This window comes from Panulirus ornatus, chromosome 34, assembly GCF_036320965.1.
Source record: "Panulirus ornatus isolate Po-2019 chromosome 34, ASM3632096v1, whole genome shotgun sequence".
Classification (NCBI taxonomy): Eukaryota; Metazoa; Arthropoda; class Malacostraca; order Decapoda; family Palinuridae; genus Panulirus; species Panulirus ornatus.
The window spans coordinates 1,357,284-1,602,500 of NC_092257.1; the positions used below are offsets into that span (position 1 = coordinate 1,357,284).

At 42.3% G+C, this 245,217-nt stretch overlaps 5 protein-coding genes across 23 annotated transcripts in view; 3 read left to right on the forward strand and 2 right to left on the reverse strand.

Moving 5' to 3' along the window:
* The first annotated feature begins 365 nt into the window (after nucleotides 1-365).
* On the forward strand, nucleotides 366-96,353 carry BicC (protein bicaudal C). 7 transcript variants are annotated; one of them, XM_071682166.1, is made up of 19 exons: nucleotides 366-625; nucleotides 12,896-12,987; nucleotides 20,098-20,167; nucleotides 37,708-37,884; nucleotides 39,684-39,916; nucleotides 41,271-41,399; nucleotides 42,714-42,823; nucleotides 42,958-43,066; nucleotides 46,762-46,927; nucleotides 50,652-50,765; nucleotides 54,663-54,851; nucleotides 59,511-59,690; nucleotides 66,541-66,693; nucleotides 67,048-67,176; nucleotides 70,236-70,372; nucleotides 78,968-79,078; nucleotides 79,310-79,493; nucleotides 93,775-93,882; nucleotides 94,094-96,353. In XM_071682166.1, the coding sequence occupies exons 1-19, from the start codon at nucleotides 457-459 to the stop codon at nucleotides 94,195-94,197; spliced, it is 2,664 nt and encodes an 887-aa protein (XP_071538267.1). In that variant the 5' UTR covers nucleotides 366-456; the 3' UTR covers nucleotides 94,198-96,353. The 7 variants fall into 7 exon arrangements, with proteins under 7 accessions (XP_071538267.1, XP_071538268.1, XP_071538265.1 ...); XM_071682164.1 differs by having other exon boundaries at nucleotides 367-625; nucleotides 93,763-93,882; XM_071682165.1 differs by having other exon boundaries at nucleotides 367-625; nucleotides 54,666-54,851; nucleotides 93,763-93,882.
* A 2,490-nt stretch (nucleotides 96,354-98,843) lies between these two features.
* On the forward strand, nucleotides 98,844-195,350 carry LOC139759747 (L-asparaginase 1-like). Of its 6 annotated transcripts, none has more exons than XM_071682178.1 (16): nucleotides 98,913-99,066; nucleotides 118,405-118,720; nucleotides 120,687-120,807; nucleotides 124,883-125,000; nucleotides 128,565-128,676; nucleotides 129,588-129,713; nucleotides 136,461-136,671; nucleotides 138,663-138,868; nucleotides 139,888-139,980; nucleotides 141,825-141,938; nucleotides 142,141-142,356; nucleotides 148,916-149,050; nucleotides 152,888-153,061; nucleotides 153,959-154,132; nucleotides 164,234-164,393; nucleotides 194,763-195,350. In XM_071682178.1, exons 2-16 carry the CDS (start codon nucleotides 118,631-118,633, stop codon nucleotides 194,792-194,794), a joined length of 2,082 nt encoding a protein of 693 aa, XP_071538279.1. In that variant the 5' UTR covers nucleotides 98,913-99,066; nucleotides 118,405-118,630; the 3' UTR covers nucleotides 194,795-195,350. The 6 variants fall into 6 exon arrangements, with proteins under 6 accessions (XP_071538284.1, XP_071538279.1, XP_071538280.1 ...); XM_071682179.1 differs by lacking the exon at nucleotides 194,763-195,350 and adding an exon at nucleotides 180,193-182,102; XM_071682181.1 differs by lacking the exon at nucleotides 194,763-195,350 and adding an exon at nucleotides 172,715-179,178.
* LOC139759749 (uncharacterized) lies at nucleotides 120,824-124,842 on the reverse strand. Of its 2 annotated transcripts, none has more exons than XM_071682185.1 (2): nucleotides 123,516-124,842; nucleotides 120,824-122,528 (listed from the first exon to the last, which is right to left on the reverse strand). In XM_071682185.1, exons 1-2 carry the CDS (start codon nucleotides 123,581-123,583, stop codon nucleotides 121,244-121,246), a joined length of 1,353 nt encoding a protein of 450 aa, XP_071538286.1. In that variant the 5' UTR covers nucleotides 123,584-124,842; the 3' UTR covers nucleotides 120,824-121,243. The 2 variants fall into 2 exon arrangements, with proteins under 2 accessions (XP_071538286.1, XP_071538287.1); XM_071682186.1 differs by lacking the exon at nucleotides 123,516-124,842 and adding an exon at nucleotides 122,882-123,127.
* Nucleotides 195,351-199,879: 4,529 nt separating the features above from the next.
* Nucleotides 199,880-213,557, forward strand: LOC139759750 (uncharacterized). Of its 4 annotated transcripts, none has more exons than XR_011715138.1 (5): nucleotides 199,880-200,038; nucleotides 207,771-209,746; nucleotides 211,292-211,397; nucleotides 211,759-211,813; nucleotides 213,025-213,557. XR_011715138.1 is itself a non-coding variant. In XM_071682187.1 (5 exons), the coding sequence occupies exons 2-5, from the start codon at nucleotides 209,325-209,327 to the stop codon at nucleotides 213,045-213,047; spliced, it is 606 nt and encodes a 201-aa protein (XP_071538288.1). In that variant the 5' UTR covers nucleotides 202,231-202,386; nucleotides 207,771-209,324; the 3' UTR covers nucleotides 213,048-213,557. The 4 variants fall into 4 exon arrangements, 1 of the variants encoding a protein (XP_071538288.1); XR_011715139.1 differs by lacking the exon at nucleotides 199,880-200,038 and adding an exon at nucleotides 201,150-201,249; XM_071682187.1 differs by lacking the exon at nucleotides 199,880-200,038 and adding an exon at nucleotides 202,231-202,386.
* A 2,468-nt stretch (nucleotides 213,558-216,025) lies between these two features.
* Nucleotides 216,026-245,217, reverse strand: part of Axs (Abnormal X segregation) — an 88,224-nt gene continuing 59,032 nt past the window's right edge. For all 4 annotated transcript variants that reach the window (XM_071682190.1, XM_071682188.1, XM_071682191.1 and 1 more), the window contains 7 exons: nucleotides 239,475-239,694; nucleotides 239,142-239,272; nucleotides 238,015-238,104; nucleotides 224,532-224,714; nucleotides 223,612-223,803; nucleotides 221,080-221,328; nucleotides 216,026-219,838 (listed from right to left, as the gene is read on the reverse strand). In XM_071682190.1, the coding sequence (XP_071538291.1) occupies nucleotides 219,677-219,838; nucleotides 221,080-221,328; nucleotides 223,612-223,803; nucleotides 224,532-224,714; nucleotides 238,015-238,104; nucleotides 239,142-239,272; nucleotides 239,475-239,694 (1,227 nt within the window). In that variant the 3' untranslated portion in view covers nucleotides 216,026-219,676. The remainder of the gene's footprint in view (nucleotides 219,839-221,079; nucleotides 221,329-223,611; nucleotides 223,804-224,531; nucleotides 224,715-238,014; nucleotides 238,105-239,141; nucleotides 239,273-239,474; nucleotides 239,695-245,217) is intronic.

Here is a 245,217-nt window from a genome sequence, read left to right on the forward strand (position 1 = left end):
CTGCTCGATAACAGAGCCATTGTTTGGATCTGCCGCCAAGGCTCAGGGGGCGGGGCGAACATGTGTAGTCAGAAAAAATATGAAAACTCACCAATTATCGTTAAAATTTCATATTATTCTGACTATTAATGAAACTATTTGGAATTGTTTAGTCTCTAGACCCCGTCTAAATTAGTTTTATCTTATCTTTTGAGTGTAACATACTCTTTTGAATATATGAAGTGAGAATAGGGATATCAGTTCAATAGTTGTACCTTGTTTGGTGCCTTCTAAAGACCATGGTGAATGAAAGTGTTGGGTGAGCGAATATTTTGGAGGCGGGAGGCGATTGGCTGGCGGTAGGGCCGCTAGTCAGACAATGTTTTGTTTTGGAATACACATGCGGACCGACTTTCCTGACATTTCTTACTGTTTAATTTTGCGGACAGGACGTAATTTTCGTGACTTAGTGTGAATATGGGGCCACACGATCACCTAGAAACAGACGATGTGTCCGAAGTTTACTCAGAGGGATCAATATCGCGATGCAACAGTGTGGAAAAAATGACGTTTACAGTGCTTGGAGACGGGTTAGTGGAGGAGAGATTTCGAGTGGATAGAAGGAAATTAGAAGCGATGATTTTGGGTAAGTATGGAAGTAGCAGGTTGTAACCTTAATCCAGTATCAAGAATATGTAATCAGTGGATAGAGATAGGTCTTTGAAAGCAGTGAATTGCCTTGGTGTTTATGGTTTGAACTAGGAAGTAAGTAGTGAAGGTCGATAGATTGCTATAATTGTTAGCAGATTTTAAAAATTCTGGAAATATAGTTAGTGTTTATTTATACTGTATTGAAATTTGAAACGTGGGTGGCGTTAGAATTGAGCGGAAATGTTGTAACTAGGTAGGTGTTGTTACCTTGTAGGGCCGTAACCAGGCGATCCGTGAAGCGGTTTGACTGGTTGACAGACCTTGAAATGCTTGTAGAAGTGAATGATAAGGTTGTATTCATATTTAGAATTATTTACACTCGGGATTAAATTTTATTACATTTTTTTATCTTGTCTGTGATAGACATTTCATAATAAATTTCATGTAAGAGATGATCGGACATTTGATAAGTTGAAACGCATGAAAAAATGTTGTACAAATTTATGGGTTAATTATACGAAGAGATAATATAACGGACAACATCGCGGGTGGGCAGTGGTTGGAGGCAAGTGCACTGCGTCTAGTGCGTACATCGACGGAGGAGGAGGACGACATGGCATGAGTTACGGTTGCGTCATAGTTGTGTGAAAAGCTTGGGTATTAAGCTTCCTTGTACACCAAACGTTCCGATTAACGAACTCTTTATATAATGAGGTCACCATGTTGAGCTGGCTTACTACAAACATCATCGCGATTTGAAAATAACTTATCGACGAAAATCGTATCGTTGGATTCGTCACAGGACAACTCTTGCCCTGCAGCGATGACTTCAAGCAAGTGGATTGTTTGGTTAGGTTAGCCTAGGTTAGGTTTCTTGGATGGGTATTGTTTCTTTTGTAAAGCAACTCTAGAAAAATGATCAGTCTGGGAAAACCTACCCGAGCCGAGCGTAGCGTGTAATTAAGTAGGTGTAATCTCTGCTAGTGAAATATGTTCTTCATGATGAATCCCAAGATATGATTTTTGATACTGATTAGTTAGTTATTTTCTTATAGTATGAAAAAAGTCTAATGGCAGATACCAACTAGTTAGTGATCATGCATCTATGAACAAGAGAAGTTGTGGGGAATAACTGTTCCATCTGACGGTTAGGTTTTTCATCGTTCTTCTAAGTAGGCATATATGTACATCATTTTCGTCACCTGAACAACAGCTACCACATATTCTATTCCATAGTGAGGTATGAAATCAAACCAGAAATTCTGGCGTAATAGCTAGGTACCGAGGGTATATGCAAGGAGATTTATTTATATATTTTGTTTATTCATAGATTTAAAGCAAATACCAAGTATATGTATATGCAATAAATGATTTACCCGATGGCTGGCCCAGGGAAGACACGCCCCCAGTGTTCTCCAGTTGTCTGATCACAAGACAAGGAACTGTTCTTGACTGACGGTGACGTCACAGGTAAACATGTTGGCCCCACCAACACTCCTGAGTGTGTGTTGTCTTGAGTGTTGTTGTTATGGGGGGGGGGGGGCAGGAGGTTGTGGCAGCACTGCCGAGTTTGTCTTCTGTATTGTGGGGGTGTTGTGGTAGCCCTCTTGAGTGTATGTTGTCTGGATTGTAGTAGGGAGGAGTGATTTTTGTTGTTTTTTGCGTTTTGTGTTTGTTGTCTGGAGTGTAATGGGGGAAGCGGGTGGCATGGTTGTAGGCCTCCTTAGTAAGTCTTGTCTCGAGTGTTGTGCTGTGTGTGTGTGGGGGGGGGGGTTATGGCAGCCCGCACGAGTGTCATGACTCGGGCGTTGTGGTGGTGGTTGTGGGGGGGTAGGGGCTGGGGGGGGAAGGGTAGATAGTGTTGTACCAGGATCTGAGATTATAGTTATAAGTGTAGGAATGGCAAATTTTAACCCTTGGGAACGTGACGGTACGGCCCATGGGTATTATATAATGGCCGTTATGATCACGGGTCGTACCGTCCCCAGGGATCGTACCGTCATAGTCAAGTGTTGGGCCGTTATTCTCATGGGGTCGTACCGCTAGGCTGAGAAGTGGCACGATCGTGCTTGAGGAGGAGAAGGGGGGGGGGGGAACAGTTGTGGGATGCGTTTGGTCTTGGGGGAGTAGTCGTGAGCCACCCTGGCCAGGCGCTGGCCTTAAAACGTAAAACGCAACAATAGTTGGGCAGTATTATCTGCTCTCTCCCCCCCCCCCCTCACGTGTTACTTTGCCGCCACAAATCCGTTGATTCAGAAATGTATATGATAATTGACGTAAAATTATTTAAACCTTTGCGTTGTTCATATGATACACAGGTCTGTACAGCCCCGGGTTGCCCTGGACAGTTCAGTGAATCTTGAAGAGGTAAACGATGGTTTTAACTTAAAAGAGTGAGGGACCCAGTATGGGTTAGGCTTGCAACGGCTACCTTATACAAAGCCGCACGGCTCAACTTGACTGCATGACTTGATATGAATGTACTTAGCATGTTACATGAGCGCCACCATCACCCGGGAACCTGTAAGACGGAAGAATGACACCTTAAGGGAGAGGGAGGAGGCGTCAGCCCCAAAAGACGGGGTGAGGAGGGCAGGTTCCTTCTCTGTATCCAGGTCTTGGGCAAGGGGGGAAAAAAGGCTTCATCGAGGCCAGGCCTTAAATGAAACATTAAGGGCGGAAGAGGTAGTGAATGAAGGAGGGAAAATCAGTCTTAATGTGGAAACTTTTTTAAGACTGGGCAAATGGTAGCTGATAGGGAGATTTATGATTTATTGTAATGTACGGGTAGGGAGTACTGATAGGGCCCCATAGCTTGAACTCTCTGTACAATCAGACAAATTCTTCATCTAATGTATGACGTCAACATCGACGGTTTTTTTTAGTTTCTAACTTGTTTCGTGTCTAGTTTCGTGTTAACGGTCCCCAGGGGTGGTTGTGTCGTTTGCATTTTTCGAATTGCTTTTCTCAGTTGACGTAATCAAACTGGTTTACATGATTTTAGTTTTTTCTTTATCAAATCACCCCTTAACCTTCTCTCTTCCACGCTTGGTAAACTTATGGCGACTTTGTGATTAATTACATGTTTGTACTGTACGGGTTGGAAGGTTCATACTCGTGTGTGTGTCATTTTGAGTTATGGTAATAATTCTCAAATCATTTTCGGGTTTGCATGAACCTTGTGGCACATCAGGTCAGATCTGGCCAGTATTGTATTGTTTACACACATTATCCACTGAAAGGAAGGAAGCAAGACGAGTCTTACCACACACACACGTATGTGTGTAGTAAAACAGATGTTGTACCTTTATAATGACGTACATTCAAGTGATTACCAAATATATCCTCATAAGTGTTGTAGTTGTTTAAGCATTGCGATATCCGTTTTCTATCTTTAACTAGGAATATAGTATGGCACTATGTAACCAGGAACTGTTGATAACTTGAGGTGAGGGACACTTGAACGAACCGTTATAGCTCGAGTAATAACCTTTGACCTCGGAAATTCCTCTGAGGTTACCCTCTAACCCTCTGGTGTCTCCAGCATCAACACCTGAAGGAAAGATTACGATACAGTCCTTACAGGTACAGTGATATGAAGGGCTTCACGTGGTACAGTCTTTCCTGGTCATTCTCTCAGCGTCCAACAGGTCTAGACTGATGGAAGTTGTGCGAGTCTGTTTACCTTCAGTGTTGTTGTCTCATTTCGGAAATGAAAAATGGAATGTAATACACGTCATCAGCTGGTGCAGATCCTTCTACATTATTCTGCATCCTTCATGGCTCTCTTCATGTAAATTATACAACCTCGGATCCTCTTCATGGAACGCCAGCTGCTTCGAGTGTGCACTCCACGCAGGAACAGAGAACTGGACTCCTTTGGAGCACTCGAGTAGGTGGTCGACGATGCTTCACCCCCCCCCCTCCCTTCCCACCCGCGCAGCTAACGACTGCATAGCCATGCCCAAGATCCCTGCTCGCGATGTAACCAGCGCTGAGGACAGTCCGATAATTCTCTCTCTCTCTCTCTCTCTCTCTCTCTCTCTCTCTCTCTCTCTCTCTCTCTCTCTCTCTTGCCTTGCAGGTGTTCCCGTCTTGCCTTGTTGTAGGTGTACAGCTGAGGCATGTGTTCCTCACCTCCCTCCCTCCACCTGGCGTCTTAGGAAAATATCAAGTTTTAATGTCTTGGTTTATTTTTTATAAAGTAGTCAGATGGAAGACTTGCCTCGTTCCACCACCGTGGTCTGGTGCCATTCCCTCTGCGTTGCTTAACATCATTTGCGGGAGACAGTTGTTTGTGGCTGCTCAGCTGGAGACCAGATTGTTAAGGTGCATCCTTCCGTACTTCGAGTGTGTGTGTACACGGTGGGTGCTTAGTAAAGGTTGCCATTTTGGACATCATCTGCATGACAGGTAACTCCATACAATAGGAAACAAACCATCGTATCGACGGATCACCTCGCCTCATTCGTGATGTCTCATGATCTAACTACCGATATTCTGTCTTCATCCAACACAAAACTTAATAGGTTGTATGTTATCCATTACTCAAGATGTGATAAGTTATAAGTATGTACTGTATAACTTATAAATGAAGTAGAAAGGCGAATTGTGAGTTGCCTCAAACTTAGTGACCTTCCTGTTTTCTCTGGTGGCGGACCAAGAGAAAATGGGAAAGTACCGTAAACCAACCTAGATTATGCAGTGTTCAGTAGCAACATGATCCATAAATGGAATCAAGGTTGTCGTGGTTCTTTATGATTATCTTTCAGAACATGTTATCATATACGTGGTGTAGATAATCATTGGTGCCTGAGAGAGGAGGGAATTCCTTTTACGTGAAAAACATAGGCTGGGAAGGGAGGGGGAGGTGTGTTGGAGCAGCGTAGATTACTGGAAATTAATTTATTTTTGCATTTGATAATTTGTCTTCCAGATGGGACCCTTAGACCTATTTTGAGATTGTCTTTTGAGAGATGTGCCCTTTTATCATTGTAGCCCCCTTGGCGTGTTGTTTGTGTGAGGTGAACACTTGACTGAGTAATGTCAGGTGAGTGAGTGGATCCTGTAGATCTGCTGCGGAGTTCCTGTAATCATATGATTGATTATGGTGACGTAACGCTAATGGTAGGATTATGGAACAGCTGGTACAGACAACCAGTGCTGGTGAAGATGCAGGATACATCATACATATATCTGTAATAACTTGGATCTCGCACCGAGGACTCCTGCAGCTTCAAAATTGCGCTGCAGCCAGCAGGGGAAGGCTAGACTCATTTGGAGGAAGGTTTTCGGCGAGATTGTACTCTTCATCCACTGACGATGAAACCAACTATTTCAAGGTAACTTGTGGCTACCAGAGTAACCATGTGCGGGCGGGCGGGGAGTTGGAGAATCCCTGGGGAGAGCGGCATCCTCCAGGTGAGGTGGCAGGGACGCATGGGCGAGTAGGTCAGAGACGACTAGGGTTACGCTGGGTCAGGTCAGGGCCGTACACCAGGGGTCATGTCCACTGATTGTTGGATTTGGGGCAGAGGGACCAAGTGCCTCTCTTTCCCTGCCGGGCTCCGCTTATCCCTGCCGGGCCCCCTCTCTCCCTGCCGGGTTCCCTCTCCCCATGCCGGGTCCCCCCTCTCCCTGCCGGGCTCCGCCTATCCCTGCCGGGCCCCCTCTCTCCCTGCTGGGTCCCCTCTCTCCCTGCGGGGCCCCGCCTATCCCTGCCGGGCCCCCTCTCTTCCTGCCGGGCCCCCCTCTCTTCCTGCCGGGCCCCCTTTCTCCCTGCCGGGCTCCGCCTATCCCTGCCGGGCCCCTCCTCTCCCACCACACTGGCCGGTACACACACACACACACCTGCCACAGGCCAGGACATGTGTATATATATACAAGGTTAAGAGACGGGGCAACACCGGTGTAAAACTCTATCCGAAATGCAAATTGTGACCACATATACACCCTATGGCTGGTCACTCACACGTGGAGAGTCAGACTCAACGTCCTTATTTTATTCAGTGGTGACTCGTTTGCCAGATTTGTCCATTGTATCTGTGCAGAGAAATGTACGCAGTGCGTGGTGAGCCGTGGCATGTACTGATGTGGACTGTGCCACTAGCGAGTGGTGGTGGTGGGGTTGAGAGAGTGGCCACTAGTGAGGGGAGTGACGAGTCTTGTTAGTGATGGTGATGTATGTAGTACGTCGTCGTGTTGACCCCGGGGGTCACGCTCCTCCTCACATGGACCACTGACCCGCCACTCAACCGCAGCCCCTCTTGCCACCACGGGTCATGGCTGCGGTCACCTCCACACTACCGCCGCACCCCAGCCGTGTGGGAGCTCTGGCTGCCGGGGGTGTAGCCTGGGGTGAGGTTCTTCCCTGCACCCCAGCCGTGTGGGAGCTCTGGCTGCCGGGGGTGTAGCCTGGGGTGAGGTTCTCCCCTGCACCCCAGCCGTGTGGGAGCTCTGGCTGCCGGGGGTGTAGCCTGGGGTGAGGTTCTCCCCTGCACCCCAGCCGTGTGGGAGCTCTGGCTGCCGGGGGTGTAGCCTGGGGTGAGGTTCTCCCCTGCACCCCAGCCGTGTGGGAGCTCTGGCTGCCGGGGGTGTAGCCTGGGGTGAGGTTCTCCCCTGCACCCCAGCCGTGTGGGAGCTCTGGCTGCCGGGGGTGTAGCCTGGGGCGAGGTTCTCCCCTCCACCCCAGCCGTGTGGGAGTTCTGACTGCGAGGGGTATATCCTGGGGTGAGTGTTGGGTCATTAGGTGGAGTGGGATGCGAGTTGTGTGGGGTGGAGGTGCGGGTGCCAAGTGAGGTTATGATGTGCGGGGTTGGGGGTGTGGGGGAACATCATATGATCCAGTACAGGTGGCCGAGGGTGGGGGAGGGTAGCCGCCTGGTGTCAAGGAGGTGGCGAGTTGCTCTGAATGAAGCACTGTCTGCCGCACCACACCACCACCACGCCACCACCACCCACTTGTCCTCACCCATGGATCCCGTGGGTCACACACCCCTGGCCTCCCATGGGTCACATACCCCTGGCCCTCATGGGTCACATCCCTGGGTCTCATGAATATCACAGCCCTGGCACTCATGGGTCGCACATCCCTGGCACCCACACCTAATCATAGACTCCACTAACACGTAGTGAACTGTACCGTTGCTCCTCTGCTTTCTTCATTTAGTGTAAGACTCTCGTAGGTACAGATGCTTCCAGCAACACCATGTACATCTCCCAGCCCAGCCATCATACATACAGTACATGTACAGTAGTACCCCTGATCAGTTGGTAATAATGACCTGACCCATCCAGACTTGGTTATCTCTTTTATTCATTAACGTATCGTCGAGATGTTGAATGGTCTGTGTAGCCATATCGTCAATATGTAACCAGACAAACATTTGTTGTGGCTTCCAGAACTTTGATCATTGTTGAGGTGTGGTGTGTGTGGCGGTCGTCCTCAGCTGTGGTGAGGTCGTGGTGGTCCGTCGTGGACGAGGGTGTCGTCCTGGTCGTTCCTAGCTAGGATGTGTGACGGTGTTGGGCGACGGGAACTGTGGAGGGGACAGGTGGTGTGAGCACGTCCCCCAGAGGACATCACACCACAAGTCCAGGTCACAGTGGGACCCGCCTGCCGCCCCACCCACCACACATCACGGAGCTACAGGACCCTCCTCCTCCAGGTGGGGGTGATGTAGTGTTCCTGCCCTTGGGGTTGGAGGTGGTGGCAACCGCGGTCGGGGTAAGCACGTTCCCTCAGGCAGGTGTTGACCCCGGGGTACACGGACGAGTCTCCCCAGGGAGTAGGTGACCCATGGGTACACGGGTATCTATCTCCAGGCAGGTGTTGACCCTGGGGTACACGGGTCTCTCAGGCAGGTGTTGACCCCGGGGTACATGGACGAGTCTCCCCAGGGAGTAGGTGACCCATGGGTACACGGGTATCTTTCTCCAGGCAGGTGTTGACCCTGGGGTACACGGGTCTCAGGCAGGTGTTGACCCTGGGGTACACGGGTCTCTCAGGCAGGTGTTGACCCTGGGGTACACGGGTCTCTCAGGCAGGTGTTGACCCTTGGGGTACACGGGTCTCTCAGGCAGGTGTTGACCCTGGGGTACACATGTTCCCTCAGGCGGCGGGGGGCCAACAGCGCTGCCTTGTGTTGCCTGACACAAGCGGCTCTTGTTGGTGTTGACGCTGTGACACACTGTGGGGCGGGTGAGGTGTGACTCAACGGTCTCGTCTCGCGTGGGATCTGTCCTCAGCCTGGGGGGGCTGGGGCGAGACAGGTGCAGGTGGAGTGTGTCCTCAGCCAGGCGGGATGAGACAAGTGGCACCGGGCTGTCTGTGACGCTGGTCCCGTCAGCCTGACGTTCCTCATGTTGATGTAGCTTACCTGGTGAGTGGCGGCGGCACAAAACTGTCGTCTGTAGTGTTGACCGTTGGCTGCCACCTGAACGGTGTTGCAGGGGAAGGCCCCCCATCCTGGGCCACCTGGCACCCACAAGACAGATGGTACGATGGTGGTTGTCTTGCTGCCTCGCGGGGGGGGGGGGGGGGGGGGTCGTAGTGCCTGACCCAGGCCGCAGCCAGGCACACCGTCCTCTGGTGTGTGGATGTTTCCTGCTGCTGTTCTGTCGTGGGTGGCCACCCCCTAACCCCCCTAGAGCAGCCAGCTGGTGCACCCAGCTCCCCCTCCCTGCTATCCAGCCAGTCGGCCAGGTCTTGCCATCGGCTACCCACCCAGAGAGGCGTGTGGTGAGGCTCGGGTCGGCACAGGTTGGCAGGACTGGAGTCAGGCGGCAGTCATGTCTGCTTCTTGATCGATGACGTCCTCCAGCAGCTGGTCAGCGGTGGGTCGCCCACCCAGGCCTACTGCCACCTCCCGAAGACGATCTTGGAAAAAAAAGAAAGCTTTAGATTCGTCTGTGATCAGTACATCTAGCTAGACCCTGACCAGACGTGCGTGATGCAGTGCTTCACACAAGATGGGAGTAGCAACGGAGCAACTGTACTGTGGAGAAACGTATTTAGCGGCTGACTTTTCCTACGTTTTCTAGCACCAGATTTACCCTCGTCTTTGAAGCCAAAATCACTTCCTAGTTAGGTTATTTAATGTTTTCATAAAGGCAGAAGTAATGCAGATATGTCACCTATGGTTCCAGAGGATCAAGCCAACGTCACCAACTATGCCAGTCGATATACGAGAACAGAGACCGTAAAGTACGTGTCTCCAAATATTGAATGTTTTGAGCATTGTCGGCGAACGGGACAACACTGGAAAAACACGTCGCCTTTGGCCTAGTGTCAGGGAACACAGCTTGTGGAAGCCATGTTCCTGGTGAGGGAAAGTCTGAGATTCTCCTTGTTGGAGGCTGACATGACTGATGGGTATTGCATGGCTGAGGGTGTCGTACACTGCCCAGAGTAGCTCTGTGTAGATGACCGGGTACATTTACAATTGCATTCTGGAGGTCGGGTCACGAGGTAGTCATGATCATAACCGTTGTAGTGTACAGTAGTAACCACGCGTCCTGAAATCATCCTCAGTATGAACCACGAACGCTGTCCGATGGATTTCAAAACTCATTTATTTTCTCAAGGTTTAGCAACACTACTACAAATACTCTTCACTCATGGGACCATTGTATGATTATATATTTTTAGAATTACGAATTTGTGGTTAGGAAGTAGTAAAAGACGCTGGGCAACGCGCGACCCTGTGGTATGATAGCCTGGCCTTTGACCTGATCCCACACACGGGAGTCACACCGTCGGATTCCAAAAGTTAAAAACGTCTTCACGAGTGAAATGATTCTCAAGTGTTCAGAACGGGTTATTACGTAGTTGGCAGGTGAGGTGGGAGGGTCATGTGGTAGCGGACCTTGCGCTCTTGCTGATCACTTGTCTCTCGTGGCTGGCTGGTGTGGTGGAGTTGTTATGTGGGAGTCCAGAGGTCTGACCTTCATGATTGTGGACCTTGGCCTCACTGATCGTGTGTATCTCGGAACTGTGAACATTAGATTGATTTTCTTTTCTTTCCTCTGGCGTCGCTGTGAAACATTGTAATGTTTGTCCATATCAGCGAAACTGATATTGGATTGTTTACTTTAGTACAACACACTGCCATCTTGTTTAGCTTCGCTGAAATTTTTGAGTGAAATGTAGTGTTGTAGAACGTGCGGGTTTGGATTACATAGTTGGGTTGGTAGTGTAGGTTGTAGACTGGAAGTCAGCGATTATAAGATATTATAATGAGTTATGGATAGAGAGGCGCGCGTATAGCATTGTGATGTGGGATTATTTTATCTTACCAGATGGTGTGTCGTTATCCCGGACGTTATCATCTTATCTATTGATATAAACAGGTGATGGGGACGGCCCGTCCTCTACTCCAGTTCTTGCTAACTTGTATACTCCGGCTGGTCACACTGACCTGTTGCTGTGACCTGACTGGAGACTCCAGACTCCTGTGTCCAGTAGCTGGTTACAGTCAGACCTGTTGCTGTGACCTGGTTGGAGACTGTAGGTTCCTGTGTCTTTAGCTGGTTTGACCGGTGTGACCTGGCCGGAGACAGTAGGCAGACCTGTGATCCAGACCTTGGGCGGTTGGAGTTCATGACCCAGCGGAAGAGCTTGAGAAAGGTATTGTAATAATACTGTAAGAGATCGTTGCTCCGAGGTAGTGGTGATAGCAGTGTGTGTGTGTGACGGAACCCCACAGAGGAAGTGGTTAACTTACTGAACGATGAGAAAACTTTACATAAAATCCTTTTTTCACAAATATTTATTCTTTGGTTCTACATAGAACTGTAGCTAGTAAAGGAAATGGTACAATCGCAGTTGAGGGAGAGAGAGTTCCACCCACAGTGAGGGAGACGACCGACTACAGGGAAGACCTGACAACTGTGAATGAGGGAGGGAGGGTGTTGGTCGTACCCCGATTCCATACTCTGAAGCTTTCCTGATATCAAGGGCCACGTGATGGGATTTCCCTGGAGGATGACCAGACGTTAGTAAGATCAGAAAAACACTCAGGTGGGGGCTCGTCTTGCGAGAACCATGCTGCTGGTCCGGGGGAAGACTGGGAGACTGATGCTTTAGGAAATGGAAATTGAGAGATGAGAGATGTCAGAACAACTGAACCGTGCGTGGAAGGGTTAGAACGTTCATGTTTGTTTACTATAATCTGTACAGATTCAAGTTTCTAGGAAAAGATAGAGTTTTGGTTTTACGACGAGGCGAAACACGAGGAGCAAACATGGGCGTGAATTGTGAAGCAGCCTCCTCGCAAACACGATGTAGGACGCCAGCTGGTCCATGATATACACCTTGCTTGTGTCCAGAGTGGAGTGGTTTGTGGAGCACACGAAGAGTAATTATAGTGCAAGACCTAACATTAGTTAGAGACGTGTTATAAGGACAGCGGATGTTGGTCACGCAAGGGTGGGGGTAAGGGAGGAAAAAGAACCCCAAAGAGTTGCTTGTCAGTAGGAGAGCGAGACAGTCATAGTTTAGTTGGAACAGAAAAGAGGACACGTTACCGATGCCTTTGGCCCAAGACCAGTAGGACGTTTTTAGTGGATGAAGAGCAGAAGTTGTCACATTCGCTGTGGATGAAGGAGCGCCTCGCCTCATGGGACTGGTGTGGTCAGGGATGAGGGTTTAGTGCGAGTCTCAGGAAGGCGAGTGATGAGTGGCTGAGCCGGGGACTGGAAGTGAGGGAGGAGAAGGGATGTGTCAGTGGCGTAGGAGCACATGGGAAGGCCAGATAACAGGAGACTTGATGGTCTGTGACAGCGTAATCTGCCTAAGGACAGCAGTAGTGATAGCGGGTGGGTGTGTTGGTGATGGGGTCTTGCCTCCCAAGTGTGGTGGTAATGGTGGTGGAGGTGTGGTATGTAAAGACTGGTGTTGTGACGACTGGGTCTTTGCCGCCTCTCACAGTGACGGCGTCGTCTGAGGTCATCCTTATCTGCCATTGTCACAGGCCAACTTTATCTTGTGTAAAATGATTGTTCGCTGACCCTGCTGGGTCAGGGTGGATGTCCAAAGTCGTGATAGGTCGTTGACGCCCCTCATCCACACCCCGCACTTAACTGCTTTCTTCTGCTCGTGTTAAAACTAAGAAAACTGATCGTAGGGATGGTTCAAAGTTTGATGTCGGGGGTCGTACCGTCGTGCTCGGGTGGTCGCCCATCGTGCTCAAGGGTCGTACCGTCGTGTTCGGGAGGGTTGAGGAGAGGCAAGAATGATGTAGCTGTAACTTTGTGTGTGTTGCAGGTTGTCCGCCGGAGCCTTGCGACTACGAGATCATGAGGTTACCCATCGCAGCTGACGGCCACATAATGACAGCTGACGACTTCTTCCAGAGGGTGAGTACCGCGCCTGCCCGACTCCTTGTCCCTCCACGTCTCTTGGTATGGACGAGTCTCTTACTACCTTCATGATGGAGCTATTGTGTCACATGACCGCGTCGCTTCTGTTTTCCATGGCTTTGCAGATTTTTTTTCCTATGTAAGAGTTTGTGTATCTGTAGTACATACGAGTGTATTGTGTAGTGTTTATATATATATATATATATATATATATATATATATATATATATATATATATATATATATATATATATATATATATATACTGTGATACATGTGTGGTGGACGAATGTTACGTATCTCATTATTTGTACTTAAACCAGTCATAAAAAAATTAACAGGAATAATTGTACTTGTTATTGTGTGTGTGTGTGTGTGTGTGTGTGTGTGTGTGTGTGTGTGTGTGTGTGTGATACTGATGAACCTGCCATATCTCCGGCACCTGCTTATGTAATGAAGTGATGGAAGGGTTGTAACACCGGAGCTCCTCATGTTAAATATGCATGTCGTCATGACTACAGCCTCCCTGTGGTCTTGTGTCATTACTACATCGGTCCGACTGTTCAAAGTCCACCCACGAACCGACTCTTATTATTGAAAGTCTTGGCGGCCTGACCTTTAAAAAGTCCTCTCACGGCCCAATCTTTTAATCTAAAAGTCCTCCTCGGCCCGACCTCTTTAAAGTCCTTCCTCAAGCTGACCTTATGAATGTCCACTGTCGCGGCTTGACCTTCTGAAGTCCACCCGTGTCCAGACCATTATCTTAAGGTCCACTTATGAAAGCCAACAGAGTCGGCTTGTGGAAGATCCAGAAAGTGTCATTGAACCTCTACAGTTGATGGTTGGAAACTGTCAAATCTGTATCGTCCTTCCCTGGCAGCCGTCAGACACCCCACCCCAGCTCGGCCCTGGGTGTCAAGAGCCATCGGTTCCTCGGCAATCACAGGGTATCTTCTGTAAACAAACACGCGGTACCACTTGCACCACTTTCAAAGCTCTTCGTTCATCAGAACAATTTCACAGCTCTTCGTCCCGTAGACCAATTTCAAAGCTGTTCGCTCCTCTGGCTAGTTTCAAGGCTGTTTATTCCTTCGACCAGCTTCACAGCTGTTCGTTCTTTACATAGTTTGTTTCAATGCTGTACGATTCTTGAACAAGATTCAATCCTGTACGTTTTTTGAACAAGTTTCAGTGCTGTACGTTTCTTGAACAAGTTTCAGTGCTGTACGTTTCTTGAACAAGTTTCAGTGCTGTACGTTTCTTGAACAAGTTTCAGTGCTGTACGTTTCTTGAACAAGTTTCAGTGCTGTACGTTTCTTGAACAAGTTTCAGTGCTGTACGTTTCTTGAACAAGTTTCAGTGCTGTACGTTTCTTGAACAAGTTTCAGTGCTGTACGTTTCTTGAACAAGTTTCAGTGCTGTACGTTTCTTGAACAAGTTTCAAGGCTGTACATTTCTTGATCAGGTTTCAAGGCTGTACGTTTCTTGAACGAGTTTCTATGCTGTACGTTTCTTGAACAAGTTTCAAGTCTGTACGTTTCTTGAACAAGTTTCATGGCTGCACGTTTCTTGAACAAGTTTCAGTTTCTTGAACAAGTTTTAAGGCTGCACGTTTCTTATAGAAATATCAAATCTCTTCGTTCCTTATATCAGTTTCAAGGCTGTTCGTCCCTTACGGTAGTTTCAAGGGCGTTTGTTTCGTAGACCACATACACGGCTGTCATGACGCTATGTCCAGCATGTCAAGATGTCAATGGGAGCAAGTCACGCTGTCCATTATTACAGGGTTTAATGAACAGGGTGTTGAGGATGGGAGAAACAGTTTCTAGCAGAGTACCCTCTCCTGAGGGCGTTGTATATTCTGGATTGGAATCGGGAGAGGATTACAGCATGAACTCTTATGTTGGACGATAGAACCCAGTGCTGTGGGAATACTGCACAGTTCACATTGGATGGAAGTGGATCAAAAGCCAAGTGTTTCTTGTCAAAGACAACATAATCCTCGTTGGACAGTTGGCACACAAGGATGAATGTAGATATGGTCTACGGTGGTTCAGTATCAACTAGGATATGTATTACAATAATGTGGAAGTTGCTGAAATATTATGTACCTGTTCCCACAGTAAATCACAATATGATCATATACCCGTTCCCACGATAGATCACGATATGATCATTAACGCTGTCAGGTTTTTGAAGTGCATTAATAATGAGGTTAAAACTTTGGGGACTGTGTATGTATGGATAACATTAATCAAAGCCTAGAAGTGTGTTGTGTCTCGGATGGTGATAATGGTAATGCAGGAACCTCCTCGTATTGCAGATCCCTCTTCTCTCGAGAAGAAAATTTTGGATTCTGATGTTTGCGTCCACACCTACAGAAGTCCACGGAACACTTCTTATATACCATCTTTACTCTCCTACACGGTGCTGGTCGGTGGTTGCACAGGAAGGAATTACCCGGACACTAGCTATGATTGTGTGCGTGTGTGTGTGGACCCTTGATAAGTGACGGTGGGGGATGATATCGTCGCACTCCGGGTCACATCCTGCTGGTTGAAGTCTGTGGTTCCATGTTGTTCTCGGACACACGACTGGTCTGTTGTTCTTACTGTGTACAGGGATTGATAGACCCATCCCCAACCCACATCCCGGACCACAACGACGCGTCACCACGTTTGGAAATAAGGACCTTTGTGTGTTATACCGTCGTGCTGCACGGCCGTGTCGTCGTGCTGCACGGCCGTGTCGTCGTGCTGCACGGCCGTGTCGTCGTGCTGCACGGCCGTGTCGTCATGCAGCGGACGGTTCACACCACACAATACCATGACGCTGTGGATATGGTCTTGGTACCAACTTAGCGGATGTTTCTTGGTTTGAGTTACCAAATGGCTACCATGTCATGCTGTGTTGTGCGTATTGAAGCTGGCAACACCTTCATGGCTCAGTGAACGGTGACCACTGTGTTTCCTGCTTTTGTTAGTGTTTCGTTGAAGCCTAGCAATGTATTGCTTGGAAGGATGAGTCAGCTTCCTCGGCCAGATGATGGAACACATTATTATCTGTTGGGTTTGTTATATTTCCTATTTTTCTATGTATATTGTGTTACATTTCCGTTCCTTATAAACTTGTTACGTTATTTCTTACTGCTCTTTAGAGTTTACGTTAATTCCTGCTGCTCCATATAAAGTTGTTACGTTATTTTCTGTTGTTCCTTGTAAAGTTATATCATTTCCTGTTCGTTAAATTTATATAGATTTGTTACACTATTTTCTGTTGTCTATTGTAAAATTGTGTTTGGTTATATGTTGTTGCTCCTCATCAAGTTGTTACATCATTTTCTGTTGCTCCTTGTAAAGTTCTTACATGATTTCCTGTTGTTCGTTATATAAAGTTGTTACAATCTTTCTTTTTCCCTATAATTTTGTGTTACATTATTTCCTGTTCCTTTTAAAGTTGTATATTATTTCCTGTTGTTCAGTATAAAGTTGTTACATTATCACCTGTTGTTCCTTTTAAAGTTTTTACATTATTTCCTGTTTGTTATAAAAAGCGATGGAACATTATTTTCTGTTGTCCCTTATACACCTAGGTTGAATTATTTTGTGTTAATCATTATAAAGTTATGTTATTCCTTGTTGTCCCTATGTTACAGTATTTCCGTCTTTCCTTATAAGATTGTGTTACGATATTTCCTTTGTTGTAAAGTTGTCTTACATATTTAGTTGTTTTTTTTAAAGTTGCTACGTCATTTTTTTGTTCATTGTACATTTAATTTTTTCCTGTTTCTTTAAAGTTATGTTACATTATTTCCTGGTCTTCCTTGTAAGATTTTTTGTGTAAAACTTTTATTTCTCGTGCAGTTTCTAGACCCCATCATACAGGCGATACACCATAGCCTCTATACTGCATCATACAAACAGTATAACCCACCTCTGTAGTCTGTGTACTACCATCTTACATGCAGTACATTTATGTAATCTTGGTGCACTATCATACAGGCAGTACACACACTGCAGTTTATTCATGAGGTCAGTACTCCTCCATAGTCTCTCACTATCCACCATGATATACAAGTGGTGTATCACTATGCATAGTATGACTATAAACTATAAGCGTAGTGAGAGCTGTGTGCGCCGGCTTTGATAAGAGGATGGAGTCCTATCACGTGTCTGCCAGCGCCAGTATTAGCCGAGGATGAGCAAAGATGGTGGGATGTGGTTGGGGGTTTGTGCGGTAGTGACAGGGACGTGGGGATGTGAATGATTTGCGTGGTTGTGTGGTGTGATCGGACGTAACTGTGAGGGAGGGAGTGGCGTGGTAGTGTGGTGTGGAAGGGAGTATTGTGGTAGTAGTGTGGTACAGCGTAGTGGTAGTGTGGTATGGAAAGGGGTATTGTGGTAGTGTTGTGTAACATCGCTGAGGTGGTGGTGTTATACGATGTCATGCCATCGTGAGGGGAAGATTACAACTGTGTGTGTGTGTGTGTGTGTGTGTGTGTGTGTGTCAGCACACGACTGTTAGATCCTGGATGCTTGCAAACCTGACCATTTTTTTTTTTTTTTTGTTGGGTTTTACGGCCATCGACCTATGAGGAAGGTCATTAGGCCTGCACCCTGTTTAGTGCATGATGCTGTCATCTTTCCTAAATACCTATAAAAAAGGTGTAATTTTGATGTAATGATAATAGATATAGATAATAACAGATATAAGTAGTGGAAATAAAAGATTTGTGGGTATTGGGCCGACGTGGCGGCAAATACCACCCAGTCGGCACAGTATCTACGGTTGCATTTTACCCAAGAGACCATTGTTTGGTTTTCCTCAAGCAGCCGCCTAATGCTGAAGTTAGAAACTGTGTGGGTGCTTGTGGGGGGGGGGGGATTACTGAGGACAGATACTAGGCTACAATGAACATGTCAATTCGTGCCTCAAGCAATGTACAGAGTGAACGTTCCTGTTCTATTATATGTAGTACATACAGTGTACCGGTGGCATCAGTGCAGTACATGAGATGGTGAAATTTGAACATGAGCGAAGATTCAGATCCTGGCGAAAGAAAGACGTCATAGCCTTAAGTTGCTGAAAGCCTTAGGAAAAAATATACCAAAGCAAACAAAAAAATTCGACGACAGGCGAGGCTTATGTGTGTTGGGATTGGTGGCCACACGACAGTGTTCCTCCCCCTCCTCCTCTCTGGTCACCCACCATAGGTCCCTCCCACCTGACCATCAGCAGCCAGATGTGCGAGACACAAACATGGTGACAGGTTACAACACACCACGCTTAAGGTGCCCCGACCTCGTGTACAGGGGATGTTTAAAGAGCAGTACGATCATTGACATCTGACTCCTGGGGCGACCATAGCCTTCCTTACGAGCACAATCGTGAAATCCTCCACTTGTCTTTTGCAAGTTTTCCATGTTTTTGTAACTGTTCCATCTTCATGGCGGCGGGTGTACAACACCTGAACAGCTCGGATTTGTATTTTTTTTTCTTTCGTGTTACTTCTTGTTTTACTTTGTAAACCTCACAGCCACAATTAGGTTGTTTTCTTTTGTTTATCAAACCTGCTCCAGTAGATATGTTGCTTTTACGTTGTAGTCCGCAAACCTCCAGGCTGGAGACCCTGTAACTTGGTAATATGAAAGACAAAATGACAGTTGACCAGATAAAAAGGTGTATCAGTTTTGTTAGCTCAGAATTTTCGGAGAATGTTCTTGTGGGATAGAAAACTAAGGAAATTGAATGGCAAGCTAAGATCGGGATGTATGTTCCGCGTCATTTCTCAATACCTTATTGATGTGAAGTACAACTAGAAATTTTGGGAAACCAGTTTTCTTGCTGTTTGTCCCAGTAAAAACAAAAACTCCGTCCTCAATTTATTTTCTGCACAAGAGTCAAAGAAACGTTGCTGCCAGAATCACAGGCGCCTCGTAACTGCCTTCACCATATGGGCCTAGCGTAGCTTGAACCAATCACAATGCAGGAGCTGATGATGAAATACTATTGGTCAGGTTCGGATGGTGCATTGGGAGACGTCCCACATATTATTGGTCGGGCAACCGCCTAGCCTCGGAAGAAGAGGCTATTGTTATATATTTATATTATTTTTCCTTTTCTGTATCATGTGATAACCTTTAGTTCAAGTCGGTTGGCTCGTCATGCGCGTATTTTGTACAGTTTTCGTAGAATTGACAAGACGGTGTTTTAAAAGATTGTTATATTTATAGGACAGTAAAATGAGAAATACGGATGAACAAGTATGGGTAGAGGGGGTTGCTTATATGGGTGGGAATCTTGGGGGTTAGATTGGTGGGGGAACTTGTACTGCAGATGTCATGCCATTGTCCCCAGGACTGTTCATTTTGGTGTAGGACGTTGGAGAGTAGGGAAGATCCGTTTCCAGTTGCCATGATACATGACAAAGTAGGCGAACACTATCGCAACACTTCTCCCTTCGTCGGATTGCGGTACGACGCCCGCTCCTTCAAAGTGCTAAACCACGACGTCGCGTCTTGTAATAGCAGTTGCTGCTTGCGAGATAATTTTGCATCCAAGCTGCTCTTCTGAATTCGGTGCCTTCAGGATATCAAATCTTGTGTTCTGCACGGTGATCAGCAACACATTTCACCCGGAAACAGCTAGCATCCCGTCCGAAATGTCGGATTTACGTCTTAATGAAGTGGAAACAATTAACGGTCCTAGAGGGCCTGACGACAGTTCTGTGGAGAGTGACAGTACATCTTACTTCAGTTACTTCAGTACCGAGCTTCATCCTTTTTCGGAGGTAAGATTGGCCGGAGTTAGCAATTTGCTGTCTGTCTCCGGAACATCTCAATACCTACCCTGCACTGGCGTCCCATACGTAGTTTAGATTTTGTTGTAACCCAGTCTGTTTCTGTATTCTTGTTGCTTTGTAGTTAGGTAAGCTATTTAGGCGCGTACTTTACGTAAGTCAAGATGTACATTCTAAATGTTCATGTATGAAATTTTTTATCCATAATCAGTTTCATTTCGTGAGATCTTGCGAGCAGAATAATATATTTAGCCCTAAACTGTAGATTTAAATCCCTTTGGATTCATTTATTTCTCTTGGCTTTGCAGATAATGGACGACACCAAGACTGAGATAAAGTACCCAAAGTTTCTGAAAGTGGGGGCCAGAAACAAGAAGGGTAAGTAAATGCACATATGTTGTGAATCGTTGTATAAGATCCCACCCCCTCCATCTCTCTCTCTCTCTCTCTCTCTCTCTCTCTCTCTCTCTCTCTCTCTCTCTCTCTCTCTCTCTCTCTCTCTCTCTCTCTCTCTCGTATTTGGTTTTATAAAATCACGGTCTACAGTGTTTGTGGCGTAGTGCAGAAAACATGGCATGCTTGTTTCAGAAAAGAATGGAAGAGGTTGCCGACAGATAGCAGGTTGTGATGATTTGAGATTTACGGTACCTTAGAAATTTTTATTTAGTTTAGTTACGGATGCTTGCATTATAAGCGCTTCCGGGTAGCGGGCTTAGTATTTCTCCTTATTAAAGAAACTTGCAGTGTACGTTTAACATATGGTAGTTTCATCTAAGGACATCTTATTAAAACCTGTTATGCCAAGTGCTCTCTTGAGCCTTGACATTGGTTGAACTATATAGTCATGTATTTTCGTGAATATTGAAAGATTCGCAGAATCCAGATCAAAGAAATTTTGCTCTTTACTGTCATAAGAGCATGGAGGTAGAGCGAGGCTACACAGCAACAATATTGGCTGCCTGGTTGGCACTGCGGGTAATGGAGAGGCCCCTACCGGCCTACTTCCCTGCTGTTTCTTAAGCGGGAGCGCAAGGAAACGCGAGACCACTGCCACATCAAGAATGGATGAAGGCAAGCAAATGTGAATATATATATCCCTGGGGATAGGGGAGAAAGAATACTTCCCACGTATTCCCTGCGTGTCGTAGAAGGCGACTAAAAGGGAAGGGAGCGGGGGGCTGGAAATCCTCCCCTCTCGTTTTTTTTTTTTTTTTTTTTTCCAAAAGAAGGAACAGAGAAGAGGTCCAGGTGAGGATATTCCCTCAAAGGCCCAGTCCTCTGTTCTTAACGCTACCTCGCTATCGCGGGAAATAGCGAATAGTATGAAAAAAAAATATATATATATTATATAATATATATATAATATATATAATATATATAATATATATATATATATATATATATATATATATATATATGTGCATGTATGTGTATGAGAGTGGAAGGATCTGCTTCCTGGCGCTACCTCGCTAACGTTGGAAGTAGCTTTCATGTTTAATAAATCCATCAATGTATACAGGTGTGTTTAAAATGCCCTTGCTGGAATGAGATCTTCCGTTCCTTGATTGATAGTGACGATTTTAGATACTTTAGGTATATAGTGATTAAGTACATTACTCGCGCAGGATATGATATCGTTCATTGTGTACGAGTAGGTAGGTTGGGAGGCATTGTTGTACATTGCCAGTATGTCACCGCGTAAGATTGTCATAATGGCGATCAGTTAGGTTGTCTCTGGCAGTAACAAAATACGCGCAATAACTTCGCAGCCTCACCTAAATTGTGTTCTTGCTTTGGTGCCGTAAGATCAGTTGAAGGCGATCTGTATCAGATGGTCTGGCTCTATTGTCAGTTCCTGCATTGCCCTGCAATTTACGTACACCTGGTTGATGGATGTTTGAGCAAATTCGTTCAGATCTTGGTGGTATGTGACTCCTGCTGGTTGAACGCTTTAGGGCCTGGCACCTTCTGATGAAAGTAAACTGTTACCAGAAGCACACCTTCAATTGGTGCAGTTGAAGGTATGAGGGGATAAGTGTCGACAGGTCATTGACTTGTCAAGATAACGATACATGTACCCAAATGTAACAGCAATGAATCATGTTAAAGTTGACAGGTGGGGACACCGTACATAAGTACATGATACTGTGCTGTTAAGTGAAACGAATGTGGTCGAACGTCACACATGTGTAACAAGGGGGCACACATTATTATACGCATCATTATTGCATTCTTTGACATAAACATATTTAAGAAAATTAAAGGTTTAATAGTACTTGGGTGTTGACCAAGTGGATATATCCTTTTTTGATCATCTTCCAGAAATGAATCTGCAGTATATCTGCAGCGTGTAAATGGCCAACAGCACTGGGCGTTTGACTTCATAGCTAGAAGAAAGGACAGACACGAGGAAATAATGTTGGACCTCGTACGTATGGGTAGATTCGGCTTATAGGTCTTATTTTGGCTAGTTTTTTTTTTTTATAGCAAACAAAAGAGTATGGGAATATGGTGCAAGTTTTGCAAAGGATTTTAGAACGTAAGATATATCATGGGGAGAAAGGATAAACGAGCTATATATTCAATAATAAAATGCTATATAAGTTTAGATTGAGATGATGTGATCTGAAAAGTCAGAATTTTGAAATGCATTAATTATTGATAATGCAACTAAATATTATAAATGCTTATGAATATGAAAACCAATTACTAGCAGTATTGTTACATCGGCACCGCACCTTACTGTGGATGTGTACCCATTTTCAAAATGAACTATGCGTAATTACTCTTTGGCAGGAACTGCATAGAACAGGTGGCAGCTATTGAGTAGAAAGAGCTACGTGCACTTCTTGGCGACAAAGTAGGGTTTTTGCGGTTTTCTAAATTTTTTTCCGTCCCACTTGTAACAAGCAAGACTGGAAGTCGTTTTAATTTTTAACCATTTCGTAAATGTTTTCAGTAAAATACTATTTCTGCTGCTGCAATATTTTTGTACGTGTAGAAGTATCAGTTGAACGTATACGCCTACAACACTGGTGTGCCCAAAGTTAGTAACATCGGTGTGAAAAGATAGATTAAGTAAATGTGTAAGATTATGAGAAGTATGGTTGACACAGTCTTAAGGACTGACTTGGTCAGTTGACAAATAGCGTGGTACCCTTTTCTCTTAAGGCTCATAGCACAGATACATCGTGATAACTCCTAAATTTGTGTTTGGTACGTTGCATCGCAATTAGTTACATGGCCTTCTGTCATCTGCCTATCAAGGTATGTTAAATGATTGATATAGTGGTAGTAAGTTTGCAAATTTAGTGAAAGTGAAACTGTGTGTCCATAACTAATGTACATGTTATTTTCTAGTTTTTTGCTGAAGCTGTGATTTCGTTATTTTTTCACAGTAAATGACTTTATTGACAAAGGTAACATTGTCCGACTTCAGTAACTATATATATATATATATATATATATATATATATATATATATATATATATATATATATATACTTTGAAGTAACAAGTCATCCACTTTTTCACTGATTTGTACTTACTCTTTTTTGACGTGGACGCTTGTACGTTTGAGACATTTTCTCAAGTTGTCTCCATCTTTATTTGTTTATCCTACTTATCCTTGCCTGTGTTATAGATTTTGAACTTCAAGTCCAGGACACGAGAAATGTAAGGAACTATATTGTTTTTGAGTTAGTGTTGATGCTTAAAACAGCTGCAATCTATGGTTGCATCCCCTCCGTTGGCATGACTAGCAAGATCTGTAAAATATCAAGTTCATATATATGTACAGTCATTTTAAAGACATTGAGAAATATTCATAAATGTTTCTCATTCTTAAAGAATTCATTGAATAATTCCTTTCAATTGTGTGAATTAGTCTAGGCCATGCAGTGCACTTGATAGAAATCGGACGAGTGTGGGAAACCAATGGCGATAGAGTTCTCACGAGTAGGGAAGAGGTTAAATCTGTAGAAGCCACAGTTTCTCTTGATACCTCATGTTAGTGGTAGGAAGCAGTGCCTAGAGTGTTTCTGACATTGTACGCCTTGATGCATGGTGGAAATTTCATGGCATGTTATTGATGGAACTAGATATGACGTAAGGCGAATATTCAAGACGGATGAGAACCAAGCGGCCTTGTGCTTGGGTGTTTGCAAGATGTGGGATCCCTTGGGCACCGGCACGGCCCCCTTCGTGGCATATACTTGCTACTCGCCACAGGATTCGTCGCCATTTCCTCCTTACCAGGCATCATCCGGGTATCTGGAGAAGCGGTTTGCTGACTGGATGTTTGGTAAGTTGACAACACTGGTGCAGTCGGAGACGTTGCTCTTCCACTATAAGGCATCGGGAAAGTTGTGGCTTTTGTTAACCTTAGTAGGATGGCATCTTATAGGACCAGTGGTATACTTCAATGACACTAGAGGGCTCACTGGTAGAATAAGGATACCAGAGGGGATCCATTGGTAGATCAGGGATACAAGACTGGTTCCAGTGGTAGGTAGGGACAAAGACTGGATCCAATGGTAGGCTAGTGACACTACGTGACAGACCAGTGTTATTTTAGGGTTGACCTCAGTATCAGCAGCTGATTACTGGTTTCCTTGTCGGAAAGAGGTTCCTGTGTATTATACTGACTTATATTAAAAAGTAAAACATATGAATTTGCTGCTGTCTAGTTTAGTATGGTTTAGAACAGGTAGTTATAACCAGGGAGAGAAGGTGCTGGACTTGTTATGACGATCGCTATACTTAGGCAGACGTTGACGTTATTAGATGTCATCATAGAACCTGATGAAATATCCCATGACCAAGATGGCGCAATTGGTTTAAATGATATTATGCCAACATTGTTATTGTTGGATCTTATTTCTGAACATTATCCACTTGGGGATACGTCGAGTAAATAAATGTTAGGTTTGGGAGGACTGATAGCGGAGCTGCCGGCTGAGGGTTAGATAAGGATATAATTTTGCCTTTTTCCCTGCACTTCAGGATGGAGAAGGGAAGAGATCTCCAATGATCTAGCCCAACTTAGAAGAAAAGTGTTTATGCCAGTCGGATTTTTTTGTTTTTGTTTGCCATTTCCAGTTTGAGCGAAATAGCGACAGGAACAGATGACTGAGAGAACCTTAGAGGCACCTAAGGTAAGATTTTATAAATTATGAATTCCATAAACTTTTCATTCGTTTAGTCAATAAATGCAGCATCAGGATGGTGCAAGGAGGAGGTAAACTATTACCCTATACCATGGTAACCAGCTGGATGGTAGATTAAGCACTGTTTTACTGTTCCTTCAACCAGGTAGAATTTCATCAGGAAAGATGAACCAAATGGAATTGAGCTTGGTAGGTCATGCAGCAAAAGTCATATAATTCCCTGTGATTTTTTTTTCACCCACATGAAGGCCTTTGTATTGGGGAGTGATCATCATGGTGGTTGATTGCCCTTATTTTTTGGGAAAATCAGGATGTAATGAAGTCCATAACGCTTTAGTTGATCCTGCGTATCCTTTGCTTTGTAACGGCGTAAGGGATGCAGAGGAGTTGGTGCATGAAAAACTTCTCCTGCAGTGGTGCGATAAGTAAGCGGCATACGGGCGAAAACGTGGTCTTTAGAACTAATTTGCGCGCGTCTTGCCAGACTCTTAAGGCTGATACGTTACTGGAATAGTCGTTTTTGCTTTCTTGAGCAGCTTCCACTTCCCACCGTGCATGCCCACCCCGCTACCGTCTCCCCCTGGCCTCATGGCGCTCTGCGTGAGAGCCACCTGACAAGACAGACATCAAGCGTTCCCTGTAGAAAGGGGAGAGCCCCAACGCGAGATGTAATAGCTTGAGCAGGGGCGCGTTCTGTTGAATATTAACCACAACAGGGCACTTGAGCTGTCAAGAGGCGGGTGTGATACATTAACCCCCCAGATAATGAGTCCGGTGTGTCCGCAGCCGCCACGCTCTGCCTTTGGAACGAATCTTTCCCACCGGCCGCACTCGCTTCCAACTTTCTTGCTCTGATTTTACTGGTGGACGTTAGTTGTATGAGTATGGTATAATTTTCTGCGGGAAATTTGATTAGTCGTACCGTGGCTTGCCATTCATCATTGGTTATTGCACCTAGGAGAAGGGAAGGCGTACTCTCACGAGACGTGTCCAGTGCAAAACTCGTACAACACTCTTGGTGATAAATAGAGCAAACGCAGAGCTTCGTTACCAGTTCTCCCGTACAAACATTTCTCTGGCCTGTGTGCTGTTGCTTAGACATGAATGATGTAGTGTCGATCCTTGTCAACTATTCGCGAGACTGAAAAACAGCATAGTGGAAGTACCTATATGACACGTGTTATCTTCTATTTGATGGCCAGCCTTATGTCATGTGGAGTCGTTTAGCTTCACTTTGTTTCTTTCCCAGAGAAGACGACAGTACCAAGGAGGGGCAAGTTGATCATAGAGGCATGACCAGTGAAACATTGAGCATCTGAGCACTACAAAATTAGAGCAATCCGTTTCAATCGTCGCACAGTGTAAAAGGTTCAGTGTTAGTGTTTTTGTGTGTAGGTGATAGTCGCCTTCATGTTTTTCACTGCCTCCCCCACAGTACACGTTACTTCAAGTGAATGTTGCGTGCTTTGGTCTTGGGAGGTAAGATCTTGGCTGATGCACGTGGCTTTGTATCAACAGGTGGCTGAGCCTGCGCTTGGCCTTCAAGTCGGTTCTCACGTCAGTCGCAGCCTAGTCCTATAGGCAGTCGCCCACCATACAGTCTGCAGTACTTATGCTTGCCGGCAGGGTGTTTCACTACACCCGGTTGGTGAATTATCGGAAATCTGGACTACGAGGAATTTAGGAATTGATAGCCCTCGCTGCTTCTCGTATACATTTATCTGATCCTTTGGATTGGTTGCGTCCGGGATCACGATGGCGTAGGAAAGGAAAATATTGGTATGTGTGTGCCACAGCACTGATAACAGTACTTTGGCTCGCCGATTGCAGATATACTTCTACGCTGAGCTATTGGTGTTTAGAGAGAAAATATTGGTGTACGTCTGTGGTGAGAGCTACAGTCAGGAGGGTTGGTGGGTTGGTACAAGGGCCTCACGTGTGGTTTGTGTAAGAGTCCATGTGTGAGTGTGTGTAGTGGAGCGGCGCGAGTGTGATACCAGTGGAGGTTGTGTTCCCTTGGCTGCCCCGCTGCAGCCAGTACTGTTCCTCGTCTCGGCTGGTCGGGTGTGGGTCCTGGCACTCCACACCTTAGGGGACGACATACACCGCCGCGCGGGTCCTTATCCAAGATTTTGTGGATTTACCAAACGGTATAAAAAGGCCTTCCGCGCTATCTGGATGGACTTAGGAATTAGTACTGCGTATGATGAGTGTATACCGGACTTTGGATTATGTGATTTTATCAGTGCCCTGTGTTACCGCAAATCGATATACAGTATATTGGACGGAAGGAACACTGTTATATAATAAACTCTCGAAAAAAAGATCGGAAGTTAATTAAGGGGTTTCAAGTCTAGATTGATTTAGAAATGGCCCGTTGCTGAGAAAGCATTGCTTTTGATAATTTGATTATATAATTCCGGTTGTGCAGTTTGTTGACTGAAAGGTACAAGTGCTGCTACTGATATGGCCTGCGAGACTTCCTAACCATAAAATAAGAAAGTCGAAGCTTTTCCTCTTCTCTTACCTATTTTATTTATTGGGAGGTGGAACAGCAATGTTATTCCAACATGCGTATGTTTTCGTGTAAAGTGTTTTCCAGCCAAGTGTTGATGCATGTTTAGGAGAAACGTTTGATTGATCCTAATGGTGAATTGGTTGTCCAGCACCATAAAAAACGTTCCACTGTAGACCACGTGACAAGACAAGAATTTAACTGCATTGAATAGGTTTTTGATTTAAAGGCTTATCGCTGGTTTTGCATGCTGGTGGTGATTGCTGGAGCTGTAGTTTCAGTGAGAGTTGATCGGTTGGTTGGAAATGTTGGCCAGAGCTACATCTTCAGCGCGGCAGATTAGGAGTTTGATTAAATCGTTATACTGTATGTGTTGACCATAAGTGTAGAACCATTGTTGTGGCAAGACCCATATCTACACTTCACTCGTAATATATATCGTCTGTAACGTTGTCAGTTTCAGCTGGATGATAGTTTGGCCGTTGGTCTCGGGTCTATTCGACCACCCGCCAGTTTCACACCACCATATTTCGCAACGTTGGCCGTTACTTTACATAGGTTGTCAAATTCTTTTCACGGGAGGGGTCACGTTTCTGTCTGTTGTAACACTTAAAATGTGAAGACTTGTGGGCGCTGTATGTCATACCGTTTAGATTGATTTGTGCCTATAACTCTGCAAATTGATTATGCACCCCATGCTCATCCTGTGAGCTGTGAAATATGTAAAGTAAAGCATGTATATTGAGAAAGTAATAAGATCTGCAGATTACATGATGTAACTGCTAGATTAAGGCTAGGCTATAGGTACTATTGGCGACTTGGCCTATATGGAGATCTTAATCATGTGAATTGTACAGTTTGGTGTCAAAGATTTGGACTCAAACTGGAACACTGTCTAAGAACGTGAAAAAGTTTTTAGGGGTAGATTTAAATAAACTGGAAGAAATGTCACAACACCTTATTGTTAGAAATAAGGAACCTGAAACTTTAATTTTGTATTAATTTTTTTTTACATCTAGTCGATAAAGCTTGCAATATATGTTTTGTGCCTTTAAGAGTGTGGCCGGCCATCCAAGCTTTTGTGTCGTTAGCATGGTGGACATCGCACAACTTTCCGTCCGTTGTCGCTAGACACTAGCCTTGTCTTGCTCATAATCTGAGAATTGTATTTTCCGGAATATTGCTTCATATAAGACTGTTTAACCCGTAAATTTTCTCTTCATAACTTCAAATTATTTGATCATGAAACTTTAGAGTGATTTTCAATGTTCACAATATTTTTCACGAGGATTTCATTGCCACTAACTATGCAGCACTTTAGGCCTCGCATTTCTCTTGGAACATTCTTTATCTGTTCTGTTAGCTTGTATTGTGGATAATCCTCCTGGAACTAAGCCATCCTTGGTAATGTTTCTTCCTATAGCGTGACGTCTGACAGAGCTGCTGGGCTGTGTTCAATACTGGGTTTATCTTCCTTAGAATTGCAATACATCTCATCATCCAGGGCATCCTCCACCTCTCCGTATTATTATTATTATTATTATTATTATTATTATTATTATTATTGTTAGTATTTTATTTTGGTGAAAATATGGGAAGTGTGAGGTAAGAACGTTTTATATCGAAATTTCTTCAACTCCCCCTCTTGTTATGCTGGCGAAAGTCCCAACAAGTGAATAACTTGTCGGTTTCATCCTATTTATGCTCGATTATTTGTGTACATGTATTATATTATTATTCTATGGATGTTTGTGTTGTTGATGAAGCGTGTGGAGCAGTCTTATATTTATGATGTGTAGAGCAGTGATCTTGTACTGGTGACAGCGTGTACAGCAAGGGTTTATAATGGTGATTGATAGTGTGGAGCAATGGTTTTGTATTTGTTACATAGTTGTGTCACTCCTGCCGCTTACTGCAGGCCAATTCCTTTGAAGTCGTGTCACACCTCCAGTCACCCCACATGGAGGCGTGCTGTTCCTCTTAATACCTCATATACCTCTCTCTCTCTCTCTCTCTCTCTCTCTCTCTCTCTCTCTCTCTCTCTCTCTCTCTCTCTCTCTCTCTCACGCGATTTGGCCACATCATCAGGCACAGGACGTCAACTTCAGTAATTTCAGTGTCTCATCTAAACCCCCCCCCCCCCCCCCGTTTCTCTTGGGACGCAACATGGAAGTGGGTATGGTTGATTGGATGTGTGTGTGTGTGTGTGTGTGTTCCCCAGTAGTGGAGGGTTTCGTGGGCCATTATCGGAGCCGGATGGGGGACCTCATGATGGCGATGTTGCCGGTTCCGGCACGGGTGGAGGACTGAGCCGAGTGTAAACCAACAAGTTAGGAATCCATACAAAGGTGCGGTTGTGCGGGCGGCTGGTAGGCTCCAGACGGGCGGTAATTGAAGTGATCAATTCGGGTCTTGTGCGGCCGCTTGACTCCGGCGCCGTGGCTCGACAACCAACGTCTCCCCTCCTTAAATATTTTCTGGCTGAATGCGTGATTTCCTGGCAGGGGATAATCTCTTTACACTTTGCCACCATTCTTGGGGTATAATGGCCTAACCTTTAATCAGAGCCTGAAGGGTCAGGTTTAGATAGAGACCTAATCATCGGTCATGCACAAGGGGTGAAGCAGGATATGCATGTATGCGGAGGTGAGGAGCTGGCGTGACTCGTACGGTGGTTGGTGGATTCCGTGCATTGACGCTCTTAAGGTTTTGAGTGCCTAGAATTCAAATAAGAATGTTTCCTGTTGCAGTATATTTGATGTTTGGTTGTTACTGAAGAACGGATGTAGATCTTTGCTTCTGTATTAAAGCGAACGAAAGGGAAGGAGGATGAAGAGTTGGAGATCTCGCTGTGGATTTTTTAGAAGAGCTTGTTCCTAATAAGTATATCCTAGGAATTGAGTGATACAGTGGTTTATGAAGTCGTGAGTTCGTGTGTATACAGACCGGAGAACCGATACGTTGTGAGGAAGGTGTGGTCATCGGGATTGGGGTTTTAGTGTTTTCGTTAAGTCTTTGGCATGGATTTTTGCGAAACTTGTCTAGTTCGAATGCATGATGTGACGAAGTTTATCATTTGTACGTTGTCTTGCTCGTTCATAAATACGTAGACACAGGAAAAAAAGGTGCTTGGATGAGATGGCATCTGGTTATATATACCTAATTGAAAATGTCTTGAAAACCCCAGCACAGGCAGCTGGAGTTCGATGGATTAGGTAGCAAACCAGTGAGAAAGTTTTTGTAGTTCTTGTATGGAAATGATGGACGGTCGTCCTTTACTACAGACAAGCTTGGTCTGACTGATTAGAATGCCTATAGATAACCTTGTGATTAAGATTGGTAATGTAAGGGACAACATTGATTCGCAGGAAAGATCTTGTCTTTATTGTATGTAACTCATTCAAATTGTCAGCTGCTCACAAATCATTTCAGTTATAGCATGGATGAAAAATAAGTGGCTAGGTATAGGAAACTTTGAGTTATTTAAGGTTAAGCAATACTTAGATCGAGACGACCAAGTTGGTTGTAAGAACGGTGACACCTAACCTCGTCAGGATCTCGAGTACCCGTGCTAGGCTGGTAGTAAGGGCGGCTACTATAACAAATCGGAATATTCCTATCGGTTTTTTTTTTTTTTTTTTTTTTTTTTTGTGTGTGTGTGTGTGGCGGGGGGAGGAAGGGAGCGAAAGGCAGTGGAGCGTGTTCAGATTGAGGAATGCTATCACATAGTCCCTTAAAAAAAGCTCCATGTTAAGACCAATTACATTTTATGGAGTGATTTTTACCGTAAGATGAAAAGAAAAATGAAAAATATTTTTCACATGTAATTACAAGATTTACCTCTTAATTAATCATGGAGAGATGGTTACATTTTCAAGCAAAAACGGGGGCTTGTTTCCCCTACCCCCTTTTTTCCCCTTCCTTAGAGCTTCCCCTCCAACGCTCTCCACCAGCATTGGAGAAGAAAATTAAGAAGGAAACCCGTATCCAGCGAGCAGTCAGTCTCCCCCTTTTCTTCAGTATAGTCAGCGGTGTGAGTTGCTTGGCTGGGTGTCATGGGGCAGCCTGTGCTGGCCTGAGTCCCGTAGTGTAGTAACCTCCGCACATGTATCAGCTGCCGAGGGTTAGGTTAGTTAAGGTTATGCGTCGTAACTGCGACTTGTTGTTAGTCGATGTCAGTCACAATGAATAAGGGAGTTTGTTTGGAAGGGTGGACGCTCAAACCTTGCTCCGGAAGACTAACGTTTGTCGCTGTTTTTGTGAGTTTATTCTTTCATGGGTGAATAAGCGGGAAATAGAGAATGCGGACAGCAGATATCAATTTAAAATGATGGTGGAGGCGGCTAAAGAGATGGGGGGGCCCCCAACTGATGTAGACCACCTTCCCGGTCCGGTAAAGATTAGTAATGGTCACAAGGTTCGTCCACTGGGTGACCTTGCAGTTAGAGCGCGGAACTTAACCTGCTGATGTACTCTCCTTAATGACATTCCTTTCATAACGTTAATGTCGGGTGTGTGAAGTATTACATTTTCATTCATCACAGTGGGTGTTTTATGTATTTTTTCTCCCCACTGAGCGATCGTTCAAAAATGTCGCCAGTTCTTAAGTTTATGTGATGGTTTATTACCCATCTAGTTAGATTTTCCTGTATTTTCGCTGTAATTTGAATTTATCGACTGCCCTGGTAGTAGGAAATCATACAAATATCAATTCTGATGAGTGGAAATATTTAATTTGCTTGCATATATGGCGAATTTTTGAAAACAATAGTCGGCAGAACAGCGTATAGGCTGCATTCTCATCAAACGAGTCGAGATAATACAGTCATTTGACTCGGTCAAATTGACTCTTCCCCTTTCACATAGAAATAGTCGAGAAAAGTGACTGTCGGCGTCCTGTCAGATGTCAGAAGGTAGGACACATGCACTCTAGAATTTCTTTTTCTGTGTATTGGGCGGCTTAGGAGGAAGAGGAACAATGTGGGTGCATAAACTCTCCACCAAAAGACCTAATATAATATTGATAATTTAATCAAAATATGCGTATCTAGTAATTGTGTTTATGTAATGTACATTTGTTAGTACTGGGTGATTAAACTCGTGTGAATTATTTGTCTTGTAAAACAAAAAATTATTTGTCTTGTAAAACAAATCATATCTTAAGTGCTGAGATGACAATCTGTTTCCGATCTCTAGGGTCATAGAGAGCAGGACGCACCCGGACAAGGTTTGTTATGTCTTCCAGCTGCATGACATGACAAGGCTTCCACCACAACTGAATCTCGATTACCGACGAGGTGTGTGGGTAGTGTTGTTGGGGCTGATGGTAGAGGGTTGGGTGCAAGGACAGCTGACGGGGAGGAAGGATGGGAGAGTATGGTGTATGGGCAATTGATGGGGGGAGGGGGGGAGCAAGGATTGGAGAGTCTGGTGTTGGGGCAGTTGACGGGGGAGGAAGGATGGTGTAGTGGCAGTTGACGTATTAGGAAAGATGGGAGGTTGTGTTGTAGGGACACGGGAAGGAGGCGTCATCAGTGATGGGTTGTGGCGTTAAGATCAAATGGATATGTATGTGAGGGATTTGGGGGAATGTAGAGTGTGGGTGTGTGGTGGTGGGGCGCCGGGCACAGAGGACCTTACAGCCTTCACAAGGCAACCATTATGTCCCCGACCTCGCTCCTGGCGCCCACCAGCCGCACCATCACTAACCTGCCGTAGGGAAACCATGCCCCTAGCCACGCCTGTCTTTGTAGGAGGGGGTAACATCATGTCCCAGGCCACGCCTGCCTCAGTAAGAGGTACACCACGCCCTTGGCCACGCCTGCCCCAGTAGCAGGAGGGACACCACGCCCCGGCCACGCATAACCGGAGGGACGCCACGACCCGGCCACGCATAACCGGAGGGACGCCACGCCCCCGGCCTCGCCTGCCGCATAGCCGGATGGACGCCACGCCCCCGGCCACGTCTGCTGCATAGCAGTAGAAACGCCACGCCTGCCGTAGTAGCAGGAGGGACACCACGACCCCGGCCACGCCTGCCGCAGTTACAGTAGGGATACCACGCATCCTGCTATTTTTACTGCATTAGCTGAAGGACACCAAGCCCCCGGCTACGACTGCCGCATTAACAGGAAGGATACCACGCCCCCGGTCACGCCTTTTGCGTATGAGGGACGCCACGCCTGCCGTAGTAGCAGGGCGATACCACGCTTGCTACATTAGCAGGACACTACTCCCCCGGCCACGCCTGTTGCATTAGCAGGAGGGACGCCACGCCTGCCGCAGTAGCAGGAGGGACGCCACGCCCCCGGCCACGCCTGCCGCAGTAGTAGGAGGGACACCACGCCCACGGCCACGCCTGTCGCATTAGCAGGAGGGACACCACTCGTGCCGCAGTTGTAGGGAGGTGCTACATTAGGAAGGTGCGCGACTGTTAGGTTGGGCTTCGGGTTTGCCTCGTGTTTTGTAGGTCATGGGCATCCACCTGTTTGGGACCTTGTGCATGACCTGCTGCATGGTTAGCCAAGGTTTTATATCAGGTCTTACGTGGTTAACGTCAGCTGCTTATTGAGATGACCAAAGTGGACCAGACGAGCGTGATTTCAACACAGGCAGATCGCTATCAGAGATTATTATATAGGACTTGTGGTTGACATTGGGAAATACTGATAAGAATTTTAGGAATTCCTGATGGGCAAAGGCGAAATGCAGCTGGAGAACAGGGTTGTAAGAATAGTTTCGATGGAGGGGTGGGGGGGGGGGAGGTAGTGATTGAAGAGAACAGGTTTAAAGTTTCAGCAAGCTTTTATGTTTAAGACGAGCAACACCGGGTGGGGGAGGGGATATTGGCCACGAAGGTGGGAAGCATGTGGAAAAAGATCCTTAGTAATTAAGCCACACTAGTAGGGTCATCTGGTGGAAAGGAGGGTCTCAAGTAATAGTTTTAACCCGGCAGAAAGGGTAAGCGTGCAGCCTCACATTGCAGGTTCTCCCCACGCTAGCAGGGGATGTAGACCAGGGTGGTTTTAGTGAGCTGGATGTAGAGGGTTGGCCGAGGGTTCGGGGCTTCTCTGGAGCTGGATACTTTTCTGGAATGGACGGGTTAGGCTGCCAAAACAGATTCATTGGCATGAGTGGGCTACCAAAACTGCTTTGGAAAAGATTTAGCAATAAGTGCGACCTCACTTGCTATTTATGTCCAATTGATACAACAGTAGACTGACTTATAATACGTGTGTGAGATAAAAAAAAAAAAAAAATCATTGCTATCAGTCGACAAGGACTAATATTTTTCTGGAAAATAATTACTGTAAAGTGGAAAACAACAGTTTTTTAATGGGTCCGTATTCGATAAGAGGGGTGAAGCAGTGGGACTGTGGGCGTTAATGTCGTTAGCTGTAGAGATGTTCATATTTCGTGAAGGCCGTACAGTGTCGAGTGATTTGGGATGGCCATATTATCCTGTTTGGTATTGTTTTATATTTAGTCACTGGTCTTTATCATCGAGACCAATACTTGGATATCCTTTAGGTAATTGTATCTATATATTTTTTATTACAAGAGTATGGTCGTTGGACAACCCACCGACGGAAAGTGTGGAAACCGTGAAAAAAAGGGTTAATTAATTTAAAGTAGAAATAGACAAACTAGTTTGCTGAGTTTTGATGAGAAAATGTGACTCTGGCAAGCAGTAATTTCTAGGAGGGTGAAACATCTTTCTGGCATGACTTCGACATAGTCATGCCCAGCACTCTCCGAACGGCTGCAGTCCACAATATATTATTATTGGGGAATGAAATTGTACTAAGTATGGAGGAGGTAAGGAAGTTTATAGCGGTTTTATAGATTTATTCTGGTAACTTGGAGTTTGAGGTAAAACTATGCTTGTATAGAAAAAGAAATGTAAATAGTCAAGATAAACCTATTGTTGAGGGTAGCCACTTGAATGTCAAGGAAAGTACGTCGTATGGTACTAGGTAGTGCTAGGCACGGGGCAGTTCATTATCTTAGCTGTGTGCAGATAATCAAAGGTTGTTGAAACTTACATAAGATTACGCGTTGCTGATAAGACTGAAGACGAATTCTTGGATGATAAAAGGTAGTTGGGATGCGCTTTGTATACATCACTGACTAGTCTTGAAGATCTTTTAGCATGGTGGGCAAGGGTGGTGGTGATGCGTAGTAACACACACTACTCTGGTTATAATGATTTTAGTGAAATGGCAAATTCTTAGTATTTAAGGCGATTTCGAAAAACTATCCCCTTTGCTTCGTGAAGTTCAAATGAGTTTGAAAAGGGATGAAATTTGATTCGGTTGCCATGGTGGATGAACATCTTGAAATTGTGGATTTGATCATAATGATTTTTTGTGACAGTTTCTTGGATGATGATCAGTGAATCTTGTTTTATGTGAACTAGCAATGGGAACAGCCCAATCGCATAGGAGCCATACTCTTGCCGACGTAATTTTATTGATGTCTTGATATCCATCTGCTATTGAAAAAGGTACGTGTTATCCCTGCGTTCTCCAAGAAGTTCAGTAAAGCCCTAGTTTAGGAAGTGGCTCATGAAAAAAGATTATCAGCTGGCACTTAGGACTGTGGGAAGTAGAATGGCAAAGCAAGAAGAGATTCTTATGGAACAGTTTGTGAGTGTGGAATACTCAGAGCCTTGATACTGCCCTTGGAATAAGAATCATCCATTCTCCACCATGATGGATATATTTGCTGGAGATATTGAGATCGACTTGCCTCCTGATGATGAATATGGTAAGTACTTAATGCACTTCTCTGGTGATTCAGAATGAACGCTGAGGGAGCGTTGCTTGGCATCAACTATGCTTAATCCTGCATGTTTTTATTTCTGTGCATCAGTACAATGTAATTCAACTGAGAGTACTTCTGATATTGATAAGACGGTGAAAGAGAGAGTCAGGATTGAGGGGTTGGAACTTTTCGTAGGATACTAGGATGCCTGTGGTCATGTTTGAATATGTACATAGTAATCAGGACCAGATGAAAGCATAGATCAGTTAGGCCGTGTACTAGTAGGGCCCGGCGCCCTCAGCACTACAGCTTCTTAAAAGCATTTATTCTTTTTTCATGGGTTTTGTTTTTCTTATGAGTAATGTGTTTTATATTATTAAGCACTTCAAAATTGTTTTAAAGAAATCTGGATTTTTTCTCATGCCTACTTTATGGCTTCTCAACACCCTCTCTCTCTCTCTCTCTCTCTCTCTCGACTTTTATTGTGGCCTTCGGCCATCTACCTCTACCTCATAATCCGGTCCTACCCGTAATCTACACACATTTTCCTGGATTTGTGGTACAGGACACATTCAACACTTCTTTGAATGAAGACATTCAGATAGGGCATTCTTGTGGACACGGATACCGTGGACAGGCATGGAGAGTTCTTATCAGTTGCACACATCACAAAGCTGGAAGACACTTTCCTTGGGGAAATGAAGGATTCTTGTGTACCGGTATGCTTTCTTATCGAAGCTGTTACTTTAACGTTTGTAACCCAAGACTCCTCAGTCATGCATCTGCCATGTCATTGTATTTACAGTGATGTATGATTCATGTTTTAATTAGATAAATCCAATCCCAGAAGTTACAATTCTTAAAGAAGTATCTGTCGAGTTTTAGTAACTTTAAAGTGCTCACAGCAACTATGTGGTTGGTAGTTCCGTAAGTTGAGCTTCAACAGTCATTTAGGTCAGTAAACATTTTTCATAATCCGGAGAAAAATAGATTAGTAACTGTCAGAGAAAAGAATAGGTCATTAAGGTAACCATTTTTGTGCTCTCTGTGCTTTGACACTATGCTGAAGGTATCGAGGAGCAGGGTGATAAATCTTTACTTGTGTTGTCTAAGGGAAATTACATTTATGATGATATAAGAGGTAAGTTAATCATAACTCAGAGGTCTACTTGAAAGCCACATAGACAGTGAACTGTGCATTTCTTTAGCATAAGGTTTGATCTTGCATGCTGCATTTTATGGGTCGTTTGTTTTTACTAACTGATAATTGAAACTTTGAAAATGTCTGAATTTGCACCATTTTCCATCCCTGCCATTTATTTTAGTTTTACTCATGAAGGATAAAGTCATGTTTCAGAAGTTTCGAAAACAGAACAGTTTCCAGGTATTATGGAGGCTGTTAAAAGGCAGCAAAGATTATATTGAATATTTGTATTAATTCCTATTGTGACTTCAAGTACTAATTGCAGACCCACATGTACGGGTAGTGGGGTCTCAAGATGCTGTACGAGTTGCTGGCGCTTTGGTGAGACAAGAGTTGGAACCTCACAATAAAGTTACCATGAAGCTTGATGTGTCCTGGATGCATCATTCCCACATCATTGGCAAAGGAGGCAACACAATTCAGCCAGTTGTCAAACGAACAGGTAATATTTAATACATCCATTGTTAACATTTTTACTGCTGGACCTTGCTTAACAATAGGGTTATGTTCCTGGAGATCTATTGCTGCAGCTATACATTGTCTCAGAGCAATTGAAATCAGTGTTATAAAAGTGATTACATTCATAAGCGAAAATTTTTGCAATCTAACGTATATGGATATACCTGAAACTGCTTACTGTGGTATACCACATATTCATGCCATGATTAAGGCTATATTTAATGGAAACATACAGAAAAACAGGTTATGATGAGGGCTTGAGGTGTTGCTGGAGTAGGATGATTACTGGGAGGTGTGAGGAATGCATGAGGCTTGTTTACATCATCCCTTGAATTATCTGATTTAACAGCTTTTGCCACATCACAGATATCTAGTTGAAAATTGAATCTGCCATATCTGCCTCAGGGTAAAATATATAGGCATTAAGTCTTTAGCCAGATGTCACATAAATCAATACTGCCTTGTAAATTGGACCAGATATAGAATAGATCTACAATCCAATGCCTTTCATGCCATTACTTGAATTTTGGGTGATCTTGTGATGGTGATTCGAGGCACTTAAGGGCCCCATATACAACAATTACTTGTGAGTTCTTCAGTTACCCATCAGCCTTGACATGGGTAAAATGTTACAGTAGATTTCTTTAATAAACAAAGAGTTCATCAACTTCTTTTCCATCCAAGAAAACGTGTCTGTCATGGCATGGTTTACTTGCACATATTTGCTGCTTGTAATGAAATTTTTTTTGGGGGGTCATACGTTTTGTGTGCATACTGTAAAGAACATTACCTAAAAGTACTTTACCTCCTTGGTCAATATGTATCCTGAAGGAAAAACCGATTCTGTTATATCTGGTACACTCACGGCACAATCTTTGTACTAATGTTCTCTATAATATCTCATGATTTTTTCCTTTAATGTGTGGATACAAGATAGTTCTAGGAGAGACGAAGAAATGGCCATGTTTGCCCACATTCACCCTTTATGTCATGAGTAATGCACAGAGACCTCTTCCCCCTATCCACAACTAGGACTCGCAAACCTTTGCATGATTTCCTTGACTGCAGATATGCCTAGATTCATGCCATTAAGAGCTTTTCCCCCCTGTATACCTCATAGACATTGATTCACTTTTATCTCATTCACACTTTACATGCTCTTGCATTTTTTCTTCATTCTTGTTTGCAGTTTCCCTTGTAAGCAAAGTACCAGGAACAGATTTACCTCATTTGTTAACTTCTACCAGCATGTTCATCAATTTTAGTGAGTTCCATTAGTATTACCTGAATTGCTAATAGTTTGTTGTGAAGGGCTGGCTTACTGAAAGATTTCTAACATCTATCTTTGATATTTATATACTTTAAAACACAGTTCAGAATTTATGGTTTGCCAGTGTGTGGATTATATCTCCCCGGCCATTTTCCTCTAATATGAATGTTGTACTTAGTTTTATAACTACATTTTCTGTTTCTTCGGTATTATAGTGATGTGCAGGTTTTGTGTAAATGTGTACAGACTTGTGCTTCCAGAGATAGTTGTAAACAAATGAAATGGTATAAGGGGATAGGGGAGAAAGAATACTTCCCATGTATTCCCTGCATGTCATAGAAGGTGACTAAAAGGGAAGGGAGTGGGGGCCTGGAAATCCTCCCCTCTCGTTTTTAGTTTTCCTAAACAAGGAAGACTCAGTCCTCTGTTCTTAACGCTACCTTGCTTGTGCAGGAAATGGCGAATAGTATAAAAAATAAGGAAAACATGCAAATAATGGCAATTTTTTTCAGGTGTGAGCATCCACTTTCCAGATGGTAATAAAAATAGTGAGGTGCGGAAGAGTAACCAGGTGTCAATTAATAGCCGAGGAGACGAGCTCGCAGGGCTTGAGGAAGCACGGGGAGCCATAAGAGAACTAACCCCTCTTATATTCGCCTTCACGCTCTCTACAAGTGCGCAGTTCATCAACATATCTGATCCAAATATGCTTATAATTCATGTGCAGAACACCTATAATGTTCAGGTTGGTTTGTTTTTAATTTTCTTTTTTTTTTTACAAGTGAAATTGTCCTAATAAGAAAACCGTTTAGACCATGACTGGATATGTTGAAAGGACCACTTAACCATTTATGTATTGGAAAGAAGAGAATTTTCGATGAGGAGCTCTCTTGATAATATTCACGTATTTTGGACAGGGATGTCCCTATCAATGCATGTGAGCAGGAAGAGGATTCAAGATTAGGAATGGCTCTGTAGCTAATATTTTGTATTTTCTCTGGAGATTCACATCCCTTCATGGTAAAGGATATGCCTGATTTTTAAATCTATAAAAGGCATAAGATGAGTGACTGAAATGGACTAAAAAAAAAGATCTGATTGGTGGGCACAAAGGAGTGCAAGAACTTGTGTACGCAAGACAGCTGAATGATGTTTTCTTTATATTTTTGATGGAATTAATGTCTTATCCTTGTTTGGAATGAGTTTAGGAGGGTGTTATGGCTGAGTAATGTCACCATTGTTAGAGTCTGTTGGTGGAGCATTGTGGAAAGCCAAGATGGTGTGATGGCTGTGTTTAGTTGAACTATGATAGAACAGGATAGAATCTGCTTTACTGTTTGCTAATGAATTTTAGTGACAGGATCAGATAGAAAGTTAGTACAGTATTAACATCTTTGATATATCTTGGAGAATGTTGAAACTAAATGTATGGGAAGAGCACTTGGCATAATTTTGAAAAGGGGCAATATAGCAAAAAGCATGCGGACAAAGAATAGAAAGTGCATGAAGAGCTTTGGTAAAAAAAAATGTCATTATCAAGGCATTAGAAAATTAGGTCTTGTTGGACGTAAACAGTATAGTAAGAAAAGGTTTGTATGGTTGAAGGTATAAAGGGAAGAGGCCACTACAGAAGGGAAGGATAGTAGCATTTAGGGAACTATTGTAAGGAAGAGGATGTATTTTGATAGGGTACAACTGTAATGAGTGTTGACAGTTTGCCATGGAGTGTTTTGCTGGTAAGAGTGGGAATGGAGATGGTTTTCTTACATAATTACTTGTTTGCCTTAAATATGAAGTGCTGTAGTAGTATGGATAGGTGTGTAATCACACTTGGTCTTACATTTAGGGTAAATGTGAGTGCCCAGAAAGCTTGTAAGCTCAAGATTGATGTGTATGGAGAGTAGAGCTAAAGATAAGGAATAGATTTTGGCAAAAACTGATTTTCATTTTTTCTGAATGACTTGCTGAAACTATAATTCCTAAATGTGATATAATTCCTTCAGGATTTTTCCCCCTTATGTTGTGTTGATGAAATCTGTAACATGAAATTTATGTTTTGTTTGTATGCATCTCTCTTACATACGATCATTTGTTCATAGGTAGACCTAAAGCTGACGGATGATATCTCCCCACTCATTGTGGGATCAGTCAGGGGGAGTGAATGGGATGCTGCTCGTGTGAAGGAGGCTACATTATACATCTTGCAAGCTTATTGTGACAATCTTGCAGTAAGTGGGGTTGATTTTTTTTATTTAGGCAAACAGTCAAAAACTATCGTTTTGATTTTTTTTATTTTAATATACTTTTTTACATAATGATATGTTGGAAAATTGAGATTTCTAATGGTAATTGGTAATTCAGAGAGGTAGGTCTGAATGTAGTATTGGGCAATTTTTTCAAGGCATAACACTACCCATTCATATTTCTTGCTTAATTCATACATGTATTTTACATATACAAATCCCTGGGGATGGGGATAACATATTCCCTGTGTATCATAAAGGGCTACTAAAAGGCGAGAGAAACTCTCCCCTTCTTGATTTGATTTCTAATTGATGGAGCAGGAAGGGGAGCCAAACAGGCAGTGCTCATCCTCCTTGAAGGCTCAGGCTGAGGCATTTGAATGTGAATAGAGGTAACCAGGATGAGAATGGGAAGCGAAGCATATGGATTAGAAATGTTTTGGAGGCAAAAATCTTGGGTTAGTATGATGGCAAGAGCAAAAGAGAGGATGGTACTTATGCTGAAGTTGTTAGAATGTGTGAAAGAGTGTAAGGAAGTGAGGCCAAGGTTAATTTGGGTGAAAATGAAGATCTCTAGATATGTAAGTGTTTAACCTCTTAAAATTAATTTATTCCATGATCAAGTATTTCTTCTTCAACCAAAACACAGCAGGGGTTTGTTTCTGATGACGTTAGTGCTGCCCTCAGGAGAATAGTATGAAACATCCTGACCTTGGTGTATATGATCACTATTTGCAATTACCATTTCTGATTTTATGGAGAAAGACTTGCTTATGTTGCTATGTTTCTTTATCATAAACTTGTACCATTTAACTTGATATACTAGGTTAGACCAGGTACTCTTTGCTTGACTATCTCCAAAGAGGATGATCAACAGTTGGTGTGGCTCTCCAGTTGAGATTTGAAGGTAAACCCTGGAAGTTGGTGGGTTGCAATGATAACCACTACACCAAAAATGTGTGTGTTTGAAATTCATGTATTCACTGGTGTACGTGCATACAAGTATGTATGTCAATGTTGTGTGGATTAGTAAAAATTATGGCAATACAAAGTTACCCTCTGAAAGATATATTTTTTAAATGTTTATAAGACAGCCTGGGATTTTGTTGTGGTGACCAGAAAATTTTGTAAGTGTTTGATAGACAGTTAGACAGCTTAGGTGTTGTTATATTGCCAAGTGTGTGTTTAAAAGACAGCCGAGGATTTTATAGTTACTAGAAAGTTTTGTAAGTGTTTGATAAACAGCCTAGGATTTTTCAGTTATATTGCCGAGTACAGCAGTAGTTTATATTTTACCAGAATCAGATGCCTGTGGAGATGACAGTGGAAATATCTCCACAGCACCACTCCTTTGTCTTGGGACGAAATAATGAAACACTGAAACGCATTATGCAGCGCACCGCTACAAAGTGAGTATGAAAGGAGTCCTTTACTCTTTTTGTGATTTTAGGTATTTTGGAAAGTTTAGGTGAGGAATTAACTGTAGTTCTGTAATCTTCCTAAAATTTCTTTATTTTTGATGTATTTTTCTTTTTTCTTGCAGGATTACATTCCCAGATACCAATGATCTTTCCCTTCCACCTTTGAAAAAATCGTCTGTCATAATTTCTGGAGCCATTGACAATGTGTACCTTGCAAGACAGAATATTATTGTAAGTGCTACACACTATATTTTGCAAGCTATTTAGATGTAAAGCTATTTATGGAAATTGAAGATTAAATGGTGAATTGTGATGAATTTCAAGAACAAGTTAGGATGCTAAGAATTTTACCAGGCTTTAATTGAAGTACAGAGAAGAGGATAAAAGGGAAAAAGGAGAGAGAAGGGAAATTATTCTCAAATTCTGAAATTTCTGTTTATAGAATGTGCCAGGTCATAGTTTCTGGAAGGACATGAGAGGGTTAAGAGTTAAAAAGCTTTAAGTTGTAAGAAGAACTTTTAGCCAAAACTTTTAGCAAAACAGTAATCATGTGACATCAGCTTGCTAAGTATCACATGGTCTATCTTGTGGTGTGGGTGCACAAGCAGCCTGCTCTCAGGAGCACAAACCAGAGTAATATCTATAAAAGAGGGAAAGTGAACTAACAATGTGGCATAGAGCTAGTAAGTCAAGTTTTAAAGTTAGCCTGGGAGAGTTTATAAGTTAGATCACCTTCAGCTCTTTTCTATCCATCTGTATATCTCTTCAGGAACTCCCAACCAGGTGGAGCCATGGCAAATGTGTCTCCACTTATCCCTGTCCTTACATGCCTCCCTTGCATACACCATTCCACACATTCTTCCTCTGTTTCTCTGCCTCCAGTGTTCCTCCACCCTATATTCCCATGTCACAGGTGGTCTTCCACTCACACCAACCCCTTTAATTGTACTATCATACACTCTCCTTGCATTCTTTCCACATGCCATAACCACCTCAAAGTATTACATTTCACCCATTCTACCACTCCACAATTCATTCCCTTTGCATTCCTTGCCATATCACATATCTCATATACACTCTTTCATTTGTTTCTTCATTCCAATTAGTCACGTCAGGTATTCTCAAGTAGCTCATTTCCATAGCCTGGATTCTTGACCTCTGTGCCTCATTCCACATCCATGTTTTGGCTGCATAGGTCAGGGCTGGGAGGACTATGCTGTCCCTTAATCCTCTCTTCACTTCCATACTTGCACCTCTACCCTTCATTATTCTGTTAAGGAACCCAATGACTCTTCCACCCTGTGCTGCTCTTTCCCTTATCTCTCCTTCCACATCACCACACTTACCAAAGACAGCTCCCAGGTATTTAATTCCCCCAAAGACAGCTCCCAGGTACTTAAATACCCCCAAAGACAGCTCCCTGGTACTTAAATTCCCCCACTTCTTCCAGTCTTTTTCCCTCCATATCCATACCACAATTTAGTACACTCTTCTTTCACTCAATATGGTTTTACAAGATTTATGATTTCACTCCATTTTGTTTCAGTCGCCATTATCTTTACTTGCAATTACCTTCAATCTCCTCCGCTTACACACAACATAAAACATATTTACGACATTCTGCAACTCCTCTTCACTCGCCGCACACAACACAGTATCAACCGCAAACTCTTTCCACACGCAACACAGTATCATCCACATACAGGCTTACCACTAGCCACCATACCTCACTGCCACACTGTCTTTGCACCCCATTTCCCTAGTTTTCCTTTTGTCTCCATACATATACATACACAGACATTTACATGTATACACATGTACATATTCATACGTGCTTGCCTTCATCCATTTTTGGCGCTACCCTACCCCACAGGAAACAGCATCGCCACCCCCTGCTTAGCGAGGTAGCACCATGGAAAATGGGCAAAAAAAGGCCACATTTGTTCACACTGTCTCTCTCTGTCATGTGTAATGCACCAAAACCACAGCTTCCTATCAACATCCAGGCCCCTCAGACCTTTCCATGGTTGAACCCAGACGCCTTACATGCCCTGGTGTAGTCCATTGACAGCTCTGACCCTGGTATGCCACATCGTTCCAGTTCACTCTATTCCTTGCACGCCACTCACCCTCCTGTATGTTCAGGCCCCGATTGCTCAAAATCTTTTTCATTCCATCCTTCCTCCAATTTGGTCTCCTGCTTCGCCTTGTTCCCTCCACCTCTAACACATACATCCTCTTTGTAAATCTTTTATCACTCATTCTCTCCATTTTAACACACCCTCTTCTGCTCTCTCAACCACGCTCTTTTTATTCCCACACATCTCTTTCATTACTTAATTGATCAAACCACCTCACACCACATATTGGCCTCAAACATTTCATTTCCAACACATCCACCCTCCTCCGTCCACTCTATCTATAGCCCATGCCTTGCATCCACATAATGTTGTTGGAACTACTATTCCTTCAAATGTACCCATTTTTGCTCCGAGATAACGTTCTGTCCTTCCACCTTCTTCATCTCCGAAACCCCCCCCCCCCCTAGTGACTTACTTCGGCTTCCATGGTTCCATTTTCTGCTAAGTCCACTCCCAGATATCTAAAACACTTGTTCTCCAATTTTTCTCCATTCAAACTTGCCCTGCTCTTCCCCAATCTAATGCTCTATACATGCCTTCACCCTCTCAATCAATACCCTCCCATATAATTTCCCAGGAATACTCGACAAACTTATGCCTCTGTAGTTTGAACACTCACTTTTATCCCTATGCCTCTGTACAGTGGCACTATGTATGCATTCCACCATTTTTGCTCTGAGATAACGTTCTGTCCTTCCACCTTCTTCATCTCCGAAAACCTTTACCCCCCCCACCTTGTGACTTGCTTCGGCTTCCATGGTTCCATTTGCTGCTAAGTCCACTCCCAGATATCTAAAACACTTGTTCTCCAATTTTTCTCCATTCAAACTTGCACTGCTCTTCCCCAATCTAATGCTCTATACATGCCTTCACCCTCTCAATCAATACCCTCCCATATAATTTCCCAGGAATACTCGACAAACTTATTCCTCTGTAGTTTGAACACTCACTTTTATCCCTATACCTCTGTACAGTGGCACTATGTATGCATTCCACCAATCCTCAGGCATTTCGCCATGATCCGTACATACTTTGATTATCTTTGCCAAACAATCCCACTTTCCAAATGAATTCTGTTGCACTACCATCCCCCCACCCCACCCCACCTTGCTGGATTTCATCATCTGCAAAGCTTTCACTCCCTTCTTGACCAAACCATTCTCCTTGACCCTCTTGATGCACACTGCACACCACCCTAACCAAAACACCCTACATCTGCCACTCTATCATCAAACACATTCAACAAACCTTCAAAGTACTCACTCCATCTCCTTACTTCCTCTACCTGTTATTGCTTTCCCCTTTCCCCCTTCACCGATGTTCCCATTTGTACTCTTGTGCACGTTATTTACCTCCTTCCAAATCATCTTTTTATTCTTCCTAAAGTTTAATGATACTCTCTCAAGCCAACTCTCATTTGCCCTCTTTTTCAACCTTTGCACCATCTTCTTGACCTCCTGCCACTTTCTTTTATACATCTCCTGGTCATTTGCACTCATTCCTTGTAAGTATTGTCCAGACACCTCTCTCTTCTTTTTCACTAACAGCTTCTTCATCCCACCACTCATTACCGTTTCTAATCTGACGAACTCCCACCTTTCTCATGCCACTTATCATTTTGCACATGCCATCACTGCTTCCCTAAATACATCCCATTCTTCACTCATTCCCCTCACATCGTTTGCTCTCACCTTTTGCCATCCTACGCTCACTCATTCCTGGTACTTCTAGTATTATTTCTTATATACCGAGATATATATGTCTAATTTTAGCTGAATTGTACAGGGAGCTTTGCCATTGGTTCTGATGTTTGACTTGATGCCTGACCAAGTGTTAGACTCTGCTGAGGAATCGCAAATCAAGCAGACTCTAGATGTGAACATCATCATAAAGAACAAGAGGCTAGATGGACGGCGGCCAGTTATCATTAAAGGGGCTGAGAAAAATGCAGGTATGGAATATTTTTTTGATTCTTTGTTTTCTGCATTAGCAAGATAGTGCCAGGAACAGACGAAGAAAGGCTGCATTTGCTAACATCCATTCTCTAGATGTATGTAATGCACTGAAACCACAGCTCCATATCTACAACCAGTCTTCACAGACCTTTCCATGGTTTACCCTGGACATTTCACGCACCTGGTACAGTACACAGATAGCACATTGACCCTTGTATGCCACATTGTTTCGGTTCGCTATGTCGAGCACACCATTCACCTTCTAGCTTGTTCAGGCCCTGATCACTTAAAATTCTTTTTCATTCTATCCATCCATCCCCAATTTGGTCTCCCTTTTCTCCTTGTTCCCTCCATTTCTGACACACTCATTCTCTCCATACATCCAAACCATTTTAGCACACTCTCCAGCTCGCTTAACCACACTTTTTATTGCTGCCCCTCTCTCTTACACTTTTATTACTTACTAGATCAAATTTCCTCACACCACATAGTGGCATCAGACATGCGATTTCCAACACATACCCTCTGTACAATCAGAGGAGAGGTTGACCATAGAAGGTAAGGATAGATGTAGTTAAGAATTTCATTATAGCTGGGGATATTTCAAGTGCAAATGTAGGAGAAATCATTGGGAATTTAATGAAATATTCAGTGTATAATAGTAGTTGACATGCTGTCAATGGACTGAACCAGGGCATGTGAAGTGTCTAGGGTAAACCATGGAAAGGTCTGTGGGGCCTGGATGTGGATAGGGAGCTGTTGTTGGATGTTGGGGGTTGTGGATGAGAGACCAAGTGTGAACAAATGTTGCCTTTTTTGTCTTTTCCTAGCACTACCTCGCTGAAGCAGGGGGTAGTCGTGCTATTTCCTATGTGGTAGGGTAGTGACAGAAATGGATAAAGGCAAGCAAGTATGAATATGTAGCAGGTTTGGATGGTATTGCAGTGGAATTTATTAAAAAAGGGGTGACTGTATTGTTGATTGGTTGGTAAGGTTATTTAATGTATGTATAATTCATGGTGAGGTGCCTGAGGAGTGGTGGAATGCTTGCATAGTGCCCTTGTACAAAGGCAAAGGGGATAGAGTGAGTGCTCAAATTACGGAGGTACAAGTTTGTTGAGTATTCCTGGTAAATTATATGGGAGGGTATTGATTGAGAGGGTGAAGGCATGTACAGAGCATCAGATTGGGGAAGAGCAGTGTGGTTTCAGAAGTGGTAGAGGATGTGTGGATCAGGTGTTTGCTTTGAAGAATGTATTTGAAAAATACTTAGAAAAACAAATTGATTTGTATGTAGCATTCATGGATCTGGAGAAGGCATATGATAGAGTTGATAGAGATGCTCTGTGGAAGGTATTAAGAATATATGGTATGGGAGGCAAGTTGTTAGAAGCAGTGAAAAGTTTTTATCGAGAATGTAAGGCATGTGTACGTGTAGGAAGAGAGGAAAGTGATTGGTTCTCAGTGAATGTAGGTTTGCGGCAGGGGTATGTGATGTCTTCATGGTTGTTTAATTTGTTTATGGATGGGGTCGTTAGGGAGGTAAATGCAAGAGTTTTGGAAAGAGGGGCAAATATGCAGTCTGTTGTGGATGAGAGAGCATGGGAAGTGAGTCGGTTGTTGTTCGCTGATGATACAGCGCTGGTGGCAGATTCATGTGAGAAACTGCAGAAGCTGGTGACTGAGTTTGGTAAAGTTTGTGAAAGAAGAAAGTTGAGAGTAAATGTGAATAAGAGTAAGGTTATTAGGTACAGTCGGGTTGAGGGTCAAGTCAGTTGGGAAGTAAGTTTGATTGGAGAAAAATTGGAGGAAGTGAAGTGTTTTAGATATCTGGGAGTGGATTTGGCAGCAGATGGAACCATGGAAGCAGCAGTGAATCATAGGGTGGGGGAGGGGGCGAAAATTCTGGGAGCGTTGAAGAATGTGTGGAAGTCGAGAACATTATATCTGAAAGCAAAAATGGGTATGTTTGAAGGAATAGTGGTTCCAACAATGTTGTATGGTTGCGAGGCGTGGGCTGTGGATAGAGTTGTGCGGAGGAGGGTGGATGTGCTGGAAATGAGATGTTTGAGGACAATATGTGGTGTGAGGTGGTTTGATCGAGTAAGTAATGTAAGGGTAAGAGAGATGTGTGGTAATAAAAAGAGCGTGGTTGAGAGAGCAGAAGAGGGTGTTTTGAAATGGTTTGGTTACATGGAGTGAATGAGGAGGAAAGATTGACCAAGAGGATATATGTGTCAGAGGTGGAGGGAACGAGAAGTGGGAGACCAAATTGGAGGTGGAAAGATGGAGTGAAAAAGATTTTGAGTGATCGGGGCCTGAACATGCAGGAGGGTGAAGGGCATGCAAGAAATAGAGTGAATTGGAAAGAAGTGGTTTACTGGGGTCGATGTGCTGTTAATGGATTGAACCAGGGCATGTGAAGAGTCTGGGATAAACCAGGGAAAGTTTTGTGGGGCCTGGATGTGGAAAGGGAGCTGTGGTTTCGGTGCATTATACATGACAGCTAGAGACTGAGTGTGAAAGAATGTGGCCTTTGTGGTCTTTTCCTAGCGCTACCTACCTAGCGCAGGGGGAGGTGGTTTTCATTTTATGTGTGGTGAGGTGGCGACGGGAATGAATAAGGGCAGACAGTATGAATTATGTACATGTGTGTATATGTCTGTGTGTGTATATGTATGTATACGTTGAGATGTATAGGTATATTTCAGTGTATACATATACATACAGACATATACATATATACTCATGTACATATTCATATTTGCTGCCTTCATCCATTCCCGTCGCCACCCTGCCATACATGAAATGGCACCCCCCTCCCCCTGCTCACGTGCGAAGTAGTGCTTGGAAAAGACAGCAAAGGCCACATTAGTTCACACTCAGTCTCTAGCTGTCATGTGTAATGCACCGAAACCACATCTCCCTTTCCACATCTAGGTCCCGCAAAACTTTCCATCGTTTACTCCAAACACTTCACATGCCATGGTTCAATCCATTGACAGCATGTTGACCCCAGTATACCACATTGTTCCAATGCACTCTATTCCTTGCACGCCTTTCACCCTCCAGTATTTTCAGGCCCTGATCGCTCAAAATCTTTTTCATTCCATCCTTCCATATATGTTTTTGTGTGTATATTAGTGGATGGGCCATTCTTCGTCTGGTTCCTGGCGCTGCCTCACTGTTGTGGGAAACAGCAATTGAGTATATGTGCATATGTTTATGTATATTTGTGTGTATGGGCATTTATATATATATGTATATGAATGGATGAACCATTTGTCTATTTCCTAGGGCTACCTCACTGACGTGGGAAGCATAGAGTAAGTATAATAAAAAGATGATGATAAGTAGTATGGTAGGAGATCTTGGTCTCTGTTAGCAGATTAGATTATTGTTGAAAGTGAAAGAATTGGCTGTTTATAAATGTGAGAGTTAACAAGTAACACATTGGATGTGAGATGATGGTAAAACAAAAAGGAATAGTCATGATGATAGATAGATTGTGAATGTAAAATTAGATCATAAGAAATAGCCTCCCAGAAATATACAGATGAAATTACTTTGTCACTTTGAAACTAGATTGTAAGAAATAACTTCCAAGGATTATGCAAATGAAATTGTTGGATATCATATAGAAAGGCCATGTGAAGTTAACTGCTCATGTTGCATTTGATCATTTAGTTGCTGTTAAAAATTTTTTTCTCTCTTATCCAGGTAATATGTATGAGGCCTGGCGCCTTTTGTCAAGGACAGAAAAAATCCCTCCAAAGGCCCGGATTCCTTCTACATACCACATTCCAGATGCAGCACCACTGTATGGCCTCAGTAGTAAGTCTTGTTTGTTAAAGTAGTAATATCTTTAGTGAGGTTAAAGTTTCAGTTACATTTATAACATGTCCGTATGATGTTTTATAATTCTTCACTCATCATAATACAAGAATATATCTTAACCAGTTTGATGCTATGGGTGTCAGGCAAAGAACCAATTTGATGTTATGTGTGTCAGTCTTTGCCTACTTAGCATGGTGCTATTGGGTTCAATCTCCATGCTTAATCTCTCACTACAAGTCGAATTCCTCCCTTAAAGCTTTGTTTGCTATCCATGGATGGTCGAGTCATTGGAGCTGCCTGAATTCCAAGGTAACCTTATAGTGATTTAGGAGGACAGTCACATCCATTCTCTTGGGACTTATCTGTACTTAGTAGCCTCATGTGTCCACAGGATCCTGATGCATTCTTCTCATGGGGTGCACTCTTAACTGCCATCCATATAAGCATGAGAGCATTTTAAGCCCTCAAAAACAAGATTGCTAGATGAGTTTAACAGATGTAGAAAAAAGAAATTCCCCATTTTAAAGTCTTCAGTCATTCTTGTAACCCCAGTTCAATCCATGTCACACCCTTTATTCATTTTGAATGGATAATTTCTCCCATTGAAAAGAATACCAAACAATCTTGGGTTGGCCTGCAACATTCACTCCCCACACCAGTATCATAATCACAAAAGTAACACAAACTGAGTGCCTTCAGAACAATATCTAGCTTTAGATTTTGACAAAAAAAATCTTTCATCATCCTCTACAAACAGTTGATCTGCTCCAATTTAAACAATTCCTTGCCTACCTGGTCTTCCATGCTCTATAAAGCTACTTTAACAAAGCTGCTTACCTCACAAAACAGTGCATTGTAAATACAGTTGTTTTGTCACTTAAGCGAGGTAGCATATGGAAAAGATTAATAGCCACATCATTGCACACACCCACAGTTGTAGCTGGAATAGCATGATGCACCAAGCCACATTTGTGGCTCAAGACCAGTGTGCCCTCCTTAGAATTACTGGTTTGTACATGATTCCACATCTTATTCATAGATGTCATTTGCAAATTAATAATAGTGAAAAATATGCTTCCTTGTTCAACATTTTGCCAGGGAAAATGTATGTCATCGTGGGAGAAGCTAAATTTATGAATCAACTATCGTAGTCATTTTTTGCTGTAAAAGAAACGGTATCTCATGTTATTTGTATTTTTGTTGAAAAGAATCTTTTTGCATTATTCTTTTTCGTACATTTGCCAATATTCATGTCAGCAAGGTAGTGTTAAGAACAGAGGAATGAGCCTAAGAGGGAAAATCCTCTCTGGCCCCCTTCTTTTTTCCTACTTTTGGAAAAGTCAAAACTGGAAGGAAGGATTTCTAGCACCCCGTTCCCTCCCCTTTTAGTTGCCTTTGATGACATGCAGGGAATACGTGAGAAGTATTCTTTCTTCCCAAGCCCCAGGGATTTATCTTTGTAAATACTTTTGTCTGTATATATGTAAGTGGTTTGTATTCTTTTGTCACACGTTTGTCGTTTCTCATGTTAGGGAGATAGCACTAGGCACAGACAAGGAAAAGGCATCATTGATTGTATATAAAATATTGAAAATTTATTTGATATGTATCAAGCATGTAAATGATACATATGGGATATGTGAAGTCACATTCAGCAGAAAAAAAAGTGATGCGTTTAGATTTATATACAATTAAGCAACGCCTTACAAAAAAGACCATGTATTTACATAGATGATGTGGTTCCCTGCAGCCAGCCAGGGCCTGCCTCCATCATCTCAACACCCTTCCACACCTAACATACCAATACAGAGGAAAGTATACTAATATTTGTGGACATTTTATGAAATAGTACATGATACAGATATGATGGTGTAGGTAGTAGATGTTAGGCAGCCATCAACCAAGGAGGTATATTACCAGTAGTACCCATCTGTGTCTGAGGAAGGTTAATGACGGATGTGTAGTAAGTTGGCTCTTCACTGGTAGTCAAGTTGCACTCCTCTAACCCAGGTTGCTCTCTCTCCTTTATGCCTCACTTACACATAGACTACTGCCATTCTCTGTACAAGCATACAATATCCAATCTCTCCATGTCATGATTAACTCAACAACTTAACTTGCAGAACTCATTCTTGACTCTACAACTTAACTTGCACAGCTCATTCTTCTTATTTCTAGATTTTCCTGCAGAGAGCACTGTGCATAAGCTCTGTCTTTTGGCAAAATGGTAGGAGCAATACATAGAGGAAGTATGTAGAATATTTTGGCTGGAGCATTAGGTAGAAACATTGGATAGACATACTAGGTTCCAACAAGAAGCAGGAACATTTATTGGGTAAAAGTAGTCTGTAGGAACATTGGGTAGGAACATCTGAAAACATTGCACTGGAGTTGACCACTGCTAGTGGCCTGTTAAGGGTGAGATACTAAGGATAAGAAGCGGCACTGGGGTTCATTACTTATGGAGATCCTTTTGCTGTGGCCATCCCCTTGAGTGAGTTCCCAAAGGGAATGGGCATCAGAGATGTGAATAGATAAATAGATGTAGAGATATGTAGAAAAATTTTTTATGGGATACACATTGCAAAAAGGTTGAACACTTTAAACAATTATGGTAATGTCACACAGTCTGATGCAGACCCACCTTCATCAGGAACCACTCGCCATCTTCCCTTCTTCCTTGCACATACCTTACTCTCCAGGTAAAGACACTGCATTTAGCAACTTTCCATAGCACCTTCCACAAGGCCTTCTGTCATTTCTATCATGTGATTCCTTCTGATTCGTAAATGCTCCATACAATTCATTTTTTTTGCCAAGTATTTCTTACACAAATTCTTCAGAGCAAACCCTTTGACCAGTTATTCAATACCTTTCCTGGGGCAACAATCCTCCCAGTCATTTTGTCTGCATGCCACCATCTCATGACTACCACTGTACCATACATCTTCCCAAGTATATTCAGGTAATTTTTATTGTATGTATGTAATTTAAGCTATCACTTTTTTCACCTTTATCTTTGAATGAGGGTCCTACATATGCATTCTGAAATCAATTCATCTTGGGCCATGCAAACATTAAAGATCATGAATAACGAATCCATAGCATTTTAACCCACTTTCTTAAAACATATCTGCAGTTTCGTGCACCGCTACTGTTTTGCTACATATCTTATGCAAGATCAAGGCTATCACTACCTCCTTTTTTCATCAGATCATTCACTGTGCTTCTTTCCTTACACATGCCACCCTGTCCCAGACACACCACATTCTTAACAGTATAATCATTTAACACATTCAGCAGTCCTTCTGAGCACTTGCATACTCTTGCTGAAGTACATTGATACTCATTTACCATATCTCTCATGTTTTCACAGAAGTACAGTGATACTCATTTACCCTATCTCTCGTGTTCTCACTGAAGTACATTGATACTTATTTACCCTATCTCTTATTTGTCCTGTTTTTCAACTCTTGTGTCAGTCTTGTGACCTCCTGCCACTTTCTTTTGTACACCTCCCAGTTACTCACAATCTGGCTTGTACACCTCCCAGTTACTCACAATCTGGCCATGCAGATACCATTCATACATCTCTCTCTTCACTTTTACTGAATTTTCTTTTTTTTTTACTTGTCTTTTGCTACCATTCTCATATGGTACCATTTAGGTGGAACAGGCAATTAGTTATATAGAAAAATTAAAGAATCTGACCAATGTTGACCAGAGGAATTTTCTTCAAAATATGGAGAGATTCTTGCATGTTATCTTGCTTTCATTAAATTACTTGTACAGATGTAGCAATTCATTGAATTTCATGCCACTGCCACAGTATCTCTTTTTATCACTTTACAGTTTGGTAATGAGTGACTGATTGCTGTTTTGTATTGCTTTTAGCAGATCTGAACCTGAGTCAGTGGTTAGGTGGTGGGAGTGGTGGTTCCTCTCCTCTTGCATCACCTACAGGCACACCAAGCCCTCAAATACATCCAAGTACACTGTGGGGGGGCTTGCCTCCTACGAGTAGTCAGCAACCTGCACATGTCTCGCGTTCCCAGTACAATGCCCTGCTATTGGATCCTTCTTGTAAGTGAACTTGATATTATTCCATAAACAGTTACTCTTTATTTTAGATATCCTCTCTTGGAAGGTATTTGTCATGAGGAAAATTATTTAGATAATCAATCATCTATTCTGTTTTGCAGGCTTAATTTCTGTGTATGAGGTTGCCTTCAGTTGCAGTGAGAATCGATAAGGTTACATATCTTGTGTAAAGTTATGATTTTGTTGTAGCTATTATTTAATAGCTTTCTTTTGTCGTTTTCCTCCTCCTCATTAAATTTGTGTGCTGTTATTTTAACATATGTTTATTCGCTTTTTGATATCCTTTTTATCTCTGGGGGTAGGGGAGAAAGAATACAACCAACATATGTTGTGTGTGTTGTAAAAGGTAACTGAAATTGGCAGGAGCAGGTGAGGGAGTTGGAAATTTCTCTTGTATTAATTCTTTCTGAATGTGAAAACAGGAAGAAGCTAAGAGGATTTTGACTTGAATGCAAACAGTTATTGGGTATTAAGAAAATGGTCTTTGATATTTTCCTGTTGCACAACTGGATGGATGGCAGAAAATGTTACAGCTATGATTTTTTTTATATATTTTGATGTCTTTTTATCAACCTTTTTCATTCACACTCTCATTTTGTGTTTTCACCTCGCCCCAAAACCCATCTTCATTTTCTAGTCACCTTCAGATATAGTTTAGTCAATAATTACATCTATCTCTTCCATATGTCCATATAACCAGCATGTTTTTCTTAATCCTTTTTAACCATTTTCCCCAAAATATCCATAAAGTTTTTCATTTTATCCAGTATATGAACTCTGCATCTACTTGCCAGCAAATCTGTATTAGTGTGGCTTGCTTTTGACTTGTCACTGTATTTTTTGAATTTGCATATATCATTGGTGGTTGCACTGTTCTTCATTTTGTTGTTCTGATTAACATTTTGAGAATTTACAGCAAGAGACTGAGTGTGAATGAATGTGGCCTTTGTTGTCTTTTCCTAGCCCTACCTCGTGCACATGTGGGGGAGGGGTTTGTTATTTCATGTGTGGCGGGGTGGTGACTGGAATGAATAAGGGCAGACTATGAATTATGTACATGTATATATATGTATATGTTGAGATGTATAGGTATGTATATGTGCGTATGTGGACGGGTATGTATATACATGTGTATGTGGGTGGATTGGGCCATTCTATCGTCTGTTTCCTTGCGCTACCTCACTTACGCGGGAGACAGCGACAAAGTATAATAAATATAAAGTGAATATACATAAATGCCCATATGCAGACATATACATATATATGCATCTATATAGACTTGCTTGCCTTCATCCATTCCAGGCACTACCCTCTCCCTCAGGAAACAGCATTGCTACCCCACCTGCTTCAGCGAGGTTGCGCCAGGAAAACAGACAAAAAAAGGCCTCATTCATTCATACTCAGTCTCTAGCTATCATGTGTAATGCACTGAAACCACAGCTCCCTATCCACATCCAGGCCCCACAGACCCTTTCCATGGTTTACCCCAGATGCTTCACATGACCTGGTTCAGTCCATTGACAGTACCTTGACCCCAGTATACCACATCATTCCAGTTCACCCTATTCCTTGTACGCCTCTCATCCTCCAGTGTATTCAGGCCCCAATCACTCAAAATCGTTTTCACTCCATCCATCCACCTCCAGTTTGGTCTCCTGCTTCTCGTTCCCTCCACCTCTAACACATATAATCTCTTTGTCAGTCTTTCCTCACTCATTCTATCCATGTGTCCAGACCATTTCAACAGCCCTCCTTAGCTTTCTCAACCACACTCAACCAAAATGTCATTAAAAATTCTGTAATAGGATAGCTTTAGAAAGATCCTTCTTAACATCTCCTTAGACATTTATAATCATACCATCAGCATTTGTATGTAAATTTTGTCTTCATTTTATATTTGCCATTTTAAAACTGGATGCTTGCTTGCTTGTCTGTCCATCATATATACATTATGGGCAAAAGAAAACCCTGTCAAGTCAGTTTTATTATGTATATGATGCCTAACTGGTCAGCTCCATATGGCACAAGAAGTGCTTAGCTGAAGTGATACATACACATATTTCCTTAACAAGTGCTTCTTTTTCTATCTTAGGAGTCTAGAGTAATATGATCGATATGCTTGCATGGATCTTTCAGGACCGTACAGGATTGGTAATGAATGTTTGATTTCCTTTTTCCCCGAAGGAGAGAATTCAAGTTTTGCCACCTTACAGTATGTTACCCAGCAGATTGTCATAGTCTTATGTTTTAAGTTTGGTCAAGGTCATACTTTTTTTCATGAAATGATAGATGGGCATTAAAGGTAAAATTACTCAAAACTTTTTATAAATACCTTTGTTTTGGCCTGGTCCTCTGCTTAGTGAGGGGCAGAAGAGGTATGGTTTGACACACTACTCTTGTTTGACCCTCAAATACTGCATTGTAGTTCATTAAAATGAATATGATTAGAAATATTACTCTGCCTTCATTAAAAAATTAATTTGGCTGGCACATGTTTAGAGGATGTTGAAAATGTTCTTTCTTTGTATATATTCTGCCTATGATGTGTTACCAAAGCCCTCCATCACTACATGTGAATAAAGGTTGAGCATGAGGGGGATGTGGGTGTTAGCCTTCCTTCTTGTACATAAAGCCACAACAATTATTGAGTGATATATGTGTTAACATTTCTATTTGGACTGGCATAGGGTGGACTAAAATGTAGTGGGAGGGAGAGGGAGGGCATTGGGCTCATCTTCTGTCCCCCCCCTGAATCGTTTGATTTGGCAACTGTTGCCATATCACAGGTAGTGCAGGTGATATTTAATAGACTGGGTGAAAAACATGGTGATATGAGCTTGAGTTACAGATGAAGAAATTCATTGAGGTGAATGGTCTGTGGTTTGAACATTTAGTGCACCCATATTGTGTTGTGCTTTCAAACACAAGTTTTTAGTTTGTCTTAGTTCTGCACTGTCTTTTAGCCATCTATATATTCTTCTGATTTGGGATGCAGTTGGATGCAATATCTTTGTGCTTTATTATATGTTAAATGGAGAGTTTTATCAGCAGGTATTGTTTTGCCCAGTATTGTGCTACTTTGTAAATTCAATACTGTATAGTATATTATCGTGATTGTGATGCTGTTTAGTCTAAGATAGACTTTGTTGGCTCTGGTTTGGATATTGTGAGTAGGGCAGCAAAGTTTCCTTAGGGGACCTAGAATTCCTGCTGTCTTGCCAGCACATTGGGTTGGCGGTAGGGATTCCAGTTAGATATTTGAACAAAGACTTGAACAGGTATTCTTTTTTCCAGTGTTACTGCACAGTTTACGATGGACAATATGATACTGATAACTATATTTTAGCATCATTTGACATAGTATCCAGTGATTTTCTTTACTTTTCTCCATATGGCTGTTGACTGACTTTTGACAATATGAATGTGGTGTGAGGAATAACAGGGTATGACTTGCATCTCTCTGCTATGGCTTTTATCTCCTTTCTCTCTTGACCTGACCTGATGGGTTATATTGCTTTCTGTGTTTCTTAGAAATTATATAGGTCTTATGACTATGAAGTTTTATGCAAGATAATCTGATAAGAGGAACTAAGAGTTTGAGGTATGAATGTAAAGGCTTCTCATCCCTTTAGTTCATCTTTATCCTCATGCACTTCTTGAATAGGCTTGGAACTTTGATAAATTTTGATAAATTGTGAGTATATACAATTGTGGCCTGAGGAGGTTACAACCAGTTAACTGACTCATAATGATATGAGTTGAGCATTTCAGTGAATAAGAGAGCATTTAGCATATGTAAGTGTCAGCATGCTCCCTAACCATAAGGCATATCTAAATGCTTTACTCTGATAATTGGTGGGGCTTTATGCACTTATTGCTTGCCATTTTAGCCATTGATAGATTCCTTTAATTCATTATAATGTATTGCAGACCATTAACATTGAATGCTTGAATTATTTTTCCAGCTATAAGCATGCTCAAAACCTGCAGGGCATACAGTTGGCAAATACCTACCACCAGTGAAAGCTGAATGATTGTTTTTGACAGGAGTTTGAAGTATAATCTTAAGTTCTTTTGTTTTGTAAGTAAAAGACTGCTTAACTGAAAGATGCTGCAGTTATGTTGAATTACTGTGATAGTGTGCCATCCTTTTAGTGATTACCAATACTGGCATTACTAAAAAGTAGACAGGAGCCATAGGCTCTGCAGATCGGGCAAAAATTAGTAAAATTTTTGAAAGACTTGCATTGCTTTTTCAGTCCCAATGACATAGTAACTTGTATTTCACCATTATTTTTTATTTAAGATTTTTCAATCACTACTTCCAAAATCCTTTCCTTTAATTTCCATACATAATATGTGGATGAATAATGTCCTAAAAGATTTTAGATTTTTATGATTACTTATAAAACCCCAAAACTGTATTTTTGATGCTTTCTGTAGGTTTGTTTAGTACTAAGTCACTTCATGCATGGCATCTCTATATTGGTTGTTCTTGATCATTTCTTTTTCTTTCATTTAGTTTCACACAGTTTAATCATGTCCATACTACTTATGTCTTGGACATTCAGCATGGGTTGACTGTATGCATACTTATTTTGAGTAACATGAAGATCTTACATGCTTCATTTCTACTTGCAGCCACTTGCTACGCAGCAGACTTGCTTCTTCGCACTGGTATGGTCAGTTGTAACAATAACAACATGCCAAATAACATCAATAACAACTGGATCATGCCCAAACAGCTTGGAGGTGTCAGTTCAGGAGTAAACCTAAATTCTCTTGTCAGTGGAATCGGTGGCATGACTGTTTCTAACAGGGGTGAGAGTTTCATTTTTGCTTCAACTTAAGAATGAACTATTTGTGTGCAGATTGTGTATTTGATTTTGCATGCTGTTTCTATTGACAATTTTGTTTTTAAAGTTGAATATTTCCCTAATATAACATATGTTATGTCTCCAGAACTCTTTTATTGTATTTGATTTCCACTCTTCATCATCTAACCAAATACACAAGTACTGATGATTAATGATGCATTCCTTGGCTTCTTTTATTTCTAGTGCATCATCTTTTGCTTGAGTTAACTATGCATTTATTTGCTTTTTATATTTGTTCCATCTACTCTTACTTGATATACTCCCCATCTCATCATACCGGCTTTTACAAACTGGAGTTTGAAAAGGTTTTTCTGGAGAGTGCAATTTGAGTGAAACCCTTCTACAGAGGAGTAAATGGATGTGTAGGATTTGGAGAGCTGAGTGAAAGTTTGGTGTACATGTGGATGAAGGCAGTGCTGTTAGATGTTACCATGGCTTTTTCACATTTTTTTTCATACTATTCGCCATTTCCCGCATTAGCAAGGTAGCATTAAGAACAGAGGACTGAGCCTGTCAGGGAAATCCTCACTTGGCCCCTTTCTCTGTTCCTTCATTTGGAAAATTGAAAATGAGAGGGGAGGATTTCGAGCCTCCCGCTCCCTTCCGTTTTAGTCGCCTTATCCCACGTGATATATATTCATACTATTCGCCATTTCCCACGATAGAGAAGAGATAGTAAAAGCTTTGAGGAAGATGAAAGCTGGCAAGGCAGCAGGTTTGGATGGTATTGCAGTGGAATTTATTAACAAAGGGGGTGACTGTATTATTGACTGGTTGGTAAGGTTATTTAATGTATGTATGACTCATGGTGAGGTGCCTGAGGATTGGCGGAATGCGTGCATAGTGCCATTGTACAAAGGCAAAGGTTATGATATAAGAGTGAGTGCTCAAATTACAGAGTTATAAGTTTGTTGAGTATCCCTGGTAAATTATATGGGAAGGTATTGATTGAGAGGGTGAAGGCATGTACAGAGCATCAGATTGGGGAAGAGCAGTGTGGTTTCAGAAGTGGTAGAGGATGTGTGGATCAGGTGTCTGCTTTGAAGAATGTATGTGAGAAATACTTAGAAAAGCAAATGGATTTGTATGTAGCATTTATGGATCTGGAGAAGGGAAAATGATTTGGTAAACCGAGAAGAGGTAGTAAAAGCTTTGCGGAAGATGAAAGCCGGCAAGGCAGCAGGTTTGGATGGTATTGCAGTGGAATTTATTAAAAAAGGGGGTGACTGTATTGTTGACTGGTTGGTAAGGTTATTTAATGTATGTATGACTCATGGTGAGGTGCCTGAGGATTGGCGGAATGCGTGCATAGTGCCATTGTACAGAGGCAAAGGGGATAAGAGTGAGTGCTCAAATTACAGAGGTATAAGTTTGTTGAGTATTCCTGGTAAATTATATGGGAGGGTATTGATTGAGAGGGTGAAGGCATGTACAGAGCATCAGATTGGGGAAGAGCAGTGCGGTTTCAGAAGTGGTAGAGGATGTGTGGATCAGGTGTTTGCTTTGAAGAATGTATGTGAGAAATACTTAGAAAAGCAAATGGATTTGTATGTAGCATTTATGGATCTGGAGAAGGCATATGATAGAGTTGATAGAGATGCTCTGTGGAAGGTATTAAGAATATATGGTGTGGGAGGCAAGTTGTTAGAAGCAGTGAAAAGTTTTTATCGAGGATGTAAGGCATGTGTACGTGTAGGAAGAGAGGAAAGTGATTGGTTCTCAGTGAATGTAGGTTTGCGGCAGGGGTGTGTGATGTCTCCATGGTTGTTTAATTTGTTTATGGATGGGGTTGTTAGGGAGGTAAATGCAAGAGTCCTGGAAAGAGGGGCAAGTATGAAGTCTGTTGGGGATGAGAGAGCTTGGGAAGTGAGTCAGTTGTTGTTCGCTGATGATACAGCGCTGGTGGCTGATTCATGTGAGAAACTGCAGAAGCTGGTGACTGAGTTTGGTAAAGTGTGTGGAAGAAGAAAGTTAAGAGTAAATGTGAATAAGAGCAAGGTTATTAGGTACAGTAGGGTTGAGGGTCAAGTCAATTGGGAGGTGAGTTTGAATGGAGAAAAACTGGAGGAAGTGAAGTGTTTTAGATATCTGGGAGTGGATCTGTCAGCGGATGGAACCATGGAAGCGGAAGTGGATCATAGGGTGGGGGAGGGGGCGAAAATTTTGGGAGCCTTGAAAAATGTGTGGAAGTCGAGAACATTATCTCGGAAAGCAAAAATGGGTATGTTTGAAGGAATAGTGATTCCAACAATGTTGTATGGTTGCGAGGCGTGGGCTATGGATAGAGTTGTGCGCAGGAGGATGGATGTGCTGGAAATGAGATGTTTGAGGACAATGTGTGGTGTGAGGTGGTTTGATCGAGTAAGTAACGTAAGGGTAAGAGAGATGTGTGGAAATAAAAAGAGCGTGGTTGAGAGAGCAGAAGAGGGTGTTTTGAAATGGTTTGGGCACATGGAGAGAATGAGTGAGGAAAGATTGACCAAGAGGATATATGTGTCGGAGGTGGAGGGAACGAGGAGAAGAGGGAGACCAAATTGGAGGTGGAAAGATGGAGTGAAAAAGATTTTGTGTGATCGGGGCCTGAACATGCAGGAGGGTGAAAGGAGGGCAAGGAATAGAGTGAATTGGAGCGATGTGGTATACAGGGTTTGACGTGCTGTCAGTGGATTGAATCAAGGCATGTGAAGCGTCTGGGGTAAACCATGGAAAGCTGTGTAGGTATGTATATTTGCGTGTGTGGACGTGTGTATGTACATGTGTATGGGGGGGGGGGGTTGGGCCATTTCTTTCGTCTGTTTCCTTGCGCTACCTCGCAAACGCGGGAGACAGCGACAAAGTATAAAAAAAAAAAAAAAAAAAAAAAAAAAAAAAAATTATGGATCTGGAGAAGGCATATGATAGAGTTGATAGAGATGCTCTGTGAAAGGTATTAAGAATATATGGTGTGGGAGGCAAGTTGTTAGAAGCAGTGAAAAGTTTTTATCGAGGATGTAAGGCATGTGTACATGTAGGAAGAGAGGAAAGTGATTGGTTCTCAGTGAATGTAGGTTTGCGGCAGGGGTGTGTGATGTCTCCATGGTTGTTTAATTTGTTCATGGATGGGGTTGTTAGGGAGGTGAATGCAAGAGTTTTGGAAAGAGGGGCAAGTATGAAGTCTGTTGTGGATGAGAGAGCTTGGGAGGTGAGTCAGTTGTTGTTCGCTGATGATACAGCCCTGGTGGCTGATTCATGTGAGAAACTGCAGAAGCTGGTGACTGAGTTTGGTAAAGTGTGTGAAAGAAGAAAGTTAAGAGTAAATGTGAATAAGAGCAAGGTTATTAGGTACAGTAGGGTTGAGGGTCAAGTCAATTGGGAGGTAAGTTTGAATGGAGAAAAACTGGAGGAAGTAAAGTGTTTTAGATATCTGGGAGTGGATCTGGCAGCGGATGGAACCATGGAAGCGGAAGTGGATCATAGGGTGGGGGAGGGGGCGAAAATCCTGGGAGCCTTGAAGAATGTGTGGAAGTCGAGAACATTATCTCGGAAAGCAAAAATGGGTATGTTTGAAGGAATAGTGGTTCCAACAATGTTGTATGGTTGCTAGGCGTGTGCTATGGATAGAGTTGTGTGCAGGAGGGTGGATGTGCTGGAAATGAGATGTTTGAGGACAATGTGTGGTGTGAGGTGGTTTGATCGAGTAAGTAACGTAAGGGTAAGAGAGATGTGTGGAAATAAAAAGAGCGTGGTTGAGAGAGCAGAAGAGGGTGTTTTGAAATGGTTTGGGCACATGGAGAGAATGAGTGAGGAAAGACTGACCAAGAGGATATATGTGTCGGAGGTGGAGGGAACGAGGAGAAGTGGGAGACCAAATTGGAGGTGGAAAGATGGAGTGTAAAAGATTTTGTGTGATCGGGGCCTGAACATGCAAGAGGGTGAAAGGAGGGCAAGGAATAGAGTGAGTTGGATCGATGTGGTATACCGGGGTTGACGTGCTGACAGTGGATTGAATCAGGGCATGTGAAGCGTCTGGGGTAAACCATGGAAAGCTGTGTAGGTATGTATATTTGCGTGTGTGGACGTGTATGTATATACATGTGTATGGGGGTGGGTTCGGCCATTTCTTTCGTCTGTTTCCTTGCGCTACCTCGCAAAAGCGGGAGACAGCGACAAAGCAAAAAAATATATATAGATATATATATATCTATCCCTGGGGATAGGGGAGAAAGAATACTTCCCACGTATTCCCTGCGTGTCGTAGAAGGCGACTAAAAGGGGAGGGAGCGGGGGGGGCTGGAAATCCTCCCCTCTCGTTTTTTTTAATTTTCCAAAAGAAGGAACAGAGAAGGGGGCCAGGTGAGGATATTCCCTCAAAGGCCCAGTCCTCTGTTCTTAATGCTACCTCGCTAATACGGGAAATGGCGAATAGTTTGAAAGAAAAAAAGAAAATATATATAGAGAAGGGGGTTGGGTGAGGATGTTTCCTCAGAGGGCCAGTCCTCTGTTCTTAACGCTACCTCGCTGAGGCAGGAAATGGTGAATAGTACGAAAGAAAAAAGAAGAATATATGTATATGGATGGAGTGATAAGCCAGTTTAAGTACAGATGATACTGTGTATATGTGATTTACTACTTGATTACATGTTGTTTGCTTAGAATGAAGAGAAGCTGCAAAAGTTTGTAAATGTGTTTTATGGTGTAAGCATAGGTGATTTAAGGTAAATAAGTAAAAGTAATGGTTTTTGAAAGGAAACAGAGTGGAAGCATAGAATTTGCAAAGCTATCTAGAGAGATATAAAGTGTGCTAAACTGTGTTATAGATATGGGGGAGAGAAGGAGATTGGAAGAGGTGACATAAATCATTTGGGAGTTATCTTTGGTAATTTGGGAGATATCTTTGGTAATTTTGATGATGCAGAAGGAGAGAGAAGGGATAGAGCAATGCAGGTTATAAGAGTCATTGGGTCCCTTTATAGAGTGATGAATGGTAGAGGTGTAAGTATGGATGTGAAGAAAGAACTAAGGAACAGCACAGTCCTCCTGATCTTGACTTGTGCAGCCGAAACATGGACATAGGTTGAGTCAAGGAGGTCAAGAATCTTGGCTATCGAAATTAGAAATTTGAGAGAGGCATGTTTTGTGACTAGATGGAATGGAGAAAGTAATGAGGGATGTTGTGAGGGATATGGTGTGGCATGGGATGCAAGGAGAATGAATTTTGAAATGATTGAATAGGTTACACATAATGTTTGAGGTGGTTTTGGCACATGGGAAGAGGGCAAGACTGGGAATTTATAAGAGTGTATAATAGTACATTTAAAGGGGTTGGAGAGAGAGGTAGACCACCTAGGATATGGGGAAATACTGGAAGTGTACTGAAGGGGAAAAATGGGGGAAGAATGCATGGAATGGTGTCTGCGTGGGAGGTATGTAAGGACAAGGGTAAATGGAGACACTTTTTCCATAGCCACCCTCTTGGTAGGAATTCCCAGAGGGAAATGGTTTCACAGATTTGAGATAGAATAGAAATGCAACCTAGTGAAATTTGATGCCTCTAAACCCAAATTTCTTTTTGTGTTTATGTTTCAGAAAGCTCACTGTTTTTGTTTCCTATACTGGCTCTCAGATACTACAACTTGGCAGTGTAAACATTCTTGCTGTTAGTTAAGCATCTGATCTACTTGGAAATCTTATATTGCATAAAGACTTAAGTGTGCCTATAAGGAAATTGGAGTCCTGTCCAGGTGTTGAAAATTCTTCTTTTCTGAGCAGTTTCTTTGATTATACAAAGTATTCATTTGTCTATGTGTAGAGCACTGCTCACGCACATGGGGAAGGTGTAGTTGCCCATTCTTACTTGTCAGAATCAAGTCTAAAGAAGTCTGATTTGCCAGCTCCCAGTCAGACTTCAGAACTTGATGCACTTGACCTTTTTAGGGTTTGTTCTGTTTCCTTCTTTTATAGATATTACATATTTGTATGTGGTACATGGTTGGGCAGGCATCAACTAGGATGGTGCAACCTGCTGCAAGGGTGTCTAGAATAGTGATAGTAGTGAAGTGAGCCAATACTACAGTAGTTATCATATTTCCCAACCCTGACCCATCGCTTTATATTTCCTTACCCTCACTGCCTTAACTCTTCTTATTCTTTCTGTGCCACATGTTCACATGGATTGCTAACTCACTCCACAAACAGAAGCTTTTTGTCTGTCCTTTGTGTAACACCTAGCAATATGTGTCACATTATTGTCCACAATTGAAAGTTTCCTTTAACACTAGTGGTTAAGGGTGTTGTAAGGGGGTTGCTAATAGTGGAAGAAGGAGAGATTTTAGAAAACCCTTCCCCCCATGTATTGTCACTTTTTGAAAGAGAGAGCAGAAGGAACCATTTATGGAAAACTGAAAGGCTTGGCTGGGTTGTCTGAATGTGCATGGATGTAACCAGGAAGAGAAGAGTGGGAGAGTTAGTTGATGATGTTTTGGGAGAGGAACCTGGATATTCTGGCTTTTACCTGAAGCAGAACTTGGCTTTGATATTTGAGTGTGAAACCTTCAGTTTACTCTGGTCAGGATGTATAAAAACCTCTCAAGCAGTAGAGATGCAACGTGTATATTATAGTTTAAGATCGAAAGATCATGAAAATTGAAGACGAGAAGAAATTTGGTGCAAAGAAATCTTAGAAAAGCTCCTGGATGAAAGGCTAATTATTAGGATGGCAAGGGATGAACTTGCTCCACCTTATGGAATGGGAAAGTGTTACTAATGATATATGGATGGAAAGGTTTTGTATTGAGTTATATGTGACAATGTTGCAGATACTTCATGTGGAACTAGTAGCAATAGTGGGAGTTCACTTTCATCACCAACGCCATCTCCTCGTGATCCATCACCAGATCAAATCATCAGTAGCCACGTGCCCTCTTCATCACACCATGACTCCAATTCAACAGCTGCAAATGGCATGAATGGTAATTACATTAATTGAAAGTGGGTTTACAAAATTTTCTTTGTTCATTGCAATTATATGGTTGATAAGCAGCATGAAATTAGTATCCTTAAAAATCAGTATTACAAATGAATAGAGAAATGAGGATTTGAAGGTTTACACAATGCTGGTAGATGAAAATGATAGTTCATATTTTTTCCTATATGCTCTTAATTAGACAAAATAAGCCTGTATAGTGGCATGTACTACGATTTATAAAGAATTTTTAACACCATAAGTACCCTGTATGTTCATGGTAGTAGCTGGTTTAATAAGCTGCACATTGTATTATCATGAATACAGCTTGTTGCATATTTTCAGTCTTATTTCTTTACAGCGATATCTGCATTGCTGACAGATATTGATCGACGTGCTCCAGGTTGTGAAAAAAAGCGTATAGAGTTAGCCACTCAGAAGATGAATTCATTGTCTGACTACAGTTCAAAGAAAGTTCAGGCTGCAAAAGGTTAGATTTGAGCTCTACATTCACATGTTTTTCCTTTGTGGCAGCTATTGTATTCATTTGCTTTTATTTTGTGACAGCTATGATCTCTTAGCTTAAAGAAAAGTTAAATGCTCATTAAGATTCAAGAAAAGTTTCAGGTACAATTAAGGGACATAGAGAGTTGAGTTTTACACATTTCCATCCATTGTCGATTACCATAGTGATGTTCATCATATTCTGATCAAATTAAACCATGTGAGGTTTTTATAGAATTTGACATGTTAAGGAAATAGTGGAAGAGTACTGGAAGGGGAGAAATGGTGGAAGAAAGCATGGAATTGTGTATGCAAGGAAGACAAATAAGGATGGATAAGTGGAGACTTTTGCTGTGGTCTCCTCCTCGATTGGAGTTTCTGGAGGGAACAGGGGTCAGAGATGTAGATAGATAGATATGTTCCTTAGAATTAACGAAAAAGTGTGTTTGTCTAAACTAACAGTACCTTGAATTTTTTTTCATACATGCTCACCATTCCCTGTGCAAGCAAGGTAACATCAAAAACAGATGACAGTGCTTTAAGAATATGTTGTGTTGAGGACAGTGGAGGATCTTTAGATTCCTCTTATCAGGTTTTGTTGGCCTTTGTTGGGGATTGGATAAAAGTTTGAAGTTCCTGCATATCATAAACATTTCCACATTCAGCAGTCCTTAAGAGTATCCACTCCATCTCCTCCTTATCCCTTCAGTGCCCATTACCACAACTGTTTCTCCGATGATGCTACCATTTGTTCTCTTTTTCTCCTTACAGTTTTCTCCTTTTAGAAGAATTTTCTTCATTTTCCTAAAGTTTGCTGATACGTTTTCACTTCATATCTTATTAGGTACATTAGGGTTGATATTAGGTACAGTAGGGTTGAGGGACAAGTCAATTGGGAGGTAAGTTTGAATGGAGAAAAACTGGTTGAAGTGAAGTGTTTCAGATATCTAGGAGTGGATTTGGCAGCGGATGGAACCATGGAAGTGGAAGTGAGTCACAGGGTGGGGGAGGGGGGAAAGTTCTGGGAGTTGAAAAATGTGTGGAAGGTGAGAACATTATCTCGGAAAGCAAAAATGGGTATGTTTGAAGGAATAGTGGTTCCAACAATGCTGTATGGTTGCGAGATGTGGACTATAGATAGAGTTGTGTGGAGGAGGGTGGATGTGTTGGAAATAAGGTGTTTGAGGACAATATGTGGTGTGAGGTGGTTTGGTCAAGTAAGTAATGAAAGGGTAAGAGATGTTTGGTAATAAAAAGAGTGTGGTTGAGAGAGCAGAAGAGGGTGTTTTGAAATGGTTTGGTCACATGGAGAGAATGAGCGAGGAAAGATTGACAAAGAGGATATATGTGTCAGAGTTGGAGGGAATGAGGAGAAATGGGAGACCAAATTGGAGGTGGAAAGATGGGAGTGAAAAAGATTTTGAGCAATTGGGGCCTGAACATGCAGGAGGGTGAAAGGAGGGCAAGGAATAGAGTGAATTGGAGCGATGTGGTATACAGGGGTTGACGTGCTGTCAGTGGATTGAATCAAGGCATGTGAAGCGTCTGGGGTAAACCATGGAAAGCTGTGTAGGTATGTATATTTGCGTGTGTGGACGTGTGTATGTACATGTGTATGGGGGGGGGGTTGGGCCATTTCTTTTGTCTGTTTCCTTGCGCTACCTCGCAAACGCGGGAGACAGCGACAAAGTATAAAAAAAAAAAAAAAAAAAAAAAAATCTCTGTACCTCATGCTGCTTTCTTTTGTACATCTTGCTTTCCTATCCTGTAGGTATCAACCATGTGCTTCTCTTTTTCACAAATGATAATCTCCCTCTTTCCATTACCCATTTTCAGATGACCATGCTTGTCCTTTTGCATACCACGCACTTTACCTGCACAGGAAGCGTTGATTTCCTAAATATTTTCCATATCCTTGCCAACTTCAATTGTGTTGTGTACTCTCCCCTTACATCCTTCATCACATAATCTCCCTTAGTATCTTCATATACAAATCAGTTTTCCAAGCTCGTTCACTTTCTCTAGCATCGTCTCTGATATTATTTTGTCTTTATCACGGGCCACTTCAAATTTTTTCACTTGCATCCGTCAACCTTAACCGTCATATCATCCTAAATGGTCAACCATTCCTACTTGGTGTCCAAATTATACTAGGTATCACTCATGAAATACATGATATTCACTCCCCCATACCTCGGACATCATCACAAGGCCATAAACAGACTAGATGTTCTCAGAACTCTTACTGGTACCAGACTGAATTAGATAAAACAGTTTGTCTGCTCTACTGTAAACTACACCTCACCTGCCTGGTCATCCACCTCATCAGAACACTAAACAAAATCAAAACTCCAAACCTTAATCTTACATTTATTCCTTAACCCTAGATCATACCATCTCATGTTTCATCAGCAGTATTAATCAAGCCTTAGATAGACATACCACAAGGACCCCTTATTTCATGTTTCTACCTCAGGATCCCCTTCTTTGGGGCTTAAACCATCCAGGAAGCCTGCAGCATCCCCTGGCCAGGACCACAGGTAAAGAAGTGTTCTGTTATTTATTGCTTGTTATGATGGAGTAAGTGCAAAACAGTGGAAGAGCAAGTATTCATTGTCTTACAAATGAAAGTTTCCCATAGGGTATATTGTTTGAATTGATGTTTGTTATGTCTGAGAAATAGATTCTGCTCAGAAGGCAGATGAGAGATCTTAATGTGTGCTTGCTTGGATAGTTAAGTTGCTGATGAGTTTATGTCTAGGGATAGGGAAGAAAGAATACTACCTAGAACTCTCCTTTTCGTTGAAGATGGCTAGGAGTTGGGGTTCTTAGAAATCCTTATCTCTTTAATTATATTTCTAATATGGGAACAAGAGGAGGAGCCATGTGAAAAGTTTTCCTCTAAGGCTCAGGTCTGTTCATAATGGTTCTTTGACAAGGTGGGAATGAATGGGCAGTTGTATTTTTTTCCTCACAGTTGTCATCAAAGATATTACTTTTAAAGATATTATGACCTAACTCACCACGCTGACATTTGCCCAACAGCCATGAAGGAGCAAGTCAACTCCAGTCCTCGCACTCCAACATCCAGCTGGTCAGGTTATGGGTTCAGTAAAAGTATGCCTGGCTTTATGATAAGACAGAAGATGCAAGAGAACAGGCTGCTCAAGACTAACCACCAGGTGATTAAATGAGTTGTCTTGTTTTGATGTCCTTATCCTCATTTGGTAAGTGCATTATGGGGATGGAGATGAGATGGAGGTATTCATGAGGCCTTTGTGTGAATCTTTATCATTATCACTTTCAATATTTTTCATTTCCACCCATTGCTACCTGATTCCCCTATCTCTTTAATTTGTCTAGGGTAGATCATATGCTTCCTTCCATCTCTAGACTTAGCTCTCATTTCATTTATGTAATTCGTGGTCTTTACTGCCTTTGATACAGTACAATAGACCCAGCAGGAAAGCTTTAAATGACAAGTATTCATTTACTATGGAAAAACATACATTTATTTATTTTATTTATTGTACTTTGTCATTGTCTCCCACACTAGCGAGGTAGTGCAAGGAAACAGACGAAAGAATGGCCCAACCCACCCACATACACATGTATATACATACACGTCCACACACGCACATATACATACCTATACATTTCAATGTATAGGGTGGATGTGTTGGAAATGAGATGTTTGAGGACAATATGTGGTGTGAGGTGGTTTGACCAAGTAAGTAATGATAGGGTAAGAGAGATTTTTTTTTTTTTTTTTTTTTTTTTTTTTTTTTTTTTTTTGCTGTCTCCCGCGTTTGCGAGGTAGCGCAAGGAAACATACGAAAGAAATGGCCCAACCCACCCTCATACACATGTATATACATACGTCCACACACGCAAGTATACATACCAACACAGCTTTCCATGGTTTACCCCAGACGCTTCACATGCCCCGATTCAATCCACTGACAGCACGTCAACCCCGGTATACCACATCGCTCCAATTCACTCTATTCCTTGCCCTCCTTTCACCCTCCTGCATGTTCAGGCCCCGATCACACAAAATCTTTTTCACTCCATCTTTCCACCTCCAATTTGGTCTCCCTCTTCTCCTCGTTCCCTCCACCTCCGACACATATATCCTCTTGGTCAATCTTTCCTCACTCATTCTCTCCATGTGCCCAAACCATTTCAAAACACCCTCTTCTGCTCTCTCAGCCAAGCTCTTTTTATTTCCACACATCTCTCTTACCCTTACGTTACTTACTCGATCAAACCACCTCACACCACACATTGTCCTCAAACATCTCATTTCCAGCACATCCATCCTCCTGCGCACAACTCTATCCATAGCCCACGCCTCGCAACCATACAACATTGTTGGAACCACTATTCCTTCAAACATACCCATTTTTGCCTTCCGAGATAATGTTCTCGACTTCCACACATTCTTCAAGGCTCCCAGAATTTTCACCCCCTCCCCCACCCTATGATCCACTTCCGCTTCCATGGTTCCATCCGCTGCCAGATCCACTCCCAGATATCTAAAACACTTCACTTCCTCCAGTTTTTCTCCATTCAAACTCACCTCCCAATTGACTTTACCCTCAACCCTACTGTACCTAATAACCTTGCTCTTATTCACATTTACTCTTAACTTTCTTCTTTCACACACTTTACCAAACTCAGTCACCAGCTTCTGCAGTTTCTCACATGAATCAGCCACCAGCACTGTATCATCAGCGAACAACAACTGACTCACTTCCCAAGCTCTCTCATCCCCAACAGAGTTCATACTTGCCCCTCTTTCCAAAACTCTTGCATTCACCTCCCTAACAACCCCATCCATAAACAAATTAAACAACCATGGAGACATCACACACCCCTGCCGCAAACCTACATTCACTGAGAACCAATCACTTTCCTCTCTTCCTACACGTACACATGCCTTACATCCTCGATAAAAACTTTTCACTGCTTCTAACAACTTGCCTCCCACACCATATATTCTTAATACCTTCCACAGAGCATCTCTATCAACTCTATCATATGCCTTCTCCAGATCCATAAATGCTACATACAAATCCATTCGCTTTTCTAAGTATTTCTCACATACATTCTTCAAAGCAAACACCTGATCCACACATCCTCTACCACTTCTGAAACCACACTGCTCTTCCCCAATCTGATGCTCTGTACATGCCTTCACCCTCTCAATCAATACCCTCCCATATAATTTACCAGGAATAAGAGAGATGTGTGGTAATAAAAAGAGTGTGGTTGAGAGAGCAGAAGAGGGTGTTTTGAAATGGTTTGGTCACATGGAGAGAATGAGTGAGGAAAGATTGACCAAGAGGATATATGTGTCAGAGATGGAGGGAACGAGGAGAAGTGGGAGACCAAATTGGAGGTGGAAAGATGGAGTGAAAAAGATTTTGAGTGACTGGGGTCTGAACATGCAGGAGGGTGAAAGGCGTGTCAGGAATAGAGTGAATTGGAACGATGTGGTGTACTGGGGTCAACGTGCTATTGATGGATTGAACCAGGGCATGTGAAGCGTCTGGGGTAAACCATGGAAAGTTCTGTGGGGCCTGGATGTGGAAAGGGAGCTGTGGCTTGATGCATTATTACATGACAGCTAGAGACTGAGTGGGAAGGAATGGGGCCTTTGTTGTCTTTTCCTAGCACTACCTCGTACAGATGAAGGGGGGAGGGGGTTGTTATTTCATGTGTGGCGAGGTGGCGATGGGAATGAATAAAGGCAGACAGTATGAATTATGTACATGTGTATATATGTATATGTCTGTGTGTGTATATATATGTATACTTTGAGATGTATAGGTATGTATATTTGCGTGTGTGGACGTGTATGTGGGTGGGTTGAGCCATTCTTTCATCTGTTTCCTTGCGCTACCTCGCTAACACTGGAGACAGCGACAGAGCAAAATAAATAAATAAATATACATTTCAATGTATACAGACATAAACAAATTGTCCCATATTGTCCTCAAACATCTCATTTCCAGCACATCCACCCTCCTGCGCACAACTCTATCCATAGCCCACGCCTCGCAACCATACAACATTGTTGGAACCACTATTCCTTCAAACATACCCATATTTGCTTTCCGAGATAATGTTCTCGATTTCCACACATTCTTCAATGCCCCCAGAATTTTCGCCCCCTCCCCCACCGTTTGATTCACTTCCGCAGACATACATATATATATACAAATAGTGCAAATTCAACCATGGAAGTTGTTAGGGAAGCAGTCATGTGGCACTTACAAGACAAATGTAAACAGTATAAACAGAAATGTAAATTGTACGATGTTCGAATTGACGAGTCCAGTTTGACAGTGTTGAGTGAAGAGGATGGCATGTTGTGTAAACGAAAAACTCAAGTGTTGAAGGCCTCAGACTTAGCTGGCTGTGTTTGCATGAAAGCAGTTCAGGAATCAATGACTCACCTGGCTTACCTTACACTGTACGCTTATCCATTGTCAGAAAATGAGAAAAAAAGAACGAGAGTTACTCTCACTTTTGAAGTAGACAAAGAGGATACTTTTGAGAAGAACTTAGAAATTGCTAATACTTGGAGAAGTGTAGTTCATGCAGTTAGAAACTTTGGGGGATCTCTGCACACATCAGTATTTTAGTCTGATGAGTATGTACTGGGAAGAGTTTCATCATCAGTTTCTCCTCTCCTGTCATGAAGCATCACAAATCCATCCTACCATATTATGAAATGCAGTAGTTCATTTGTTGTGAAGACTCAAGCTAATGTTATCACATATTATTACTCCCAAATTTTTTCACCTTTTTTCTGTAATATGATTATGTCTGTGTATGTATATGTATATCCCTAGGGATAGGGGAGAGAGAATACTTCCCACATATTCCGTGCGTGTCATAGAAAGCGACTAAAAGGGAAGGGGGGGGGGGGGGGGGGGGCTGGAAATCCTCCCATCTTGTTTTTAATTTTCCAAAAGAAGGAACAGAGAAGGGGGCCAAGTGAGGATTTCCCTCAAAGGCTCAGTCCTCTGTTCTTAATGCTACCTTGCTAATGTGGGAAATGGCAAATAGTACTAAAAAAAAAATATATATACACATGTACATAATTTACCGAAACCACAGCTCCCTTTCCACATCCAGGCCCCACAAAACTTTCCATGGTTTACCCCAGACGCTTCACATGCCCTGGTTCAATCTATTGACAGCACGTCGACCCAGGTATACCACATAGTTCCAATTCACTCTATTCCTTGCATGCCTTTCACCCTCCTGCATGTTCAGGCCCTGATCGCTCAAAATCTTTTCCACTCCATCCTTCCTCCTCCAATTTGGTCTCCCACCTCTCCTCTTTCCCTCCACCTCTGACACATATATCCTCTTTGTCAATCTTTCCTCACTCATTCTCTCCATGTGACCAAACCATTTCAATACACCCTCTTCTGCTCTCTCAGCCACACTTTATATTACCACACATCTCTCTTACCCTTTCATTACTTATTCTATCAAACCACCTCACACCACATATTGTCCTCAAACATCTCATTTCCAACACATCCACCCTCCTCTGCACAACCCTATCTATAGCTCATGCCTTGCAACCATATAACATTGTTGGAACCACTTTTCCTTCAGACATACCCATTTTTGCTTTCCGAGATAATGTTCTTGCCTTCCACTCGTTCTTCAATGCTCCCTGAACTTTTGCCCCCTCCCCCACCCTGTGACTCGCTTCCATGTTTCCATCTGCTGCCAAATCCACTCCGAGATATCTAAAACACTTCACTTCCTCCAGTTTTTCTCCATTCAAACTTACCTCCCAATTGACTTGTCCCTCAACCCTGTTGTACTTAATAACCTTGCTCTTATTCACATTTACTCTCGGCTTTTTTCTTTCTCACACTTTACCAAATTCCGTCACTAGCTTCTGCAGTTTCTCGCTGGAATCAGCCACCAGCGTTGTATCATCAGCAAACAACAACTGACTCGCTTCCCAAGCCTTCTCATCCATAACAGACTGCATACTTGCCCCTCTTTCCAAAACTCTTGCATTCACTTCCCTAACAACCCCATCCATAAACAAATTAAATGACCATGGAGACATCACATACCCCTGCTGCAAACCGACATTCACTGGGAACCAATCACTTTCCTCTCTTCCTACTCGTACACATGCCATACATCCTCGATAAAAACTTTTCACTTTCTAGCTACTTGCCTCCCACACCATATACTCTTAATACCTTCCACAGAGCATCTCTATCAACTCTTATCATATGCCTTCTCCAGATCCATAAATGCTACATACAAATCCATTTGTTTTTCTAAGTATTTCTCCTATACATTCTCCAAAGAAACACCTGATCCACACATCCTCTACCACTTCTTAAACCACACTGCTCTTCCCCATTCCGATGCTCTGTACATGCCTTCACCCTCTCAATCAATACCCTCCTGTATAATTTCCCAGGAATACTCAAACAAATGTATACCTTTGTAATTTGAACACACCTTTATCCCCTTTGCATTTGTACAGTGGCACTATGCATGCATTCCGCCAGTCCCCAGGCACTTCACCATGAGCCATACATACATTGAATATCTTCACCAACCAGTCAACAACACAGTCACCCCCTTTTTTAATAAATTCCACTGCAGTACCTTCCAAATCCATCGCCTTGCCGGCTTTCATCTTCTGCAAAGCTTTCACTGCCTCTTCTCTGTTTACCAAATCTTTCTCCCTGACCCTTATACTTCGCACACCACCTCGACCAAAACACCCTATATCTGCCACTGTATTATCTAACACATTCAACAAACCTTCAAGATACTCACTCCATCTCCTTCTCACATGACCACATACATATTTGATTGATTTTTCTTTTCCAGGATGATTATGATTTAACCAAGATAATTGCTGAGAAACAATATATAATTACTGATAAAGATTATTGTAAATATTAGAATTATTATTTTTTTCCTAATACATATTTGCCATACCCTGCATCATTGAGATAGCATCAAAAACAGATGACTGAGACTTAGAGGGAAAAATCCTCACTTGGCCCTCCTCCTCTGTTCTTCCTTCACGAAAAGTAAAACAATAGGGGAGGATTTGAAGCCCCCACTCCCACCCTTTTAGTCGCCTTCAGTGACATGCAGGGAATACAGATGACTGAGATGTAGAGGGAAAAATTCCTCACTTGACCCTCCTCTGTTCCTCCTTCAGGAAAACTAAAACAAGAGGGGAGGATTTGAAGCTTCCCACTCCCACCCCTTTTAGTTGCCTTCAATGACATGCAGGGAACACATTGGCAGTGTTCTTTCTCCCCTATCCCCAGTATTATTTTTTCATACTTGATTGCCATATCTCACATTTGTGAGGTAGCACCAGGAAACAGATGAAGAAAGGCCCATCCACTCGCATACTTGTATGCACACACTTGTACACATACATGTACATTAAATCCTCAATTTAGTGGTCTAATTGAGGGGAGGGGTGTCCTTTAATACCGGAAGTCCGTAATATTGAGAGTGTAACCTGTGGGGCATTTTTTGATACAGTATGTAGTAATCCAAGATGCAGTTCACACACTTTCTTTAAACTCCTCTGGCACTTGATGCCAGTTTGGATTGTAAGAATTGCAAAATTATGATGCAATAAAGTCACAATTCACTGTTTACAATATGACTGCATGCTAGCTTGAAGCAGACTTAGACTGAAACAAAGCGAGTATACCCCATGCTTCCAAAAGCAAGTGTGATATGAAATGTGCATTAATGGTGTGACATTTGAGATTTTTTCTATTTTTTCTATTTTCTGAATTTCTTAAGATACTTATCGACTGATGTTCCCATTTGTTATCTTGTGCACATTATTTACCTCCTTCCAAAACATCTTTTATTTCTCCTTCAGATTTAATGATACTCTCACCCCAACTCTCATTTGCCCTCTTTTTCAACCCTTGCACCTTCCTCTTGACCTCCTGCCACTTTCTTTTATACATCTCCCAGTCATCTGCACTCCTTCCTTGCAAGTATCACTGAAATGCCTCTCAATTTTCCTTCTTAAACAACTTTACTTCTTCCCACCATGTGCTGCCCTTTCAAATCTGCCCACCTCCCACCTTTTTCATGCCATATGCAGCTTTTGCACAATCCATCACTGTTTCCCTAAATACATCCCATTCCTTACCCATTTGCCTCATGTCATTTGCTCTCGCCTTTTGCCGTTCTACTCTGTCTTTCCTGGTACTTTCTCACACACGTCTCCTTTCCAAGCACACTTACTCTCACCACTCTCTTCTCCCTACCATTCTCTCTTATTTTTTGAAAACCTCTACAAATCATCACCTTCGCCTCCACAAGATAGATCAGACATCCCTCCAGCTGCCCCTCTCGGCACATTAACATCCAAAAGTCTCTCTTTTACACTCCTATCAATTAACACGTAATCCAATAATGCCCTTTGACCATCTCTCATACTCATATGTGTATAATTATGTGTATATCTCTTCTTAAACCAGGTACTCCTGATCACCATTCTTTTCTCAGCACACATATCCGCAAGCTCTTCACCATGTCCATTCACAAAACTGAATATACCATGTACACCAATTTTACCCTCGACTGCCACATTACTTACCTTTGCATTTAAATCACCCATCACCAAAACCTGGTCTCGTGCATCAAAGCTGCTGACACATTCACTCGGCTGCTTCCAAAACACTTGCCTCTCATGATCTTTCTTCTCATGACCAAGTGCATAAGCACCAATAATCACCCATCTCTCTCTCCACTTTGTTTTACCCTCAACAATCTAGAATTTACTTTCTTAAACTATCACATACTCCCACAACTCCTGCTTCAGGGTTAGTGGTACTCCTTCCTTATCTCTTGTCCTCCCACCAGTCCCTGACTTTACTCCGCAAGAGTTTCCCAAACCACTCTTCACCTTTACCCTTGGGCTTCGTTTCACTCAGAGCCAGAACATCCAAGTTTCTTTCCTCAAACATACTACCTATCTCTCCTTTTTTTTTTCATCTTGGTTACATCCACACACATTCAGACACTTTAATGTGAGCCTTCGAGGAGGATGAGCACTCCCCATTTGACTCCTTGTGTTTCCCTTTTTGGAAATTGAAAATACAAGAAGGGGAGGGTTTCCAGCCCCCTGCTCTCAACCCCTTTAGTCGCCTTCTACGACAAGTGGGGAATATATGGGAAGTATTCTTTATCCCCAGGAAAGTGGGGAAGTAATAACAGGTAGTGATGAAGTGAGAAGGAGGTGAAGTGAGTATTTTGAAGGTCTGTTGAACGTTTTTGATGATGAGTGGTAGATATAGGGTGTTTTGGTCGAGGTGGTGTCCGAAGTGAGAGGGTCAGGGAGAATGGTTAGGTTACAAGAGAAGAGGTAGTGGAAGCTTTGCAAAAGATGAAATTGCATTAGATACCATGGAACTTTGGAGAAACTCCCTTCTGGACTTTGAAGTGGAAAACTTTGTCGATTGACACAGTTTATGGATTCTAATGACCGAGACTCTGTCTTTCTTGGAACCCTGTACAGAGCACTTTCTAGCATTTCTAAGTCTTTTCTAGGTCCTTTGCACACAATACAAATTCAGGTAATTTTTTTGTTTCCCTATATGATTTTGCTCTTTGCCAAATTAGAATGCACTGAAACCAGACCAATTTTATAGTTTTTTTTTTTCAATTTGGTTGGATGTTTTCATTCAGAGCTGGTTGGTATTGTTTGTTTATCCTTATTTCAGAAGGGAGGATTGGATGACTGGGGGGAGTGGCAGCAGCAGGACAGTGCATCTGGAGATTTCTCATCTTGTCAGGCCTTATCCAGCCTACATTACCCATCACATATGACACGGGTAACTACTATCTTTGTTCATACAGTATTACCCTCTTCAGATAGTGGTTTTGATGGAAGAACATCACCTTTAAATCAGCTTACTAATAGATAAAGATCATTGTGTTCAGAAGAGGTTTGCATGTTATTCCTTTCATATGATTATCAGTTGTTATTTATAGAGTAATTATCCATTACAGCTAGGGTTAAGTGTGGGTGGCATTGTTATTTATAATGTGGTTGTCCATTACAGCTAGGGTCAAGTATGGGTGGCAATACCGATAATGGCCTGACTCTGCACAGACCTCATGTTAGTCTCTCGGCCAGTAATTTTATGGATTGTGTCTTGTCACGACCACGTGAAAGTTCTTGCAATTCCAGCCAGCATTCAGACATCACTTCTATACTTACTGATCTACAGTTGGAGCAGTATATAGGTAAGTTTCTTTTACAGACCAACAGTTGGAACTATATTGTCATACCTCAAGAGTTCTGCAGTTGGGACTATATATTTTTCATACTTGATCGCTGTTTCTCATGTATGCACACACGTATACACATATGTGCTGTCACTGGACTGAACCGAGGCATGTGAAATGTCGGGTAAACCATGGAAAGGCCTGTAAGTCCTGGATGTGGACAGGGAGTTCTGATTTCAGTGCATTACACATGACAGCTAGATACTGAGTGTGAACAAATGTGGCCTTTTATGTCTGTTTTCCTAGTGCTACCTCGCTGAAGTGGGGGACAGTGATGCCATTTCCTGTAGGATGGGGTGGCACCAGGAATGGATTAGAGGCAAGCCAGTATATGTAAATGTGTATATATGTATATGTCTGTGTTTTTATATGTTTTTTTTTTTTTTCTTTTTTTTTCTTTTTTTTTTTATACTTTGTCGCTGTATATATGCATTTATGTGTGGCGAGGTGGCGATGGGAATGAATAAAGGCAGACAGTGTGAATTGTGTGCATGTGTATATATGTATGTGTCTGTGTGTGTATATATGCATGTACATTGAGATGTATGGGTATGTATATTTGCATGTGTGGATGTGTATGTATATACATGTGTATGGGGGTGGGTTGGGCCATTTCTTTCGTCTGTTTCCTTGCACTACCTTGCAAATGCGGGAGACAGCGACAAAGCAAAATAAATAAATAAATATATATATGGGCATTTATATATATATATATATATATATATATATATATATATATATATATATATATATATATTTTTTTTTTATTTTTATTTTTTTTTCATACTATTCGCCATTTCCCGCGATAGCGAGGTAGCGTTAAGAACAGAGGACTGGGCCTTTGAGGGAATATCCTCACCTGGCCCCCTTCTCTGTTCCTTCTTTTGGAAAATTAAAAAAAAACGAGAGGGGAGGATTTCCAGCCCCCCGCTCCCTTCCCTTTTAGTCGCCTTCTACGACACGCAGGGAATACGTGGGAAGTATTCTTTCTCCCCTATCCCCAGATATATAAAGGAGCGGGGGGCCAGAAATCCTCCCCTCCTTGTATTAACTTTCTAAAATGGGAAACAGAAGAAGGAGTCACGCGGGGAGTGCTCATCCTCCTCGAAGGCTCAGAGTGGGGTGCCTAAATGTGTGTGGATGTAACCAAGATGTGAAAAAAGGAGAGATAGGTAGTATGTTTGAGGAAAGGAACCTGGATGTTTTGGCTCTGAGTGAAACGAAGCTCAAGGGTAAAGGGGAAGAGTGGTTTGGGAATGTCTGGGGAGTAAAGTCAGGGGTTAGTGAGAGGACAAGAGCAAGGGAAGGAGTAGCAATACTCCTGAAACAGGAGTTGTGGGAGTATGTGATAGAATGTAAGAAAGTAAATTCTCGATTAATATGGGTAAAACTGAAAGTTGATGGAGAGAGGTGGGTGATTATTGGTGCATATGCACCTGGGCATGAGAAGAAAGATCATGAGAGGCAAGTGTTTTGGGAGCAGCTGAATGAGTGTGTTAGTGGTTTTAATGCACGAGACCAGGTTATAGTGATGGGTGATTTGAATGCAAAGGTGAGTAATGTGGCAGTTGAGGGAATAATTGGTATACATGGGGTGTTCAGTGTTGTAAATGGAAATGGTGAAGAGCTTGTAGATTTATGTGCTGAAAAAGGACTGATGATTGGGAATACCTGGTTTAAAAAGCGAGATATACATAAGTATACTTATGTAAGTAGGAGAGATGGCCAGAGAGCGTTATTGGATTACGTGTTAATTGACAGGCGTGCAAAAGAGACTTTTGGATGTTAATGTGCTGAGAGGTGCAACTGGAGGGATGTCTCATCATTATCTTGTGGAGGCAAAGGTGAAGATTTGTATGGGTTTTCAGAAAAGAAGAGTGAATGTTGGGGTGAAGAGGGTGGTGAGAGTAAGTGAGCTTGGGAAGGAGACCTGTGTGAGGAAGTACCAGGAGAGACTGAGTACAGAATGGAAAAAGGTGAGAACAATGGAAGTAAGGGGAGTGGGGGAGGAATGGGATGTATTTAGGGAATCGGTGATGGATTGCGCAAAAGATGCTTGTGGCATGAGAAGAGTGGGAGGTGGGTTGATTAGAAAGGGTAGTGAGTGGTGGGATGAAGAAGTAAGAGTATTAGTGAAAGAGAAGAGAGAGGCATTTGGACGATTTTTGCAGGGAAAAAATGCAATTGAGTGGGAGATGTATAAAAGAAAGAGACAGGAGGTCAAGAGAAAGGTGCAAGAGGTGAAAAAAAGGGCAAATGAGAGTTGGGGTGAGAGAGTATCATTAAATTTTAGGGAGAATAAAAAGATGTTCTGGAAGGAGGTAAAAAAGTGCATAAGACAAGGGAGCAAATGGGAACTTCAGTGAAGGGCGCAAATGGGGAGGTGATAACAAGTAGTGGTGATGTGAGAAGGAGATGGAGTGAGTATTTTGAAGGTTTGTTGAATGTGTTTGATGATAGAGTGGCAGATATAGGGTGTTTTGGTCGAGGTGGTGTGCAAAGTGAGAGGGTTAGGGAAAATGGTTTGGTAAACAGAGAAGAGGTAGTGAAAGCTTTGCGGAAGATGAAAGCCGGCAAGGCAGCAGGTTTGGATGGTATTGCAGTGGAATTTATTAAAAAAGGGGGTGACTGTATTGTTGACTGGTTGGTAAGGTTATTTAATGTATGTATGACTCATGGTGAGGTGCCTGAGGATTGGCGGAATGCTTGCATAGTGCCACTGTACAAAGGCAAAGGGGATAAGAGTGAGTGCTCAAATTACAGAGGTATAAATTTGTTGAGTATTCCTGGTAAATTATATGGGAGGGTATTGATTGAGAGGGTGAAGGCATGTACAGAGCGTCAGATTGGGGAAGAGCAGTGTGGTTTCAGAAGTGGTGGAGGCAAGTTGTTAGAAGCAGTGAAAAGTTTTTATCGAGGATGTAAGGCATGTGTTCGTGTAGGAAGAGAGGAAAGTGATTGGTTCTCAGTGAATGTAGGTTTGCGGCAGGGGTGTGTGATGTCTCCATGGTTGTTTAATTTGTTTATGGATGGGGTTGTTAGGGAGGTGAATGCAAGAGTTTTGGAAAGAGGGGCAAGTATGAAGTCTGTTGTGAATGAGAGAGCTTCGGAAGTGAGTCAGTTGTTGTTCGCTGATGATACAGTGCTGGTGGCTGATTCATGTAAGAAACTGCAGAAGCTGGTGACTGAGTTTGGTAAAGTGTGTGAAAGAAGAAAGTTGAGAGTAAATGTGAATAAGAGCAAGGTTATTAGGTACAGTAGGGTTGAGGGTCAAGTCAATTGGGAGGTAAGTTTGAATGGAGAAAAACTGGAGGAAGTGAAGTGTTTTAGATATCTGGGAGTGGATCTGGCAGTGGATGGAACCATGGAAGCGGAAGTGAATCATAGGGTGGGGGAAGGGGCGAAAATTCTGGGAGCCTTGAAGAATGTTTGGAAGTCGAGAACATTATCTCGGAAAGCAAAAATGGGTATGTTTGAAGGAATAGTGGTTCCAACAATGTTGTATGGTTGCGAGGCGTGGGCTATGGATAGAGTTGTGCGCAGGAGGGTGGATGTGCTGGAAATGAGATGTTTGAGGACAATATGTGGTGTGAGGTGGTTTGATCGAGTAAGTAATGTAAGGGTGAGAGAGATGTGTGGAAATAAAAAGAGTGTGGTTGAGAGAGCAGAAGAGGGTGTTTTGAAATGGTGTGGTCACATGGAGAGAATGAGTGGGGAAAGATTGACCAAGAGGATATATGTGGAGGTGGAGGGAATGAGGAGAAGTGGGAGAACAAATTGGAGGTGGAAAGATGGAGTGAAAAAGATTTTGAGTGATCGGGGCCTGAACATGCAGGAGGGTGAAAGGCGTGCAAGGAATAGAGTGAATTGGAACGATGTGGTATACTGGGGTCGATGTGCTGTCAGTGGATTGAACCAGGGCATGTGAAGCGTCTGGGGTAAACCATGCAAAGTGTGTGGGGCCTGGATGTGGAAAGGGAGCTGTGGTTTTGGTGCATTATTACATGACAGCTAGAGAATGAGTGTGAACGAATGGGGCCTTTGGTGTTTTTCCTAGCGCTACCTTGCACACATGAGGGCAGAGGGGGTTGTTATTCCATGTGTGGCGAGGTGGCGATGGGAACAAATAAAGGCGGACTATGAATTATGTACATGTGTATATATGTATATGTCTTGGTGTGTATATATATGTGTACATTGAGATGTATAGGTAAGTATATTGTGCATCGGTGGACATGTATGTATATACATGTGTATGTGGGCGGGTTGGGCCATTCTTTCGTCTGTTTCCTTGCGCTACCTCGCTAATGCGGGAGACAGCGACAAAGCAAAATAAATAAATAAATAAATATATAATATATATATATATATATATATTCTTTCTTTTCTTTCTTTCATACTATTCGCCATTTCCCGCATTAGCGAGGTAGCGTTGAGAACAGAGGACTGGGCCCTTGAGGGAATATCCTCACCTGGGCCCCTTCTCTGTTCCCTCTTTTGGAAAATTAAAAAAAAAAGTGAGAGGGGAGGATTTCCAGCCCCCCGCTCTCTCCCCTTTTAGTCGCCTTCTACGACACGCAGGGAATACGTGGGAAGTATTCTTTCTCCCCTATCCCTCAGGGAAGTATATATATATATATATATATATATATATATATATATATATTTTTTTTTTTTTTTTTTTTATACTCTGTCGCTGTCTCCCGCGTCTGTGAGGTAGCGCAAGGAAACAGACGAAAGAAATGGCCCAACCGCCCCCCCCCATACACATGTACATACACACGTCCACACACGCAAATATACATACCTACACAGCTTTCCATGGTTTACCCCAGACGCTTCACATGCCTTGATTCAATCCACTGACAGCACGTCAACCCCTGTATACCACATCGCTCCAATTCACTCTATTCCTTGCCCTCCTTTCACCCTCCTGCATGTTCAGGCCCCGATCACACAAAATCTTTTTCACTCCATCTTTCCACCTCCAATTTGGTCTCCCTCTTCTCCTCGTTCCCTCCACCTCCGACACATATATCCTCTTGGTCAATCTTTCCTCACTCATTCTCTCCATGTGCCCAAACCATTTTAAAACACCCTCTTCTGCTCTCTCAACCACGCTCTTTTTATTTCCACACATCTCTCTTACCCTTACGTTACTTACTCGATCAAACCACCTCACACCACACATTGTCCTCAAACATCTCATTTCCAGCACATCCATCCTCCTGCGCACAACTCTATCCATAGCCCACGCCTCGCAACCATACAACATTGTTGGAACCACTATTCCTTCAAACATACCCATTTTTGCTTTCCGAGATAATGTTCTCGACTTCCACACATTTTTCAAGGCTCCCAAAATTTTCGCCCCCTCCCCCACCCTATGATCCACTTCCGCTTCCATGGTTCCATCCGCTGACAGATCCACTCCCAGATATCTAAAACACTTCACTTCCTCCAGTTTTTCTCCATTCAAACTCACCTCCCAATTGACTTGACCCTCAACCCTACTGTACCTAATAACCTTGCTCTTATTCACATTTACTCAACTTTCTTCTTCCACACACTTTACCAAACTCAGTCACCAGCTTCTGCAGTTTCTCACATGAATCAGCCACCAGCGCTGTATCATCAGCGAACAACAACTGACTCACTTCCCAAGCTCTCTCATCCCCAACAGACTTCATACTTGCCCCTCTTTCCAGGACTCTTGCATTTACCTCCCTAACAACCCCATCCATAAACAAATTAAACAACCATGGAGACATCACACACCCCTGCCGCAAACCTACATTCACTGAGAACCAATCACTTTCCTCTCTTCCTACACGTACACATGCCTTACATCCTCGATATATATATGTATATATATATATATATATATATATATATTTTTTTTTTTTTTTTTTTTTTTTTATACTTTGTCGCTGTCTCCCGCGTTTGCGAGGTAGCGCAAGGAAACAGACGAAAGAAATGGCCCAACCCCCCCCCCCATACACATGTACATATACACGTCCACACACGCAAATATACATACCTACACAGCTTTCCATGGTTTACCCCAGACGCTTCACATGCCTTGCTTCAATCCACTGACAGCACGTCAACCCCTGTATACCACATGACTCCAATTCACTCTATTTCTTGCCCTCCTTTCACCCTCCTGCATGTTCAGGCCCCGATCACACAAAATCTTTTTCACTCCATCTTTCCACCTCCAATTTGGTCTCCCTCTTCTCCTCGTTCCCTCCACCTCCGACACATATATCCTCTTGGTCAATCTCTCCTCACTCATTCTCTCCATGTGCCCAAACCATTTCAAAACACCCTCTTCTGCTCTCTCAACCACGCTCTTTTTATTTCCACACATCTCTCTTACCCTTACGTTACTTACTCGATCAAACCACCTCACACCACACATTGTCCTCAAACATCTCATTTCCAGCACATCCATCCTCCTACGCACAAATCTATCCATAGCCCACGCCTCGCAACCATACAACATTGTTGGAACCACTATTCCCTCAAACATACCCATTTTTGCTTTCTGAGATAATGTTCTCGACTTCCACACATTTTTCAAGGCTCCCAAAATTTTCGCCCCCTCCCCCACCCTATGATCCACTTCCGCTTCCATGGTTCCATCCGCTGACAGATCCACTCCCAGATATCTAAAACACTTCACTTCCTCCAGTTTTTCTCCATTCAAACTCACCTCCCAATTGACTTGACCCTCACCCCTACTGTACCTAATAACCTTGCTCTTATTCACATTTACTCTCAACTTTCTTCTTCCACACACTTTACCAAACTCAGTCACCAGCTTCTGCAGTTTCTCACATGAATCAGCCACCAGCGCTGTATCATCAGCGAACAACAACTGACTCACTTCCCAAGCTCTCTCATCCCCAACAGACTTCATACTTGCCCCTCTTTCCAGGACTCTTGCATTTACCTCCCTTACAACCCCATCCATAAACAAATTAAACAACCATGGAGACATCACACACCCCTGCCGCAAACCTACATTCACTGAGAACCAATCACTTTCCTCTCTTCCTACACGTACACATGCCTTACATCCTCGATAAAAACTTTTCACTGCTTCTAACAACTTGCCTCCCACACCATATATTCTTAATACCTTCCACAGAGCATCTCTATCAACTCTATCATATGCCTTCTCCAGATCCATAAATGCTACATACAAATCCATTTGCTTTTCTAAGTATTTCTCACATACATTCTTCAAAGCAAACACCTGATCCACACATCCTCTACCACTTCTGAAACCGCACTGTTCTTCCCCAATCTGATGCTCTGTACATGCCTTCACCCTCTCAATCAATACCCTCCCATATAATTTATATATATATATATATATATATATATATATATATATATATATATATATATATATATATATATATTTTTTTTTTTTTTTTTTTATACTATTTGCCATTTCCCGCGTTAGCGAGGTAGCGTTAAGAACAGAGAACTGGGCCTTAGAGGGAATATCCTCACCTGACCCCCTTCTCTGTTCCTTCTTTTAGAAAATTAAAAAAAAAAACAAGAAAGGGGAGGATTTCCAGCCACCCGCTCCCTCCCCTTTTAGTCGCCTTCTACGACACGCAGGGAATACGTGGGAAGCATTCTTTCTCCCCTATCCCCAGGGATAATATATAAGACAAGGGAGCAAATGGGAACTTCAGTGAAGGGCGTAAATGGGGAGGTGATAACAAGTAGTGGTGATGTGAGAAGGAGATGGAATGAGTATTTTGAAGGTTTGTTGAATGTGTCTGATGACAGAGTGGCAGATATAGGGTGTTTTGGTCGAGGTGGTGTGCAAAGTGAGAGGGTTAGGGAAAATGATTTGGTAAACAGAGAAGAGGTAGTAAAAGCTTTGCGGAAGATGAAAGCCGGCAAGGCAGCAGGTTTGGATGGTATTGCAGTGGAATTTATTAAAAAAGGGGGTGACTGTATTGTTGACTGGTTGGTAAGGTTATTTAATGTATGTATGACTCATGGTGAGGTGCCTGAGGATTGGCGGAATGCGTGCATAGTGCCATTGTACAAAGGCAAAGGGGATAAGAGTGAGTGCTCAAATTACAGAGGTATAAGTTTGTTGAGTATTCCTGGTAAATTATATGGGAGGGTATTGATTGAGAGGGTGAAGGCATGTACAGAGCATCAGATTGGGGAAGAGCAGTGCGGTTTCAGAAGTGGTAGAGGATGTGTGGATCAGGTGTTTGCTTTGAAGAATGTATGTGAGAAATACTTAGAAAAGCAAATGGATTTGTATGTAGCATTTATGGATCTGGAGAAGGCATATGATAGAGTTGATAGAGATGCTCTGTGGAAGGTATTAAGAATATATGGTGTGGGAGGCAAGTTGTTAGAAGCAGTGAAAAGTTTTTATCGAGGATGTAAGGCATGTGTACGTGTAGGAAGAGAGGAAAGTGATTGGTTCTCAGTGAATGTAGGTTTGCGGCAGGGGTGTGTGATGTCTCCATGGTTGTTTAATTTGTTTATGGATGGGGTTGTTAGGGAGGTGAATGCAAGAGTCCTGGAAAGAGGGGCAAGTATGAAGTCTGTTGGGGATGAGAGAGCCTGGGAAGTGAGTCAGTTGTTGTTCGCTGATGATACAGCGCTGGTGGCTGATTCATGTGAGAAACTGCAGAAGCTGGTGACTGAGTTTGGTAAAGTGTGTGGAAGAAGAAAGTTAAGAGTAAATGTGAATAAGAGCAAGGTTATTAGGTACAGTAGGGTTGAGGGTCAAGTCAATTGGGAGGTAAGTTTGAATGGAGAAAAACTGGAGGAAGTGAAGTGTTTTAGATATCTGGGAGTGGATCTGTCAGCGGATGGAACCATGGAAGCGGAAGTGGATCATAGGGTGGGGGAGGGGGCGAAAATTTTGGGAGCCTTGAAAAATGTGTGGAAGTCGAGAACATTATCTCGGAAAGCGAAAAATGGGTATGTTTGAGGGAATAGTGGTTCCAACAATGTTGTATGGTTGCGAGGCGTGGGCTATGGATAGAGTTGTGCGCAGGAGGATGGATGTGCTGGAAATGAGATGTTTGAGGACAATGTGTGGTGTGAGGTGGTTTGATCGAGTAAGTAACGTAAGGGTAAGAGAGATGTGTGGAAATAAAAAGAGCGTGGTTGAGAGAGCAGAAGAGGGTGTTTTGAAATGGTTTGGGCACATGGAGAGAATGAGTGAGGAGAGATTGACCAAGAGGATATATGTGTCGGAGGTGGAGGGAACGAGGAGAAGAGGGAGACCAAATTGGAGGTGGATAGATGGAGTGAAAAAGATTTTGTGTGATCGGGGCCTGACATGCAGGAGGGTGAAAGGAGGGCAAGGAATAGAGTGAATTGGAGCGATGTGGTATACAGGGGTTGACGTGCTGTCAGTGGAGTGAATCAAGGCATGTGAGGCGTCTGGGGTGGACCATGGAAAGCTGTGTAGGTATGTATACACGTGTGTGGACATGTGTATGTACATGTGTATGGGGGGGGGGGGGTTGGGCCATTTCTTTCGTCTGTTTCCTTGCGCTACCTCGCAGACGCGGGAGACAGCGACAAAGTATAAAAAAAAAAAAAAAAAAAAAAAAAAAATATTAATGAAGGTGAAGAACTTTTATGTACATGATTCATGAAATGATGGTAAAGGCAAGAGATCGTGGGAGTATATATATATATATATATATATATATATATATATATATATATATATATATATATATATATACATACATATACACATATACAACACCCACGACTTTGATGGTCATTTATGTAAGGGGAAAATATATAGTAATGTGGAGAAAAGGCCTAAGAATGGAAGCAATGTAACTTTTGATCACTTGGTCTTCATTTTAGAGAAAAAGAGTCAGTCAGAGAGAGAGATATAGGATATAGATAGATAGATAGATAGATAGAGAGAGAGAGAGAGAGAGAGAGAGAGAGAGAGAGAGAGAGAGAGAGATAGGATATAGATAGATAGAGAGAGAGAGAGAGAGAGAGAGAGAGAGTCTGTCTCTGTTGGTGTAATATATATATATATATATATATATATATATATATATATATATATATATATATGTTTTTTTTTTTTTTTCATACTATTCGCCATTTCCCGCGATAGCGAGGTAGCGTTAAGAACAGAGGACTGGGCCTTTGAGGGAATATCCTCACCTGGCCCCCTTCTCTGTTCCTTCTTTTGGAAAATTAAAAAAAAAAACGAGAGGGGAGGATTTCCAGCCCCCCGCTCCCTTCCCTTTTAGGCGCCTTCTACGACACGCAGGGAATACGTGGGAAGTATTCTTTCTCCCCTATCCCCAGGGATAATATATATATATATATATATATATATATATATATATATATATATGAGTGGATAGGCCATTCTTCTTCTGTTTCCTGGTGCTACCTTGCTGAAACGGGAAACAGCGATTAAGCATGATAATATTTTATTTATATTTATTTTGCTTTGTTGCTGTCTCCCGCGTTTGCGAGGTAGCGCAAGGAAACAGACGAAAGAAATGGCCCAACCCACCCCCATACACAATGTATATACATACACGTCCACACACGCAAATATACATACCTATACATCTCAATGTACACATATATATACACACACAGACATATATATATATACCCATGCACACAATTCACACTGTCTGCCTTTATTCATTCCCATCGCCACCTCGCCACACATGGAATACCATCCCCCTCCCCCATCATGTGTGCGAGGTAGCACTAGGAAAAGACAACAAAGGCCCCATTCGTTCACACTCAGTCTCTAGCTGTCATGCAATAATGCCCGAAACCACAGCTCCCTTTCCACGTCCAGGCCCCACTCAACTTTCCATGGTTTACCCCAGACGCTTCACATGCCCTGATTCAATCCACTGACAGCACGTCAACCCCGGTATACCACCGATCCAATTCACTCTATTCCTTGCCCTCCTTTCACCCTCCTGCATGTTCAGGCCCCGATCACACAAAATCCTTTTCACTCCATCTTTCCACCTCCAATTTGGTCTCCCACTTCTCCTCGTTCCCTCCACCTCCGACACATATATCCTCTTGGTCAATCTTTCCTCACTCATTCTCTCCATGTGCCCAAACCATTTCAAAACACCCTCTTCTGCTCTCTCAACCACACTCTTTTTATTTCCACACATCTCTTTTACCCTTACATTACTTACTCGATCAAACCACCTCACACCACACATTGTCCTCAAACATCTCATTTCCAGCACATCCATCCTCCTGCGCACAACTCTATCCATAGCCCACGCCTTGCAACCATACAACATAGTTGGAACCACTATTCCTTCAAACATACCCATTTTTGCTTTCCGAGATAATGTTCTCGACTTCCACACATTCTTCAAGGCTCCCAGGATTTTCGCCCCCTCCCCCACCCTACGATTCACTTCCGCTTCCATGGTTCCATCCACTGCCAGATCCACTCCCAGATATCTAAAACACTTTACTTCCTCCAGTTTTTCTCCATTCAAACTTACCTCCCAAATGACTTGACCCTCAACCCTACTGTACCTAATAACCTTGCTCTTATTCACATTTACTCTTAACTTTCATCTTTCACACACTTTACCAAACTCAGTCACCAGCTTCTGCAGTTTCTCACATGAATCAGCCACCAGGGCTGTATCATCAGCGAACAACAACTGACTCACTTCCCAAGCTCTCTCATTCACAACAGACTTCATACTTGCCCCTCTTTCCAAAACTCTTGCATTCACCTCCCTAACAACCCCATCCATAAACAAATTAAACAACCATGGAGACATCACACACCCCTGCCGCAAACCTACATTCACCGAGAAATAAATAGATATATAATATTTATCAGCATGCCTGTAGATAGAATTTTTATCAGAAAAGGGTATAGTTAAAGCATTTTATCAGAGAAAATAACCATGGCCTGATGGAATTCTACTTATATTTCTAAATAGACAGCTATTGATGGGAAAACCTTTCGTGATACTGTTGGCAAAGATGTATCAATCCAATTAGCAGATATGCACAAAATAGCGTGTAAAGCAAATCCAAATTGATAGTGAAGCAAACCATATTGGCAAGTTATCCTAATAGTGCATATAATTAGGATACATGAAGGAGTGAAAAGATGTGTTATGGTCCATCTTGTCTGCTGGAAAATTGTAAATGAAGGCAAGCATGGATTATGTACCAATTGAAAGTACAAAAATATAACCATTAATTCACTCAGTTGGTCTATATGAAACTAATGTAAGGATAGAGAATGGACACATTTCCTTGATTTTACAAAATCAATAGAGTAAAATTTGTTCATCCACCAATTGGTCTCTTTTGTCTTTAGCTAAGGGCATCAAGAACAACTTTTGTAGCTCTACCTTTTCTTCACTTTTCCATTCTAATGGTGCTATAGCTGTCTCTCATTAGATAAAGTAACACTCATTCATTCTCATTTCTCCTCAAACTCTATGATGTAATTCCTTCACCTACGGATGCTCCTCTTACTAATTGTATGCCCCTCCTTATAATCTTGCAGAGATTATAGACCTGAGGGCATCCACCATGTGTACTGAAAGTGTGTGCCTCTGAGCTTGTCCAGTTGCATGCTCATCTGTTCTATTTCTGTTTAAAAAACAGAGCTCTTATTTTTTGGAAACACGCTTTGGTACAACCCATCCCGGAGAAGAGTGCTTGGACTTCTACTGTTTATGAAGTCTTTCAGTCCCTCCTCAACTCTCATATCCTCAGACATCTCGAATCTCTCCACGTTCTCTCTGATCTCTAGTATGGCTTCTGTAAGGCAAGATCCAGTGGTGATATTCTCTCATATCTTGATAATGTCTGATCATCATCCCTGAAAAATTTTGGGGAATCCTTGGTAATCGCCCTTGATATATCCAAGCTTTTGACAGGATGTGACATCAGGTTCTCATCTCGAATATCCCCTGTTTTGGCTTCCCTCCCTAACTTTGTTCTCTCGTATCCAGCTTCCTATATGGCTGATCTGTCTATGTGGTTGTTTGTGTATCAGCCTCTTACCCTTTCTCTGTCAACAGCAGTGTCCCTCAAGGTACTGCTTTCACAGCTTGGGTGGTTCTAGCTCTGCATCCTTACTTGACAGACTTTAGTCATAAGTAGTCCAACTTATTAACTTCCTGAGGCATACTTCAAAACTTGACTCATTTTCCCCACAGTGCCAGGATGTTTCACTTTCCCTCTTGTATGGTACGACTTTGACTTTAGCTCCTGAGATCTGGCTGGAGTTCACAAGTAATGGAGAGACATTTTTTGTGGCCACCCTCCTTGTGGGCATTTCAAAGGGAACAGTTGTCAGAGATATAGATAGATAGACAGAGCAGGCTGCTTATGCCATCACCACAAGTTAGATCACACAATACGCTGCCAGCTGCTGTGTTATATGATTATTGTTTGGCCACTGGCTCCTCAAGGGTTGGCCGTTTTGTTGGCATTTTTCTTTCCATACACTGCGAAGGCTTGGAATTCAATACAGTCTCGTGTCTTTCCCAACAACAATTACTCACTACTTTCGAATTTGTAAATACTTTTAAATGTCTCTTCATTTTCTTCATTAACTTATTTATAATTCACTTTAAGCTTGGCCATAAAGTCCATGACTGGAGCCTTCAACTTTAAAAAAAGGAAAAGAAATATGGGAATATATATCCATGATAAGCTAGAAAGCAGATAAAGATGGTTTGTAGTAGATATGAATTAATTGAGTATATCAATAATACCACTGAAATCTAATGTAAGTGACTTTAAAAGAAATTTTAATATTGAGGGGATTGGAGAGATCAGATCCAGTAATTATATGGGTTGGAGACTTTGACTTGCATTTTATTGAGTGGAAGGTAAGAGTAAATTATTGGTGTAGAAACAGAAAAGATTAGTGGATCAGCAGATGGTAGAGAACATTTCCTGATGTCTAATTAATTTGTGAATTTTGATTGTAGGTAGTAGTTGGTAGGCAGCCACCAACCAGGGAGGTATATTACTAGTACTGCCAACCTGGATATTGGTAGGGTTAGTGATAGCCGAGAGATTTTAAGGAGCATTAAAGGAGGTTGACAACTTGTATTGATAATGTGAGCCTTTTGGGAAGTAACATGAATGATGCAAATGTTAATTTTTGTATTGCATATGATTTTTAAGTATTTTTTATTTTTCTCAGATGTATTTGCAGCACAAGAGGTTGATCTAAGCATGTTCCTGACTCTTGATGACACAGATCTTAAGGAACTGGGCATAAAGATATTTGGACATCGAAAGCGCATTCTTATGGCAATAAAAGGTAAGTTACATAAGGTCTTGTTTTCATTTTGTTATATGTGAAAATGATGCATTTTCCTATTACTATTTGTTAATTTCTCCTTTTTACAATGTTGATTATTAATTTGTATTTTGTTTTTTAAAGAGACAAGTTGGGTTGATTGCTTTCCATACATCAGTGTCAGCTTCATTTTTTTGTTCCTGCTGCTGTTATTTTGAAACTTTATTTACAGATCTGGCAGCAAAAAAGCCATTCTTCTTTGGTGGTCTTGGTGGTGTGACAAGTGGAGTAGATTGTACATCTGCCATCAGAGAGGCGGCATCAGCATGGGAGTAATGTAAAGAATATGACAGAAAGAATTATGGGGAGTTGGAAGATTTGACTGGGGATTATATTTAATGATAGTGCTCTAGTTTTGACAGAATTTGAGATCAGGGTGTATTTATACTGATTTATCATGGACTTCATTATCTTGTAGTAACTAAGGGTGAATGACGAACTGTTAATGTAACCACTTAAGGAAGTTTATACAATGTATTTTACCTCATTAATTGGCCATAATTTGTAGTTCAAAATCAAATATTTTTGTTTATGAAATATCATTAATGATGTTTTGTAGATTTCTTTTTTAAAGTTAACTGAAAGTGGCAGTTTTAGATAAGAATTTCTACTAAATTTTGCAGCAACATTTTCTAATGATTTCACTTTCCATTGACATACAATTACAGTTTCAATCAACAGTTTTTGTTCCATCTTGTTTGTTAATGATGGTATCTGTAAATTATAACTTACACAAAGATAATTTTATTTTATTACATTTCTGCACATACAAGAATTAGTACATAACCATTTTTGGACTTGATAATGTTTCATTATTTGTAATAGGCTTGCCTGTATGAACAGGTTTGTTTAGTAACGAAATGTGACATGTCTGGTGGGTGGAAAGTTTTTAATTTCTTAAGATTTAGCTTTTTAGATTGGGGCTTTACACACCACCAGTTTTGTCGATGTCGATTCATAGATGTGTCTGACAACCCAGAGCCATGGAGTAGTGGTCAGCTTTAGTGTAGTGGTTTAAAATTCTGAAATATTAACATTGCTGAGATATTAAACCCAGAACTGTTTACTGCCAATTTTAAAAAGTTTTCTCAGAATATTGATCCAATATGAATATTGTAAAGTGTTACTTTGCTGTCACTATTACCATGTATCTGCTTGGCATCTTGTGTTTGTCTTGACATAGTGTGAAAAAGTCACTTCATTTGCTACATGCTAAGATTATCTGCCTGTATATTTCAGCAGCTTTCTGACTTGCCTTTAGGCGATAAAATGTCTCAGATTATTTGAAAGGGGAATTGGCTATGGCTGAATGTGTGTATCATCTAAGGTGATGTGATTTATGTGTGAACTCTGAAACAGAATACACAAGTACAAATATTGCAGGTTTTTCAGAGTTCTGCTTGCGTTATTGCTCAGATTTGATGGCATCATGATGCTTAACTGAAATTGTGGTAGTTTATTCAGACTCTGTGAGCTTTGTTGAAAATATTGGTACTATAGTTCAATGACATTACATTTCCAGTGGCCTGTGTGCCTGTGTTCATTGTGTGATTCTTTGTGCCAGGTGCAGCTGTATCATTTGAATTTTATATCATATTTTATGTTTAAAGTGTTAAAGATTTTTCTTGTAAGGATAAACAGTTTACAATCAAGCTGGTATACATTTGAATTTTCATAGATTAGTCCATTGGTTTCAGAATTGGTATTCAGGCAGGAAATCTGCACTACTTTGTTTGGAGTTTAGATGACAAAGAATTCAGTCTTAATTGAAAATTTTGTTTATTTATAAACACTTCACTGAACTCCCAAGTCACTGTTGCATTCATTATATTATTTCCTGCTTGTACTGGTAGATTTTGACCTGGACAAAGTTCTTCCATGGATCGTGTGGCCCCATGATGTAATTTTGTTTTACAATTTTAAAGTCATTCCATAATTGCATAGCAAGTGCCTTAATGCAGTGTTCATGTGGAATATAATTGTGATATTAACTATAGATTGTATTTTACCATTTTGGGTGTTATGCCCAAGGTTAGTTCACTATTTTTTTTATATAAAAGTTTTGTAAATACCATGAATCATTAATTTCAACTTGATATGTTACCTACGTGCATGTAATTACTTAAAAACATTCTCTAGTCTTTATGTTCTGTTCAGAGAAAAATTGTCACTCTTGTTGATAGCTTTTTAGATTTTTATTACTTTTAGAGCAATGGGAGTTTTAGTTAGTGTATTGGGGTTTTACAGGAGTGACTGCTTTTCCCTTGAGAGAATAACTGTTGTGTTCCTAAATATAAAGATAAACAAAAACTAAATCCTTAGTATGCTCTTATTTTAATTAAAAACATGAATCTATGGGTTTGCGAAGAATTCTGCATTTTCAGTTTAATTGCTCTTAATTTTCGTTTGGTTCTGAATAAAGTTTAACTAGATTTGTGTATTCTTTACCCAACCATTATATGAAAAGGAATATTTCATTAGTATTCCAGTGGTTAGGAAGTTGTTACTGTCATACTGATGTGTTTGTCTATCTCGGACGTCCTTTCCTTCTGGGAACATTAAGGGAGATGGCGTTGGCAAAAGTTTCTCCATTTGTCCTTGCATGCCTTCCTCGCATACACCATTTATATATGTTTATCTTATCATAAATGCCTCTTCCCTTGTGTTTATTGTGTAAATATAAATGAATGAGGATTTAGAAATATGAGTTTTTAGGGCTTGGGGACCACAACTTCAGCAATGCAGCAACAGGTTATGACAATCCAAGTCATGTATCTGTATGTTGTGCTTACAAGAGTTGATTGCAAGTAACAGAACTCAAGGCATGGAATGGTTTGATGCGAGACTTGCACATAGTATGCCTGCATGAACTTTTTATTTACAATGGAAGGAGTTCCTTTAATTAATGATGAGCATTTGACAGAAGGGTTGCTCTTTGTGATCATGGAAATGAGACCAATATATTCATATGTCTATTCATGGAAAATTGAAGAAAGAACTCTATTATTCACTCATTGTTACAAGCAGAATGCTGATAATGCAGATGTACTCCATGTTCTGTGTATCAACAAATTTCTTCATTTTATGCAAAGGATTGTGTATCTTACTACTTTGTATGTATTCTTATATGGTAAATTTACTTCATTCTTGTTTTATGAAATTAATGATGCAGTAACCTGTACATTTCTTCTATTGTAGGAAAGTTTTACTGCCTCTAATCTCGCAATGCAAGCCTGATTTTTTTCTGGTGCAGGTACCATATTTTTTTTTACTCTGGATCTTCTGTGTTCCATGTTTTGAAACGATCAGAGGAGCCAAGTGACTTTTTTGTTTTGAAACAACTTAAGAAACCTACTTATTGGGACTGCCATGGAATTTCTATAAAATTACAACATTAATGGACCCAGGAACCAAGTTCGCAGCACTGCTATTGGGGATCCCAACCCATTTTGAGGAAGCTTCACTGACATTCGTTCTCTAATGGAACGGTAATTTGCCATCCCATTGAAGGTGTCTTCACTGTATTGCGTGAAGAGCCACCTTCTTTACTAATCTCCAGGAAAATACAGTCCGACTATCCATCTCTCTTGTTCAAAACACTGTGTATTTTGTTGCATCGGACAGCAAAAATCTTTACTCTCTCTCATTCTAGTAGTTTCTCCTTTGCGAATATTCACCTATTTACTTTGATCATCGTGTGTTAAAATGATCATCTGTGTTAAAAAGAAAGTCAGTATGTAAGGATCATTTACCCTGTCAAGTCAGTCCAATCGCCTGATATGGAAAACGGCCTTGATTAACGGTAATCTTAAGCTTTTCATGTACATTTTACACTGGAAACTCATCTTGTGTTTGCAACGTTCTGTCGGCTAATGGAACCAGGTTGTGAGGGTTGTATCAAAGAACACGAAGCTGTAGTCTTGCTTTTGTAGATTCGTATAAAGTTTATGGCTATTTCTTAAGGCTTCTATTAACTTAATATTAAATTCATCTCTTCCCCCGTCACAAACAGTCTCAAGGTGACCCAGTGATCTGTTTCTGATTATGTTACTTGTAGGAGGAAAAAAAAGCCGTCGGTGAGTTGTGGCCTACACTAAAGAATCCTCTTCCGAGGCGAGGTTATCTTACTGCCTTCAGCCATAATGCTCCTGGCAATGTGTCCGATGACGCCAGTTCTCCGAAATGTTTGCAATGATTCATCTCTAGATGAAAGTTACGAACCGTCTGCCACTTAACATGTGTTCCGTTGTTGATTACATGGTAATGCGACATTGGAGAAAATGTTAGATATAAAAGCCTAGTATAATGTAAATGCCCGTAAATGAACCCAAACGTCAAATACCCCAAAACAAAAGCGCTAGAAGTAGGTCGCAGTATTTTCGTTGAACAAGTTTCGCTAAATCACACATTTATTGTCTCGTTCATTCTCGTGGCAAGGTCTTTTATACGGTAGGTGCTCATCTGGAGTGGAGAAAAAACCTAGCCCAGTAATCCTGCCCGTAACAGTAGACCTTAGCTGAATGAGCATGTCGCAGTGATGACAACCAAAGAAATACGCGAAATTAGTAGCCACACTATATATTGCAATGTCTTCAGTTAAAGTTTGAAATTTCAGTTACCGATAGATATTTAGAGGTTAGTTGGTAAGTCTCTTACCTGTAAGTGAAAGTGTTACATTAATTCAGTGATGAATAACTTGGAAATCCTTTTTTCATAAATTGAGTTCTTCAACTTCATAACATTACAATACGTAAGACTATGAATCCCACCCCCGTCTCGTGGGTGATGCGACCGCACCTCCTACTCAGCCAATCACCGCATCCACATTTCTGACGTCACGTACAAGTCTTCCAATCCGGTGATTTGTTTTGGGTACTAAACACTTCTAGCCAATCCGGAGACGGGGATTCCATGACGCAACTAGACGTCTGAGGCAAGCGGCTGCCGGCCGGCGCCTGAAGAGTGTGTTCGGACTGCGATCAATACCTTTCGAGTTGAGCAGAGTAGTATCATTCTTGATTCAGTGGTGCCAGCAGCTAAACCGGCGTAGTGCTTGACTAGAGCCTCAGTGTGGCATTGGACTGACTCGGACTACTCGAATCTTTTGAATTTATTTGCTTTACTCTAGAAGGATAACCTTCAAATGTAAGTTAACAGATAATCCTTAACGGAAATACGTTGAAATCCGGTTTAAAATTGTCGGTTAGGTATTTTTAATAGCAAGAATTAGTATAATACAAAAAGAAAATGACACAAAATGAGAAAGTTGTCCTTTTACAGGACCAGTGTCCTTATTGACCCAGGCAGAGGACAGGTCAACTGGTTTCCGACCTTGGAAACTGAGGTTGACCCAACTTAAACAATGTGTTAGGGAAAACCAATGGTGTATTAACATAATCACATAGAAGAGGGAGATTACACTCGTGGTGCCCTACTACTTAATCTTCGTCAACCTTTCCTACTTTTGTGTAAGGTCATAATTTACATTCTCATCACTTAGTTTATTCCACTCATTTACTAATATACTATAAAAGTGTTTCTCTGCATCTTTTTTGACAAGTTTCTTACATTTCATATTTGTGACACTTGGTGAGTATTGGTAGTAGTAAAGTATGGGTAGATGGAAGCTGAAATGGAGAGACGTGATAAAATGTACTTAATGACAATTTAATGTTGTATTGGACAATTATAGAAAAAAGTTAAATGCTAAGATCTATCGAAAAAGTATGTTTTATACACTGACACAAACTATGCTCAGTGAGACACTGAATAAACTATTGACTTTTTCTGGGAAGCCTGTTCTCACATTGTGGGCAGAGTTACAAAGATTGCGCACATTTGCTGATTTTTTTTTCATTGCATGTTGAGAAGATTGTGCGACTAGCCAAGTCAGAGTGTGGCGGTCAGGCTGTTACCTGAGGATGACGCATATGGGTACTGGTGTTAACGATCCAAGGATAGAGGATTTGGCTTTTTGTGGAAGGTGATGATGGAGCCATGGTGTGGTGGATGATGGAGAGGGAGCGGTAGTGGAGAAATTACTTCCCTTTGAAGATAGTAATAACTTCAGAAGTAAGAGCTGACAATATGTATATTTTGATTATTGGTTTCTTTACTGTTGCTATGGGCGCAAGATTCCGTAATTCCCCCTTGATTTTTTTTTTTTTTTACTTAAGTCCACCGAAGAAAAAGAGAAGTATGATGGTACATTCTAGAGTATAGTCATTTGTGATGTAGGGGAAGGCATGTGTGTAGTAGGGACGGTCTAATCCGTTAGATTAGGTCAAAGGTAGCATAATCGTAGCCATCTTAAGGATCGTTTAATAATCTTAAAAGTTGGGTTTCAAGGCCCAAACGCCTAACTGTAGGTTAGTGCTCGTCGTATATGGTTCTGGAAAGACCTAAGAATTTCCTTAAAATGTGCAGGTGTTACTTCCACGAAGGGGATTAAACAACAGCAGATCACACACGTGAAGCACTGATTCTAGAACATACGCTGGAAAGATAAACAGAAGCTCCAACCTTTCGACTGTATTTCAAGTCGGATTTATTTTTTTGTCGTGTTAGATGTTGACACTGTGATCATTGCACCTTGCTTGTGGATGCCTGCCAGTACCTGGAGGTTCCAGCTGCGTCACCCTCGAGACTCCATAGCCACCAAGGAGTCGAGTCAGACCAGACCCTCTTTGATTCGTGGGTGTCAGACTTGAGCAACTTTACTTCCCGGTTTCATAAACATCACTGTCTCTGGTGCATGGTGGATCATCATCCCAGAAAAGTCACCGGTGTCATAACCAAGTCTGGGACCTGCGTATGTCCAGCCCAGCCACCAGCCGCAGGATAACTGATGGCTGATAGCGTTTCACCATCATGCAGATGTGTCTGGGGAGTCACAGAAATGATGAGGTGACCTTTCACCTTACCCTCAAGGATCAGTTTAAAGACCCGACCATTACACTGTTGTATCCAAAGATTTTTTTTTTTTTTTTTTGCGTGTGAAAGTTCCGGGGAAAAGCCTAAAAATATTCAACTGTCTGAGATATTCATCTACCATGTATTGTTTCTGCAGCTACTGTGTTTAACACCACGCATACGAATTAGCCTGAAACTAACGTACTGAAAGCGTGAATAAATGACGTACACGCAGTGTTGATCACAAATTTGGAAGGGCTTCGTCAGTAGCTGGCAATTAGGTCAGTTGTAATGATCGTTCGTGACATTTTACCGTGATGTTTGTCCTATAGTAAAATTATGCGAGTGTACGTGGATGGTAATGATTGAGTTTTTGGAAACTTAGACCAGGGAAGCAAAACCAGCGTTGACAATATTTTGAAGGACTTATTCTCTCCCATCTTTCGGAACAGATCTGTGCTCACTTCACCATAGAGGGCTGCTGAAACGTCTGAACGTTCATCACTGTTCATCTCAGAGACACCTGGGACTGCTGGGCCAGGCATAATGCTTGTACATTGTACTAATTATAGCAGAAGCGAGTTACATCTTTATGCATGAAAGGAGAACACTGTAGGGCCTTGCCTGTTATGTAATGTGGAGATAACTTCGACGGAATGACAGACAGCAAATGATGAAGGGGATCATGGAAAATAACATAGATGTTAGGGGCGCGGATCTATTTAAACTACTACAGGTATGTCAGAGGCGCATGGCTGTTTAACCTACTACAGGCGTGTCAGGGGCGCGGCCGTTCGAGTGACCTACTCCCGGCAGATATGTGGTGCAACAGAGGAAGACTTGGAGGTTTCCGTAAGAAGGAAGAGAATGAATTTTCTCAGGGTGTATGTAGCCAGAGAGGCTACACAACGTACACTGAAACCAAATGCAACAACCACCTTGGTAGACCAGGTCCTTGGCAAGGAACCATGGTTGCTGACAGAGTGCGAGGGTGAAGAAGAGCCGCAGAACAGCGTCAGGAATAACTGTGTGATCAGTGGGTCACTCACTAATCATTATGATGTACATGACGGCACGATCGTTATATATGATGGCATGACCTTTGACTTAATTCTTGTAGTGCAGGAAGAGGCGTAGGGCTGAGAGGAAGCGTGATGTGCTAGAAGGGGGCGTGGTGGAGAAGGCGAGGTACAGGGAGGGGCGCGATGCAGAGGGGGGATTGGGGACGTGTGCTGGCAGGCAGGGATGAGACATAAATACACAGTATAGATGTGTGGGGTAGGGTGGGGGATGGGTAGAGAGTAGTTCTTGTCTGAGAGGGAGGTGCCTGGGGGCTGGGTTGGGGCTAGGCCTTGGGAGGGTGCACGATATGGCGCCATGCCAGAGTTTGGGTTGCAAATTCTTGTGTTCATGGACGAGCAACCCGAATATAAACAGTGAAGTAAATCAAAATGGAAGTTTTGATTCGCCGATGAGTCATTGTGATGCAAAAATTCACCTGAACAGTCACAAGTTACTACTAAGTTTGGTAGAGGTAATAGGACAACAATGGTACCATGTATTTAGAATTGTAAATCCTTGAGCAGAAGGTAATGATAGGCCATAGTACTTAACGGTTGTACCGTCTTCAAGGATTTAAAACATTTTAAGAAGTGCGATTTTTTTTTTTTTTTTTTTTTATGTTGGAGGCTCCAGTCACGGACAAAAGTCCACATCAAGGCCGGGCCTTAATTGAAGTAAAGAGAGAGGGAATAACAGAGACAAGATAAAGTTTACGATTTTTGGGGATGTGAAAAACCTGTCTTTTAAGATGTGGCAGGTCATAATGGTTGGGAAAGATGTGAGAGGGTAGACTGTTCCAAAGCTTTGAGGTGCAGGAAAAGAAACGGTTATCAAAAAGTCTGTCCTCGAGTTGCAATCGGCCAGACAGTAATCATGTGACGCAGCAGTTTGCCGAGTATTGCGTGGTCTAGTTTGTAGTGGGGGCACACGAGCAGCCAGCTCTCGGGAGCAAACGAAATAGAAGTGGGTCAAGTTTTGAAAATAGACTGGGAGAGCTTGTAAGTCGGAACACTTTCGACTCATCAAGTAAGGATACAGAGCTAGAACCACCCCAGATGTGAGAGCAGTACTCCATACAGGGTTATATCAGTCCATTGTATGAATGAAGCAAGAATTCAGAAGAAAAGAAATTTCAACATTTAACTAGGACTTCCAATTTCTTAGAGGCTGACAGCTGTTTCTGTAATGTGAGATTTCCAAGATAGAGTGGATGTTGCAGTAACAACAATTATGTTCGAGTCAAGAGATGGAATTACAGAACCGTCAAAGGGGTGAGGAAATGTGTAAGGAATTTTCGATGGAGAGATGGGTAGAAACTGGGTCTTGTTGGCATTAAACAACCAGATTTCGTCTACCCCACTAGATACCCTGTCCGAATCCGAGATACAGATTGAGAGGAGCATAATTGAAGGATAAGGAATGCAGAGTTGAATCAAAATCGTATGAGTGCATTTGCTATCGATATAGAAACAAATTACATTACATCCTTTGGTGAGACGTATTCTGCGGTTTGATTATGGTTTACGGCCGATCTTGTTTGTATCCGATTTCACATTAAGGGCACCGTAGATGCTAGCTTTGGTGTGTAGATGGGTTGATAGCCACTCAGGCCTATCCCGGCGCCTGGATAGCAGACCACATTTCAGTTGCTGATTAAGTAGTTTACTCAGTAATTGGTGGCTGGTTTGTGTTGTGGGTGGCAGTGGCATGTGAATTCATTGAACTAGTATATATGTTAGATACATCCTCATTCAATGATATCGAGGGCGGAAGACCAAGAAATGGGAGTCGAACTGTAACATCAAAATATATCAGCGGTACCAGCGTCCACTGTTGATCTGTTGAGTGCATAGAGTACATACATAAGAGTACGCATAGTACACATAGTAAACAAGTAACAGGAGACCTGTTGGCCCGTCGCAAGTTTATCTGCTGAACCAGCCACCTTGGTGTCCACGGTCGTTCGTGTATGCGGAAGTACACACCTTCCTACTGCGGCAGATCCATTGATTATAATACAAGAGGCGGGTGTGGGATACTGCGACACAGAGCGGGTAGGAAAAGACCAGTAGCTAAAAAATATCTTGTTTCAGGGCGTCACCTTCTCTGGCTAACCTCGTCTAATACCTCCTCATCTGTTACCTTTTAACAGGGTAACGGAAAAGAAATAACCGAAACACATTAAAGAAAAAAAAAATGCAGATGGAAGGGAACGTAGAGGCTGTTACCATGGAAGGGGTTGCTGATGCCATGAACGTGCCTTGCATGATGAACGCCTTGCGCCACCTAATTGCGTCAAGACGATGAGCAGCCCCTGGCCCTAGAAGAACTGGTCTTAGAGAAACAAATATGTGTGGACCAGAGAAGTGAGGAGGGTGGCTGTCTTGCCAACTGACCTGTTTGTTTATATTGTCGACATCAGCCACTCGCATGTGTTTCTGTTGGGACGTGTTGGTAAAGCCTTGCACCTTCAGCTGGGAAGCTTTGGTCTGTCGTACCTCGCATGCCATTCACCTCGAAATCATGATTCCTCCGGATACTTCACCTTCTTAGAATCGCCAGAAGTGAAGTCTGAAGTCACATTCGTATGAATAACTAGGTCAGTATATCGTATTGACAACCTATTTTTTAAAAATACATCTGATAAAACTGACATATCAGCGTTAACTGTCGTGTTTCATAATCATGCAATCAGACCCGTCCCGAGCTAGAACTAGCCTAACCAGTTTTGAACTCAAGAATGCAGTCCCACCCTTCTCATGCGATCTGCCCATTACCAAGAAGCACGCCTTCTGTCCTTCATAAGAATATACTGATAATTATGAATAGCTCTGAATATACTGATAATTATGAATAGCTCTGAATATATACCGCTTTAGTAAAAGTGTTTAAAGTTTACATATTGTGGTTATTTGTTGAACCAAAGGTAAATGGAGAAATCCGTCTTAGTGAAGCTTTTGTGAGACCCACAGATGTTGGCTTCTTGATTATTCCTGCACTGGTCTGTATGCTGTTTGGCTGATACTGCTACTGCCGCTATAAAGAAGTGCCATATTCGCTCCACGTTCACGTATACCCATTTTCCCCAGAAACTCATATTTTCTTAGAAATCTGTTGACACTTTCCTTCTTCTAGAACCCACTTAGTGATGTTTCCCAGTAATGAGCCATGCCACATACTACTGGCCTAAATGCCTGCATCACGTGATTCATGCGTGACCTAAGGTTGGTAACTTAAGGATCGTGTGATGTTTGTTTCATTCTCTGCACCGCTAAACATAGAACTCTGTACTTCCTAATGTTTTTCGCAGAAGCTACATGTTGTTCCTCATTATACGGTAGGTTTTCTGTTTCCATTAAAAAACTCTTTAAGAGTGACTTTCCTCTCTGTTACTCATCCTTTAATTTTTTTCTTTGTTATTCACTGAAGGTCTGGTCTCGAACAGGACTTATGAAATTTGATTTGAGCCTACAGTGTGTGTGTGTGTGTGTGTATGTGTATATATATATATATATATATATATATATATATATATATATATATATATATATATATATATATTTTTTTTTTTTTTTTTTATACTTTGTCGCTGTCTCCCGCGTTTGCGAGGTAGCGCAAGGAAACAGACGAAAGAAATGGCCCAACCCCCCCCCCCCCCATACACATGTACATACACACGTCCACACACGCAAATATACATACCTACACAGCTTTCCATGGTTTACCCCAGACGCTTCACATGCCTTGCTTCAATCCACTGACAGCACGTCAACCCCTGTATACCACATGACACCAATTCACTCTATTTCTTGCCCTCCTTTCACCCTCCTGCATGTTCAGGCCCCGATCACACAAAATCTTTTTCACTCCATCTTTCCACCTCCAATTTGGTCTCCCTCTTCTCCTCGTTCCCTCCACCTCCGACACATATATCCTCTTGGTCAATCTCTCCTCACTCATTCTCTCCATGTGCCCAAACCATTTCAAAACACCCTCTTCTGCTCTCTCAACCACGCTCTTTTTATTTCCACACATCTCTCTTACCCTTACGTTACTTACTCGATCAAACCACCTCACACCACACATTGTCCTCAAACATCTCATTTCCAGCACATCCATCCTCCTGCGCACATCTCTATCCATAGCCCACGCCTCGCAACCATACAACATTGTTGGAACCACTATTCCCTCAAACATACCCATTTTTGCTTTCCGAGATAATGTTCTCGACTTCCACACATTTTTCAAGGCTCCCAAAATTTTCGCCCCCTCCCCCACCCTATGATCCACTTCCGCTTCCATGGTTCCATCCGCTGACAGATCCACTCCCAGATATCTAAAACACTTCACTTCCTCCAGTTTTTCTCCATTCAAACTCACCTCCCAATTGACTTGACCCTCACCCCTACTGTACCTAATAACCTTGCTCTTATTCACATTTACTCTCAACTTTCTTCTTCCACACACTTTACCAAACTCAGTCACCAGCTTCTGCAGTTTCTCACATGAATCAGCCACCAGCGCTGTATCATCAGCGAACAACAACTGACTCACTTCCCAAGCTCTCTCATCCCCAACAGACTTCATACTTGCCCCTCTTTCCAGGACTCTTGCATATATATATATATATAGATATATATATATTTATTTATTTATTTATTTTGCTTTGTCGCTGTCTCCCGCGTTAGCGAGGTAGCGCAAGGAAACAGACGAAAGAATGGCCCAACCCACCCACATACACATGTATATACATACACGTCCACACACGCACATATACATGCCTATACATCTCAACGTATACATATACATATATACACATGTACATAATTCATACTGTCTGCCTTTATTCATTTCCATCGCCACCTCGCCACACATGAAATAACAACCCTCTCCCCCCTCATGTGCGCGAGGTAGCGCTAGGAAAAGACAACAAAGGCCACATTCGTTCACACTCAGTCTCTAGCTGTCATGTAATAATGCACCGAAACCACAGTTCCCTTTCCACATCCACATCCACAGCTCCTTTTACTTGGGGTTTACACCACGAATGAAAAGTCACCTTCGGCAAAGCTCTCATAATGAATGAGTATAGAGTGTTTATGCTTAGGTTTCCATTGCTAGGTTTGTTCTGCTTCGAGCATAAACGTCAAGTGGATGAAGATCCCCGCGTGAGTGCAAAAGAATTAAAAGAACAAATCCTACACTGCTCTGTGATCGTTCGTGTAGGACAGCGCCGCTTACACACCAGGACCTTAAGAGCCGGAGCTGCAGGCTACGTCCAGTAACCTGTAAGTGCCAGAAGAAAAGTGGCCCTTTTTGCCAGAAATGTGTGCAGTGTAGGATACGGCGGCTATTTTCAGAGGAGTCTTGTGAAGTGAAGTGACGTGGCCGGCCATTGCGGGCGTTTGTACAGTCGACCAGGCTGTGTGATACACTTGACCCAAGTACATCGTAATCACTGTAAAGTTCCCTGCATCAGTCGTGGTACGGGATTGTTTCGATTATTGGCTTAAGGACTGTGCAGTGGAGTAGTTCAGTGACTGGATTAGAATCCCATTGAAAACTTGTGGGCGCTTATGAGAATGAAATTACGTAACGAGGATGCTTCGTCGCTACCTAAGCTGGATGCGGCCATTCGTAAAATCTGGGCAAAGGTGGGCCTTAATTGGCTTCGGAACCTTCCTGATTCAGTTCCTGGTCGTTTCAGGAAGTGTTTGAAGAGGAAATGGAAACCAATGAATTACTAGTTGGTGATGAATAGTTTTCGTTCCTTTTAGTTTTGTTTGTTTATCCACGATGGTTGTGCTGCAACCACTCGCGCCTACTTCAACGTGTGTCTGTGTGTTTACAACTGGGTCTTCAAGGAAAAATGCTTGCTTGTGACCAGTTTTTCATTTAGAAAGTATGATACAGGAATGGAGGCTTTTCAGCAAAACCGCCACTACAAATCCGTGGCTCCTGCCCTTCACAGTCGCCTTCTGCGAAACGCAGGAAATGCTAGGGCAATATTCGTTACCTCATATTCCCAGGAATGCAATATGTGGGGAAGACCCACAGATGGGGGTGGAGGGAGTAAATATAATTGTGATGCGGTGTTAACTATTCAGGGTAAGGGTGCGACGTTATTAGACGACGTCATACTAGGCTGCTATGCTTGATGGGCTGTGAGGAATGGTATCCTTGGCTCATATCTGTTAAAGATAGGACGCGCGCTTGCTGTATCCAGGTCGGTAGGACTGGTTGTTAGTGGAATTGATGAAAGATTGAGAGGAATGGAACCCCAAGGTGTGAGTGTGATCCGAGGTTAGATTAGGTTATCTTAAATCATTATTACTTGTGACGTATTAAAACTGCAGACTTCCATCAAGGTTACGAGATGTAATACGGGTTGTCGGAAATCCCTGAATGTTGTGATTAAGATTTCCGTTCTCGTAAGTTCGTGAGAAGTAAAGTTAAACGTTTGGTGGAAAGAATCAAAAGAAAAAAGGAATCCTTCTAACAAACTTTGGTAAGGTAGTTTACATTTGCTGTTTTGACAATACGAAGTGTATCAATATGGTAGGTAGAATAGCTCGAGTTTATAGTTTCTTTTATGAAGACTTTTTGCACTCAAAATTTTAACAAATGAACTATCTGTCAACATTCCGTACAATAGACGTGTTTACCTTCCCTTGCCGTTCAGCTGATAATGATTAGCCGGAAATTTCATCCATCCCGTGGCAGTGGGAATACAGCTGTAAATAAAAGGAAATGAATACGTAGATGTGAATGTAGTCACACCAACGGATAGGTAGATAGATGATGGATGTCGCGGTTGATAGGCTGAGAAGTAGTATTATAGTGCCCATCAAAAGGCAACATTGTAACACAGCAACTGTAACGTCTTACGTGTCGATGATCGGCTGCCGATGATTACTTATGTTTTTGTTATAAATTTCTGTATAATTCACGACTATCGTTGTAGGAATTCCTGACAACATAAAATCTCTGTAAAAACCCATTATCTACTTTTGCATACTTCTGTGATGGGTGATAGAGAAAAGAAAAACAGGATGAACAGACGGCAAGGTAGTCAAGCATTCCGCAATGAGCGACAGGTGTTAGTTAAGTTTAGCTCACGTTTCGTTTTATTTCAGACTCCGGTCATTCTTTCTGAACCAGCCACAGCACAGTCAGTCTTGAGTTTGTGGTTCACACTATCTTTCCTCTGCATCGTGTATGTATTACTATGAGGCGCTTTGTTTTTATTTTTTTCGCCTTCCATCAGGCTTCAGGTTTTGGGAACTGGTGTATGAGTGTTTTCCTGTGCTGTAAACTCCGTGTAACCATAGGCATCGGTAATGTAAGTAACCAAGATAATGCTGTGTTCACTCTGGCACATTTTCAGTATAAAGGTTCCTTATTTCTCTGACGTCAGGAACATAAGACTATTATGGAGGGAGTACATAACATTGCTCTTATTACTGAATGAGGTTCATATTCAAGGAATCATATAAGAGAAAAAGTTTAAATCACCATATGTAAAACCTGAAAATTTAGTTTTGATGTTTACTGACAAGTTTGTACGTAATGTAGGTAAATGGTTCGTTTATATACTATTGCATGTAGGTTAGAAAATTTTGCCTTACATTTTACAGACATGTTCATAAAGTTAATAGTATTTCTTACTTCCTTACATCTTTTAGGTATGTTTCGTAAGGAAGAATAATCGTTAACTTCATCCATCCGCAAGACTGTTAGTCGACGTCAGTTTGGCCAATAGTCGTTTCAGATTAGAACTAGTTGATATTCAGTGCAGTGCCATTCTTCAGCCTAACTGATGACTAATCGTCAGTCGAATATATATATATATATATATATATATATATATATATATATATATATATTTATTATTTTTATTATACTTTGTCGCTGTCTCCCGCGTTTGCGAGGTAGCGCAAGGAAACAGACGAAAGAAATGGCCCAAACCCCCCCCCCATACACATGTATATACATACGTCCACACACGCAAATATACATACCTACACAGCTTTCCATGGTTTACCCCAGACGCTTCACATGCCTTTGATTCAATCCACTGACAGCACGTCAACCCCGGTATACCACATAGCTCCAATTCACTCTATTCCTTGCCCTCCTTTCACCCTCCTGCATGTTCAGGCCCCGATCACACAAAATCTTTTTCACTCCATCTTTCCACCTCCAATTTGGTCTCCCTCTTCTCCTTGTTCCCTCCACCTCCGACACATATATCCTCTTGGTCAATCTTTCCTCACTCATCCTCTCCATGAGCCCAAACCACTTCAAAACACCCTCTTCTGCTCTCTCAACCACGCTCTTTTTATTTCCACACATCTCTCTTACCCTTACGTTACTCACTCGATCAAACCACCTCACACCACACATTGTCCTCAAACATCTCATTTCCAGCACATCCATCCTCCTGCGCACAACTCTATCCATAGCCCACGCCTCGCAACCATACAACATTGTTGGAACCACTATTCCTTCAAACATACCCATTTTTGCTTTCCGAGGTAATGTTCTCGACTTCTACACATTCTTCAAGGCCCCCAGGATTTTCGCCCCCTCCCCCACCCTATGATCCACTTCCGCTTCCATGGTTCCATCCGCTGCCAGATCCACTCCCAGATATCTAAAACACTTCACTTCCTCCAGTTTTTCTCCATTCAAACTCACCTCCCAATTGACTTGACCCTCACCCCTACTGTACCTAATAACCTTGCTCTTATTCACATTTACTCTCAACTTTCTTCTTCCACACACTTTACCAAACTCAGTCACCAGCTTCTGCAGTTTCTCACATGAATCAGCCACCAGCGCTGTATCATCAGCGAACAACAACTGACTCACTTCCCAAGCTCTCTCATCCCCAACAGACTTCATACTTGCCCCTCTTTCCAGGACTCTTGCATATATATATATATGTATATATATATATTTATTTATTTATATATTTATTATACTTTGTCGCTGTCTCCCGCGTTTGCGAGGTAGCGCAAGGAAACAGACGAAAGAATGGCCCAACCCACCCACATACACATGTATATACATACACGTCCACACACGCACATATACATGCCTATACATCTCAACGTATACATATACATATATACACATGTACATAATTCATACTGTCTGCCTTTATTCATTTCCATCGCCACCTCGCCACACATGAAATAACAACCCTCTCCCCCCTCATGTGCGCGAGGTAGCGCTAGGAAAAGACAACAAAGGCCACATTCGTTCACACTCAGTCTCTAGCTGTCATGTAATAATGCACCGAAACCACAGTTCCCTTTCCACATCCACATCCACAGCTCCTTTTACTTGGGGTTTACACCACGAATGAAAAGTCACCTTCGGCAAAGCTCTCATAATGAATGAGTATAGAGTGTTTATGCTTAGGTTTCCATTGCTAGGTTTGTTCTGCTTCGAGCATAAACGTCAAGTGGATGAAGATCCCCGCGTGAGTGCAAAAGAATTAAAAGAACAAATCCTACACTGCTCTGTGATCGTTCGTGTAGGACAGCGCCGCTTACACACCAGGACCTTAAGAGCCGGAGCTGCAGGCTACGTCCAGTAACCTGTAAGTGCCAGAAGAAAAGTGGCCCTTTTTGCCAGAAATGTGTGCAGTGTAGGATACGGCGGCTATTTTCAGAGGAGTCTTGTGAGTGAAGTGACGTGGCCGGCCATTGCGGGCGTTTGTACAGTCGACCAGGCTGTGTGATACACTTGACCCAAGTACATCGTAATCACTGTAAAGTTCCCTGCATCAGTCGTGGTACGGGATTGTTTCCATTATTGGCTTAAGGACTGTGCAGTGGAGTAGTTCAGTGACTGGATTAGAATCCCATTGAAAACTTGTGGGCGCTTATGAGAATGAAATTACGTAACGAGGATGCTTCGTCGCTACCTAAGCTGGATGCGGCCATTCGTAAAATCTGGGCAAAGATGGGCCTTAATTGGCTTCGGAACCTTTCTGATTCAGTTCCTGGTCGTTTCAGGAAGTGTTTGAAGAGGAAATGGAAACCAATGAATTACTAGTTGGTGATGAATAGTTTTCGTTCCTTTTAGTTTTGTTTGTTTATCCACGATGTTGTGCTGCAACCACTCGCGCCTACTTCAACGTGTGTCTGTGTGTTTACAACTGGGTCTTCAAGGAAAAATGCTTGCTTGTGACCAGTTTTTCATTTAGAAAGTATGATACAGGAATGGAGGCTTTTCAGCAAAACCGCCACTACAAATCCGTGGCTCCTGCCCTTCACAGTCGCCTTCTGCGAAACGCAGGAAATGCTAGGGCAATATTCGTTACCTCATATTCCCAGGAATGCAATATGTGGGGAAGACCCACAGATGGGGGTGGAGGGAGTAAATATAATTGTGATGCGGTGTTAACTATTCAGGGTAAGGGTGCGACGTTATTAGACGACGTCACACTAGGCTGCTATGCTTGATGGGCTGTGAGGAATGGTATCCTTGGCTCATATCTGTTAAAGATAGGACGCGCGCTTGCTGTATCCAGGTCGGTAGGACTGGTTGTTAGTGGAATTGATGAAAGATTGAGAGGAATGGAACCCCAAGGTGTGAGTGTGATCCGAGGTTAGATTAGGTTATCTTAAATCATTATTACTTGTGACGTATTAAAACTGCAGACTTCCATCAAGGTTACGAGATGTAATACGGGTTGTCGGAAATCCCTGAATGTTGTGATTAAGATTTCCGTTCTCGTAAGTTCGTGAGAAGTAAAGTTAAACGTTTGGTGGAAAGAATCAAAAGAAAAAAGGAATCCTTCTCACAAATTTTGGTAAGGTAGTTTACATTTGCTGTTTTGACAATACGAAGTGTATCAATATGGTAGGTAGAATAGCTCGAGTTTATAGTTTCTTTTATGAAGACTTTTTGCACTCAAAATTTTAACAAATGAACTATCTGTCAACATTCCGTACAATAGACGTGTTTACCTTCCCTTGCCGTTCAGCTGATAATGATTAGCCGGAAATTTCATCCATCCCGTGGCAGTGGGAATACAGCTGTAAATAAAAGGAAATGAATACGTAGATGTGAATGTAGTCACACCAACGGATAGGTAGATAGATGATGGATGTCGCGGTTGATAGGCTGAGAAGTAGTATTATAGTGCCCATCAAAAGGCAACATTGTAACACAGCAACTGTAACGTCTTACGTGTCGATGATCGGCTGCCGATGATTACTTATGTTTTTGTTATAAATTTCCGTATAATTCACGACTATCGTTGTAGGAATTCCTGACAACATAAAATCTCTGTAAAAACCCATTATCTACTTTTCCATACTTCTGTGATGGGTGATAGAGAAAAGAAAAACAGGATGAACAGACGGCTAGGTAGTCAAGCATTCCGCAATGAGCGACAGGTGTTAGTTAAGTTTAGCTCACGTTTCGTTTTATTTCAGACTCCGGTCATTCTTTCTGAACCAGCCACAGCACAGTCAGTCTTGAGTTTGTGGTTCACACTATCTTTCCTCTGCATGGTGTATGTATTACTATGAGGCGCTTTGTTTTTATTTTTTTCGCCTTCCATCAGGCTTCAGGTTTTGGGAACTGGTGTATGAGTGTTTTCCTGTGCTGTAAACTCCGTGTAACCATAGGCATCGGTAATGTAAGTAACCAAGATAATGCTGTGTTCACTCTGGCACATTTTCAGTATAAAGGTTCCTTATTTCTCTGACGTCAGGAACATAAGACTATTATGGAGGGAGTACATAACATTGCTCTTATTACTGAATGAGGTTCATATTCAAGGAATCATATAAGAGAAAAAGTTTAAATCACCATATGTAAAACCTGAAAATTTAGTTTTGATGTTTACTGACAAGTTTGTACGTAATGTAGGTAAATGGTTCGTTTATATACTATTGCATGTAGGTTAGAAAATTTTGCCTTACATTTTACAGACATGTTCATAAAGTTAATAGTATTTCTTACTTCCTTACATCTTTTAGGTATGTTTCGTAAGGAAGAATAATCGTTAACTTCATCCATCCGCAAGACTGTTAGTCGACGTCAGTTTGGCCAATAGTCGTTTCAGATTAGAACTAGTTGATATTCAGTGCAGTGCCATTCTTCAGCCTAACTGATGACTAATCGTCAGTCGAATATATATATATATATATATATATATATATATATATATATATATATATTTATTATTTTTATTATACTTTGTCGCTGTCTCCCGCGTTTGCGAGGTAGCGCAAGGAAACAGACGAAAGAAATGGCCCAAACCCCCCCCCCATACACATGTATATACATACGTCCACACACGCAAATATACATACCTACACAGCTTTCCATGGTTTACCCCAGACGCTTCACATGCTTTGATTCAATCCACTGACAGCACGTCAACCCCGGTATACCACATAGCTCCAATTCACTCTATTCCTTGCCCTCCTTTCACCCTCCTGCATGTTCAGGCCCCGATCACACAAAATCTTTTTCACTCCATCTTTCCACCTCCAATTTGGTCTCCCTCTTCTCCTTGTTCCCTCCACCTCCGACACATATATCCTCTTGGTCAATCTTTCCTCACTCATCCTCTCCATGAGCCCAAACCACTTCAAAACACCCTCTTCTGCTCTCTCAACCACGCTCTTTTTATTTCCACACATCTCTCTTACCCTTACGTTACTCACTCGATCAAACCACCTCACACCACACATTGTCCTCAAACATCTCATTTCCAGCACATCCATCCTCCTGCGCACAACTCTATCCATAGCCCACGCCTCGCAACCATACAACATAGTTGGAACCACTATTCCTTCAAACATACCCATTTTTGCTTTCCGAGGTAATGTTCTCGACTTCTACACATTCTTCAAGGCCCCCAGGATTTTCGCCCCCTCCCCCACCCTATGATCCACTTCCGCTTCCATGGTTCCATCCGCTGCCAGATCCACTCCCAGATATCTAAAACACTTCACTTCCTCCAGTTTTTCTCCATTCAAACTCACCTCCCAATTGACTTGACCCTCAACCCTACTGTACCTAATAACCTTGCTCTTATTCACATTTACTCTTAACTTTCTTCTTCCACACACTTTTCCAAACTCAGTCACCAGCTTCTGCAGTTTCTCACATGAATCAGCCACCAGCGCTGTATCATCAGCGAACAACAACTGACTCACTTCCCAAGCTCTCTCAACCCCAACAGACTTCATACTTGCCCCTCTTTCCAAAACTCTTGCATTTACCTCCCTAACAACCCCATCCATAAACAAATTAAACAACCATGGAGACATCACACACCCCTGCCGCAAACCTACATTCACTGAGAACCAATCACTTTCCTCTCTTCCTACACGTACACATGCCTTACATCCTCGATAAAAACTTTTCACTGCTTCTAACAACTTTCCTCCCACACCATATATTCTTAATACCTTCCACAAAGCATCTCTATCAACTCTATCATATGCCTTCTCCAGATCCATAAATGCTACATACAAATCCATTTGCTTTTCTAAGTATTTCTTACATACATTCTTCAAAGCAAACACCTGATCCACACATCCTCTACCACTTCTGAAACCACACTGCTCTTCCCCAATCTGATGCTCTGTACATGCCTTCACCCTCTCAATCATATATATATATATATATATATATATATATATATATATATATATCCCTGGGGATAGGGGAGAAAGAATACTTCCCACGTATTCCCTGCGTGTCGTAGAAGGCGACTAAAAGGGGAGGGAGCGGGGGGCTGGAAATCCTCCCCTCTCGTTTTTTTTTTTTTTTTTTTCAATTTTCCAAAAGAAGGAACAGAGAAGGGGGCCAGGTGAGGATATTCCCTCAAAGGCCCAGTCCTCTGTTCTTAACGCGGGAAATGGCGAATAGTATGAAAGAAAAGAAATATATATATATATATAAATGTAGGTTTGCGGCAGGGGTGTGTGATGTCTCCATGGTTGTTTAATTTGTTTATGGATGGGGTTGTTAGGGAGGTAAATGCAAGAGTCCTGGAAAGAGGGGCAAGTATGAAGTCTGTTGGGGATGAGAGAGCTTGGGAAGTGAGTCAGTTGTTGTTCGCTGATGATACAGCGCTGGCGGCTGATTCATGTGAGAAACTGCAGAAGCTGGTGACTGAGTTTGGTAAAGTGTGTGGAAGAAGAAAGTTAAGAGTAAATGTGAATAAGAGCAAGGTTATTAGGTACAGTAGGGTTGAGGGTCAAGTCAATTGGGAGGTGAGTTTGAATGGAGAAAAACTGGAGGAAGTGAAGTGTTTTAGATATCTGGGAGTGGATCTGGCAGCGGATGGAACCATGGAAGCGGAAGTGGATCATAGGGTGGGGGAGGGGGCGAAAATTTTGGGAGCCTTGAAAAATGTGTGGAAGTCGAGAACATTATCTCGGAAAGCAAAAATGGGTATGTTTGAAGGAATAGTGGTTCCAACAATGTTGTATGGTTGCGAGGCGTGGGCTATGGATAGAGTTGTGCGCAGGAGGATGGATGTGCTGGAAATGAGATGTTTGAGGACAATGTGTGGTGTGAGGTGGTTTGATCGAGTAAGTAACGTAAGGGTAAGAGAGATGTGTGGAAATAAAAAGAGCGTGGTTGAGAGAGCAGAAGAGGGTGTTTTGAAATGGTTAGGGCACATGGAGAGAATGAGTGAGGAAAGATTGACCAAGAGGATATATGTGTCGGAGGTGGAGGGAACGAGGAGAAGAGGGAGACCAAATTGGAGGTGGAAAGATGGAGTGAAAAAGATTATGTGTGATCGGGGCCTGAACATGCAGGAGGGTGAAAGGCGTGCAAGGAATAGAGTGAATTGGAGCGATGTGGTATACAGGGGTTGACGTGCTGTCAGTGGATTGAATCAAGGCATGTGAAGCGTCTGGGGTAAACCATGGAAAGCTGTGTAGGTATGTATATTTGCGTGTGTGGACGTGTGTATGTGCATGTGTATGGGGGGGGGTTGGGCCATTTCTTTCGTCTGTTTCCTTGCGCTACCTCGCAAACGCGGGAGACAGCGACAAAGTATAAAAAAAAAAAAAAAAAATATATATATATATATATATATATATATATATATATATATATATATATATATATAGATAGATAGATAGATAGATAGATAGATAGATATTGCAAGAGATCTCAGTGATGCACGTAATCTAATATAAAAAACAGGAAAAAGAAAGGAAAAGTTCCCAAGTGCACTTGAGTGTAATGATTACATCGTCAGGGGTGATACAAGAATGAGATAGAATATAGAACAGTCATTTGATATACAAGGAAGAGACGTAGCTAAGACAAGACGGTGCACTTGGGAATATATCATCTTTCATTTTCCTAATTATATATATATATATATATATATATATATATATATATATATATATATATATATATATATATACATAATAAAACATAATAAAACATAATTTTATCCCTGGGGATAGGGGAGAAAGAATACTTCCCACGTATTCCCTGCGTGTCGTAGAAGGCGACTAAAAGGGGAGGGAGCGGGTGGCTGGAAATCCTCCCCTCTCGTTTTTTTTTTTTTTTTTAATTTTCCAAAAGAAGGAACAGAGAAGGGGGCCAGGTGAGGATATTCCCTCTAAGGCCCAGTCCTCTGTTCTTAACGCTACCTCGCTAATGCGGGAAATGGCGAATAGTATGAAAGAAAGAAAAGATATATATATATATATATATATATATATCAACCCAGCACAACATGACACAATATCCTTGCTCAGTCCTTGTAAGTTTAATCAGTAGGTTTGATTGCATTAGTAAGTTACGTAAAGAAATGCGTCTTCCATGGAGTACTGAAATTTCTCATAATTCATCGTTTGTGTAAGATCGTCAGAGGTGATATGTATATTGCACAAATGAGAGAAAATAAAACGAATGCATTTGTATAAAAACTATGGTGGAATGAAGTGATATGTAAAAATATGTAAAAATTATTCATCGTAGTTATGATATCGTTAGATGTTATCAAATTTGTGTCAATCTTACGACCTATGTGGGGCGAGGCAAATCAGTGCACACACACACACACACACACACACACACACACACTGTGTAACGATTTCTGGTTCTAACCTTTCATTACTCGCATGTCGCAGCGTACAGTATCTAGAAACATAAATGAACCTTTATAGCTTGAATTTACATGACGGGCGTAGCTTCATCTGGGTCCCAGAAAACAACTGTGATTGTTAGAATCATAACCGTTCCTGTGAATGTAGACGTTGCACCCAGTGTTTGATATACGGGATCGAGCACAGTACAACGGAAATGTCTCTCTTGACAGCATTTGTGTCATTAGCTCTAAAAACCCTAAGATAACTCCAGCAAGGCTTGCTTATCGATCCATACCTTACTCGTCAGTGACGCAGTTTTAAGCATATGCATTACTAAGGATATGAACATTGTGTTTTAGATGTATGGAAAGAATTTCTGACCAGTTTTTTTAATACACAACAGCCAAGAATACAGACAGCTGGGCGACCTTTTCCACCGCATGAGAACCCTGTCCAAGGAGAGGCAACTAAAAGAGTACGAACGGCTTGGAACAGTATGAATCAGAGTGAAAATTAGGAGCCGAGTGACCTCAAGCTGACCTTCCTGACTACTTCCTGACGCATTTCGTGCTCTCCCGGGTCACCAGGAGCCTCCACTCAGTCGTTGGCTGTTAAGTGAAGCTACACCAATGATCCGGACAATTTCCTCCACTTCGTCGCTGGATGAGATCAGTGCCAGCTATGACGTGCCCGTGGTGGACCCCACGTCTGTGCCTAAAGTAAGTGATCGCTTTGTTGAAGTATATTTGAACTGAAATGATGTTACTAAGGCTATCTTTAGGTAAGGCCAGGATAGACGTGGGTACTATTGGCGCTTTGGCCTATCTGGAAATGTTAATCATGTGAACTGTAAAGCTTGTGGCCAAAGAATTGGACACACTAGACACTGTGTTTTAGAATGTGATAGTGTAAGGGATATGTCTGAAATCTTGCATGAATTATCCCATATTATTAATAACAAGATACTTGAAATTTTGTTTCCACTTTTCGTATCTAGTCTGTAAAACTTAAGATCTTATATGAAAGAATATATATATATATATATATATATATATATATATATATATATATATATATATATATATATATATATATATATAACCAGTGATATTAGCCCACTGGGGTCTAACAAGGACCCTTTTTTCGTTCCTGTTTGCATGATGAGACCATGGGGTGCACAAATGAGTTTGCCGAGTATACCAGCGCAAATCAGATCAATAAGCCTACTAGTGCAGTATACACTGATGGTGATTGATAACTTTTTCAGTATGGTGGATATTGAAGTAACGTAATCAGAATACATTTTACGAGTTATTATGAGATCACTTCCGTTCTCTCTTATAAAAAATAAACTTGGAGTAACTTCGAAGTTTAATATAATGGCGAATGGGGATTCTCATACTTAAACTGATTTATGCAGAGTGGAGACTGTAGAATTGCAGTTGAATTTTCTTGTAAATGAAAATATCACAGCTTTAGGAAATGGTGAAAATTATGTAAGAGATAGGAGATTGGAATGAGCTTCGCCTAGAAAAATTTTTGTAGGAATGAGAGTGGTGTTGGATTTACATAAGATGTAGTAATCACTCGACATTGTTACAGACTTTGTTAATAAGGATTTTAATGGTTGGTGAAGTTAGTTATGTGATTGCAAATGCTGTATGGATAAAGGACAAAAGAATTTAAAGGAATTTCGACAGTAAACACGATCATAAACCTGCAGTGTAAGATTAGATAAGCTGATTAAAGGACAGTATTGTGACTGGTTAATGGATTAATGTCGGTATATACTACCACATCAGGTATGCAGGTGTGGTTAGCTATGTGATCGTTGTTTTTATAATTTAAGAATATGTGAGGCTTTATAATTGTAGGACCGAGATACTGTTGTGTTTGAAGGGGTAGGATTTGAAGTAGAACTTTTGGATACGATGATGTGACCCTTTGTTTATGATGGCGTGACCTTTAATGGGTCGTTCCATTGTTCTGAACGAGTTAACATTATAAGAAGACTAGAAAGTACAGACATTCCGGATCTGGCCTTCTTAACCAATAATGGGGAAGTGGCCAGTAATATATGCTTTTGTTTTGTTTTTTTTTAGTTTGATAAGACCTTTTTAGCGCCCTCAAGAACATTCAGACAAACCGCTGAATTCTGTGATCTTGGGGAAGCAGGGTAGAGGAAGAGTTGGGTGGTTGGAGGGAAGCAGTAGGCGAGGCCATGGCCGTGTAACAGTTCTTCCTAAACATCTCTTGGGTCTCGCTAGGAGCAGTGGCTTGCCTTGTGGCTCCCTCCCTCACAACAGCTCTTACCTCCCTCCCATCCATCCCTCACACCACGTACTCCTCTCCCTCTACAAACCTCACATCCCAGCCAGTTCCTTGCCTCCGCCTGATCATACAGTCCGCACACGTTCTTCTCGTCCAACTGGGATGATCCATCGTGTTTACCACCTTTTTACCATGCATCCCACCCCCTCCCCCTTGTTACTCCATTTCCACATGTGGTACCCCGTTACTCCACCCTTACATGTGGTACCTCCGTTACTCCACCCTCACACGTAGTACCTCCTTATTCCACCCCTGTTTATTACCTAGTAAATCCAGTTCCTTAATCTGGTAACCCCTTACTCCACCACCCCAACACGCACAGACGTACTGACCAACTAGGTTGCGTCATTACAGATACTGTATGGTCACAAGGCGTCGATCGAGTCCCTGGTGGACGTGGAGTGGTTGCAGGAGTCTCGTGTCCTGGTCCTGTACACAGGGGGAACCATCGGTATGGTCAGGAACGAGAGAGGAAGTAAGTAATAATACACTTTACTGTAGCCACTCTAAATTCTAAGTCAGCACACCTGATGTTAAGTACACTTAAATCTAACAGAACTTATCAGCTACGATACATGATTCTAAGTACAAGTAATTTTGAATGTACTCGATATGATTCAGATCCACTTGATGAGGTCAATACCTGATTCTAAGTAACTGCACTTGTTGTGAACATTATAGAGGATGTGGTGAACATTCATTTATCCAGATGTAGTGGCGATGCGTTTGGCTTGACCACGACTGCTAACATTTCCAGTGTGCCACTTTTTCCCACAACTGTACCTCCCCCACAGTCTCATTCTGCTCCCCACACACGCGTCACATCTCCCCACAGTCTGGCACTACTCCCTACGTGTGTTGTGGGTGGTGATGGTGGTGGTGGGGGGGGGGGGGAAGGTTGTAACGTGGCATCAGGTAGCACAGCAGTGATCGGTAGCGAGGCCGAGGACATCGTTGCAGGCCAGGTTCCAGAGCATGTTGGCGGCAGCGTCCTCGACGTCTCTGCCGGCGTGCTGGAAGTCTTGACAGCCCCAGGTGGCGGGCAGGAGGGGCACGAGGCCCGCCAGGTGGAGCGCCCGGCACTCCGACATCTGCCGCAGCGTCAAGATGGTCCGTGAGTCCCACAGCCACACCCCGGCCCGGTCTAGCCTCGCCCACGAGGCCCGGTTCATCATGTCCAGGGCCGCGTTGGGCACTCCTCGTCTGGCCAGCCACGCCTTGATTGGGCCGTGGACGTGCCACAGCACGCGCGTGCGACGAGCCAGCGTCTGTAGGATGGGCGTCATCACGTGCAGCGTGTGGAGGAAGTCACTGACGGCGTCGTCCTCTGGGGACATGGAGGTGTCCCAGAACCCAGACGTGACGTAGACAATGTCAGGGATGGGGCCATCCCTTGGACCCGACGACCCCGACGCCCAGGCCTCCAGCAAGTCCCGAGCGCCCTGACGTGACACGTCCTGCCCGTTCCTCTCTTGCTCTAGGAAGGCCGACCAGTGGAGTCGCAGCTCCAGCCCCTCGCCCAACACCGGCACGTTCGCCTTGGTTTTGCTGTCAAGGAAGGCGAGCGTGGCGTCCAGGTCTTGGTGCTCCCCTTCCAGGCGGTACCCCAGGCGGTGCATTGTACTGCGGATCATTTGCTGCATCGTGTTCCGCACGCGGGAGTCACCGACGAATGCGATGCGCAGCGGGGCGGCCCTGTGGCTACGGTAGTGACGTGTGCACGCCAGGACCTCAGCCGGGGTGTACAGGTGGACTCTACACGTCAGGAAGGGCAGTGTCGTGGAGGCTCGACTGACTTTAAGGTCAGCCTCGACCTCCTGCCCGCTGGTGAGGTTTATCCTGAACACCTGTGGTAGGTACCGCGCCAGGGTGGCCAAGCTGGGCATCATGAGCACGTCCTGGCGCTTGCGGGCCCTGCCCAGTGAAGCCACAGCTGAAGCCCAGGCCGCGTCCCCGGGCCGCATACCGGCCACGGCCTCCAGCCCGCACGCCCCCACCGTGAACAGTGACTTGCATTCACAGTTGTCCGGTAGGAGCGCGGGGACCTGGCCTTCTACGTTCTCTACTGACGTGTTGCTGTGAGGTCCTTGAACATCTGCAACCGCCTGGGTGACGTGGAAGCCTTGAGGGGCCATTATCGTCGCTCTCCAGTGGAACACAGCCAGTAAGGAGCCCGCCACTACCCACCACCACTGCCTGCAGAACAAATAAGTCATTATGATGAGTCACGCGTCTGGGGTGTGTGATTTGTCTGTATGTTTGTGACTCGCGTCTGTATGTACCTCTGTATTCCATCCCCACTGCCTCATTCTGTACCGCTGTAAGTTTTACAAACGTTTTCCTGTATTCAGCCTTTGTCCCAGCACCTTTGGTATACATACTGCCTCTGTCAGAGCATCTCTGATGTAGATACTGCCTCAGTCCCAGCACCTCTGGGATACATACTGCGTCTGTCCCAGCACCTTCGGCGTGTAAACCTTAACCTCACTAGAAAAAAGACTATAAAGGTTCATTCAAGTATTCATAAACAGGCATCTAGATAAACTTACCTTTATCAAGAGTAGTGAATAATTACTGTAGAAGTTGAGCGATTAATGTGGGTAACATAATAATCGTTAACTCTTTTCGGTGACTAACTGTGAGGATTTAAACGTGTGTTATGATTGGATGATGTCCATCTGTCTGCCTGCTCGAGGTTTGGAAGGTTTCGATCACAAGTTACGTTTACGAACCTTCGTACACTGGTCAAAGATCATGAGCTGCGAGAAGCATATTACAGAACAGAATGATGAGATGATGCAAAGTGTGGCTTTGTGGAGGAGGAAAGATTGACCAAAAATGTCTCTGGTCATGAGGAAAAAACAGAAAATAAAGTTCCAAGCGGGAAAAAGTAATGATATTCCATGCTACGAGTCTAAAGCGCAAATATCTTTATCTTAAGAATTATTGTCCGGTTAGTTTATTAATATAGTTTGTTATCTCTTCCCCTTAAAAAAAATCATACATTGTTAAGAGTTTCTAAACATTCGAAGTAACGAAATCATAGATATGCCATCAAGTATCACCAGTAAATCTGCTTCTTAAACTCACATGCGGAATTTTGGAAATTATTTTGATTTCAACCTAACACTACATACATAAGCATGAAATGGCCTTAGGGAAACAGAACCTTGGAGCACATACCAGGTTATCAGTGATCTGAAGGTTTGTATCCGTGCCCTTACAGGTTTTCCAGCCTCGGCGTCTCTCATAATGAGGTGGCACGTTGATGTTATATCCCTAGCACGATTTTAAGATTTTTTTTAACGTTACACATGACCTTGCTTCATCCTTTGTCTTCCAATGTGAATACTCAGGCGAGTCATGAGTGTTGGCAGGACTAACACTTCACAGCTTCACACGTCACAAGCGATGCCAAACGCCAATTTTTTTGTTGTATGATTACATAGCAGTAACCATCGTCTGATTTCACTTGCTGTGTAATATTGAAGAATAGAATAAAAAATGCAGTAAAATTCTGCATGTAATTGTAAGAAAATAAGGCACAACAGAGTAGTTGTGTTAGTAAGGAAAAAGTAACTTTAGAGAATTACCAATGAATATTGTATGAGTTTTCCTTATTAGTGTTGGTAAATATTAACTTCCGTACACTTAATTTCTTGACCAACCTAACGATCCATAATCTGTGATATTCTCGTTAAACACGCAACAATGAATTACAAGTTTACATAGATAACATGCTTTCGTGTCTTGTTGCTGCTGTTGGCTAGCCGTTACGCTTTTGACCTGCCAGCTGAACATCCCGCCACCTCCCACTAGTCTAAGGGACCTCATGCCACTCGCCTTACACTCTAAGGGGTACTTCTACTTTCTTTACCTCAGCTCTTTGGTCTAAGCCGCCTTATGTCTTCCATTTATTATCCTTTTCATATCCGTAATATCCCTCGATTCATATATGCCTACCCCATCGCTACCCATGCTGTATGGTATATCTTACCTGTATTTCCTTGTCTGTCTCGTCTCTCTCATATCTGGCACTCAAACCACACTAGCCATCTCTCACGGAGCAGCTGACAACACCTGACATTGTTTATTCCGTGGTAAAGCCAGGCTACGCCTTCTCTTCAGCCCTGCCGTAGGGCAAAATCTCTCCGTACGTACTCATTGGTAGTGACTCTTTGTCTTCCCCCTCCTCACCCAAACGCTGTGACTCTCGATTCTCTCCAGAGATGCCACAAAATAGTCGAATACAGTGAGGCGAAGCTTGGATCTGCCTTCGCCTGCCTCTACGAGCGTCGTAGATTTGGAACGCATGTTGACGGTGTTTCCGTAATGAAAATACTTTCGTGCTCAAGGATCGTACAGATGTGCTCACATGTTCAACTCCTGCCTTTTTATAATGACTATGTTGTCCTGTTAACACCTCTCGCATGAACATCAGAACTCACCCCAGGGTTACTGGTTGATTATTTTTATAGTTAATCCTCACTTTCTCACTAGATGATGGTAGGATGTTCGTTCTCGTCACGTACACGTTCTCTCTTCTGCAGGATTGGCGCCCATCCCTCGAGAGCTGGAGACCAACATCCGCCGTTTTCCCCACATGCACGACGAATACTATGCCAATAAACGCTTCAACGGCTCAACCAATTCGCCACTTGTCCTCCCGTCAGTGTCTTTGTACCTAGTCGTTTCCTAGTACCTGGTTGTCTTCTAGAGAATGTTTAGCACATACTAAGTAATGTTAAGATGCGGTGGATCCCGTTTATATTCTAGTATATCCTTTCCCCCAAAGTGGTACCCTAGCAAGTCCTCAGGACAAGTGGTGTCCTACTGTGACACATGGAGATGATTGAAGAAAGCCTGACTGAGATAACGTATGGGCCAAAAATGGAAGGAGCGAGAGCAGACTAGGAGGATAGAGTGAAGGAGGCTTTTAGGGTATCGGGACCTGAACATTCAGGAGAGTGAGTGACGTACATTCGATGGAATGTATTAGACGGATGAGTTACATGAGAGACGAGGAGCTGTCACTGGGGAGAACCAGGGCATATGAAGCAGTCAAGGTAAACCATGGGATAATCTTTAGGGCATCAGGCTGTTGATCTTAGGTTCTAGTAAATTATACATATGAAGCCCCTCCTGCCCCTGTGTTGTGTTTGTTTCTTGCCAGTGTTGTATACTAAGGTTGTAAAAATACAAAGGAATATTAAAAAAATCCCTCTTTACCTCAGTATTTCAGGTGTTATTCCATGTGTTAATGTCTTGCATTTCAATATGCAAGACTTTTTTCTTCTTTCTTTCTATATCATAGAATGCTTAGTACTTGCTTCATTATTATGAAACTACATTATTTCGGTTCAGCGTTTTGTCTCATAGTAAGATATAACCTTTTCGTTATTATATCTTGTCTGTGATATTTTTTCTTGTGTTTTGACCCATATTTTTGTATTTTCTTAATACTTTATCTTTTTATTGTGTACTAACTTTTTGTGATATATCTTCTAGTCTTTCTTTTCTCTTATTTGTTCCTCTCTTGCAGAATCTCTTGGTTTCACCTTCAATCACCGTAGAATTTCAACGATTGTCTGAAGTTTCATCTCTCAATTATTAGTTGTACTATCTGCTTGTCTATCTATATCTTTGATGCATGTTCCTACTTGGAACTCCCTCGGGAGGGTGGGGGGAGAGATAGAGTCATCATAACTAGTGACCTCCACTGCTGCTTCTTAGCCTTTGATGCCTCACCATAAGCAGGTCAGTGGCAGAGGGCAAGTCTAGCACAGTGTTTGCAGAGGCTCCTACTTAATGTTCCAACTGACTACTACTACCTAATGCTCCTGACTAAATGTTCCTTCCTACCACTTCTACCTAATGTGTCTGCCTGTTGCTCCTACCTACTATTTCTATCTGCTACTCCTACCATTTTGTCAAAAGGCAAGGCAAGCACATAATGGTCACCACAGTAAAATCTAAAGTGAGTTGAGTGTTGTCAGGAGTTATGTATGACAAGGAGAGGTTGTATGTTTATCCACACGTGGGTGAAACAAAGAAAAGAGCTACCTGGGTCAACCCAGGCAGGTAGTACTGGTAATGTACCTACCTGGTCATTGGCTGCCTACCAACTGCTACTACTACTTGCTTCATCTGTTATGTAGTATTTTCCTGGTAAATTATATGGGAGGGTATTGATTGAGAGGGTGAAGGCATGTACAGAGCATCAGATTGGGGAAGAGCAGTGTGGTTTCAGAAGTGGTAGAGGATGTGTGGATCAGGTGTCTGCTTTGAAGAATGTATGTGAGAAATACTTAGAAAAGCAAATGGATTTGTATGTAGCATTTATGGATCTGGAGAAGGCATATGATAGAGTTGATAGAGATGCTCTGTGGAAGGTATTAAGAATATATGGTGTGGGAGGCAAGTTGTTAGAAGCAGTGACAAGTTTTTATCGAGGATGTAAGGCATGTGTACGTGTAGGAAGAGAGGAAAGTGATTGGTTCTCAGTGAATGTAGGTTTGCGGCAGGGGTATGTGATGTCTCCATGGTTGTTTAATTTGTTTATGGATGGGGTTGTTAGGGAGGTGAATGCAAGAGTTTTGGAAAGAGGGGCAAGTATGAAGTCTGTTTGGGATGAGAGAGCTTGGGAAGTGAGTCAGTTGTTGTTCGCTGATGATACAGCGCTGGTGGCTGATTCATGTGAGAAACTGCAGAAGCTGGTGACTGAGTTTGGTAAAGTGTGTGAAAGAAGAAAGTTAAGAGTAAATGTGAATAAGAGCAAGGTAATTAGGTACAGTAGGGTTGAGGGTCAAGTTAATTGGGAGGTAAGTTTGAATGGAGAAAAACTGGAGGAAGTAAAGTGTTTTAGACATCTGGGAGTGGATCTGGCAGCAGATGGAACCATGAAAGCGGAAGTGGATCATAGGGTGGGGGAGGGGGCAAAAATCCTGGGAGCCTTGAAGAATGTGTGGAAGTCGAGAACATTATCTCAGAGAGCAAAAATGGGTATGTTTGAAGGAATAGTGGTTCCAACAATGTTGTATGGTTGCGAGGCGTGGGCTATGGATAGAGCTGTGCGCAGGAGGATGGATGTGCAGGAAATGAGATGTTTGAGGACAATGTGTGGTGTGAGGTGGTTTGATCGAGTAAGTAACGTAAGGGTAAGAGAGATGTGTGGAAATAAAAAGAGCATGGTTGAGAGAGCAGAAGAGGGTGTTTTGAAATGGTTTGGGCACATGAAGAGAATGAGTGAGGAAAGATTGACCAAGAGGATATATGTGTCGGAGGTGGAGGGAACGAGGAGAAGTGGGAGACCAGATTGGAGGTGGAAAGATGGAGTGAAAAAGATTTTGTGTGATTGGGGCCTGAACATGCAGGAGGGTGAAAGGAGGGCAAGGAATAGAGTGAATTGGATCGATGTGGTATACCAGGGTTGACATGCTGTCAGTGGATTGAATCAGGGCATGTGAAGCGTCTGGGGAAAGCTGTGTAGGTATGTATATTTGCGTGTGTGGACGTATGTATATACATGTGTATGGGGGTGGGTTGGGCCATTTCTTTCGTCTGTTTCCTTGCGCTACCTCGCAAACGCGGGAGACAGCGACAAAGCAAAAAAAAAAAGAAAAAACTTCTCCATATCCTGTATTTTGCATAATCTTTTTTTTTCTGAACTGATTTTCTAATTTGTTTACTGTTTGTTTCTGCTGTGTACTGCACTTATGGTCAGCATCTTTTCATACCATCTTCTTGTGGGTTCATATTTTGGGCCTTTTACCTGTAGTTATTTAAGTTTTACCATTAATTGATGAGAGACAGCGACAAAGCAAAAAAAAAAAGAAAAAACTTCTCCATATCCTGTATTTTGCATAATCTTTTTTTTTCTGAACTGATTTTCTAATTTGTTTACTGTTTGTTTCTGCTGTGTACTGCACTTATGGTCAGCATCTTTTCATACCATCTTCTTGTGGGTTCATATTTTGGGCCTTTTACCTGTAGTTATTTAAGTTTTACCATTAATTGATGATTCTGTTCTGTAACAGTACTATCATTTTCTTTTACCATCTATTTTTGAACTATTTTCTCTTCATATTATAAAGTAGGTGTACTTGCACACCACTGTTCCATAGAGATTTGCACCCGTGCTATTTATAACTTATCCTTAGCTTTAGAACACTAACGGTAATCATTTATCATTATTATTGAAATACCATAAAAGTTGCAAGTTTTTTGTTTTAGGGACTGCAAGGAAAAACATCGAGTGGCATACTGGGTTTACGAGTATGAGCCTCTCCTTGACTCTTCCAACATGACCATGGATGACTGGATCCGAATTGCAAAGGACATCCGGGTCAGTTGTACCTTCTCTTTTATATATGTTGATGTGCATTACATATCCTGGGAAAGCTTTTACTTTGTTCACACATGTAATACTGTACTGGGGAAGACATTAAGGTTAGGCTCCTAATAAAGTCAAATCAATCATAGACATATTGTACAAAAATCAGTGTATATCTTCAGTGCTACATACATTAAGAGAACTCCTCACTAGGTGGTCGGCCAGTACAGAAAAGTCGAAACACACCGTAGCATACACCATTGTCTGTCCTCTCGCACCTTCTGTCATCCACTTCTCAGTGGGCTCCCTCACCATTCTCTTCCAGGGATGTAGATGCCTTCTTTATTTTCTTCTGCCTCACTCCTGTATGCCTTCCTTACTAACTTGTCATCAAGACCAAACAACTTGAAGTTGCCTCATTGGGCCTACTCTGACACTCTGACCTACCCTTTATCACGACACATTTTTGTCATCACTCATGTTTGCTTCACTGTTGCTCCATCTGTCTCCTAGAATCACAAATTCTGCTGAAATAGCTAATTTTTCCATCTTGAATCTTCTATTAGTGTTCCATGCCATGTCCAGAAAAATGTTTGTTGAATCTTGAGAGGTGTTTTCCCAGGCATTTAGAAAACTTTTTTTATTAAGTCATTGAGGTGGAGTGCACTATATTAAAACGCGCTGTTGATGTTCTTGCCATGAATCTGCCTGTGATTAGAATGTAATTGTTTATATTCCTTAGTATAATTGAAATATTATATCTTGGAACTCTCTTATTATAGAAAAAACATATAAGGTAGTGTGCAGTTCTTATTCATATTATAAAATGGTTATAGTAATATAAAGTAACCATACATAAAACTCTATGTTTGACTGTTTGACCCTTCACCATGCCAAATTGAAAAGTAACAAATCTCTCTCAGGGTGTGTATGAGATGTTTGATGGCTTTGTAGTACTTCATGGAACTGATACACTGGCCTATACTGCCTCAGCCCTGTCTTTCATGCTGGAGAACCTAGGCAAGCCTGTTGTCATCACTGGATCCCAGGTATCAAATGCATCATCACTGTTCTACCTCCTCTTTTGTACCACAGTATCATTTTTCTCTTTGTTTATACCATAGCATTGTAGACTTGGTGTTTGCTTGTGGTCACAGCATAAGAGAAAATTCACTTTTAGCAAGGCTGTACCATTGTCAGTTGATAAAAGAGAGTACAGTCTCCTCCAGGAACTTCTCAATCTAAAGGAATCCATCTCTTCCATGCTTCCAATTGTAGCACAGGCTCGAAGCTGCATGAGCTATAAAAGGGTCCTGTAGTTATGTATGATGATACATACTTCATCAGTGTATCTTCTAAATAATTGGTAATGTTCATTATGTAAAGTCAGTATTTATTTTTACTCTCATCCTTGTCTGTTTTCTATCATGGTAATGTTCTATATTGTACTCTTTCTGTCTTTTTTATCCTTCTTATGTTTTCCATCAATTTTTTTCAGTTCATCATTGTTGTACCTTCTAGGTCTATCTATCTATCTATATATCTCTGATGTATGTTCCAACTGAAACTCCCTCAAGGGGGTTGCCATGACAATAGAGTCTCCATACCTATTGTACTCCAGTGCCTCACCCTTAACAGGCCACTGGCAGAGGATAACTGTAGCACAGTGTATGTAGAGGCTCCCACCTAATGTTCCTACTGACTACTTCTACCTATTGAGTCTACCTAATGCTCCTACCTACTACTTCTGTGTAATGTATCTACCTAATACTCCTGCTTAAATGTTCTTTCCTTCCTCTACCTACTGCTTCTGCCATTTTGCCAAAAGGTAGGGATAGCGCATAGTGCTCACCGCAGGAAAATCTAGAGTTACAAAGAATGAACTGTGTGAGTTAATTGTTGTCAGGTGTTATGTATGACAAGGAGAGATTTTATGTTCGTGGACTGAATGCCAGTAGTTCATGTGTGGGTGAGGCAGAAAGAAAAGACAGATACCTGGGTCAGAGGAGTGCAACTTGACAACCACTGAGGTGCTGGCTTGCTACACAGCCATCACTGACTCTCCCAGTATCCAAGGAGTGCAACTTGACAACCACTGAGGTGCTGGCTTGCTACACAGCCATCAGTGACTCTCCCAGTATCCAAGTATGTAGTACTAGTAATATACCTCCCTGGTCGTTGGCTGCCTACCAACTACTACCTACTATCTTCTGTCATTTATGTTTTATTTTTATCTGGTATTGTATTTTTTGCCATAGTTCTTTATTGTTCTTTATTGTTCTGTATCATGGTTTCTTAATTCATCTATGCTGAACTTTATTTATCGTAGACTCTGGTCATGGACAAAAGTCTTCTTCAAAGCCAGACCTAAATGATATATAAAGGAGGGCTGAAAACTAGAGAGAGAAGAGAAGGAATAATCCAAGAGTTTTGCAGGAAGAGGAAAACCTGCCCTTCTTAAGGAAAAAAAAAAAAAAAAAGGAGTTCATAACTGTTAAGGAAGACATGAAAAGGTAAAGAGTTTTGGATCTTAACCATGCAGGGAGAGCAGCAGATGTCACAATGGCTCACAGTGGAGTTGCTGGTAGCCTTAGAATGGTCATGTGATTTAGTGGCTTGTTGAGTATTACTGGGGGCATATAACTAGCCACTTATTTGGAGCAGAGATTGAAGTAGAATTTGTAGAAGATGGAAAGTGAACCAACATTGAGGGATAGGGTAACTGGGTCAAGTTTTGAGGTCAGTTTAAGTGTGTTCATAAGTTAGATTGCTTTGCGGATTTCCATTTGAGGAAGTCATCCATACATATAAATGGAGCACTTGTTTAGTGGAGAAGAATTTATGACATCTGAACAGGTCTTTCTGTGATATAAAGAATATAGAAAGTAAGAAAGTATTAAGAGGTTTAGAAAGAAATAGGAAGAAATTGGATTTAAGTGTCATTAGACTTGGGTTGTGACTGCCCTTCAGGGAAATTCTGTCCAAATCAGAGTATAAAGAGGCACTTGTGAGAAGCAGAGATGCAGATCAAGCAGATGGAGTGGATCAAAAAAAGTGAAGGAAGGTAATGATCAGTTGTCACCATATGAGTGCTATTAGGTATCTGTTGAAAAAAGAAAATAGAGTATGAAAAGGAGGAAAATGTTAGAAACAGGACAGAAACATGAAGGTCAACAATGTTGATAGGGAAGAAACTAAGAACCATTTTGTATCACTTGTTTTGTACTTCAGATTTTGATTTTATCTTGTTATATCTAAATCTCTTAATTTTTCCATTGAGATATAAGTTTTTTTGTTTTTTTTTTTTTAACTATTCGCCATTTCCCGCGTTAGCGAGGTAGCGTTAAGAACAGAGGACTGGGACTTTTTTGGAATATCCTCACCTGGCCCCCCTCTGTTCCTTCTTTTGGAAAATTAAGAAAAAAAAAAAAAAAAAAGAGAGGGGAGGCTTTCCAGCCCCCCACTCCCTCCCCTTTTAGTCGCCTTCTGCGACACGCAGGGAATACGTGGGAAGTATTCTTAATCCCCTATCCCCAGGGATACACAATAAATATATATATATATATGTATATATATATATATATTCCCTGGGGATAGGGGAGAAAGAATACTTCCCACGTATTCCCTGCGTGTCGTAGAAGGCGACTAAAAGGGAAGGGAGCGGGGGGCTGGAAATCCTCCCCTCTCAATTTTTTTAATTTTCCAAAAGAAGGAACAGAGAAGGGGGCCAGGTGAGGATATTCCCTCAATGGCCCAGCTCTCTGTTCTTAACGCTACCTCGCTAACGCGGGAAATGGCGAATAGTTTGAAAAAAAAAAAAAAAAAAAAATATATATATATATATATATATATAAAGAGAAACATGCCATTCATGTAAACCATTTACACCAAAGTAATAAAAGCTCATACACAATAATATAGATATTCATAATATTTTTTTTATATTTATTATACTTTGTCGCTGTCTCCCGCGTTTGCGAGGTAGCGCAAGGAAACAGACGAAAGAAATGGCCCAAACCCCCCCCCCCATACACATGTATATACATACATCCACACACGCAAATATACATACCTACACAGCTTTCCATGGTTTACCCCAGACGCTTCACATGCCTTGATTCAATCCACTGACAGCACGTCAACCCCGGTATACCACATCGCTCCAATTCACTCTATTCCTTGCCCTCCTTTCACCCTCCTGCATATTCAGGCCCCGATCACACAAAATCTTTTTCACTCCATCTTTCCACCTCCAATTTGGTCTCCCTCTTCTCCTCGTTCCCTCCACCTCCGACACATATATCCTCTTGGTCAATCTTTCCTCACTCATTCTCTCCATGTGCCCAAACCACTTCAAAACACCCTCTTCTGCTCTCTCAACCACGCTCTTTTTATTTCCACACATCTCTCTTACCCTTACGTTACTCACTCGATCAAACCACCTCACACCACACATTGTCCTCAAACATCTCATTTCCAGCACATCCATCCTCCTGCGCGCAACTCTATCCATAGCCCTCGCCTCGCAACCATACAACATTGTTGGAACCACTATTCCTTCAAACATACCCATTTTTGCTTTCCGAGATAATGTTCTCGACTTCCACACATTCTTCAAGGCCCCCAGAATTTTCGCCCCCTCCCCCACCCTATGATCCACTTCCGCTTCCATGGTTCCATCCGCCGCCAGATCCACTCCCAGATATCTAAGACACTTCACTTCCTCCAGTTTTTCTCCATTCAAACTCACCTCCCAATTGACTTGACCCTCAACCCTACTGTACCTAATAACCTTGCTCTTATTCACATTTACTCTTAACTTTCTTCTTCCATACACTTTACCAAACTCAGTCACCAGCTTCTGCAGTTTCTCACATGAATCAGCCACCAGCGCTGTATCATCAGCGAACAACAACTGACTCACTTCCCAAGCTCTCTCATCCCCAACAGACTTCATACTTGCCCCTCTTTCCAAAACTCTTGCATTTACCTCCCTAACAACCCCATCCATAAACAAATTAAACAACCATGGAGACATCACACACCCCTGCCGCAAACCCACATTCACTGAGAACCAATCACTTTCCTCTCTTCCTACACGTACACATGCCTTACATCCTCGATAAAACTTTTCACTGCTTCTAACAACTTTCCTCCCACACCATATATTCTTAATACCTTCCACAGAGCATCTCTATCAACTCTATCATATGCCTTCTCCAGATCCATAAATGCTACATACAAATCCATTTGCTTTTCTAAGTATTTCTCACATACATTCTTCAAAGCAAACACCTGATCCACACATCCTCTACCACTTCTGAAACCACACTGCTCTTCCCCAATCTGATGCTCTGTACATGCCTTCACCCTCTCAATCAACACCCTCCCATATAATTTACCAGGAATACTCAACAAACTTATACGTCTGTAATTTGAGCACTCACTCTTATCCCCTTTGCCTTTGTACAATGGCACTATGCACGCATTCCGCCAATCCTGAGGCACCTCACCATGAGTCATACATACATTAAATAACCTTACCAACCACTCAACAATACAGTCACCCCCTTTTTTAATAAATTCCACTGCAATACCATCCAAACCTGCTGCCTTGCCGGCTTTCATCTTCTGCAAAGCTTTCACTACCTCTTCTCTGTTTACCAAATCATTTTCCCTAACCCTCTCACTTTGCACACCACCTCGACCAAAACACCCTATATCTGCCACTCTATCATCAAACACATTCAACAAACCTTCAAAATACTCACTCCATCTCCTTCTCACATCACCACTACTTGTTATCACCTCCCCATTTGCGCCCTTCACTGAAGTTCCCATTTGCTCCCTTGTCTTACGCACTTTATTTACCTCCTTCCAGAACATCTTTTTATCCTCCCTAAAATTTAATGATACTCTCTCACCCCAACTCTCATTTGCCCTTTTTTTCACCTCTTGCACCTTTCTCTTGACCTCCTGTCTCTTTCTTTTATACATTTCCCACTCAATTGCATTTTTTCCCTGCAAAAATCGTCCAAATGCCTCTCTCTTCTCTTTCACTAATACTCTTACTTCTTCATCCCACCACTCACTACCCTTTCTAATCAACCCACCTCCCACTCTTCTCATGCCACAAGCATCTTTTGCGCAATCCATCACTGATTCCCTAAATACATCCCATTCCTCCCCCACTCCCCTTACTTCCATTGTTCTCACCTTTTTCCATTCTGTACTCAGTCTCTCCTGGTACTTCCTCACACAGGTCTCCTTCCCAAGCTCACTTACTCTCACCACCCTCTTCACCCCAACATTCACTCTTCTTTTCTGAAAACCCATACAAATCTTCACCTTAGCCTCCACAAGATAATGATCAGACATCCCTCCAGTTGCACCTCTCAGCACATTAACATCCAAAAGTCTCTCTTTCGCACGCCTGTCAATTAACACGTAATCCAATAACGCTCTCTGGCCATCTCTCCTACTTACATAAGTATACTTATGTATATCTCGCTTTTTAAACCAGGTATTCCCAATCATCAGTCCTTTTTCAGCACATAAATCTACAAGCTCTTCACCATTTCCATTTACAACACTGAACACCCCATGTATACCAATTATTCCCTCAACTGCCACATTACTCACCTTTGCATTCAAATCACCCATCACTATAACCCGGTCTCGTGCATCAAAACCACTAACACACTCATTCAGCTGCTCCCAAAACACTTGCCTCTCATGATCTTTCTTCTCATGCCCGGGTGCATATGCACCAATAATCACCCACCTCTCTCCATCAACTTTCAGTTTTACCCATATTAATCGAGAATTTACTTTCTTACATTCTATCACATACTCCCACAACTCCTGTTTCAGGAGTATTGCTACTCCTTCCCTTGCTCTTGTCCTCTCACTAACCCCTGACTTTACTCCCCAGACATTCCCAAACCACTCTTCCCCTTTACCCTTGAGCTTCGTTTCACTCAGAGCCAAAACATCCAGGTTCCTTTCCTCAAACATACTACCTATCTCTCCTTTTTTCACATCTTGGTTACATCCACACACATTTAGGCACCCCACTCTGAGCCTTCGAGGAGGATGAGCACTCCCCACGTGACTCCTTCTTCTGTTTCCCATTTTAGAAAGTCAATACAAGGAGGGGAGGATTTCTGGCCCCCCGCTCCCGTCCCCTCTAGTCGCTTTCTACGACACGCGAGGAATAAGTGGGAAGTATTCTTTCACCCCTATCCCCAGGGATAATATACATATATATATACATATACACATACACACACATACACATACATACGCACATATATACACACACACACATACATATATATACATATGAAAAATGTAAGAAACAATTTAGAAAACTGAAACTTCTAGCTTGAAATGAATGAAAAAATGAAACAGGAATCTTTCATATACAATACAAATGTGTACATAAAAATATGATGCCTTTTAAGATACTTTGTAAAAAAAATTTACTTTAGAATATCAAGTGAATACTCCATCAGCAGCTGCTGTCATTTTGAGCCCTCCAAGTGTGCACAGCAGATATTCCTTATTGGCCTCGTCACCCTCATTTTCCACCCAAAGCTTCAGGAGAAATGCAACTTGGCTCTCCACGCTATCCTCCTTCTCTGCTTTATCTTTCTCAATAAAATCAATCTCATCATTTTTGAATCCAAGCTTTTTGAAGAGAAGTTTCCATGAATATATTTCATAATATAGATATTCCATGTGAAATGTTTCCATTTTGTATTCATTTTATTCTCCTCAAAAATGATCCTCAGATCCCTCTCTTTGAGACAAGGAGTGATGGAAGGGACAACTTCATTGGCTCAGTGATTATGGCAGGCAATTACACAGTCCCTGAAGTGACAGTTTTTTTCAATAACAAGCTGTATCGTGGAAACCGAACCACTAAAGTTTCCACTGGCAGGCTACAAGCGTTTGACTCCCCAAACATGTCTCCACTGGCTGTTGCAGGCATTTCCATTCAAGGTAAGGAATAATGAAAGAAGACTGAAGGTTTTGTAGGGAGAAGGAAGAAAAGAAGGGTATTTGTTTCTTTTCTCAGAGAGGAGCTATTTCCATTTATGAAAAATGAGGGAAGAGCTATGTTTCTCAAGGGACAACAAAGGAGGATATTAATTCCCTGAGATAACGAGGGAGGTGTTTTGACTTGATTGGAATTAACGAGTAAATAGATTTTTTATTTTTTTCCTATAATACAATTTAAAGTAAAAATATAGTACTTACCCTTATTAGGATATACAAAATGTTTATACATGAATGTGTTTAATATGATCATTTAGACATTAATTGTATTCTTTTTCCCCTTGGAAACTCCTCAATGGAGAGTTGGTCATGGTAGGAAGTCTTCAGATTGCCCTCTACAAACAAACTTTACAAGGGAGTGTGGTGGTGAGATATGGAGGCTAGTGGCAAGCCTGTTTTCAGATGATACTATGTTGTTTGCGGAGAGTGAAGAGGAGTTGCAGAATGTTGTAATTGTGTTTTATGATGTGTGTAAGCAGAAGAGATTGAAAGTAAAAGTAAAGTAATGGTGTTTGTAAGGAAAGGGAGTGAGAGTATAATTTTGCAAAACTATATGGAGTGAAAGAGGCAATTGTACTAAATTGTGCTGTAGATTGCAGAAAAAAAACTGGAAGTGAGGGAATTTAGTGTCTGAGAGCTGTCTTGGGTAAGTGTGATGATATGATATGGGGTAGAAGAGTCATTGGATCCCCTAATGAGATAATGAAGGGTAGAAGTGTAAGTATGGAAGTGAAGAGAGGATTAAGGGACTGCATAGTCCTCCCAACCCTGACCTATGCAGCTGAAACATGGACATGGAATGAGGCACGGAGGTCAAGAATCCAGGCTGTGGAAATGAGCCATTTGAGAAGAGCTTTTGGTGTGACTAGATGGAGTGAAGAAAGAAATAAAAGGGTGTATGAGAGATGTAATATGGCAAGGATTGCAAAGAGATTGAATTGTAGAGTTGTAGAATGGTTGAAAAGTAATACTTTGAGGTGGTTTGGGCATGTGGAAAGAATGCAAGACTGGGAGTTTAAAAGGAGAGTGTATGATAGTACAATTAAAGGCATTGGTGTTAGTGGAAGACCACCTGGGACATGGGCAAATAGGGTGGAGGAATACTGGAGGGAGAGAAATAGAGGAAGAATGCATGGAATGATGTATGCAAAGGAGGCATGTAAGGACAGGAATAAGTGGAGACTTTTTCCTTGGCCACCCCTTGATGGGGGTTCCTGGAGGGAGCAGGCTTCAGATATATAGATAGATAGATAGTACTGTACAGGGAGGGAGTTTTACTCTTTTAGGGACCCATCTCTTGAACACTCTACTATCATACAAGCTTTTGAATTTATGAATGCTGTCTACTTTAATCATGTTCTCAGTCACTGTTTCATTCATCCACCACTTTTATATTATAAAAGTATTTATTTACACCTCTATTTATGAATTTCTCACTTAATTTTATGTTATGTCCTGTGTTTGCTCTATCCCTACATCTCTCAAAGAAATCTCCACAGTCCACTTTAAAAACTCAAAGGTTGTGATCAGGTTGTGCTTCAATTCCTGCACACCTGCATACCTGGAGAATTATACTTTTATTTATGCTCAAAACTATTTGCGTGGACGCTGATTTTATCAAGAAATCACGGCCTTTGTATGCTTACCGGACAAGCAATAAACTTTTTCCCACCTTGAGAAAGACATTTAGTAATACCCACATCCAGTCTGTACATATATCTGGTATGCAACATCATCTCAGATATTTAGTCTGATTATAAGAAAAGGCACAGTTAACATAAATAGGTATATAAAGGACATTAATAGGTATATAGATGACATTAATATGTGAAATAAAATATGTAGACTAAGAAAGTATTTTTTGAAATAGTTGTCGTTACAAGTCAAAATTAACCCATTTAGGGATAATCATTAATGTGAATATTTACTTACAGTGGACTACCGTTCTGTGTTCCGGCCGACTCACTTGGAGAAATTTACAGTGTTTGACCGTCTGAACCGTCATGTAGGCCTTCTGCGAATATTTCCTTCCATATCAGCTGAGACAGTCCGCTCATTTCTCCAGCCACCCATGGCTGGAGCTGTCATTCAGACATATGGGGCTGGTAACATGCCCTCAAACCGCACTGATATAATGGAGGTAAGTCTTGTGTTGCTTCTACTTTAGCTTACTTTGCTGATCTAGGATCCTCTTCCTTGGGGATCCCAGGAAGCCATCCGCATCCACTTTGTGGGCCCACAGGTCAAAAAGTGAGTTGATGTGTGTATCTCTGTCTGGGGGAATGCAGGGCAGTTCAATTATTCACTGTTAAATGTCTCCACTTTTAGTTGTATTGTTGGCATAAGTGGTATTGTGATAAGCTGAACCAGTGTTCATAATGCTAGAGAGGTGAGTGGTGACCAGAATGCAGCAAGGGTATGTGATGTTACCATTGCTGTTTAGTATGTTTTGGATGGATGGTTGAAGGAGGTAAATGTGAGAGTCTTGGAAAGAAGGGTAGGTTTGCAGTCTGTTGAAATTGGAGGGCCTGGGAGAAGAGTCAGTTTTTGTTTGCTGATGACATGACTTGTGATAAACTTGGTAAGAGACTGCAGAAGCTGGTATCTGAGTTTGGGAGAGTTTGCAAAAGGAGAAGTTGAGAGTTGTTATAGACAAAGATAAGATTATGAAGTTCAAGGAGGTAGAGAGATGGGTTGAATGGAATATGAGTTTGAATGAAGAGAAGCTAGAGAAAGTTGAGTATTTGAGATACATGGGAGTGGATATGGTTGTGGATAGAACCATAAACGTTTGAATAAGCCATAGGGTGGTTAAGTGGCCTAAGGTCCTGGGTATATTGAGGAGTGTCTGGAAAGAGAGGTCACTGTCAATGAGGGCAGATGTGGATGTGTTTAATGTTATGGTATGCCCTGGTTCAGTCCTCTGACAGCACATCGATCCAGATATACCACATCATTTCAACTTAGTCTATCATATGAATGCCTTACACCTTCCTGCATGTTCATGCCCCAATTGCTCAAAAATCTTTTTCACTCCATCCCTCTACCTCCAGTTTGGTCTCCCCATTCTCCTTGTTCCCTCCATTCTGACACATATATCCTCTTTTCTTTCCTTGACCTACTTAATACAACCTCATGCTAATTATCTCTCATTTGCAGGTCCTGAAGGAGGCTACACAGCGTGGAGTTATCTTGGTTAACATCACCCAATGTATGCATGGTGCTGTTGACAACATATATGAGACTGGAGAGGTAAGTATTTCATTCATATGGATAAAAATGCACATTAGAATTACTCTTACAGAATATGATGTGTAGATCTGTCTTCCTGCTAAGAAAGGAAGCACATAGTTTTTTTCTGTCCTTGATTTTATTCTTTTTTTCTTCAATAATCAGTACTTTTTACCTGAAACTTAGTAAAGATGCATTTGGCTTGACCCATAAGATTATGTGGGAGTACATGGAAAGGATGGACAGTAGGAGACTAGATGTTCCATGACAAGTTAAAACTGGGCCCAACATAGTAGTAGAAACAGGATAGTATGGCAGAAGGCACCTCCTTGCTTACTACTTGCTCTCTGGTATAATTGTGGCAGGAAATATGTCGGTCAAATTCATGTTCATCAAGTTTCTAGGCCTTTGACCTGACCAGGAATGACTAGGTTAAAAGCCATTGATGTCAAGGGTGTAGTGAAGAGAAGGGTTGTGCTTGATGAAAATGAGTTGTGCTCACCTCTGTAGGACATAAATGGTCATATTTATGGCTTTTGACCTGATCTGTAATGCTCAAGCCAAAGGCCTTATTTCCTCAGTGTATGAATTGATAAAGATGATTGATGGTTGTTATCACTCACAATTATGGCCTGACCTTTGACTTGACTCATAAGTGAAAATGAGTGGTGTGGGTGCATTTGACAGGGACTGGTTAGATGACGATTTGTCACCTGTAGTGGAAGTTTGCAAGTTTTGAAAAACCCCAGAATTTATCTCTGATATACTGCTCTGACCAGAGGGACAAGGGGTAGATCCCTGATTCCAATTTCCTTCATTTGCATGTGATCTTTTCAACAGCCTTTTAACTATGATAGACTAATTGTGAGCTCATCTGACATTGTCTGTTTATTTGATTATGAAATGAAACTAGAACAAGTGTGATGCACTGAAAGTTTGGACAGGATTCCTGTTGTCGTGATCCATCCAATACAAATCTCTCAATTTGGTGCATTTTAGTCAAACTCAGATATAGCAAAAGCTCTGTGGAAAGTCCATTGGATATGATGATCCACCCTCCTTGTGTCTTCCACTCATACATTTACAAGGAGGTATAGTTGGTCAGGTTGGATTTGGGCCTCAGTTCAGGAAATATTCTCCTCCTGACCTTTAGTGGGATCAAAAGTGGTAAAAAAATCCTAAAACAGCTCACAGGACATAAGTCTCACTAGTTTTCCTGCCTGCCACTACATATCAAATTCATTACTAAGTAGGTAAGTGTTGACCAAGTGTATATTATATAGTAGGATTTAGGGATGGCAATTATCCATGGTCATATACTAAACCCACTTCTTGGAGAATATTATAAAGGTGGATGGTTAGTGGAGAAGACTCTTGAGTTGGAAAAAAAGCTGCCACAGGACAGTGACAAGACAATGAATGTGTGACATGTCTGGTAAAATATGAGGAATGAAACTTGGTCTTGTACTTATGGCCTGATTATACCAACTGCAGGGGTTGCCAGGCATTGTATGACATAAGCAAATAGCTTGCATGATACAGAACCCTAGAATGTAGATGTTGAACTCCCATTTTCTGTATTCATAAGGTAGTCCCAACTTAGGAAGAAATGAAGTTTTATCCTTCTCCACAATATAGTATGGGAGATATAGTATTTTGTTGCAGAGTTTCCTACAGTGAGTGGCTGGGGAGTCCACCTTAGTTTGAAAACCTCTTGGAGAAGGTAAGGCTCTTGTTTTTGGGCAGGAAATTTACTGAGATTAATCAGATTCATAAGAGATCAGCATGATTTCTACTCAGTATCTAAGGATTTTGTGTTTGAAAGGGGTAAAATTTCATCTTCATTAACTGCTCTGTCTTTTCAGGCTTTGGTGGATGCTGGGGTCATGGCAGGTCTGGACATGACCCCTGAAGCAGCACTAACCAAGCTCAGTTATGTATTGGCTAAGAAGAAATGGGATTATGAAACAAAAAAAAAGGTCTGTAATTGTCAGAGCTGTGAAGACCATTTTCCAATTTGATTTCTAGCACTGGATTTATTGAGCATAGCTTGGGCAATCAATGTAGAGACAAAAAAAAGTATCCAAGAAGTTTGTAGGATACTGAATTTATCAGAATTATTAATATTGTGTAAAGAATATTCCTTTAATGTTGACTATGATGAACTGTTTCTGGTGGCAGATGATGACAAGGAATCTGCGAGGGGAAATGACAGTAGTGGCTCAGGATGATGAAAATTATAATCATGAACTGGATGTTGTCAGCTCCATTGCTCGTGCTCTTCAGTTGTCGTCAGGTGATGATGTTGAACACGTAAAGGAACTGCTTATTCCCACGTTATTTCTTTCTGCTGTTGTAAATTCAGACCTTGGTCGTCTAGAAGAGATTTACCAGCATGTAAGTGCAGTAGTTGATACATTAGTTGTATTTTGAGCATGTTATACTCTAGCTGTATGTCCCCAATTTTGTATGAAATACTTTATGTCAGAGAGAGAAAAAACAAAAGGTTGATAGAAATAATTGTAATGTTTTTGGATGAAAGAGGTACTTTGCAGTACAGATTATGCAATATGTTGATTTCTGTTTTAAGTAAACTAAGTATGAGGGCTCACTGAGTGTTCATAGTTTAACTTTATTCCAGATTGATAATTGCTCAATGGCAGTATCATAACCAATAAGGTTAGGAGGTGCTGCTATATTGGTAGGGGCTTGAAAGTTGGGAAAGGTTTGAATTTCAGTGCCTCAAGGAGATATTCTAGTTTGATCGAGTATCCAAGTCTCACCCCACCTTTTCATGGTGGAACAGAAGGGGAAGGTGCTGCTCAACTCCATCAGGGCAATAGTATTTTTTTTTTCTTAAACAGAGACACTTGAGGTGTGCTGGGGTTTTAGTTAGAGCCCCAGTGCTTTTGGGAAACACTGCACTGGAGTTGCCTTTTGCCAGTAACCTGTTAAGGGTGAGGCACAAAAGGCTAAGAATCCAGGGTAAAGTCTGCCAGTTATGCTGCAAAGTGAAAGGGATAAGCGATTGAGGTTCATGGCTCTAAATGTGAATGGGATGACTGGTGAGAGTAAAAAGAAGGGAACTTATGGAGAAATTTAAAAGTAATAGTTCAGATATGCAGGAGAGAAACCCATATCCTTGGGCTCAGTGTGTGGACTGAAAATGGAAATGATGAATGCAAGTTGTTGGAGGGCATAGAAGGAGGGTTGCTGTGGATGGGAATTGATGTAAAAGGGAGGGAGCAGGGGGGCCAGAAATCCTCCCCTCCCATTTTTAATCTTTGCAAAAGAAGGAACAGAGAAGGGGGCCAAGTGAGAATTTTCCCTTTAAGGCTCAGTCCTCTGTTCTTAATGCAACCTTGCTAATGTGGGAAGTGGTAATTATATATGAATTTTTTTTTTTTTTTCATACTATTCGCCATTTCCCGCGATAGCGAGGTAGCGTTAAGAACAGAGGACTGGGCCTTTGAGGGAATATCCTCACCCGGCCCCCTTCTCTGTTCCTTCTTTTGGAAAATTAAAAAAGAAAGAAAAAAAACCGAGAGGGGAGGATTTCCAGCCCCCCGCTCCCTTCCCTTTTAGTCGCCTTCTACGACATGCAGGGAAAACGTGGGAAGTATTCTTTCTCCCCTATCCCCAGGGATAATATATGATTTTTTTTTTTTGCTGTCTCCCGCGTTTGCGAGGTAGCGCAAGGAAACAGACGAAAGAAATGGCCCAACCCACCCCCATACGCATGTATATACATACGTCCACACACGCAAATATACATACCTACACAGCTTTCCATGGTTTACCCCAGACACTTCACATGCCCTGATTCAATCCACTGACAGCACGTCAACCCCGGTATACCACATCGATCCAATTCACTCTATTCCTTGCCCTCCTTTCACCCTCCTGCATGTTCAGGCCCCGATCACACAAAATCTTTTTCACTCCATCTTTCCACCTCCAATTTGGTCTCCCACTTCTCCTCGTTCCCTCAACCTCCAACACATATATCCTCTTGGTCAATCTTTCCTCACTCATTCTCTTCATGTGCCCAAACCATTTCAAAACACCCTCTTCTGCTCTCTCAACCACGCTCTTTTTATTTCCACACATCTCTCTTACCCCTACGTTACTTACTCGATCAAACCACCTCACACCACTCATTGTCCTCAAACATCTCATTTCCAGCACATCCATCCTCCTGCGCACAGCTCTATCCATAGCCCACGCCTCGCAACCATACAACATTGTTGGAACCACTATTCCTTCCAACATACCCATTTTTGCTGTCCGAGATAATGTTCTCGACTTCCACACATTCTTCAAGGCTCCCAGGATTTTCGCCCCCTCCCCCACCCTATGATCCACTTCCACTTCCATGGTTCCATCCGCTGCCAGATCCACTCCCAGATGTCTAAAACACTTTACTTCCTCCAGTTTTTCTCCATTCAAACTTACCTCCCAATTGACTTGACCCTCAACCCTACTGTACCTAATTACCTTGCTCTTATTCATATTTACTCTTAACTTTCTTCTTTCACACACTTTACCAAACTCAGTCACCAGCTTCTGCAGTTTCTCACATGAATCAGCCACCAGCGCTGTATCATCAGCGAACAACAACTGACTCACTTCCCAAGCTCTCTCATCCCAAACAGACTTCATACTTGCCCCTCTTTCCAAAACTCTTGCATTCACCTCCCTAACAACCCCATCCATAAACAAATTAAAGAACCATGGAGACATCACACACCCCTGCCGCAAACCTACATTCACTGAGAACCAATCACTTTCCTCTCTTCCTACACGTACACATGCCTTACATCCTCGATAAAAACTTTTCACTGCTTCTAACAACTTTCCTCCCACACCATATATTCTTAATACCTTCCACAGAGCATCTCTATCAGCTCTATCATATACCTTCTCCAGATCCATAAATGCTACATACAAATCCATTTGCTTTTCTAAGTATTTCTCACATACATTCTTCAAAGCAAACACCTGATCCACACATCCTCTACCACTTCTGAAACCACACTGCTCTTCCCCAATCTGATGCTCTGTACATGCCTTCACCCTCTCAATCAATACCCTCCCATATAATTTACCAGGAATACTCAACAAACTTATACCTCTGTAATTTGAGCACTCACTCTTATACCATAACCTTTGCCTTTGTACAATGGCACTATGCACGCATTCCACCAATCCTCAGGCACCTCACCATGAGACATACATACATTAAATAACCTTACCAACCAGTCAATAATACAGTCACCCCCTATTTTAATAAATTCCACTGCAATACCATCCAAACCTGCTGCCTTGCCGGCTTTCATCTTCCGCATGAAAAAATATATATATGTATATGTATGTGTGTGTATGTACATGTATATATATGTGTGTGTGAGTGGATGTGTCTTTCCTTGTCTGTTTCCCGGTGCTACCTTGCTGATGCGGGAAACGGCGATCAGGCATGAGTTTTTTTTTTTTAAATACATCAGAAAAATCAGAGCAGTGTGGTTTCAGAAGTGGTAGAGGATGTGTGGATCAGGTGTTTGCTTTGAAGAATGTATGTGAGAAATACTTAGAAAAGCAAATGGATTTGTATGTAGCATTTATGGATCTGGAGAAGGCATATGATAGAGTTGATAGAGATGCTCTGTGGAAGGTATTAAGAATATATGGTGTGGGAGGAAAGTTGTTAGAAGCAGTGAAAAGTTTTTATCGAGGATGTAAGGCATGTGTACGTGTAGGAAGAGAGGAAAGTGATTGGTTCTCAGTGAATGTAGGTTTGCGGCAGGGGTGTGTGATGTCTCCATGGTTGTTTAATTTGTTTATGGATGGGGTTGTTAGGGAGGTAAATGCAAGAGTTTTGGAAAGAGGGGCAAGTATGAAGTCTGTTGTGGATGAGAGAGCTTGGGAAGTGAGTCAGTTGTTGTTCGCTGATGATACAGCGCTGGTGGCTGATTCCAGTGAGAAACTGCAGAAGCTGGTGACTGAGTTTGGTAAAGTGTGTGGAAGAAGAAAGTTAAGAGTAAATGTGAATAAGAGCAAGGTTATTAGGTACAGTAGGGTTGAGGGTCAAGTCAATTGGGAGATAAGTTTGAATGGAGAAAAACTGGAGGAAGTGAAGTGTTTTAGATATCTGGGAGTGGATCTGGCAGCGGATGGAACCATGGAAGCGGAAGTGGATCATAGGGTGGGGGAGGGGGCGAAAATTCTGGGAGCCTTGAAGAATGTGTGGAAGTCGAGAACATTATCTCGGAAAGCAAAAATGGGTATGTTTGAAGGAATAGTGGTTCCAACAATGTTGTATGGTTGCGAGGCGTGGGCTATGGATAGAGTTGTGCGCAGGAGGATGGATGTGCTGGAAATGAGATGTTTGAGGACAATGTGTGGTGTGAGGTGGTTTGATCGAGTGAGTAACGTAAGGGTAAGAGAGATGTGTGGAAATAAAAAGAGCGTGGTTGAGAGAGCAGAAGAGGGTGTTTTGAAGTGGTTTGGGCACATGGAGAGAATGAGTGAGGAAAGATTGACCAAGAGGATATATGTGTCGGAGGTGGAGGGAACGAGGAGAAGAGGGAGACCAAATTGGAGGTGGAAAGATGGAGTGAAAAAGATTTTGTGTGATCGGGGCCTGAACATGCAGGAGGGTGAAAGGAGGGCAAGGAATAGAGTGAATTGGAGCGATGTGGTATACCGGGGTTGACGTGCTGTCAGTGGATTGAATCAAGGCATGTGAAGCGTCTGGGGTAAACCATGGAAAGCTGTGTAGGTATGTATATTTGCGTGTGTGGATGTATGTATATACATGTGTATGGGGGGGGGGTTGGGCCATTTCTTTCGTCTGTTTCCTTGCGCTACCTCGCAAACGCGGGAGACAGCGACAAAGTATAATAAAATAAAAAAAAAAAAAATCAGAAAAATTCTATGCAAGAATGGATTGATAGAGTTATGGAAGTGACTGAATGCAGAATAAGAGAGGAGCAAAGGGGTTTTAGGAAAGGTAGGGGATTTGTGGATCAGATTTTTGTGGTGAGAGTGAATGTGGAAAAGTATCTAGTGAAAGGTAAGAAGCTGAATGCAGCCTGTATGGAATTGGAAAGAGATAGATAGAGTATGACAGAGTCAAGTGAAATGCTTTGTAGGATGGGTTAAGGATGTTTGAGGTTGGGGAACTACTGTTTGATGGTGTGAAAACCTTCTGTAGAGTAGCAAATGCAATTTTAAGAGTGGATGGAGAGATGAGCAAAAGTTTTGGTATACATGCGGGTGTGAAGTAGGGCTGTGTATTGTCACCATGGCTTTTCAAAATATGGATGGAGTGATATGAGAGGTGAAGGCAAAACTAGGGAAAGGAGGTGCAGAGATGGTGTTTGGTGGTGAGGTATGGTGGCTAGTGACAAGCCTGTTTGCAGATGAAACTGTGTTGTTTGCTGAGACTGAAGGGGAGTTGCAGAAAATTGCATGTAAGCATTGTTGATTAAAAGTGAATGCCAGTAAAAGTAAAGTAAAGTTTTTTGAAAGGAAACAGAGTGAGGGTATACATTTTGCAAAACCATATAGATTGACAGGAGAAATGTACTGTCTCTGATGCCTGTTCCAGGTGGAACTCCCTCAAAGGAGTGCCCATGACAACAGAGTCTCCATAACTAAAGTACTCCAGTGCTGCTTCTTAGCCTTTAATGCCTCACCCTTAACAGGCCACTGGCAGAGGGCAAGTCTAGCACAGTGTTTGTAGAAGCTCAGAGAAATGTGCTGAAATTTAATAAACTGTGTTGTACATATGAGGGAAGAAAAAGAGAAATGTGCTGAAATTTAATAAACTGTGTTGTACATATGAGGGAAGAAAGATGAGAACAGGTGAGAGAATGTAAGTATGTAGAGGCTATCATGGGTAAGTTTGTTGATATGAAAGGAAAGAAAAGGGAGAGAGCAATACAGGTCGAAGAGTCATTGGGTCCCTTAATATTGAAGGGTATAGGTGTAATTATGAAATGAGAGAAAGGATTAAGGGACAGCATAGTCATAATGAACCTGACCTGTGCAGCTAAAATATGGACATGGAATGAGTCCAGGCTGTGGAAATGAGCAATTTAAGAGGAGCATGTGGTATGACTAAATTGAATGAAGAAAGAAATGATGTGGTTTATGAGGGATTTGGAAAGGCAGGGAGTATAAAGGGAATTAATTGTGGAGTGGTAGAGTGGGTGATACATAATACTTTGAGGTGGTTTGGGCATGTGGAAAGAATGCAGGGCAGGAAGTTTACGAGGAGAGTGTATGATTGTACAATTAAAGGGGTTGGCATGAGAGGGAGACCACGTGTGACGTGGGGAAATAGAGTGGAAGAGTGCTGGAGAGAGAGAGGAATGGTGAAAGAATGAGTAATGGCATATGCATGGGAGGCATGTAAGGGCAGGGATAAGTAGTGACTCTTTTGCCATGGCCACTCCCTTGATAGTAGTTCCCAGAGGGAACAGGCATTGGAGACATGGAGAGATAGATAGGTAGATAGACAGATGAATAAATGATTAAAGGCCTTCTAATGTATGTCCCAAGAAATTATTTGAATTGTAAAATGTCATAATGAGCTCTTACTTTATATGATACATTCATGTTTCCCACCACAGGCAACTGTTTTGGTAAGTCCCATGGAATCAAATGCTTTACATGTAAGTTTTTTACCCTATTGCTTTTTGCATGAGCCTTCCAGCTGAAGCAGAGAATGGCCACTTTCACATGACTTGTGAAAAGTGCAAACTTCTATCTGATGAAGATTTCTGCACCTCCATAAGACATTTATTTAAAAGAATGAACTTCAAGCTTGTTTTTGCTTAGTGTAAACAAAGAATGTTTTCTTCTGTAAGTGTGTCTACCGCCCCTTATGAATGTGAGAACCAAGATATGCAGAAATGTGGGTAACACTACAATGCTATATTGACATGTACAGGAAAGTGCAACTCTTGGGCAGGGTGCTACTCCTGGTGCAAGGACAGGAAAAGAGGTGAAACAGGAGTCCTGTGGTACTGATGCAGGACTCAGAAGAGAGATGAGGCAGAAATCCTGTTGTGCCACTACAGGAGAGGTGAGTTACTGAGTCATTGTTTGGTCTCATGGTGTTGTTGCTGCAGAAGAGAGGAGAAAGAAAGTATTGCTGAGGTTCTGTGGTTGTGCTGCAGGGAAGGAAGAGGCATATCCAAGGGCCTGTGGTTGTGGTGCAGAAAGAGGAAGGCATTACTGAGGTCCCCCAGTTGTGCTGCAAGAGGGAGATGATTTTGCTGAAGCCTCATTGTTGCATTGAGAGAGAGGAAGTGTTATTGTTGCTGGAAGAAGACTGCAGTGCCAAGGACTCATTGTGCTGATGCAGGAAGAACAGGACTTGGCTAAGGTCACACAGTAGCTCATGATATTTTCAGGGAGAGGCATAATTGATGTCTGTTGCAGAGCAACTGACTGTCAGCATAGAGGCAATGCATGACTTGTAAGACATGTGGATCTGCACATGTAGGTTGTTCATGTTGAGGTGTGAATTATGACTGCATACAGGAAAGGCTGCATGGTGATGAGTCTGTAGGGTTTGAATTGTGATTACAACTTTGAAGGACTTCGCAGTAACCCCAAGGTTGCACAGACATTCTGGTTATTCATGCCATCTGAGGTGTGAATTATAACCAATGAAAAGATACCTGGGTAGCAACATGGAGAATGTGGTTGCATAAGGCACCAGACCATTCATACCAGTTTTTGATACCAGTGTTACTCTCATGACAGGAATCCCCACTGGACTATGGCTGTAGGCAGGAAGGAGTTTGGAGCAACACAGGGAGAGTGTTGACACACTGCATTAAATTTACTAAGACTTCAAAATTTCTCCTTTTCCCCTAAGAATATAGATTTCTGTGTGACCTGAAAATATTATCCATGATATTTCAGCCAAAATTATACTTTAGGAGAAAATGAAGCAGTGTTTGATTTCATAGAAAAATGGAAAGAAAACATTCTTCCCTGTTCAGTGTGATTAAACAGTTGTAAGTATTGCTAATTCTTTTTTTTTATAGTATAACACTTTACTGCTAAGACCTTTTATATACAACTTAGGCAATGGTAAAACAACTATTTGATTTTTAACACCACATAATTTGATTGCATAACTAATTGTAAGCACTGGAAACACACATTTCTTTTCTAAAACTTCTTACTCCTATTTCTTTCCATTAATGCCACTTTCTAATCTTTAGAACTAATTTCTTTTTGTTTAAACGCTACATACTCTCCTTTTAACACCAGACTTATGTTGTTGATGCTTCACTAAACTCCTTCTAAGCTTTTGTGATCCCAATGTCACAGCTCATTGTCACCCTAAGCCATTATGCTTCAAGATCATCTTCAGCATTTTTTCTTTGTCACAGGATTCATTCCTACTGTTATATATTGCAGTATTTTTGTTTTTCCAGCCTCTGTGAATGTCTCTCTTGTATCTCTGCACAGATGATTCTTTGTTTTTGGTTTATTTGCTACCATTAGATTAAAAATAGCATGAAGCCACTGTTCTCTCCATGTGCTATGTAACGTAATCTGTATGGTGTGTAAAGTTGGAGATCCGAATGGGGGCTGTCTTTCCTGAGAAATCAGTGTTCAGTGTACAAGATTAAGATGCACAGGAAATGCAATGAAAATGTCCTGTGTAATGAGCAGGTGTAAAAGATTAAATTCTCACCTGGCAAATTAGCATGGTTGCAAATCACTATAGTATGAAGCAATTTTATTCTAACACACTGGGCAAGGGTTCAAGACATATATGAAGAATTTAAGGAGCTGCAAGTGCCTGATCCACCCCATGGAATTGGGAATAGATTTAATGATGATAGAGAAAGAACTGAGTGTTTTGGAGAATCTAAATGAGTGTGTCAGAAAAGCTGATGCAAGGTATCAAGTACAGTATTAGTGGTAGGTGATTAGAATGCTAGAGTGGTTCATGTGGGAGTTGAGGTTATAATTATCAGGTCTGGGGTATTTGTTGTGAACAAAAGCAGTGAGTTACTTGTAGATTTGTGTGCTGAAAAAGGGCTGATGATTGGGGTATCTTCTTTGAAAAAGGGATATAAACAAAAGTAAACTTAGTTGAATGGAGTTAGGGGTCACTTGGAATTTTCGGATAAGAGAGGCAGCTATTGGGATGTCTGATCACTTTCTGGTGAGGTGACTGTAAGAGTTGATACTGGTATCAGGGAAAGAATAAATGACATGGTTGGGAAGAGGATGGTGTAAGTGTGTCTGCTTGGAAAACAGGCATGTATACAGAGATACAAAGATAGATGAATAAAGAATGTGAGAGTAAACAAAAAGGGTGAGAATAGATAAAACTTGAGGAGAGAGCAATTAATGGAAGGTATTTAGGGAAGCATTGCTTACATGTGCCAGGCAAGAAGGAAATAGGTTTCTGAGTGTTTGAGAAAGTGAGAGCCAAGGAGTTTCAAATACTTTAGAGACAGCTAATGCAAGAGCAGTGGTGCAGTAGTTGGAAGGGTAGAACAGTCTCCTTTCCTAGGAATGGGCTGCACCAAGGTGTGCTTCCAAGAAAAAAAGAAAGTCCAGCCTTTTAGACAAACAAAATAGGCATGCAAGGATCAAAGATATCTCAGAGGCATGCTGTCTTAGGACTTAAGGAGGTATGCCATCTAGGCCATATGACTTGCCCATCTAGAGCTGGGATAGTACTTGGAAAACCCTGCACAAAGATATAGATGGTATGGGTTCAGAGGGAAGAGACTGGGGAGGACTAGACACAGAATCATATTATTAGAGAAAGATAAAGAATCAAAGCGAATGGATTTATTGGTTGGAAAGCTTACTATGAAATCAATCAGGTCGAAAGAGAAGAGGAAAGTTTGAATTAGAGAAGTATCTGGAGATGGTTTTGGCTAATGATGAGAGGTGTATCAGTAGAAGAAATGAAGTCAGTACACTCTCTTTTTATGAATGTTAGCTTGACTTTACAAAGAATAGCTTAACGTGATTCTGTGCAGAAATGAAAGTAGAGTGGGATTTAGGGGAAGGGAAGAGTTTTATGGTTTGATATATTATGTCCATAATTCTACATGCCTCAGAGCATGAGTGATCAAACCATGATGTGGGGAAAGATGTCAGTTAGATCAAGGGATGTAGAACTCCATCCCAACCAAAATAATCTCTGCTGTATGTTTAGCATATTTACAGGCATCCCAGCATGTAATGCAGTTTCCATTCCAGGAAAGATTAGTAAAGAAGCCATGCAAGGATGCATGCTGAGCTTTCCCAAATTGCTATAGGTGGCATATGAAGAGGATATGTTTGGTGGACATATCCAGTTAGAAGGGACAGTGATAAGATTGTGGGCAAGAGGACCCTTAGTAGGCAGATATGTTTATATATTGGAAGGGTTTAGAAGTAAAAAAGTGACAAAGTGTATTGGAAGAGCAGTCATAATGGTTGGGAACTAGTGTTGGTTTGATTATTTGCTCTGGCTCATTAAGGGATAAAAAGTAAAGGCCTTGGGTCTCAGTATTTTCCCAGTTGAATCCTAATTAATCATTATGGTGTATATTGAAATCCCCTGTGTAAAGGATTTCAGTGCATAGAAAAGTAAAAGAGGGTAGAGATATTTATAGCTAAATGTCTTAAATGCTGGGAGGTTCAAGATTCACAAGGTGAACTGTATGTGTTTTTTACTTCATTCTATCTTACTAACTCCAGATATACTCTACAAGCTTTCCATCTCTTCTGCTCTCGTTTTTTACTCAGTTTTGACTGTTATGCTTGATTCACACTATGTAAATGGGAAAAATTACAGATGATCGATAGAGAATGATTTAACAATAACTTTGATACCATGTCACATCTTGTCTAATTTGCTATCACTTTAACTCCATGCCTTACATTACAGGGCATGGAGATCAACTTCAAAGATGCATCTAGCTGGACACCATTACACATGGCTTGTAGTGAGGGTCATTTGGATGTGGTGACATGGCTCCTTCAGCATGGTGCCTCTGTACACATCAGAGACAAGTTAGGGCATTCTCCTCTTAATGTGGCTATTGAAAATGATCATCACAAGGTACTTTTGGAAAGTATGATGGAGATCTTCATATTCTCTATCAAATATGCCTTTCTATTTGTCCCCTCTTGAATCAGCACTTTATAGAATTAAGAACAGAAGAAGAGCCAAGTAAGGATTTTTCCTTTTAGGCTCAGTCATCTGTTTCTGAAAGTATTGCTAGAGCAGGAAAAGGTGAAAAGGTACCCAGAAAATCTAACCTCTTGTGTAAATTAGGGTTTCATGTGTATGGTAACAAACATGAAATATAAAGCTATATTTTTGAAGACAACAGAGAGCATTTATAGATAATGAAAATCTAATGTAGCATTGTTTTTAAATCTGTTGATTACATAAGATGTAGAATTATCAAATCCAGTCTTATTTGCTTTATGCATAATTTTGATGTATCTGAGGGTCAGCTCTCATAACAAAATTGTGTGTAATAACGTTAAGAAATTTGTTTGCCAGTATGTATAGGAAGTTGGTGCAGTCACTTGATCCCAAGTCACTAGGGTAAGGTAGCATGTTAGGTCAGGTAATGAGTAAGGATGTATTAGGTGAGGATCTTGGTTGGTTCTCTGTTTTTTATGTCATTCCATTTGAGAAGGTCTTGTGAAAAGCCAAAACTGAATTGGATTTGAAAATAAATCGTGTCTCCATGAAGCGTGGTTTTAAGCATCATTCCTCAAGACATTGTGTAATTTTACTTCATTTACAATGATTTGGCATCCACCTGTTTTTAGTATATTACAGTGAAGTCAGCCTGTGGAGATATGGATGAATCTAACTTATAAGAGACTGAGCAGTGGTTACTAATAATTAAAAGATCCCTTCTGTATCAATTGTTAGGTTAGGTGTTGATTTGTGACAAAAACCTATGTCCAAGGCCCATCTAACAGTCTTCTCCACTGGCAGATAATCCTCCTGTTAATGAAGACTGGAGCCCACCTGACAGAGCCTCCTTTAAGACTAGGGGAAGCCTTAGTAGCAGCAGCAGCTGGAGACAGTGCAACAAGGCTTTTATCTTATCGGATGGCAGGAGTGGACCTCTCCCTCCCAGATCCCTGTGGCCGTACTGCCTTACATGCTGTGAGTACTGTGTCTCTTACACCAAAGGGGAATTTTTGAGCTTATTGTATTGGCTTGTATATCCAGGTAAATGAGAAGTAGTAATTTATCATTATTGCATGAGTTTTGCTGTTTAGTTATGTTGTTCAGATATCATAAGGTAACTCAGAACAAAATTGTTTGGTTTATTATAGATGTGCATGTACTTGGACTTGGTAGAAAAAAATATCAACACAAATTCTCCCAGCTATCCCATATAATGATTATATACTGCACATGGCTGAAGGTAATTTTTTCTCATGCACAGTATAGGAACTTGATAGTTCATGTTTTCTTTCTCATTTATGGTTTTTGGCCCTAATATCACTTTTCACTAATAATATCCTTTCATTTCCATATAGTGATTCTTTTATATCATCTTCATTTATTTATACCATATGATTTTATCCTTTTAATGTTAAGTTAGATATGAAAATAACTTCTAGGTGTTTCCCATTATTGGAAAAATTGGAAGTTTTGAAATGTTTTCATTGATGCATTCAAATTATTCTAATTATACTGATTTTGAACTCACTAAAAGCTGTTTTTCCTAAAGAGGAGGCAAGTGCACAGGTAAAATGAGAGACCCCTGCTTTTCTTGTGATTAATTGTGGCAAGTCCCTGTAATAATCTTTGTGTAATCCCGGAGGGTTTGATTACTTGAGTGAACCACTGCTCACGACTGTCTTCTGTCAAGGAGCAAGGTATAAATCATAAGTTTAGATTTGGATTTAGCAAAGTCAAACCAATCATTCCTGTGAAACTTAAAGCTTCACTGCAGGAAGTATAAGAAAGTAAAAAGAAAGGATGATTGGAAGAAAAAAGGAAATGTGCTCAGTTATTTTCTTACTAATAGGAATCAGTCATAGCATAACTTCATCTACTAGCACATGTGGAAAGCAGTAGGCATTACTAAAGGAGGGATTCTTGGCTCAGAATTTCTCCACCCTGCCTCATGAAGTTCCAAACTATCCTGATTCTGGCAATAAAGGTTTTCACATCTGAGGACTTTGCATATCTACGTGACACTTCAAGAGGCTGGTCTACCTCAGGCAGGATTAGTGTGGGGTCCTTAAACACCCACAGCTCTGTTTGCACCAGTGGTGTAAGTGTACAGGTTATGGCACAGGAATAACTTGCATAGGGAAAGTCTCAGGAATGTTGTGTTATGGTCCACCTTAGTCCAAGCCTGCCCTTCCTTTGAAGAAGGAAAATATTTTCAAAATGTTGTGTGGATAATGAGTAAGCTGATATGAAAGAAAGTCATTGCCTAAACCATCACTGGAGATGTTTATTCATATAATTAGCTAGAAAGATTTTTTCAAAAGCTGTATTGAGAATTGTTATCTTTGAGAGGCGTCTTAGATGTTGTCCTCACCAAGTATCAAAAGTAGATGTTTTTTCAGAAGTCAACACCCGTTGGTATCACTTTGACTCCTGTTTGCTTTGATAAGTACATATACATAGTCATTCCTTGTCAGATAATCAGTTAAGGATTTCTCAAGATGCAATGTGAAGTACATATACAGTCATGCCTGGTCATTTATGCAGTTAAGGATTTCCCAAGACACAGTATGATCCATGTATATCATTGGCAAGATACCAATTATATTTATATATACATGCTTTGATGGATTAGATTGGGAACACAAGATATCAAGAGGAACAAGAACCAAGAGTAAATTTAGGTGTGGTGGCATTGTAGTGGAAGGTCACACTTCAGAACTTACTGTAAACACTTATGTTGCCACCATAAATGTTGACAATGCCAAGTGAAACCAATTTGACAACCAGTTGGTGTATGCAAGTACATGATACTGAACAAACATATATCAGCTGCTGGCGGGAGCTGGTTAACTGTTTGCTAACCATGGGTGAAGAAGATGCTCTTCTCTGTACCTGTAAAATGTTCCTTGAGTCAGGGTTGAACATCCATGTTTATTCACTTTTGACATCATCAGGTTTGTTGCTAAACTGAATTAAAACAAAGATCATTAAAATCAATTATAAATATTTTTAAGGGATTATCTGAAGATTTCCCTCACTCCCCAATATTTTTTATGTTAAGATATGTTAGGATAGGTTAGATTTGATTGGGTTAGGTTAGGGTATAGGTCTAACCTAGCATAGGAAAAAATAGCCAAGAAAAGTGTTGGGGTAAATCTTCATGTGAGACTATTTTTCTTTCTGACTTGATTGCCATTTCCCATGGTAGCAAGGAAGCACCAGGAACAGGTGAAGAAAGGCTACATCTTCTCACATCCATTCTCTAGCTGTCATGTGTAATGCACTGAAACCTCAGCTCCTCATCTACAACCAGGCCCCACAGAGCTTTCCATGGTTTATCCCAACTGCTTCACATGCTCTGGTTCAGTCCATTGACAGCATCTCGACCCCAGTATACCACATTGTTCCAACTTATTCTATTTCCTGCACACCTTTCACCCCTTTATGTCCAGGCCCTGATCACTTAGAATATTTTTAACTCCATCCTTCCATCTAAAATTTTTTCTTCCCCTTCTCCTTTTTCCCTCCACCTCTGACACATATATCCTCTTTGTCAATCTTTTCATACTCATTCTCTCTATATGTCTAAGCCATTTCAGCACACCTTCTTCTTCTCTCAACCAAACTCTTCTTACTACCACACATCCCCTTAATCCTTTCATTATTTACTCAATCAAACAACCTTGCACCACTTATTCTCAAACATTTCATTTCCAACATGTCCACCCTCTTGCACACAGCTCCATCTATGGCCCATACCTTGCATCCATACAATATTGTTGGGACTACTATTCCCTCAAACATACCCATTCTTGCCCTCCCTCATAACGTTTTCCCTTTCCACATATTTTTCAACACTCCCAGAACCTTCGCCCCCTCCCCCACCCTATGACTCACTTCTGCTTCCATGGTTCCATTTGCTATCATGTCCACTCTCAGGTATCTGAAATGCTTCACTTCCTCCAACTTTTCTGCATTCATGTTCAAACCCCAACAAACTTGTCCCTCAACCTTGCTGAACCTAATTACCTTGCTTTTATTCACATTCATTCTCAACTTTCACCTTTCACATATTCTTCCAAACTCAGTCACCAACTTCTGCAGTTTCTCAGTTGAATCTACCACAGTGCTGTATCATCAGAAAACAACAACTGACTTACTTCCCAGGCCTTTCCATCCCCCATAGACTGCATCTTTGTCCCTCTCTACAAGATTCTCTGTTTACCCCCCTCACCACCCCATCCATAAACAAAAACTGAACAGCGATGGTGACATCACACATCCCTGCTGCATACCAACCTTCATTTGGAACCTTTCACTCTCCTCTCATCCTATCTGAACACAAAACTTATACCTTTGATATAAACTTCTCACTGCTTCCAGAAGCTTTCCTCCTGCACCTTATATTTTATAGACCTTCCACAGAGCATCTCAATCAACCCTATCATATGCCTTCTCCAGATCAATAATTGCCACATACAAATCCATCTGATTTTTTAAGTATTTCTCACATACATTCTTCTAAGCAGACACCTGATCCACACATCCTCTACCACTTCTGAAACCACACTGTTCATCCCCAATCTGATGCTCTGTACATGCTGTAACCCTTTCAATTAAAACCCTTCCATACAACTTTTCAGTTATACTCAACAAACTTATACTTCTGTAGTCTGAACACTCACCTTTATCCCCCTTGCCTTTTTACATGCAGTGTGCCATAGATACATTCACTGAAAATCCTTACCAATCAATCAACAACACAGTAATCCCCTTTCTTAATAAATTCCACTCTGGCTGCCTTGCTGCATTTCATTTTACGTAAGGGTTTCGCTGCCTCTTCCCTCTTCACCAAACCACTCTCCATAACTCTCACTTCTCATACCACCCTGACCAAAATGCCTTACATCTGCCACTCTATCATCAAACTCATTTAAAAATCCTTCAAAGCACTCACTCCATCTCCTCCTCACTTCATCACTGAAAATCCTTACCAACCAATCAGCAACACAGTAATCCCCTTTCTTAATAAATTCCACTCTGGCTGCCTTGCCGCATTTCATTTTACGTAAGGTTTCGCTGTCTCTTCCCTCTTCACCAGACCACTCTCCATAACTCTCACTTCTCACACCACTCTGACCAAATTACCCTACATCTACCACTCTATCATCAAACTCATTTAAAAATCCTTCAAAACACTCACTCCTTCTCCTCTTCACTTCATCACTACCTGTTAACACTTCCCCTTTTGCCCCTTCACTGATATTCCCATTTTTCTCTTGTCTTTCTTACTTTAGTCACCTCTTTACAAAATATTTACAAAATATCTTATTTTTCCATAAGTTTACTGATACCCAATCACTGGAACTCTTATTTGCCCTCTATACCAACCCCTACACTTTCCTCTTGACCTCCTGCTGCTTTCTCATATGCATCTCCCAATCATTTGCACTTCCCATCACCGCTTCCTTAGATACCTCCCATTCCTCACCCCGCGCTTCATTTACTCTCACCTTTTGCCATTCTGCACATACTCTTTCCTGGTATTTCCTCACATGTCTTTTCCAAGCTCACATACTTCACCCTAACATTGTTTTGTCTTTTTTGAAAACCTTCATAGATCTTCTCTCTCGACTCCACAAGATAGTGATCAGATATCTTCCAGCTGCCCCTCTCAGCACATTCACATCCAAAAGTCTATCTTTTTTGTGCCTACCAATTAGTATGTAACCCACTAGTGCCCACTGACCATCTCTCCCACTCACATACACATACTTATTTATATCCCTCTCCCTTATCCGTGGGGATAGGGGAGAAAGAATACTTCTCATGCATTTCTCGCGTGTCATACAGGGTGACTAAAGGGGATGGGAGTGGGGAGCTAGAAACCCTCCCCTCCTTGTATTTTAACTTTCTAAAAGGGGAAACAGAAGGAGTCATGCGGGGAGTGTTCATCCTCCTCGAAGGCTCACATTGGGGTGTCTAAATGTGTGTGAACATAACCAAGATGAGAAAAAAGGAGAGATAGGTAGTATGTTTGAGGAAAGAAACCTGGATGTTTTGGCTTTGAGTGAAACGAAGCTCAAGGGTAAAGGGGAAGAGTGGTTTGGGAATGTTTTGGGATTAAAGTCAGGGGTTGGTGAGAGGACGAGCAAAGGAAGGAGTAGCGCTACTCCTGAAACAGGAGTGTTGGGAGTATGTGATAGAGTGCAAGAAAGTAAACTCTAGATTGATATGGGTAAAACTGAAAGTGGATGGAGAGAAACGGGTGATTATTGGTGCCCATGCACCTGGACATGAGAAGAAAGATCATGAGAGGCAAGTGTTTTGGGAGCAACTGAGTGAGTGTGCTAGCAGTTTTGATGCATGAGACCGGGTTACAGTGGTGGGTGATTTGAATGGAAAGGTGAGTTATGTGGCAGTTGAGGGAATAATTAGTGTACATGGGGTGTTCAGTGTTGTAAATGGAAATGGTAAGAGCTTGTAGATTTGTTGGCTGAAAAAGGACTGGCAATTGGGAATACCTGGTTTAAAAAGAGAGATATACATAAGTATATGTATGTAAGTTGTTGTATGTTGTATGGTTGCGAGGCATGGGCTATGGATAGAGTAGTGTGCAGGAGGGTGGATGTGCTGGAAATGAGATGTTTGAGGACAATGTGTGGTGCGAGGTGGTTTGATCGAGTAAGTAATGTAAGGGTAAGAGAGATGTGTGGAAATAAGAAGAGCATGGTTAAGAAAGCAGAAGAGGGTGTTTTGAAATGGTTTGGGCACATGGAGAGAATGAGTGAGGAAAGATTGACCAAGAGGATATATGTGTCGGAGGTGGAGGGAACGAGGAGAAGTGGGAGGCCAAATTGGAGGTGGAAAGATGGAGTGAAAAAGATTTTGAGTGATGGGGGCCTGAACATGCAGGAGGGTGAAAGGCGGGCAAGGAATAGAGTGAATTGGATCGATGTGGTATACCGGGGTTGACGTGCTGTCACTGGATTGAATCAGGGCATGTGAAGCGTCTGGGGTAAACCATGGAAAATTCTGTGGGGCCTGGATATGGAAAGGGAGCTGTGGTTTCGGGCATTATTGCATGACAGCTCGAGACTGAGTGTGAACAAATGGGGCCTTTGTTGTCTTTCCCTGGCGCTACCTCGCACACATGCGGGGGGAGGGGGATGTTATTCCATGTGTGGCGAGGTGGCGATGGGAATGTATAAAGGCAGACAGTGTGAATTGTGTGCATGTGTATTTATGTACAAGTCTGTGTGTGCATATATATGTGTGCATTGAGATATATGGGTATGTATATTTGCGTGTGTGGACGTGTATTTATATACATGTGTATGTGGGTGGGTTGGGCCATTTCTTTCGTCTGTTTCCTTGCGCTACCTCGCAAACGCGGGAGACAGCGATAAAGCAAAATAAAATAAAAAAAAATGTATGTAAGTAGGAGAGATGGCCAGAGAGCGTTATTGGATTATGCATTAATTGATAGGCGCATGATAGAGAGACTTTTGGATGTTAATGTGCTGAGAGGTGCAACTGGAGGGATGTCTGATCATTATCTTGTAGAGGCGAAGGTGAAGATTTGTAGAGGTTTTCGGAAAAGAAGAGATAGTGTTGGGGTGAAGAGAGTGGTGAGAGTAGGTGTGCTTGGGAAGCAGACTTGTGTGAGAAAATACCAGGAGAGACTGAGTGCAGAATGGAAAAAGGTGAGAACAAAGGACGTAAGGGGAGTGGGGGAGGAATGGGATGTTGTTAGGGAAACAGTGATGGTTCGCGCAAAAGATGCTCGTGGCTTGAGAGGCGTGGGAGGTGGGCAGATTAGAAAGGGTAGTGAGTGGTGAGATGAAGAAGTAAGATTATTAGTGAAAGAGAAGAGAGAGGCATTTGGACTAGTTTTGCAGTGAAATAGTGCAAATGACTGGGAGATGTATAAAAGAAAGCGGCAGGAGGTCAAGAGAAAGGTGCAAGAGGTGAAAAAGAAGGCAAATGAGAGCTGGGGTGACAGTATCATTAACTTTAGGGAGAATAGAAAGATGTTTTGGAAAGAGGAAAATTAAATGCCTAAGACAAGAGAATAAATGGGAACATCGGTGAAGGGGGCTAATTGGGAGGTAGTCACAAGTAGTGGTGATGTGAGAAGGAGATGGAGTGAGTATTTTGAAGGTTTGTTGAATGTGTTAGATGATAGAGTGGCAGATATAGGGTGTTTCGGTCAAGGTGGTGTGCAAAGTGAGAGGGTAAGGGAGAATGGTTTGGTAGATAGAGAAGAAGTAGTGAAAGCTTTGAGGAAGATGAAAGCCAGCAAGGCGGTGGGTTTGGATGGTATTGCAGTGGAATTTATTAAAAAAGGGGGTGACTGTGTTGTTGACTGGTTGTTGAGGATATCCAATGTATGTATGGCTCATGGTGAAGTGCCAGGGGATTGGCAGAATGCATGCATAGTGCCATTATACAAAGGCAAAGGGGATAAAGATGAGTGTTCATATTACAGAGGTATAAGTTTGTTGAGTATTCCTGGTAAATTATATGGGAGGGTATTGAATGAGAGGGTGGAGGCATGTACAGAGCATCAGATTGGGGAAGAGCAGTGTGGTTTCAGAAGTGGTAGAGGATGTGGATCAGGTGTTTGCTTTGAAGAATGTATGTGAGAAATACTTAGAAAAATAAATGGATTTGTATGTAGCATTTATGGATCTGGAGAAGGCATATGATAGAGTTGATAGAGATGCTCTGTGGAAGGTATTAAGAGTATATGGTGTGGGAGGCAAGTTGCTAGAAGTAGTGAAAAGTTTATCGAGGATGTAAGGCATGTGTACGAGTAGGAAGAGAGGAAAGTGATTGGTTCCCAGTGAATGTTGGTTTGCGGCAGGGATGCGTGATGTCTCCATGGTTGTTTGATTTGTTTATGGATTAGGTTGTTAGGAAAGTGAATGCAAGAGTTTTGGAGAGAGGGGCAAGTATGCAGTCTGTTGTAGATGAGACAGCTTGGGAAGTGAGTCAGTTGTTCGCTGATGATACAGTGCTGGTGGCTGATTTGGATGAGAAACTGCAGAAGCTGGTGGCTGAGTTTGGTAAAGTGTGTGAAAGAAGAAAGCTGAGAGTAGATGTGAATAAGAGCAAAGTTATTAGATACAGTAGGGTTGAGGGACAAGTCAATTGGGAGGTAAGTTTGAATGGAGAAAAACTGGAGGAAGTGAAGTGTTTTAGATATCTGGGAGTGGCTTTGGCAGCGGATGGAACAATGGAAGTGGAAGTGTCACAGGTTGGGGGAGAGGGTGAAAGTTCTGGGAGCGTTGAAGAATATGTGGAAGGCGAGAGCATTGTCTCGGAAAGCAAAAATGGGTATTGTTGAAGGAAAAGTGGTTCCAACAATGTTATATGGTTGTGAGGCGTGAGCTTTAGATAGGGTTGTTTGGAGGAGGGTGGATGTTTTGGAAATGAGATGCTTGAGGACAATATGTGGTGTGAGGTGGTTTGATTAAGTAATGAAAGAGTAAGAGAGATGTGTGGTAATAAAAAGAGTGTGGTTGAGAGAGCACAAGAAGGTGTATTGAAATGGTTTGGTCACATTGAGAAAATGAGTGAGGAGAGATTGACCAAGAGGATATATGTGTCAGAGGTGGAGGGGACGAGGAGAAGTGGGAGACCAGATTGGAGGTGGAAGGATGGAGTGAAAAAGATTTTGAGTGATCGGGGCCTGAACATGCAGGAGGGTGAAAGGCATGCAAGGAATAGAGTATATTGGAGCGATGTGGTATACCGGGGTCAATGTGCTGTCATTGGATTGAAATAGGGCATGTGAAGTGTCTGGGGTAAACCATGGAAAGTTTTGTGGGGCCTGTATGTAGAAAGGGAGCTGTAGGTTCAGTGCATTATACATGACGGCTAGAGACTGACTGTGAAGGAATGTGGCTTTTGTTGTCTTTTCCTGGCGCTCTCTCGCGCACATGTGGGAGGAGAGGGGTGTCATTTCATTTGTGGTGGGGTGGCAAAGGGAATGGATAGAGGCAGCAAGTGTGAATTATGTACATGTGTATGTATGTATACGTCTGTGTATATATATATATGTATACGTTGAAATGTATAGGTGTGTGGATGTGTATGTATATACATGTGTATGTGGGTGGGTTGGGTCCTTCTTTTGTCTGTTTCCTTGCGGTACCTCGATAATGCGGGAGATAGCGACAAAGTATAATAAAAAAGATAAAAAGAAATATTAAACCAGGTATTCCCAAGCACCAGTTCTTTCTCAGCACACAATCCACAAGCTCTCCACCACTTCCATTCAAAACTCTGAATACCCCATACACCCCAGTTATAACCTCAATTGCCACATTACTTACCTTTGCATTTAAATCACCCATTACTAATATCCAGTCTCTTACATCAACTGCTGACACACTCACTCAGCTGCTCCCAAAACATTTGCCTTTCAAGATCTTTATTCTCATGGCCAGTTGCATAAGCACTAATCATCACCCATTGCTCACCATCCACTTTCAGTTTTACCCATATCAATCTAGAATTTACTTCCTTACACTCGAACACTCTCCCATAACTCATGCTTCAAAAGTGGTGCTACTTCTCTCGTACCTCTTATCCTCTCTCCAACCCTTGACTTATCTCCTAAGACATTTCCAAACCATTCTTTCCCTCTACCTTTGGGCCTTTTTTTGTTTCACTCAGTGCCAGAATATCCAAGTTTCTATCCTCAGACACACTACCTATCTCTCCTCTTCTCATCTTAGTTACATCCACACACATTTATAAACCCCAGCCTGAGCCCTATAAGAGGATGAGCTTCTCTTCCTGGCTCCTTCTGCTTCCTATTTTATTTGCCTTCTATGACATGCTGGGAATGGAGGGTAGAATTCTTTATTCCCTAGCTAGAGAGTGGGTTGCAATGCATGGCATGAGCAATGGGCCAGGAATTAGTGTAAGCCATCATTATTAGCTTTTATTTTATGATTTTTTTTTATAAGTAGGTTTTGATGCATAAACTTACTAGAAATTGCTCTTTAGAATAAAACCTGTGTTTTGTATATTTCTGATTCATTTACTTTCTTCTGATGGCAGGCATGTACTGTGGGGTCAGAGGCGTGTGTGCATGTGCTTCTTGAGGCTGATGTTACCACGGATGTGCGGGACCGGACCGACCTCACCCCTGCCATGTGTGCCCAGATTAACAACAACCAGCATTTGGTGGATCTCATAACTGCCCACGAGGAGAGAAATGGTGCGATCAGTCGGTAGTTCAGAGCTTTATGAGAGTAATGAAGGTAGTGTTAAGGTTGTAGATGTAGATGAAGCATATGCATTAATTTAGTTGTCTGTCCCTTGAATGATATCTCTTGAAGGAAAAGGGTGTCTCTCAGCAGCTTATGAATATTTATTATGGAAGTAGAGTAAGTTCCTCAGCTGTCTCCTAAGGAAATTCAGTTATCTAAGAGGCAGGATAACTCTTGAGGAAATATGGCACACTCATTAAGCTAGGCTTTCTCCCAAAGAAGTGAGGCTGGTCTCTCAGATCTTCATAGGCTTTCACCCAAGGAAATATACAAGGTCTGTCAGTTGCTGTTCCCCAAGGAAACAGGGAAAGTCTTGTGGAAGATAGACTATATTCTGAGGAAGTAGAGCAGGTCTCACAGAGGTAAGATTGTCTCATGAAGAAGTAGGACTGGTCTCTTTAAGGCTACTCTATCTCAGGAAGTAAGGCAGGACTCCTAGAATTTAGGCTCTTTAGTGAGAAAGTAAGGCAGCTTTCTCAGAAGTTGGGACATCTCTTGAGGAAGTAAGGCAGGTCTTTCTGAATCTGGGACTTCTTTTGAGGAAGTAGAACAGGACTTGTAGAGGCCAAGCTATATCATGAAGCTAGGCAGGTCTCTCAGAGGCTAGGATATCTCTTGAGGAAGTAGAGCAGCTCTCTCAGAGGCTAGAACATTTTTTGAGGAAATGGGGCTCAGACTTTGGGTATCTCATAAGGAAATACAGCAAGCTGTAAAAGCCAGGCTATCTTTTGAAGATGTAAATTGAGCTGTAATTCCCCTCCAGTTTAGATAAATGAGCTTATCCTTAGTAGGGAACAAAATTATTTAGTAAGCGATATATGTGGAAACAGAGCATAGTATATGAAATGTGGGTTGAATATTTGATTGCTTGTACAATACCTATATATATATATTATTTTATTATTATTATTATACTTTGTCGCTGTCTTCCGCGTTTGCGAGGTAGCGCAAGGAAACAGACGAAAGAAATGGCCCAACCCCCCCCCATACACATGTATATACATACGTCCACACACGCAAATATACATACCTACACAGCTTTCCATTGCTTACCCCAGACGCTTCACATGCCTTGATTCAATCCACTGACAGCACGTCAACCCCGGTATACCACATCGCTCCAATTCACTCTATTCCTTGCCCTCCTTTCACCCTCCTGCATGTTCAGGCCCCGATCACACAAAATCTTTTTCACTCCTTCTTTCCACCTCCAATTTGGTCTCCCTCTTCTCCTTGTTTCCTCCACCTCCGACACATATATCCTCTTGGTCAATCTTTCCTCACTCATCCTCTCCATGTGCCCAAACCACTTCAAAACACCCTCTTCTGCTCTCTCAACCACGCTCTTTTTATTTCCACACATCTCTCTTACCCTTACGTTACTCACTCGATCAAACCACCTCACACCACACATTGTCCTCAAACATCTCATTTCCAGCACATCCATCCTCCTGCGCACAACTCTATCCATAGCCCACGCCTCGCAACCATACAACATTGTTGGAACCACTATTCCTTCAAACATACCCATTTTTGCTTTCCGAGATAATGTTCTCGACCTCCACACATTCTTCAAGGCTCCCAGAATTTTCGCCCCCTCCCCCACCCTATGATCCACTTCTGCTTCCATGGTTCCATCCGCTGCCAGATCCACTCCCAGATATCTAAAACACTTCACTTCCTCCAGTTTTTCTCCATTCAAACTCACCTCCCAATTGACTTGACCCTCAACCCTACTGTACCTAATAACCTTGCTCTTATTCACATTTACTCTTAACTTTCTTCTTTCACACACTTTACCAAACTCAGTCACCAGCTTCTGTAGTTTCTCACATGAATCAGCCACCAGCGCTGTATCATCAGCGAACAACAACTGACTCACTTCCCAAGCTCTCTCATCCACAACAGACTTCATACTTGCCCCTCTTTCCAAAACTCCTTTTTTTTTTTTTTTTTTTTTTTTTTTTTTTTGTCGCTGTCTTCCGCGTTTGCGAGGTAGCGCAAGGAAACAGACGAAAGAAATGGCCCAACCCACCCCCATACACATGTATATACATACGTCCACACACGCAAATATACATACCTACACAGCTTTCCATGGTTTACCCCAGACACTTCACATGCCCTGATTCAATCCACTGACAGTACGTCAACCCCGGTATACCACATCGATCCAATTCACTCAATTCCTTGCCCTCCTTTCACCCTCCTGCATGTTCAGGCCCCGATCACACAAAATCTTTTTCACTCCATCTTTCCACCTCCAATTTGGTCTCCCACTTCTCCTCGTTCCCTCCACCTCCGACATATATATATATATATATATATATATATATGTGTGTGTGTGTGTTAAATTTTAGGGAGAATAAAAAGATGTTCTGGAAGGAGGTAAATAAAGTGTGTAAGACAAGGGAGCAAATGGGAACTTCAGTGAAGGGCGCAAATGGGGAGGTGATAACAAGTAGTGGTGATCTGAGAAGGAGATGGAGTGAGTATTTTGAAGGTTTGTTGAATGTGTTTGATGATAGAGTGGCAGATATAGGGTGTTTTGGTCAAGGTGGAGTGCAAAGTGAGAGGGTTAGGGAAAATGATTTGGTAAACAGAGAAGAGGTAGTAAAAGCTTTGCAGAAGATGAAAGCCGGCAAGGCAGCAGGTTTGGATGGTATTGCAGTGGAATTTATTAAAAAAGGGGGTGACTGTATTGTTGACTGGTTGGTAAGGTTATTTAATGTATGTATGACTCATGGTGAGGTGCCTGAGGATTGGCGGAATGCGTGCATAGTGCCATTGTACAAAGGCAAAGGGGATAAGAGTGAGTGCTCAAATTACAGAGGTATAAGTTTGTTGAGTATATATATATTTATTTATTTATTCATTTATTTTGCTTTGTCGCTGTCACCCGCGTTTGCGAGGTAGCGCAAGGAAACAGACGAAAGAAATGGCCCAACCCACCCCCATACACAGTGTATATACATACACGTCCACACATGCAAATATACATACCTATACATCTCAATGTACACATATATATACACACACAGACACATACATATATACCCATGCACACAATTCACACTGTCTGCCTTTATTCATTTCCATCGCCACCTCGCCACACATGGAATACCATCCCCCTCCCCCCTCATGTGTGCGAGGTAGCACTAGGAAAAGACAACAAAGGCCCCATTCGTTCACACTCAGTCTCTAGCTGTCATGCAATAATGCCTGAAACCACAGCTCCCTTTCCACATCCAGGCCCCACACAACTTTCCATGGTTTACCCCAGACGCTTCACATGCCCTGGTTCAATCCACTGACAGCATGTCAACCCCGGTATACGACCGATCCAATTCACTCTATTCCTTGCCCTCCTTTCACCCTCCTGCATGTTCAGGCCCCGATCACACAAAATCTTTTTCACTCCATCTTTCCACCTCCAATTTGGTCTCCCACTTCTCCTCGTTCCCTCCACCTCCGACACATATATCCTCTTGGTCAATCTGTCATCTCTCATTCTCTCCATGTGCCCAAACCGTTTCAAAACACCCTCTTCTGCTCTCTCAACCATGCTCTTTTTATTTCCACACATCTCTCTTACCCTTACATTACTTACTCGATCAAACAACCTCACTCCACACATTGTCCTCAAACATCTCATTTCCAGCACATCCACCCTCCTGCACACAACTCTATCCATAGCCCACACCTCACAACCATACAACATTGTTGGAACCACTATTCCTTCAAACATACCCATTTTTGCTTTCCGAGATAATGTTCTCGACTTCCACACATTCTTCAAGGCTCCCAGGATTTTCGCCCCCTCCTCCACCCTATGATTCACTTCCGCTTCCATGGTTCCATCCACTGCCAGATCCACTCCCAGATATCTAAAACACTTTACTTCCTCCAGTTTTTCTCCATTCAAACTTACCAAGGTAAAGTGCGTGAAAGAAGAAAGTTAAGAGTAAATGTGAATAAGAGCAAGGTTATTAGGTACAGTAGGGTTGAGGGTCAAGTCAATTGGGAGATAAGTTTGAATGGAGAAAAACTGGAGGAAGTAAAGTGTTTTAGATATCTGGGAGTGGATCTGGCAGCGGATGGAACCATGGAAGCGGAAGTGAATCATAGGGTGGGGGAGGGGGCGAAAATCCTGGGAGCCTTGAAGAATGTTTGGAAGTCAGAACATTATCTCGTAAAGCAAAAATGGGTATGTTTGAAGGAATAGTGGTTCCAACAATGTTGTACGGTTGCGAGGTGTGGGCTATGGATAGAGTAGTGCGCAGGAGGGTGGATGTGCTGGAAATGAGATGTTTGAGGACAATATGTGGTGTGAGGTGGTTTGATCGAGTAAGTAATGTAAGCGTAAGAGAGATGTGTGGAAATAAAAAGAGTGTGGTTGAGAGAGCAGAAGAGGGTGTTTTGAAATGGTTTGGGCACATGGAGAGAATGAGTGAGGAAAGATTGATCAAGAGGATATACGTGTTGGAGGTGGAGGGAACGAGGAGAAGTGGGAGACCAAATTGGAGGTGGAAAGATGGAGTGAAAAAGATTTTGAGTGATCGGGGCCTGAACATGCAGGAGAGTGAAAGGCGTGCAAGGAATAGAGTGAGTTGGATCGATGTGGTATACCGGGGTCGACGTGTTTTCAATGGATTGAATTAGGGCATGTGAAGCATTTGGGGTAAACCATGGAAAGTTGTGTGGGGCCTGGATGTGGAAAGGGAGCTGTGGTTTCGGGCGTTATTGCATGGCAGCTAGAGACTGAGTGTGAACGAATGGGGCCTTTGTTGTCTTTTCCTAGTGCTACCTCGCACACATGAGGGGGGAGGGGGAAGGTATTCCATGTGTGGCGAGGTGGCGATGGGAGTGAATAAAGGCAAACAGTATGAATTGTGTACATGTGTATATATGTATATGTCTGTGTGTGTACACATATGTATACGTTGAGATGTATAGGTATGTATATTTGCGTGTGTGGAGGTGTATGTATATACATGTGTATGTGGGTGGGTTGGGCCATTCTTTCGTCTGTTTCCTTGCCGTACGTTGCTAACGCGGGAGACAGCGACAAAGCAAAATAAATAAATAGATATAAAGTTTGGTAAAGTGTGTGAAAGAAGAAAGCTGAGAGGAAATGTGAATAAGAGGAAGGTTATTAGGTACAGTAGGGGTGAGGGACAAGTCAATTGGGAGGTAAGTTTGAATGGAGAAAAACTGGAGGAAGTGAAGTGTTTTAGATATCTGGGAGTGGATTTGGCAGTGGATTGAACCATGGAAGTGGAAGTGAATCATATGGTGGGGGAGGGGGCGAAAGTTCTGGGAGCGTTGAAGAATGTGTGGAAGTCGAGAACGTTATCTTGGAAAGCAAAAATGGGTATGTTTGAAGGAATAGTGGTTCCAACAATGATATATGGTTGCTAGGCGTGGGCTATAGATAGAGTTGTGTGGAGGAGGGTGGATGTGTTGGAAATGAGATGTTTGAGGACAATATGTGATGAGAGGTGGTTTGATCAAGTAAGTAATGAAAGGGTAAGAGAGATGTGTGGTGGTAAAAAGAGTGTGGTTGAGAGAGTAGAAGAGGGTGTTTTGAAATGGTTTGGTCACATGCAGAGAATGAGTGAGGAAAGATTGACAAAGGGAACAAGGAGAAGTGGGAGACCAAATTGGAGGTGGAAAGATGGAGTGAAAAGGATTTAGAGTGATCGGGGCCTGAACATGCAGGAGGGTGAAAGGCGTGTAAGGAATAGAGTGAATTGGAATGATGTGGTATCCCAGGGTCGATGTGCTGTCAATGGATTGAACCAGGGTATGTGAAGCTTCTGGGGGAAACCATGGAAAGTTCTGTGGGGCCTGGATGTGGAAAGGGAGCTGTGGTTTCGGGCATTATTACATGACAGCTAGAGACTGAGTGTGAACGAATGGGGCCTTTGTTGTCTTTTCCTAGCGCTACCTCGCACACATGAGGGGGGAGGGGGATGTTATTCCATGTGTGGCGAGGTGGCGATGGGAATAAATAAAGGCAGACAGTATGAATTATGTACATGTGTATATATGTATATGTCTGTGTGTGTATATATATGTGTACATTGAGATGTATAGGTATGTATGTTTGCGTGTGTGGAGGTGTATGTATATACATGTGTATGGGGGTGGGTTGGGCCATTTCTTTCATCTGTTTCCTTGCGCTACCTTGCAAACGCATGAGACCGGTAAAAAAAAAGAAAAAAAATATATATATATATTGACATGCTGTCAATGGATTGAACCAAGGCATGTGAAGCGTCTGGGGTAAACCATGGAAAGTTCTGTGGGGCCTGGATGTGGAAAGGGAGCTGTGGTTTTGGTGCATTATGCATAACAGCGACAAAGTATAATAAATATGAAAAAACAAACAAACAAACAAAATATATGGATAGAGTTGTGTGCAGGAGGGTGGATGTGCTGGAAATGAGATGTTTGAGGACAATGTGTGGTGTGAGGTGGTTTGATCGAGTAAGTAATGTAAGGGTAAGAGAGATGTGTGGAAATAAAAAGAGCGGGGTTGAGAGAGCAGAAGAGGGTGTTTTTAAATGGTTTGGGCACATGGAGAGAATGAGTGAGGAAAGATTGACCAAGAGAATATATGTGTCAGAGGTGGAGGGAACGAGGAGAAGTGGGAGACCAAATTGGAGGTGGAAAGATGGAGTGAAAAAGAATTTGAGTGATCGGGGCCTAAACATGCAGGAGGGTGAAAGGCGGGCAAGGAATAGAGTGAATTGGATCGATGTGATGTACCGGGGTTGACGTGCTGTCAGTGGATTGAATCAGGGCATGTGAAGCGTCTGGGGTAAACCATGGAAAGTTGTGTGGGGCCTGGATGTGGAAAGGGAGCTGTGGTTTTGGGCATTATTGCGTGGCAGCTAGATACTGAGTGTGAACAAATGGGGCCTTTGTTGTCTTTTCCTAGTGCTACCTCGCACACATGAGGGGGGGAGGGGGAAGGTATTCCATGTGGGGCGAGGTGGCGATGGGAGTGAATGGGGGCAGACAGTGTGAATTGTGTGCATGGGTATATATGTATGTGTCTGTGTATGTATATATATGTGTACATTGAGATGTATAGGTATGTATATTTGCGTGTGTGGACGTGTGTGTGTATACATTGTGTATGGGGGTGGGTTGGGCCATTTCTTTTGTCTGTTTCCTTGCGCTACCTCGCAAACGCGGGAGACAGCGACAAAGCAAAATAAAATAAGATATATATATATATATATATATATATATATATATATATATATATATATATATATATATATATTTTTTTTACATATGTGTGTGTGTGTGTGTACATACACGTCCATACACGCACATATACATGCCTATACATCTCAACATATACAGATATATACACACACACAGAGACATATACATACAGACACATGTACACAATTCATACTATCTGCCCTTATTTATTCCCATCGCCACCCTGCCACACATGAAATAACAACCCCCTCCCCCCGCATGTGCGCGAGGTAGCGCTAGGAAAAGACAACAAAGGCCACATTCGTTCACACTCAGCCTCTAGCAGTCATGTATAATGCACCAAAACCACAGCTCCCTTTCCACATCCAGGCCCCACAGAACTTTCCATGGTTTACCCCAGATGCTTCACATACCCTGGTTCAATCCATTGACAGCACGTCGACCCCAGTATACCACATTGTTCCAATTCACTCTATTCCTTGCATGCCTTTCACCCTCCTGCATGTTCAGGCCCTGATCACTCAGAATCTTTTTCACTCGATCTTTCCACCTCCAATTTGGTCTACCACTTCTCCTCGTTCCCTCCACCTCTGACACATATATCCTCTTTGTTAATCTTTCCTCACTCATTCTCTCCATGTGACCAAATCATTTCAAAACACCCTCTTCTGCTCTCTCAACCACACTCTTTTTATTACCACACATCTCTCTTACCCTTTCATTACTTACTTGATCAAACCACCTCACACCACATATTGTCCTCAAACATCTCATTTCCAGCACATCCTGCATATATATATGTAGTGACTTCCTGAACAATTTTCTATCAAATATAGGCCATGATCATTTATTCTGTTAGTAAGACAAAGAAAAACACAAATGATAAACTTGAATTCATGTGAGATATTTCAGAGTTCATTTACCATGTGCAGTTGTATAGGAAGAAATATTCTATCTAAACTATGTCTCCTTAATGAGTGGAGTTGATAATTATTATCCTTCATGATTTTCTTTAATATCCAACCAGGATAAAGAAGGTAAAAGTTGGCTTTGTTTTGTCTTTGTAACTTTCTGCACTTTTGTTGGTATTTATGACTCAGCTACCATTGCCTACTTTATTAATTGCACAGACTTAACAGTTCATCATATTTTAAAGTTCATATTGTTGATTTTATAATTTACAAAGTGAACCACTGGCCTGTCAGGAAAGGGTCTGGAGAATAAGTATACTGTAAAAAGTTGTGGGAACTATTTTGTAATCAGCAGCATTTAACAAATGTGGTAATGCCAATTTAGATGGTCATGTATCTATGAATATGATACTTTTGGTCCCAAATATTGATATAACAAATACTGCTACAGCCCTATGGACTATATTTCAGTGATAAGATTTCCCTAAGCCTCACAGGGCTACTTTGTTCTGATGCAGTGCATTTTTGGAACGATATTTATGGTAATGTCTGCTACCCAGACCCTGACTGCTGCAGGTCAGCAAGGAACTGAAGGTATCTAAAGCTCCAGCAATAGAAACATTAACATCATCCAGAATGGTTGGCTTGTGTACGGTAGCTGAAATCATGATTATCACACCAGCTTTTTATTTGTCTCACTGTATGTACTGTCATTTTGTTCTTTCTGTATGTAAAACTTTGTAGGCAGTTTTAATTATTAGCTGGTGTTGCTACATTACTGTATTATGATACTAGTATAGAGCAAACAGAGTTTGTGTTCAATATTTTTATAAAGAGATATATGTTTATAAGACTAATTTGTGTAAATTTTTAAGTAAGCTTCACTTGCTTGCTGGCTTGGCCTTTGATTGTATATTGTGTATATGACTATATTCTTTCTAAACTTTCATGCTAGTCTAAGCTTGGATGGAAGATTGTTTAGGACTGTATGTTGTTAGACTATCAGAATTTTTAAATGGTCATTTATTTTTTCCATATAAAGGGATCCATACCATTGGGTTTTGTTTATGTAATAGCATTTTGAATCAGTAGTATTGCATGCTAGCAGCTCAGGCTAGTAGGATTCTAATATTCCTTCATTTATCAATTTAGATTTTTCTTGTAGAATATTAGAAATACTGGTATTTGTGGCAGTAAACTCAACATCTTCATTGATATTTTTTGTTGATCTTGATTTTCATTTCCTTATACAGAAACTTTATGAAAATTCTTTATCTTCATTTGACCAGTGATAGCAAATATTAAACATTTCCCTGAAACAACCCTGACAACCAAGCACACTGGTAACACATGATAGGTACGTGTTCTTCTGGTGCTTTTGTGATTTAACCTTTAGATAAAGACAAGTCTGCATATATATACGTGTGTCTGTGCTTGTGTATACCATACATGACAGGTAGAGAATAGATATGAGTAAATGAAGCCTTTTCTCCATCTGCTCTTTGTGCTACTTCACTAATGCAAAAACCGGCAAGCAAATATATAGAATATTCATATATATAAATATGTATGTATAGGTGCATGTGTGGGCATTTATGTATATACACATGTATGTGGGTGGGTTGGGCCATTCCTCGTCTGTTTCCTTGCGCTACCTCACTAATGCTGGAGACAGCGGTTAAGTATAATGAATATAAATGAATATGTATATATATATCCCTGGGGATAGGGGAAAAAGAATACTTCCCACGCATTCCCCGCATGTCGTAGAATGCGACTAAAAGGGACAGTAGCAGGAGGTTAGAAACCCTCCCCTCCTTGTATTTTAACTTTTTGAAAGGGGAAACAGGAGTGACATGGGGAGTGCTCAACCTCCTCGAAGGCTGAGATTGGAGTGTCTAAATGTGTGTGGATGTAACCAAGATGAGAAAAAAGGAGAGATAGGTGGTATGTTTGAGGAAAGGAACCTAGATGTTTTGGCTCAGTAAAACGAAGCTCAAGGGGAAGAGTGGTTTGGGAATGTTTTGGGATTAAAGTCAGGGGTTGGTGAGAAGACAAGAGCAAAAGGAGTATTACTACTTCTGAAATAAGAGTGGTGTGAGTGTGTGATAGAGTGTAAGACAGTGAACTCTAATTTGATATGGGTAAAACTGAAAGTGGATGGAGAGAGATGGGTGATTATTGGTGCCTATGCACCTGGGCATGAGAAAAAAGATCATGAGAGGCGTTTTGGGAGCAGCTGAGTGAGTGTGTTAGCATTTTGATGCACGAGACCGGGTTATAGTGATGGGTGATTTGAATGCAAATGTGAGTTATGTCGTGGTTGAGGGAATAATTGGTGTACATGGGGTGTTCAGTGTTGTAAATGGAAATGGTGAAGAGCTTGTAGATTTGTGTGCTGAAAAAGGACTGGTGATTGGGAATACCTGGTTTAAAAAGAGATATACATAAGTATATGTATGTAAGTAGGAGAGATGGCCGGAGAGTGTTATTGGATTACATGTTAATTGATAGGCACGTGAAAGAGACTTTTGGATGTTAATGTGCTGAGAGGTGCAACTGGAGGGATGACTGATCATTATCTTGTAGAGGCAAAGGTGAAGATTTGTAGAGATTTTAAGAAAAGAAAATGCTGGGGTGAAGAAAGTGGTGAGAGTAAGTGAGCTTGGGAAGGAGACATGTGTGAGGAAGTACCAGGATAGACTGAGTGCAGGATGGAAAAAGGTGAGAACAAATGACATAAGGGGAGTGGGGGAGGAATGTGATGTATTTAGGAAAGCAGTGTTGGCTTGCGCAAAAGATGCTTGTGGCATGAGAAGCGTGGGAGGTGGGCAGATTAGAAAGGGTAGTGAGTGGTGGGATGAAGAAGTAAGACTTAGTGAAAGAGAAGAGAGAGGCATTTGGACTAGTTTTGCAGGGAAGTAGTGCAAATGACTGGGAGATGTATAAAAGAAAGAGGTAAGAGTTCAAGAGAAAGGTGCAGGAGGTGAAAAAGAGGGCAAATGAGAGTTAGGGTGAGAGAGTATCTTTAAATTATAGGGAGAATAAAAACATGTTTTGGAAGGAGGTAAATAAAGTGCTTAAGACAAGAGAACAAATGGGAACATCCGTGAAGGGGGTTAATGGAGAGGTAATTACAAGTAGTGGTGATGTGAGAAGGAGATGGAGTGAGTATTTTGAAGGTTTGTTGAATGTGTTAAATGATCGAGTGGCAGATATAGGGAGTTTTGGTTGAGGTGGTGTGCGAGATGAGAGGGTCAGGGAGAATGGTTTGGTAAACAGAGAAGATGTAGTGAACGCTTTGCGGAAGATGAAAGCCACCAAGGTGGCGGGTTTGGATGATATTGCAGTGGAATTTCTCGAAAAAGGGGGTGACTGTGTTGTTGACTGGTTGGTGAGGATATTCAATGTATGTATAGCTTCATGGTGAAGTTCCTGAGGATTGGCAGAATGCATGCATAGTGCCATTGTATAAAGGCAAAGGGGATAAAGGTGAGTGTTCAAATTACAAAGGTATAAGTTTGTTGAGTATTCCTGGGAAATTATATGGGAGGGTATTAATTGAGAGGGTGAAGGCATGTACAGAGCATCAGATTGGAGAAGAGCAGTGTGGTTTCAGAAGTGGTAGAGGATGTGTGGATCAGGTGTTTGCTTTGAAAAATGTATGTGAGAAATACCTAGAAAAATAAATGGATTTGTATATAGCATTTATGGATCTGGAGAAGGTGTATGATAGAGAGAGTTGACAGAGATGCTCTGTGGAAGGTATTAAGAGTAGTATGTTGTGGGAGCTTGGGAAGTGAGTCAGTTGTTGTTCGCTGATGATACAGCGCTGGTGGCTGATTCATGTGAGAAACTGCAGAAGCTGGTGACTGAGTCTGGTAAAGTGCGTGAAAGAAGAAAGTTAAGAGTAAATGTGAATAAAAGCAAGGTTATTAGGTACAGTAGGGTTGAGGGTCAAGTCAATTGGGAGGTGAGTTTGAATGGAGAAAAACTGGAGGAAGTAAAGTGTTTTAGATATCTGGGAGTGGATCTGGCAGCAGATGGAACCATGGAAGCGGAAGTGAATCATAGGGTGGGGGAGGGGGCAAAAATCCTGGGAGCCTTGAAGAATGTTTGGAAGTTGAGAACATTATCTCGGAAAGCAAAAATGGGTATGTTTGAAGGAATAGTGGTTCCAACAATGTTGTATGGTTGCGAGGCGTGGGCTATGAATAGAGTTGTGCGCAGGAGGATGGATGTGCTGGAAATGAGATGTTTGAGGACAATGTGTGGTGTGAGGTGGTTTGATCGAGTAAGTAATGTAAGGGTGAGAGAGATGTGTGGAAATAAAAAGAGCGTGGTTGAGAGAGCAGAAGAGGGTGTTTTGAAATGGTTTGGGCACATGGAGAGAATGAGTGAGGAAAGATTGACCAAGAGGATATATGTGTCGGAGGTGGAGGGAATGAGGAGAAGTGGGAGACCAAATTGGAGGTGGAAAGATGGAGTGAAAAAGATTTTGAGTGATCGGGGCCTGAACATGCATGAGGGTGAAAGGCGGCCAAGGAATAGAGTGAATTGGATCGATGTGGTATACCGGGGTTGACGTGCTGTCAGTGGATTGACTCAGGGCATGTGAAGCATCTGGGGTAAACCATGGAAAGTTGTGTGGGGCCTGGATGTGGGAAGGGAGCTATGGTTTCGGGCATTATTGCATGACAGCTAGAGACTGAGTGTGAACGAATGGGGCCTTTGTTGTCTTTTCCTAGCGCTACCTCGCACACATGAGGGGGGAGGGGGATGGTATTCCATGTGTGGCGAGGTGGCGATGGGAATGAATAAAGGCAGACAGTGTGAATTGTGTGCATGGGTATATATGTATGTGTCTGTGTGTGTATATATATATGTGTACATTGAGATGTATAGGTATGTATATTTGCGTGTGTGGACGTGTATGTATATACATGTGTATGGGGGTGGGTTGGGCCATTTCTTTCGTCTGTTTCCTTGCGCTACCTCGCAAACGCGGGAGACAGCGACAAAGCAAAATAAAAATAAATAAAATATGTTGTGGGAGGTAAGTTACTAGAAGTAGTAAAAAGTTTTTATCGAGGATGTAAGGCATGTGTATGAGTAGAAAGTGAGGAAAGTGATTGGTTCCCAGTGAATGTCAGTTTGCGTCAGTGGTGCATGATGTCTTCATGGTTGTTTAATTTGTTTATGGATGAGGTTGTTAGGGAGGTGAATGCAAGAGTTTTGGAGAGAGGGGCAAGTATGCAGTCTGTTGTGGATAAGAGAGCTTGGGAAGTGAGTCAGTTGTTCTCTGATGATACAGCGCTGTTGGCTAATTTGGATGAGAAACTGCAGAAGTTGGTGACTGAGTTTGGTAAAGTGTGTGAAAGAAGAAAGCTGAGAGTAAATGTAAATAAGAGCAAGGTTATTAGGTACAGTAGGGTTGAGGAACAAGTGAACTGGGAGGTAAGTTTAAATGAGAAAAAGAAAAACTGGAGGTAGTAAAGTGTTTTAGATATCTGGGAGTGGATTTGGCAGCAGATGGAACCATGGAAGCGGAAGTGAGTCACAGGGTGGGGGAGGGGGCAATGGTTCTGGGAACTTTGAAGAATGTGTGGAAGTCGAGAACATTATCTTGAAAAGCAAAAGTGGGTATGTTTGAAGGAATAGTGGTTCCAAAAATGTTATATGGTTGTGAGGTGTGGGCTATAGTTAGAGTTGTGCAGAGGAGGATGGATGTATTGGAAATGAGATGTTTGAAGACAATATGTGATGTGAGGTGGTGTGATCAAGTAAATAATAATAGGGTAAGAGAGATGTGAGGTAATAAAAAGAGTGTGGTTGAGAGAGCAGAAGAGGGTGTATTGAAATGGTTTGGTCACATGGAAAGAATGAGTGAGGAAAGATTGACCAAGAGGACATATATGTCAGAGGTGGAGGGAACGAGGAAAAGTGGGAGACCAAATTAGAGGGGGAAAGATGGAGTGAAAAAGATTTTGAGTGATCGGGGCCTGAACATGCAGGAGGGTGAAAGTCGTGCAAGGAATAGAGTGAATTGGAACGATGTGGTATACCGGGGTCAACATGCTGTCAATGGATTATTAGACAGCAAGGTTATTAGGTACAGTAGGGTTGAGGGTCAAGTCAATTGGGAGGTGAGTTTGAATGGAGAAAAACTGGAGGAAGTGAAGTGTTTTAGATATCTGGGAGTGGCTCTGGCAGCGGATGGAACCATGGAGGCGGAAGTGGATCATAGGGTGGGGGAGGGGGTGAAAATTCTGGGGGCCTTGAAGAATGTGTGGAAGTCGAGAACATTATCTCGGAAAGCAAAAATGGGTATGTTTGAAGGAATAGTGGTTCCAACAATGTTGTATGGTTGCGAGGCGTGGGCTATGGATAGAGTTGTGCGCAGGAGGATGGATGTGCTGGAAATGAGATGTTTGAGGACAATGTGTGGTGTGAGGTGGTTTGATTGAGTGAGTAACGTAAGGGTAAGAGAGATGTGTGGAAATAAAAAGAGCGTGGTTGAGAGAGCAGAAGAGGGTGTTTTGAAGTGGTTTGGGCACATGGAGAGAATGAGTGAGGAAAGATTGACCAAGAGGATATATGTGTCGGAGGTGGAGGGAACGAGGAGAAGAGGGAGACCAAATTGGAGGTGGAAAGATGGAGTGAAAAAGATTTTGTGTGATCGGGGCCTGAACATGCAGGAGGGTGAAAGGAGGGCAAGGAATAGAGTGATTTGGAGCGATGTGGTATACCGGGGTTGACGTGCTGTCAGTGGATTGAATCAAGGCATGTGAAGCGTCTGGGGTAAACCATGGAAAGCTGTGTAGGTATGTATATTTGCGTGTGTGGACGTATGTATATACATGTGTATGGGGGGGGTTGGGCCATTTCTTTCGTCTGTTTCCTTGCGCTACCTCGCAAACGCGGGAGACAGCGACAAAGTATAATAAAAAAAAAATAAAAATAATATATATATATATATATATACATATATATATATATATATATATATATATATATATATATATATATATATATATATATATTATCCCTGGGGATAGGGGGGAAAGAATACTTCCCACGTATTCCCTGTAGAAGGCGACTAAAAGGGGAGGGAGCGGGGGGCTGGAAATCCTCCCCTCTCTATTTTTTTTTTATTTTTCCAAAAGAAGGAACAGAGAAGGGGACCAGGTGAGGATATTCCCCCAAAGGCCCAGTCCTCTGTTCTTAACGCTACCTCGCTAATGCGGGAAATGGCGAATAGTTTGAAAAAAAATATATATATATATATATATATATATATATATATATAAATGTGTGTGTGTGTGTGTGTTTTCCCCTGAGACCAAGGCATGTTCCTTATTACAGACTAAGAGAACCCTTGGAGTTTAGTAGTCATTTCCTCATGGGTTTGGACCTTGCAAAGACTCAGACTTCTCTGTAGAATTATACCTTACAAGAAATTCTTTGCTGATGTGGTTTTGCTAGAGACATTCAGTTAAATCCCACTGAGTGAGCTTAGTAACACAGAATGAGCTATACCCATCTTCTCCAGCAACAACTGACAGTGTGATATGTGTGTGTATGTGTGTTGCAGTGGAGGTGAACCGGAGCATGCAGCGCTAAGGGCCACATCTACTGGGGAGAGGGCCTGGCCATCACTACCACAACCACAACTTGTAGTCTTATCATATCTGCTTAACCACAAGGAGACCTTGTTTCACCACCAGCAGGAAGTGATATGTCGATTTTAAATCATAACCTGCAGATGGTAATGTCATCTTTTGTTATCTCTTGTAGACAGAGTTATCAAGTTCTTTCACCTCAACCTGCTGTTGGTACTATCTTCTTTCATTACCTCTTGTAGAGAGGGGTGATCAAGGTTCCACACTTCCAATGGAAGGGGTTATCAAGTTTTATCATCACCTGCTGTGGATTGTTTTAACAAGCTGAGTCACTGCTTTCATCACCACCTGGAGGCTAAAGTTAATGAATCATGATAAAACCTGCATTCTCTCTGTTCTATCATCTTTAGCAAATGTCCCTATGTCTGTCATTAACACCTGCTCTTCATTAGCATAAACTGTGTAAAATACAATTGGCTATATAGCCCTCCCAATTGATGATTCCCTCTACATTTTCTACCATTCATAGAATAGATTATAAATGAGATGTGTAGAGTTAGTTGTGATAATGTTTGTTATTGATAGCTATTAGCACAGGTTAGATTTTTATATGACACCATTTAATTGTTTAATTGAAACCTTTCACAGTAATGAATGGAAAACTTTGATATTTGAAGGATGAAAATCTGCTCCCAGAGGTGTATACAGTAGTAATGAAATGGTAATGTTCTCGTTGACAAAAACTTTTGCTTGATTTTTCTGTGAGATATGAACAGTGAAGTAATCTGAAGAGATTTATGCTTCACTCTAACTCAGTGCTGTAATTAAATGTCTCACTTAAGTCATTAATTATAGAAATTCATGGTGCTCCATGAAGAGGTCAAGGGTCTTCCTAGCCAAAGACAACCATGGCCATTGTGGCTACCAGCACATAGTGACATATGATAACAACTTCTATGTATGAACTCATGTGTAGTTGTAAGTCATGGTGCAACAGGGAACCATCAAACTCAGCCAGAGGAGGGAAGCTTGCATTATGTTGTGGCAGACAAGGACAGTTACCAGGCTTTAGGACACTCATTATGCACATTATGATATATGAAGACCTCAACCTTCACAGCAAACCTTAAAGGTAGCATGAGGAGAGTTGAAAAGTTTTATAGTCACTAGCACTGTGGGACCACTTCGACAAAGCTTTTTTCCTCTCTTTTTATCTGCCAAAAGTTTCATCCAAAAGTATCTCAGTCATCAAAAGTCATTGGAGCTTCTGGAGGTATGAAAAAAAATTTGGTGATGAGAGTTATCACATCCCAAACAGACAGATTGACTCAGCGAACTGAGACTTCAGAAACATCCCAGAAAGGCTTGCTGGAAGATAATTAATTCTTGTTTGTACATAGTGTAAATAACTTCGTTTTTGTGCGAAAGAGAGACTTTTGGATGTTGATGTGCTGAGAGGTGCAACTAGAGGGATGTCTGATCATTATCTTGTGGAGGCTAAGGTGAAGATTTGTATGAGTTTTCAGAAAAGAAGAGTGAATGTTGGGGTGAAGAGGGTGGTGAGAGTAAGTGAGCTTGAGAAGGAGACCTGTGTGAGGAAGTACCAGGAGAGACTGAGTACAGAATGGAAAAAGGTGAGAACAATGGAAGCAAGGGGAGTGGGGGAGGAATGGGATGTATTTAGGGAATCAGTGATGGATTGCGCAAAAGATGCTTGTGGCATGAGAAGAGTGGGAGGTGGGTTGATTAGAAAGGGTAGTGAGTGGTGGGATGAAGAAGTAAGAGTATTAGTGAAAGAGAAGAGAGAGGCATTTGGACGATTTTTGCAGGGAAAAAATGCAATTGAGTGGGAGATGTATAAAAGAAAGAGACAGGAGGTCAAGAGAAAGGTGCAAGAGGTGAAAAAAAGGGCAAATGAGAGTTGGGGTGAGAGAGTATCATTAAATTTTAGGGAGAATAAAAAGATGTTCTGGAAGGAGGTAAATAAAGTGCGTAAGACAAGGGAGCAAATGGGAACTTCAGTGAAGGGCGCAAATGGGGAGGTGAAAACAAGTAGTGGTGATGTGAGAAGGAGATGGAGTGAGTATTTTGAAGGTTTATTGAATGTGTTTGATGATAGAGTGGCAGACATAGGGTGTTTTGGCCGAGGTGGTGTGCAAAGTGAGAGGGTTAGGGAAAATGATTTGGTAAACAGAGAAGAGGTAGTGAAAGCTTTGCGGAAGATGAAAGCCGGCAAGGCAGCAGGTTTGGATGGTATTGCAGTGGAATTTATAAAAAAAGGGGGTGACTGTATTGTTGACTGGTTGGTAAGGTTATTTAATGTATGTATGACTCATGGTGAGGTGCCTGAGGATTGGCGGAATGCGTGCATAGTGCCATTGTACAAAGGCAAAGGGGATAAGAGTGAGTGCTCAAATTACAGAGGTATAAGTTTGTTGAGTATTCCTGGTAAATTATATGGGAGGGTATTGATTGAGAGGGTGAAGGCATGTACAGAGCATCAGATTGGGGAAGAGCAGTGTGGTTTCAGAAGTGGTAGAGGATGTGTGGATCAGGTGTTTGCTTTGAAGAATGTATGTGAGAAATACTTAGAAAAGCAAATGGATTTGTATGTAGCATTTATGGATCTGGAGAAGGCATATGATAGAGTTGATAGAGATGCTCTGTGGAAGGTATTAAGAATATATGGTGTGGGAGGAAAGTTGTTAGAAGCAGTGAAAAGTTTTTATCGAGGATGTAAGGCATGTGTACGTGTAGGAAGAGAGGAAAGTGATTGGTTCTCAGTGAATGTAGGTTTGCGGCAGGGGTGTGTGATGTCTCCATGGTTGTTTAATTTGTTTATGGATGGGGTTGTTAGGGAGGTAAATGCAAGAGTTTTGGAAAGAGGGGCAAGTATGAAGTCTGTTGGGGATGAGAGAGCTTGGGAAGTGAGTCAGTTGTTGTTCGCTGATGATACAGCGCTGGTGGCTGATTCATGTGAGAAACTGCAGAAGCTGGTGACTGAGTTTGGTAAAGTGTGTGGAAGAAGAAAGTTAAGAGTAAATGTGAATAAGAGCAAGGTTATTAGGTACAGTAGGGTTGAGGGTCAAGTCAATTGGGAGGTGAGTTTGAATGGAGAAAAACTGGAGGAAGTGAAGTGTTTTAGATATCAGGGAGTGGATCTGTCAGCGGATGGAACCATGGAAGCGGAAGTGGATCATAGGGTGGGGGAGGGGGCGAAAATTTTGGGAGCCTTGAAAAATGTGTGGAAGTCGAGAACATTATCCCGGAAAGCAAAAATGGGTATGTTTGAAGGAATAGTGGTTCCAACAATGTTGTATGGTTGCGAGGCGTGGGCTATGGATAGAGTTGTTCGCAGGAGGATGAATGTGCTGGAAATGAGATGTTTGAGGACAATGTGTGGTGTGAGGTGGTTTGATCGAGTAAGTAACGTAAGGGTAAGAGAGATGTGTGGAAATAAAAAGAGCGTGGTTGAGAGAGCAGAAGAGGGTGTTTTGAAATGGTTTGGGCACATGGAGAGAATGAGTGAGGAAAGATTGACCAAGAGGATATATGTGTCGGAGGTGGAGGGAACGAGGAGAAGAGGGAGACCAAATTGGAGGTGGAAAGATGGAGTGAAAAGGATTTTGTGTGATCGGGGCCTGAACATGCAGGAGGGTGAAAGGAGGGCAAGGAATAGAGTGAATTGGAGCGATGTGGTATACAGGGGTTGACGTGCTGTCAGTGGATTGAATCAAGGCATGTGAAGTGTCTGGGGTAAACCATGGAAAGCTGTGTAGGTATGTATATTTGCGTGTGTGGACGTGTGTATGTACATGTGTATGGGGGGGGGGTTGGGCCATTTCTTTCGTCTGTTTCCTTGCGCTACCTCGCAAACACAGGAGACAGCGACGAGGTATAAAAAAAAAAAAAAAAAAAAAATATATATATATATATATATATATATATATATATATATATATATATATATATATATATATATATATATATTTATTCCCTGGGGATAGGGAAGAAAGAATACTTCCCACGTATTCCCTGCGTGTCGTAGAAGGCGACTAAAAGGGGAGGGAGCGGGGGGCTGGAAATCCTCCCCTCTCAATTTTTTTTAATTTTCCAAAAGAAGGAACAGAGAAGGGGGCCAGGTGAGGATATTCCCTCAATGGCCCAGTCCTCAGTTCTTAACGCTACCTCGCTAACGCGGGAAATGGCGAATAGTTTGAAAAAAAAAAAAAATATATATATATATATTTATTTATATATATATATATATATATATATATATATATATATATATATATATATATATATATATGTTATCCCTGGGGATAGGGGAGAAAGAATACTCCCCATGTATTCCCTGCGTGTCGTAGGTGACAAAAGGGAAGGGGGGGGGCTGGAAATCCTCCCCTCTCGTTTTTTTTTTTTAATTTTCCAAAGGAAGGAACGGAGAAGGGGGCCAGGTGAGGATGTTTCCTCAGAGGCCCAGTCCTCTGTTCTTAATGCTACCTCATTGACGTGGGAAATAGCGAATAGTTTGAAAGAAAAAGAAAAGATATATATATATATATATATATATATATATATATATATATATATATATATATATATATATTTGTTGAATGTTTTAGATGAGAGAGTGGCAGATATAAGGCGTTTTGTTTGAGACGGTGTGCAAAATGAGATGGTTAGAGAGAATGATTTGGTAAACAGAGATGTAGTGAAAGCTCTGCGAAAGACGAAAGCCGGCAAGGCAGCGGGTTTGGATGCTATTGCAGTGGAATTTAGTTAAAAAGGGAATGACTGTGTTGTTGACTGGTTGGTAAGGATATTCAATGTATGTATGGCTCATGGTGAGGTGCCTGAGGAATGGAGGAATGCATGCAAAGTGCCATTGTACAAAGGCAAAGGTATAAGTTTGTTGAGTATTCCTGGGAAATAATATGGGAGGGTATTGATTGAGAGGGTGAAGGCATGTACAGAGCATCAGATTGGGGAAGAGTAGTGTGGTTTCAGAAGTGGTAGAGGATGTGTGGATCAGGTGTTTGCTTTGAAGAATGTATGTGATAAATACTTAGAAAAACAAATGGATTTGTATGTAGTATTTATGGATCTGAAGAATGCATATGATAAAACTGATAGAGATGCTCTGTGAAAGGTATTAAGAATATATGGTGTAGGAGCAAGTTGCTAGAAGCATGTGTATGAGTAGGAAGAGAGGAAAGTGATTGGTTCTCACTGAATGTCGGTTTGCGGCAGGGGAGCGTGATGTCTCCATGGTTGTTTAATTTGTGTATGGATGGGATTGTTAGGGAAGTGAATGCAAGAGTTTTGGAGAGAGGGGCAAGTATGCAGTCTGTTGTGGATGAGAAGGCTTGGGAAGTGAGTCAGTTGTTCGTTGATGATACAGTGCTGGTGGCTGATTCAAGTGAGAAACTGCAGAAGCTGGTGACTGAGTTTGGTAAAGTGTGTGAAAGAAGAAAGCTGAGAGTAAATGTGAATAAGAGCAAGGTTATTAGGTACAGTAGGGGTGAGGGACAAGTCAGTTGGGAGGTAAGTTTGAATGGAGAAAAACTGGAGGAAATGAAGTGTTTTTGATATCTGGGAGTGGATTTGGCAGCGGATGGAACCATGGAAGCAGAAGTGAGTCACAGGGTGGGGGAGGGGGCGAAAGTTCTGGGAGCTTTGAAAAATGTGTGGAAGGTGAGAACATTATCTTGGAAAGCAAAAAATGGGTATGTTTAAAGGAATAGTGGTTCCAACAATTTTATATGTTTGCAAGGGCGTGGGCTATAGAAAGAGTTGTGTGAAGGAGGGTGGATGTGTTGGAAATGAGATATTTGAGGACATTATGTGGTGTGAGGTGGTTTGATCGAGTAAGTAATGAAAGGGTAAGAGAGATGTGTGGTAATAAAAAGAGTGTGGTTGAGAGAGCAGAAGAGGGTGTTTTGAAATGGTTTGGTCACATGGAAAATGAGTGAGGAAAGATTGACAAAGAGGATATATGTGTCAGAGGTGGAGTGAACGGGGAGAAGTTGGAGACCAAATTAGAGGTGGAAGGAATGGAGTGAAAAAGATTTTGAGCAATCAGGGCCTGAACATGCAGGAGGGTGAAAGGTGTACAAGGAATAGAGTGAAATGGAATGGTGTGGTATACCGGGGTCGACGTGCTGTCAATGGATTGAACCAGGGCATGTGAAGCGTCTGGGGTAAACCATGGAAAGTTTTGTGGGGCCTGGATGTGGAAAGGGAGCTATAGTTTCGGTGCATTAAATATGACAGCTAGAGACTGAGTGTGAACGAATGTGGCCTTTGTTGTCTTTTCCTAGCGCTACCTCGCACACATGAGGGGGAGGGGGTTGTTATTCCATGTGTGGCGATGGGAATGAATAAAGGCAGACAGTATGAATTATGTACATGTGTATATATGTATTTGTCTGTGTGTATATATATATGTATTATATATATGTCTTGCAACTATGGGCTATGGATAGAGTTGTGTGCAGGAGGGTGGATGTGCTGGAAATGAGATGTTTGAGGACAATATGTGGTGTGTGGTGGTTTGATCGAGTAAGTAATGTAAGGGTAAGAGAGATGTGTGGAAATAAAGAGAGCGTGGTTGAGAGAGCAGAAGAGGGTGTTTTGAAATGGTTTGGGCACATGGAGAGGATGAGTGAGGAAAGATTGACCAAGAGGATATATGTCGGAGGTGGAAAGATGGAGTGAAAAAGATTTTGAGTGATCGGGGCCTGAACATGCAGGAGGGTGAATGGCAGGCAAGTAATAGAGTGAATTGGATCGAGGTGGTATACTGGGGTTGACGTGCTGTCAATGGATTGAATCAGGGCATGTGAAGCATATATTTTATCCCTGGGGTTAGGGGTGAAAGAATACTTCCCACGTATTCCCTGCGTGTCGTAGAAGGCGACTAAAAGGGGAGGGAGCGAGGGGCTGGAAATCCTCTCCTTTTGGTTTTTTTTTTTTTTTTTATTATTATTATTTTCCAAAAGAAGGAACAGAGAAGGGGGCCACGTGAGGATATTCCCTCAAAGGCCCAGTCCTCTGTTCTTAACGCTACCTCGCTAACGCGGGATATGGCGAATAGTTTGAAAGAAAAAGAAAAAGATTATATATATGTATGCATTGAGATGTATAGGTATGTATATTTGCGTGTCTGGACGTGTATGTATATACATGTGTATGTGAGTGGGTTGGGCCATTCTTTCGTCTCTTTCCTTGCGCTACCTCGCTAACGCGGGAAACAGCGACAAAGCAAAGCAAATATATATATATTATATGGGAGGGTATTGATTGAGAGGGTGGAGGCATATACAGAGCATCAGATTGGGGAAGAGCAGTGTGGTTTCAGAAGTGGTACAGGATGTGTGGATCAGGTGTTTGCTTTGAAGAATGTATGTGAGAAATACTTAGAAAAGCAAATGGATTTGTATGTAGCATTTATGGATCTGGAGAAGGCATATGATAGAGTTGATAAAGATGCTCTGTGGAAGGTATTAAGAATACATGGTGTGGGAGGCAAGTTGGAAGAAGCAGTGAAAAGTTTTTATCGAGGATGTAAGGCATGTGTATGTGTAGGAAGAGAGGAAACTGATTGGTTCTCAGTGAATGTAGGTTTGCGGCAGGGGTGTGTGATGTCTCAATGGTTGTTTAATTTGTTTATGGATGGGGTTGTTAGGGGGGTTAATGCAAGAGTTTGGAAAGAGGGGCAAGTATGCAGTCTGTTGTGGATGAGAGAGCTTGGGAAATGAGACAGTTGTTGTTCGCTGATGATACAGCGCTGGTGGCTGATTCATGTGAGAAACTGCGGAAGCCGGTGACTGAGTTTGGTAAAGTGTGTGAAAGAAGAAAGTTGAGAGTAAATGTGAATAAGAGCAAGGTATTAGGTACAGTAGGGTTGAGGGTCAAGTTAATTGGGAGGTAAGTTTGAATGGAGAAAAACTGGAGGAAGTGAAGTGTTTTAGATATCTGGGAGTGGGTTTGGCAGCGAATGGAACCATGGAAGCGGAAGTGAATCATAGGATGGGGGAGGGGGCGAAAATTCTGGGAGCCTTGAAGAATGTGTGGAAGTCGAGAACATTATCTCGGAAAGCAAAAATGGGTATGTTTGAAGGAATAGTGGTTCCAACAATGTTGTATGGTTGCGAGGCGTGGGCTATGGATAGAGTTGTGCGCAGGAGGATGGATGTGCTGGAAATGAGATGTTTGAGGACAATGTGTGGTGTGAGGTGGTTTGATCGAGTAAGTAACGTAAGGGTAAGAGAGATGTGTGGAAATAAAAAGAGCGTGGTTGAGAGAGCAGAAGAGGGTGTTTTGAAATGGTTTGGGCGCATGGAGAGAATGAGTGAGGAAAGATTGACCAAGAGGATATATGTGTCGGAGGTGGAGGGAACGAGGAGAAGTGGGAGACCAAATTGGAGGTGGAAAGATGGAGTGAAAAAGATTTTGTGTGATCGGGGCCTGAACATGCAGGAGGGTGAAAGGAGGGCAAGGAATAGAGTGAATTGGATCGATGTGGTATTCCAGTATATATATATATATATATATATATATATATATATATATATATATATATATATATATATATATATATATATATTTCTTTCTTTCATACTATTCGCCATTTCCCTCATTAGCGAGGTAGCGTTAAGAACAGAGGACTGGGCCTTTGGGGGAATATCCTCATATATAATTCATTCTGAATTTTTTTTTTTTTTTTTTTTTTTTTTTTTTTTTTTTTTTTTTTGTCGCTGTCTCCCGCGTTTGCGAGGTAGCGCAAGGAAACAGACGAAAGAAATGGCCCAACCCACCCCCATACACATGTATATACATACGTCCACACACGCAAATATACATACCTACACAGCTTTCCATGGTTTACCCCAGATGCTTCACATGCCCTGATTCAATCCACTGACAGCACGTCAACCCCGGTATACCACATCGCTCCAATTCACTCTATTCCTTGCCCTCCTTTCACCCTCCTGCATGTTCAGGCCCCGATCACACAAAATCTTTTTCACTCCATCTTTCCACCTCCAATTTGGTCTCCCTCTTCTCCTCGTTCCCTCCACCTCCGACACATATATCCTCTTGGTCAATCTTTCCTCACTCATTCTCTCCATGTGGCCAAACCATTTCAAAACACCCTCTTCTGCTCTCTCAACCACGCTCTTTTTATTTCCACACATCTCTCTTACCCTTACGTTACTTACTCGATCAAACCACCTCACACCACACATTGTCCTCAAACATCTCATTTCCAAGATGTATTGTTACATGACCTCATATATATATATATATATATATATATATATATATATATATATATATTTGCCATTTCCCATGTTAGCAACGTAGCGTTAAGAACAGAGGACTGAGCCGTAGAGGGAATATCCTCGTTTGGCCCCATTCTCTGTTCCTTTTTTTGGAAAATTAAAAATGGGAGGGGAGGTTTTCCAGCACTGTGCTCCCTCCCCTTTTAGTTGCCTTCTATGACATGCAGGGAATATGTGGGAAGTATTCTTTTTCCCCTATCCCCAGGGATAATATATATGTATATATATATATGCTACCTCGCTAATGCGGGAAATGGCGAATAGTATAAAAGAAAAAAATATATATATATTAAACATGACAGCTAAAGACTGAGTGTGAACAAATGTGGCCTTTTTGTCTGTTTTCCTGGCACTACCTCACTGAAGTGGAGGGCTAGCGATGCTGTTTTCTGTGGGATGGGTGGCAACAGAAATGGATGAAGGCAAGCAAGTACGAATATGTATATAAGTGTATATATATATTCTGAATTATAGACAATGGTCATTGTGATAATATAAGAAGTAGTACCCCTCCCATGATTATCTGTGATCATACTCACCAGTTACATAATGCATATGAAAAAGTCATATTACCTGTACATAGGATGAACTTTAGGACGTGAGAGGTGATTATTAGTGGAAACTGACCTTAACTTTGTTGTTATAAGTAACAAGATGTATTGTTACATGACCTCATATATGAAAAGCATTGGATGCTTTTTGCCAACTTACATTACAATGAAGATATGATTTGAGTATGAGCTGAAGAAGTTGCTCCGAATTACCCTCACATGGGAGCATGCATAGTGCATCATCATCTGTAAACTTCTCCAGACACTGTGGATCACCTGAAGATGAGATCTCCCATCCCTTCTAACCCCATTATTTTCCTAGGCGAGGTTAAGTTTAGTTAACAGGGTACAACCCTAACCTAATTTAGCCTGGCATAGGTAGCTCAGCCAAGAAAAACATTAAGGGTGGGGATGTCTTTAGATAATTGAATACTATAATTGATGGAAGAGGAGATTGATGGCTTATAAAGAAAAATTTAACAGACCACAACAGGATGAGAAGTTGTAAAACCACAAATATGGAGTGGTTAAGATGAACGCAAGCAAGTATGAATATGTACATATTTAGATATGTATATGTCTGTGTATGTATGTGTTGATATGTTTATGTGCATATATGGGCATTTATGTATATATATATGTTTATGTGAATGGATGGGCCATTCTTCGTCTGTTTCCTAACACTACCTCACTGATGCAGGAAACAGCAATCATGCATAATAATGATAATAAATTTTTTTTTTTATACATATTCGCCATTTCCCATGTTAGCGAGATAGTGTTAAGAACAGAGGACTGAGCCTTAGATGGAATATCCTCACTTGGCCCCTTTCTCTGTTCCTTCTTTTGGAAAATTGAAAACGAGAGGGGAGGATTTCCAGCACCCCGCTCCCTCCCTTTTTAGTCGCCTACGATACGCAGGGAATACGTGGGAAGTATTCTTTCTCCCCTATCCCGAGGGATATGAGGCATTTGGACAATTTTTGCAGGGAAATAATGCAAATGACTGGGATATGTATAAAAGAAAGAGGCAGGAGGTCAAAAGAAAGGTGTAAGAGGTGAAAAAGAGGGCAAATGAGAGTTGGGGTGAGAGTATCATTAAATTTTAGGGAGAATAAAAAGATGTTTTGGAAGGAGGTAAATAAAATGCGTAAGACAAGGGAACAAATGGGAACATCATTTGAAGGGGGCTAATGGGGAGGTAGTAACAAGTAGTGGTGGTGTGAGGAGACGGAGTGAGTATTTTGAAGGTTTGTTGAATGTGTTTGATGATAGAGTGGCAGATATAGGGTGTTTTGGTTGAGGTCATGTGCAAAGTGAGAGGGTTAGGGAGAATGATTTGGTAAACAGAGAAGAGGTAGTAAAAGCTTTGCAGAATTTGAAAGCTGGCAAGGCAGTGGGTTTGGGTGGTATTGCAGTGGAATTTATTGCTTTGAAGAATGTACGCGAGAAATACTTAGAAAAGCAAATGGATTTGTATGTAGTATTTATGGATCTGGAGAAGGCATATGATAGAGTTGATAGAGATGCTCTGTGGAAGGTATTAAGAATATATGGTGTGGGAGGCAAGTTGTTAGAAGCAGTGAAAGGTTTTTATCGAGGATGTGAGGCATGTGTACGTGTAGGAAGAGAGGAAAGTGATTGGTTCTCTGTGAATGTTGGTTTGTGGCAGGGGTGCGTGATGTCTCCATGGTTGTTTAATTTGTTTATGGATGGGGTTGTTAGGGAGGTGAATGCAAGAGTTTTGGAAAGAGGGGCAAGTATGCAGTCTATTGTGGATAAGAGAGCTTGGAAATTGAGTCAGTTGTTGTTCACTGATAATGCAGTGCTGGTGGCTGATTCGGGTGAGAAACTGCAGAAGCTGGTGACTGAGTTTGGTAAAGTGTGCGAAAGAAGAAAGCTGAGAGTAAATGTAAATAAGAGCAAGGTTATTAGGTATAGTAGGGTTGAGGGACAAGTCAATTGGGAGGTAAGTTTGAATGGAGAAAAACTGGAGGAAGTGAAGTGTTTTAGGTATATGGGAGTGGATTTGGCAGCGGATGGAACCGTGGAAGCGGAAGTGAATCATAGGGTGAGGGAAGGGACAAAAGTTCTGGGAACGTTGAAGAATATGTGGAAGTTGAGAATGTTATCTTGGAAAGCAAAAATGTGCATGTTTGAAGGAATAATGGTTCCAACAATGTTCTATGGTTGTGAGGCATAGGCTATAGATAGGGTTGTGTGGAGGAGGGTGGATGTGTTGGAAATGAAATGTTTGAGGACAATATGTGGTGTGAGGTGGTTTGATCGAGTAAGTAATGAAAGGGTAAGAGAGATGTGTGGTAATAAAAGAGTTTGGTTGAGTTTGGTCACATGGAGAGAATGAGTGAGGAAAGATTGACAGAGAGGATATACGCGTCAGAGGTGGAGGGAACAAGAAGTGGGAGACCAAATTGGAGGTGGAGGGATGGAGTGAAAAAGATTTTGAGCGATCGGGGCCCAAACATACAGGAGGGCGAAAGGCCCTCAAGGAATACAGTGAATTGGAACGATGTGGTAACCAGGGTCGATGTGCTATCAGTGGAATGAACCAAGGCATGTGAAGTGTCTGGGGTAAACCATGGAAAGTTTTGTGGTGCCTGGATGTGGAAAGGGAGCTGTGGTTTCGGCGCATTACACATGACAGCTAGAGACTGAGTATGAACGAATGTGGCCTTTGTTGTCTTTTTCCAGCACTACTTCATGTGCACGCAGGGGGAGGGGGGTGCCATTTCAAGTATGGCGAGGTGGCGGCGGGAATGGATAAAGGCAGCACGTATGAATATGTACATGTGTATATATGTCTGTGTATGTATATGTATGTATACATTGAAATGTATAGGTATGTATATGTGCATGTGTGCGCTTTTATGTATATACATGTGTATGTGGGTGGGTGGGGCCATTCTTTCGTCTGTTTCATTGTGCTTCCTTGCTAACACGGGATACATCAACAAAGTATGATAAATAAAGATATATATATATATATATATATATATATATATATATATATATATATTTTTTTTTTTTTTTTTTTTTTTTTTTTTTTGCTTTGTCGCTGTCTCCCGCGTTTGCGAGGTAGCGCAAGGAAACAGACGAAAGAAATGGCCCAACCCACCCCCATACACATGTATATACATACGTCCACACACGCAAATATACATACCTACACAGCTTTCCATGGTTTACCCCAGACGCTTCACATGCCTTGATTCAATCCACTGATAGCACGTCAACCCCGGTATACCACATCGCTCCAATTCACTCTATTCCTTGCCCTCCTTTCACCCTCCTGCATGTTCAGGCCCCGATCACACAAAATCTTTTTCACTCCATCTTTCCACCTCCAATTTGGTCTCCCTCTTCTCCTCGTTCCCTCCACCTCCGACACATATATCCTCTTGTTCAATCTTTCCTCACTCATTCTCTCCATGTGACCAAACCATTTCAAAACACCCTCTTCTGCTCTCTCAACCACGCTCTTTTTATTTCCACACATCTCTCTTACCCTTACGTTACTTACTCAATCAAACCACCACACACCACACATTGTCCTCAAACATCTCATTTCCAGCACATCCATCCTCCTGCGCACAACTCTATCCATAGTCCACGCCTCGCAACCATACAACATTGTTGGAACCACTATTCCTTCAAACATACCCATTTTTGCTTTCCAAGATAATGTTCTTGACTTCCACACATTCTTCAAGGCTCCCAGAATTTTCGCCCCCTCCCCCACCCTATGATCCACTTCCGCTTCCATGTTTCCATCCGCTGCCAGATCCACTCCCAGATATCTAAAACACTTCACTTCCTCCAGTTTTTCTCCATTCAAACTCACCTCCCAATTGACTTGACCCTCAACCCTACTGTACCTAATAACCTTGCTCTTATTCACATTTACTCTAAACTTTCTTCTTTCACACACTTTACCAAACTCAGTCACCAGCTTCTGCAGTTTCTCACATGAATCAGCCACCAGCGCTGTATCATCAGCGAACAACAACTGACTCACTTCCCAAGCTCTCTCATCCCCAACAGACTTCATACTTGCCCCTCTTTCCAAAACTCTTGCATTCACCTCCCTAACAACCCCATATGTATATATATATATATATATATATATATATATATATATATATATATATATATATATATATATATATGGGTGTAGAAATCAAAACGCAGTAATCATTACACACAGTGTAGATTCACAGATAATGAGGTCATCAATAAGTTTCCACTCGGTTGATTTGAATGTACAATGTTGTGGAATTTAATGATCATTAGCAAGGTAATTTATAGTCTTTAGTCTTGTATTACGCTTAAGCCTTTTCCTTCACATGGCTTAAGATATCAACTGATGAAATAATCACTGTAAACTTATATTCCTTTAATATCATTGATATAACACTGCTTTACATGTTTCTTTATCTCCTAAAGGTGCCTATGTCTTATGTATTTATATAATAAAACATGGAACATGATTTTTTTTGTACCCTGTTATCTGTATAATTTGTTTGTGATGTTTGAGGGGAATCTTAATGAATAAAGAAGGGATTCAGTGAAAGGTCAGATGAACTAAGGTAACTACAGCTAATGATTTTTTTTTTCTAGCTGCAGGTTGCAGGGCTGACATAATGGCATAGGCTCAGATACCACAGATGTGGAAGTGAAGAAAAAAGCTCAGTAATATTATGAGCAAACCAACTGTCTTATTGAAGTCAAACATGTGCACTGAGAAAATAGTAAAGAAAGAATCATAGTAAAATTTGGAAATAAGGAAAGCATACGGGTGGTAGTAGAATGACAAAAACCAGAGAAGTTGGTGGAAAGAAATGACTAAAATTAACATTGATTATAGGTCTGGATGACATGTGTAACCTACTCACAGAGGTAAGGAAACAAAGTGTGCCTAAAACTGGGAGAATTATTTACACTTTTAAAAAGACATGGGGATCAGTAGGGCGAGTGGCTCCATCATTGTTCAGTGGAATAAAGATATTCGTAATTTGTAATAGTGTGAAATATAGTATATTTTTCTTTTCATTTAATATAAATTTGTATATGAAACTTTTTCAGTTACCACATTGTTCATTATGTATACTCATTTAGCCAACGAAAGTTTTCATATCATTCATAGTCAATTTTACTCGTTCCTGAAATATAACATACTAGACGTCCATTTTAACAGTTGATAGAAAAGGTTTTGGCACATTAAAAGCAAATTTGTTGGAAGTGAGTGCATGATTTTTATCTCAGCAGTTCTACAGGTATTTTCTGTCAAATTGTTTTTCTCATCTAAATTCTTTAAAGGAATACACATCCTGTGGATTTATATAAGAAAAATCTTCATTTCAGACATGAACTAATTCTCTTAGCAGGAAAAGTGTTAATGGCCATTTTCACAACAAATGACAACAAATAAGACGTATACAGTTTTTATTATTATTATTTATTATGTAAGACGTGTACGAGTAGGAAGAGAGGAAAGTGATTAGTTCTCTATGAATGTCGGTTAGCGACAGGGGTGTGTGATGTCTCCATGGTTGTCTAATTTGTTTATGGATGTGGTTGTTAGGGAGGTGAATGCAAAAGTTTTAGAGAGAGGGGCAAGTATGCAGTCTGTTGTGGATGAGAGGGCTTGGGAAGTGAGTCAGTTGTTCGCTGATGATACAGCACTGGTGGCTGATTCAGGTGAGAAATTGCAGAAGTTGTTGATTGAGTTTGGTAAAGTGTGTGAAAGAAGAAAGCTGAGAGTAAATGTGAATAAGAGCAAGGTTATTAGGTACAGAAGGGTTGAGGGACAAGTCAATTGGGAGGTAAGTTTGAATGGAGAAAAACTGGAGGAGGTGAAGTGTTTTAGATATCTGGGAGTGGATTTGGCAGCAGATGGAACCATGGAAGTGGTAGTGAGTCACAGGGTGGGGGAGGGGGCAAAAGTTCTGGGAGCGTTGAAAAATGTGTGGAAGGCGAGAACATTATCTTGGAAAGCAAAAATGGGTGTGTGTGAAGGAATACTGGTTCCAACAATGTTATATGGTTGTAAGGCGTGGGCTATAGATAGGGTTGTGTGGAGGAGGGTGGATGTGTTGAAAATGAGATATTTGAGGACAATATGTGGTGTGAGGTGGTTTGATCGAGTAAGTAATGAAAGGGTAAGAGAGATGTGTGGTAATAAAAAGAGTGTGGTTGAGAGAGTAGAAGAGGGTGTATTGAAATGGTTTGGTCGCATGGAGAGAATGAGTGAGGAAAGATTGACCAAGAGGATATATGTGTCAGAGGTGGAGGGAACGAGAAGTGGGAGACCAAATTGGAGGTGGAAGGAATGAATGGAGTGAAAAATATTTTGAGCGATCGGGGCCTGAACATGCAGGAGGGTGAAAGCCGTGCAAGGAATAGAGTGAATTGGAATGATGTGGTATACCAGGGTTGGTGTTCTGTCAATGGATTGAACCAGGGCATTTGAAGCGTCTGGGGTAAACCATGGAAAGTTTTGTGGGGCCTGGATGTGGAAAGGGAGCTGTGGTTTCAGTGCATTATACATGACAGCTAGAGGCTGAGTGTGAATGAATGTGGCCTTTGTTGTCTTTTCCTAGCCCTACCCTGCACATGTGTGGGGAGGGAAGGGGTTTGTCATTTCATGTTTAGGGGAGTGGCGACGGGAATGAATAAAGGCAGCAAGTATGAATTATGTACATATGTATATATGTATATGTCTGTTTATGTATATATATGTATACATTGAAATGTATAGGTATGTATATACATGTGTATGTAGGTGGGTTGGGCCATTCTTTTGTCTGTTTCCTTGCACTACCTCACTAACGCTGGAGACAGCATCAAAGTATCATAAATAAAATATTTATTATTATTATTATCATTATTATTATTATTATTATTATTATTATTATTATTATTATTATTATTATGTATTTAGTCTTACTATATAAAGTTTCAAAAACTGGGATTCAGGAGTGGTAGAGGATGTGTAGGTCAGGTGTTTGCATTAAAGTATGTGTGAGAAATACTTAGAAGAACAAAAAATTTTATTTGGAGTCTTATGGCTTGGGTTGATGCCTGTGTAAGGCTTACAAGCAAATGATGTGGGAGGAAAGCTAAAAGAAGCTGTAAAAGGATTTTATAGAGAAAATAAAACGTGTGTGAGTACACAGAGAGCAGAGTGAGTGGTTCCAGGTTACAATTAGTCTCTGTCAGGGTTGTTTTATGTCACCATGGTTGTTTAACTTGTTTATGGATGGAGTGGTGAGGAAGGTATATGCAAGAGTCTTAGAGAGATAGGCAAGATTGCAGTCTGTAGGGGATGATGTGGCCTGGGAAGTGAGTCAGTTGTTGTTTGCTGATGGCTGCATAAGTGGAAGATTTAAAAACTACAGAGGTTGGTGTCTGAGCTTGAGTGTGTGAAGAGAGGAAGTTGAGAATGAATGTGAATAAAAGCAAGAGTACTGGGTTTAGCACGGCAGGACAGGTTAGGTGGTGTGTGAGTTTGAATAGAGAAGATTTGGAGGAAGTGAAATGTCTTATACACCTGGGAGTGGGAATAACAATGAATGGAACCATGGAAATGGAAGTTTCATAGGGTGGGTGAGGGGCAAAGGTTTGGTGACTATTGAGGATTGTGTGGAAAGAGGGGTCATTATCTGAGAGGATGAAAATGGGTATATGGATGTGAGACATGGGCTATAGATTAGGATGTGTGGAGGAGGGTGATTGTGTTGGAAATCAAATGTTTGAGGACAAAATGTGATGCGAGGTGTTAAGTAATAAATGGGTAAGAGAGAGGTGTCGTAATAAAGAGAGTGTGACTAAGAGTTTGTGCAGAAATAGTGTGGACATATGGAGAGAATGAGTGAGGAGAGGTTGACAAAGGGTATACATGTGTCCAAAGTGAAGGGGACAAGGAGCAGAGGGAGACTGACTGGGAATGTAAGAACAGAGTGAAAATATTTCAAGTGCTCAGGGCCTGAACATGCAGGAGGATGAAAGGCGTGCATGGGATAAAGTGAATTGGAGTAAAGTGGTATACAGGGGTGGAGGTGCTCTTAATGAACAACCAGGGCATTTGAGACAGTCGTTGTAACCATGGAAAAGTCTGTGGAGCCTGATTGAGGATTGGGGGCTGCAGTTTTGATACAACACACATGACAACCAAATAATGAATGTGAGCGGCGAGGTTTGTTTCTAGTGCTTCCTCGCCAACGTGGGAAACGGCAACAAGTAGGAAAACAAAAATTGTTTTTTATTATTGACGATTAAAGATATGCTCATCTCATTATCAGAAACTGCGATTACAGTTTTAATGAATAAGCCAATTGAATACTTTAAAGCATATCATATATATAATTATCATCAACACATGATAAATCATATATTCAGTCTGCAAATTCAATAAAGTTGAATGTCAGGAATAAAGAAAAAAAATTGTAGCACCCATTTAATTCTTGCAGAAGATATGCTTCCCAAAAGATATGTTGCTGATATATATATATATATATATATATATATATATATTGGAAAGGATCACAATTTTACGCGTGATCTAGATATTTCTATGAGTCCACGGGAAAATAAAACGATAAGTTTCCAAGTGCACTTTCGTGTAATAATCACATCAACAGGGGGGACACAACAAAGAAATATAACACTCAGTTGATATACATCGAAGAGGCGAAGCTAGGACGACATTTGGTAAACATGTGATTGTCCAAGACAGACAATAATTATTGCCTTCATAAACAATGTTGTATGGTTGCGAGGCGTGGGCTATGGATAGAGTTGTGCGCAGGAGGATGGATGTGCTGGAAATGAGATGTTTGAGGACAATGTGTGGTGTGAGGTGGTTTGATCGAGTAAGTAACGTAAGGGTAAGAGAGATGTGTGGAAATAAAAAGAGCGTGGTTGAGAGAGCAGAAGAGGGTGTTTTGAAGTGGTTTGGGCACATGGAGAGAATGAGTGAGGAAAGATTGACCAAGAGGATATATGTGTCGGAGGTGGAGGGAACGAGGAGAAGAGGGAGACCAAATTGGAGGTGGAAAGATGGAGTGAAAAGGATTTTGTGTGATCGGGGCCTGAACATGCAGGAGGGTGAAAGGAGGGCAAGGAATAGAGTGAATTGGAGCGATGTGGTATACAGGGGTTGACGTGCTGTCAGTGGATTGAATCAAGGCATGTGAAGCGTCCGGGGTAAACCATGGAAAGCTGTGTAGGTATGTATATTTGCGTGTGTGGACGTGTGTATGTACATGTGTATGGGGGGGGGGGGGGGTTGGGCCATTTCTTTCGTCTGTTTCCTTGCGCTACCTCGCAAACGCGGGAGACAGCGACGAGGTATAAAAAAAAAAAAAAAAGATAAACTTATAATTTTACAAATTCTATCAACAATAAAATTATCCAATTTGTATAGACCATCACTAATATTAAGATTATAATTCTTTGTGTGTCTAATAATAGAAGATTCAACGATATTAAAAGTTAATAACTGAGATGGCATTACTCCACTCAATACAATGATCATAGTTTTTATCGTGAGTAAACAAGGCATTAGAATGCGATATGCAATGTTTATGGGCGCCGTTGTGGTGTAAGAGAATTTTTTTTTATAGTATATACTACAGCGTGCACTAAGAGACAGTGATATATTAGATAATGAGTGTGAAATATGACAACAGAAAATCGCTGCTATGAATGCAATATGTAAACTACGCTGATAGTCTAACTGCTGGGTCGCTGAATCCGGGACCTGGGAAACGGCCTCAGTGTTCTCACTGCCATCTTGGTGGATAGACATATGCAAGGCATCTGTCAGTCTATTTACCATGATACAGACGCCCAACATGCATGGTGCGTCTACTGATCTGCACACCAAAGTCAAAGTAAGCAACCAAATTACAAAGCATTATTGTGGCGGGTAAGAGATTTGATGAAAAAGTTAATTTCATTGTGCATTCTGTATTTTATGTTGCTTACCATTAATGGTCGTAACATTTTGTACTGTCTGCTATGTCTGGTCGTAACCCTTGCAAGGGATAGTGATTAAGGAGGGTCAGGTGGCCGGGGTTGACCTGGTTAGCTGGTTGCCTGTGGTGCCCAAGGTAGTTCCATGTAACCGATTCAGTTTCAATTCCATATTACGACACCTTGATGGAATCAGTATTATTCAATCGTTTGTTAAAAATGAACAAAATGGAAGCAACATTACGTGGAGGCAATGACATTAGTTGTCGTGTGTGTATTTAAAACTTTTGATAAGTCATGTTTTACTGTGCAAATAAAATGTGTTAATCGGATAGCAACCCAAGCAATCAGTGGTACTACTTGGAGGCCTCAGTAACCTACTGGTGACCACAGTAGATGATGTCCACCTTTTCTAGTGAGTTGCTGAGCCTGTGGTACCCCCTCATTCCTGAAGCAAGTGTGATGTTGGGATTTGAATAATTTTGTTAAGTACTGGCGCCTGATGAGGTTGATTGTCTCCACGAAACGTCGTGTCGCATGTGTAGAAAAAAATTAGGTTAAATAGAATTGAATGAACTACTGGAGTGTGATTTCGCCTTTATACAATAATCATGGGCAAGTGTGATCATATAGCATAAGAACGGGACAAGAATCAAATGCCTTGTTTAATCACATTAAAAACTATGATCATTGTATTGACTGGAGTAACACCATCTCAGTTATTAACTCTATTACCAAGAGAAATATCATTAAATCTTCTGTCATTAGATACATAAAGAATTATAATCTTGATATTAGTGATGGTCTATACAAATTAGATAACTTTATTGTTGATAAAATTTGTAAATGATAAGTTTATGAACGCTCGTTGTATGTTTTGGACAATCACATGTTTACCATACGGCGTCCTAGCTTCGTCTCTACATCACGCACATTTTCCTTGTTTTAATCTCCATGTTTGTAGTTGTATATGACGCTAACGTGTGTGTGTGTGTGTGTGTGTGTGTGTGTGTGTTTGTTTGGGTGGGGGGGGGGGTGGAAGACGAGTGAAGCATAGAGAAGGTACATGTTTGTGCCTCCCTTTTGTTAATCCCCCCTAGAAGAGGACGATACTGGTCTGGAGCAATATGTACGTGGTTCTCGATGGTTCTTATAGTATGTTTTAAGATTAAGTTGTGTACTTTTTTGTTTATTGATTCAGAAAGCAGTGAATCGCATCCAGCTTAAACTATTAAAGTGTTAGGCCACATTACACTTGCCTTGTAAACATTTGATTTATGGCGGTGTAGATTAGGTCTTATGGGTATCATATTGAACGTCCTTCCAAGTGTAAATTATGATACTTTGTCAATTAACGACAGCTTTTTGGGAATCGTAGTGTATATAATGTTGCTTTTGCTTTATTCAGGGCAGTGCAAGTGTGTTAATTTGGCGCTGTTCAGAGCAATTTTATTTTTAACATGCTCTGGATGGATTAGAGAAAGTTTGCCACATTTACTGATCGCAGAACGTATGTGACAAGGATCCTTATTGTTTTTGTGTTATTCAACTGTTAATCAGTCTTGTAACGTGGAGGTACCCTGTGTCGCCTGGGGTTGTGTGGGGGCTTGGATGCTTCTTGCCTGCTTCACTTTCATTTTCATTTTGGTCAAAGTAGTGGGGCATCCATGCCATAAACGATTTGAGCGTTTTGGACCGTATAGTAGTCTTTGTATACTTGTTAGTGACGTGCACAGACGATACATTTAATTTCATGGGGTTAGGAATACCCGTCTCGTAGGTTAAGAGAAGGGTAATACGAACTAGTTTGTGATGACACACTGGTCTGAATTTTTTTTCTATTTCCCCCCAAGCGGAACTAGATTAAGGTAGCACTTTAAAAGGATAACAACGGTAACAACCAATGACATCCGTTCTGGTATAATCTTGCATCTAAACGTTCTTGATTTAGCGTGTAAAAGGTACATGACTCCATCCACCCTGTGGGCTTTGGAGGAAAAGAGGAAATGTATAAAAGGTATAAGAACAAGACGACAAAAATGAGGTTACACGTTTAAAGAAGTGTGGGATATTGTTGTTGGCCGTAAATGATCCAAAGACTTGAACAAGTGGCATCATGTTTGTCGGCTCGGCCAAGGCAACCCTCCACCTTGCGTCACTGTATCCCAGTCTGTATAACGTTGCTGTCGAAGGAAGACGTCCGTGTGCTCTCATGCTGACCCTCCTGTCTCGCTCGTACTGTGGTTTCTCCTGACCTACCATCTAGGTAACAGTTTTATTTGGCTGTTCAGGGTATGGGTAAAAGTTGAACTGATCTTAAGGATATATATACATATTTAATGTTTCATATTTTTACAGTTTAAAACATTGGAAGAAATTACTGTTTTTTACCTTTTTGAAAAGAAAGCAGTTGCATGCCGGGTTAGGATTGAGAGTGATATTCGAAGAGAAGGCGTCCGTATTTTGTTTAAATAGGTCAGTTATTTTGTTTAAATGTCAGTTATTTTGTTTAAATAGTTGATTGACCTGGGGAGTCTATGTAGGGAATCATGTGGAGTGTCCTCGGTCACAGAGTCAGTCAGTTGTTGCCACACAGGCCTGCAGCTGTTAATGTGATATTTTCATTGCCAGATGCACAGAATTGATTATTTTAGACGAAATTATGGTACTACTAAACTCGAGAAAGGAAATGATGCATTTTGTAAGGATTACCATTGGCTGTTACGGTGAGATGGAGTATGTATGTATTTGTAGAATTATAGCACAGTAGGCAGTGCTAAAGACTTGACTTACTGGGTATAGTTAGACGTTAAGGGCCTTCATGACCCCGGCAGTTGATAAGCCTAAAACCCAACTAACCAACTTGACAGATTTTATTGATACATCTATAATTTTTCCCATGTCTTTTTGATTGATCTAGACCATAATTGGTTAATGCAGACTGAGCATTCCCAGTAAATGTGGTTACGTGGTTATATAGTGTGATTGTATTAGTGAAGGTGTGACAAGGACAGGGATTATTGCTAGAATGGAGACTAATGTTATCTTCGTAGCTAAAGGTAACTGGTATCGTTAGATTCTGTCGCGTTATTTAGCGTTTGCCGTGTGTGTATCGGTAAGTAGTATTGGGGGCTTCAGTTGTTAGACAATGAATATTTAAGGAAGCTCTGCCCATGACGTCACTTCACCATATTTGCAATTGTACGATTTATTGTTAGTCGGCTCAGCTTTTACCTGTGTGCACGAAGTGAGGTCTCTATTACCGATGTGGATTTATTATACAAAAATATAAGTATCGGTAATTACTGGAATTTAGATGCCTACCTTATTTTGGGATTCATATGGATGGATAACAGGCTAACTGGTAGTTTCAGAAATGAACAGGTTAACAGGTACTTTCAGAAATGAAATACTGCACATCAGATCACATGTTTTGATGGGGTGAGGTAATGTATTGCTATTTACTAGAACGACGTTATGTAGTAACTACATTATACTACCGATTGATATATTTGTTGGGAATTTATTGGATATGAGTGGCTCTTTCTGTTGTTTGATAATTGATTATCGAGGTCCTTATAAAGTTGCACATTCATGAAGTATTTTTGATTAATGGCGTTTCCCCCCTGAAGGAACTCTGTGCACATACATTACATACAGTATTCACTCTTCAGCCAAGATTTCGAAGCATTCGCATATATTGGTAAGGACTGTTTGTGTATGGGATACCCTTAAAAGGTACGCTGTTAGCATCATGCAGAAAGTAGTGCTAATTTACCAAAAGTCATTCATGGGACAGCACCTACTTACTATACTATACATTCCATTTTAAGTACCTAGCTGACCTCAAAAACAAAGTCTGTTTAAGCATTGTCTCGAAAGCAGCAACGCATCGCGGTTAAAAGGATATTCCATTGAATTTCAGTAAAACGTTTTTCTCGTATTATTGCATAGATATTAAAGCCTTGGCTCAAAGCAATCAGTATCGTACAGGCAGGCATGTTTCACTGCTGATAATGGTAAACTGTTTGTGCCATTACCTGTTTGTAGCAGGTTGATATCTACGCAGGGGATGGACTACAACATTTATACTAGGATCCCATTCCTTGTACTTTACTTTTTTTCTTGCTAGTGAATGACGTCCATTTTCACAATTTTCATTATTATTTATTGCATTCATCCACATCCTATACAAAGTACTTTTGTACATTTTTAAGACTTACTTGATATTGATGGCCTCAAAATTTCGGTTATTTCCCACGATGTTATCAATGTACTTTAAACAATTGAAACTCGTAACTGTGCTCTTCTTTTCCGTAATGGACATATTTATGCCTCTAACCTCGCATTATGACTGCTCTTAATGCTTCGTTTGTAAGGGTATTTGTTTTCCAAGAACTCCCATTGTCTCTTTGACGTTGTAGGGTAATTACGTTAGTGAAAATACTTGAAACTTTCTCTTCAGTTTCTCTTATATTTTTACATCATCTAGAATCCTTCCTTCTTGAATCCTTGTAGCTTGATTAAGCTTCTCTTGTAGCTGACAGTGTACTCCCCGTTGGGTTATGGAAAAGTTTTTACCGTGTTCACGATATTCGTATAAAAGTTTGTATGTTCCTCATTGCTAAACCCTTTACTTGCTTTATTTTTTATGCTTGCTGGCACTAGTTCTTGCAGCATAACTTTGGATATTATGAATAGTTCTTGTGTTTGTCAAAATACGTAATCCTGTCATTGTGGTCAAAGTGTTGTAAACCGTGTAAATTGCAGAATCTTTCATTGGTTTGCCCAAACCATGGTAATAATTTTCACGTTATGTAACCTGCAATGTATTTCAGTCATTGGGGTCTATACTTTGTACATTGTTTCCACTCTGTATCCTCCTCTTGAGCCACTGTCTGTAGGATGGGGAGGAGTGCACAACAAAATAGCTGTCCATGTGGCAAGGCAAAATAAGTCGTCTTCGTATTACATCCCGAAACTGTTTGGTTATCCAATGTTTGACCTTCCCTCTGTATGTGCTGCAGAATGTATCGAGGTGCTTATAGGTCCTTCCATCCACAGCAGTGACTTTTATCATGGCTACTTACCCCTATTTCCAATTTTGTTTCCCTTTAAATTCATTTCTACAATTTCCTTGAATATCTTGTCTTTGAGTATCATCTCTGCTTCCCATTTTGCCATCATTAACTACATGATCAAACTTGCTACAGATGTGGCTGTAAGTAATATTAGTGTTCGTGAAAACGTCATCTTAGGGAAGTTTGCACCATCTGAGATGTCACCTACCTTTACGGTTTTCGTTTGTGTTTGTAGTTTGGAAGCCTTGGATCTAGGCGAGAAAAGAATTTTGATTATATAGACGATATACCAAATTTTATAGATTAACAAATTTGTTTGCAAGTCTCGAGAATGCAGGGGATTGGTTGGACGTTGATATGATCCCTTCACTTTAAGCCTGGGTATCACGTGACTTTTTTATCTAGAAATATTTTGAATGTTAGAGCTCCCAGGTCACGTATAGTTGTGCATTATATAGACGCGATATCTGCGATATTTGCGTGTGTGGACGTATGTATATACATGTGTATGGGGGTGGGTTGGGCCATTTCTTTCGTCTGTTTCCTTGCGCTACCTCGCAAACGCGGGAGACAGCGACAAAGCAAAAAAAAAAAAAAAAAAAAAAAAAAAAAATCCGACCTTGTATTGCATTATAAAGACTGTTTTTCTTCATATATTGCAATTTAAATGAAGCTGTAGAAGCACTATAAAAATTATTTATTTATTATACTTTGACGCTATTTCCCGCGTAAGCGAGGTAGCGCAAGGAAACTGACGAAAGAATGGCTCAACCCTCCCACATACACATGTATATACATAAACGCCCACACACGCTCATAGGCAAACCTATACATTTCAACATATACATACATAGACATACACAGACATATACATATATACACATGTACATATTCATACATGCTGCCTTCATCCATTCTGACGCCACCTCGCCACTCATGAAATGACAACCCCTCCCCCCGCGTATGCTCGATGTAGCGCCAGGAAAAGACAACAAAGGCCACATTCATTCACACTCAGTCTCTAGCTGCCATGTATAATGCACCGAAACCACAGCTCCCTTTCCACATCCAGGCCTCACAAAACTTTCCATGGTTTACCCCAGACGTTTCACATGCCCTTGTTCAATCCATTGACAGCACATCCACTCCGGCATACCACATCGTTCCAATTCACTCTATTCCTTGCACGCCTTTCACCCTCATGTATGTTCAAGCCTCGATCGCTCAAAATCTTTTTCACTCCATCCTTTCACCTCCAATTTGGTCTACCACTTCTCCTCGTTCCCTCCTCCTCTGACACGTATATCCATCCTCTTTGTCAATCTTTCCTCACTCATTCTCTCCATGTGACCAAACCATTTCAATATACCCTCTTCTGCTCTCTCAACCACACTTTTTATTACCACACATCTCTCTTACCCATTCATTACTTACTCGATCGAACCACCTCACACTACATGTTGTCCTCAAACATCTCATTTCCAGTACATCCACCCTCCTCCGCACAACCCTATCTATCGCCCATACCTCACAACCATATAACATTGTTGGAAGCACTATTCCTTTAAACATACCCATTTGTGCTCTCCAACATAACGTTATATATATATATATATATATATATATATATATATATATATATATATATATATATATATATATATTTCTATGAGTCCACGGGGAGAAGTAATGTGTGGTAATAAAAAGAGTGTGGTTGAGAGAGCAGAAGAGGGTGTTTTGAAATGGCCAGGTCACATGGAGAGAATGAGTGAGGAAAGATTGACCAAGAAGATATATGTGTCAGAGGTGGAGGGAACGAAAAGTGGGAGACCAAATTGGAGGTGGAAAGATGGAGTGAAAAAGATTTTGAATGATCGGGGCCTGAACATGCAGGAGGGTGAAAGGCGTGCAAGGAATAGAGTGAATTGGAACGATGTGGTATACCGGGTCGACGTGCTGTCAATAGATTGAACCAGGGCGTGTGAAGTGTCTGGGGTGAACCATGGAAAGTTCTGTGGGGCCTGGATGTGGAAAGGGAGCTGTGGTTTCAGTGCATTATACATGACAGCTAGAGACTGAGTGTGAACGAATGTGGCCTTTGTTGTCTTTTCCTACCGCTACCTCGCGCACATGAGGGGGGAGAGGGTTATTTCATGTATGGCATGGTGCCGATGGGAATGAATAAAGGCAGACTATGAGTTATGTACATGTGTATATATGTATATGTCTGTGTGTGTGTATATATATGTATACGTTGAGATGTATAGGTATGTATATTTGCGTGTGTGGACGTGTACGTATATATATGTGGATGGGTTGGGCCATTCTTTCGTCTGTTTCCTCATGCTACCTTGCTAACGCGGGAGACAGCGACAAAGCAATATATATATATATATATATATATATATATATATATATATATATATATATATATATATATATATGTATATTTGTGTGTGTGTATTAGTGGTAGCTTATAACTATATTTAGTGAAAGTACTCTAACCATAAAGTAGGCTCGATTTTACTGCTGAGATGGTACAAGACGTAATGATAACATATTATTTCAGAGAGCAGTCCTGACGGAGCGGTACCATAACAACAATTGTGAGCTGATGTTCTACAATTTATAAGTAATCCTTGAGCAGTGTGACCTGCTTTGGAAGTGACATATCCATACCCTGACGAGAAATTGATTGGATGTTTGGGCTTGAATCCTTGTCAATTGCCAGGGTCATTAATACCGTCATCAAGATACACCCAGCAACCGAAAGATCGTTAACACTTACTCCAAGTGTTGAAGATAATGCCAAGACCACATACTTTCATTATGTATGGGGCCCAAGACCGACGAGAAACTGTGAAAGCTTGTGTGGCTTATCCTCAAAAGACTGCCTTCCGCCAAGCGTACAGAATTCCACATGTGACCCACCGTCTGTAGCTTGTGGAGCTGCTGTGTAATATTTGTCGAATACCGCCGCTTTTCGTTCGAATACTCACCAGTATTGGTTGTCAGACAGTGACGTTGATGGATAACTGTGGGACTGAAGTGGACACCGATGATGAGAATCCCCCTGACGACGAGATAGCAACACTACCTCTGAGAAGAGCCTTACGCCACCGGTGTTCACTGAGGAACTGTGCGGGTGCTCATATGTCTAGCTATATGACGCGGCAGTCCACTTCTGCCAATATGTACTGGCGATACGCAAACTCTAACCATAATCCAGACGTCGAAGATAGACCAGCACACGAGGATGAGATGGCTGCCTTGGTGTCAGCCGTTGAAGACCGGATAGACACACAGGCGCTAATACATCATCGTCAACTCGAGTTCCTGACGACTGAGAAAAAAGCAGTTTCGTCACGGAGATTATCTGAAGCGGCCTCCGCGCCATCGGAAGCTGTCCGTACCCCACCGATAATGGGGCCAGCTCCGCAGGATCCATGCTCCTCTGCTGCCAAAGTTTATTCCGCGACTCCATCCTCCCCTACCCCGTCGGTTTACATCACCAGCCCAACCTACTCTCTGTCGTACACCTCCAGCCTGATGCCTTCCTTAGTTTGCACTGCTAACCTGGCCACCCATTCTCCATCTGCCTATTTGAGCACCCAGACCCCGACTTCACCAGTCAACGATAGAGTTATTATACAGTCTCCAGCAGCCTACTCAGCCAGCCAGGTCTCCTCTTCAACAGCCTACTCAGCCAGCCAGGTCTCTTCTCCAACAGCCTACTCAGCCAGCCAGGTCTCTTCTCCAACAGCCTGCTCAGCCAGCCAGATCTCTTCTCCAACAGCCTACTCAGCCAGCCAGGTCTCTTCTCCAACAGTCTACTCAGCCAGCCAGATCCCTTCTCCAACAGCCTACTGCGCCAGTTTACCTCCCTGTTCTGTGCCTCAGGCTACACGAGAGCCAGCGTCTGATTTTCATACAGCTGACACGACTCCCTTAGTTCCACCCTACAACACAACCTGGATCCCCTCCTCTCCTGTGCCTTTCACCACACCCTCCTCCCGCAGTACTCCCTCCATTGCTCCATCCTCCCGCAGTGCGCCCTCCACCACTCCCTATCCCCTTGCTGCGCCCTCAGCCTCAACACCACAGTTGATTCCTCGTTCTCCCAATGCTTCCAACCAATTATGCTGTGCGAGCCTCGCGGACCAACACCACCACACTTGTCCGGGAAAGCGCTCACAGAACGCTCCACGTTGCTCGTCCGCTACACAGGAGCAGCTTACCCTGGAGCTCTGGTGGCCTGGCCTCGTCTGGTGGCCTGGCCTTGTCTCATGTTGCCTACAGTACTCGGAGAACCTACGCTGAAAACTCAAAGTACGAGTACATAACGAGCTACGAGTTTCTTCGTAGGGTACATGATCTCGCTTTGGTTATGGCCAGCCAGAGGCTTTCTCTACGTTACCTGCAGAACCTGTCTTGCCCCGCACGTTGTCTCATCCAGGGAAGGATTTGGAAGTGGTTCAGATGCATCAAATCTCCATGGTCCCGAGAGATTACCCCGGTCTTTCGACAGTACTGCAAGAAGTTCATGTAAGTGTACCTCAAGTTGTTTATAGTTTTGTCAAGAATCTTTTTTGTACGTTGACCGTCAAACTGCTAGAAGTATAATTTCGCTGCAAGTGTTCTAGGTTTAGAACTGATGTTAATGTTATGCTAATGTTAACGGTTACGTGGATGACCAGTTCCTGTGGATTTTTCCATAGCGAGGGACTTAGGAATTATCTATACTTGGACGGTTTGTTCATGAGTTCCGTTGAGAGGATTTTACCCGACCTTGGCTACCCGTTGTTGAAAAGTTTTCCATCAGATTAAAGACTAGTTTTTGCGCATATTTGTAAAATTTAGTGTTATTCCTGGGCGTCGATAAAGATGAAAGCGAAGGGTATCGTTTGCATTAAGTTTCGTCCGTTGAGGCACTTGGTTCTTGTATAATGCTGGTGAGTATAAGTACTCTCTCATGTACTGGCATGTGTGATTTTCACTTGACGTATGTACCACAGCAGCACTGTAACTCATTCTTGTTTGATCGTTGTTGAAGGTGGCAGGCGTGCTTCCGTTTGTGGTGCACGTATATATTTAATTATATTTACTTCAAATTGATTGTAAAGTCTTCTAGTGGTACCGAAAGTAGTAGGGAAACATAGACTCCTTTCGAGGGCTAATTTCGTGAACGGGAGACAGTGATAAGATGCCTCTATGGAGTTGACTACACTTGCAGTGTAACCGCGCAGGCGGAGCCCCTGGCAACATCTTTCTCTGAAGGAATTTGTGGTTAGCCATAACGACTTCGGTCGTAGATCAGGAGTGGAGACCATCCGCTGTGTCGGGAAACGTTCCGTGGTCCGTGGCGACCACCCCTGGTCTCGTCCAGTCTTGCACCCACCAGTGTCGTAAACTTACCGAATTAGTATAGCTTTCTCTGTAAGTTGTCTTGACCCACTAACTTCATAGTAGCTCGTCAGTGATCAAGTCCTTTACAGCTCATATGAGAGAGTTTGACATATGACGAGCCAATAGCACTACAGTGTTTCTAACAGTTGGTCTACCCAGATAGGCAGTACGCAACCCAGCAAAGCGAGGACCTACGTCATTAGTCCTATAAAGACTGTTAAATCAGAGGTAATGTATGATGAGAATGAACCTGAGATACGTGATATACTGTCTTTGTGACGTGAAGTGAACTTTGATATCGAGTCAGTCACAAAGTCTTGATGGCCCTTTGCCGTGTGTGGCTTGATATAACTTGTCTTTGCTCAGAAATCATGAACAGTTTGCTGTGTATGAACGGATGGTCCTGTTTATGGACGTGGCTCTGTTAATGATATCTTAAAAAACTATGTTGGTTCTGTTTGGCTTTACATGTTGCAAGGATGACCTGAGATTGCTTTCTGTGTTGTTGACCTGAGCTGGCCATGGTGTTTGATCTGATGCTCGCCTTTGACTTGTGACTGATTATGAAATATGACCTGAGATTGATCTGCTTTTTGTTTGAATTTCTCTGTCTTACTGATGAGAATGTTCAGCCTCACATGACCTGTGGATTGCTAAGATTGATTTATGATTCATGTGCCGCAGCATGGCTATGCTGTGCCCGCAGCAGGCGCCGAGCAAGGTCATCACTGTGGCAACGATGGTGGACACCGTTGAGAAGAAAGCCTATGCTGACGACCCGAACTTTAAGGTACGGAAGGGCAAGATATGAAGGTCACAATAGGTCAGGGAGGAACGGACGGAGTTAGGCTAGAGTAGGGCGAGGCTTGTGCGTTTGGGAGGGGGGTTACTTTTTCCTCCAGTCATAAACAAAGTTAAGGGTAAGGCTGAGAAAGATAGGGTCGAGGGAGTCGAATTTAAGGTTGAGGTAGGGATGGGTGTGGTTTTAAGGGTGACCCAGAGTTGCCAGCTTGATAAATACAAGTTATGATTTGAAGTTAGATTGCTTTCAACACCTTGCCTAAATTTTTTAAGTGGACATGAATGATACAGATGACATACAGTGACGACATATACGGATGAAACTAATTGGAATTTTTTTTCCTTTATAGATGTACTACTGCTGGCAACTAGCCACCGTCCTATGTCTCATACTTGAGGAGTTGGGTAAGTAACGCATTGTCCTTAAACCAGTCAGTAGTGACGGTGTCGAAGTCTTTTGTAGGTCACGGTAAGGTTTGGGTCAATATCTTTCCATGGAAGATTTTAACCTAATACTTTGGTGACCTTATAGTAGCCAGCTTGCATGCTTCTCTGAAATTTGTTAGTTTTGAGAACATTATAGTCGCATTGTTCACATTGGGTCCCGAGTGAAAAGTTTGCAAAGAAATGGCTAGGAATTCTGTAGAAATGCTCAGGGTTAAGCCAGTTTGTATAGGCTACTGACCTATGGTTTGAACGTGTTTAAGGCCAATGAACGATGCTCATTGTTGTTTTATCATATATTACCAGACTCATCCTGCAAGACGTTACGTCGCGAGTGGAAAAGTCATTTTTTGGAGAAGCTGTATCATGAGGATTACAGTATTGTCAGAACTTATTTCATTTTGCTATTAATGCAGTCATAGAGCAAGGAGTAACTTTAGGACCTTTTTAAGAAAGGGATCTTAGAGCAATATATATATATATATATATATATATATATATATATATATATATATATATATATATATATATATATATATATATTATATTCCTATGAGTCCACGGGGAAAATGAAACACGATAAGTTCCCAAGTGCACTTTCGTGTAATAATCACATCAGGGGAGACACAAGAGAGAAATATAAGTCAGTTGATATACATCGAAGAGACTGTTATATTTATCTCTTGTGTCTCCCCTGATGACGTGATTATTACACGAAAGTGCTCTTGGGAATTTACCGTGTTTCATTTTCCCCGTGGACTCATAGGAATATCTTGATCACGCGCAAAATTGTGAGCCTTTCCAATATATATATATATATATATATATATATATATATATATATATATATATATATATATATATATATATATATATCCGCCGTTTCCCGCGTTAGCGTCAGGAACGCGCGTGTATCAGTATCCAAATTAATTTTCTTTTCTCCCAGAATTTTTATTTTCACTGATTTTCTTCGTTTTGCTTCAAGTATTCATTTCCTCGTTCTTCTTGGTGACCTGTTATTATTGTCTTTCGTCCATACCTGTACTTTCTTCCACTTTCCCCACCACATTTCCACCTGCTCTCATGTTTTTGCTCGAGGTTGTCTTTCGGTAGTGTACTGTCCCTCTTCATTTGTTTGTGTGTCTTTAGGGTTTCATTTTATTCCTTCTCAGGAAGCATCGGTCTGGCTAGATGACGGAGGGCGAAGGTGGCATCCGCGAGACGTGTTGTTCGCGCACCACGTTGACAGTTGGACAAACGTTGAGTCGAAACTTTGAATCCGTCCATCATCATCAGCTCGCCTTGTGATGCCACGACTGTGTGTGTGTGTGTGTGTGTGTGTGTGTGTCGCAGCCGTCCGGGTGTATCTGCCACCTTTCTGTACTTAACTCAGCTGGACGAGTCTGCGCCTTCATGACCTTCAGTTCTCACTGTGGGAACTGCAGGTCTCATCTTCGACGCTGTCTAGGTCTTCGCTGGAAGGCCGTCTTGTAATATGTTACACACACACTCTTGTGTATCTTAGACCGCCATAGTTTCATATCTTTGTTGTGTAACTGTCCATGTATTTGGTGATATATATATATATATATATATATATATATATATATATATATATATATATATATATATATAAATTTCTATATGAATTTCTGAACTAAACGTTCGTAAAAGCCTTGTATTGTAAATAAAGCAGATATTTTAAGTATTGATTTTTGTTGTTGGAGCGCACATTTCCTGCCGAGGTTATAGTAGTGAGGTTATCAAGAATTCTCTGGTTGTTTCCCGGTACAGCTGGGCTCGCCTACTGGTGCAACCACAACTACAACCCCAGGGCCTTTAATGGGACTTGGCAGCTTCCATGCTGAGCTACAGTCAGTAGCAGGGAAAGGATCGTTTTGTTTAGAATTAGCTGTTCTTCGAAGAAAGTACTCTTCAGATAATGATGTTTGTAGTCCTTAAAGGTGATCTTTCATTTGCAGTGTAACCACGTGCAGGTAGAGGCCGGCTACTCGTGTGTGTATATTATATATATATATATATATATATATATATATATATATATATATATATATATATATATATATAAAGAGTGAGTGGTCAAATTACAGAGGTATAAGTTTGTTGAGTATTCCTGGCAAATTATATGGGAGGGTATTGATTGAGAGGGTGAAGGCATGTACAGAGCATCAGATTGGGGAAGAGCAGTGTGGTTTCAGAAGTGGTAGAGGATGTGTGGATCAGGTGTTTGCTTTGAAGAATGTATGTGAGAAATACTTAGAAAAGCAAATGGATTTGTATGTAGCATTTATGGATCTGGAGAAGGCATATGATAGAGTTGATAGAGATGCTCTGTGGAAGGTATTAAGAATATATGGTGTGGGAGGCAAGTTGTTAGAAGCAGTGAAAAGTTTTTATCGAGGATGTAAGGCATGTGTACGTGTAGGAAGAGAGGAAAGTGATTGGTTCTCAGTGAATGTAGGTTTGCGGCAGGGGTGTGTGATGTCTCCATGGTTGTTTAATTTGTTTATGGATGGGGTTGTTAGGGAGGTGAATGCAAGAGTTTTGGAAAGAGGGGCAAGTATGAAGTCTGTTGGGGATGAGAGAGCTTGGGAAGTGAGTCAGTTGTTCGCTGATGATACAGCGCTAGTGGCTGATTCATGTGAGAAACTACAGAAGCTGGTGACTGAGTTTGGTAAAGTGTGTGAAAGAAGAAAGTTAAGAGTAAATGTGAATAAGAGCAAGGTTATTAGGTACAGTAGGGTTGAGGGTCAAGTCAATTGGGAGGTGAGTTTGAATGGAGAAAAACTGGAGGAAGTGAAGTGTCTTAGATATCTGGGAGTGGATCTGGCAGCGGATGGAACCATGGAAGCGGAAGTGGATCATAGGGTGGGGGAGGGGGCGAAAATTCTGGGAGCCTTGAAGAATGTGTGGAAGTCGAGAACATTATCTCGGAGAGCAAAAATGGGTATGTTTGAAGGAATAGTGGTTCCAACAATGTTGTATGGTTGCGAGGCGTGGACTATGGATAGAGTTGTGCGCAGGAGGATGGATGTGCTGGAAATATGTTTGAGGACAATGTGTGGTGTGAGGTGGTTTGATCGAGTAAGTAACGTAAGGGTAAGAGAGGTGTGTGGAAATAAAAAGAGCGTGGTTGAGAGAGCAGAAGAGGGTGTTTTGAAATGGTTTGGTCACATGGAGAGAATGAGTGAGGAAAGATTGACCAAGAGGATATATGTGTCGGAGGTGGAGGGAACGAGGAGAAGAGGGAGACCAAATTGGAGGTGGAAAGATGGAGTGAAAAAGATTTTGTGTGATCGGGGCCTGAACATGCAGGAGGGTGAAAGGAGGGCAAGGAATAGAGTGAATTGGAGCGATGTGGTATACTGGGGTTGACGTGCTGTCAGTGGATTGAATCAAGGCATGTGAAGCGTCTGGGGTAAACCATGGAAAGCTGTGTAGGTAAGTATATTTGCGTGTGTGGACGTATGTATATACATGTGTATGGGGGTGGGTTGGGCCATTTCTTTCGTCTGTTTCCTTGCGCTACCTCGCAAACGCGGGAGACAGCGACAAAGCATATAAAAAAAAAGAAATATATATATATATATATATATATATATATATATATATATATATATATATATATATATATATTACCCTAGAACCCTTTGGAAAACTTGTCCAGGACTTTTTCAAAGCCTAATAGTAGCAGGGAAATGTTGACTTCCTTGTCATGAGGCTTTCTCTAACGAGCCTGAACCGCCAGTGATACAGCTTCCCGTTCGGTGACTTTGCGTTGTAGTTTCAGAGCTGGTGGTCGAGTACGTGTACACACACTATGATGCTTCAAGAATATCTCTTAATGTAATGATTTTAGGTTTATTGTTATTGTTAAACACATTTAAGGCCGACCATGTAATTATACACAAATTCAGGAAAGATCAGGCGAGTCGATCAAAACCTTGGAAGTAAAGAGGAAAATTAGTTTATATACAGGAATCCATCAAATGCGATAAAGGGTTTAAGGAAGAGGAAAATAAATACATATTAAGTATGGCGTGTCTTCACATCTGCTTCAACCTTCCGACGTTATTTCAAAATAGAACAAGTGAAGTAGCCACAGCTGAACAGAATTTTGAGGGGATAATATACACAGACTTAAACACACGGTTTTCAGATGTACTTTATTTAGCATTAAGTTCCACTCTTTTTTTCGTCCGATCTTAAATTAGTCAAAAAAATTTACACATGTCCATTCAGTCCTCCTCACTCCATCCCTATTGTGTCAGTTTAAGTGGATCTATACATGACAATATACAACAGTGTAAACAAGCCATGGCTGACGTAGCAGCTCGGCAAAGCTGGACTCACGTCACGTGATCACTACACAAACACACGGAAATAATAATATACTCTATCACAGCTGCTACTTACGGGAGACTAGATCAAATACTTCAGCAAACTTGGGATTAAAGAAAGAAAAATGTGGACTAATAATGTTATTGTCTGTGGTAGCATCTTGCACCTGCTAAGGTAGTTTGTCCTCCCCCTGTAGTTTACCAGTTGAATCGTACAATATATATATATATATATATATATATATATATATATATATATATATATATATATATATATATATATATATATATATATATATATATATATATATATATATAATAGTTATTGCATTTTGCACTTTGTATGTTTAGTTTTGCAGTGTAAGCACTTTTTGTTTATATGTAGTTATAAGTGCACCTTATTATAACCTATATGTTTAAAGAATATAAAATTTAACTGCTACTCTTAAAACAAAAAAAAAAAAAAAATGCTAGCCTTGGTAATGCTAGTTATACTGCGGACAACCTAGCAATGGTTGTTGGCACAATTGATACTGGATCCGTGTAACGAGATAAACTTGTTTATTCATCTTTATTCTTTCTTTATTCAAGTGATTCATGTTTATCCTCGACAGTAACGTTTGGTAACTGAGGTGTAAGATGTGCTGCTGTAGACACGAGTGAAGGAAGGTACACGAGTGCAGTCGGTATTGATTCGTATTGTGGGCGTTTTTTTTTTTATTATCGTTACTTTAAATGACTTATACCAGACCATCAGAAAGTTCAGACGATACAGGTTTGATATTCCGAACTTTACGCCGCGATGGAAGATGATTATACAAATGATTGATGCAATATGCAGGAGGCAGTCACTCAGTTGATGAAGGATTTAAAGTTTGCTTTACTGGTGAACAGTAACTCGGGAAAACTACTCAGGGCGCAGCATCACCTCTCCATGAGTCGACCTACTGGTTTAACATGCAGTTTGTACGTTTATTATACCGTATAATGGCTAGATGTTCTTACTGGCAATTAAACCAGCTTGTTACCTTTCGTCATTTTTGGTGTCGTATGACATTTACCCAAGATTAACTCGAGACTTTTACTCGATTTTGGTCTATGAAGAGCCTAGTTACAATATATATATATATATATATATATATATATATATATATATATATATATATATATATATATATATATATATATATATGCAGATTGAGGTGCCTTGTACTTCGTAATGTGTATTTTCCTACACTTTTAAACTGGTATCTATCCACCCCTTCCTTCCCCCCTTAACCTTGCTGTAAAGCTTTGGTTAACTTGAATTTGCGGTCCAACTCAACTACATGCATCCCACATCCTTACCCCACTTGCAGTTATTTCAAGCTCCCTCCTCCAAAGCTAGTGTCTAGTTCATCCTCGACTTCGGTATAGGTACACCTAATCCTCGACCCATCCACTACTGGGGATGATATCACCCTTGATCCCATGTACTGCTGGGGTGTACCTTACCCTCCACAGCTGTGGTCTGCTTCACCCTCGACCCACACCTGTGCCCCTCCCCCTTCTTGAATCTACCCAAGTCTCTTCCTCTCCACAGGTCTGACACTCTACCACAGCTCGGATCTTACTTGGTCTCGAACCACCCTCAGCTCTGATCTACCTAAGCATCAACACCCGAACCACTTAAGATTCACTTCAGTAACCCATCCACTGCTCGTTCACTTCAGCTGAACCAGCCATTCCTCCTCAGAAAACCCGCCGAAACTTTCACAATTGATATTTACTTTTAATAAACGATGAAAACTCGTTCCTGTAAAACTTTTTATCATTCTCAAGCTTCCACCTCTCACTCTCTCAGACTCCAGTTACACTAGTCAGTCCACAACTGCCTACAGACGGTTTTATACCTGTGTACATACGACCTGGCTCCCGTCACCTTCCCCTAACTTTATCGTACCCAAGTTACCTAAGTTCACCTTTATGAAATATACCAGCGAAATGATTACCCCAACAGACAGTTAGCCCTACTAGTGACAACACCTAAGCCACACAGCCTTCCTAACTGGATGAAGTTAGTGCCTTTTATTAACCTTGAGCTATTGTGTACTACATTAACCATATTTACTGCAAGGAAGTTCTTTAACGAGACATTAGTTCAGCATAAACTTGACAACCTCCAGGCGTGAGCCTAACATGTCTTGTGTCCCGAGTACTTGGGAGGCAGACAGGGAGGCAGGTTCTTGTTGCCTTCTAGTCGTACCATTACTGATTTGTGGGTTAAGCTTTGATCTCTGCTCTATGAACTACTGGGTTGGCTAGTGCCGGGAGAGTTGAACACCGCCGTCTGGCACGAATTCTCCAGGGGGGTTGTGGAAGGCGGAGGTGAGATCGAGGGAATTAGTTTACATCTATGAGACCTTACGGTATGGCTGCATCTCGTGGGTCACGAAGGTAAGCAGAAGTGAACAGAGATGAAAACTTGCTTGAATTATCCGGGACGGGGGAAGGAGGGGGCAATGCACCATCTTTGATCACAACCGACTTGTCTACAACTGGTGGGGGAGGACGACACCCCCCCCCCCTCCCTCCCTCTAAAGTACCCGGGGGAGGGGGACAGCATGTTGACATGTGACATGACTTGGCTGAAGCAGTGGGAAGGTTGGCAAGTTTGTTTACAAATCAAAACATCCACGTATAAAAAGCTATTGAGAACAACAATATTTATATCGTAATATTATTCTTGTCTTCTCCTGACTTCAGGCATTTTAGAACAGCTTTTAATCAAGAGTTTTTTTGTTTTTTTTTTAATCACTCGAACGATGACACATATATTGAGCTTCTGGATCACGCTGAACATGTAGTTTTTAGGAGGCAATACATCAGTGATGTACGCATCCTATATTTCAGTTGCCATGTACAGTACAGAGGCATTAAAACAATCCTACTCAGACCTACGTGATCAGCTATACTACGTCAAGTGGATAAAAGATTCGGTTGCTTAAATAGAGACGTTTACTATCGTAGTATACCTTACATGGAAGACGAGATGACAGTGACAACTTGACATCAACCAGTCGACCTGTTGGATTCGACCACTGGTTTGTGTGTGTTCACATGAACGACTGCCTCATTCTGTACATGACAACTGCCATAACCCTTCAAACCATTACAATTCCCAGTTACCATTATCAAGGGGATCACGGTGAAGAGTCACAGGCTGGAATAGTTATTCTCCACGGGGCGTCTGGACGTATGTTTCCAAGGCAGTGATTCATTGCTGGAGCACCAAGCTGTCACTCGTGGTCTCTGGGCCACTTCCAGCAGTTCCAGAATTCCTGGAATGGGGCCACTCAGCCTCCAGGTTTCCGTGTTCGAGCCCCAGGGTCTCCAGCATCTCAGACCAGCACGCAGCAACCCTCTTGGCCCTCACGGCTGCAGGTGTTGGTGTCACAGGCGGAGCAGGGGGCCGGGGCGGTGGTTAGTAGTCCCGGTAGTCACGGTAATCCCTGGGTGGCGTGCGGTGGCGCAGGCCGCCGTTCTGCGCCACGGGCGTGGTGCCTCGAGATCGCGACCCAGAGCGAGGCATCCCATGGACGCTTCTGAACCTTCGAGACAGATGACGTCGGGTCTTCTTACCACGCTGGGAAAGGCATAGACAGAGTGGTCGTTAACATCACACTAGTGGCCACGTCAAGCACAGAATGCATCATAAGTTAACATCACGCTAGTGGCCACGTCAAGCACAGAATGCATCATAAGTTAACATCACCCTAGTGGCCACGTCAAGCACAGAATGCATCATAAGTTTTCAATACGTCGTCTCCTGAGAAGTTGGTCACGCGGAAGCTCACTTAAGTCTATGACGAAAATAAGAAGACCTTTGGCCTTTGTTAAGTGTAAGTGGGACCCAATGAATGGGGTAGTAAAGTGGATGATAGGGAAGTGTTGTTCTGGGAAACAGGCCATTGCAAGTGAGATGCTCCTATTAACAGGAGGACGAATCCAGTGATATAATCGTTTTGATTTTGGGTCAGATTAAAATACGAAACAAAGCTTGTTGTAGGATAGGCCGTGAAATAATGACTGTTAAGAGGAGAAAAATAATATTTTGGGCCACTCAGACCATGAATTACTTCTTAGGTGTACAGTAATGTGACAGACCGAAGAAACGAATCAGCCACCAGCGCAGTATCATTAGCGCACAACAACTGACTCACATCCCAAGCTCTCTCATCCGAACAGCTCTGGCTACTGACTGGCACCCCAACCTTCCCTGTATGGTTGTACGTGCAGCCACCAGTGCTACGTTTCCGGTTACCGGCCATGATGCAGTCACGTCGCAATTATCGTAACCAACTCCATCGAGATGACAGGAGAGGTTGTGCTCGACTTAAGATCCATCTCACTCAAGGATTAAGAAAAAAGTAATTCATGGTCAAAGTGTCCTTGTACGTGTGGATCAAGAACATGTACTCCAGCATCTTTAATGGGAATTATTTGGCAGAGCTGAAGAGCCCGAAACCCCGGGAGAGTTGAGAGCAAACTGGCCAAGTTAGTCTGAAATGTGATTTCCTGAAAAAAAATAATGATTAGAAATTCTCCATTAAGAAATGAGAAGTTAATTACAACTGAAAATCTGTTTTGTATTAAGGAAATGAAAGGCATCGTGAAGTACTGCTTAAGACGTCACCGTGAAGTTCTCCTTAACAAGCAGTTTCAAGATGTAAATTCTGGTTGAAGTCCATCGAAATTAGGAATGAGAGGATGTTGTTATACAGAGCAGCAAGTGTGATGTTCAGGTGTGACAAAAGATGACAAAGCTTTGCCCAGAGAACGCCTCGGTCATGAACCCCAGGAAGCAACCGTGTGACGTGACCTCACCTCGTTCTTGAGAGCAAGCTTGGACTGGTAGGTGATCCTCTCTAGGGCCTGTCGGACCCACAGCGGCTGGTTGGGCACGAGCCACATGAGGCACAGTTTGGCGGCCAGGATAAGGTGTTCCAGGAGGACGAACATCAAGACCCACTCCACTGGGGAGGTGGTTGGAGCCAGCGGACGCACGCGGGGAGACAGGCACAGAAGGGCGCAGTTGGTCATCACGGCCACTGCTCCAAGCAGCTCAAACGCTCCCTGTGGATAATGGCAAGTGTTAGGTTCGCCGGGATGTATAATGTGATGTCATGCTTCTACCATGGCATCTGACGTGATTCACTGAGTCCCTTGGGGTGTCTGATGTGACAGCGTATTTTTAATGGGGTGGCTAATGAACAGGTCATAGATTATGGCGAGGTGTGTACGTGGGGAATGTGTGAGCGTTCATTGTCTTCCCTAAGGCAGGTGCATCCCGGTCTGGCTCATGGATAGCGGTAACTCACTATGAGGAGGTTGGGGCACCAGCTTCACTGGCTGATCACCGTGTCTTCTGTTGGCATTCGTCAGCACTTGTGAAATTCATCGGGATTAAGAAACTGCTTCAGCACTTTCTTGATCCGGCGATATTTCAGTCAATCTTGACGCCTCCCGAACCAGTGATCATTGTAAACCTGGTATGTCAAGGTCGTGGCAACTGCTTGTCATACACGGTGCTAAGGGGAGTAATGCATGACACCTCCCCAGGAACAAGTAGTCAGTGTCATGCTACTTACCACACTAATCCCATCATCAATCATGCTACTTACCACACTAATCCCACCATCAGTCATGCTACTTACCACACTAATCCCACCATCAATCATGCTACTTACCACACTAATCCCACCATCAGTCATGCTACTTACCACACTAATCCCATCATCAATCATGCTACTTACCACACTAATCCCACCATCAATCATGCTACTTACCACACTAATCCCACCGTCGACCATGGTTTACGGCATGATATACACTTTTGCTAGCCGCTGGCCAGAACTGACGCCATCACCACGAACAACAACTGCTCCTACAACTCACGTTTTTTGTTGACAGATAAACAAGAAAGTGGGGTCCCAAACGTGGAAGAGTAAAGGGTTACGAGGGCCAACGCTTCTCTCCGAAGGATCTACATACCACTTCAGGATGAAGGGGGGGGGGGGGGTTGTGGTTACTGATGCCTCACGGAAGCACCAGTTGGTGACGTCTGTAGATCGTACGTGGATTTCGAGGGGGAGTGAATTTCCTGTGTAAAGAGTCGTCCGGGAGGAGCAGACCCAGCCAGTTTTCTCATCGTGTATGACGTGGTAATTTGTTTTCATGCTACTCTATAAAGAATTATGACCGTGCCACGTTGGAGTGTACCAGTAATTCATACTCGCTTGATCCACTATTTTGCATTCTACGACTACATTATTGAGTCAATATATTAGTGGTCTGGCAAGAGCAGGTGCTCTGAGAAGGTCCATTAGAATTAGCCTTGCCAACCAGGGCTTGAAAAGTCGACGAATGATTCAAACAAACTGTGCTGCAACTCTGAGTGTCGAAACCTTGAAGGCGTTGTAACGTCCAAATAATCTCCATCGTAAAACGATCAGAAACTTTCCTCCATTGAAGGTCCACCAGTTATTAATGACTTACCGGAGGCCAACAGTGTCATATATTTTACCCCTCTTTCCCAACGAGCTCCTGCAGAATCTCACAGCTACATCTGGATCCGCCTGGCGTGCAAGACGCGGGAGACGTGTAGATAAGCCTTCTGTTTACGAGTTGTGGGGTCGTCATGTGACGTGAGGACACACGCGAAGTATTTATTTATAAACCGAATTGGTTTTCAACTGATACAGTGATGAACCCTTAAAGCTTCGTATACTGATGAACCCTCAAGGCTTCGTATACTGATGAACCCTCAAGGCTTCGTATACTGATGAACCCACAAGGCTTCGTATACTGATGAACCCACAAAGCTTCGTATACTGATGAACCCTCAAGGCTTCGTATACTGATGAACCCACAAGGCTTCGTATACTGATGAACCCACAAAGCTTCGTATACTGATGAACCCACAAGGCTTCGTATTCTGATGAACCCACAAGGCTTCGTATACTGATGAACCCACAAAGCTTCGTATACTGATGAACCCTCAAGGCTTCGTATACTGATGAACCCACAAGGCTTCGTATACTGATGAACCCACAAAGCTTCGTATACTGATGAACCCACAAGGCTTCGTATTCTGATGAACCCACAAGGCTTCGTATTCTGATGAACCCTCAAGGCTTCGTTCATATGCTCTTCAAGACACCCACACCTCGTTTTCCACATTAAACATTCTAGAAAACTGGAATGATTTCTCTGTAACACTCGGAACCAGACAACCCCGCATGAACTTTCCACTCACCCAGCGAGCACCTTGTGGCGCCAAGCGTCACACGAAACAAGACTCCGTGTGGTCAAGACTTTGTACCTACGGTTGGAATATGATAGCACGTGACTACTGACCTGCCAGACGCCAATGGATCCAACCTTCTTGACCCTTGGCCTCTGGTAGACACGGCAGAGCTTGAAGGCGTCCGTCTTCAGCTCCAGGATGTTGTTCAGGACGGCCCAGAAGGCGGCCATTGGGTACACCGAAGAAAACAGGAAGACGTAGCCGAACTGGAGGAACATCTCGAGGTAATCCTCATACGCATCCTGGAATGACGAGATGGCGTCAGCTGCTTGTAATGTCCCGCGGGGGCTCAAGATATGGTGGGGGTAACGTGAACTATGGGGAGTAATGCTGAGGTGGTCATTCATACCTGACCCGGGAGAAATAGGTATAGAGCACGGGGGAATGTAAGTTGAGGGGGAACCATCTTTGGCTGTAGGGATGGGCTTAACACGGAAGGGAGAGAGGATGACTTGGTCGAAGTGGAGGAAGAGTTACGAAAACGGGCGGAGATGTCGTGCGAACTGTGCTAACAGGAGAGACTGAGAGGGGAAAGACGATCTCAATGAAATCGATAAATGAATTGTTTGAATATGGAAGGTCAAGCTGGACTACGGTTGTTAGACCAATACACGAGATATGGAGGATTGCGAGGCACGCAGGAACGAGTGTAGTCGGCAGGACCACCCAAATGGGGTCACAAATTCACGTTAGATAAGTAATTAATAGAAAAAAAGAATGAAGATGAATGCAAGGATAATGATTACATAACGGTAGCAAAATGATTAGAAAATGAAATTTCCATCAGTTAAAATCCAAGGATTTGTAACAAACATGAATTTGTCTGGAAGAAAGAAGTCGATACTCTGCTTTGTTTACATGTTTACATATTTCTCTCAGTACAACACATATTCCACAACATCTTACGACTATCACACTCCACACCAGAGCTCTCGCAAGCCCCGTCGTGAGAACCCTGGCTGGCACTCACCTCGTAAGGGTCGAGGTCGGCTTCCTCCTTAGCCTGGGTGATCCTTGGGTCCTTGGGGTCGAGGGAGAGGACTGGGACTGGTTCCTCCTCCGGCGGGGCGGTGTGCACGGGCCTGACCACCTCCGTGAAGAACTTCTCCGTCAGGGGATGATTCCTCAGCACGGACACCAGCTGCTCCGCCAACTGAAGGACATAAAGGAAGGAGTCTGACGTTGATGGCATTATGGAACCATCAACAACTGCAGAGTCTCGGCTGGCACAGGAGACTTCGTCACAAGTGGCTCACTATATCATATAACAGTTGAAGACAAACGTTTTGTTTACACGATAATGGGTCAGCTGATAAGGTCAGGTGTTCCTCCGTCCATCTATACAGAGGCCAGGGTGCGTGCGTGTGTTCGTGGCAGGGGAACTCTGGTGTTTAGTTAAAGGTTTTCAGCCAAGGTCGACAAGCACCCACCCTGACGTGTACATACAGGGGAAAGCACCGGGGAAAGATTATATTTATTGACCAGAAAATGGACGGATGGAAATGGCCAAACCCCGGCTACTGCTGCATCAACACCAAGACAATTGGACAGACAAACGGACGAGTTAATAAAGAGCATCCGTTTCCAGACATTGGCCTTGGCTTCCGTCTTTCCTGGAATACACAAGGAAACCCTAAGTCCATTTCTTTTTTTTGAACAGAAATACCAAAGTCAGGGCTTCTTGAAGCTGGACGCCCTTCAGTCAGGGCTTCTTGAAGCTGGACGCCCTTCAGTCAGGGCTTCCTAAATCTAGAAACTCCTAAGTTAGGACTCGTTGAAGATAGAAAACCGTCCTTTGAAATTAGAAACTCCTAAGTTCGAGCGCACTGAAGCTAAACGCCCCTAAATTAGGGTCATTTGGAACTAGACACCTTGTCAGGTTCCCTGAGACAAAAAAAAAAAAAAAAATCAAGGTTTTTGGAAGTTAGAAACCTCTATGAATCGGTTCCATGACGCTAAAACCCTGGAACTCAGAGGTCCCGGATCTTATAAGTCCGCACTCTGGCGTTGTCCGAAGCTAGAAAATAAAGTCAGGGTTCGTTAAAGTTAGAATACCAAGCTAAGGTTACCTTGACCTTAGAAAATAAAGTCTGTTCACTGCAGCTAAAATCCAAAGTCAGGGATGACGAGCTATTAACCCAAAGCTAAGGTCAGCAAGCTTAAAGCACAAGCTAAGGTCAGCAAGCTTGAAACTCAAGCTCAGGTCAGCAAGCTTGAAACACAAGCTAAGGTCAGCAAGCTTGAAACACAAGCTAAGGTCAGCAAGCTTGAAACTCAGGCTAAGGTCAGCAAGCATGAAACTCGAGCTAAGGTCTGCAAGCTTGAAACACAAGCTAAGGTCAGCAAGTTTCACAAAGCAGAACTCAACAGAACTTGAAGTCTAAACCCGTCTTGACGAACTGGGAAAACTTAACTCTGGTTTATTGGAGATGAAGACCCAAACCAGCAGTTGCTAGCAGTAAACCTACACCCTGGTTTACTCTGTTTATGCAGCAAAACATGGAGTCACGAGATGGAAACCCTTGCCAGTGTTCACAGGGGCCAGAAACCAGCGCGGTTAAACCATCTTAATAATAATAATATTACCCGACACTCGCGTCCTACAGAATCTGACGGAGGAAGTTCAACTCAACCTCATCCGTCGGGCCGGTGAGGTAGCTGGGGTCTTCTTCCTCCGTCACACGACGGCGAGGCGAGTGCCGTAAGTCACGTATACGCTCATAACTTTGGTCGCCAGGCAGAGGTGGGGCTGCGTGGCCGTTGAAGGTCAGATGATACATATAAGCAACAGAACGTAGGACCGGCTGGAAGAAGGCCAAGTAAAATCTTCATCTGATGAACGCCTGAAGCTTCACAAGTGACAGTAAGACAAACTAGACATGGCTCGTTGGTGGCAAAATGAATTTTAATATCGGTAAAGTGCAGAAGATTTACATACCGGGAGCAAACAACGAAAAGGCAGGCTACAATCTTGAACTCGGTTGGATTGTAAAAGTTAAATGAGGGAAAAGACGTAAAAATCTCTGATGACCTCGATGCAAGTAAGCAGTACACACTAGCAGCGCACAAGAGCCAACAAAGTTCTCGTATTCATAGGTACGACCTTCGAATTTTAGTCCAGGGAAATAATCTTTCTTCTTTATCATTCATAGTTTAGTCTACATCTTGAGTGTCGTGTGAAGCTTTGGTCACCCGACCTGGAAAAATGACAGTGCAGCGTCGAGCCGCCAACTTGATTCCCGGATATAAAACAAATCCTACGCGATCAGATTAAACGACTTGAATCTATTCAACTTAGAAAAGAGAAGGTTAAGAGGTGATCCAACACTACTGTTCAAAATTATTAAAGACTTTAATAATCTTGATCAGTCAAGTTATTAATTCCAGTTTATGATTCGTCTGATTTCAATCGCAATAATGGATACAAACTCGTGTGTTTTACCTGTAATGAGGCGAAGTACTTTATCTTCAACACGATTGTTAACATATGGACCGACTTGCCAAGTAGAGTGGACCAAAGCACACACTAAAGATACGTTTAAGAACAGAGTTTATATATACTTGTGCCTCCTTAAGTCACATAGACAATTTGCAGGTTAATTTCTCTGATTCATCTCTATACCTTCTAACTTGATTCATCTGTATACCTTATAACTCGATTCATCTGCATACCTTCTAACTTGATTCATCTGTATGCCTTCTAACTTGATTCATCTGCACACCTTCTAACTTGATTCATCTGTATGCCTTCTAACTTGATTCATCTGTATGCCTTCTAACTTGATTCATCTGTATACCTTCTAGCTTGATTCATCTGTATACCTTTTAACCTAATTCATCTGTATACCTTCTAACTCGATTCATCCCTATACCTTTTAACCTGATTCATCTGTATACCTTCTAACTTGATTCATCTGCATACCTTCTAACTTCTCCCATCCTGATATGTGAGTTTCTGAAGTTATCTTCCAGTATCATAAATAGACTCAAGGATCCAGTGGTCTGTCGCCGTCTTGAGTTCGTCTGTATATTTTCATGTTACACACTGTCCCTCCCACATTCCTGTAACGTCTCTAACACGGCTCCACCTGAGCCATATAAGAACGGAGGCCTCGCCTCATGATACCAGAGATTCACTCCAGCATATTGCGCTACAGGCAGTCGCAAGGTCATGTGTATAGCATACTTTTAGTCCCTTGAGCTGGAGGTTAGGGGCAAAGCCCACGTCGGGGGCGACTCTTGAACACGACTGGACTGCTTCTGAGAACGAAGGTACGACCTGTGAGTACAAGGGGATACGACCTCTGCCCCACGACAGGCCTTTCCTTTGACCTGACCTTCATCAATCCAAGGTCACGTCGTCATCCCCCCCCCTCCTCCTCCCCCCCAAGAGGTGTCATCTGACTTTTGAGTCGACGTGAGGAGGCAGCGAGAGCATCGTCCCTGCTGCTGTGATGCACGTCGCTCTGTCTCATGCGAGATGACAAAGTCTTCATACCAAAGCCATCCAGTGTGTGTGTGTGTGTGTGTGTGTGTGTGTGTGTGTGTGTGTACGTGTGTGTGTGTGTGTGTGTGTGTGTGTGTGTGTGGTGGACCACCACACCTCGCGCGAGTCCTGACCAACAACACCACCAAACTCAAACTTTATTTGAATCGTCAAGGCAAACCAGACACACACACACTGACCCCCCCCCCCTCCCTCCCCCCCCTTTTTTTTTCCCTCTTTGAATTCTTAAAGAACGTAAAGCTGGCAACCTGTACACGCACAAACGATAGTTGTTCCCTCGTGGTCGACCTTAAGGCCCACCTGCCTCGCTCCCACTTCTAAATCTCAACATTCAAAGACGCCATTTTTGGCCTCAATCACCACCGACCCGGCAGGTTTTTTTTTTTCTTTCGTGTTGATAATTGTGTAAGGTTTTCCTCCACCGGATCTGAGAGTGCGCGCCTCGGGCCACACTAGCCAGAGTGAACGCGACAAGCGCCGCTCGTAACATTCGTACTCACGTTGTACCCAACCCGCCCGACCGACCGACCACCGACCAACCGGCAACTCACCAAAAGATGTATGACCTCATATTGGGAGGCCGGGTCACCCCCCCCCCCCCCCCACACGAGATCCCGTCCCTCTCTTCAACAAACATCTTCAACCAACACAGAGTGTCCTCCCGCCACGTGGTCAGTCAGCCTCCCGCCACGTGGTCACTCAGCCTCCCGCCACCACGTCACGTGGTCACTCAGCCTCCCGCCACCACGTCACGTGGTCACTCAGCCTCCCGCCACGTGGTCACTCAGCCTCCCGCCACCACGTCACGTGGTCACTCAACCTCCCGCCACCACGTCACGTGGTCACTCAGTCTCCAACCAGCACGTCACGTGGTCACTCAGCCTCCCCCCACCACGTCACGTGGTCACTCAGCCTCCCCCCACCACGTCACGTGGTCACTCAGTCTCCCCCCACCACGTCACGTGGTCACTCAGCCTCCCCCCACCACGTCACGTGGTCACTCATTCTCCAACCAGCACGTCACGTGGTCACTCAACCTCCCGCCACCACGTCACGTGGTCACTCAGCCTTCCGCCACCACGTCACGTGGTCACTCAGTCTCCCCCCACCACGTCACGTGGTCACTCAGCCTCCCGCCACCACGTCACGTGGTCACTCAGTCTCCAGCCTTAGCATCAATCATGTTAACTGAAGGGACTTGATCAGAGGCCCCGGATGTCCGTGTCCCCGGCTGGTCAAGACAGAAAATGGAGGACAGACAGACAACTGCAGTGTCTGTGTTCGAGGAAATAATGAGGTGGTCACAACGGTTGAGCCTCGTCAGCGGGGTCTCCACGCACCACGGGAAGCAGCGGCCTCGAGTCTCCCTTCTACTTTCGGGTCAAGAATAAGACGTTAGACAAACTGTGGCCAAGTATGGAACCTAACCTAACCTAACCTAACCTGACCTAACCTAACCTAACCTAACCTAACCTAACCTGACCTAACCTAACCTGACCTAACCTGACCTAACCTAACCTAACCTAACCTGACCTAACCTAACCTAACCTAACCTAGCCTAACCTAACCTAACCTAACCTGACCTAACCTAACCTAACCTAACCTAACCTAACCTAACCTAACCTAACCTAACCTAACCTAGCCTAACCTAACCTAACCTAACCTAACCTGACCTAACCTAACCTGACCTAACCTAACCTGACCTAACCTAACCTAATCTGACCTAACCTAGCTTAACCTAAACTCTCTCCTCCATATACATACTCATTGGTTAGGTTAGGTTAGGTCACATGAATTACATTTATAACCGGTGACACCATCTCAACATCTCACGAACAGAAACCTGTTCAAACAAGGAAAATTCGAAGACTTGATTTTTTTCTTTCTTCCACTCCCAAAATATTTGAAGAAAATATGACCTTATTTCCTGGAGTGCGGCGAGACGCGCTGACACCGGCCTAGGCGTCACACACACACACACACACACACACACCATCCTCCTCTGCAGTGAGGTATGCGATCTTACGTCGGTAAATGACCAAGAGGCAACGGGATTCCTTTCCGTGGCGTTGCTGTTAGGAGGAGAGGTGAGGGACGAGGCATCTAGTGGTGCCGGGAGAGGGGAAAAAAAAAGGGGGAAACAAACAAATGAATTTGTTCATGACCAGTACCATCCAGCCACACACCTTTCCATGGTTTACCCCAGACGCTTCACATGCCCTGGTTCAGTCCAGTGACAAGACAACACGTGGACCCCTGTTATACCACATCGTTCCAATTCACCCTATCCCGTGCACGCCTTTCACCCTCCTACATGTTCAAGCCCCGATCACTCAAAACCTGTACACTCCATCCTTCTACCTCCAATTTGGTCTCCCGTTTTCCTTGTTCCCTCCACCTTTGATCCATAGATCCTCTCTGTCAGCCTTTCCTCACTCATTCTCTCTATATGTCCAAACCTCTTCAGATCTCTCAACCAAACTGTTTTTATTACCACACATCTCTCTTACCCTCTCATTACTTACTCGATTAAACCACCTCACACCACATATTGTCCTGTAAACGTTTCATTTTGAACATTCCTGTTTTGTTTTGAAGATGGGCAGTGTTCGATTCAACTATGCAAATTAAGGATACATAGGTAGAACCACCCCAAACGTGAGACCAGTTCTCCATACAAGGACGGAACAACCTTTTGTATAAACGGAGCATCCATTCAGATGAAAAGAAATTTCGACATCTAAACAGGATTCCCGTTTTTTTTTTCACGGCAGACTTAACCATTACAGTAATGTGGGGTTTCCCAGACTGGAGTGGATGTTGCAGTCATACCAAATATGTTCAACGAGTGAAGAGAGGAAACTTGTGAGGAATTTTCAATAAAGATAACACCACCACATCTATGATGCACATCATTTGTACCACATAGGCTTGGGATAGGTAACGTGGGGATGATCTTGGGATAGGTAACGTGGAGATAATCTTGGGATAGTTAACGGGATGCGTTGCCACCGTCGAAATGTCCTGTGGGGTAAGATAACAATACAGAGGCAGAAGAACTGATCAATATCGTTGTGCAATGAAGATGTTTTGCTTTCACGAACCATTAGAACCAAGACAATGATATGCAGATGATCAGGGCCATTATTTTGTTCGAGGGAAACATCAAACAACGTATGTTCATTTTTCTTTAATGACAAGACTTCGTCGTATGAATCACGTCATGTATAGATGATGCAGCCAGCCAACTCGTTCGTCCACAAACACTAACGAGGAAGGAAACACAGAAACAATTACAGGAACTCAAATGAAACGCTAATGATTATGATTGTGAAGTATAACTACAACGATTTGTTTGGGAAATGTGAGTTTTAGAACCGCTGTATTTCTCCCCCCACATAATCCTTGTTTATTTGACATCAAAATTAAATATTCATATTCATCTTGGCCACCGGACACAAGGAAGGTATCAGTGTAACAGACACACTTGATAGCTTTACCCAAGTAACCTGGAACCTTCAATACGAGAAGGTTTTCCCGCTACCCCCAGTACCACTGACCCACACACTTTCCTACTTGTGTGGTGACGTGGTCAGCCGGGCATGGGGAGCAGGCTTACTAATCCGTGCCGAGATGTGGGAGAGGTTATCAAATGTTTCATCCCGTGTTTCAAAATGCAGAGCGCGGCGAGGTTGTCACGTTCTTAATTTCTCGTTGCTGGCTATACACCGCGCCTGTGACTTGAGCCTTCATAAGAAGCGTCGTTCTCAAGGACGACTCGTACACTGTGCATGCATGAATGCATGGTGCAGATAGCATGATCAATATTACCGTCTTGCAAGCTATGACTTCACTGTATCCACAAACCTTACGTGGTATTGAAAAGACAACAACATGCGAAACAACAGATTTCAGTATGAGCAACATTCTCTTAACCTTCCCTTACTATACATTCGTCACCTACGTCATGTACCTTCTGACACTTAACATTGTCTCTGGTGTCCACACTGAGGCCTTGCTTCTCAAACGCTGCGGGACCACAAGCTGTGCAACTCCTCCTCGTGTACATTATCGCCGGAAATACGTCATACGCCGTTACTGGAGTTACTGATTCTTAAGACGTTAAGACTTTGAGATAGTACGATCCTTCATCATGACGGTTACGAACCCCTGAGCACGACGGTACGAGCCCTTGAGCACGACGGTACGACCCTTGAGCACGACGGTACGAGCCTTGAGCACGACAGTACGAGCCTTGAGCACGACAGTACGAGCCTTGAGCACGACAGTACAAGCCTTGAGCACGACAGTACGAGCCTTGAGCACGACAGTGCGAGCCTTGAGCACGACAGTACAAGCCTTGAGCACGACGGTACGAGCCTTGAACACGACGTTACGAGCCTTGAGCACGACGGTACGAGCCTTGAGCACGACAGTACGAGCCTTGAGCACGACAGTGCGAGCCTTGAGCACGACAGTACAAGCCTTGAGCACGACAGTGCGAGCCTTGAGCACGACAGTACAAGCCTTGAGCACGACATACGAGCTTTGAGCACGACGGTACGAGCCTTGAGCACGACATACGAGCTTTGAGCACGACGGTACGAGCCTTGAGCACGACAGTACGAGCCTTGAGCATGAGAGTACGAGACTAGAACGATGATATGATCCTTGAGCACAAGGGCACGAGCCTTGGGTACGATGACCTGATAACTTGGCCGTTCATTGTCAGGTGAGAGGTCAGCGCCTCATTGACCTGACTACCATTGGTGCTTGTGAGGTTAAGAAAACATGTGTTAATTAGTAATCCACAGTGTTCCGAAGGTATCAGTCATACCCTGATGGTACGTAGGCAGTACATCTGTTTACACCAGACTGGGTTCAACTCCTTGACGTTACGTCAGGCATAAGCCAAAAAACTAGCCTCGTTTGTGCTGAACAAGTCTTGTGTAGTTGTCATGTATAACGTTATGATAATGGACCTAACTGGAGGAGTCATTCTTGCTCGAGTATACCACAGCCACACCTCGGGTTAAACACCACACGTTTGCCCCAGCTGTAAACCTTCCACTCAAACCTACGAGAAAACTCTCATGGAAAAACTGCTGGCTCACAAACTCTGTGGTAAACCACTAGCTCGCAAGTTTCGGGTAAACTACCGGCTCACAACTGTCCGGTAAACCGCTGGCTCACAACTGCCGGGTAAACCGCTGGCTCACAACTGCCCGGTAAACCTATAAACGCTACAAAAGTCACAAGTGTATAGAGACCGTGCCATCAACCCTTCCCCCCGGCTCACACAGTCACTAGGCTCGTGTTCACAGTAAGTGTTAACCACAGTGAAGCAGACGGACGCATTGGGCCACACATAAGGCGACGCCAGACTGGACCCCCGAGCCAGCTAACATGATAATGGTGGTTAAGACGAGGTGGCGTACATGAACTATGGTTATGGTTGTACTAATCTTGTACACACCTGATGATGGTGTTTACCTCACAGAACTGATGACGGGACACAAGCCACACTTCACACACACCTGACTGTGCCCGGTCAACACACCTGAATATACCCGGCCCACATACCTGACTGTCTAGACCTGGCCCACATACCTGACGATCTAGACCCGGCTCCACATACACCTGACTGTCCCTTCCTACACAGCTCAGTCTCCCCTTCCCCCACACACACACTGACACCCTACCTCCCCTCCCCCCCAACACCGCACCTCACCTCACAGCCCCCCCCCCTCCCCTCCCCCCACACCACCTTACAGCCTTGAATAAAACATTTTCTCTCAAGTTTTCCTGGTGGATTCCTTACGCGCGACGGCCTGTGGTATCCCCCCCCCCTCCTCCCTGAATACTCCCCCCCCCCCCACACACACCTCCCATCACAGCCACCACTCTACGTATAGCGACCACACAACCTTGAAGTACGTTTCTGGTGTTGTGGTTCTGGTTTGCGTCTGTCTGTCTGTCTGTCTGTCTGTCTCTTTTGAAAGACGTTCCTATGTATGATCCAGGGTTTGAGTGACAGCAAATACCGTCTTTAGTACAGAACCGCAAAGGTTATTTTTTGATGAAATTTCAAATATCAGACATGCCCCTCTCTCCCTCCCTCGTCACTAGTTGTCCAGAGTAAACAACCCACAGGTGTGAGAGGTACCAGTAAATATTCTTGACTGGAAATCATCACTTGGGTTGTTGTAGATCCCTTGCCTGGCTCACTGGCCGGGAAACACCACAACAGCACAACAACATGGCAGCAAACACTAACCTGTTGAAGACCTTAGCCATGCCGGGGTCTGAGGTCAACCCCGTGCTGGAGCAGACAGCAGGACCACGGAAGCAGAGCAGGGAAACACTTCTGCTGACGCTGCTGGGTGATCTGGCAACAAGCAGGTAACCCTGGGACGACCTGCCTCCTCCCCCCTACAGAAAACGTCAGCAGTTACCTCTCGTTATTGCAGGTCAACACTACAGAGATGATCAAGTCAAAGAAAATGGAAATCACGTCGTCACATTTCGCGGCATTAGTCTCGAGAAAAGGTCTCCTTAGCCTGGAGATAAGGGGTCTCGTTAGCCTGGAGATAAGGGATCTCGTTAGCCTGGAGATAAGGGGTCTCGTTAGCCTTAAGATTAGGTCTCGTTTGGCTGATCATGAGTGATAAGGTGGAGGTGATGCCAGCAGCAAGATACAACAGAGGAGCAATGTATTGCTGAGAGGCAGTTCGATCCTAACCTGGTGGTTGTGATCGGGGTCTTCCCCCAGATGTGGCGTCTGTCCATCGCCTTAAAAGCATTCTGTTCTTGAAGATAACATGGTGGACATTACCCAGGAGATTACAACCCTGTCAAACGAGAAGTTCCGCATCAGGAAGCTAAACTGTCAACGGGAGGAGGAGAGAGACAGACAAGTGGATCATTAAGTTTCCACTCCCCCGGGCGCATCCACCGGAGCGCACATCCAAAAACTTAGAAAAAAGAGATTCTGTTCCCAAGGCGTCGACTACCCTCAAGTGGCAAACTTTTAAAAGGTATTGCAGGTACGACCAGACGCAGAGAGAGAGAGAGAGAGAGAGAGAGAGAGAGAGAGAGAGAGAGAGGTCAGTCCATTCAATCACCTGAAGGGTTGGGTTGTAAGGTTATCGACAGCACGGTTGGGGGAGGAGGGTTGTTCCATGTTGTGACAATCGTTCCATGTTGTGACACCAGCGAAGACAGTCCTCACCACTTGTATAATAGCGGCCACCTGATACTGAACCAGCCAGATGCGGGTGGTGGAGTCAGGCTGGGGGACATCGTAGTCCACAGATGCCCTCACGATGCGCGGTTGTACAACGAGTTATTATGAAGAGATGGTGGGTGGGTCGGTCGCGTGGGTCCCCTGACCAGATCAATGGTTGTGACGGAACGTGTGATGAACTGAAGCTTGTACGCAAGAAGATGTCATCCAACTTAGTCGTCATCCAACTCAGTCGTATGTCTGGAGTTCCTCCTGTTCGTGGATGACGAAGATAATGCTAAACTGCAACAAGCGCTTTGAAAAAGCCTTCTCAAATATGCAACCAGTATGTGGGGGGGGGGGGGGCACTGTAAACTCTTGTAATCTTATCTAATGACTTGTTCCAAGTCGAATTGAGTTTCGAGAACGTAAAGTATATATGATTACACTGTAGTAAGGTAGGTATATATATGATGTGGACAATGATATACCGAGAACTATAAACTATATGAACACTGGTTTTAACCTTGTATTACCAAGAGAGAAAAATGCGAATGCATAACGATGTTTCTACTTTCCTTTAAATTAAACTTGAAAAATTATATTTCCAGTCACATTTCGAAGATGTTATTTCCTTCTGTACCTGAACATGTGGCAGCACACAAGATATACACACTGAACCTCAACCTTTTGTTCACATGAACAATGTAAAGTTGTTCTTGGGTGAAGAAAAAGAAAATTCATTTTCCTCGAATATTTGTTGTTTAAATGACCTTGAGACCAGACAAGGTCATGTTGTGAGGTGGTGTCTCGTCTGATTCCCTCGTGAAGGTCATACAGGAGGAGGGAGGGGGGTGGACATACCATTAGAGATAATCGTATGCGACAGGTTGGCTCCCCCAACACCCCCTACCTTCTGGTGGCTCCCCCAACACCCCCTACCTTCTGGTGGCTCCCCCAACACCCCCCTACCTTCTGGTGGCTCCCCCAACACCCCCTACCTTCTGGTGGCTCCCCCAACACCCCCTACCTTCTGGTGGCTCCCCCAACACCCCCTACCTTCTGGTGGCTCCCCCAACACCCCCTACCTTCTGGTGGCTCCCCCAACACCCCCTACCTTCTGTAAGCTTCCATATCTCTCCTTATCTTCCTCACTCCCTGGGTCACACAGCAATCCCGGCTGGTGAACGCTGACCCTAGCTTGCCTTGTGAGAACCTTCAGCAGGGTTTAGTTGTGTGGGGGTGGAGGGGGATCACCCTTACCGTTGCCGCGGGTTTGTGAATGTCAGACACGGGGAGGTAACACACCAGAGTCGTGCATAATGAGGTGATCATTGCGCGACTCCTGTGTGATGACCTGATGGAACCAGCGTTTAGCTAACGACCCTCTCTGCTGCAGTGTGGGTCCCGCTGCGCCGCCGTTCGACCCCCCTCCTGCAGGAGAGAGAGACGAGGCCAGCAGACTGGACCCCGCTTGGGGGGGGGGGGGGGGGGGGGGGGGGCACGGCGCCACGCGAGACTGCCTCGTATGCTGCACCGCTGCTGTGGCGACCAAGCTGGATCCACCACTGTAGCCAGGGCTCTGCGCAGTCGTTGCCACCGTCAGAGGATGACATCGGTTACCCACACGTCTGTCTGTCACCATCTACGGCTACACGAACGTCTACAAGCGGCTGGATCATCACATGAACACACCACTACACTCCTAACAGGCAGCAACAAACTCTCATTTGTAAAATCACAGAAGAAAATAAAAGATACATTAGGCAAAATTTACCTCCCCAACACACACACACACACACACACACACACACACACACACACACAAAATATATAAAAACAAGATCACTTGTCTGTATACCAGAAAGTGTCTCTCCCTAACCTAGCTTGCCTCGCGAATACCTCCCGTGCAAAGTCCAACAATTTCTTTCTCAAAATTTATGAACAGTAAACAAAGACATGTTACCACAAGACCATCTGACATGGGTGAAGCCAAGGAGTAAAAAACACTGTACCACCATGGAACCCGCTGGGGCTACACCACACCCACAGTACAGTCACACAACCTTCAGCCAACTTGTCTTCAGGTTGAGTTTCGAAACACTTCCATTAAGTGTGAACAGATCAAGGCCAGATGTGGTTCAGTGGCGGATGGGCGGCGAAATGAGCGGTTAGATCGTTATTAATGCTTCGAACTGGTTTTGGGTAAGGTTGCAATCACCTGGTAAAGCCGTGGGGTCTCGAACCACACACAAGGTCCGTTGTTTTGTAAGTTGTGCTTTTGTTTCGCCGTTTAAACAGTAGAAGATAAAATAGAAAAAGTAAAAGCAAAAATTAATAAGCAAAAAGAAAGAAAACTAGGGACTTCCGAGGTCTAGCATAGGTTCGAATCTGGTTGAGACAGTCAGTCCACAGTCATCCCAGCTGTTCATCCTGACCAACAGTAGATAAATGGACAACTAAGAGTCTTTCTTCCCTACGGCTAAATGAAGCTTCGAACCGACACGTAATGAAGCATGCGTCTGTCCCTGGTTTCAGCCCCCTTCATCAGAGATTCGGTCATCCTCGAAGCAGTTCGAACCAGCCGAAGAAGCGAACGAAACGAAATTCATCCCACATCAGCACCACCTCAGCAGAGAAGACTATGAGACACCGAAAGGTATCTGAAGACACTGGAGGGTGGGTGACACTCAAGGATGGGGTGAGGAGGGTTTGTCTTACCTGGTTGTAAGCCTTCTTAACGACGTAGGGCAAGAGAGCCTCCTGGAAGTGGTTGATCATCTGGGTCACGATCAGCATGGTGGCCACTTGCTGTGAGAGGAGAAAGCCATCCCGTTAGTCTCAGTTTCTGGACGTAACGTAACATGTGCAGGAAATTAACACCTTTGACCATGTGATGTGTGAACTGCCAGCTTAGTTGCTTGCTCAAATATACCAGCGAATGTTTCAGTAATGGAGAACACAATACAGTACAGGTACAGAACACAATACAGTACAGATACAGAACACAGTACAGATACAGAACACAATACAGTACAGATACAGAACACAATACAGTACAGATACAGAACACAATACAGTACAGATACAGAACCCAATATGGTTCAGGTACAGAACACAATACAGTACAGATACAGAACACAATATGGTTCAGGTACAGAACTAAGGTATGGTAGGCCATGGACAGCCAGGTTATTCCATGGGCACCCATGTTAGTCTGTGGGCTCCTAGGTTAGGTCGTAGGTAGCTGGGCTAGATCGTGGGTAGCTGGGCTAGATTGTAGGTAGCTAGATTATCGTGGGTAGCTGGGCTAGATCGTGGGGAGCTAGGCTAGATCGTAGGTAGCTAGGCTAGATCGTAGGTAGCTGGGCTAGATCGTAGGTAGCTGGGTTAGGCCGTGGCATCTGGGCATTTTTTCCCACTGCCTTGCTGGCCGGCTATAATAAAACTCCAGTTTGTACACCTGACCACAATCTGCTGAGTGTCACTTGAGTCCCTTTACATATTTATTAACATTTTAGTTCAGGTTATTTTTGTTCCGGGTGAACTGCGTGCGGTAAGGATACTGAAAAAAAAAAAAGATGTAAGATGCGAGTGGTAGAGGGGCTCGACGTAAGAAGTCTTTGGCTGGGAAGAAGAAAATCATGCGACAGGGAAAACGGCCTGAAGACCTTAACTCGCCGAGACTTTCCATCATACTGGGGTTTCCTGTTTGACCTCCTTCTTATACCTGGATGTTAGTCGGTGTACATGCCAGTCTATGCCTCTCTCGTCACTCGTATCCTGCGTCTTTAACAATAAAGTGGACGTGGACCAACGCTTTACCCTGTACTCGGCATCAGACTCACCGAGCAGAGCATTTCCATGTCCTGGATGTAAAAGGCGATGTAGAAGAGTGATGAAAAGTTGTTGACAAACTGGAAGACCACCAGCTTGCTGACCCTGTTCCAGTCATGTTCTCTCTGCGTCCGGTGGTTCTCTGCCAAGAAAAGAAAGTCAGTCAGCGTATAGTGGGACATTAAGACGTTTTACTTAGCGATGACATGTTGTTAGAATGATATACAAGAGTTTACAACCTGTTGTGTGTGTGTATGAAGGCGAGGGGTATCACATGAGATTCAAGGAACAAGACCGATAACACGAGGTCGAGGTTGTGATAACCCCCACCATGCAGTTCTCACCCCAGTGCGTGAGGTAGGTGGCCAGCCTCTTGTAGTACAAGTTGATGATCCACACGAGGGCGGCGTACAAGGCGGAGGGGACGTGCATGAAGACAGCTGCGATGGTGCCGTACCGACGCTTCCAGTCCATCAGCTGTTCCTCCGCCCAGAAGGCCGCCATCATCATCCACAGCGACCCCAGCAGGCACAGCGACACCACCGGCGCTGACACGAAGTACATCTGTGACGACACAACACAACAAGGTTACTTCCTGCACTGTGTGTGTGTGTGTGTGTGTGTGTGGGGAAAAGGAAACCTCCGATTGGTTTTATCCCCTTGAGCAAGACGTGACGACCCTTGGATATGATGATCTGACCTTTGACCTGAATCTTCACAGCTTCAGGTCATTTTACCCAAGAGCCATACCATCGTTCCCGGGCCTGACCAACCAAGTTCCTGCCACCACCAGCTTCGTGAGGCGATCCATCCCTGTAGTCGGCTACATCTTCCTAACCGTGACTCACTGGCCTCGAAGCTAGCCTCCTCCTCCTCCTCCTCCTCACCTACCCATCCCCCTGACTGCAGTGCGTCGCTCCGGTCTACAAGGCGCGCGCAAGATCTGCATCAGAGAATTAGGTCACGCGATCGAGGACCGACTCAAAACTTCGAAAAGTACAGAGGAAAGTGTGCGTTGTGACGTTTTCTTCCAGAACCACCTCATCATCTGCACACTGCATACAGTCCCCCCCGCCTGCTGCAACACCTACACGTTTTATACACCTTTGACCTACGCGAGAATAAGGAGGAGCATGTATCATGCAATACTCGGCATATCTAGCATCACCACACGCCACATCTACAGCCAGGAGGGGACAGCACGCAGCCGGTTAAGTATCTAGGAAATGTGTGGCTGAGATGCACGTAATAGCTTCTGAGTGGCTCATGAGAGGCTCTCATGTCGCTCGGTTAAAACTGGTCCTTGGCACGGCAATTTGATCCTCTGCTGCTCGAGTTCTTCCTCTCCCACTGATCCTTCCTTCAGTATTCACTCTGATCCCTTACACACACACACACACACACACACACACACACACACACACAGACAGAAATGGTTCCAGTGGCAGAGCTTCGGAGGAAGGAGGAAACATAAGACTTGTCAGCGTAATGTTAGGAAGCTGGTGGAGAAAGCCAAAGAAGGAGTTGTTAAGTGAAAAGTTTTGGAAAAATAAGAAACTATACCGGAGAGAGGAGGAGGAGGAGGAGAAAAATGGGTGGATGTAAGAGTGGAAAAGTTAATGTGAGTAGTAAGGAAGTGGGAGTTGCTGAATCAGGAGGAGGAAGTGAAAGGAAGATGAATAGAGTATTTGAAGAAGTGATAAAGGTAAGGCAGCAGCTGTGATAAACAAGGGTAGTGAGGCGGGAAGGGAAAGGGTATAAGTGTGTGTCTTTTAACTTCCGAGTGGCCGAGGTAGTCGGATGTCCAACCGACCTGTAGTATATATATATATATATATATATATATATATATATATATATATATATATATATATATATATATTGCAAGAGGTCACTGTAGTGAGCGTTATCTAGTATATGCCAAAAATCCACAGGAAATGAAACACGACGACTCGCGAAAGTGCACTTTTGTGTAATGATCTCATCGCCAGGAGAGATACAAGAATGAGTTACAGAACAGTCAGTTGATATACAAGGAAGAGACGTAGCTAAGACGCCATTGGTAAACGATATGATCATTACACGAAAGTACACTTGGGAACTTATCGCGTTTCATTTTCCTGTGGACTTTTTGCATATATATATATATATATATATATATATATATATATATATATATATATATATATATATATATATATATATATATATATACAGATAGATAGATAGATAGATATAATATATATTGGAAAGGATCACAATTTTGCGCGTGATAAAGTATATTCGTATGAGTCTACAAGGAAAATGAAACTCGATAAGTTCCCAAGTGCACTTTCGTGTAATAATCACATCATCAGGGGAGACACAAGAGAGAAAAATAACAGTCATTTGATATACAACCAAGAGACGTAGTTAGGACGCCATTTGGTAAACATGTGATTGTCCGAGAGAGACAACGAGCGTATCATAAACTTATTATGTGGACGAGAAGGTGAATTGTTTACAAATTTTATCAACAATAAAGTTATCCAATTTGTATAGACCATCACTGATATTAAGATTATAATTCTTTGTATATTCAATAATAGAAGATTCAGTGATATTTCTCGTGGTACTGGAGTTAAGAGTTAATAACTGAGATGGCATTATTCCAGTCAGTACTGTGATCATAGTTTTTAAAGTGATTAAACAAGGCATTTGATTCCTGTCCTGTTCTTACACTACATATTTGTTGCATAAGTCTAACAGAAAGATCCTTACCAGTCTGCCCAATATAAAACTTATCACAATTTCTGCATGGCACTTTGTAGATGCACCTAGGGGAATTTTCTGGTGAGTTCCTGATTGAGATATTCTTTATAGTATTATTGTTGCTGAAAGCAACATTTACATTAAAGGATTTAAGCAACATGGGAAGCAAAGTGAAATTATCATTAAAAGGGAGAACTAAAAGATTCTTGGTGTCAATGGGAGTTTTGGGCTCAACTCTATAAAATGATTTCTTTGCTAACTTAAGGGATTTATCAATGAAAGATCTAGGGTATTTTAACTTAGATCCAATAAAATATGTCTTCTCAAACTCATCATCAATATACTCTGGACAGGAAATACGTAATGCCCTAAGGAACATAGATTGAAATAATGATAATTAAACTATGTCATGTTGAGATGAGTAATATTGGATATATGAGTATACATTGGTAGGTTTTCTGTATATGCTAAACTTAAACTTGTTTTCTTATCTATGGATCATGCAATTTAGAAATGGTAACATACCATTATTTTCATTTTCTACAGTAGATTTCATGGAAGGTACTAAATTGTTAAGTAAGGGGAGAAATGTTTGTAAATTTTCATTTGTTGGCTAAACATAAAGAACATCATCTACATACCTAAACCAAATTGCATTAGAAGGTAAGATATCCTTTAGTAATATCTTAATCAGGAACTCACCAGAAAATTCTCCTGGGTGCATCTATAAAGTGCCATGTAGAAAATGATGTTTTATATTGGGCAGACTGGTAAGGCTTTTCCTGTTAGACGTAATCAACATAGATATAGTATGAATACAGGACAAGAATCAAATGCCTTGCTCAGTCACATTAAAAACTATGATCGTTGTACTGACTGGAGTAATGCCATCTCAGTTATTAACTCTAACTCTAGTACCACGAGAAATATCAATGAATCTTCTGTTATTAGATACACAAAGAATTATAATCTTAATATTAGTAAAGGTCTATACAAATTGGATAACTTTGTTGTTGATAAAATTTGTAAACAATTCACCTTGTTGTCCACATAATAAGTTTATGACACGCACGTTGTCTTTCTTGGACAATCACATGTTTACCAATTGGCGTCCTAGCTACGTCTCTTCGTTGTATATCAACTGACTGTTATATTTCTCTCCTGTGTCTCCCCTGATGATATGATTATTACACGAAAGTGCACTTGGGAACTTATCGTGAGTGTGAACGAATGTAGCCTTTGTTGTCTTTTCCTAGTGCTACCTCGCGCGCGTGCGGGGGGAGGGGGGTTGTCATTTCGTGTGTGGCGGGGTGGCGACGGGAATGCATAAAGGCAGCAAGTATGAATTATGTACATATATATATATATATATATATATGTATATATATATATATATATATATATATATATATATATATATATATATATATATATATATATATATATATATATATATTATAATCTCGCCTGACCTTGATGCGATATTTACTTCAGATTCATCTTTGGTGCTTAATATATTAATGCTTTAGTGACCAGCCCATAAACCATATCTTCAACCCAAGCGAAATGTATCATTATGTGGAGGAGGGAGCCACAGCGTTTGCCATGATGCCCTGCGCACATCATAACAGGAGAATCCTGCAACGGGATCGTGCAAGATGCAGACATGTGACCTAGTGCTAACAAGGAATAACAAACCCGGATAAGAAGCGAGTATATCCAGAGACGACCAGGAGGAAAAACCCACAGCTAATCCTTTAGGAAAAGTGGCGGGGGTTAGCGGCGGTGACTGTAAACACATGAACCAACGGTCGAGCTAACATGTCACCGACCGGCCTGCTGGTTACCTCATCTCTCTCTCTCTCTCTCTCTCTCTCTCTCTCTCTCTCTCTCTCTCACTCATGGGGGCGGGGGGGAACGCGGCAACTCAAATGCCACCCACCACCTTGGTTGACGATCATGAGGGTACAGGAAAGTGATCAGGAATTAAGGAAATGATAATTTGCTTCTCATCATGTCCTCGTCATCATAACTAGCCTCTCATCGTGTCCTCGTCATCATAACTAGCCTCTCATCGTGTCCTCGTCATCATAACTAGCCTCTCATCATGTCCTCGTCATCATAACTAGCCTCTCATCGTGTCCTCGTCATCATTATAGTTATTCTCGACCAGTTATTCATATTACCAGAACAAAATGCCACCAGGTTTCGCTTCAAGTAAAAATGGTTTGTGACGGTGTTGGTGACGTCTCAGAGGAACGTTTTACAGAAAAAAGAACTACTTAAAGCAGCTGACCTGACCTGACCTCTGCTTGAGAAGAGTTCACTGACGCAGAGGTCAAAGATGGGGTTAGGGTAGGTTGTAAAGCAAGACCTTAGGTTCTGAAATATACATTACTGTATGCTACCCTCTTGGGAAATAAACCGTGAATTATTATTATTATTATCATTATTATTATTATTATCATTATCATTATTATTATTATTATTATTATTTTTATTATTATTACTATTATTATATATATTCATACTTTGCCGCTGTCTCCCGCGTAAGCGAGGTAGCGCAAGGAAACAGACGAAAGAATGGCCCAACCCACCCACATATACATGTATATACATACACGTCCACACACGCACATATACATACCTATACATCTCAACGTATACATATATATACACACAGACATATACATGTATACACATGTACATAATTCATACTGTCTGCCCTTATTCATTTCCGTCGCCACCTCGCCACACATGAAATGACAACCCCCTCCCCCCTCATGTGCGCACGAGGTATCGCTAGGAAAAGTCAACAAAGGCCACATTCGTTCACACTCAGTCTCTAGCTGTCATGTATATGCACCAAAACCCCCAGCTCCCTTTCCACATCCAGGCCCCACAAAACTTTCCATGGTTTACCCCAGACGCTTCACATGCCCTGGTTCACTCTATTGATATTATTATTATTATTATTATTATTATTATTATTATTATTATCATTATTATAATAATAATAATAATAATTTATTATTATTATTATTATTATTATTATTATTATTATTATTATTATCATTATTATCAGTCAGTTTGCGTCCTCTCGACCCCAAGTCACCCCCGCGTGGGGGGCTTCGACCCCCGCCCGTCACAAGGAGCAGCTGTGTGACCAGCAGGAGGAACAGCTGGGCCGGCGGTGGCCCACTACATCACAGCAGCGGCACAGACGTGGGTCAGCACACACTGCCACCACCCCTCCTTCACACGCCCCACGCAGACCCGGCAGTCACGCCTCTCTACCAAGGGCCTCTCAGTCTGTCTCTAGTCGTACTAGACTCA

Coding starts and splice junctions, on each gene's coding strand:
- BicC (XM_071682164.1), top strand. CDS start 457: ATGGGGCCACACGATCACCTAGAAACAGACGATGTGTCCGAAGTTTAC. Junction 54,852..59,510: donor CCTGCTATTGGATCCTTCTT/GTAAGTGAACTT, acceptor TTCTACTTGCAG/CCACTTGCTACGCAGCAGAC. Junction 70,373..78,967: donor TGCTCAAGACTAACCACCAG/GTGATTAAATGA, acceptor TCCTTATTTCAG/AAGGGAGGATTGGATGACTG.
- LOC139759747 (XM_071682178.1), top strand. CDS start 118,631: ATGATCCGGACAATTTCCTCCACTTCGTCGCTGGATGAGATCAGTGCC. Junction 128,677..129,587: donor GAATTGCAAAGGACATCCGG/GTCAGTTGTACC, acceptor AATCTCTCTCAG/GGTGTGTATGAGATGTTTGA. Junction 142,357..148,915: donor TAGAAGAGATTTACCAGCAT/GTAAGTGCAGTA, acceptor TGACATGTACAG/GAAAGTGCAACTCTTGGGCA.
- LOC139759749 (XM_071682185.1), bottom strand. CDS start 123,583: ATGAGAGACGCCGAGGCTGGAAAACCTGTAAGGGCACGGATACAAACC. Junction 122,529..123,515: donor TTCAGATCACTGATAACCTG/GTATGTGCTCCA, acceptor TTTGTTCTGCAG/GCAGTGGTGGTGGGTAGTGG.
- LOC139759750 (XM_071682187.1), top strand. CDS start 209,325: ATGCTTCCAACCAATTATGCTGTGCGAGCCTCGCGGACCAACACCACC. Junction 209,747..211,291: donor CAGTACTGCAAGAAGTTCAT/GTAAGTGTACCT, acceptor CATGTGCCGCAG/CATGGCTATGCTGTGCCCGC. Junction 211,814..213,024: donor TCTCATACTTGAGGAGTTGG/GTAAGTAACGCA, acceptor ATTCCTTCTCAG/GAAGCATCGGTCTGGCTAGA.